The sequence below is a fragment of the Phalacrocorax aristotelis genome, chromosome 17 (genome assembly GCF_949628215.1).
Source record: "Phalacrocorax aristotelis chromosome 17, bGulAri2.1, whole genome shotgun sequence".
Taxonomy (NCBI): domain Eukaryota; kingdom Metazoa; phylum Chordata; class Aves; order Suliformes; family Phalacrocoracidae; genus Phalacrocorax; species Phalacrocorax aristotelis.
In genome coordinates this window covers 9,003,865-9,278,029 of record NC_134292.1, presented here as the reverse complement: position 1 = coordinate 9,278,029, position 274,165 = coordinate 9,003,865, and the positions used below count along the sequence as shown (strand labels likewise).

General features: G+C 53.3%; 1 protein-coding gene and 2 long non-coding RNA genes across 7 annotated transcripts; all 3 read right to left on the bottom strand.

Moving 5' to 3' along the window:
* Positions 1-73,004: 73,004 nt before the first annotated feature.
* Positions 73,005-197,643, bottom strand: RXRA (retinoid X receptor alpha). 4 transcript variants are annotated; one of them, XM_075112366.1, is made up of 10 exons: positions 197,301-197,643; positions 116,533-116,798; positions 111,432-111,582; positions 110,307-110,486; positions 97,298-97,467; positions 91,533-91,662; positions 86,571-86,703; positions 85,381-85,472; positions 83,582-83,687; positions 73,005-79,805 (listed from the first exon to the last, which is right to left on the bottom strand). In XM_075112366.1, the coding sequence occupies exons 1-10, from the start codon at positions 197,326-197,328 to the stop codon at positions 79,658-79,660; spliced, it is 1,404 nt and encodes a 467-aa protein (XP_074968467.1). In that variant the 5' UTR covers positions 197,329-197,643; the 3' UTR covers positions 73,005-79,657. The 4 variants fall into 4 exon arrangements, with proteins under 4 accessions (XP_074968467.1, XP_074968469.1, XP_074968466.1 ...); XM_075112368.1 differs by lacking the exon at positions 197,301-197,643 and adding an exon at positions 147,664-147,684; XM_075112365.1 differs by lacking the exons at positions 73,005-79,805; positions 197,301-197,643 and adding an exon at positions 79,823-82,673.
* Positions 197,644-209,482: 11,839 nt separating this feature from the next.
* On the bottom strand, positions 209,483-215,389 carry LOC142065557 (uncharacterized). Its single transcript, XR_012663448.1, has 3 exons — positions 215,136-215,389; positions 213,648-215,048; positions 209,483-211,037 (listed from the first exon to the last, which is right to left on the bottom strand). It is a non-coding gene; the product is annotated as an uncharacterized LOC142065557 (long non-coding RNA).
* A 13,229-nt stretch (positions 215,390-228,618) lies between these two features.
* LOC142065670 (uncharacterized) lies at positions 228,619-264,209 on the bottom strand. 2 transcript variants are annotated; one of them, XR_012663497.1, is made up of 3 exons: positions 263,697-264,209; positions 236,542-236,622; positions 235,668-236,347 (listed from the first exon to the last, which is right to left on the bottom strand). It is a non-coding gene; the product is annotated as an uncharacterized LOC142065670 (long non-coding RNA). The 2 variants fall into 2 exon arrangements; XR_012663496.1 differs by lacking the exons at positions 235,668-236,347; positions 263,697-264,209 and adding an exon at positions 228,619-228,849 and having other exon boundaries at positions 236,542-236,804.
* Between the last annotated feature and the right edge of the window lie 9,956 nt (positions 264,210-274,165).

The following is a 274,165-nucleotide window of genomic DNA, read 5'->3' as shown; positions in this document are numbered from 1 at the left end:
TCAGATGCCTCCCAAAATCAGCAAAACCGACCCCTTTTTCCTTAGAAATATCTTTGTGGGCAAGGGACAGAGGCATCCTTGGAGGCATCCAGAGCAGGGCCAAATTGCACCAGAGGAACGAATCTCTCCTTTCCCCTCCATATTCTGTTTCTAATTTACGCTAATTATGTACATGTTATTTTTAATTTATCCTGTGACGGGATTTATCCTGTGATGAGGAAAAGGGCTGGTCCCATGGTTACAGCAGGAAAAGAGGACTCAGGTTGTCTGAGCTTTGTTTGCATTTATGGGGGAGAAACCGAGCCCATCCCTTTAGGGGCACAGCAAGGTTCCTTCGGACCATCTGATTCTTGGGCACTGCCATTCCACTTACTGCAGAAACAGTGATAACTTATAAATAAAGGAGATATCTTCCTGGTAAAAGAGCCAAAAGCCCTTGCATAAGTGGTTCCTGGGCATGCCGAGCCGCTCAGGTCAGGCAAGAGCAGCGGGAGCAGGGAAGGTGAGCGGCAGCAGATGTTCTGCAGAGGAATGTGTCGGGACGATCCCCAGAGGGACATGCCTTTTTTCTGCAGTGCTGGGATGATTCTGATTCACCCGGACAGCATCTCCTTCACTGCAGAGAAAGCTTAGCTGCATCCACTGACTCCGGTCCGATTCAAGCTGAAGGCAAACGGGCGCAGGGCTGCCTCAGAGGCCACGGTCTGGATGAAGAGACACAATTCTGCCAAGATGCTTTCAGGGAGTACCTTGGCTCCTGGGGCTTAATTCTCCAAAGGCAGTGACTAGTCTGGAGAATCCTGCTCACCCCGTAGTACCCCAGGAATTACAAGGAGCTTTGGTCTCCCAATGCGAATGAATTTATTTCTTTTTGTGTTTGCTGCACTGCATCTCCTACTCCCTGGTTGCCAGATATCTCTCGTTACAGGCCCCAGTCAGTGCTACAGGTACCACAGCTGTGCCTCTTGCTGAAACGCACAGTGCAGAGGACCCCGTTGCAAGAGGAGGGCAGTTAGAAGACCTGGGATGGCTGGCCCTGAAAGCTATGCTGAGGTCCCACAGCTCCCTTTACCTCCCTCAACCAGCTCATGCACCTTTCAAAGCACCCAGACAGCATTCCTCTGCCTCGTGAGTGAATGAAATAGGTTTTTCCAGAGGCTGTCTGCAGCCCAGATGCATTCAAGGGACAACTGGGCTCCTCTTTCCAGGAGTTCCTTTGATCTCTCTCCGAAAACGGACGTAGCATTATTATTTCTTTTTTTTTTTTTTTTCAGTATGCATTGCCATCTATGGGAGATGCAAAAGATGTAGGATATTTGGTTATCATAACACAATGGTTTCAATTAGCTGAACCCCCCTGCCCTCTTTTAAATCAACTGGCCTGCCTATCAAAGATGTCGTGATGGCATCTGGGGCACATGTTGTGACTCTGAAGCCGAAGAGGTCCTTGTGAGCCTCCTCTTCCCTTTCTGTGCCGAGATCGTTCATGGAAAACATGCTGTTTTAATATATCCCAAATTAAAATGTCATTCAATCAAAGACCTGATCGTTGTGGATGCCAGGGTTTTTTGTAAGCAGAGGCCAGAGGAGGGTCACAGAAAATAGCATTGTTTTGTTTTGCTTTTTTATTCCTTTTTCCTTTCTTTTTCCCTCACTACTTGTTCCACATCATAAAGATGCTGGAAGATGGTACAGGACGGCTCCAGCAATGGACAAACCACGCGACTGGAGCTGGCCATGCAAAACGGCCGTGCCTACGCTCCCAAGCACAGCACTGGGCCGTGCATGGGCGCGGGGGCGGCGCTGGGATGCCAGGATGCTGGGACACCTGGGCACGCTCCACACCGGGACCTCGGACCACCACCCAGGTGCCCATCCCCAGCACCCAGCCAGCAGTTGGCTGCTTCATGCCTCTCTCCAATTGATAGATTTTCTCGCAGAACCCACGTTCTTTTGCCTGTATTTGATTTGGCATTCAGGAATTTCCCTTCCCTGCCCAGGCCCACTGCTCCCCTCTGAGCAAACGCTCGTATCAGCTATCCACAAGGCAGTTTCCTCTCTGAACGCGTCTTGCTGGAAGTGGAGGCCAAGCTGCCATGCACCAGCCTCTAAATGTTTTCCTCCTCTCCCTTCCCTTCTCTTTTATTCTCCTCCACTGCAGCAACAGAGCTCAGGAGCTGAAACAAACCCCTGATCCCAGCTCCAGGGATTCTTTTGCTGCTGAGAAAAGCAACAGTGGACGCAGACGTGCCTGGATTGCAGCATTGCAAGTTCCTGGAGATGCGCTTTCAGTGTCCTGCAACCCCTTGGGGAGGAAATGTGTGGCAATGTGCTGCAGGAAAGGCTGCTGGAGGGGAGAGGAGGTTCCCCAACTTGTGTTTCCTTTGTAGCACCTACATGATGCAACCACCATTCCACAAGCACATTTTTAGACTGTGAGTCAAGCTGCATGGAGGTTTTGCAATCATCCCAGAAGCATGTTTGATTTATAGTTACTTTCCACCAGAACACATGGAAGGACACTCCAGCTCTGTTAATAATATCTGGGAACAGAGGCATTATGCGGTGAGGGATTCTCACAACATAAATTAAACTGGGAGTCCGGTTCTTGTGCCTAGTGCTTTCTGGAAATTGGATTAAATGGTGCACACTGTTTTTTCCTTGTTACTTCAATCAAAGAGCTCTCAGAGTCCAATTAACATTTAGAATAAAATTGGAGATATCGCGATCCAGCCCCTAGATTTAACTCCAGACTGCTCCAAATGCAAACTGCATTTATTGGTATGTCTCTCCAAATGCAGACACTTGACTTTTGCCCTAATTACACACGTTCAGCCTGCATTTCTGGGGAAAATTATGAAGATCTATTAAAAGCGACATTTCGTGCTTGCAACAGGAGAGTAAAACACAACAGAACCTGCTTATTTCTGTGTGGATGTAAAGATGTTAATGAAATTTTAGAATAAAATAACAACATGACCCTAACTTACTGTCTGTTCCTTCTGAGTCTAATTAAACAGATCCTAATGGCAATGAGCAGGGCTTGTGTAGTTCTCTCCTTGTTGGAACTACCTAGAAAATTCCTGCACTCCCCTCTGGTGCCTAGTGACAGCTTGTTGAGGGGAGAAATAGCTACCATGCCCTCCTGAGATAATTACAGGTGTTGCAGGGCAAGGAAATATGGGACATGCCTTCTCCCATCCTTGCAGCACAGCTGCTGGGGAGCTGGTCTGGACACAAGCAAAGGTCCAGGCAGAGTCAGGCCATGATCTATACTTTGAGAATTAATTGTTGCACGTTCTCTTCCAAGGAGCCAAAATCCCTTCTATTCATGCCCTCATTTATCCCCTCCTTTAGGATGGCATTGGTAAACCCTGAGCCTCAGGGGTGCAGCAGAGCTAGTTGAATACTGCAGGAAAATTAATTCTGGAGATTTTGTGTTAATTATAAATTCTTAATTAGGGTCAGTGAAGTCACCCTCTCCCTTTATGCTCACTTTACACTAGCTCAGGGGAGAACCTTTGTGATCGCTGTAGATGAAAGTTGTCAGGACTGCAGATGTGATCAAAGGCCATTGCATGAGCGGGAAGGCAAAGGTGCAGCATCAGCACGAGCTGCTCGCTCTGGGTAACTTCAGAGCAGCAATGGCCATTTGTGTGTGCACGGAGGTCACTCTGCATTGTAACTTCCAATTTACTCTTACATTTTCCTTTGCTTTGGGAGTTTTTGTCCTGGAGACTGAGAACCTCAACGCACAAAGAAGAAGAAAAAGTGGAGACTTGCTGCATAAAGGCTCTTTCCAGATATGATGGGCTGGATCAGAGCCAGACACTGGTAGGAAAATAAAGTCCAAATTATTAAGGACAAGCTCTGAAAACTTGACCAAAAATATAAGTTAAAGGCTGTGAGAAAGATTTCTTTGCCATGAGGAAAACTGCTGAACTGGACTGGCGGGAGAGCAAGAAATGCAACAGCAGCAAAGTCACAACCATGATGTTTGCTCGCAGGGAGAAGGGGACGCATCGCCGCATCCTGGGTGAGAGCACAAGAGTGAATGGGTGACTCAGGCAGCCCTTAGCTCCAGGGTCTTTGCTCTGCATGACTTGTCTCTTTTTGGACCAAGCTGGGTATATCCAAGAGGAGAAAATGAGGCGGATGGACCCTGTGAGACCTCCCCGAGGGGGGTTAGACCTGGATCAGGCACGTACTGGGGCTCTCAGCCATGCTTCCAGTATGTGCTCTGGGATGGTTCCCATTCCCACTGGATATCCTACCTTGCACCGAGGAACCACCCTTCTGGCAGAATTTTTCCCCGAAAAAAGGTATTTTCTTGAAAAGATTTGCATTTCACAGATGCAAACTATTTTGTAAAACCAATAACTTTCAATCAGTTTTACTGCTGAATCCCTAAATTCAGCACAGTCTTCAGGATGCTCTGGGTATCCCTGAGCTGCTGGGGACAGCTGATTCCTGCCCATCACAATCAAGGAAGGCTTTTTCTTACTGGCTCTCACTGGAAAATATAAACAAGGAGTTTTTCTTCTGTGGGAAATAAGCAACTGTGGTAGTTTCAGGCTCAATTAAGGGTGCATTTGAATATCAGGCTGTAAGAACCAATGCTGGTTTGGCTTTTTGGCAATTTAGAAATTGTGGGAAAACAATCAAACTTTGTTTTGAATACCTCCTCCTCCCCAACTGGAATACATCTGCCTGGGTTTGAGCAAAGCATCCAGGTTTGAGTCCAAGCTGTAAAATATTTGTTCTTTTTAGGTAAAAATCCCAACCTAACAGATCTGATATTTCCAACATGTCATATATATTTCTCCCTGCTGGTTCTATAGAAATGTAGGTCTACAGCTTGTTTCTAACAACTTTCTATTTCAAATTAACTTTGAATGTTTGTCTTTTCCTAAATGATGAAATAGGTAGGTTCCATACACGTTTTCAAAGCACGCCAGTATCATTGAACCTGCATTTTCCATTTGAAAAAGCTCTGAGAGGAAACGTCACCTATTTCTGGTAACAATTCAAACAAATAGAAAGCTAGAAAAAAACAATCTAATGGGGGTGTGTGTGTGCTGCGTATAATTATCTCCACATACAGGATGTACTGGGAATGTTTTCATAGCTGGAGAAATAGGAGGCTGCTTCTAGGAAATCATCTCCTCAAGGCACAGACTATATGAAACGCCACAGACTGCGAGGTTTTCTGACGTGGAACACACTGACTTGAAAGTTGAGTAAGAATGAAAGCTTGTGCTTTAATGGACCAGCAAGATCTTAAGCAACATCCAAGGTCTCCACAGTAAGAGAGGGAAACACCATATCCTTCAGCTCACAGCAAAAGGGGTAGAGGAGCAGCAAGACATGATGTGTTTATAGAAACATCCCCAAGCCTGGATCCTTTCCAACGCATTACTCGGTGCGAAGGAATGTATTAAATAGCTTTTTGAAAATGTATGTTGAAACACACAGCTCCATATGTCCTGTGTCATCGCCTTTGTGATGTACCGCATGGCCGGGATCCCAGGTCCGAAAGGCAGAGCTGGACTGGCAACACACCCCTCGCTTGGTCCTGCTCAGAGCTGAGCGCCCGCAGCCTCCTGCCTGCCCCTCCCGGCAGGGGACACGCACATTTTGTCCCAAAAGGTCTGTCTCTCGCGAAGTTCAAATGCAAACCCAACTGTAATGCTCGCTAAGGCCCAGGTCTGCAGCGCTGCACGGGTGGGAATTGCTTTCTGCCTGGGCTCCTGGGCAGGAAAACCTGCGGCTAGTCAACTTAGTCCTAATACTGCTGCAATAGGGAATAATTAAGGCTGTTTCTATAAAATAGAAGAAATGCGAGCTGAAAACCTGAGGCTGGGCAGCAGCAAACCCCGAAGGCACCGACGCATGCAGTAGAGGGGACCAGAGGTTTGGCACCTGCGGTCACAGCCCCGGGAGCCCCAGGCACCGGCACCCCGGGAGCAGCACCCCAAGCGCTGGCACTCAGGGTGATGGTGCAACTTGCTTTTCCCCTCCTGAATGCACAACGCCACGGGTCTGCTGATGGGTGCATTGCTCAGGGATTGAAACACGTTAAATAACAAGCCCTTTGCCTTCGTGGCCTCTTTGTTTCATTGCTTCCAGGTACCGGCCGGGTCAGCTCAGGCAAAGCAAGTGGAGCTGGTTAACAACTGGCATCATCTGAGCAGACAGATGATGGTGGGGATGTGTCTGTCTGTCTGTCTGTCTGTCTCAGGGATGGGACCTGCTCACCCTGCCGTGGTCCAGGAAACCTCACCACGAGGTTATTCTGCTTTCTTCCATCAAAGCTTTGCTTTATGCTTTGTGCCGAGATCCCTTGAAGCAGTGGGGACGCTGTGGGTCTCTCCCAAATTCATCCATGGGAGAAAAGCCAGTGGGATGGGTCTGCTCTGGGGAGAGGGGTTCCCCGCCAGACAGCCAGGCTTTCATCCCAAATCCTGGGGCAAACTCGGTCCCAGGGCGACTGCTCTCGCTTCCTGTTATTTAACAACAGCCTCATGTTGAGATTGCACCGATAAAGTCAAGGCGATGCTTTTCCAGGCAGCGAGATAAAAATCCCTTCTGAACTTGCAACTTCTTAAGTTATCTGGGGCTGCTGCAGAGCTAGAAGCAACTTCAAATAGATGGAATTACAGTGTGCCTTTACAAGTTATTTTGCTGTTTCTTCGCTACAGAAATACATCCCTTTGTTCTGTCAGATAAAAACGTGCAAGAAAAGCCAGTCCTTAATACAAACTGTACGCCTGATTATTTCTTAAAGTAAACAAATAATGAGATGTGAAAAAAAGAAATTGAGTTTTCCAAGGATACATATGAACATCACGCACTTCAGCTTGCAGTTATGGGTCACGTCCCATCAGGGCACGGTCTTCGGGTAGGGGATGTAGTTGGGGTGTCCAAGCCAGTGGGAGAGGAGTTGGATTGCTGATTCCCCAGAACTGGATCCGGGGTCTGATTTCCCAACTTGAGCTTTGTTTCTGCGAGGATGAGTTAATCCAGACCCTGTGCCCAGACCACAGTGCTGGGAATCCATCGGGGTGTCTGCAGGAGCTTTTTGGCTGAAGTGGCCAAAGGTCAGAGGTTGTGACATTAAAGCTGCTAGGAATTTTCCACCAGGAACAACTTCTAGTGCTTTTTTTCATTTGTCATCCAAACTAAAAATCCTGGCAGAAAATTTCACCCTGCATCTTTGCTCCCTTCCTCCTTTGTCATCCTTTCTTTGCCTCGTCACCGGAACAGATGGTTCTTTCTGTTAGCAAAGAAAGGAAAAATTATGGCCAGAAGAGGATGAAGGAAACTGGTTTTATTCCCAATGACATGTAGCAGTAATTAAAAAGAAGTGACAATCTCCAAGGAACCTATGGCATTACATGCCTGACTTCCCAAGGAATCTGGGTGCCAAATTCCCTCCAGATTCCTGAGAAAAGCAAGCCCAGGTGCCCATGTAAGAACAAGTAGCCCTGAGCCTTGCCAGCTCTCCTGCCTTTCACGTCAGCAGCGGATCTGCTCAAGGGTTAATGGTGTCTAACTTCTCTCAGCCGGATTGCGACTCAATTTTACATTTCATCTCTATCCACAGAACTCCTATTGATGTCAATATCCTGTTAGGAGGGTTTTTTTCCCCTTTTGATGTTTGATTTTCTCCTGCTGGCTGCGTGCATGTACACAGAGGCTGATCAGAGTATATGACATTTATTTTAACAGGGGAGACGAGGGAATGGGATGTTTTGTCTCGCTCAACATCCCCTGTTTTGTGAGACGAGGTAACCGTCACAAGATCTCCTGCATTTCACATATGGAACACACAGTTACTTGGCTGACGGTAACATTGCTGTTAACTGCAGAGGACGAAGCCTGCCTAGGCTGTCGAGGGAGCCGAAGCCCTGAAATCCTTGCTCAGGCTGAGGAGGGAGTCAACGAACTGGTGCTGGGATACAGGACACGTTCCCATACAGTGGCAAGTACTAGTGACCTGACCCACTGCTACCAGCTGCCGCTGCGGCAGATCTTCATGGCAGGGAGATTGCCGCTGCAGACTGCCACGTTTCTTGGCAGTCTCCATTTGGCAGGACTTCAGAAGCTGAAATCTGCCTCCCCCAGCACCAGGATGGTCACTCCACGTTCAGGCTGAGACTCACAGCTGCTTCCAGTCCAAACTTTGTTTTGATGCCCCTTGGATAAGGATGAGAAGTTGGACTTGCTATGTGCTCTTTTTGTAGACCATTCCTGATAAAGTAATGCCTTTTTCCCATGGCATAGACACAGCAACATGCCATAATAATCTTCCACAAAATTAGTATTGATGTTGGCATCACTGAATGGCATGAGCTGTATCCAGGCAGAAAAAAATGGGCCATGAAAAACTTAATTTTGTCATATTTCTTGATACAAATATTGCCAGCTTCAACACTTGGAATTCAACATTTGGGTCCAGATTTCCTTTGGCAGTGACTTCTTCAACTTAGGACGGGCTGACACAACTAGGGAATGAAGGCTCGTATTGAAGTCTGAGACAATTTGGACTCTGCTCAGAATCCACAAGTTCAACCCATTTCTTTGCAAATCATTTCCTCTGACGAGGCATGCCTGCTCGGACTTCTTTCCCCTGGCTGTGGGGGAAGAAGGGTCAGTGTCTGGGAGGACAGATGTGAGGCAGTGCACGTTATGGGAGCGCCATGCACTCATGCTAACACGCGACTAGTCAAGACCTTGTGCGACCAATGGATATTTGTTTTAGCCCCGTTGGAGGAGGCTAAGACAACCTTCCTAGTGGTAGCTAAGCTAATAATAATTTAACAATGTGCAACTGCTCTGTTTATGGTAAAAATGCTGACCACATAGAGTACGACGGTTTTCCGTGCACTGTACCTCACTAGGAAAAAATGCAAAACCCACGAAGAGCAACTGAAGTTTGCAATTTTCCCAGTCCCCAAATTGTTCTCCCTGGTAGCTGGAATGTTTCTGATGTGGCATTTCCTACCATCCCGTGCACAGGCAGGAGCTGCAGGAACACGGCTCGGGAGCAGGGATGGTGGCTTGAAGGGCTTTCCCCATCCGCTGCTCAACAGAGGCAGGTGGGAGGTTGTCCTTGGGACAGAACTGGGGGGTTATAACCACAGCCCTTCCAGGCGCAGATCAGAAGGGAGATGTACTGTGTTCTTCATTCAGACCTAGCTTGGTTTTGTGTCATCATTTAATTTAAAATCTCTTCCTTGCTAAAATCACATGGTACAGTCAATAAGTCAGCATGCCTACAACGCTCTGGGATTCCCCAGTGCGAGGCGGCGCGTATAAATCATAATCAGATCACTGTGAGACCAGGTACTTTTCTGTCTTGATCAGCAAAGAACACACTATCTTTCTGCATACAGCTGACATGAAGGAAAATATAATAATAATAATAATAATAATAATAATAATAGCAGCAATGGAGTATATTATAAATTGCTATGCAAATCTGCCAGCCATCAGGAAAGCATTTTGCCAGCCTCTTTCCATATTATGGGGTTTAATTAATGTGATATATGGACAAACATGTATTTTATTTCCAGAATGGGAGTCGTAATTTCCTGAGGCTTGGAAACCCAGATGTTTTTTAGTTTAGAATATATAAGGATTTGTTTTTAGAGAGTATTTCGGTAAAGGTTGGAGGCGGGGTTCTTTTTATTTAGTTCAAAGTTTAATTTGTGTGCTTTCAGATGAAGTTCAGAGCTTCTGATCAGATGCTTGCTGGGAGGAAGGATAGTGAAGGGCTGAAATATGCAGACAGCCACAGGACAATAGCTGTGGGAAGCTTTGTCTGCATTTGAAACAAACTCTTATCCAAGGAACTGGGATGGTCCTGGCCTGCAAGAAGCCTAGGATGCTGACGGGGGATGGGAGCAGGGATCATGGCCCTCGAAAGCGAGACCCAGACCCAAAAATAAACCTCGCCTTGTGGTGCAGGCTCCCCAGCCACCATCGCGGTGTGGCAGTGGGAGGGTTCCCGTACTGGTTTTGAATTATACCCCTAAGATGACACGGTTAGAGACTTCCTGGGATTAGTCACCCACAGGCATAATAAGGACCCATTTCATCTTTTTCCCTGGGTTTCTCTGCCTTGTAAGAGCTGGAAGAGTGACTCACGTCTTAAGTACATTAAACCCATCTTAATGGGCCTATGGATGGAGAAATCGTTAAGGAGTTGACAACATCTCTAGCTCAAAAATCAGCACACACTGAGTCATTAAATGTTCCTGCGATCTGGATGCAAACCACTTTGCTGTATCTCTAACACTTTTTCCCACCCACTTTTTGCAAGCTTGTGTTTCTCATTAACTTTTACTAGTGCCACCACCTCCACAGAGCTGTCATAAAGCACTATTACAGATGTGCAATGCCATCCTCTTCTTGATGCAGGTTACACATTCATAAGATGAAGCATTTCTTGAAAAGAAAGAGCCATTAAGCCCAACAGAACAGAAGATTTTAAAAGGCACAGAAGTTCTCATTTTCCTTATCCTGTTATTGTTTTAATGCTACTGGTCATGGGAGCAATTGCAAATTGGCTCCTCTGCCAGGACCAAAAAGTTCCTCTGATTTTCAACTTTGAGTCCTTTCAGGAATTAATTTAAACTTAATTATGTCTCAGTGTCTCCCTTCCTTTTTTTTCTTTTGTTGAGTTGACCAGACCAGAGAGCCCTCAAAAGTGGTCATTTGGAAACCTGCTTTCTGCGGTGCTGAGCAAGCTTTCCTGCCCCACCAGCTCCAAGCCTTGCAGAATCAGGTTACTCTGCAGGAGAAATAGATTTTGGCAGAAGTAATTTTGTACCCAAACACTCCAGACCCTGTTTTCTCTAGATCTCTGCAAAATACACCTAAACGTCACTTTTTGTTCTTAGTGAAGTCTGAAGAGTTTCAGTTCCTCTTTCCCAGCAAAATTAGCCCTGGCTATTGACTGTGTCTGTGTTCAGGAGGCCAATAATTGTGGAGTTCTTCAATCAGGTTCCATCTGACGGTGAGTTTCTACTGCCTCGGGTCTCTGTAACCAAACACGGCTGAGCAGTGCAAATGCTAAAACCACTCAAACTGATTGTCAGTGGATGGAAACGGCAGACTCCACTTTTGGTCTGCTCAACAAATTTAAATAATAGGGCTATTAGGTAACATGATTTAAAAATCAAGCTGAGTGCCAGCGACAATTGCAGTGGAGTATATGTGGTCCCGATGCCTCCACTACCCAGGGTGGGTTTTGTGCTGCCACAGCTACCTGGGGCACGGCTGACTGGGATCCTGACGCTTTTCTACAGGCAGAGTAAATTGCTCTTAGCTTGAGCCTGTTTGCACCGTTAGAAAACGTCCTGCCGACAGCAGCTCCTGGCCCGGCAGCAAACTTGCTGTAACCTTAGGATACTGCCAACAGGGCTTGAATTGGAACAAGCTGATCTTCAAATGGAAAGACTCGGTTGCCACACCGAGTCCCCTGGGGCAGTCATTCTTGCATGACAGCATTTCCCTTCAGAGGGTTTGGTGGATGCTGGGTAAAGAAAGTCTGCAGGCGATCAGTAGCCCTGGATTCAGGATTAAGAGTTTTAAGCTACACAAGCAGTCTAAAAGCTAGAAAGGTCTCCTCCACAGGCATAGCAACACCAAGCCTTCCAAAGTCATGAGACTGCTCAAAATACCCCATTTAATAGCCTTGTTCCACTTCCCTCCCCAACCATTAGAGGTATCATTTACTCCGGGACCATTAAGGATGAGAATTTCCTGATTTTACAGAAAAGGAAGCAGCCATTCTTCCATAGCCGTTGGGGTCACCAGGAAAACACCAAATGTCCCAAGACTGCTGACAAAATTGAGCGCTGGCCCTGAGAACTGTCCTACCGCCATTCGAAACACAAGATGAGATTTTGGAAATTATGTAAATCCCTCCATACCTAGGTCCTCTAAATTAGGACCTAAAAATACAGAAGGCTGTCTAGACGTATTTTAATCAAGAGCTTATTCTTCCTCCGCCTGCTATTTAGCACATAAGCCCATGGCTGAAATCATCTTCCAAACACCGAGACTTTACAAAATTGCAGGGAGGAGACACCGCTGTATCATTATCCTCCTCAGAAGAGCCTGGTTAAAAATACACCACATATCCATGCAGGCTCCGGTGCCGAGACGGGCAGCAGCTTTCAGATGCAGTCACCAGCTCAAAGGGATCTTAATTAGGGATAAGCAGTCAGCTGGGCTACTGTGTTTTTCAATCTCTGTTTTCTATTCCCTGAACGACTTGTGCATCATTGAGAGATTCCTGCTTGAGATTTAGGTTCTGATCTGGTCCGGGACAGCAACGTAGCCCCTTGGAAATTATCTCGTTAACATCCATTGGATGTGGTGGGACAGATGAACTGAAAGAGGCGATGTCCTCGCCCGTAGCATTTCGGAGTGGATATAAGCAGCAGCCATAAAGCATCTGCCGCATGGGAAACAGCCGTGCTTGCAGAAGTGCTTCGGGTGGCTGTTGTGTGAGTGCCCATGCCCTGAAACTCTTTCCTGCTCCCTCGAAGTGTCGAAGTGAAACAGGATGGTAAACAGCTCTATTTCTGCTTTTCTTTCAAGCCAATGTCATCTTGCCTCTGCTTATATTCAGTTCGGGAGCCTCAGACCATGAGCTAATTTGGCTTCTCGGAGCAGAGGCAGAAGCCAAATAGAAAGGGCAAGAAAAAATAAAGGGGGAAAAAATAGAGCAAACAAGCTCCCCATTTTCCAAGGCAAAGGGTCGTGATGGCACCAGCTGGCTCTTTCCATCCAGTCCCTTAGCAACGTATTCCTGCATTTTCTGTGATCGCTCCCTGCTCTGAATTTTGCATGCGGCTGATGAAGGACTGGAGCGATCGCTTGTGGCTCACCACCGCCAAGACTGTTTTCATGTGGTCTCCGTCCCCTCTGAAGGATACAATGCTCGGGAATGAGAATATTACAGCCTTTTTGAGCCACAGCCTCTCCTTCCTCCAGAGGAACATTGCATTTTGGTGAGGTAGAAGCACCTGGTAAGATGCTCCCCTGGTAGCTCTTTTAATATGTGCTTAAAGGAGTCATAAAAGTCCCTCCCCAGCCCTCCTTTCAGCAGCTCTTCCACCGAGCATTGCCCACCTCATGCCCATGAGCTTCTGCCAAGTGCTCTGGCCCTTGGAGAAGCACACAGTAAGGGAGAAGCTCCTGGAAAAATGACTGCCGGAAATAGTAGAGCCCAGTAAGACACGGGGGGTTTTGTGCATGTGTTTTGTGTGATTTTTATTTGACAAATGACAAATAAACCTAAAGCATTTCAATGGACATAGTCAAAAATATTTTCACCTTTTAGTATCATTCCCAGTTCCAGCTTTTCATTCCAAATGGGGATGGGGGATTCTCCCAGGACAGGAAAACTGATTCTTTCTGTTCCTTTTCCCAAAACCTGCTCAGCACCTTCACATCAAGCCAATTTTCCAATAGAAAAATAACACCTGCAAAAGCCATCCTGAAGGATGGCTGAGAGGCGTATATATATTTTGATGAATTGATAAGGGAATTATCTGGCCTCAGCACAGGCAATTAGAACCTGATAACTCCCCAGACTTTGAGCATACATGATGTTTAATTCTCTCCAAATTGTGCCCTGGGACAACTCTGTTAAAAACCAGGGCTGAGAAAAAATATTCAGTGATGACACCGGTACCAGCCATGCCAAGAGATGCTCCCGGTGAATCCCCAGACCTGCGCTGACCCCGCCAGCTTCACTTCTCTCTCTGCTGGCTCTGGCAGATGGGCAAAATGTAAAATCAATGCAGGACAGGGAGAAGAAAAAAAGGAGACACTCCAAAACACTGACCCCTTCTGAAAACAAAGGCCATCAGAGGTATTTTTTCGTACACTGTCACCTGGGCCAGTTTCCCATGGGGGCGCAGCAGAAATTTAACTAATTTCTATCACCAAAACAGCTGGTTGAGAGCACCTTTTCTCCTGCTTGCAACAAACAGCTCTGATCCTCCCATCTCCCCGCATGAATTCAGACTCAGCCTCTTGCCCAGAAGGGTTTCATTAACAAACAGCCAAGATCTTTGCAAATTCTCATTAGTTCTACAAAATCAAGGTCTTCAGTTCCCAGCACTGGGAAAACATCAGGCTTTTGCGGGCTTAACATGGCTCTTTATTGTAAGATCATTGGAGAGCTAATGGTCATTCATGAACTCCCAGTGTTGCAACATAATCCCTTTTTTTTCCAGGATGATTTAAGAAAAAGAGGAGAAGAAAAAAAGAAAGAAGAAAGTCTTTTAGCAAAGACATTTCAACAATTCCTTTAACGGGTATATAAACAGGAACAAAATCAAACAGCAATTAGCCGTAATTATACTTTAGCCCAAAAAATCCCACACATGTGAAATGATTACCATAGCAATTACTGAGGACTTCTGTGCACATTTGGCTGGTGTAATTATACACAGTGTGCCCTTCAGGAGAGAGCAAATTCCTTCCCTTCGTGGTTGCTGGGTTTTCCTCCTCCCTGAAGACCTGCCATCTTCAGCGATGGCTTTCGCAGTATCTAGAGCTAAGCAACTGGAGTGGTGACAGTAACAGGGCTGAAATGCCCCTGCTGGAGTGAGAAGACGAGGAAAAAAAATAGAAAAAAAGGGAATTTGCAGCCCTTGTGTGCACTTGTGGGAGGGGTGATAACGGAGGGCTCGAGGCAGCCGGCTGCTGGGAGCCTCGTGCCACGTTCGCGTTTGCACGCTGGGCTGCAGTGGCCCGGGGCTGGGGGATGCGGAGGATGTCACATATTGCCTGGGAATGCCACATCATGCCGCAGGACAAGGACCACGTGAGGCCTCCAAGCTGCTGTGCTGAAATTCAGGGGTTTCCACCAGGCAGGTGAGGCCAGGGCTGACTAGTCCTTCTTGCAAAGGCAATAGCACCAGCGAGAGCGGCAACTGCGTAAACAACAAGTCCACTTGTCCCCATGGAACTGTATTCTTGAGTCAGGTCAGAGCCTGTGCTAGGGCTCATTCTTCCTCCAAAGGCAGCAGAACAGCCGGCAGGCTTATTTCTATTCCAACCAGCACCACTGTTTAATCTTGACTTATGGAGGAAACATATGGAATGTATTGAAAAAATATTGCTGGATTCTTTGCAGCTCCTCTCTCCCTCTCCTTGGAGCAGGGACCAGAAATATTAAACATCTGCAATTCTTTAGCACAGGCTGACTTACTGGGGCGAGCTCTCACCCCGTGGACCACTACTTAGTCCACCCTGCGGGTACCACGGAGGGACGTGGCATGTATTTTGCAGAGATCAGCCCACTCCCCAGGAAAACATGATGTACTTTCTCGAGACATGGGGTTTGCAGATGGAGGCAGAACTGCAGTCATGTCCAAACCTTCCCAAGGCATTTGGCTGTCAGGTCTGGCCGAGGGAAGGCCACAGGTCCCGCCAGCCCAGGCGATCCATCACAGGCAGATTAGTGTCACAGTCTCCTGTGATATCAAGTTTTTGAGAGCCTGTCTTTAATAAGTGCAGTTTTCTTTAAAAACAAGCAAAACCAACAGCGCCTTCCCAGCCTGCACATGTTCTGTGACCGGCTGCTGCTGTGCAGTGACAATAACCACCCGTGTTACCGCAGGCTGTCCCGACAAGCCCTCTGCCCGGTGGTGCCGGCCCTGTGCTGGGGCACTCCGCATCGCTAAGTCATTAAATGGGATTTCAGTAATGTGGAAGGTTTTGCTCACTAAGCACGGGCCCAAAAGTTACCCGGAGCTATTGGCTTTGCAAGCCTGCTCTCAGAGGTGCAGGGAATTGGTTGGGTGCCCCGTGCAGAGCTCAGCCCGCAGGCGATTTACACCTCCCGTGGCTGCCGGCATCAGCAGGCCTGGAAAAAACGTGCTCCGACTTGCCCCTCAGATCAGCAGGGCTGCTCGGAAGCGACCAGGAGCCAAAACCCAGAGAGCACAGATCCACCCTTTCATCCGTCCTTGCGTTTCAGAGGAAAAGGAGAGCAGAGACAGGCGAGAGCGTGTCAGGGTCATGCGAGGGCATCGTGGTTTCCAAACACAGCAAGAGCTGTAGCAGCTTCGCTGCCCTGCGACAACCCCGCCAGAAAAGCCACTGGGTTTCATCGCTGCCTTGGCCCTCAACAGCATTTGGGGCTGTCCCAGCTGGAACAAATATTGTTGGCCCAGAGACCCTGGGCTTCAAGACTGTCCTTCAAGGCATTCGTGTATCAGGGCTTAGCAGCGAAGACTTTGCTCCCCATGAAGCACCCAGGGTCACACAGCCAGTGCACTGGACCCTCTGCCAGAGGTTTCGGTGAGCTGCAGCGGTTGCAGAAGAGAGCAATGGAGATAATGTCCACGCTCCTCAGCAGCTATGATGGGAAAGAAGTCTGACTGCCCATACCAACAGCTCTGCGGCCTCTGGGACAGCACACCTCCTGCACTGGTCTCTCCCAGCGAGGCACCAAGGTGCAAAGCTCAGCAGTATCCCCTTTTTAACCCAGAAGATTTATGACTTCAGCACAAAGTCTCCCATTTCTTGAACTCACCCAACAGATCTTATGTCAACTTTACATTCTTTCTAAAGTGCCTGCAGTGTTTATTCAGTCCAGCCACTGGTTTATTCTAGTTAAATATCTGTTTCAATTTAAGGCAAGTTCATTGCAGGTTCCTATTTCCCCACTGCGGAGCTTTAGGATAAAAAACCCACTTGACAGCTGAGTAAATGACACCGATAAAGAGCTTTAGTTAGCCTGTGAAACAGCTGAGAGATATGGAGCAGAAAACTCTGAGCGAAAGATGTTTGTACGTTATATACTCGTTGGTACTGCTCTGGTGTGGACTCGGTGCCTCTGCTTTCCTATGGCTTGAACCAAGTGCCAGTCTGAGTATGCTGAAAAAAAAATAACATTTCTTAATTGTAGCTGGGATTGCTGCTGGGAAAAGTGGCTCGTTTACTTCTGAGGGCTCAGCATGAGCTGCAAGACCTCTGGGATATTTCAAATGGAAAACATATCTGCGCTGCCTCCCAAAAGGGGGAAGAATAAACCACCAAGGCTGAAACCATGGGCTCTTTCATGGGACCCAGAAGGTTCCTTTGTATACGATTGATTCTCCTGCACAGACATTTCTAGATATTTTTCTGGCTTTTAAGTTAAGGAAGAAAAAAGACACCAAATTCAGTGTTCTGGGAGGATTTTAAATTAGCACAGCCCTTCAGCTGTGTGCTTTGTGGTGCTGCCTGAGATTCCTCCTGAGAGGTGAAACCCTGTGGTCCCTGTGCAGTAAAAGGATGGTGAAATAACCATGGACCCTCCTAAGGACTTTGGGAAAGGTTTGGTTTCCTCCTTGTGAGCTCATATGAGGCCATTTATAACAGAGCTTTGTGGGTGTGGATGTGTGTTCACTTGGGGTCTGAGCCAATTGAACTCAGTGGGAGTCCTTTGAAAGTCCTCTCCTGTGCCCTGAGCAGGCCCTGGACTCGGCTTGTACTGAGAATATTCATGGGGAAGGATTTACTTGAAGGAATGTATTGTGGAAGGAGCAGATTTTCAGAGTGTGTTGATAGAAAGTGATTACGGACCTCATAAATAAGAGCATTTGCACTGGCAGGGGTGAATTAAGTGAAGAGTGCATTAGGAGCGTGGGTCATCCAAAGCCAAAACCCGAGGAAGAGAGTCTTTTAACTCTGAGAAATTGCTCAGATGCTATCAATCCTCCCAGATATTTTAACTTACAGTTGCATAGCCCGGGCGAGTTGCTTGCAACATGAAGTGATGTGGCAGGAGGGAACAGAGGCTGCGTAGCCTGCGGGGTGCCAGGATTTTTTGCATGTAGGGGAAAATATTAAAGCTCTGCAGGTGCTGCAAGAGTGGGAGCAGTCAAGGAAGTCCCCACTTCAGCGTGCTGCTGCTCAGGAGGTGGGGAAGGACCGTGACAGCCAGAGCACCCCAAGGATGGGGCCCTTCTCCTGCGCTGGGTTGCTTCAGCTGCTCACACTGTGTGATTGCTCTCCTGGCCTTCCCTTCGCATCAGCTGTGCCAAACATTGAGTGGAACCATCTGATAAAAGCTGGAAGTGTATCAAAGATGTGATTTGAGCACAGTAATTTAGTCCTCATCTGCAGTCCAGAATCACCATCTGCTTAACATGTCCTGCCCTGGTTCTTCACCACTCGGTGAGGACCGTGTACAGCATCTCCCAGCTTTGTCTTTCGCTCCTGTTATAAAACAAACCCAGAAACCTGATTCTCTTCTCACCCTGCTGTAAGTCTCTGGGCTTTTATTGACGCTAGGAGAGGAGAAATTAATGCACAAGGAGTTACACAGCTCGTGGAAATATCAGAAAATGGTCAGGGTCCTGGAGGGATTGGTTTATGGGGAAGAATTAGAGCCTGGATATATAGCTTGGCTTGGAGAGGTAAGTTAGAGAAGTGGACATGATAGCAGCCTGGAAGTGTTTCAAGGGTGTGAGCACAGAGGACTGAGATGAAATATGTGGGATGGTACAAGGAGGTATGACTAGGAGCAAAGGAATGATATAGAAGAGGGAAGGACTGTGCATTACGAGGTAAGCAAGATCAGCCCGTGGCCCAATTTCACATTGTTGCCATGAAAAATTGGACAACATGGATTTTTAATTTAACTAGTTGCTTCATTTATTTTGTTGAAGTGCCATTAAACAGGACCATTTTTTTGCCAGCTGGATTTGGGACTTCCAGAACAACCACAGAGAGCACTTTTGTGTCAGGGCAAGTTTTTATGCGTTATCCCCCTGTACAGCATTGTGCATTGTGCGTTTTGGGGAGCTTAAGGGCCCTCTCTCACTATAAGTAAATACAGATATTAAACCAGGGGATAAGAAAAACTTACTGGTTTTTCTGCAATAAGTTAGTATGAAGGCAGGATCCATACTCTAAAAGAATTTAGTCTTCAACATGTGTGACTGTGGGATCTCATCTATTTTTCATCTTTGACTGCACAAATCTCTACCAGCGCCTAAAACGAACTATCTGAGAATTGCTATATTTTATCTTAGCCGAAAGTTATTTGTTAAAAAACCCTCTGCATATTCTTACATCATGCACTGGGAAGCTAGTACTAATTAGGGACAGATGAATCAATTCAGATAAAATTAAATCCTGTTTCAACTTTTGCCCCAGTTTCCAAGTGACTCCTTTCCTGCTGTTTGCAGAAGCCTGCCTGGAGTGCTTGCCTTGTTCTTCTCATGGCTTAGGTTGTGTTTTGGTGGCTCTGGTTTTCAGGCTCAGGCCTTGGCTTCTTCAGAAATGCAGGCACTGGGATGCTTTCTGTCACTGGGATGCTTTCTGTCCTGCTTAAATGAAAGCAAAAAGAAGAGCTGCGCATACATCTTAGCAAGGAAACCTCAGACTGAATAAGCCTCAAGGGGATGTGAACATAAACCAAAGTTTTACTTTGCTGCAAAATTGGAATTTGCATTAATCAAAAAACTCTTAAGAGATTTCCAACCCAGTTTTACAGACTCGAGGAGCTTTGCAGGCAGAGGATTCCCACCGGCTGGGTCTCCGCTGTGTCGCAGTCTCTGCCGGCATCTCTCTTCTGCCTCAGCAGAGCAGTCAGAGCGTCTAAGGGCAAAAGACAGCGCTGTGCTCATCGAACAGGGTCTCCCGCTGGTACCCGCCAAAGCATCTCGCTTGGTGGCTTCTTCATCAAATCTAATCACCTGTGGTTGAAGGAGCGTGTGCCTATAGAACAACATCCAAGGGAAAACTTGGCATGCCAACCTAAGGACGTTTACTGCCGATACTCAGGCACGTAAGTGGAAAATCAGGTTTGCAGTGTTCGGATAGACACCAGCATTTTTTCCCTTAGCCAGGCTGAACCCCCAGGCTTTCTGAAATTCATTCATCACTGTGCTTCCAATCTCCTTGGGAACAGCTCTGCAGCAAGAGGAGGATAATTCTGTATTCCACAAACTTTCCTCACCTGCTGCTGAGTCCAAGGAAAGCTTCTCCAGTCACTTCCCTGACCAGGATTTGCTCTTCCATAAATCCCTTGATAAAATATTAACAGCAATCTTTCCTTTTGGACAGAGGGTCGAGCAGCCCTCATTAACAACAAGCATAGGTGACAGTCCTGTGATAAATCAGTGCCTGAGCCAGGCTTTGAGTTTTACAAGCCGGTTTCCAACACATTCATTTTCTAACAGGGAAAACTTGATATTCTTCCCAGAAAAACATATGCAAATCTCATTTCTCTGTTTCTTGCTAAAACTTTTATTTTTGCTGTGTAATCCTCCTCAGAGTGTTAGCAGCTTGGATGTTTTCTGGGACAGAAAGGTAAAGAGAAACGCTCAGAAGAATAGCATATATCTGTATACGTCCTGATGTACACGTTAGCGAACTCTTGGCTAGTGTGTTGTTCACAACCAGGATGAGTCACAAACTCATGTGGCTGACATATTTCCTCCCCAGGCATCATCCCTGCCTCTGGTTAGGGGACAGCCCCTAGGGATGGGACTCTCATGGTTCTGGGAGGCTTTCTGTTGTTTTTGCCATTGGCTGAAATTTACAGCTGAGGAAGACATTAAATCTTCAACTTCCACCACTCTCCCCTCCGTGCTGAGCAGAAAGGCCCTTCCCGCCCTCAGAAAGCAACCCCACACACACACACTCTGCACCACAGGGTCCTGCCTTTTGGCAGCGCTTTGCTCCCCCAGGCACAGCCACGAGTGCGACCCCCATCCCAAAGCATAGCCCCAGCTGCGTTTCGGCTTCGGGCATCAGAGAACATTTTCCTAGGGCTTGGGGATTGCCCAGCTGTTCCAGACCACAGCATCACTACTGGAATCTCTCTCACCAGCCTTCATGAGCCCCTCAACTTATTTCTGCTATAGATCCCAAGAAGCCCACCCTGTGACACCCCATTTTCCATCTCGGTTGCATCACCATGGGCGAGAAGCCAGGCAGGGTGGCGGGGGAGCGATGCTAAAGCAGTCATTCGATGCAGATGAAGCCCCAGGCTTTCCCACAGACTGACACGTCATTGCCCGTGGCTGTCTGAGACAAGACTGACAGCCTTCAAACTTATTTTGGAAGCCGCCTCGCAAACATGTGAAGAACAAACCGCAGGAGGCTGCTGGGTTCATCCTCGCAGCGTTTGCAACCGAGCCGCCAGAAGCCAAAGGGAAAGCGGTTCTGCTGTGGGTGTGCAGGGAAGGGGCCAGAGATGTTTTAGGCAGCTTTCTACTTCTCATCTTGTTTGCAACGTGTGCTGTTTAGGTTCTGGCTTTAGCGCTGGAGCTCTTCTTCCCCTCCAAAGGGGCTCTGTTTTTCGTAGGGAAAGCAAGAAGGCTTCAGCTACCATGAGCTCACGCCAAGCCTCCAAACAAATCTGTTTGAAGGTTCCTGGTCTGGTAGTGATTAGTCCAAGATGGGGGGGAAGGGGAGGGCGGGGAGAGAGAGAGAAAGGGGAAAAACCTTTCTTGCAGGAATATTGCACTGCAATTATTCAGGGTTTTATTTTATGGACTCACTGGGCTCCCGCGGCGGGTTCATCTCCAATTTGTCTGTGGTAAACAGCATGCGTTTCAACAAGGCAAGAAGAAATTGCAGCTTGTTTCACGTTGTCGCCAATGTTTTCATTCTTGTGCATGGCCTTGAAGACCAGCAGCGAACACCCATTCCCCAAGCACGGTGCCGCAGCCAAGAGGGAACAGTCTGGAGGATGCCATCTCCATCATCTCAGGGCAACCCAGGATTAAACATGTTCCAGCCCAGCAATTGGGCTGGAAGGGCTCTGGCTATGAATTAAATTGATTAGAGTGTTTTCAAAACAGCCTCTACAAAATATCTTGGCTTCTTTATTGGTGAGTCAAGTGGAAGAGCACAAGGAGCACATGGGAACGTGGCCACTACAACCGCATTTAATTCATTCTGCTGATGCTTTTTTGCACAAAGAGCCTCCCATGAAAAGGAGAGCAGTGAGCTGGGATTCACAGGCTCAATGCCTGCCATGGCAATTAACAGCCTTTTACACAGCTGTAGGGAAGAAATCCGGCCTCTGGGTTTCTAGTTTGGTCGTCTCCAGGAGAGGCACGGCCATATCTTGTTACCTATGCCTTACCCTCTCACCGGCTCCAGACAGGTGGGAATTCACTCTCAACCACTGTTCAAGCCTTTGGAGGGGACGGTTTGGTGCCGGGGCAGCATGCTGCAGCTCCAGGGCTGTTGCAGCCTCCTGTTTCAGATGCTACCGACATGAAGCTCAAAATTTCCATCCATCCCTCCAAGCTCCGCTCCCTCTTTAGGGGTCTGATGCTCCATCTCTGCTCTAAGCTTGGCTTCAAACCACTATTTTAAAGAACAGTTGAGAATAGCTCCAGCTAGTCTTTCACTCTGGGTAGCTTTGCTGGTTTGGAAGGGTGTTGCTGCCATGTACCTTGTCCCCAGATCGCAGTATCCTGCGGTGATGCCGAGGACAGGCAGCAGACCATTTCCCTGTGATGCACAGTGGACGTAGGGCTGACCCTTCTGCCCTCACACCCAGACTGGCACCTCGGAGCGCTCAGGGGTAGAGCCTGGAAGGCAAATCTTGTCAGGTTCCCTGCAGAGAAAGCCAGTGCCCCTCTGAGGGAGGCTTTGGAGCCATGCCCACCACCTGTGGGCCCTCCAAGGAGTATTTGCATGGAAAGGGAGCATTTCTTCTCCTCCATCACTGCTTACAGTGGTGGATGGTCCATAGGGCGGGACAGAGAGATGGGGAATACAGAGGGTTAAAAGCAGCCCTCCAGTGAAAGTGATTGCAAAATCCCCTTTGCCTCCGGGTGAAGGAATTTTCCCACCACCATCACCAGTCTTTTCTTCCCAGAAGGGTGCAGGACATGCCGGGAACTTACAGTCAGAGCTGGGCAAAGAGTGCAGATGTTTTATTGTGAATAAGTGCTGGTATTTCTGTAGCAAATTCGGTCCTCCTGTGGCTGTACCTTGCAGCTTTGTTTTTGTGAATACTCCAGGGAGCTAATTTAAAAAGCAGGTGTGTTCAAAAAAAAAAGAAAAGACGTTCTGGCTTTTTGCTGGTCCTGTTAGCTGGGAAGGTAGGACCAGGAAACCTTTGAGAAAGGCATAGACCCATCAAGCCAGGGCAAAGCTATCACGCATTGCAGCAGAGCCAGGATTTTACCTCTGGACTTGCTCCTAGCTCTCCCCCAGCAGACTCTGGAGAAGCCAGTTGTCCTATTTTTGGTTAAGGCTGCAGGCTCCCCTGCAAACACGGGCTCTATAATTCAGACAGAACACACTGGAAGCTGACCTGCAGGTGCAAGGAAAAATGTTAATAAACCTATTGTGTCTCTCCAGGAGAGAAATAAACAAAACCTAAAGCAGCCGCAGTTTGGAAAGTTGCCTGTGAAAAATCTTGCAGAGCAGAAGTGGTTGCAGAAGGGTTCTGAGTGATGGGAATGATGAATAAATTACAGTTGTCTTTCCTGAGACAACTCAGAAATCAATGCATAAACTAAGAGGAGTTTGGAGGAACTTTTTAATTGTTTTTACAATCACCTGTGCACTGACAACAGCTTCTGCTGTGCGGTGTCCGTGCTGTGCTGTTCTCCATGCCAGGGTTACTGGGAAAAAACTGATGTTAATATGCCACTGAAGGGGAATGAGGGTGTAAGAGGAAGGCTCTGGGCAGCCGATGCATTTATTCAGGATGAATAAGCCCCTTGTGGTAAGCAGAGCTCCCTAATCTCCCTCTCTCATGGTGTAACTACTCCAATGCTATCAGATCTTCGCTATACCCGGCAATTTTTCCTACCAATTACCCGCTGGTTACAGTCCATCTCCCTCTGAAATAACAGGCGGGTCATTAATGTCAAATTCCAATAGGATGATAAGGGAATTTATTGCTGAGATGATTACTGAAGCCGGGGTGATGAATGGCCTCAGAAGGATTTTAGGGTATTATTTCCTAGCCTTCACCAGCCAGTTATCTCCTTCACTCGGCGCTTTGTGTCTGTAGCTTGTAGGCTGGCTCCTCTATGGCTTTTCAGTTTGCTTTTAGGGGATTATTTCTGTACGAGGATGTGTATGTTCCTCCAGGCACTATTTTTGTTACATCTCTTCTTCTTCAGGAAACAAGACAATGGCAATTAGATCCATGATAGGGATGATGCTTTTCATTGGGTTTGTTGTACTTGGCACCCTCTCAGCAGATGGATCTATGGTGAAGAAGGTAAAGTACATTTAAGGTACTTTAATCATTGCTGAAGTGCTGTGTAGTGTGTTAAAATGAGCTGCTTTGCTTTTGAGGCTGGTGAGGAGATGCAGTTTGAAGATCGTTTCCCCACTGCTGTTAAGCGCCAAGATTTAGGTTGTTTGGCTTCCTTTCCTAGAAATGAGCTTTGCGACTTTATCTGAAGCTGTTTAACAGCAGAGATGGATCAAAGAGAAAGATTCTCAGCTGCAGCCCAATAAATTTAGGTCACAGGCTGGTGGTAAAGCAGGTTATCATCTGAAAGGCTGGCTGGTGCAGTCCCTGGTACAGTTCAGGCTTTTTAACAATCCCAGCCATCAGGAGTAGAAAAATGTACATCCCCTCTCCTTCACCCAGCCCAATTTAGACCAGTGGCCAGCAGCAAGAAGCAAAGCAGAACCAGGGAAATCCTTAAATTGCTATTTCTGGTGAAGAGGAGGAAGAATCAGAGCTCTTTTAACAGCCCTAAGCTTGAAAACCTACCAGAAAACCCCACCAGGTCTTCACATACAGTTTTTCTCTCCAAGCCAAATTCTTCAGTGTCCTTTACCCATTAAGCGTCTCCTGTTGGATCACTCTGCAGGAGCAATACGATGTACAAAGCAGTCACTACCATCTCAGAGCAGCCCTAGCACAGCCAGCCACTAACAGTGGTGTGTGCATGCCACGGAGCAACGGGGTAAAAATATAGCTGAGGACACAGGCTTACAGCTTGTTTTTGCAAAAACATGATCTTTTTAAAATTTGGAACTGTATCCTTGCAACAGCCTACAAGGAAGGGTAAGGGGGCACTTCCCAGGGATTATAACCAGCTGGAAAATTCAACCATGGCTGTTTTTCTCATTCCCAGCAATACAATCAGGGTTAACATGCCTTTTTGTTATTATAACCTGTGTAGATTTTTCTTTTTGGGCAGAGAAAGATAATTTCCCAGTGGAAAGTGCTGGCCCTTTCCCTAGCTCTGACTTTGGTCAAGCATGGGGCAGATCTTGACTGATGCTCTGCATACCAGCACAGCCAGGCCATGCAGCTATGCCAAAGCACAAGCTGGGGTTTATAGAACTGCTCAAAAGTTATCTGATCTTATGGTGGGAAGGAACAGGAATTAGGTCTGGCTTTTATTTTTAGCTGTATTTTTGATGGTTTTTTCTTTTGCCTCTGCAGGTGGGTAGGTAGGAGGTAGGGCAAGCCACATTCAATGAAAAGCCTCCCCCCCAATCTGTCTGAAGTCAAAATAATTCAGAAAAAAAAAAAGTCCATCTGGAAAATCTTCATTTCTATATGAGTAGAAACCATGCTGTTCCAAAGAGTAAGGCAAAAGCAAGTCTTTATGTCTGAGGAAGCAATTGCACCTTTGGAAATCTCCCTGGGTGTTACAAGGAGCAAATGTAAAGCAACGAAATGGCATCTCAGCATCTTTCCTGTCAGAAACTCACCCCAGATCCTGGGACTGCTGGAAGGAGCGTCCACCGTCCAGCTCCGGTGGTTTCTACCTCGCACCTAGCTACTGGGTGATTTTGGATGAGTCAGTTCATCTCTTTGTGCTCATGTTTTCCCCCTATAAAGTAAAAAGATCTTGATCTCCTCTACATAGCTCTGCTCTACATAAAAGGCAGCAGGAGGAGTACTGCTCTGCCAGGTTCAGCTGGCTTTTGCTGAAACATGGGATACTGATGTTTAGAGATCATTAGTCTGATCCAGGCGGGCCTCATCTATAATATCTCGCAGAGAAAAAAGTCCAAGGTGTTTAGAAGCAAGAGCCCTTACTAAATTTATATGGAGGTACAGTTTATACTATAGTTAAATTGACCAGAGGGCAAACGTTTGATCTGTGTTCAGCCTTTCCCCACTTTATTCTGAAGATAGTCACTTTTGAGGATCTGAAGTCTGGATCTAATATATAGCACAGTATTAATAGATGTTGGAAAGGGCTGCTACAAGCTATTACTGAGGCAAAGTAAAAGAAATCAGATGTTTATATACAATTATGCTATTGTGCAGATCAGTGGCCGGGAGAAAGCAGAGACAGTAAAAAGGAAAAGTGCCTTTTTGCATTTGGAGATGACGTTGAGATAGATGGATAAGGAGGAGAAGGCATGAGGGGCTCAGGTTTCCTTGACATCCCTCTTGCACAGCAGCACAGGGGAGAAATGAGTCCCAGATCCGCCGAGTCCTGCTCCATGAGGACAGGGGGTGTTTCCCTGCTCACGGTGCCCCACCAAGCACCGAGCCATGGGTGGATGTGCAGCCTTGGAGCGTGAAACCAAGCCTTTACCCTGCCTGCGGTGACAGCAGTGCCTTGCCGACGGCACGGGCAGCAGACCCTGCCCAGCTCAGGCCAACACCCAGAGGGGCTGCTCTGCTCTGCATCAACTGCAGCAGCAGTAAAACAATTTTCAGAGAGGTTGCTCTACTTTAATCATCCGGCTCTATAACCCACCCAGCAGACAGCAGGATTTCCAGCAAATCAAAGAAGGTGGTTCATGTCCACCTTGACCCTGAGGTCAGCAATACCTCTCTGGCCAAATTTCATCTGAAGCACGCACACACGTACATCGGAATAGCGGTTTTGTTGCAGCCTCCATCCGAACCCTCTAACAGCAGGTTCCCCAGGCATCTGTGGTGCAGAGCCAGCCTGCACCGGCGATACGGCCCCTGCCCTGCGCTGGGGCAATGCCTCGTGGCACTCGAGCCCGGTGAGAGAGCCGCCCGTGCCCCCTGGGACGGCGGGACTGGCGTGTCACCCGGAAGGTGAGGAGACATCGCGAGCCGCAGCTGCCCTGCGGTGCTGTCCCAGCCGGAGCTCACGCCTCGCTTCAGGCACGGGCTGCGAAAAAAGCTCCACCAGCATCCCTAGGAAAGTTCCCATCGCCTGTGCCCCAGCCGTCCACGCGGCCTGTGGGAGGATAAAGGCAGAGAGAGGAGGGGAGAGAGATAAACAATTTCCTACACGGTCGTGGCTCGAGCCCATCTTACGAGAAACACATGGTCCCTGACACAATATTTAGCTCTACTGTAACATGGTCCATTTGGAGGCTGGTGGCTGTGTGGAGAGCTGTAGTAAAACATTCTTTGCTGGTAACACACACATAGACAGAAAAACCCACCCTTAATAATAATAATTGTGGTTAACTCCATAAAGGCTGGAGAATAGGATGGCAGTGAGCTTCTTCTGGGGCTGGGATCTGCTCTGGCATCTCGGCAGGCTGAGTAAACCCTCGGCTCCACTGGTTTTGAAACATTTGTCCTGACGGGTGCTGACCCCTTGGCTTTGCCCCATTAGACCAAGAGAAGAGGAGCCAGGGTCTTTGGGGGCTGGATATTTTCCTTCAGTGTGCTGTTTCTTTGCTCAGAAAACAGTCCCGGGGAGGATTGCTATGTCAAGCCAAAGAAAAAAAGCTTTCTTTTTTTTATTTTATTCAACTTTTCTGCTCATTAGCTTAGGAACTTACAGTTGGAGTTGTCACTAGGCTCCTCCTGCCAACATATTGCAGGGCTTTGCAGGAGTTACATCATTTGGCCTCGGAGGACCAGCTAAGTGGAAACACATTTGCGTTCACTCATGTTGCTCGGACTCCTTTTCGCTCGCTCCCTGGTTTCATGGACGCAGAGCATGAGGTCAGGCGGCTCTCGGCGCCCGCGCAGCGTGGGGCCCTGTGCCGGGGCATGCACTCCCTGCGACATCGCATCCCGTGGGCACTGGGTTCCCCCGAACCATCCAAAATCCTCCTCCAGTGTGTCCAGACCACCTCTGCCCTGGTGCTGGGCAAAAGTGCGAAAGCCGGGGTATTTAGCTCATCCTGGCTAACCCCAGCAGGGATTAATCCCTTCTGCCTCCTTATGTTGTCCCCCAGACTTCTCCTTCCCCTCCCAGCTCACTCTGAGCCAGTATGATGCCGTGGTCATCACTCTCTGCCCTCTGCCCTTCCCAGTGCTTTACTTTCTGCTCTGGAGTGCAGGTCTGCTTTGCCCAGGCAAAAGTTCTCTTTTTTCTGCCATTTCTCCAGCAATCAGTTGGTGTGCTCCTCTCCAGTTAGCATCAGTGAGGAAACAGCTGTATCTGGAGTGGTCCATCACTCTCGTCCTCGTTATCAAGAACAGGAGGAAGAAGAGAGGGGCTAGATGGTCATAAAGGACTGTTTGTTTCTTTAAATACCCAACATTAAAGTGTTCTGCAAAATAACTGAAGGAGACGGAAGTTCAGAAAGATCTTTTGCATCTCCCCCTCCAGTTTCACAACTGGAAAGTTCAAACAGAGGGTGTTCATTTACAGTTAAAGCTGGCACATCTTTTGTCTTACAGCCGGGGGGCAGAAAGCGATGTGCTTCCCAGCACTCGGTACCTGCCGCTGGCAGTAGGTGCGTTAACACCATGTCATTCATTGGGAAGAGTCTTTCTAGAATAGGTGGCTAAAATTAGCAGTGGCCCGGTTCCATGTGGTAGGAAACACATGTCCCTTGGCTGTACTAATGGTGCCTGGAATCTGGGGAGAAAAGCTTGTGGTGGGGAAAGCCAGTCTGCTGAAGTCAAAGAACCGTGAGTTGTTACAGCAGAGCGCATCGCATTTCTGAGCTTGCAAGTCCTGTTCAGGTCCTGGAACAGCCCCGTTACCGAGCCCATGAGTGATGTCCAGCTGGACCCATTTGTTGCCCAGCTGTGCGTCCTCTGCCTGGTCAGAGGATGACCGTTTTCATCTCGGAGGAGGCCACTTACCTGCACATGGTGGCTCTGCTTCAGTGGCTGTCTCCACAGCTCAGGAAAAATGGGCACGACTGGCCCTGGCTGCAGAGGCAGCCTGCCAGAACCACTGGCTGCCTCTCCCCAAACCAGACATCCTGATTTCCAGCATTTCCCTCCCAAAAGCCACACAGGACCAGGAAAAGGGAAATGCTTTCTGCAAGAGGTGTTGCAGCCACAGAGCACTTTCGTCTCAAGGCTGCAATGTCACACTCCAAATGGCTTTTGCAACCTGCTGAAGGTAAGTAGCACGTCAGCAATGTCCCAGACTGCAGTGAGCCGCTGTGTGCATGGGGCTGGTCCTCCTGCCCTCAGTGTGCGACTCTTTCCATCCCTGCCACGCCATCGGCTGCACAATGCTGCCTGAGAAACAGGGAGAGATGGCAAAGCTAGCATGAGCGACAGGGGAACTGCAGGAAGGGAAGTAACACTGATGGCTTTCTCCAGCGCAGCCTGGCTGTTGGCATCTGCAGCGTTTACACCACATGAGAGCTCCTCTGCTAAAGCCATTTCTCGACTCAACACGGTATTTGCATCTCTGGCGTGTCGTACAGATTTTCCCCCCTGTTAGTGCCGGGACACCCCAGTGCTTACGCAGGGCAGGTTTCTGCGGGAGCCCCAGGGCTGTCCATCACTCCTAGACAGCTAAAATGGGTGAGTTAACACCTTCACCTTGAGTGCCATAACGTGGACACCTGAGACAAATCCTCACCCAGGCTGTGAGCTTGCTCCTTTACGTTATGTCAGGTCATTAAAAACCGAACTTAAGTGGCCCATTAATGCCTGTTCATTTCAAATAAAAATCAAACTTTACAAAAGATTTGAAAACACTACCAACACCAGCCCAGTCCTGGTATAACCAAGGCCAAATAAGCTCCTGCAGAAGAAAATTTATTAATGAGGTAGCCCAAAACATTTCTGACAATGATGGGACTGTGCTGCATTAATATTACCTACAATGGCTTCATTTGCTCCTCTATTAGTCTATTAACAAAATTACAAGGGTGGCTGGCACACAGCCATGCCTACAGTAACTCTCTGTCTTGCATATTCCTTGCATTCTTCTAATCACCCTCAAACTCAAGGAAAAGGGGGATCATAAAGCAAAAGACGAGGGTCTCTGCTGACAGGCTGGAGTGGATTTTTAATCAGTTGCAGACAGGTGCTGGTGACCCTGTTGCAGGGAGCCCGGCTGGCAGCGACTCCCGGTCTGCCCGTGCCCCAGCCTGCCCAGGGAAGGGGACCTGCAGCAAGCCAGAGCTGATGTGAAGCTTCCCCGCTGGTTTGCGTGTCAGTACAACCCCAGCTGCTCCTCCTCCGGGTGCCACAAGGAGCTGCTAATAAATCAATCATTATTTAGGATAATAAAGCCAAGAAGCTGTCGTTTCAGAGGCCACCCCAGCGGACCTCCTTGACACCCAGGTGGTTAGCTTGCCACACGAAGATCGTTGAAAGGACATGCGTCTGAGCAGACCTTACCATCACAAGCAACCTCTCTCCCTGCATCTGCTTCACGCTGCGACACCGACACCAGACTTTCCTCTGGGCTGGGGAGTCGCTGATGCCTTTTAAGTAAATTTATGGTCGTGGTTCATTTTTTCTGTATGTTGATGTTTAGTCATGAGAAAGACATTTCTTCAGAGAATGCCCTGAGCTTCTCTTTCTCCTGTGTGGGTTTGTCTCGGAGGATGTGGTGCTGGGATGGCTGCAATGACTCATGTCTACGTGAGCCCCACAGGAGACAGAGGAGCCTTGGGAGAGGAGCCTGGTGCAGCAGGTCTGAAATGTAGTCTTCCTCACAGAGAATGCAGCCACTCAGCCCTCATCCTCCTCCCTGCATCCTCTCTGCCTTTGAACAAAGTGTGAGGAGAAAAGTTTTGATTAAAAATTTCAGGGGCTTATTTGCTCAGCCTGATACGAGCATATCCTAAAATCAGGATGTTAATTACTCCCATGTGTCTGATCAAACAGCCAGAGCTGCTCACCCAGCCAGAGGTAACCTTCTGCAGCAGAGCAGGGTCTGCCAAAGGTAAACGATGTCCCTCTTTCCCTGCACAGTAGATGCTGTCAAAGTGTTTCTCCAACCTGAATGAGACCTGTTGGTGTCACCACGAGGCCAGTGAGGTTGGTGTGATGGCTGGCGTCTGAGCCTGGGTTTGCCTTGGCCTCTCTGTGTGGTTTCCTTCACGTTTCTGTGTTTCTGGCTCCAGTTATCTTCCAAGAGCAAGAACAACTGGGGTGGTGGCACTGGCATTTGCACTGCCAGCAGTGTAAGGACTGGCCAAAACCATGACCTGGAAAGCTGGGGTTTCTTACAAACAGGACAGAGCTCTGGGTTCCCTTGTAGCTCTTTCGTGGACCACATCACTTCCGTGGGCGAGCTGACGATGCTCTGGAGGGTGGGAGCAAGTAGGAGGAAAAAGCTGAGAATTCAGCAAACTGAAGCCTTGCTTTGGTTCTGTTGCGGGAGCTCTGCCATCCCTGCCTTTCTCAACAGGGCTCTCTGGAGACTTGAAATATCCATATCTTGTCCAACACCATGAGAAAAATTACATTTAGATATCTTTTGCTGCAACAGTCTCTCCATCCCTGCAGAAGCTGGAAGCCCTTTGGACAATGGGCATGGTACAGAGTGTGCCTGCGCTCTCTCCCCATGGAATATTTCATGCTATTGACTGAATGTCCCTGCTGCTTTCTGCCCCTGGGGCCACATCCCGGGGCTGGGGCTGACCACCCCGTCTGGGAGTGACCACAGCCTCGGCTGACGCTGCGGGAGGGCATGGCTGACCATGTGCCCCTCACCTCCTGGGTATCCATCCCGTTACCAAGAGCCTCTCGGCATCCTCCGGCTGAGTCAGCCCCATTCTCCAAGCACCGATTTCCTCCAAGGGACGAGGGGCAGCTCTGTCCCCTGCGAGATGCGAGGAGCGCCTGGTGAGCAGAAACATGACATTCCCAGACACATTTGTTTAGTTGTCTAGCTGTGGCGGCTTATCAGCATTGAGTCAGCTGTGTGGGTGAGCCCTTCTCCCTCTTCTTGTGCCCCAGCACCTCCCCAGGGCCACTGACCCAGCGAGGAGGGGTAAGATCAGCCAGCTGTAGCTCAGGCTGTGCCTTATCAGCCTGGCATTTGGAGAGGGGCTCCCAAAAGCCAGCGATCCTTCCACAAGACAGAAAGTCCCTATCCTAACAGCTCCCATTTGAATGCCTGACTCCACCAGCGATGGGAGGATGGGACCTGCAAAAGGCTATGCTCCAGCGGTAGGGGGCCTGGGGAGGCGTGTGTGCATTCGTGTGTGTGCGCGCGCGCGCGTGTGTGTGTGTGTGATCCCAGCTCACCGACTGGGAATTACAGCCAGTTGCCCCTACCCATGCTGCTCCTTTGGCCTCAACAAACCCACGTCTGGTCAGGGTTTGAGTCAGCACAAACTGATGCAAAGAGGGAATGGGGATCCCTGCGCCCTGTTGCAGGCTCTGGAAGAGCCTGGAAGGGAGCAGCAGCAGAAAGAGCAGGTTCCTGTTAACACCCCAGGGATGTATCCTGCAACATGCTGAGCCTGGTCTCTTCCCCTTGAAAGCCTGGAGACAAGCAGAGAAAAACGAAGCATCTTCCTCATCGCTGCTGTTATTAATGGCAACACCGCTATCGCCCCCAAGACCCCGAGAAGCAGTGCCTGAGGACCCCCAGGAGCCCCCCCCCAGCAACCCCCGGCCCTGGCTCGCTGGGTGCTGGGTGCCCGGGTGCTGCTCCGGTGCTCCGGGAGCTGGGGAAAACGCAAGCGTTAGCACCATCTAGTGATGCCGGCTGCGGTCCTGTCGGTGGAGGGCTGCCCGGGCAGACCCGGGACCAACCGGCCCCAAAAAACCCCACGGCAGCCAGGCTGGGCGGTGGCGTGCTGGGTTGGGTGCCATGCGTAGCATTCCTGGCCCTGGGAGGGGGTAAGGGGAGCGTCAGAGACAGGGAAATCAGGTAATCCCACGCCAGGGCTAAATCCTTGGGGGTGCAAACCCTCCAGACCCCGCTCACTAAGCACTCTGCAGCATTCTGTCCGTCCGTTGCAGACAATGTCGGCTCTTCCCCATCAGCCTCTGGCAGAGCCCTGCCCGGGAGCTCATCGCAGGGCTTCCACCATCCCTTGTGCAGTGCAGGGCTGGTCAGCTCTGCGGGATGCTGCTCCAGCTTCGGGGTGTGCAAGACCCTGCCCGGAAAGTGCAGAGGATGCAGGTGTCAGCAGGATCCCTCCTGGGCTCGTGAGACACAATGGCACTTGCTAGGAAGGGTCTTGGGGTAGCAGGTACTTTACTTAAAGATCTATTTCCCAGAATCATGTGGATTTATAAGAGTTTCAGCTTTCATTTAATGGTACTTATTTGGAACACTCAGGAAAGTATGAGCTAAGAGAATGGCAGGGCTTCAGAAACTTGGAAAGCCAAGTGAAAGATGTATCGCAGATACTGAATTTCAGAGATGGGTGGTAAAAGGGCAATTCCACTTAGTGAAAATTTTCAGGGTATCAAGGGAAAACATGGCCTGTTCCATACTGAAAGCAAAATGTTCAAAAGTCAGGGGGTTTGTCCCGAAAATCTACCCTGCCCAGGACGGGCAGCTCTGAGACTGGGGCATCTCCAGGCCAGTTTTGTAGAACTGTTTCAAGCGATGAATTGCCTGCCCTGCTCTCTCATGAGATGGGGGTTGTTGGTTTGGTTTGTTTTAAAGTCCCAGCTTTCAAGATAAGCCTCCTGGGTTTTGGTATGAGACTGGAATCAGAAACGATGCATTTTGCTAACAAAGCCTGGCTTGACAGCCTCTGAACTCCTAGCGCAAAATATTCATTATATTCTATCTCTTTGTCCATATTCCAGCTGAAAACATCCCAAGCACCTTGTCCCAGAACAGCTGATACCTAAAGCACAACAGGGGACAGGCAGGCAATTTGCGGAGCATAGCAATAGCACGGATCACTGCAGTTATAATAACAGCAAGCATTTGGGAAGGGATTTTCAATCTCGCTCATCAGGGTTTAGGTTGATCTGTTGTTATTAAAGACCGGAATGAGACTTAATATGGGCAGGCACACCCGCTGCTGTGAGAGTCCTCCACCTGCCTCCACAGCAGCAGTGTCTGGCTGCTTTAAGGGCTTTAGGTCTCGTTCAACCTGTGATTTCCCATGTCCTCCCTGAGCAAGGTTTGGCCGTGTCACTTAGGCCTGCCTGCTGAGCACCAGCCCACTTTCAGGTTGCATGAAATGCTCTGCATCTCACCTTTGCTGGTGCCTCTGCAAGAGGTGAGGGCTTTGTCCCTATGAACGAGAGGGCAGCTGCCAAACCCCACTGATTTCCACTCCCTGGGGCGTTTCATGCCCGTGGCAGTCTGGTGCTCAGTGGGGATTAGCTCTGTTCGCAGACGAGCCCACGAAGGCAAAAGGCAATGCGGGGAAGAGGGCTCCCCCAGAGCACAGGGCTGCTGCCCACGCCTCCGAAGCCTGAGCTGTGCTTCCTGCCAGCTCGACTCCGACTCTCCCTTTTTTTTAAGGAATACACAGCATGTTCCCAGGCTGGGCTGAAAACCAGTTTCCCCTGTGTCCAGGGGCCCGCTGGCCCTTTCCTAGGTGAGCTAAGCAAGCACAAATGTCCTCCCTAAACAACAACAGAGAGGAGACAGCTGGATTCGAATGCACGGTTCTTGTGCAGGCTCCCTTTCAAATGAGTCATAAAAGTTCCTTGGCAGCTGCCTCTGTATATCTAATTGGGATCAGGTTAGGGGCAATGTGGATAGCTGAGGATGGAAAATATGTGTCGAATTTACTCCTCTGTCCCACTGCTGATCCGAAGGCTTGGGAACGCTTCTGCTGGAGACCTCTGCTACACACCGGCTCCTTTAGCTCGGGTCTGAGTCGTTCAGGGGCTTGTTCTTCCCATTCCCTGCTGGAGTCTGTCCCTCCATCCTCTCCCATACGTCCCTCTGTCTTTCCCCCTCGAACCCGAGGCAGAAGCATTGCCTCGCCACATTGGTGGGGCAAAGAGGCAGCCAGCGTGCTGAGGGAAAGGGGGACAGCAGGCAGCAGCCTCGGATGCCCCAGGCACTCAGCATGACTCACATTGTCCAGGCCACAAAAGAGGCATTAGGACTGAGGCTTTTCCATCTCTTTTTTGTCTGAGAGCATCAGCAATTGGCAAACAGTCCCGTCCCCTCAGCAGGCAGGCTGGGAGCAGCAGCACCCTCCTGCCCTGCTCAGTACTTAGCAGAGAGTCCTTTGGTTGTGCAAAGCATGGTAATTCTCAGACCTTGTCTCTGGTGCAAACCCATCAGAGTGGCTGCATGTCAGATCTGGCTGAGGTTAAGTGATGCGTCCTGTCTCTCGCTGCTCAGCGGTATTATTGCAATAGAAATTAGATGGGCACATCTCCAGTGCAGCCCAACTTGGGTCAGTGGAAAGCAAACCCAGTGAAAAATCCTCTCGGTCTGCTCTAGGCATTGCTTCAGCTTGAAAAAAGCGGCAGGGCCTGGAGGAAGCACTGTGTTTCATAGTGCATGAGGTGCAGCTTGGACATGGTGCCCAGCACCTCGCTTTAGGCACCAGTACAGCTGGATGAGAGCATCCCCCTGTCCTCGGTCCAGAGGTCTCAGTGCTCGCCCCACACTCCTCCTCCCCACAGACCCATAGCAAAGGGAGGAAGGACTGGCAAAAACCTCTTGCAAAGAGATTCCCAGGAAATGGAGACACTAAGAAGGCTATGAAATCCTGGTGGAAATGGAGCTTTTGGCAGAGACCAGAGCCATGCTTTTAGTAGATCTGTATTTGGTTGAGAGAAATAAAAGCCCCTCTAAGGAGCCTCTGCTTTCAAGGCAGAAAACAGCACCCTGGTTTGAACTAAGCCTGGAAATAAGGAGGGAAATCCTACCAGAAACATCCTAAGAGACTGCAAATTCCCTTTTGCACCCCCTACCCTTCCCCTTGTCACGGCATCTCAGCCGTCAGTCCTGCCACCAGCCATCAAACACGGCTGTTCATCTGCTCGCCTCCCACTCACCCAGCCCTCCTTTCAAACATAAACCATGATAAAAGAAACCCTGGAAAATCCCTCTGTGGCATCCACTGCCACTGGGCACGTCCCTCCCGGCTGTGCTGGCCACCCCACCATCACCATCAGTCAGGCACTCTCCAGGCCTGTGGCCAAAAAAGCCGATTGCTCTTCTTTCCTCAGCCATTTCTCTGCCTCAAGTGGACATTTAAAAAGGAAAAAGTGAGAAATGAGCAGAGAGTAGCGGTACTGCACCTACAGCCTCACAGGGCCAGATGTGTGATGCCTCCCTGCCAAAGTCCCTGCTCACTTCTTCCCCCGATGTCCCCTTCTTGGTGGGCAATTCAGGGGCTCCTCAAGGTGCGAGCCTGTCACACTTCCTACTTTTTCCCTACGAGTGTATTGAACAGCCCAGGAGAAGCATGGGCTCTGCTTAAACAGCCCCCCAGTGGCAATCCTGAGCTGTCACTTGGCATCTTAGATCTCACCTGGTCAACCAAGGAGGAATGGTGCTGGGGCTGCTCTTTGCCAAACGGGGACTCACCTGGCAATTTCCCTGCTATTTATGGGGCAGTTCCTCCCAGATTTGGGAGCTGGTACTCAGCTCACAGCAGCAGGATCACAGCCCAGCCTCATCACAGCTGCTTGTGATCCATACAGGACCCATTTCTACACTGGCCAGCGGGTGGCCAGGACCACAGAAGGATGTCTAGGAGGGAAGGATTTGCTTGGGCAGAGGGTAAGGGGCAGGAAAGGCTCATCCCAGCAGGGAGGACCCATGCAGATGCTCACTCCAGGGGATGTTTGCAGAGCAAAGAGCTGGTTGCTGGATCCTCCTGGCTCCCAGCCCAGCAGCGTGCCCCTGCAATGGGGAGAAGCCGATGCGACGTCTGTAGTTTGGCTAAGATGAATTTGCTCTTCCACTGTTATTTTTGTAAACATCCTCCTGACGGTGTGTGGCATGATCACAAAAGGAACTTTGCCCTCTTTTAGCTTACACTTTTCCTAAGAAAATAAGTTAGGGTCTTTGCCAAAAAGCCAAAAGTGAAAAAAAATATAATTTAAAGTTAAAATCTTTTTTGTGTTCAGAAGCTTTATAGGGGAAAACTTCAAATCGAAAATACCTCTACAAAAATTCTAATGTAGCATTTTGATGGACTTTGATGGATTTTGATTTTCAGCAACTTGATGTTGCTGAAATTTCTCATGGATTAAAAAAATAATTAAATTGAAGAACCACCTCAGCAGCGATGCTGGTCCTGGAGCGTGTGGCACTCTCAGCCACCAGATAGTCGGGGGGCTTGACCAGATGCTCAGCATTTATTTGCAGAGAGAGGCTATCCACTTACAAGAAGAAGGACTGAAACAAATGCAAGGAGGAGTTATGGTCCTCCTGTTTCAGCCTCTAGTGGATGGGATCTTCTCGCAGGCAGTGGGAGGTCACTGCTGGGGTAGGGTATTGGGTAATGTGGACCCTTGGTTTGATCTCTGATCTGCTTAGCAATTGTACTAGTCCCAGGTTCCTAAAATTTCACAGTGGAAATAGCTTTAGATTAATATCCAAATGGGGAGCGATTGGCTCCATATTCTGGTAATCTGTGGGATAAGGAGCATGGAGCACGGTCTCATCCCACCAGGTTAGCGGAGCCAACGTCGGGCTCTCCACTGTTCTTTGGGAGCTATTTAGAGATCATGGAAGTCAATAAATCTTTGAAGTTATTTTGAGCTGGAACCCAATGATGTTTAATCGGAAGCAGATGCTGATGGAGGTCTTTTCTGCAAGGCTGGTGTGGGGGCAGGCACATGGGCTCTAAAATATAGAGAATTTTTATTATTGTTATTATATGTTAATGTCTATGCTTTAAAAATATTTGAGATGTACTCAAATGCATCACTGGGTGCCTTGAACCAACGGCAGGCAACACCTACACATTTCAGAGCAGTTCAAAACCAAATGAGAAATGGGCTTTGGTGAAAACCCCCAAATCATTTAATTTACTTGGGCAACTGCAGAGTCTGCTGGATTGGGTGGACTTTGCGGATGGATTGCTGGGTGACCGGCGGTGGGCTCCTCCGTCCCTGGTGCCCTCAGGCTGTTTTGCCTTGGGAGAAAAACGCCATGCTTTTTGGACTGCCTCCAAATCTGCAAAGCTGACTTAAATAGTTCTAAAACTGCTGCTTTCCAGTGGGGAAGAGCCTGCCAAGGCCAGGAGCTGGGATGCTGCCTTACAGATGAGGTCCGCTGCCTGCATCCCAGCCCATCCAGCAAGGCATCCCCCACCGCAGCCCGGCCGCAGCCCTGCCCAAGGCTCAGATGATGCCTCGGGCTTCCCTCGCAGGTGTGAGCCGAACACCACCTTGTGCCTACAGCCCTGAGAATCACACTGAAATTAAGAGGGAGGACACGCAACCTTCTTTCCTACCCCGTAAAGCCAAAAGGTGAGACAATTGGGCTGCCACCCTGCAGCCAAACACTTTGCCGTAAGGAGCCACAAGAGGGCATTAGCTTTATATTTTTCCCTACCCAGAGAAATCCAAGATAATTTCTGGTTAATGTTCCATTTTCCTATGCCCAAGTAGAACTGTGGGAACATTAGCCTGTGAATCCTGAAGCCCTAAGAGGGCGGGCTGGCTAATGATGGCCAGCCTGACTTTCTTTTCATTCTTGCAATTGGCTTTTTAGTTGCCTCCGTGGAATGTGGAGGGCCACAAAAATGCTCTGAGGGCTGGAGCCCCTCTGCTGTAAGGCCGGGCTGGGAGAGCTGGGGTTGTCCAGCCTGGAGACGAGAAGGCTGCAGGGAGACCTTATTGCGGCCTTCCAGTGCTTGAAGGGGTCTTGTAATAAAGATGGGGACAGACTTTTTGGCAGGGCCTGTTGTGACAGGTCAAGGGGGAATGGTTTTAAACTGAAAGAGGGTAGGTTTAGACTGGATATAGGGAAGACATTTTTTACAGTGAGGGTGGTGGAACCCTGGCCCAGGTTGCCCAGAAAGGTGGGAGATGCCCCATCCCTGGGAACACTCAAGGTCAGGCTGGACGGGGCTCTGAGCAACATGACCTAGTTGGGGATGTCCCTGCTCACTGCAGGGGGTTGGATGGGCTGTAAAGGTCCCTCCCAACCCAAACCAGTCTGTGACTCTGTGATTCTAATATGAGGAAGGCAGACAGTGTTCCCTTTATGTGAGAAAAGAATGTTTTGAAAAATCTAAAAAAAAAACCCCAACAAACAAACCTAAGCCACAACATTGCCAGTGCCCGAAGGAACTGAATAAGAATTAAAAGCAACATTTCTGAAAAATGTTGCAAAACACCGTACTGATTACACCTCATGTGTCAACAATTTTTTAGGTAACAAAAGCATGTTCAGCATGCCTGCTGGCATCCAGCGCTTCCTTCTGAGTTTGATTTTGAAGGAGATATTTCCTACCCCGACGGCATCTGTGCTCGTGTGTGTGTGGTGTCACTCCAAGGCGTCCCACTGTCCTTAGCTGAGTTCACTGCCTCAATTATAATTACACTTGCTGGATTAGGGCCGTATCCCTGCAAGAATGCAGGGATATGTTTTTCAACAGTAAAGTGCCATTAGGCCTAGCCCCCTTAATGAAATTATCATGCAAACCAAATGAATGTCATCAGGCTGAAGCAGAAAATGAATCGGCAGCAGAGCGCTCCTTCGTCTTCAAAGTAGTTGAAGATTGTCAGCAGTATCAATATTGAAACAGAAATAGGTAAGGAAATCAATATAGACCAATGCGTACAAAAGTGAGCCTTCTAGACTTGTGTTTAGAAGAGGAAGGTGCTATTAAAAATGTTATAGCTGCTATGTCCATCCAGAAGGGAAGGATGAGATTTGGTCTGCAAGGACCTGTGCAGCAGAACGTAAAAATGTTTTTAGTCCAGAGGGGGAACCTTTCTGGGACACGAGGCCAGGTAAATGCAGATGGGATCAGCTGAGACTTTGCTTTCTGGGCACGGGGCAGCCCGCAGCGGCTCAGGCAGCACCGTGCCCTTGGCGAGAGGCAGCATCAGGGCTGGAGCACGAGTGCAATGGGAAATCCTCGGTGGAGATGACAGCAATGCACCAGCACAGCAATGTCCCGGCACTGGCTCCCTGCTCTCTGCGCCTGCCCGGGGCTGTGCAGCCGTGCACATCCCTGCAGCAGGGATGTCTCCCCCACCCAAAATGGAACACATCCCACCGACACCGGTGTATGGAAGCGGGCTGATTTTTCACATCCTGGGGGCTGCTGCAAAAAGTATGTCCCAGGAAAGTGCAGTACCCTGAGAAGGGCAAAGGCACATCTATATTGGTGTTTGGCTTGTGCTGGTCTCCTTATGCCATATGAATTGTTGGTAGGCACAGCCCTGATCCTGGTGTCCCCATTGTGAGCTGCCCTCCTTGCAGGGCGAGGAAGCTCTGGAGCTGAGCCTTGTGGCCCGCTGTCATTTCTGGTCTGCCCATATAAGAGACGACACAATGGAGCTGCTCAAAAAACATTCCCAAAATATTTTTCTGGAGTTCAAACAAGGCACCATTACTTGAAACCATGGCCTGGGGGAAAATGCACCCACTGTGTGTAGGAGGCAGCATTCTGGAGGTAAGAACAGCCAGCAGATACATAGGAATGAGTGATGAAGGAACACATTAGTGGGGAAGGAGTGAAAGAAAAGGAATAATGACGGAGTGGCACATCCTCAGCCAGTTCCCATGGGGACGAAGCTGTTTGCCACTGGTCTGATTCTGAAGAAGTGTCTGCCCCAGACATCTTCCCCACACTCGGATCCAGAATGGACTTTCTAATTTCCTGTGCTCTCTCCCTTCTCTCTGCTTGCCTTTCCAGGGGGCTCCTGGAGTCCTACAATTCCCTGCCTTCCTTCTTTTCCTCTCACCATGTGACAAATTTGATAAAAACATCGCTGGCCTCTGCCAGCTCATGAGACAGGAGGAGAGGAAGGCAAACAAAAATGACCGGCCTTTTCTCTCCTGCCTTTCCAGACTTCACAGAGCCTGCATGAGGTCTTGTCTAGGATGCTGCCGTGCGTGTTTCTGGGGCGGTGAGGGCTGTGCCAGGGAGCAGCAGACACCCATCCCTCCCAACGGCAGCACTTGGCTCAAGCACAGTGCTCGTGAGATGGCTGGTGGTTTCCTTCCCTTTGCTTCTCTCCTCAAGCCTCAGCAGCAAACATGCAGCATCCCGGGATGGTGCAGATGTCCTGCATCCACCCACATCTCCCCCGAGGTGAAACAAGCCATCGCACAAAAAAATGGAGGAGACGGCATAAGCCCATCCAGCTCCATGGGCTGCTATGGCCCTGCAAGGCCAGAGCTCTGCCAGGGAGCAGCAGCAGAGATCCTCACCTCCTGAGCAAGGGAAAAAACAAAAAGGCACAACCAGAGGGCTCTCATTCTCTCCACTGACCCCGTAAAATGAGGGGATGAAAATATTGGCAAATCTGACCTTAAACTAATTAAAGATTGACGAATGAGGCAGCATGGACACAGCTCCCTGACAGCCATGAGTGATTTTTCCTGCATTTCCACTCTGCAATTTAATATTCATGAAAGGCCAAAAAAAGCCCCGTGACCTCCTATTTGAAGCCTAACTAGGAAATAAAAACAACAGAAGAGGTTTAGAGGGTTGAGCCAGCCACAGTTTTGTCATGTATTTCTGGAGATGCAATGAGCCCCAGCTACTGCTGCATCCATCCTGCCGTGCATCCGCCTGGGACCAACGTCTGTGCCGGCAGCTGAACTTTGAGGTCTCCCTACAGGGACTTCTGTGGAGGGGGCGTACAGGGAAAAGGGATCTCTGCACTGGGCATCCCCCTGCCACATCTTCCCCTGCTGTCACCAATAGCCAAGTTGAATCGTGAGCGGCTGATGATCATCAGAGCCATCCTAGAACTGCTCAAAGTTCATCAAAAGTGAGCAAATCTCCTAATCCCCAGACCTAGAGAGACAGAAAGGTGGAATCTGCAGCCCTTTGGCAATGAGGAATTCAGCTGCCAGCGCCGCACCTATGTGCACATGCCTGAGTGTGTCTGCAGGTGTCTGGGAGATGAACTGCTCTGAATCCTCTCTATGAAGAGCCCTGAAGTCGTGGGGGAGGGCTGGAAACTCTGTCTTTCTTCCTTGGGGGATTTGATGTACTTCCAAACCATTTGGAGGCTGCCAGGTTCTCCAGCTCAAGGGGAAATAACAACAACGCACATTAATCAAATGAATTTCAGGTTCCTGCTGCCAGCACGTGGCTGCGGCACATTCACTTCCCAAGCTGACATCTGCCATCATGCAAAGATGTGTGGATGCCAGCCCTCACGTAGCAGCAAAAAATACCTCCCGCAACTAACCCACCCCAGGCGAAGCCGGGATGGAACCGATTGCATGTACCGAGGGTGAAAGATAAACCTCATCTCTGCAGGAAGCAGCTCCCAGCAGGGAAAGATAAACCTCTGGCCCACCCAGCCACCTCTCCTGGTCCAGAGTCCTTTCCCATGACCACCCGCCATCCCTTGGTGACCCACTGAGACAATACTGAGCTAAAAGATATTAAACATCCCAAGAGCCTTTCAGCTGTATCAGTGGGGGCAGTGGCATCCCCAGTGTCTTCGATATTCTTCAGAGCTGCCTTCTCCTCTTTAATATGATATATTTTGAAGGCCAGATAATAAGGCCATTAATTCTTTGGCTCATGCTGTGAACTATTTAATGGAACATGACAAGAAAACAGTGTTTCTTTCCTGGGAGTAATTATGGTTTGACTTTAAGTCTTTACCTACGGCAATAGCCGTAAGGAGAATAGTCCCATTAAAGGAAGGTGGGGACTCTAAATCCTTAGAAATGAGGACGGTTTTTTAACCTGAAAGACATCATAAATGACCATAGCTGGGCCACTTAATTTATACTTAATTTCAGAACATTTAATGGTGCTTCTTTTCATCGCCGAACCAGGCACTCAGAGACACTAATAGCTGGTGTTTTCCCACATTGCACCTCTTCCCGCGCCTGGAGCCAGCCCGGCTGCAGGGCTGAACGAGCAGGAGGCAGCAAACTATTCCTCCTCACAGGGATGTTTCGGAGAGCTGCCCTGTTTCTCTTTCCAAGAATCAGTCTTTTCCAACAGCAAACACAACATGTTTCAGGATGAAATATTTTGCCCAGGTCAGAGTAACTGCCCCTTTCCTCGGTCGTGGCAGAGGGATGCGTCCCACGCTGAAGGCGGTGTGGAAGCATAGGATTATATTCAAGGAGGGGCTTAATTAAAGCCAACTACATGTGAAAGCACCATCCAGACAGGATGCACTGAGCAGTCAAGGCCTGATTCAGAGACTGCTGCAATCCCTAGAGAGGCTCACGCTGCTGTTCAGCAGCATGTGGACCTGGCTCCTGACGCGGTCCGGCCGCGGCCAGCAGCTCTGACTGATATCAGCTGGGCTCTGGGGACATCAACAGCCGAGGGGTTCTGGGGGTTGGTCCACGTGGCAGTCTGCGATGGCTGCCGGCAGGGCAAGGCCAGCCAGCAACACCCCATGAAAGGGATTTGGAAAAAAAGCTTTAATAGAAAGAGATGGATGGAGGAAGGAAAAAAGGATGGAGGAGGTGTGAGAGCAGCAGGCAGACACAGAGCCTTGACCTCGCGGCTGCATCAGACAAATAATTTGCCTCTACTTTCCCTCCTCACCATCGCAGGCCCTGCTGCTGCCTGATGGAAAATCCTCATCAAACATAATTTGCTTATATGGGTTTGCTGTATAGGGTTATGAGAGCTTCTCCCTCCGATTTATTACTGTAGGGTTGCTCCCGATTGCTAGGCTACGCAGTGTTGCTGTTGGCGCTGAGGGATGTTGGCTGCGTCGGAGCCCACATGTGCAGTGGTAGGTGACTCATGAGATCTGGACTGAGTGTTTCAGGCTGCCTTTAAAATTTCTCAAGAAGAACATTCCCTTCTGTTGAGGCACAGGCCCGGCCACCGCAGCTCCCTGACAGCCCGCATCAGCATCCCGGGCAGGAGCAAGTCCCAGACAGCCCTGCTCAGGACCTGAGCACCCACATGACTTCAGATCTGTGGGTGAAAAGCCCTGGAAAGACTGTCCTGCTCCTGTGCACCCACGCCGGGGGATGCTGGGGGATGCAGTGGCAGTGGGGCAGGACCCCACAACCCCAGGGCAGCCCCACTCCTCAGCTGAACCGTTGTCCCTGGCTGCAAGGTCTCATCACAGCCCCCTTTCCAAGGAATGCTTAAAAAGTAGCTGCAGCGCTGGCTGACTCCCCTTTTCAGAGCAAGCCCCCCTGGGGTTCTCATTAATTAATATCGCTCTACAGACAGAGCACACTCCCCTGTGAATCAGCTGCTCTTTGCGTGCACAGCCGTTTTTGTTGATTGTTTAGCACCCAAAATGGCATGTTCCGAATGCCTGCTTTAAATTAACAAGTGCCAAGAGTGGTGGAGGCTCTGTGGGTGAAAAAGCCCCCCTGGGAGCCACGTCTCCCCATGTCCCAGGGCGCCCCGGTAAGCCGGCTTTCCCTGGAGCCAGGGCCAGCCCGGGGCTGGGCTGCAGCTCTGGGAAGTGTGTAGGAGTTCAGGAGTTCAGCCACGACTGATGTGAAACATCTCTAATCTGCAAAATTGGCCTGGAGAAAGCTGTGTCCCAGCCATTGGCTTCTCTTTAAAGTCAAAATCCCAAGAGTGGATAACAGACTCGGAGCCGACCAGCCCTGCTCCGGACAGGGCTTTACACTGAACTCAGCTCGCAGCCGGGAACAAGCATCCCCCAGCTCCCATCTCCTTTGTTTTAACAATGTTTTTCTCCAGAAATCAAAGAGCTGCGGGGAACCACAGCTCACCAGCAGCTTTGCATATTTACTAGAAAACACACACCTAAATCCCAAACCTCTGCACCTCTCTTCCCTGCCTTGCTCCCCGATTTTCTGTGGTGCCCCAGCCTGGAGCTCCCAGCAGCCCTCGGAGACACCGAGCGGCTACAAACTACATTACAGGCACAAAAAATCCTGGTAACTGGGATTGTTGTGCTAGAGGATAGCCTTACCTCTTGTTCCTGTCCTTAGAAAGTCCTGGCATGTCTCTAATCAGCCCCGCATGTGCCTGCTGGATGCCTGGATAGTAATAAATCTGGGATTCCAGCTTGCACAGATTTAATAAAAGAAGAAAGGAAAAACTGTTCCTCAAAAGTCACCCTTTAATAACAACTGTTTCTGGGACAGAAACCCCATTTTGCCCCAGTTTGTGTGGCACCTTGCAGAGGGTGCCACGCTCCGCACCCGGGCGCTGCAGAGCAACGTCTCATGAGGACAGCTGGATGGCGGCTGGCAGGGATTCTGTTTTGGGGTGCGTTGCCCTCTGCTCTGGGGATGTGGGGTCCTGCTCCAATACCACACGTGTGGTTCTTTCCAGCTTATGTTGAGCAGCTCAGAAGTGGCTGGGGTTGAAATGGGGTTGCAATGGAGTTGCAGAGGCAACACCTGCATGAAGGGGCACAGGAGTTACAGAGCAAGACTGAAATAATCTGTCTTTCTAGTTTTCAGCCTAGCTTTCCGCAAATACAGTGTTCAGGCCATCGCCTTGCCTGCATAGCTGTCAATCCTCCCCTCGAACCTCCTTGCCAACTTCTGCCAGATTTGGTGGAGGCCCAGAAGCCTGAGGGGAAGAGTTTTGAAGAATTTTCATTAAAACGTGCAGCTGGATAAAGCCAGGAGGATCCTGCACCCACCCTGTCTCGGAGAGCCAGCCAGGAGGACCAGCACAACCCTACGAGCTGTCAGGGATCCCACAGCGCCCTGTTCCAGGGCTGGGCTGGCAGCCAGGTGCTCAGACATGGCCTCAACCTGCCATCTAGTGTTTTCATCCCTGCTCCGGCTGCCACAGCCTGCAGCAGGCAGGGAAGTGCAGCCCACGGCTCGGTTCGGCTGCGAGGCAGCAGGAGGCACGGCAACACCTCCAACGGGACCCCCAAGAGCAGCAGGGCAGGACGGTGCTGCCAGGCTCCCATCACCAAAGACAGAGGCAACCACCTGGGCTAGACCCTATAAAACCATCGGCGTTAGCGCCTGCGGGCAGTGGTCCCCTCCTAGTTGCTACCAGGGATGCCCTGTGCTTTTCCCAGGTGTCCAGGCAGCTGCCGGGGATGCTTTCTGCCTCCACCTCCTCCCAGTCGCTCTCTAGCCAGAACTGGGTGCTCCATACGTGTCTTGCACAGTTGCAGCTGCTGGAGCTCAGCCCGGGAACGTCTCACGCCCGCCCGTGTCCGGATGGAGAACCTGCCAGCTCCGGCAGCGCCCCGATTCGCTCAGCATCCCGCAGCACTTTAGGACTGGGTTTGCAAACTGGGCTGGCGGCAAGCCTGGAGGTTAAGCCTGGCTCTGTCCTGGCATTTGCAAAATGCAGGTGAGATGCTGTCCCCCGCTCCTGGCAGCCGCCTCCGGGGAGGACCAAGTCCCCAGCTGACCTCCCCCCAGCGTCTGGAGCTACTCGAGGCCACACGGCACTGCAGCTCTGACAGTGGGACACACATGGACACACTCCTTGTGCTGGACTTCAGCTCTGGTTTGCCAGCAGCAGAGCTAGCAGACAGCGGGGTCAGCAGGGAGATTAGGGGCGTTTCAAGGCTACAGAGAGTTTTTACTGTTCTTTTCCCCGTCCCTCTTTCCAAGACTACTTTTTTCCCACAGCACAGCTCATCTTTATCAGCAACGAGAGCTTGACCCTCACTGCTGGTTACCCCGCCGGCGCCTCACAGGTCTCCATTGCCGTTTGCTGTCTGTTCCCAAAAGCCAGCAGCAAAACGAGAACCCCGATGCGATGCATATGTGATGGGGACACCTCAGAGAGCCATTCCCTGCCACAGACAAGGCTGTCACCTGCCCCAGGTGGCTCCAGTTCCACCAAGCACGTATGGAGACCTCACGCTAATGCAAAGTGCTGATGGGATGAGCCAGGAAATGGCAAAATCAGAGCTGATCCATGAAGCTTGGTGGGTCTGGGCATCAGAGGTTGGAAAACCAGAGCTTGCTGCTGCTCCCGGTTAAGGGTTGACCTGATGTTTCTACCACACACACAGCAGGAAAGCTCCTAGGAAAGCCCCCAACCCACTGATGCCAGGGGAAAAATCCCAGCTCCTAAGTCACTCTGGCTTAGGAGCTTGTCACCATGTGTACCAGATACTTGCCCCTTTTCCTTATACTTTGTTCCCAGGAATCTCAGACAGGAATTGCCTATGGTTACAGAATTGTCCAGATAGGATTTTCACACAGCACTGCTGGGCAAGTGCCATACTTCAAGGAAACAGAGCATCCAGCTCAGCCTCTGGCTTAAAACTGTTTATAAAAATCAACGGTTCTGAAAATGGAAAGATTAAATTAGTCCAAACAAAAAGGCCCATTCTAACCACTGCAGACTGTGCTGGAATGATGTCACGTAAATAGGGAAGGGGTGGCTACAGTTATTGTCAGGAGTCAGATGGAGCTGCCAAAGAAAATAATCAGACTATTTCTTCCTTTAAGGATTTCAGGGTTTGACCCCAAAGCAGATGCAGATGGACACCCTCCGCGTCCTCACACCGGGCTTCCTGCCGGCACCGCCTCTGAGCCCAGGAGAAAGGTGTCCCAGAGGCATCGGGGCGAGTGGTGCCACAGCATCGCCAGCCCACGGGATGGGGTGGGCAGCGCTGGGATGGCAGCACCCCCAGCCCTTCTGCAGATGTGTTTCCTGGACTCAGGGACAAGCTGTGGCCACCTTCACCCCCGTCCCCAGAGACAGAGTAACGCTCTGGGCTTAAACAGCCTGGGTTAAGGGAGTTAAAAAACAAAGCAGCTTTAGGAAAACAGCCTTTCCCGCTCTCTGTCTCAGCTTCCATTTGTTAACTTCCTTTCAAAATGTATAGTAGTTTGACATCAGGTGGTAAATTATCCCTGGACCCTTTAGAATAACAGATTACTCGTGCTTATAAGCCACAGTGGTTTATTTGTTTTGTAAACCAGGGCCTCTCCTGCTGCTCCAGCACACACTCCCTCTGCAAGCTGAAATCCAAGCCCTTTGCACCGAACAGAAGCGCTATTCATTCCCCTGCCCCATCAGCTCAAACCGCTTCGAGAATCACCCCCTGGTCCCCCCCGCGGCCACCGCTCACGCAGACACCGAGGTTGGTGTTGGGCAGCCCCGGGGCATATGGAGAGGACAGCTCGGGAGACTCACAGGTGGGGCTGTGAGGTCTTTTTGGGTGCAATGCTTTGCCCTTGTCCTTCATCCTAGAATGAAGATTTGTCCGTAGGATGCCCGCGGGCTCCCCGCTGCTGCGTGGGACTGGAGCCGTGCAGCCCTCCGTGGGCTCCGGTGCTGCACCCTGCGCTCGGAGCCAGTGGCCGGCTGGTTGGGGCTGGAAATGACACAGCAGCCGCTGGTATTTCCCCAAATGCTCTACAAAGCAAACAGGTACCAGGACACATCTCTCTGGCCAATAACCATGATACACAGAGGACAGCTCAGCTGCAAAAGAAAAAGCATGAGCGTGGGCATGGCCATGGTCATGGCCATGGGCATGTACTGTCGGTGTGTCCCTTGGGGTGACAAGGACAAGACCTGGGGAAAGGGGAGGATGAGCACCTACAACCCCCAGGCAGAGGGATTGGAGCCTGGCCAGTCATACTCATGCTCCAGTGCTTTTAAGATGGAGAAGGGGTGTTTCATGCCAAGTCCACAAGGGTTTAATGCCCCATTTCAAGCACAACAGCTATCACTGCCTTGCTCCTCCGCGGAAAAGGCAGCTGGACAAAGCGCCCTTGTCACGGCGCTCTCCCCTGAGAAACAGATGGCAGGTCGTAAAGGAGGAATAGCAGCTTGGCAGGGGATAAAAATCAAAACCAAATGGAAAGCAGCCTCTCGAGAGGTGTTCCCCACCTCAAATGTCGATAGGAAAACACACAGGCAGGCTCTGAGGTGGGCTGTGGGACGTGACACAGATCGAGGCAGGAGAACACCCCTGTCCTAGAGGCAATGCCTGGGGCAGCAGCCTGGCGAGCTCAGTTCAGCGAGCGCTGCTGTTGTCTCCCCTCCCCGCCTTCGCCTGCACTCAGGACCTGGCTTAACCAGCCCGAAGATCACCAATAATATATAAAAATCATGAGCTTATTTGCCTATTATGTCCCATTCACTCTTCAACTTTCCATTGCCCTCATAAAAATTTCCTCCAGGGACCAGCAGGCTTGATGTAATAACTTTGCCTGGCTCTTCCCACCTATTGCATCAATGCCTCCAGGCTGCGCAGCATCACCACGTGCTGTAGCCTTTCTGTGCGATTAACTGATAGCCCGGCTGGGTTCAAGACGCAAGGCTGAGCCACACGCTATCCCAAACGCGTTCCAGATGATAGCAGAGCGGTGTGCAGCAGGGTCCAGCTTTGCACGGCCGCTGTGGCAACACCTCGTAATAACTCCTCACTGGTGAGAAAAGTTTCAATTTGGGAGACATTTCTATTTGGGGACCAGATGCTTTCTGATCATGGGCCTTGCTGGAGAAGTCTCTACCAATTTTTTTTGTTAATCCTGCTCATCGGGAAGGGGAAATGGCACTCCCAAAAGGGTTAGACAGTCTTGATTATATTGCATGGCTTACAGGTATCACAAGAAGCCCTGATCTTGGGCAAGGCTGCGAATTCAGGAGGTGTCAAGCTGAACAGAAAATACCAGCAAAAGCAGTGCCTGTGCCCACAGGGCTCTCCGGGGTTTCCTGATGCTCTGCCAGCCCAGGGCAGGGATTTCTTTCCCCACCTGCCAGCCGGTGGAAATGAACTCAGAGCTGACAATGTGCCAGGACCGGGGCTGCAGCTAAGCAGAATTCAGCTTGGCAATGTCAGCTGAGCCAGCAGCTGAGCCAGAGTCTGAATTAGCATGGTCTGGGAGACCCCCAAAAACCCAACCCCCAGACCCAAAGGAGACCTCCTTCTCCCTTGGACTCCTATGCCCCAGTAGGGCTGCACAAGGCACCTGTTCACTCATAGCCTCCTTATTCATGTGTTGAACAATGCCCACATTTCCCCGCTTCTTTGCATGCACATATTTGAGGGCGATAACTGTGTTTTATGCCCTCTCCTGAGCTCCCATTCACCCTAAAACAGTCCTGCTAACAAGAATGGATCAAGCCTCGCACTCACCCATCTACCTGCTGTCTCCCCAGTGTTACTGGGCGGGAGGGGGTGCAAAAGGGTGTGCAGCCCCTGGCAGAGCTGCCGTCCTGCCTGCTCCTCCCTGCCGGGAGCTGCGGCTGTGCTGGCCCTGCACAGCAGCTCTCTATCCCTCTCAGCTGGAAGGAGGAATCTGTACTTCAGCAGGGAAAGCAGGTTTCAAAGCCATGAGGCTGGCATCTTAGCAGCAAGGTGTCTGGCAATAAATGAGTTGATCTGGTTGGAACAGCAATGAATGAAGACATGGGTGAAAGAGCATTAACATTAGTGCCACATAAAAGTCAGCCCTGGTAACCCTGATTTCTCAAGAAGTCTCTGAGAAGCTTCTGCTACCTGGTCAGATAATCACTTTATTAATAAAAATAATAGATCAATGTCTACCTTCCTTCTAGCTTTCCAGTGCACTCAGTGCTGCAGCCCTCGGAGGTTCACTCTCCCAGCCCCCAGCACTCTACCCCTAACAGCCATCAGTCGCTCCCGGCTCAGCCTGCCACGACAGGGCTTTACAGCTTCCCGTGCCGGAGTGCAATGCATCAGCACGGCTTCCAGGGAAGGGGCTCACTGGGAAGCGGCAAGAGACAAGGCACAGCCTGTGAGGAGCCTCTTCTCCTGGAGGAGGGGGGACACTTTGCATTGAACTTCCCCAAATGCATTTCGATCTCTTGACAAGGCAGGTCAGCAGGACTGGGGAGCAGAACGTGGGGCTCTATCTTTGCCCCACTGCAAGTTTCCTGGAGGTACAAACAAGTCCCCTGAGTCTCCTGTGCCTTTGGTCCCCTGCAGCAAATGATGCTCTTTAGGAAGCATATGAACTACCGTTCCTGTGGTTCCCTCACCCACAGTTTGCAAAGAGCAGGTCCCATTTCCAGACTGTTTGACTGGCGCTAACTATGCCCCTGAATTAGCCCTGCCTTGGCTGCCTTATCTTCTTCCAGCAAGTGCTCCTTTAGCCCTAGCCGTGCATGGCGAAAGCCCGAACAGCGTCTGCAAGGCTGAGGCAAGGGCTCCTTCCCAAAGAAACCCTCTTCCCTGCAAACCCAAGCCATCCCAGAAACGGCATTTCCTCCCAGCTTTGCAGCTCCGGTTACAGCTCGGGATCCGCAGTCATGACGCACCATCGTGGTCTCCAGGGCCACGAGCCACAGCTGAATTTGCAATCTGAGCAGGAGAGAATGGGGAAGAAAGGAGGAGTTTGTACACCATGCAGCTGAGTGAAACCTGTACCGTTTAGCAAAACTACATAAAAATGCAATGGTTGCGCTGAATGCAAAGCCATGCAAAAAGCTCGTTCCATTTCTCCAGTTCATCAGCCAAGCAGCCAAGACATTTCTAACACTTGCGCCTCCTCAGAGGTTTTAGTCTATGCAGCATTATCATGTAGTCAAAACCAAAACTCTTTTTTTTGCAAAAAAAAAAACAACCTGGCTTGAATTAAATGGCTCATCTCACTCTGTCAAACTCAACTGCAAAAAACCATGTGAGTTCAGCAAAAAATCTGCTATCAGCACTAAGCAAATACAAATAATCCACAGAGCAGATGGGAGCAGCTGTCTAGGAAAATTTGGACTAATTGTTGCTTTGCTGGACAATTCACAGCCTCGGCTGTGCAGCCTGAAGAGCCACTAAAGCACGGGTGCTGCGTGAGCTCCGAGAAACACAGTGATCGGCTCTCGTTTGCTTTTCGGAAAGGAAGAGAGGCAGGAGTAAAGATCTGAACCCTAAAATTGGCAACGCCACAGTACAAGGAGGCAGAGTAAGTCTCTAGAGACCCAGGCTCGCAGAACAGCGTGTACACCAGCCCGATAGTACCATCACCACCCTACTCAGATGCCACACGTTGGTAAGATTTGACCTGATTTATTCCAATGAGACTCAGAACCACATATTTGCTGGCAGATATCGGACAACTTCAAGCATTTCCTCTCCTCCATTACTCCAGACAGAGAATGCAGACAGCCTCTTTTCATTTAGCTTAGAGGAGTGTTCAGTGCAGGGCTTGGTGGTTTGGGTCATCTTTAAACAAGATTAAAGGGTAATTACAAAGTTTTTCTCTGGTTCAGAGAGAATATCAACTGCATCGGGCTGTAAGTGACGCAGCACGGATGTGGCTGAGCTCGGGCTACCCCTGAACACTTCAGCTGCTGGGGCCAGCAACCCCCTGCACTTGCACAAAGCTGCCCTTTCAAAACAAGTCTTCAGTTTTCAACACCCAGAATTCTCTGCCCTATTTGCTACATTATCCTCCATCACATTTATTGTCGCTGTGGGGGCAGGAGCTTCGGCACAGACGTGATGGGAAACCCATGGGAAAGAGGCAAGGAAATTGCCCCGGCTTCTTTCATTCTCCAGGGCTGAGCCAAGAGCTGAAAGCTGGCAAACCTGGGGAGCTTCAACCTCTCCGCCAGCATTTTCATGCTTAAGTGGAGTCATTGACTCTGTTGGGGTTCGCTGGAGCTCAGGAGAGGGAGATCTTATGGCAAACAGCACAAAGAAGACTGAACATAATTAAGGCCGTAACGACAAATGTTGGACTTGGGTTTAATCTGCCAAAAAATCTCCTTCATAACATCCCTGCAGAGGTATAAAATGCTGAGCAAACCTGGAAAAAAGAAGATAGTGCTTTTCATTTCCTAGACAGATTTATGCTCTACAAACAGTATCACGTGCTGTCGCTGACAATTTCATGCTTGAGTTACTTATGCTGCCTCCCCGACATAACGATACCTACAGATGGGAAGGAGATTTGGTATGCCTCAAAAAGGACCGAGGGAATATTTCTGTTTGACAGCTTGTTTTCTTTGGTCAATGCACGGAAGGATTTTAGTTCATTATTTCATGTCTAGGCTCAGTTCCCAGCCACCAAAGGGACAGCCGAAGTCGTGGGGTTGGAGAGAAGCTGAAGTACTTTTCCTGATTTTGCCTAAGCAAGTGAGCAAGATGTGCCTGGGGACACGGAAATTAATTAATTGCTGTAATCTGAGTCCCAAAGTCCTTGAATGAATGTTGTAATTGGGTTAAAAAAGGGGAAATCAGTGCTTTAAAGCAGTTCTCAAGCCAAATGCCCTAAGCTACAAAGCGCCTGTGGGTGTTCTGCTGGGTCTGCAGCCCCAAGGGGCTGTCCGGGGGGGGATGCTGGTGGGAGTGGATGGAGGAGGAGGAGGAGAAGGAGGAGGAAGCTGATGGGGACCAGCAGCTCCAGCTCCCAGCCCTGCCAGGGCTCCTCCACGTACTCAGGGAGTTTAGCCAGGCATGTTGTGCGGTGCCCTCGCCTTCACCCTACCTGCCTAATATCCATTCACGATTAGGATTAGTCTTGGCTTAAAACGGTGAACCTAGAGCTGTAACATGAGCTGAAATAGCACAGGGTAACAGCCTGTGTAAAGAACAGCAGCAAAGAAATAATAAAGGAAAGCAAAGCAAAGGCGGGAGTTGGGAGAGGGTTTGGGGGGGTCAGGTATCTCCCATTTAATACCCAACTGATGTAAACTGGTGTGACTCACGTCCCTAATACCTGTCAGGGCTGTATGTATGTGTCTGTATGACACAAGGACATTTGGACTGGAGGATCCCTTCCAAAGAGGGGCTGGAGGAGGCTGAATGCGAGGCCCCGTGAGCTGTAAACACTTGAATTCTCATTTGCACTCCTGCCTTCCCCTAAGGATTTGCAAAAAGCCAGCAAACCCTTTCAGGTTGCTGAGAGCTTCGTACGCAGGGTGTTTACAGTGTATCATCGAAAGGCCCAACCTGCGTCTCCACAAGCATGTCAGGAGATGCTATTTACTGCCACCACTGAAAAATCTTGTGAAGGGCTCAAGACGTCATCCCACAGACAGTGTTAACAGCTTGAAAAGGTCAGGCTAGTAAAAACATATATACCCAGGACGGCTGAGGTGTAAATTGGCTGCACGGATTGCGTGTATAAATGGGGCGTTCACTGAGTGCAACCACCTTGAAACCTCAAAGCAATGACAAGAGCAACATTGTGCTGCACGGAGAGGTCACATCCCGGGACCTGCGGACCCGATTTCTTCTCCTTCTGCTGAGGGCTCTGCAGAATGAGTCTCAGCAGGTTTAAACTTGACCGGTCCCAGCTGCTGTGCTCATCCAGCTCCTCTGCAGATGCTCCTGGAGCAGGAGAGACCGAGAATCTGCACAGGGCTTGGTTCACCATCCCCAGGACACCCCTCACATCCCTCCCTCTGAGAGACTTTTGTGTGTGCCTTTCCTTAAATCCAACTACAACTGTTAACGCTTCCATATTTGCAGTCCTGGTGTATTTGCTTTCCAGGAACATTTGTGTTTCGTTGTTTCCAGTGTGCATGGAAATTAGCTTTTGGCTTTGATAGCCCATAAAAGCAGCAAAAATCCCATTCCCTTAGAACAAGCCTCACCAAAGCTGCTGGAGCGAGCGGAAGATTTGCATAGGCTTGAGTGAGCTTTTAATGCAGGCCTGGCTGTCATCTGCAATCATGGGACACTTCAGGGCTTAGGGAAAGCAGCTCCAGCCAGGCTGGCTGGGCTTGGGCTGCCTTGCTTTGCTGTGAGCTACATGTGCCACGACACAGAGCAGCTGGTGGCAGGGAAGGGCTGGGCTCCGTAGAAGTTCACGCTCCATTTCAAGTGATTGCACTGGAGAACGATGCAAGCGCTCTGCAAAAAGCTTGCAGAACTCACTAGCTCAATGAATAAATGTGCAACAAACGCTCGGCCCCAGAGTCAGGACAGAGAGAAAGGAAAACCAGGGCTTTGGTATCCCTGGACAAGTCACTTCTTCCTCTGCCTCCTCTTGTTGCCTTTCTTGAGGAAATGGCAAGAACTTTGAGGTCAGAGGCTCTGGAAAGTCAGCGTCCATCCTAAAGGGACTTTGACCTTAGTGTAATAGCAGAAAACTAAGCAAAAAATATTCATTGCTGCAATCACCATTCTAATTGAGATTTAGCTAGGTGTGAGACGAAGGTGCAGTGTGGAGGTTTCTGCAGGACCCTGGCAGAAGCTTAACTCCAGCAGGTTTGCCTCAGCCTTTCAAGCTGCACCTTGATAGGAGGAGAACTCAAAGCAAGAATTCAGCCCATGCCTGAGCTGATGTCTGTGTGCCCACAGGCCCATGCTTAGCACAGGATTGCCAGGGACCTGGACAGGGAGCATTCAGCCTCTCTGGGCTTTGTTCAGGTTCAAATGAGAGGAAACACTGCATATTTTAAATGCCTGCAGATTAAAGGCTGCTGTTTGATTGCCCGCAGAAAAGCTGTGTTGCTGGGATGTCTTTCCCAGCAGCTGAGCACAGGGAGATGTCGGCGACAGGGCGGGCGCTGACGGCTCCCCTCGCACGCCCTTCCTCGCAGCCGAGACCCTGCCTCCCCACGCTCAGCTGGCTGCCTGTGGGCTGCAGGTGGGCCCTGAGCTGAGAGCCAAGTCCGAGGTTTGCAGCTGGCTCCGGCCTCCATAAGGGGCTGAAGCAAAGTCCCATGTCTCCGAACACAGCTTGTGCTGAGAACGCGGGGAGGCGTTTTGGTGTCCGGTCATTTGCCAAGCAAGAGAGACATCCAGGGGTGGAAAACAGCCTTTACTCCAGTGACCCAGCCCTCCGGCTATTCCAGCTACCCAGAGATTGCCCACAGCCTCCTTCCCTGCCAGCCCCCAGCATGCACCCAGGTACTGGGGTTTCTCTGGGGATGCCATGAGTATGCTGGCTCCCTCCCCTTATGCAGAGGTTGAGGACTAAATAAGCTTTCCTCCTCCCTTCACCTCCAAGCAGTGGTCCCCTGCTTTGTGACTGTGAGATAAAATCCCCACTGCTGCAAGAAAGCCGGGAAGGTTTGCCAGCATCACCCCATGGGAGGTCCCCACCTGCACCCCCCACCATCTTGCACACCCACGCAGTCCATTCCTGCAGATCCAGGGAAGCTTTAATCTGCAAACAGATCTTTCCCTGGTAAACAGGGAGCTGTACAAAGTCTCCCACAGGACAAATCCCTGAGGACGATGCTTCGGGAATCTGGGGAAGCAGTGTCTTTAAGCTCTGGGGAAATCAGGCCAAAGCTGATCCTTGCACAGAGCGACAGAGTTGGGTTCGCTTTGCTTTGATCTCCCCCACGTTTGGCTACTCCAGGTTTTACTAGGAAATGACTCTCAGAAACCTAAGCGCTCAGCATGCATCAGCTCGGGAAACTCTTAATCAAGCCGGGAGCTTTCCCAGGCGCGGAGCCACCCCCAGGAGCTGGGAGGAAGCTCTCACATCCCAGCGTGGGCACTGGCCGCAGGCAACCGAGGCCGGAGGCTGAATCACAGTGACACCAAAGGCCCCACAAGCACAGATGCCAGAAAACAGAGGTCGAGTCCCATCTTGGGGTGCTCCCCATCACCACGTCCTTTCCCTGCAGCCAGAGGCACCCTGCACCCTGCCCAGCCCCGGCACGCAGTGAGACACGGCTGCGAGAGCTGCGGGAGCTGGGTGTAGGACAGAGCGGGGCAGGAGCAAGGGCTCTGGTCTCATGGGAGGCTGGAGGGACTGGGGAGCACTGGGTACTGCTTCACCTGCTGCAGATGAGCAGGGGACAGGCTTGAACACTCCCGCAGAGCCCCTGGCACAGCTTTGCCCCAGGACGAGTCAGGCTCCCCCAGACAATGGCAGGACCGGGCTGCCTGGAGGCTGCACCCTGTGCTGGGGCAGAGGAGATTCCCACTCACAGGGTGCAAGTCACTCTGTGCCGCTTGCCCACATGGCCAGAGAGCAAACCTCAGCCCAGTTGCCCACATGGCCATCGCCATGGGCTCCTCAGGGTCTCTCCTGCCCAAGGAGGGTGAAAGGAACCCAGCCTTGAGCCTCACTGCTCCCAGCACCCAGGATGTGCCCTGCAGCCTCAGGCACACCTCAAGCACCAAGAAGCTCAGAAAATCTGTCCCCTTTCCCAGGATTGCTGACAGTTTCCCTGACTGACCTTGGAAAAGTCAGTTAATTCTTCCACTTTCATTCTCTGTCCAAAAATCCTAAGACAATAACGCTTCCTTCTTCCTGTCCATTTAGACCATAAATTCTTTATGGGATCACTCTTGCAATGTGCGATCAAGATGTGTGTGCCTGTGGCTGTGCCATAAGGGCTGGGTGATGTCTGCCATGAGCCCTCCTGGCCACAGTGAAAACCCACTCGTGGCCCCCCACGCTCCCTGGGGGTGCCCAGGCCCTGCAGGAAGGAGCAAATTCTGCAGCATGCGGTTCCTCGGGGAGCTGCCATTCCCCCGTGTGCTCAGGGCTACATGAAAGCACTGGCCTCTGGGTTGGATGGCCAGGAATTTTGGCGTTGGAGCTAGGGAGGAGGGCTGCCAATCCATGGCTGGGCTGTGCTCCCTGGGTTTTATGAACTCCCTGGATTTGTCACCAATTCCGTCTGCATGGCCAAAGCTCTGCCAGGATCTCTCTGTTGTTTTAAACTGCAGAGCAAAAGAAGGTTACATGCTGATGGAGAGATGCCAGGAAAGCCCCAGGAGGGCTAATCCACAGCAAAACCTTCCTGCACATGAGCTGATGGGCTGTTTCTGACTCCAGCCCAGAGTGCCAGGCTGGCAAGGAGCCCCCAGGCACCGCCGCGTGGGGGTCGCCAGGCAGGACAGGCAGGCACCAGTCAGGTTTCAGACAAGGCAGATCTGTGGGGAGGTTTTGCTCAAGGTGCGTGTATTTTTCCATCCCATCAGCCATGGGAAGGAGGAGGGAAGGCAGAGCAGGCAGGGCGTTTCACCACCATGCACCCCACAGCCTTCAGCATGGGAGATCTGTGGCAAAGACAGGCTGCAGAGCGTCCCCCATCACTCCTGCCCTGCTTAGGGCTCCTCCAAAAACCCCAGCCATGCAGCCCAGCAGCCCAGCCCAGACCTGGCTGGGACACAGGGATGCTGGGGACCATCTCTGGGACACCACAGCCACCCACTGCCCTGTTCTGTGCTCAGGAGGCCACCCTCTGTCCCACTCATGCAACCAGGACTTTGCTCACTTCAGTGTTTCCATCCAGGCAGGGCAGGGCTTCCCCTGCATTTGATTTTAGGGCTTTTTTTACTTCTCCTGAAAAACTGACGAAACCCATGTTTTTGCATTGGATGTTTTCCACCAAACAATCCTGGGTTTGTACTGAAATAATCAGGGTCTGTGTCTTCAGCAACGGTGAGCTGAGAAATTCCAGCTGAGCACCAAAATTTTCTGAGTTTCAGCAGCCAAATGATTAGGAAATAATCTTTTTTTTTTTCAACTAAAACTTCTGGAGAATCTCCTCTGCCCTCATGTCTGATGAGCAAACACACAAACACACCCCTCCTTTAAAAAGAGACTTTTACATAAAAGCTCCAGCAGCGCCTGTTTCCTCCTTGGTGTTAAATGCAGAGATGCCCAGCCGAGCCATGTCCCTTCCCTGCCACCGTCCCCCGCCCCTCGGGGAGAAGGGGCCCCAGCACCATCCTGGAGGCTGATGGGCACCTTGCACCGGGGTGACCGCCCTGGTCCTGCCCTGCAGGCGATGCCCAGCGTTGGCTCTCCCCAAAGCCACTGCTCCAGGAAACCCCGAATCACTCAAGCTTTCGTTAATGAAAGCAACTCACTGACATGGCCTCACGTCAGCTCCTTAATCAGACACGCTGCGTTCCGGAGCTGTTCATTAAAACAAAGAAGAAAGACACAAGAAACCCAAATTGCTTCTTTATTCGCAGCCAAGGAGCGACTCACACATTTTTCTACACTCGTCGGTTCCCCCCAGCATCAGCAGAGGTGGCTCTGGGCAACTTCTTTTGGCACAGGATTTCCCCTCCCTGTTTTCACACCTGATTTCTTCCCGTGGGAACTGGGGACGAGGGAAATTTTTCCATTATACCCAAGCCTATTTTATGACAGTTTAACCCCTGTCAGCTGAAAGTCCAGCTCTCCTACAGCCTCCTGCTTTTTCCAATGGAAAGTCCATTAAATCTGGCAGCAACATCTTTGTCCTTTCAAGTGGCTTTGTCCCAGTGCTGGGCTCCAGGCTCCGCACAGAGGCACCGCATCCAAACCTCCCAAAACTGACCCAGGAGCCAGTGCCAAATAGGCAAAGATAGCTGGAAGTTTCCTGAAAACAGGAGTCTTTGTGGTTGCTAAACTGGGACCAACAGCTCCTGCTTACCCCATTTACCAGCTGGGCTTCCAAAAAGTGAAAGGTCCCTTTTCAGTGCAAGCAAGAAGAGCCCAGCCCGGGATGTGTCTCCGCAGGGAGCAATCGAGCCCCTGTCCTTGGGGATTTCGGGGCTCATGGCAGAAGCAGCCTGCTGCAGGACAGGGGAGGTTCATCTGTACAGATACAGGAGGCATTTCCCCTCTCCAAGGGATCAGCAAGGCACAACCAAGGCTAGGAAAGCAATAAAGAAAAAGCCCATCTGGACGGCGCCCTTCTTCTGATTTATAATGTTAAATAAAATGCCAGAAACTGATCTCCTTTTTCTTTTTTTTTAAGCAGCCAGTAGGCCCTTCATATTTTCCCACTTACATCATCCAACATGGTTTGAATCTACAGTGACTGGTAAAGCCTCAAAGGCATAATTGCAGTTGTCTTAGGAAAGTGAAATCATATGGTGTTCCCAAAATCCCCTCCCCCTTGCTTTTTTTCCTTTTCTTTTTTTTTTTCTTTTAATGTTTCTCACTCAGCTTCCAGATGTTTCCTGAGGAAAAAAGAAAAAGAGCAAGAAGCAAAGCAAGGCGGAGAGGAGGGTGTTGTAGTGGAAAAGGCCACGTGGCAGCAAGAGCTCCCCGGCCAAAGAAAGGGAGCGGTGAAAGCCGCAGCCTTCGTTCAGAGCAGCCCGGCAGCTTCCCAGCTGCAGGGCACAGTGACCTTGCTGCCTGTGGGCCTGACACTGGACCACCCCATCCCACCCCATCCCACCCCATCCCATCCCAATCCCGCTGGGAGCTGGCCCAGCCCCTCCATCACCCCATGGTCCAGGCTGGGAATCCTGTAAAGGTCCTGAGCTGAGCATCAACATATGCCCTGGACACAGTCAACCTCCACATTTGGGGAAATCCCAGAGGCATGTAGGACTTCTGGCAGCCCTACAACTCCGACCAGGCTCCTCACCTGCCTGTCGCCCCATATCAAAGTGGTGACTCGCACCAGAGCCTTCGCCAGCCCCTTCCTGAGCTCTGAGCACTTTCAGGACTTTGATAAACCACTGTTTCTATGGGTTAGCAATGCCTTTGTGGTGGTAATTCCACCCACCCATAGGCCCTTGGGCTTAGGGGGTGAATTTGCACTTAGAGACCCTCACTTGAGGCACTTGCACCAGTTTTTAAAGACCCCCAAGAGCTGCAGGCACCTAAGCCCCACAGAGCCTCACCTGTGATCGAGGGTAAAAATTTATGACAGTGCTAGAGTGCCTGGTAGAGACAGAGCCCTGCATGCTGACACTGGAGGAGCACCTCTGCCCCTGCAAACAGCCTCACTACAAGCAGAAAAGCTCACCCTGCAGTTTAGGCAAGTACAGCCTAGGCATGGTTTCAATTAGGGCTGTAATTTACTGAGCTGGCTTGGAGGAGGGTAACGCAAACTCCAGAGGAGATGCCTGAAACCCTGCCTTCTCTCCGCCGAGTTCCCTTTCCTTGGGGAAAGGGAAGAAGGAGTCACACCCTGCTGAAAATGTCTCTTTCTTCCTGCACAACCCCTGCTGTGCTGGGACCAGAAAAGTTGTGGTCCCGGCAGATGAGGGATAAGCCCCATCAGTGGGGCAGGCTGCGCTAGCCCCACCTCCTGCCTCTCCCTGCCTTGCGATGGGAGCAGAAGCCACGCTGCCCACAGGGGGAGGTGACGAGGGGTGAGGCCGGAGCCAAGGTGGCGAGGGCAGGGAGCACTCTCTGCAGTAGCCAGACCAGCCTTGCCTCCCTCCCCCGCCAGCAGAGAAATCCCGTCTGCAGCGCTTTCCTGCAGTTTTGTAGCGGCTGTAAGAAAGCAAGGGTGGCCCCGTGCTGCAGGAGTGACCTTCCCTTTGAGCTGACAGAGCAAAGTATGCAGCAGCAGTCTCAGCATCGTTCCCCTGCAGCACACAAGGTGCTGCAGCCCCGGGAGACCACCACGATGAAACCACTTGACCAGTGGGGCTGGAAGAGTTGTTAAAGCATGAGACAGGTACAGTTTACCAGAAATTAATTAAGCACTTCCTAGGGAGTACAGATCCCTCCGAACTAGTAGCATGAGGGGGTGGGAAGGGATGCAGCCAGCCAAGAACTGTTGAGAGTCTGGGTCAAACACATCTCTGACTCAACTTAAAGACCTCAAAATTAAGTTACATCGAGCCTTCATAGCATCAAACTCCTAATCGTGAGGGGGTGGTTTCCAGCCTCCTATTGGGAGTGCAAATACATCTCATCCAAACCAGATGTTCTGCCATTGCTGGAGAGGAGGGAGGGACCATAGCTGCAGCCCCCTGGGTCTATTCCTGAGCTGTTTTAGAAAAAAACAGTGAGTGCAGTGCATCCCATCTCCCTGCTTAGAACAGGTAGCAGGCTGAAAGGTTGTTTAGCTGTGCAAGATTGTTGTTTTGTGCCTCCCCAAGGCAGGCACGAAAAGTGTTAAACGTAATCTGCATGGGAATGTATCTCATTTGTACAGAGCCAAGGACTGGGAGGACTTGTGCTTCATCCCACAGGCAGTGGTTGAAGGGCCTTCTCTACCCTCAGCACACAGTTTATCATTCCCAGTGGAATAGAAATGTAGCTCCACCCAGGGCAAGAATGAGACCTGGCTGGAGGAGCTGGTGTAAGACAAGGAAATTTGGCCTCTTAAAAATTATCTTGTGTTTCTAGATAGTCTGTACTTTTGTTTCTCAGCCTAGGTCAACCAGAAGTTACAATCACAGGCCACTGCCCAGCTCCACACCAAGGCCTCCCTGTCTGCATCACTGGCCACATTCAGTAGAGCCACTGTGTTCTTCCCTGGAGAATTCAGCACGACTGACCCTCGAAATGGGCATCTCGGGCCACACACCATGCGACACCCACCAGCACGGGAGCTCGGAAGTTCAAACACTGAAAAAGGGGCAGCGAGAGAAGGAAAGAAAGAGAGAACACGTCTGGTGTTCAGGTCTGGGAGCGGCACAGTCACAGAGGCAGCATTAGCAAAGCGTTCAGCCTTGCACAACCCTCCCTGTGTTACAGCGTGACTATGTTTTGGCAGCAGTTTTACCCCGACTCCCCCCTCGCGCCCAGGGCGCCCTGTCACGCAGACAGGCGTGGGAGCCTCCCCGCCGCGGCTGATGCCCCGGTACAGAGACCGGGGAGAGCAGGGAAGGGGGAAAAGGAGGGAGTTTTGGGGAGCCCCGAGCGGTGGGAGCGCGGAGGGATGAAGGGGGCGCAGGACCGGCCGCCAGCGCGTTGCCATGGCGACGCGCCGGCTCAGCCAATGGGAGGGCGCGGCGGCTGTGGCTGCGCGGTGTTATGGCGCCACCTGGTGGTCGCGGCGGGGCGTTGCACCGGCACCGCCAGCGCCCACCCGCGGGAGGGACACGGCCCCGGCCCGGGCCCCGACCCCAGAGCCCGACACCAGCCCCAACCCCGGCCCCAGAGCCGAAACCCCGCGGGCTCACCCATGGGCGCAGGCTGAGGCTTTCCCCAGTAATCCCAAGCCCCAACGGTTTCCAAGTTCAAGTTTAATTTACACCATACGATGCCAAAGCACAGCACAAGAGTCAGGGGAGTTCTTTTGTCTTCTCTGCTCTTGATAAACCCAGTGGGAACCTGAGATCCCAGGTTTAAAACCTTTGCTTCGTTGCATAAACTTACCTTCATGTTAGCAAGCAACTGGCTTCCTCAGGTCCTCCCCAAAACTGCTTTGCAATGGGTGCTGGCTTGAACTTGTTCACACTAGGAAAAACAGCTGTTCAATGACAGCTTCCCAACACTTCCCAAGAAGCCTGTCCATAGCACTGGCTTCTTATTCTGGTTCCTAACACCAGTTTCCATACTCTTATCCTCTTCAGATCATGCAAATCATGTAAAAACAATAGGCCCAGGGAGGCTCCCTTCCCTTGACACGAAGCTGATGCGCTTCAGGTTGAATTTTTCCCATGGGAAAAAGAAAAATGCTGTTTATACAGCACTGCCGGGAGTGGAAATAGGCACCCCCACCCCCACTCACCCTGGCATTACTGGTGCTACATCCAAAGCCCCATGGGAGAGGTGCTCAACCATACAACACCAGGTACCAGAACATTTGGGCTCTCAGCAGAGTAGAGAGCATTAATGTGGTTCAGAGCTGCTGCAGGCAAAAAAACACAGCTCAAATTGTGAAATCTTACAGGTGGGAGCTAACTGGATGTATATCTGTGGGGAGGGGAATGGCAAAATTGGCGTTTTGAGCTCTCAGCCAGAAGCCTGCTATGCACAGTCTGCAACCAGTGCAGGCTGACTGTATATTTTGATAAAAGGAAGTAGAATATCCTGAATCCTGCAGCTAAATAAAGAGGCAAGACGCAGAACCACTGATTAGGAGGCTGAGCACACGTTGTGCTCCTGCACAGAGACCATTTAAATCAGGAAAAATGGGGATGTATATTTCTGGAAAGAAGACAAGGCCAGAAAGGATTCCCGGACTAAGGAAGTGCTTTTGGAAAGAAGTAGGGGGGCTGGAAAGAGAGGAATTTCCTCATCGTTGGAGGAAATATCCCAGGACTGGTAAAATCCTGGCGATCAGGGAGAGGCGTGGAGGCAAACAGGGATGCTGAGGAGCTTGGCCGCCGGGGGAGCGCAGCGCTGGGGGGAGCAAGAGAGACAGTGAGTCGGGAAAGGCTCGGGTCTGGCTGGTGGATAAACCCCAGCACCCAGACCCACCCCAGCCTGCCCTTTAGTCTACCTTGCCAGTGACAAGGGTGCGTGGCTGTGCCATCCCCCTGGTTTTCTCCTCTGTGCTCAGGATCAGAGCAACCCAGTGCTCCATAGAACTTCTGCTGGTTTCTATTCAGGTGGGGAGGCGAAGAGCTCCTCTTCTTACTCTGTTTTCTCCTCAGACCCTTTGGCCTGGCTCTCTGCCCAGCTCCTCTGCCGAGCCCTCAACCTTCAGGTCACTGCCCAAGCTGCCTGCCTGTCCCCGGGGTCTCTCTGCCAAGCGCTGTGATGGAGAGCTGCTCCAGTGGGGCAGACACAGCAAGTACCACCACCAAAGTCCATTGAGCAGGGTCTGCCCCTGAGCCCCACACATGTCCCTGTGCTGTGCCAGAGGGCATGTATTTATGGGCCAGCTCTCTGAACCAGGGCTTATTATGGAGAGGCTCAGGCTGAGGCTGCAAAATTAGTCTTCAGCCTTTTGTTTAGCTCCTTAGGACCAGGATTTTGACTTTTAAAACACTTTTATAAAATTCTATAAATAAATCACATTCTGTGCTCTTGAGTCAACGTTAGCCTAAAAACCACCCTCCTTAGAGCTCATGTCAGGCAAATAAGACAGGCTTGATAACTGGAAAGAGTGATTTATAAAGGCACCATATGGGAGCTTGTCTAAGAATTATAATTGATTAGAGAGCGGCAGAAATATTGCCATGGTACAGAGCATGAATACCTCGAAGGTTTAGCTCCTTCAAGGGGCCTGGCACTACAGCGGCTCTGGCGTTCATTCCAGCCTGAACCCTGTAAAACCATCCTCCATCCATACCCCAGAGGCAGGCAATGCTCTGAGGGGCTCCTCACCCCCGTCACACAGGAGCGGTGGTGGTGAATCTGGAAGCATGCTGATAACCCAGGGACATGATTCATCCCAGGATAGCAGGGGTAGGCACGTATGTGCAGCCGTCCACCTGCCAAGCCCTTTTTTTTTATCTTAGTGCTTCAGGAAGAACTTCTGGCCTGGGATGTGTCTCGACGCTGCAGGCAGGTGTCAGGCAGCGGTTATTCTCACGGCAATACCTCCAGGTGCCAACAGAGAGTACCAGGCAAGCAGGGAGGGGATGAAGTTACCGTGGCCTCCCTCTTAATGAGGGATTTGGGGCTCAGGGAAAGCGAGCAAGACCCCAAAGCACATTGAGCACTTAGTACGTGTCGGATTCATTCCCAGCTGCGTTGCAGCTCACACGGTTTGCCCAGGGCTGTCCTGAGCCTCAGCGTGAAGTTGGGGGTCTCTCAGTGCTGTCTACGCACAAAAAGTGCTCCTTACAGACCTGCAGCCCGAACTGTCTCGGTAGGCGAGAAGAGAGAAATAAAAGACTCTATTTAGAGTGCGTGACAAAAATTCATATTTCTAGCAGTAGGTAGCATCCAGAGCACATTAGACAAGAGTTGTTGAGTTAATTAGAAATGTATATTTGATACCCAGTCTGAACAGAGCCCTGCGTGCTGCTAAGGTTTAATAATTGATTTGTAATTTATTTGCCCATTAATTCTTCCTCTTTCAGAGCGAAGCCAAGAGCTCGTGCACACTTGTCCATCATCCTGGCCAGCAGCGCCGCAGCCCCTTCTCCCACAGAGCTGTCGGAGGTGACAGACTGGAGCCTCGTGCAGGCTGTAATTAGTTACTTACTTCAGAAGCTTTTTATAGGAGACTGCGTGCCTCTTGAGAAAGATTAACAAAGGGTTTATTTCCTGGAGGCTCCGGCCGCGTGTCAGCAAAACCCAGGCTCCAGAAATTATTGATTCGCTTTCCATAAGGTTTGCATTTTCAAGGTAAGTGATTTGGCTGTTACAGGCATCACGTCCCAGGGCTCCATTCATCACGGCACAGAAACAGGGCTGACCGAACCACTGGGAGCAGGTTCAGGTTTAAACAGAGGCTGCAGCACTTTCTCTCACTGTCACCATGTATTACAACAGGAAAAAGGGTTTCCAGGGTGCCCGTTCCCAGCTAATCAGAGGGAAAATGTAAGTGCGATCCCCAGGTGACTGCAAACAGCCCATTCCCTTCTGCTGTCACAGGATCAGGGGTTTTACAAGGCTCAATCCTATATGCTCATTCCTTTTATTCGCCATATGTTTTCTGACCCGTCGGGACTGTATCGAGTCGTAGTTTTCAAGTCTTCTACCGCAAAGCGGATTAGAAACCCCCATTGCTTCCCGGAGGAAACCAGATGACAGGGAGATCCCAGGGTCCTGGAAACCAGCGACAGCCCGCATGGACCAGCGCACACGGAGACATCCAGGAGCACTAGGACAAACAAGGAAAGTACCAGCAGCATGGAAAAGGGCCCAAACAACAACAGCTGGCAAGCGAGAAAGTATTTTGAATACCCAAGATGGACATTTCACAGAGGGAATGATCACATTTTTAGTAAAGGAGCACACAGCTTACACTCTTCCTGGGAAGGAGAGCTCTCTGTTTCCGCCCAGTGCTGCAGGGCAGAAGCAACCACTTCCCCTCCCATCTCAGCAGTCCTTGTCCTCTTTCCACTGGCCTGAAAAAACTCTGGCTGTGAGGAAGTGCTCTGAAGATACAGGCAATAAAGAGAGAGAAAGAGGCGAAGGTGGGTAGGAACGGCTCCTCCCCACATGGGCACGGCATGGCACGGCAAATCCCCCCAGGAAGGTCTAGAGGCCTAGAGACAATTTTGGCAGGAGCAAGGCCATAGAACAAGCCAATCTCCACGTGTGAAATCTCACACAGAGCTGCTGCTATAAATAAGGTTGATGGATTGATTGCCGTAAATCATAACCCTGCTGACATCCCAGAGCTCTCGCAAGCAGCAGGGATGCTCGTGTGGCTGGTTGTCCTCCTTTGGCAGAGGCAGGAGAGAGATTAGTCATTCATTGTGTTTCCTGAAACCACCTCCTCCCTTCCCCACAAGACAATGTCTTGAAAAGAAGGAAGGGTTTGAAGCTCCTTGTGAAAAAGGCTAAAACAGGTCTTAATCATTGAGTTCCCCAGATTCGTAGGATCACGCCCTTGTACTCCCGGGGAAAGTGCTGCCAACAGCAAGGTTACTGCTTATTTTTAGCAGAAGAAAATGAGAATCCAAATTGTCTTCCTTTGAGGTTAAAAACCTCATTCCTGCTATGTTTACTGGAATGGCACAGAGACTGTAAGGTAGCCCCGTCCTTTGGACCAGATCGAAGGGGATGTGTCTGCTCCCACCGGAGCTGGGTTCCCCCTCGCCCGCAGGCTGACCCGGTCCAGCGAACGCTACAGAACCGCGGCAGGTGAGAGCTGGGGAGCGGGATTAGCTGTGTGCTCCGCGGGCACACAGCGATGGCATCTGCCTGGAGGATGATCCTCCTCAACGGCCCAGAAACCCCACCCAGGGCTCTCCATGGAGGCACAGCCTGGTTTAGTGGTTACAACCCCGGGGCTGCACAAAACCACCTGGTTCCTTTGATCTGTCAGTACTTTCCCTGGCTTCAACAGTGTTGTTCCTGACTTACATCCCTGTGAAGCTATGATGGTCTGACCCTGGACAAGGTCCCTCAGCAAAGCACCAGTGGTCGAAACTCAGCAGCCCCAGCACCACCCCCAGCAGCCCAGGGATTGCTCCCCTCCTGTGAGCCCTTTAAAACCTTTTCTACAAACATACTTTTCTTAAAGTTCAAAACGTTCTGGGCATAAATCCTTCTCCTCCCTTCCATGCTGCTGGAAGTTTGCTCCCGGCTGTATATTTTTAGATTTTAAAAATGTCACCCTCAACTGCTCTGAGCGCACGTAAGTACTGTAAGAAACAAACCATATAGACTTCCTGTCAATAACACCAGCCTCAGATGGACTCCCTGCAGCCCTGGCAGAGTAAATTATAGCCTTTTCCCCCCAAATGATGGCTGGCTGCTTATTATTGGCTTTCATCTTTATTGCCTCTTAAGGTAAAATCGTTGGAGTGACAACAGCAAACAGCTAGCCACAAATTGTCTCTCCTGCCAGCCTTCCTCCCGCTTGTCAGCAGGCTGAGATACTCCGAGAGCCCCCAGCACACAGCAAGGATGCTGAAAGGGGCTGCGTGCACCCTGCCAAGCCATCCGGGGGGCCTTCCTAAATCCCACCCAGCCCCAGACACCCCCTGCTCTCTTCCCTCCCTCTGCAGGGACTGAGTGACCCAGGAGGGCCATATACCAAGGGAAGCACTGGGCAGTTGGCCCCATTTCATCCCCTCACTTACACCACTGCAAGTTTTCCTTGTTTGAGAGCATCCCATATTAGACACCAGTGAATCCACAGCTGACTGGATCATGCAGGTGTCTCTACACATGGGGGATGCTTCGTGTGGCTCATCCCTTGCTCAGTACCACAAATCATCCCCTGACACCCATCCCGCTCCCTCTGCTGCCACCAGAACAGTCTGATTTGTGCTTGGGAGCACAGCGCTGTGCAGGGTCAGAGCTAAAAACTGGCTGAACTGGGCCGTACTGGCTTTGTAATGCCAAGCCTGAAACTTGTGGTGAGCGCTTTTGATGTGCTTGAAGGAATCTCCTGTCAAGGAGCCTCTTCCAAGGGGCAAGGCAGAGAGCTTGGGGCGGAAGAGGTGGGAATTTCCAGCAGAGAATGATGGTGGAGAGATTGTGGTCCCCTAAAAAGAAAGAAGGTTTATCAGCACGTGAAGACCAGATCCTTCCAGGCAGGGGTTAATCTGTGGGGTCTTTGGGGACCCACCTCCACCCTCCAGATAGCAGGAAATCATGCACAGCAAGTCCTTTGCCATAAGGAGGGAAACATTTTTGGAGCAGGAACAGACAGGCCTGAGCAAGCTTTTCTCATCCAACCGGAGTCTGACAGGAGGATCCGGTTTCAGAAGATTAGGTAATGTCTTCGCATCGCCCAGGAACCCACGTCCTGATGTATCTGCTCAGGCAGCGAGCTGGGAGGGGAGGTGGATGTTGATGGCCACAGACACACAGGAGCAGCGCTCCCAAACTGGCCGTGCTCAGCCCCCTCGCTCTCCGGCAGTGTGTGGGCAGGGATGGGGCAGGGACCAGGCAGGGATGATGAGCCCTGGCTAGTGACTGCTGGGGGCAAGAGACCCAGGGCGACAGCGCCATGCCTCTCTCTGCTCATCCTTTGGCACATCATGGTCAGAGTCCATTGATTGCCAGTCCGGCAGGGAGGAAGGGCTTTTCCCTCGCGCTGGGCTGGTGGGAGGTTGCAGAGGCAAAGGTTTCCTCTGCAACTGGCCTAATCCCCCTCCCAGGCTCTACCAGGGTGTTGGAGACCACCTTCCCTGCCACCAGGACGAAACTTTCCAGCTCCTCCAGCCTCCCCTGTAGGCAATGTCCTTAGGGCCCCACCGCCCTCTGATGATGGTGGCAGTGCCATACCCCTCCTCCTTTCCCACCACAGCCAGGACAAGTGGAAAGCAACACCCTGCACGGGGAGAAAGGGACAGGGAGCCCCAGGAAGGGGCTCCAGCCTGCGAAGTTCACAAGCAGCAAAGCAGGAGGGTGGTGGGAGGATGCAGTGGGGAGACAGGGCTGGGCGGGAGCACCCTCCCTGCTCTGCTCCTCGCCGCCGCCGGCTGACCTTGAGCCAGGCAATTCGCCCTCCCTCCTCTTGTTTCCCTCCCCGGCTCGCTGCAGCTCTGCGGTGAGCTCGTACAAGGTAGCCCCTACCACGGCAAAGAATGTGGCTGTACTTATTACTAGGTAGGGTGCTTTTATGTTATAAATTAAAAGGTCCAGACAAAATGAACACCAAGAGCTGTGTCCTCAGGAATCACAATGACTCAAACCCAAGCTTTTTATAAGAAAATAAATTAAATGACTTGGCTGTTTTACTCGTCAGGCTGTTCTACCTTCAACAGTATCCTAGCAAACACTTGTGTCTTCATTGAATTTTCTTCAGCCTGATGCCCACCATAAAAGAAATACAGCAGAAAGCCCGTCTGATAAGTTTAGCGAATTTCCATTTGACCCTCCCCCTGGGTTTTGGGTTGAGTGTTGAGTGAATGAGCTTTAAAAGCATCTTTTCATCTAGTCTTCCACAGCAGAAAATCACCGAGCCAAGAATCATACTTCACTTTGTCAGTAGAAAAACAAGATGTGGGCTTAGTGGAATTGAGTTGCGTTGGAGCATGGTATGGAAAATCTTGCATATAAAGCCAAACAAGGTTTCACTGCCAGTGTTGTAAGGGAGAGAGATGCAAAATTTTTGTGGCTAGTATTTCTCGCCTGTGCCTTGGGATCTCAGGCTCTTTGGAAATGAAAGATACTCATTTTAGGCAATGCTTTACTTTAAGCATTTTGTTAACCCTTGGTCATACTGCAAGGAAAAAGCAGGCGCTTGTATTCTTTGAAAGAAAAATGAGTTAAAATACTTAAGATAGAGTGGTTTAGGTGGTGGGCTCTTGATCTGCGCAACTGGCTGCAGGAAGAAATTTCAGAGTCAGGGCAAGGAAAAGAGAAGGAAATGGAGATGACCGTCAGTGAAGCAGGTTTCAGGGGGGGAAAGCTGTTCTGCAGACAGGCTCAGAAAGGCCCGAGGTCCATGCATGGCACCACGGAGCATGAGGAGGAGGCAGTGTTTAGCTTTGCAAACTTCGCAGCCTTCCAGAACGCTGTCAAAAGCAAGTGACAAAGCAAAACACCAGGATTTTTCCATGGGTTGCGCTGCTCCAGCCTTGGGACTGCCCCGAGCTGGGGGAGCAGGACCCGGGCAGGGGGAGCAGGACCGGGGCAGGGAGAGCAGCATCCCGGGCAGTGGGAGCAGGACCCAGGCAGGGGCAGCAGGACCCGGGCAGGGGCAGCAGGACCCTGGCAGGGGGAGCAGCATCCCGGGCAGGGGCAGCAGGACCCGGGCAGGGGCAGCAGGACCCTGGCAGGGGGAGCAGCATCCCGGGCAGGGGCAGCAGGACCCGGGCAGGGGCAGCAGGACCTGGGCAGGGGCAGCAGGACCCGGGCAGGGGCAGCAGGACCCATCTGGGGGAGCAGGACCCGGGCAGGGGCAGCAGGACCCGGGCAGGGGGAGCAGCATCCCGGGCAGGGGCAGCGGGACCCAGGCAGGGGGAGCAGGACCCAGCTGGGGGAGCAGGACCCGGCAGGGGGAGCAGGACCCAGGCAGGGGCAGCAGGACCCAGCTGGGGGAGCAGGACCCGGGCAGGGGGAGCAGGACCCAGGCAGGGGGAGCAGGACCCAGGCAGGGGCAGCAGGACCCAGGCAGGGGGAGCAGGACCCGGGCAGGGGGAGCAGCATCCCGGGCAGGGGCAGCAGGACCCTGGCAGGGGGAGCAGCATCCCGGGCAGGGGGAGCAGGACCCAGGCAGGGGGAGCAGCATCCCGGGCAGGGGGAGCAGCATCCCGGGCAGGGGCAGCAGGACCTGGGCAGGGGCAGCAGGACCCAGCTGGGGGAGCAGCATCCCGGGCAGGGGGAGCAGGACCCAGGCAGGGGGAGCAGCATCCCGGGCAGGGGGAGCAGGACCCAGGCAGGGGGAGCAGCATCCCGGGCAGGGGGAGCAGGACCCAGGCAGGGGGAGCAGGACCCGGGCAGGGGCAGCAGCATCCCGGGCAGGGGGAGCAGGACCCGGGCAGGGGCAGCAGCATCCCGGGCAGGGGGAGCAGGACCCAGGCAGGGGCAGCAGGACCCGGGCAGGGGCAGCAGCATCCCGGGCAGCCGCTCCGCTCGTCCCGCACGGGCAGGGCTCGCTGCGGTCGGGAGGTGGCAGCAGCACTTTGCTCTTTGCTCGGACGGGCCACACCGGACCCCAGGGGCTGCCCGAGGCACGGCTCCCCGCCGGGGTGGGGGGATTAGCCCCGCTCCTGGGAGCTGCTGGCCCGCAGCCTTCCCTAAATTCAGCCTCTGTGCTTCAGCCTCCTGCAGAGTCATCCGCACTTGCTCCCAGCAGCCGAACCGCCTCGGGGGTCTCCACCCCAAAGTCCCACCAGGAAAACACCTGGAGTGCAGCTCCCACCCCTCCCTGGGGAGCCGGGGGTGGGGAGGGGAGCGCTGGGGCGGGGGGGGGGTGGTCAGCCGGGTCCTCAGGTGCATCCCCACTGCTTGGAGCCCCACATTTGTTTTGTACCAGGGATTGACCCTGAAACCCAGGTCCTCCAAGCTGGCTGTGCACCCATCTCTGGGTGCTCCCGTCGGGTCCCATTCTCACCCACGCATGGGCGAGGCGGCGGAGGCACCCTGAGGCGCACCTGGAGGTGGGTGTCTTTACGGCTTGGTGATGCCATGGGGAGACGTGTAGAAAACACTTGGAAAACATGATGCAGAAGGCCAAGGTGGCCTTTGCAGCCCCAGCACGGGGGGGGGGGGGGGTGGTGTGTGTGTTAGGCTGCCCCATGGGGGCATGGTGGGACCCCGACCCTGGCCCTGGGGCCAGCTGGGGTGAAAAGGCTACTTGGAGGAGGTCAGGAGGAGAAAACTAACCTGCTTTTCTTTAGCAATTATGAAGTGACAAATTACCAGTGAAAGAGCTCATCTGTCTGTATTTATTTGTAGAGCCTCTCCTCGCTGCAAAACTGAGGCATGGAGAGGACTGGGATCACAGCCCTTCTCTTAAGGATTTCAAAACAGTCTGCTGACACCTCACTCCATCTCTGTCAGCACTGGGGACGTGCAGAAATTAAGTGGCCAGCCTGGTGCCACCAAGCAAGAGGTATTTGCAAGAGCGAGTGTCCCAGGCATGCTCTGCACCCCCCAACACAGCATCTTCCCCTCTGCATGCCTTCATGCACCCAGAGGATCAGGATGGTGTTTTGCAGAGGAAGCTGAGGTCCCCTCCCAATCCCACACCTCCGAGAGCTCAGAGTTTAGCGAAATCTAGTATTAGGAGCTTCCTGATAAACCACAGAGCTCCAGACTCCTTTGTGTGTGCCATCTCTGAGCTCCGTGACTCCACGCTGCTCTCAGGGCAAGGGCAAACACTGCGCACACCCAGCCCCGAGACACAACAAAAGCCCCAAGCCATCGCATGTGAGAAATGTTTAATTGCATTACAACCATCTCCTGTTATCAAGGTATCGGGAGGGGAGTCAAAACAGTCACTTTGATCCCTGCAGAAGCTGGAGAAACAGCAGAGTTGGCCAAGGTGCAAACCTCCTCCCCCCCACCCCAGCAGCAGAGGACGGGGAGCAGGGCCCATCGCCACAGCTGGGTTTGGGGGCCTGGGAAAGCCCCCCGCCTTGCCAGGGGAGCAGCAGCAAACACAGCAGCAATCACCCACAAGGAAAAATAAAAATAGAAATCAGTGGCCAGCTTGGCTTTGCTTTTCTTTCTTTAAACGTCTTTAAATAAAGAAGCCAACCCGATTTTCAAAGCAAAGTGTGGTTTTTCGAGCCAGTGGGCAGCAGGAACCCGGTCAGCCCATGAGCGGGGGCGAGCATCCCGGCGAGCGCTGCCCCTCGGATCCCGACTCACTCCACCCCAGGAGATGTGGAGGGGAAAAAAATCCTTAGGAAGGGAGATAAATATTTACTCTCTAAACACAAACTGCTCCCTGGAGGTTAACAAGACATATAACCACCCTCTGCAACAGGAGCCATTGGATGTGTCAGTGTGGCCGGCCGGGTGCTCCCCGGTCCCTGGGGTCTCCCAAAGCGCGGCGGGGAGGGGTGGGAGCGGGAGCAGCCCCGCACTGGGGAGCAGCAGGTTGCTGCCGAGGCAGATAATCCCCCGCGCCCCTTCCCCTGCCCTCCGCAAGCCACCTCCCAGGGCTCACCAAATGAAAAAATATTGCGGCCAAGTTAGAAACACACGGATCGTCACTAACCAAATTGAAACTCTTATTTTCCTTCTCTATTTGACCGGCTCTGCAGCCGTCGGGGGAGGATTTATCTCCGCTGTAAACCCAAGAGCAAGTTCAATCTTGTTTGTACCTGGCAACAAATCCAGGTTAAGCTAAGGCCAGTGCTAACGGCTCCTGCTGCGCACACGCTGCACCGGGGCGGCAATGCTGGTGGGACTCAGGAGGGATGGCGGCTGGAGACCAGCCCGCTGTCCCCACGCGTCGCCGGAGCTCGTCAGCACGCCCTTGCCACCAGCCTGGGGGTGCTGCCCAGCCGCCACGGCCCCACGCCTCCAGCAGAGCTGGGAGGGCTTTGGCGGGTGCCGTGATGGCACGGGAGCGTCCCTGCATGTCCCACCGGCGTCTGGCCACGCTGGGTGTCCCACGGCCACACCGGCCACTTGTCCCGTGTCTGCTCTCAGGGGAGGAGGAGGGGACGCGCTGGGGGAGCGATGGTGTCCCCAGGAGGCTGCAGCTGGAGATGTCAAAGGGACCTGAAATTCATTCAAGGGAAATTCCTGAGGAAAAAAAACCATCTCCTTCGCCGAGTCCTGGGGCTCCCCCGCGGTTCTGCCCGTGCGCCTTAGAGCCAGGCTGGATTTACGCCGACTCAGCCCCGCGGCGAGCAGGAGGGACGGTCCCTGGGGATGAGCCCCCTCCGGCGTGACGGGGACCCCCCAGCCGGGGCAGCAACCCCGGGGGGAACCTGAAGGAATAACTCAGGAGACATCGGTGGAGAACAAAAGACGACTTGGACTGGGTTATATTTTAAAATGCTCATATATTTTCTTTTTTTTTTCTCCTTTTCTCTTTTTCTTTTTTTTTTCTTTTTTTTTTTTCCCACAATTCTAATACAATTGTTCATCAAAATACTGGCGTTTCCAGCAGCAATTCTTTTTTTTTTCTTTTTTTTTTCCTTTTTTTTTAAGTGAATAATAATATACGGTAGTGATTTCACAGTAAAACAGACCTGCGGGAACGCCGGATATACGTGACAAAAGACACCCCCAGACCAGCCCGCCCCCTCCCCCCTCCCCCCCCCCCACCCCCCCGAAAAAGATTTTGGAAGTGGGGGAAAAATAAAAAGTTCATTCAAAAAAATTATTTCAAAAGAGATTTCATATAAAGCCTTTAAAACACGGTCAAAAGTTTCTCCCTCTTCTGCAGACCCCTGTCCCTGTGGTTGAACATTTACAGAGAGAAAGAGAGAAAGAGAGAAAAATAGAGAGAGTTTATAACAATCTCTGTAGAAGAAACAAAACAATCCAGAAAGAAAATAGCCAAGAATACGTAAGGGATAAAATTACATTTGTACAAAAATAGATTTTTAACTTTATTGATGCTTTAGATATTTTTCCTTATCTTTTCTCTTTTTTTTGTCATTCTAAATTTTAATGTATTTTATTTTTTTAGCTATGCATCCCATAGCCAAGGCATCCATCACTAAGTATTGGGAATTGCTAAAGCTATTTTTACTCAAAACCACCTGCTGCTCAAAAGAAAAACAAAACAAACAAACAAACAAAAAAACAAAACAAAAAGGCATCTTAAAATAGATGCATTTCCTTTGTCTAGAGGAAAAGATCCACATTTGGCATCTGCCAATTCGGAAAGGGCTTCAGATACAATGTACTCGCTTACATGAAGCAAAAAAAAAAAAAAGGCAGGAAAAAAAATAGGAAAAAAGAATTGACTTAAAACAAAAAAAACCACAAAAAAGTCTGTAATTGCTACGGTTATAATATATGTATATGTGAGTGAGGATATTTATACAGTGTATATATCTACAGTACATACATGTATACACACGCACATATGTATCAACCTAAACCAGATCATGCACGCTCATCACTGATGGGGACAGCATCAGCTCTTGAGCCACGTCCCGCCACCTCCAGCCCCTTCTAGGACCAGGAGCTGAGCCCCGCCAGCCACGCAGGGGGTCTCCTCCCGGGGAGCTGCGGGGCAGGGTGGGCGGCCAGGACGGGGGGAGCCGCCGGGTCCAAAGTGCAGAGAAGCTGCCGGTGACCTTGCGGGGGTGGGGGTGGGCAGTGTGGGCTTCCTACACCCATGGGTGCTGGGGAGATGAAGGTCCTCTGCCTCTAACTCCACTCCTCGGGTCGCACCCGGCAGCGGTGCTCGGCCCCTTCGATGCCGAGGGATGCTCCAGCATCCTCACGGGGCGGTCCGTGCGCGTGCTGGATTCGCCGCGGTTCGGGTTAGGGCTTGGCTGAAACACGCACACGCAAGGAGGCAGCCAGGAACATCCAGGGTGGCAGGTGGGTGGCTGAAAAGCTGATGTTTGTGCTATCTTTAGAAAATTAAAGATTGTCCCACCAACAAAAAGGAATTTAAAAAAAAAAAATTAAAAAATAGATCACCCTAATCAAACCAGACTTTTGCAAGAGTACTAAGATCTGGTTAAATGAAAGGCCTACCTCTCTAGTGAGTAATGTGCCTTTTTTTTTCTTTTACCCATGTATCACCTCTTCAAACAAGCATGTAGTATATTTATAATTATTATGATGAGGACAGAAAAAAAAAAAAAAAAAAGCCGAAAGTGAAGAAGAATACAAATGAAAGACTCAAACTCATGCAAAAGCACATTGCTTTAAGGCTGCTGTGGCAGATGTTACCGGACGCACAAAAGCTTTTTCTTCAGATGGGGAGGGCTGGGCTGGTGATGCTGGAGGGGGAGGCGCCGGGGCGGGCTGGGCCCTGGGCTCTGGGGGGTCGATCACGCATGTTCAGGATCCACTGGCAACCCAAAATGCCCGGTTGTGGCTGTTGTGGGAAATCACAGGAGCTCTACTGAAAGCAAGAGTCACGCCGAGTTACAGCACTGGGGGGGCTCCCGCAACACCTGCCAAAAACAGAAAGTCCACGACACTGCTCAGCCTTTCCCCAGACCCCTCCTCAGCCAGGGACGTGAATCGAGGCCGTGCACTGCTCCAGCAGGGAAACTGAGGCACGGAGACATGGGTCCTGACTGAGAGCCCCTGGCCCGCGGAGCCTTCCCCTTTGCACCACGCTATTTGCTGTGGAAACCCCCTTGCTCGTGGCATTTTGTTTTTATCGGGTCAAATCCTAACCGGGACGGGATGGGATGGCACAGCACAGCACGGCGTAGCATGGGATGGGGTGGGAGCTCCACATCCAGCACTGCAGCCTTGCAAGCCACCACAGCTCAGCTCTCAGCACCGCACAGCCCCGTCCAAGACATCAATCAGGAAAAAAGTGGTTCCACCCAACGGAGAAGGACAGCGGGTTTATTCTAGTGCAATATCCACTGACTCTCTCACAAAGCACCCTCATCCTCTCCAGCAAGAGAGCTCCAGGCTCCTTTCCACCGGCGAGAGCCGGGCTGGGGGCTGCCGAGGGCTGGTTTGGCTCCAGGCTGAGCTCCGCGCCTGCTGGCTGGGAGCTAACACCTCCTGCAAGCCCCCCGCGGGGCTGCGTCAGCCTTACGCTGGCAAGGAACAGCCTGCTCGTGTTTACTGGCACCCTTTACGTATTTAATTTCTCCTGCCTAGTTTTCTTGGCAAATTCTTGCAGGGTGAAGCTGTTTAATAATATTTTCGGCGGCGTGCAGGCTGCTGGAGAAACACAGCCAAAACGCTTTCCCTGCCTCTGTGGATTTGCCACTTCAGGCCAGCCTAAGGGAAAGTTATGACCTGAAATCCTGAGTATTTATTTAGCAATGAGATGGCCTGGTTAACTGCAGGGGATGGAGCCGGCGACTCGAGTTGCCAGGCAGGATGATGATAGGCAAGTGACAACTACATCCCCTCAAAAACAGAGGTGGGAGCTGGTGGGCGCTGCTCCACCCCCCTCCAGGCACAAAGGAGATGTTTCAAGAGCCAGCTACAATCCACAGGGAGAAAGAAATACCTTGGGGACTTAATGCTTTGTCATTTTAAAGCACAGAAGACATGAAAGCGGTGGGGAAGCCCTTGGCCAGAGGCCAACCGCAGGCACCTCGTGCTTGGCTCCGAGCACCCGCTCCACGGGGTGTTTGAGATCCATCCTGCCAAGGGGGGGAAAAACCCTCCCCAGTATCCCTCACCACTTGCTCTTTTGTTTTCTCTAACTCATTTTTTCGGTGGGGCTCTGGAGATACCCGATGAAGGTGAACTGGGGACGCGAAGGGGAAACACTCCCTGGCTGGGGAATCCTGTCCCGTGGGATGTGCGAACGTTCCTGGGACCATGTCCCTGATTCCCAAAAACCTGGCCATCTCCCTGCTGCCACGCAAAGATTCAAGGAAAGGACCGTGTAAAAGCTAAAGTGCTTTTGGTGCTCTCGGCATCCCGGCCAGGCCGGGGATGGGCACGCTGCCCATGTGGGCAGGGGCTGCTGCCACGTCCCCCACCCAGCCGAGACCTGTCAGCCCCCGCGTCCCTGCCCAACGGGGGAGATTCGGGGAGGGGGAGCCCTGTTCTTGCTTCACCACTAATTAACAGCCACAATTACCAGCCTGGCCAAGCACTCCCACTAATTGTTGCCTTGCAGTGTTTTGCATCGCAGCTGCTGAATCAACAGGAGCAGCCTCCTGGGCAAACCGAAACCCCCATGCAAGGGAAGGGCTCAGGCGCTGCTGGCCCAGGGGAAACACGTGCTGGTACCCGGGGCTGCTGTGGACCCGCAATGTGGGCACGGAGGGGCCAAGCCCACCCCATCAGCTGGAAATGCCTCTCCAACCTCACTGAACCAGGTGAGGACCAAAAAAAAGCCAAGGAGCCACTGCTGACACGCCAGCTCCCGCTGCTCCAATGAAACAGCCCTTGAAATAAAGCATGGGTCTGGCAGGACAGGCTGGGCCGAGCCTCGCGAGTGGGGCCGTGCAAGGATGCCGGGTGCAGTGCTGAGGGCAGGGGTGGCGGCAAGACTGCGTGAGCTGGGGAAAGGCGATGCTGAGTCCCTGGCAGCCTTAAAGCAAGTGCTCCAGCCGGCTCGTGTCCATGTGGGCAGCTCCACACCGAGCGCAGAGGCACCTTTGGGAAGAGCAGCGATGCCCCGCTGCCCTCTGGGACGGCAAAATGGGATTTTTCAGGTGCTGCCGCCCATGGGACCCCCTGCGCAGACGGTGAGAGGGTGGCCTGGCTCCCTGTGCCACCAGTCGCCTCCTTATTTGAGGGGGGGGATTCAGCTCAATCCCAACTCCTCTGCTTTTAACTGAAAGGAGAAGGCTCTGTGCAGTCACGGGTGACTCATTCGCGGGGCACGGGCTGGGCTGCCTGTCCAGCCTGCCTCTCCCTCCGCGAAGTAACTACCGAGACTACTAATAATAGTTAGGAACCAAAAATAGAATTCTTTTTTTTTTTTCTTCTCTTTTTCAAAAACTCCATCCTCTGAAAATAGCCAGCTGCACTCCGGCGAGTTCAACCACTCCCCTCAGCTTGTCCAAACCCCACTGCCCCAAGGGCTGGGACCGTCCCCGTCCCCGCTCCTGTCCCGGGGGAAGCACCGCCGGCCGCGGCATGCACGCAGGGTGATGGCAAGCCCGGCCGGCAGCTCACCCCAAAACTCATGGCACAGCGGGGGCCGGGTCGGGGGTGCGAGCCGGGGCGGTGGGTGACAAGCTTTCTCCGCTCCCACTTCTCTACATCTAGCACAGGGAACCAGCGAGCAGGTCTTGAGATGCAGCAGTGACGGCAAACAGACAAGGGTGAAGGCGACGAGGAGGCGAAGATGGCAGGGGGTCGCCCCGGATCAGACGGTGCCTCCAGCGCTGGGGAGAGGAGGGAGGGACGGGCTGGGGCGGCGGCAGAGGAAAGCAGAGGAAGGGGCCCCGCGAGACCCCAGCCGGGCGAGGGACTGACCCAGCAGCAGTTCTCTAAGTCATTTGATGGGGTGCTTCCAGCATTTCCATCAAGAAGGTGTCGATCGGTGTGTCGCCTATTAGCTTGAAGAAGAAGAGGTGCTCCAGGCATTTCAGGCCAATGGACCGGAGGGCTGGGAGACGGAGCAAGAGCTTTGCGAACCTGGGGACAGGAGACACGACATGGTCAGACATCCCACCGGCAGCCCCACTCCTGCCCTGACCCCCAAAGCTCCTGTGGCCGCTCCTGCTCGGAAGGGCCGGCAGTCAGACACAACCTCTTTTGCTACCAAAGTCATGGGGCTACACCTAGAGCTGTGCAGAGAAATCCTTGTGTCCCCAGCCTTGAAGATCAGGCAGCCACGGTGGATATTCACTACACACGTGTGCTGACAGCTGAGCTGGAAGAGCAAAATAAGAAATGAAAGGCCATTCCTGGACTCGGGTGCACCACTGGCTTCAGGCACCTATGTCACACGTGTGCGTTACTGTTCAGTGAGCACCCCGAGATGCTCGTGGGGTCCCCACAACCCAGCCACAGGGAGGAGGCACCACGGGGCCAGCCTTGTCGCAGGCAGTGGTGCAAGCAGCTTCAGCAGCTTGATCTTTGGTCAGGGAACTGGGCAAGCAGCTGGGGATGGGACGGAAGAGACGCTGAGTGGCATTAGCCAGCACTTCGCTCAGCGATGCCCCTCTCCTGCACCACCCCTCAGCTGCTGCTCGCTGCTGAGCCCCGGGGGATGCTGGCGCGGCAGAAACCCAGCTGACAGCAGGGCTGGAGGCACTGCTGGGGTGAAGACGATGGAAGGAGACAAGGACTTTGATGCAAAAGCTGGAAGCAGCGCTGCAAAGCAGCCGGGACACAGGGTGCTCCCCTTCTCCCTGCCCGGCGCAGCGCTCTGCCGAGCCCCAGCCGAACAAAGGCCCTTTCTCCCCAGGCCTGCCTGGCGGAGATGCTTGTCAGGTCGCACCCGCGATGCTGGCGATGCTGGCAAGAGCCCACAGGCAGGAGGGGTGCGCAGCAGGGCGGGGGAGAGCCAGGGGGGCTGGGGAGAGCCGACAGCACTGCGGGAGCCATCCAGGGCAAACGAGACGAGCCCAAGGGCCGGTTGGCCATGCCAGGGAAAGGCGGCTGTGCGTTCGGCTCCGAGAGCGGCAGGAGGCTGCGGAGCTGGGAAAAACCCAGCAGCTCCTGCAAGGGTGCTTCGGAGCACCCACAGTGCCACCCAGGGGTGCCCCCAGCCTGCCTGCCTGCGTCCTGGGGCTGCAGGCAGCAACCCCAGGCGCTGCGGCTGCGGGATGTCGCCTCCCCGCTCTGAGAACAGGGAAAAGGCCCTTTAATGGCCGGGAGTGCATTTATTTGTTTTTACTGCTCCATTATCAGGGCTTGAAGGCTTGAACATAAGCAAAGGCCGGAACCAGCCCAGGGAGAAGGAGACTTTCTAGAAAACACACACATAGAGGCACATGCATAAACATACAGATACTATACATGCATGCACACCTCTCGCTCCTTTTTATTTTTTTTTTTTTTTTTTGCTGAGCTGGCGAGAACGGTGGGAGCAGAGCCAGGAAAAACAAATCAGTCCTACCATCCCATTCAGGAAGTTTCACTTTAAACCAAACCAGATGATGGCTCCAGCCCTCGGATACGTTTAACTGTGAGATAACCAGCCCACAGCACACCATGCCAGGGCTGCGGCTGGGAGGGGAGAAAATAGTCCCGATTCCCCACGGCTGCTCGGTGTCACGTAGGCACCGTGCCCTCCCTGCGGAGGAGCAGGGGCTGGTGTGGGTGGAGCATGGCTGGGTTTTTCCTAGGAATGCCTCTCTCCATCTCGCTGCTGCGGAGGAGTTCCCTTTTGGTGTTTACATGGTGCTCGCGAGCTCTCAAAGACCGGGGACTAGGCTGAAGTCACGCACCGAAGGGCATCTGAAGTCATGGGGAAGCCAAGTGCTCGCCGCAGTGCGGAGCAGGGGAGGGCGCCTGCCATGGGCTCAACCAGGCGTTTGCTCAACCACAGGAAGAACTTGTTTCCAGCCCCAGATGGTGATCACATTGTGCCATGAAACCAGGAGGATGGAGAGAGCTCCCGAGAGGTTCCTTTAGCTCTTGTGCAACTCTGGACTCCCAGCCCACAAGTTAACCCTCCCGAGCCACCTGGGCTTATTCCATCATTGCCCTGCACCATGCAAGAGATGGAGTAAGGTCAGCAATGCCCAGTCACAGCTCTCAGGACAACCCTAAGTGTGCAGAAACCTTTAAGGTCACCAAAGAAGGGTGTGAGGATCACACAAGGAGGTCCCCAGGCCAAGGTCATTCAAAGCCAGTGAGAGATCACACTCCAGAGCCCCTGGTGCAGCTACCAGATCTAAGACGCTCCCTTAGACATCACTGACCATTGAGGTAGATCCCTGGGGAACTGATGTTGACTGGTGGCTCGGTGACTTTGCTCAGTCACGCACAGCGGCTTCGCGGTGTTTTGGTCGATGGGGAGGGGGGCTGCCCCCACGCCGGCCCCCTGCCCAGCCCCACCCCAGCCTGCGGCAGCGAGCAGCGGCGTGCGAGGGCAGCACGACTCAGCTGCGGACACTGGACGCCTGTGCAAAGCAATGAGTTCATCCCAGTGGGGGAATAATCCCGGAGAGCAGCTGGCCACGGCTCCCAGCGCAGCTCTCCTTGTGCCAGGTACAGCTGGCTGCTTGTTCCCAGCCCCAGGGGGAGCAGAGCTCTTCTGAAACACCAGAACGGCCAAAGCCCAGGGTCTGGATTTGCTTAGGAACTGCAATTTAATAATGCGTTTTGGAAGAGGAGTCGGCTTGAGAGTTGGCCTGGGGTTCGTGCAAGCCACCCGGGGGAGAAGAGGTAACCACCCCTGCTCTGTGCACTGTGCTCATCCCTCACTTCCCCTCCTTGCTGCAAAGTCAAACACACCCATCGGCACCTTCAGCTTCGCTCTCCCTGCCGCAAGCCAGCCATGAACATCCAAGAAGCCCCTGTACAATGCGTCTTTTTCCATCTGCCAGCACACTGGTACCCAAAGGGGGGAAAAATAAGACCAATATTAGTTCTGAGGCCACGATCTGCCCGCTGCATTCATTGCTGTAAGAGCATCCTTTATTTTTTTAAGCATTCAGACATGCAAACCGGGAATGCAGGTGGGATGCAAATCCCAGTTGCTCGGGCTGTTTTTCCCAATATTCACGCCTCAGCAGTGATACGCACCAGCAGCAGTTTCCAGTGCTTTGCTTGGTTTCTCAAATGACCGTCAGTAACTTAACTGGCAGTTGCCAGCTTCAGGCTGTAACTGGGAAAATGCGCCCACTCAGCTCTGGAGCCGTCCAGGAAAGCATTCCTAATTCCCCCTCCCATTCCCAGCTGGATTGGGGGAGGCAGGGAGGGGAGAAAAGAGCATCAATTGAGGCTTTCACTTCCCAGCAATGATGCTCATCTGCCACCGAAAATTAACTCCATGTGCATCTTATTTTCGCTGTGGTTTGCTCTCCGTGGTTGCCAAAAGGGAAACGATACCCCTTCCCCCATGCGCTCATCCCACCGCGGCGGCCGCAGGAGCTGGGCCTCCTCAGGTCTCGGCACCGCCGGTACTGCCCGACCTTGTCCTGGTTGCATTTACTGGCATGGGAGTAAAGACCTCTCTGCACTTCACAGGGGGATTTTCTAAGGATGTTCACAGCTGAAGCAGGTAGAAATGAGTGGGTTTCTCTGCAGAGAACTGCTCGCTCCCAGAAGACAAGGGAACAGAGAGTCCTAAATGGAAGGGACCCGGCACCCGTACGCTGCAGGCGCGGTGACCCCGAGGATGGCACTCGCAGCCTGTCCCGGGCTGCAGCACCCTTTGCACCAGCTGCAGCACCCATTGCGTGGGGCTTTGCAGGGGTGAGGGCCTGCAGGAGGACGGGGCGCAGCCAGCAACTCACCTCCCGGGCTGGTCGGGGTATTTGTGTTTGCAGTATGCCTCTAGCGACGCGTACACCTTCTCCCGTAACGCTTCCACTTCAGCCGGGTTGGAGAGACCTTTTGAGTCTGAAAGACAACGGAAGAGCCATCAGCCAAAAACCTCCAGGCTTTCCAGGCAGGCAAGGACCCCCCTGTGCACCCCTCCAGCCCCCTCCACTCCTGCTGGCACCACCAGACCAGGGCACAGCGTGGACATGGGGTCTGAACCCCAGGAATTCGGGGCAGCACCTAACAGCTCCTGGGGAGCGTTCAAGCCGTGACAGGTTTGCCCTGTAACTACAGCTCTCTTTTACTCCACCTCATACCCCAACCAACCCCAACCATTTGGGCTTATTCCAGTGGTCACTGACCCTCATGAAAAGGGTTTAAGTCCGCCCTCAAGTCCCAGATTTGTGGGATTTCTCCGTCCAGCACAAAACACTCTGGCAGGGCTAAACGAAAAGTCCCTGCTCTGGCAGGTCCCCCACAACATGGCAAGGATCTGTTTTTAGTAGGGTGAAAGGGACAGTCAAGCAATCGATATCCCCAAGCACATGCACCACGGGAACCTCTCCAGATTCCCCTTCTTTTACCATATACGGCTAATCCCAAATTACAAACAATAAATTACTGGGGATTGCAAGGGGAGGGGGGATGTCAAGCAGGAAAACAAACCCAAGAAAAGCAATAAACCCTGCTGAAACACCCTGGCTTGGGTTCGGTGGGAAAGACCAGAGAAAGAGCCATCCTTGGGCACAAACCACGCTCCTGCAAGGGGAGGGAGGGGAAGGGGTGGCCGCAGATGTGGTCTGTCCTCGGCTGCCGTCTAATTCTGCTCCTGACTGACCCGCTCTAAAATATAGAGAACCCCCCAACAGAGCTGTCCAGGTATCTGCAGGCTGGCAGTCTATCCCCTGCTGCAGCAAGGCTTTGCTCTCCGGAACACCAGAGACAACCCCCGGCACCGAATCTTCTTCCCTGGGAGAGCTGGGGCCAAGCAGGGGAAAGACAGCAGTGTAAAGTCTCCTGGAGTCTGTAAAACTAAGCAAGCTGTGGACAAAAAATAAAGTTCTTGTGTGTTTTATGAGCATGTTTCATGCCTTTCACCCTCTGCAGAGGGCTCTTCCAGAAACACAGTTAATAAAAGCCCTTGGATGTTGAGATCAGGAAATGGAGGACAACAAGGTCCATGCTCTAACTTTGCTCTAACGCATACTTTTGTCTTAAAGACTATATAGATTAATTTTTGCTCCTCTTCAGGGACAAGCGCCTCAAGCACCAAGAGCTGTCTTTTTACAGAGTTGGGTGAAACACTGAAAATAGGAAGACTCTGTACATTGATCAAACCAAAGCTGCTCAAGCTCAGCGGAGAACTCAGCCCATCAGTATGCGTCAACTCCAAAAGCAGCATTTGCCATCTCCTCAGATGATCATGGCCAAGTCCTGGCCAAGGCTGGGCCCTGCGCGAAGAATATTTTGGACCATGAAACCGTGCTGCCCTCCGCAAAAGGGAAAAAAACCCTGGGAAAGGGAGCCCTGGAGAGCAACACTGGGCATGGATCCAGATCCATCCCTGACCTGCAAATGACATGCTTATAAGGTGGCAGACGCACGTGCAGCACTTAATTTGGCTTTCATCCTTGCCTCACTTCCTTCTTGCCCTGTCCTCGGGAGTTGGGTGCCCTTGGTTATTTGCAATGGAGCTTTATATGCAAGAAAAGGAGCCAAAAGGACACAGCATTAGCCAAGAGAGGACTGAAGAGAAGGTAACGGCATGTACCGGGGTTGAAGAGGACAATGGCTCGCAGGCAGCCTAGCTCTGTCTTGTCCATCTGCATGTCTCGCATTTTTGACACGAGTTCTGTCAGTACTCTGCAAAGGACACAGAAATCACAGGCGTCAGCATTAAAAAGAAATGGAAAAACACCCAGGTGTTAGACCCAGAGTGAGGTCCTCCGGTGCATGGTTAATGAAGTCACAGGATAGTGCTCGCTTATACCAGCTGAGGATATTCCCTCATTTTCCTCCTGTATCAAAAATAGCTCATTAGGAACATCAATAGTTCCTGTGAGATACAAGAAGGATGGTAAAAATTGGCTTCATACATTCACTGAGAGGCTTTGGCACCTGAGAAAGCTGCCTAAAAATAAAAAATAATATTAAAAAAAAAACCCAACAGGTATCTAAAAGCAATTTCCTCTGTCGGTAATTTTTATTACTCCCTTTGCTCTTACTGCAGGTGTCGGTCTTGAAATATTTTCCACTGATTGCCCAGTTTTTCCTGTTATGTGTTGCAGTGAAGTCATGATCTTGCACTTATGACCTCACAGGAAACAAATGATGTCACCCAGGTCCAAAGAACAATTTCCTTGTGAAGAAAGGTGATTTTGTTTCAACTAAGCTGTAGCAAGATGAGTCTTGGGCAGAGAAACAAGCCACAATTTAAGCGGTGTCTGGAGCCACACTGTGGGTCAAACACCCTGGAAGTCTGGCTTTAAAACACTTTCCCAAAGCACGAGATTAAAGAGCCCTCAGGATACGCATGTGGAACCTGCTGGGTAATATTGGTGCTTTTTCATTGTGAAAATAAAATCACGTCTTGCTCCAATTAAAGATGAAAAGAAATAAAGGAGCGGCCTTCTCGTAACATTAGAAGGCATCTGGACCCCATGAAAGAGGCTTTGATTTGCACTGGGCAGCCCTCTCCCTGACTATTTCAGGCTGCTGGTTTCTGCAGGTTTAAGAGGAGGGATTTAATGTCATTGCCTGCAGCAAGGACCACAACATTTCCATGCACGCCATGGGATGGACACACCTCAGCCCGGGCTCCTCTGACCACGAGCCCATGTGCCAACGCATCTCCATCCGACGCCTCAAGCAGGTTGCAATGCCGGGACAGAGACGGGGATGCCTAGGCAAGGTGGCGTGAGACGCGTTCCCCACCATCCCTCCCTCCCTCCCTCTGCCCACCTGTCGAAGATGGCCCCGACGCCAGCACTGTGCGCGCTGTTCCGGTGCACGTGGAGCCCGGTGGCTAAGAGGATCCCGTCTTTCACGGCTATGGAGCGGTGGGAGAAGGAGGCGATTAGGAGCTCATTCCACCCTGGGGAGGAGAAAACAACCAAGGCCGCAGGTTAGAGCCATGGGGTCCTCAGCGGGTTTGGAAATCAGCATCACCTCCACAGCGCTAAAAAGAGAGGAGGGAACTGCTCAAGAACCGCCTTTGCTAGGGTAACGAGCCTGGACATAGGAAGGGAGGGGGGAGCCAACCCTTTCTTGGATGTCAGGGAAGGAAAATAACATTAAGGAACAAATGCACTAAAAATATAACGCTAATAAGGGAAGCAGTTTCCTCTATAAACTTTGCAGGCACCAGAGCAAACAGCTCTCTGCCCTGCTCCTCTCGCTGTGAACCTACGTGTGGGTGTGGAGCCCTGCACTCCGCCTCTGACCTTATACTCCAGGCCTCTGAGCAGTTAAAGACCTATTAACGCTTTATATCAGCTAATCGGGCTCATTTTCAGGCCATAATGGGGCACAAAAGTTAATTCACCATTATTCAGCGGTGTAAATCAGGACCATGAAAACTCCTTGCAGGTTTGTTGCTTCTGCCGTATAAATACTGGAAGGGATTGCCTCTCCTCTCGCCTGCCGCTCTACAGGGATGTCCCACGTCCGACACTGCTCCACTAACAGCTTTCCACACATGCTTGGAAATCAACGTTTGTCTTTTTCAACCGGACACACTACTTGAGCAAGACAGGAAAACACATCCTCTGAGCCCGGACACCACGAGAGCAGTCTGGGCTAGTTACAAATGGGGAAGGGAAGGGAGATGCAACCTCCCTCCCCGCCTTCCAGCTCCTCTTTCTAATTTAACACGTCTTCAAATTCTTAAATCTGCTATCAGCAGACTTCAAGAATGCCCAAAACAAACCCATAGCAAGAACAAGCGCTGTGAAGTTTTGAAGGGTGAGATTTTTGGTGACTTTGAACCAGGCTAGGCATCTTTGGTAAGACAAGATGGGTCTTCTGCAACCCTGGGGAGCCTTATGCTCAGCACACGGCTGATCTACCCATCCTGAAAATGTTCTGGTGTCCAGAACACAGGGCTGCTTGGCAGGGTCCAGAAATGTCAGGATATTTGATTTATTTATTTTTTCCCAGGCTGGGAAAGCAATGCAAAAACATCCTTTACCTTCTCTCCTGCCACAAAAACATGTCTTTTCTCACTGACTGGAATAAATACAAGGTCCATATGTGCCGTATTTACCTACTGTTGCAGAGGTGGTTGTGCCATTAGAAATGTTGACAAGGAATAAAGTTCACTCTTTCCTAAGTGGCCACAGGACGTTTCCACCCCAGTCACAGGAACATTTTTTTGGCTATTTACTGGGCGAGGCCTGGCACTTGCAGAGGGATTGCAACACTTGTGAAACCCACGGAGGATGGAGGAGAAGATGTGGGACTGCACCGGGAGTCTGCAGGAACCATGCTCCGTGGCTGAAGAGGACGTCCCAGAGCCAGACCCACAGAAAGGTGCCGTGGGTGCCTCCCACCAGCCGTCACACGCAGCCCCACAGCAACTCCACACGCAGCCCCTCCATGCAGCTCCAACCAACAGAAACCAGAGCTGGTTCACGGTGTCCCTCCGCGACACCAGCTTTCACAGCTCTGCCCTGACTCTTGGCCATGACCCAACACCCTTCTGCCGCGGCTCCGCACAGCTCCAGCGGTGCCGAATCCAGCCTCTGGCTTGCCGGGAGTACGTGCAAGTGGTGAGGCTGTGGGGTGCTGCCAACATCTGTGCTGGGCTTATTCCAGCTAACGAGCGCCAGATTAATCAGCATCCTTCAGCTGAATTATTCCCGTTTAGAGCTGGGTGTTTCAGCTGAAATGGGGAACCTATTTCTACCCGGTGCTTTCACCGGAGCATCCACAAAGAGCTGACAAGAAGAGGCAAGCAGGAAAAATTAGGTATAACCACAGGCAGCAAATCTGAGTTAGAGATCAAACAGGTCTACCCAAAGAGTTTTGCATTTCAACCCAAGCTCTGGAGAAGCAGAGCAGATTTCTTTGACCCTTGCGACTCCTTCTTCATCGAACAAGGTGGCTCCCCGGATGCTCTGGCTCCTCTGGGGTAGGGAAGGCACCTGGCAGCGCAGTGACCATCGTATTAATCCATCTCACTACCAAGCTTCCCCACCAGCACTATAAAATGAACTGCAGCTGCAGAGATGTAGTGCTCAGCATCCTCCGCCAGGCTGGCCTTGATGCAGAGGAAACATCAGGTTATTCCCGTCTCAGCCATAGCAAGGTTGGAAACAAGAAAACCCAGGGAAAGCAGGCTTTAGAAGTTGGATTTCCTTCTCCTCCAAAAAGCTCAGGGAGGGAAGATTTTTAAATGATTCAGGATTAGAGGAAAGCTGGTGCTGGCCCATCCAGCACCGCTCATCCAAAGATGCTTGCTCCACTTAATTTTGCCTCCAAGGATGCATGATCGAACCTGACTGATGCTCTTAGCTAAATTTTAATACTTCAATATTTCATGGGCAGCTGTTCTCAGCAGACCGCTCTCCCCACTCAATAATAGATAGAGCCACTGGTTAAAAGACTTGGGGGAGGTTATCTGAGGCCCCGACAGAGGTGCTTGGAGCAGGGAGCCCATCAGGGCCGCTCCAGGTGCTCAGCCTGGCTCATGGCCACGGGGTTAGAGCCACCATGAAATCTGGGATGCGATGGGGTCTGCAGCCCCCTCTCCTTCCTGTGGAGCGGCCCCTCCAGGATGCAAGCTCGGAGTTGGTCATAACAACCACCAGCACAAAGGAGAGAACATCAGGTCAGAAAAACCTCCAGTTCAGCTTTCATTAGTCATCTTCTAAAGAGAAAAGGAAAACCTTGAACTGTTGTTGTGGCTGTTTCCGTTTCACAAAAGAAAAAACCAGCTTTTTGTCTGAATCCAGTTCTTCCCTGAGATATTTGCAGAAAGCTCTCAAAGATTTCTGTTGAGATGCTTCCCTTGCTCATCCACTCTCACAAGAGGCTCTAGAGACCCTCTTCAGAAATACACTTTTTGTATTTCCAGAGAGGGCCCTGAGCCAGCTCTGGCAATACTCACACCCACGGAAGAGTCAGAGGAGCACCCTCACCAAAGGGCTACCAGGAGGCATCCAGGGAGGGCATGGGGCTTGGCCAAGTCTGCCGCAAGAATAAACCCCCCGAATTCTCCATTCCCAGAATACTGCTGTAACCACTAGATGAAATGTGACTATGGAAATCTCCTTTCAGTAATATAAGAAGAGTGGAAAACCTACACCAGTAAACGGTGAGACTTAATCGCCCAGAAACCATCGAGGTCAAAGATTTCAGAGAGGTTGCAGGAGGGACTGGCTATTTGTATGCAGGGCCAAGGTACACAGTTAGATTGGTTGATAGTCAATAAAAAAATGCTGAATGTATTAAGATTCATGCATTTGGGCTACAGTCAGCTTTGTTAAACAGAATAACAGCTGGTTTGTGTGGTGGGAAGGAGAAAAAACCAATTCCATCATATTCCTGCTCTGGAGCCTTTACACCTTCTCCTGAAGCAACCTGGAGAGACCTTGGACCAGAGGAGTTCTGGCAGTTCCTACCTTTTGTGTTTATGTGAATCCTTTGTACTTGGTTCTTTAAGCACTTTTCTGCCCAATTGCATGGGCATTTATTTTGAGGCACACACTTTCTACAGTAAGAAGCCAGGAATGCTGCCATCAAGGTGGATCAGCAGTGTCTTGTCTACAGAGGCCATTAACTTGAGGCCAGAGAAGTGCAGAGAGAGGAACACTCACCCTGTGGGGTTTTCCCCTCTTGAATTCCCTACAAAAGTGCATCTTGGGGAAACAGAAGGAACTATTAAAACTACCAGGCACTTCAGAGTCCCCAGCTTACTTGGGTTTGGCTGCCAGACTGGTTCAGTGCGGGTAGCTCACCAGCTCTCCTGCCCTGAGGCTGCCCCTCTGCTCTGCACCACACTCCTCAATCATTCCCTTCTGAATTCCCTTGACTACTTCGAGTGGCCAAGGTGGGTGCCTCTCATTGCCAAGCAGAGAGCTGGGTGCCACCGCCAGCCGTCAAGGTCTCCTCATTTCCTCTCCCAGTCTCACCCTTCACATGGAGTTTGTCATTTGCTAGAAGTCACTTCATCTGTCCCACTGACAACCCGCCTTCCTCTTTGTTTAAGGGAGCAAAACTCTCCGCTGTGTCAAGCCAAAGCCTTTTTAATCACTTATCTGATGACTGGAGCTATGCAAAGAGCTTCATGCCTAAAATGCACCCACATAGAGCTCTGCTCTTGATTTCTTGCCCTCCCCGGTCTTTGTGCGTAACTGTCAGCAGTAGAGGCTTGAATTTACTCGACAGGAGAAGACCCTTTTTACAGCTAACTGCTTTTTACCTCCCAAAGCCTCCGTCCTTGCAGACCCCCTGCCGCACGAGGAAATTTAAAATAAGCCCAGAGAATTTTATTTTCATCTTGGTGGGTGGGATAAGGGGGTTGATATATTTTTCTCCCCTTTCTGGTTTTAATTATGATCAAACATTTTAGTTTGATGACATTTCATGGAGTCCCAAGCCCGCTTGGTCTTTCAAGTCTCAGCTCGGGAGGAAGGCAACGCGTAGCTTGGTTTAAATCACCCAGCGCACATCTCTGAGCGCCTCGCTCATTGGAGATGAAGCGGGCCATTTTTCAGCTGATTGGCAGCTGGTGCAACATTTTGGATCACGTTCAGCAACACATCCCTTGGGGCTTTTTAAATCCCATTTAGCAAGTGAATTATCAGAGGCTATTACTCAGAATCAGTTAAAGGCTTTCAAGTTGCCGGGACCTGTCACTGTTGAGATGTAGCACTCCTCCAGCCCCGCGCCCGAGCCCGCGCGGAGACGGTTCCCACTCACCTGCTCTGAGCAAGATGACCTGGTCATCCAGGGGCAGCTCGGAGAAGTGGGGGATCCTCTTGGCCCACTCCACCAGGGTGAAGAGCTGTTTGTCTGCTGCCTGGCATATGTTCGTCACCGGGTCATTGGGCTGCCAAGAAAAGGAGATTGAAAAGCTGGGAGAAGGCAGAGCAAGGAGAAGAGGAGAGGCTGAAGGAGCAGCTGAAGGGTCTTGCTGCCTCCCTGCTGCAGGGAAGGACCCCGAAGTTGGGATCCCCCCAGAAGTGGACGTTATCAGTCACAGGGAAAGGAGGTGACTTGGCTCCTCCACCGTGTGGTTTTAAGTAGTTTTCAGCAAGCTCCAAAACAGCAACCAGGAGCGTTGAGACCCAGTATCCATCACACTGGCTGATGAACCAAAGTAGGTCCAGCCCAGGGATGGGCAGGCTTCTGCACCCATGGAGCACGCACGTTCCCTGCTCCACAAACCAGCACCAGAGGGGGCATTACAGAAGAAAAAGAAAAACCCTTTCCTTTGAAATATTATCCAGTAACAAGAACCATCTGCTCTCGAGGAGGACAGTCAGCCTAAACACACCAAATCCCTGTTTAAAGGAACTGCTAACAGCTCAAGTGGGCTTGTGATTAGGAACTGGAAGAGACTGTCTAACCCCAGCATAGACAGACCTCGCTAGTACAAGTGTGTATACAGGGTTTAACTCTCTGGGCAGGGATGTATGAGCCCCTCCACCTATCCCACTGTAATCCCTGCTTATGTCTAGCAGCTTTGATTGTACAATTATTTTTCTTCCATGTCCTTAAAAAAAAGCAGTTTCCAAATTGGAGGAGGAGTGTTTACTTCACCCCCGGATCAAAGGGGGAAAGGGGTGTGAGATCAGAGCGGCGGAGGCAGAGCAGATATGAATGCCAGCATAACCTCTCCCTCAGGCAAGAGTCTCTATTTCTGCAAGACAATGCCATTTCTCACCACGAGCTGGCTGCTCTATGGCAAACCCCTCTCCCAGGCTGGGCAGATGAGGACCATGCTGCTGAACCTCACCTCTGCCCCCCGGAGCCATGCCCTGGAGCCCTGCTCGGTCCCCTCTGCTGTCCCCTGGCAGCAAACACAAACTCTGCACCTCAGCAGCCAACATCTCCCATTCTCCAGGCTTAAAATAACCAGCATCTGGCAAGCTCAGGGGCACCCGCCTTCAAAGTATTTTCACCTGTTGCATGCAGAGATGGATGGGAACGGGCTTGTGTTCAGTAGTGCAGCAGGGAGCATCGTTACAGGGGTTTTCCCCTCACTGCTCTGCCCATCTCCAGCAGCTCCCTGAGGGGTGCAAGGGCAGGGGAGCCTCGCTCCGAGGGAGCGGGGGCTTTTCCTGGGGGAAAGAGACACGAGCAGGGACGGGGCTCTTCCCCAGAAGAGAGAGAAAAGATGGGATTTCCTCTGGACAGCAGGAAAACCCTAAACTGGGTGCGAGGAAGAGCTTTACAGGGTTGTTTCACTGGAAACACGGGGAACGTCAGCATTCAGAGGCATTTGCAGGAAGCATGAGAAGGGATGCCCTTAGTATAGGAACATCACCAACTTCAAGTCATCTGAGTTTGGTCAGCAAGCTGGAGCAGCCAGGTGGAGAACCCAGGCGTCCCGGCTCCTGCGGGGCGGGATGGGGATGGAGCCCGGGACGCCCCAGAGCAGGACACGATTACGGGAGACCCCGTGCTCCAGCAGAACCTGTCCCATGAAGTGACAAGTGCCTGTACAGCCCCATGAAAGGGGTATTTTAGGAAAGCTATATGTTTTTGCCAAAGATTTTATCAGGGGTTGCTTCTGGGCGGGTTGTCACCATCTCTAGGACTCACCCTGATGCAGCAAGCTGGGCTCCGGGTCTCCCAGCCTGGACTGTATCACCGCTGCTCTGCAGGCAGCACAAGCTTTACCCAGCCTTCGGTGCTTCGTAGAAAGCCTCAGCGAGGGGCCCAGCCTTTAATTACACCTCAGATGGCAGTTCCTGGAACCACCACGCTGCTTCCTGGCAGAACTTAATCACTGTAGCTTGAGAGGCAGCTAAAAGTATCACCCCTGCAGGCCGAAAGGGCCCTGGCTGTCTCCAGGAGGGGATCTGCAAAGCGGTGCTAGAAACCCTCCCTGTGCATGGTAAGCAAATCCCCTCCTGCAGTAAATAGCAAGGGCATGGTGCCGGAGTGTGACAGAATGAAAGGACACGCAGGCACCTGATCCTTCTGGAAAACCGGAGCTTGGAGACATCTTCCAGAAAACGGTGACTTGAAACCAGCTGCTCAAAGGCCAATTAAGAGCTAACGGGGATAACACCTCTCAGTTACAGGCTTTGCCTTTCAGTGGCCAGGAGCCCATACGAGGTGGTGCTTAGACTGCAGGAGCCCAGCTTCACAGCTGCTGGGGACACGGGGCATAGTCAGTCCCAGCTCCCAAGGGACAGGGATCACACAGGGTCTGGGGGCTTCCTGGGACACACGGTGGGGAGGAACCCTGCTCATTTACAGCTTGTGGGAACCTCCCAAAGGGTTTCTCCCCTTTGCCAAGGTCAGAAGCCAGACAACCGTTGCAATTAGCAGCTATTTGCAGCAGCTGAAGAGCTGTTATCAGGGGCTCACCGGTGCAATTACTTCAAGTGAGTGTTTTAGTGATGGTCATTGAAACACTAGTCCTGGCACTTTCCTACCACCCAAGGCAGGGAAGCAGATTTGCAGCAGCACATCCCTCTGTCTTAGCTGCTTTCTGCCTGGCTCAGCATCCTTCCCCATCCTGTCCATGCCACCCGCAAGGATCACACCCCGCTGTACTCCCTTTTCCTCATCGTGGGCTTCCAATCATGAACATATCCCATCCTCTCTGGGGTCAATCAAGGTCTCAGGACAGAGCCATGGGTCCCCTCCCTGGTCACGTATTCAGAGCAGCACACTTCACCAGCAACAACGTGTTTGCATACCAGGGCGACTGGAACAGCTCACAGGCTGCCGCCCCCCTGCCCTCCCCTTTTACCAGCTCCGAGGACTGTACGAAGCCCAACAGTTGGGTCCCACGCTGCCCTAGGTGGAAGATATCGGTGCCAGTGCCAGCCTGGCAAAGCAGAGGGACCTCCCTCAACCAGAGCTGGGATCCCTGCTCTCAGAGCAGCCAGGACGCCGTGGCACAAGGTGACAGTCACAGACATGACAGCATCTGGGAGAAGAGGGTGTTAACTCCTATAGCACCCTGCCACCTCCATCCCAGCCTGGCACAGCCCGGTAGAATCGTCCTTGCAAGCGCTGGAGCTCTCCAGCTCACCGGCAGCATTCAGTGCAGATGGACTAAGGTGCAGGGGTGCAAAAATAAAAGGACCCAACATACCAGACTAATAGGAAACAGCTTGTGTTTTACCCCGTGTCTATTAGGGACTGCATTTGTCTGTCTTTCCATCACATGGGCTCTCTGGGGAGGGCTGGGAGGAGGGCAGCTCCTCCGCCTTCCCTTGCCTCATCCAGTGGCTTCGTCACTGCGAGCTGCTGATCTCATACATCTCATACATCTGCTAAACCTGCTACAAATGTCACCTCATCGACAGAAGCCGCTTGATAATAATAGGGCATTTCAACCAGCCTCCTGCTTCTATTTAGATGCAACACACATCCTTGTTCACAGTAAAGCGTGTTGAATTATGCAGGAACCAGCTTTCAATTTGCTACAAGAGGCTGAGGAGACACAGTGCCAGACGAAGCCATTTATTTCAGCTCGCTCTCTGGGGTTTGTTTTCAAGTCAGCACAACACTGGCTACAACTCCCCTGAAGTATCTTTAATCCAGATAGCCGTCAGAGCCCCTCCGAGCCCCTCGCTAACCGCAGCTGAGCTGCCTCCTCCAAAGAAGCCCCCTGCAAGCTTTATGGCTGCTCTGGTCAGAGGGCATCGGTGCCTGCAGGGTGCAACTGGGCTCTCAAATGCGGGGGAGCACCATGGCCCTGTATCTGCTTCTGGGCTGTTTCACTGAGGAATCGACTCTGTCCTTAGCAGGAGGAGTTATGCACTGAAAAACCTCACCCAGCAAGCCATCCATAGAGCGTCCTTGTAGGTGAAGGCCAAAAAGAGCATCCCGTAGAGGCAGCCAAGACTTAAGACTCGTACAAGGAGCAGCCTGACTCTGAGATCTCTTGTCAAGCCCTGCCATGTAAGGTGTTCCCTGCTCAATCCTCCAGCCTCATATGAAGAAGATATAAAGTACTATTGTAGCAGAAAATAAATACCACAGACTCCTCCTACTTCCCAGAAATACCTGCATTTCATCACCTCTCAGACACCTAGGACAGAGCAATGGGCAATGCGGAGGGCTATCTCAGCGTACGTTCCTGCTCTCCCGGGTTAGCCAGCCCACATGCTCGCAGAGACCCAGCCGTACCTCTGTGTGCCCCTGGAAGACTGCTAGGCAGCCAAGAGGCAGCCTGCTCCAGCCTCTCCCCTCGCCAGCAGCAAGCCTGGCAATAGCCAGCAGGGTATTGGGGTAATTCATACCCTCCGCAGCCCTGATGGCACCTTGCAGCCGCAGTACCCCCTCCTGCTAACAGAGCATGCCGTGGGATGGTGCGTGCGTGCCGGAAGGCATTGCCCTAAGGCAAATGAGAAATTAAGCATCTGCAGCTGACCCTGGCCCCAAAACCACAGGCACAATGGTGCATGGCAATATATTTTTTTCCTCTCCCCCTCCATCTCTTTGCTTTGAGACTTCCCAGTCCCTCAGTATCCCAGGGCTCTCCCAGTATACCCAGGGGTGGGAGTAATTAGCCCTGCTCCTGACCCTACTGCTATATTAGTTGCCTCAATTGCAGTCCTGCCTTTTAGAGGCATTCCTCTATTCCCATTACTTTCACAGGAAGAGGGGCTACTGAGGAATGGGAACTGCATCCTAAAGGCTGTCTAGACTGGGCAGCAAGTACCTTCTCTGCAACAGGGCTCTTTATGAGGGCTTTGCACAGAGTCTATGCTAGAAACAGAATTTCAAAGGATAGGTTGGCTCTCACATTTGGAGGCAGCTGCTTTGCAGGGAGGCTTTCTCTAAGCAAGGCTATAACATGCTGATAAGGGAATCTCTTAGGAAGGGGACCAAGACAGCTTCCCTCATCACAGTTTCTCACTCTTTTCCTCTTTCCCTGTCAGCCATCTCTTGTTTACACAAGGTCCGGTGAGAGCCTGGTTGCTTCGAGCAGGTCCAGTTATAATGCAAGCTTTGGAAAGCAACTTGAAAGCAACCTTCTCCAGGATTTTTTCTTCCTAGAGCCAAGCAGCTGTACAATTCTGCATCTGAAAAGTCACACCCCAATTTTACAACCCTTATCTCTTTGCACTTCAGCCACACAGCTCTGTTTATTGGCTTGATTGGACTCTGAGCTCTTCACAGCATGGAGTATGTTCCTGCCTTTTAGCACCAAGGACTGTTAACTAAAATAAAATCTTCTCTGTGACCCCTTCCAATTATGCCTTACAGTATCTGTTCTTTCACTCTGGCAGTGAGACAGACCAGTACCAGTGCTGGTGGCTGCGCAGGGGTGGAGGGGTTTGCTTTCCTCATGCTCTCCTCTAAGCTCAAACACGGCATCTACAGCAGAGCTAAGAAGTCGCATTTCTGAGCTCTACTTCTTTCTTTTCCCATAAGATACCTCCTCTCTGACCTAGGCCCACTGCTGTATTTGTAGGTCAATCCTGAGGCCCCAGAAACCATCCCTCCTGCCCCGTGTTCCCGGGATGGGGCCAAGGGGAGAGGTGTCTTACCGAGCTCGGCGTCAAGCCCATATTTGCTTCAATGTACGTCTCTGTCTTTGGCTCCACTGCGAGTTCAGCTTCCAAGATCTTTTCCACGGGCATGTCCTCGTTAGCGCTACTTGTTGACTCCACCTCATTCTCATTACGGTCCTTCCCCCGCTGTCTCTCCTCCTGGACGGCTGGAAGAGGATGGAGAAGGGACAGTGTCAGTCTAGGGCTCCTGGCCATGGTGTCACCGGCTGAGCTGGGACCCCGACCCCAAAGCTCCACGGAGCTACAGGCGTTACTTAGCCATGAAAACCTAAAGCATCCTCAGACCTCTATGACCACAGAGACGTCTGATGTCTTGTTCTCCCACCTGACCCTTCCACCAGTGTGGTCTGTGGGTCTCGGGCTTGGATAGTCCAAGGTGGGTGAGGTCTGGGGAAGCCACTGAGCAGCCCTGGCCTGGGAGAGCTGCTCCGTGTGTGCTCCTCTGGGAGCACGGTGAGGGAGGCTCCTGCTCAGACCTGGCCTCTGCTGGGAAACTCCCCTTTCCACAGAGGGAGAAGCCCGGAAACAAAAAAGTTAAAGACAAACGATGAAAAGCAAAGGAAGCAACATGGCGAGTCACCGCGGGAGAGGGAAATGGATGGGTGAAGCAATAGCGTAAGGGAATCCTAAAGAAAAGAGAATCAGTGAGTTTAAAGCATAAGTCCGGAGTTCAACCATCTTCTGAGCCTGTTAGTGCTGATTTTCCATCAAGGTCATGCCACGCATCTAGTTCCCCAGTCCAGCCGTGATGGCTGCCGCCGGGCTCCGCGGCAGCACAGTGCTGCCGTGGGACAGGAGCTGGGATCTGCCGGCAGGCGCTCTATGCAAACCACCATCCTGTCTTTGTCTCTGGGCAATTTCTAGACAGGAGAGACCTGTCCCAAATCCTGTGTGGTAGGAATAATCTAGCCAGAAGCATGTCACATGCTGATGACTTAATGTCTGAGCAGTACTTAGATGAAAAACACTTATTAGATGCTAATAACATTATTATTAGTGATCCTCCTTTGAAACCAGGACACATGCTTTCCCTAAACCTGGAAAGCAGCATTATGCAGTTACATCAGGAACTATCTCTTTCTCAATCATCCTGTTAATATCCTAAATCACCCACTTTTCCACACACCGTTGTTTCCCACATCACGTTTTAGCCCAGTCCAGTTCAGAACAGCCCAAGCAACAGGAGTTTCCATCACTAGTCATGAGAAAAATTCCCATAACTTATTCAGCTTTTTGCCGAGGACTGAATGAGGCATTCAGTAATGTAAAAAGGCCTGCTATTTATTGACAATTATCCTAACACTTTACTCCTCTGCTGAATTTGAAGCTGGTTATGTGATGTTAAGAGACAGCAGCAGGGGCACGGGTATTGTTCTAGGGAAATCAGAGCTGCCTGTAACACAATAAGGCTTCTTAGGCGATCAGTGGGACCAGCTCTACGCCAAGTGCAAAAATAAAATCTAGAATATAAAACTTATTTCTTAAAAAACAGGAAATTAAGACACATGCTAAAAGAGTCCTATATGGACGTTGATTCCCATTAACCCAGCTCCACCCCAGCACGCGAAGGCCTGGGGCTGATTTCCACTGCTCGCCCTCCCCTCCTGCAGCAGCCGCCAGTGCAGTGTTGCTGTTTGCTGCATGTCAACAGTGTTCAGGCTCCTTCCATGTGAAAGCTGTTATGCAAAAAGCAAGAGATTATTTTTTGCAAACTGCTCTCAAGTTTATGGGCTGCAGAGGCTCCCAAGGCCCACGCAATGTTTTCTGCTTGGTCTGCCAGAGCCAGGTAAGCTGCTGCTGTCAGAGCTCAGATTTGTGTCATGGCTTTTGTCCACCCGGCTCTTGCCTAGCACAGATTCTTCTCTTCACCTTTTCAGGACAACATAAAATCCTGCTTAAATTTCTCCCCCCACCTCTACTCCTGCTTTCTCAATCATCAAAAGGCTAGAAATTTTTGCTTATTGCCAACCCTTCTTGAACAGCACAGATGCATCATAACTCCTTTGGGCATGTTAGAAGAGATAAAACACCTACTAAATAACAGAAAAGCCTAAGAGAAAGGCAAACCGTCAACAAATGAGATTTTATAAAATTACTTAAATGCCAAAGACCTGATGCACAGGCGCAGCAGGTCTCAAGATAAAGGTGCAAAGTGTGGTTCCTTGCTCTGAGATCAACCCCTTCCACCCTGGGGCTACTCCAGCGGGAAGGGGTGCTACTCCAAAAAACACAACCTCTTGCTCAGCCGCCAGTGACTTAGCTGGAGACTGGGATTTGTGGGAAAGCATTGCAGAGGTCTGGGGAGACGGTGGCTACTTAAAGCCTTAAATCTGCAAATCTCAACCTCATCAAAACCAAGTCGCATTCTTGGGGGTGAAGAATCAGACACACTTGAAGGGTTATAGGAGAGTGAATCTTACAGGTCATCAGTGACAGCATTTCCTGGTGATTAGGCTGAATCTAGCTGATATAACAATAGATGGAAGAGACAGATGGAAAGAGATTATACATATAAGCAGTCATTTCTGTTGATCTGTGCTTTGAGCTGCCACACCAGAAATTTGGTGCTGCCACACGCTGCAGAGCTGGTCAGCGGAAAACTGACTCATCCCAGCCTGCTCAGCCCCACGCAAAACCCCTGACCCTCGCCCTGCCCAGCTGGCTGCCGCAGCAATGACACACCAGGCAGAGCAGATGGCGTATTCTCACCAAGTATGTCAGGTCCAAGGATCAACCAAGCCCTGGCCAGGGGAAGCATTACCTCCTTTGCTACCCCCGTGTTTCCAAGACCAGGCAGCCCTCTCCAAAGCCAGTCCAAGCTGGCATCACATCGCGAGCCCCCCCTGCAGCTTGGATGACCTCCATCCATCCCCTGTCCCTGGCTCTCTGGGCTGCAGGAAAGCAGTGACTGTTTCCCAGCGCTGAGCTGGGAATGCCATTATCCTCCCTTCCCCCTAAGAAGCTGCTCCATGTCTTCACCGAGGTGTGCATCTGCAGGATGAGGTGACTGTACTACGTGATGTTCAGTTGCTGCCTGCTCGCAGGACCCGCACGACCAGGTGTTTATGAACCTGACCTGTTCCTCACTTGGAAGCGACGCAGGACACCTGCTCAGCCCGGGCTGTTGGATGTAGCTTTCGGGGCTGCCTGTGAGGCAGCAACTCCTCTAGAGGTTGACTCAGTTGTAGATGCTATTTTCTGTACCTACAGGCAGCTCGAGGGATGAAGTGGGAACAGTTTAAATCTTCACGCGAGCAACAGGTTTGTTCCTGCAACAGCTCCGTGCCTGGCCTTGGGGTACGGTTGCCAATACACACATGAACTCCCCTCCGACGGTCACCTTACTGTCACGTTGTTCTCCCAGGTGTGAGACTTCCAAAGTCCCTCTTCAAGATCCAGAGGTTGAATTCATTCCAGACCTAGTGTCTCCGCTTTCCTAGTTTCAGACTCACCCTGAAGCACCATACAGCTCCAGGGGCGGCAAGCCCAGCGCGTTGTCCTGAGAGGCACAGGGGTTTGCAGTTGGCATTCAAGGCTCTTGTACTCCGTGGGTTCCAAGACCTGGACTTCCCTGCAGATGCAGCCATCCTCGCAGCCTGTCCTTCAGAAGCTCAGCAGAGCTGAGAGGACATCCAAGGTGCAATGAGCAGGCAAAAGTGTCTAAGAGCTTCTTAGCAGAGCCCTCCATGTCTCTGATCTCCACTGGCATAAGCCCAGTGGTAGATGTCTGCAATTTACTGCAGTCAGTATTTCCCCAGACCTGCCGAGGACCTGACAAGCTGGTGCACCTTCTTAGTAGAGATGCTGAGGGACACATCGCCACTTCAGAAAAGAATGGCGGCTGTGCTTCTTGAGATGTAGGAAGAAATAGCAGGTGGGGTAGGGGGAAGGAAAGAAGGAGCAAGTGTTCAAGCAAATTAGCTTTTTTTATTATTATTTTTTTAAAATCATGCAATATGGGGTGTTTGTGCGAAGGAAAATCTTCAGTAGTAAGGAGACCCCTCACCATAAAGACCTAGGACCTTCTTTCTGGAGTCCACTCCCACTGGGGATTAGTCAAATAAACCATGGTGGAGATGACAAAAACACATTTTTAGAATTGATTTTGTCTGGGAACTGGGTTTCTTTGTGGCTTTGTTATTATTTATCTTTTAAAAAAGAAAAATACAAATGTGGTAGCTGCATGGCAGCTTGTCTGGTTATATTGAAATGGGAATACCTTGTTCTTCTCGGCTTCCCAGAAGTCTTGTGGGCCGGGATGGATGGTGCTCCATCCCTGTAACACAGTAAATTTAGAAACAATGATCATTATATTTGGTTCTCGTTGCTTCTGCTGGGTTTTTCTCTTTGTTTGATATAAGTTGCAAACTCACAGGCTAAAACCAAAAAACCAGAGAGGTTCTGTGACCGGCTCCTCCACCCAAATTCTCCCTTGTGGCACAATCAATGTTTATTTAAGAAAAAATAAATATTCTCAACTCTAGAGAGGCCACAAGATGCTTCTCCCTCCTGTCTCACGCTTGATGCTTCTCAGGATTAGCAAGGATGGGACACAGCGTGGCACTTCAGGGGAGCTGGTTCTGCTGCTAGCTCCCTTCTCTAGCTCATCATCGATGTCCCCCTCTGCATCGTGCTCAGCTGGGTGGGTAAGGAGACTTCCAGCTTCTGTTCAAGCGGACCTTGGGAAGAGGATTTAACCAGAGAGTGCCTGTGATAACAAGGCACTCGACTGCATGACCTACAAGGACCTTTCCAAACCTCAGTTGGGCTCTCTTGCTCTTAATGCAATAAGATGGTGGTAAGGAGGCGAAGGGCTGGAGGACACATCCCCGCTGCTGCGGGCTGAGCTGCCGCTCGCCAGGAGGAAGGAAGGGCTGGCAAGGGATCAGCAAGAACAGCGTGGCCCTGCTGTCTCCCATCACACCCAATTACTGCCTCGGCAGATGGGCTCGTCTGGACAAACTATGGGGCTTGTCTCAGATGGAAGCCATCGAGAGGAGCCCATGTCCTTGTCCTTCCACCTCACCGCTCTGGCTGCCGGTGTTACATGAAATCCACTATTAGGACCGTGCTGTCCCCAGTGATGCTGATGTTTCTGGTCACGAGGGTGGCACAGCATTTGCTCAATAGTGTGGGTCTATTCATCTTAAATGCAGGAGGCGAGCCAGGCATATTGCTTGCTCCAACCCAGAAAACGCTCTCCTGCGAAGCAAAGCAACCCCAAGCTGTCATTGCACCAGCCCTGCCTGCCACGCCGTGTTTTCAGAGATGAGCTTTCCCATGCTCTCTGCGTTGATGGTCGTGCCAATGCTTTTATTTTTGTTCAAGGAGACTCGTAGGGTTGAGAAGTTTTCTAGTCTGGTTTTCTTAACATAAGGGAAGCATTTAAACCTTGCAATCCACTTGAGGAGAAAAAAAGATTTTGTAGTCAAAGAGCTCTGAGAGGCAGCCCCACCTCCTCCAGCTATGTCTCAGCCGAGCCAAGGACAGAAGCTTGTGTTTTCCATGGCACCTGATGAAGAGGCTCTCGTGTTATTCTGCTTGATTTGGCCTGTACTTGCCTAAGGCCAGTTGCTGTCATTTTTCATCTCGAGCTTCTCCAACCCATCTGCACTTCCCCAGGCCATGGGACAGCAAGACACGGAGCCCCATGTGTCAAGACCACTTCTTGGTGACCTCTCTCTAAGAACCAAAATGCCTTGTCCCGTGGATTGCAGATGAGCCTCAGCTGCCTGGGTCCAAGGGCTGATGTGCAAAAATGCCAGCAGCCATCCTCTGCCAGTGTGCACATCAACGCTGGACGCCTCGCCTTTGCTCGTGGTGCAGCATCTGATGGAGAAACAAGCAGGTTTGAGTCCACTACAAAGCGAGCAACCAACCTAGCTCAGGTGCCCAAATCAACCAGTGCGGTGGCTCCGGTTGAGTAATGGACTTTCCAGCTGCTGGAGAAGAACAATCTGCTCGCTGAGGCTCCAGGGAGGGCTTGGAGGACACTGCTGAGAAACCACCGCGGTATCCCCAACTCCTGCCACTTCATCACAAGCCACATGATGAACGTCACCGAGTCCCTGTTCTCTGAGCTGTACGAACACCCCGGAATCGCAATGCTCCGGCAAAAGTTCTTTCCTTTTTAAGCCTTGGGCTCGCAGAGAGAAACGTGATGCTGTGATGTGCGGACTAATTAGATTTAAGAAAAGGAAAGATGTCAAGTGCATGCTCTGTTTTTAAAGCCTGGTCAGAGATGCAACGCGGGTGCTCGCCGCCGGGTCCCCCACGCCGTGGCACGGGCACCGCCACGGGCACTGCCACGCTCAGCCGGCACCGCGCTTTTGTTCCGGAGGAATGTTAACGAGGGGAGGAAGAGGCACAAAGGGGACAGGATTTTCCGTCGAGGCAGAGGCGTTTCTGAGAGCCCCCATGGGTAGGAGCATCGCCAGCCTGTTTGTTTGCTGGGAGAGACGTGGAGGCTACGGCGGCTCCTAATTACCGCTCACCCAGCGTTAATACAGATAAGCACTTGTTTCTGAGATGAAAATCCATCCTTCCAGGAACAATAGTGTGGATGACTGGCTGGGGTTTGTTTCCTTTTACGGGGGAGGACGAGGAAGGATAATTCGCTCCCACCAAAAATGGACTGAATGGGGTTTTCTCTGGGGGACAGACCCAGTGTCTGGAGTCCCAGGGCACGGGGAGCCCGGCACCGCAGGGACAGGCGCCGATGCTCAGCCCAGTTCTCGGGCAGTGCGAAAGCCGTGGGCGAACAGAAGATGTGCTTTTTGGCCTTGGCTCTCCTGTTCTTCTTAGCATGCTCTGATCCTCTTCTGCCTTCACCCCTTTTGCTCCTTGCCATTGCCCAGCAGAGGCAGGGATCCGCAAAGCAAACAGGGATGATGATGCTTTCCAGGCCGCCCCAACCTGGATGTGTCACCAGGGCACACCACCCTCCTCCTGGAGAGCCCAGAGGCTCTGGTGGCCTCCAAGACCCAAACCCGTTCAGTCTTCTCTGAGCCTACAACTGGGTGGCTGCTTTATTTACGAAGTGCTGGAAGGAGGGTTATTGGGGATTTCCGTTTCACTAGCGGTGGAATTTATTAGGCTCTGCTGCCTTTTTACGAAGCTAAAACTTTGCTGTGTATCATCAGCATCTTGAAGCGCTTATGCCTGAGGTACCTGTTTATATAGAGAACACCACGATAGCTGAGGAAACTAATTCAGACAGTGCTGCTTCTGCTTTGCTTTCATTTGCCTCCTTTTTTTTCAAAGTCGCAGCTTTCTACTACTGCAAACAACCTCAAAAGCTGAGATACGAGAAAGAAATGGTGGGGTTTTATCCATCATTTTCATCTGAATACTGCATTTTGTTAAGATAGGCAAAATACTACCGTGATGTTTAAAAAATGTAACTTCAGTGAACTGGAGTGTTAAAAAGTGGATTGAAACCTTTGCACGCCAATCCACATGGGGAACAGCTCTGGAAAACAACAGCAAAAATTACTAGCTCACTTTACTCTCAGAAGCCGGAGACTGCGAAGTATAAGCAAACAGCAACATTGCTAAAGCAATGAGAGAAAATCATAAACCAAACCCTTTTTCTCAAGCTAAGAGTATCCTTAAAAACAAAAAACAAACCCACCATCATCTAACCAGCTGGTTTAAAGAGCAGCACTTTAAAAGGATATATGACACAAGCTCATTAAGCTGAAAGACATTTTCCATTCCAAAATTACTACTAAAAATAACTGTGCTCTTGAACTCCGACCCTTCACTGGGGTACGGACACTTGCCTGCTTTTACATTCACTTGGACAGCCAGTTTGGAGACCTGAATTCCTGCTCTTTCTCTCCAGACTCCTCTTGGTCCTGAGAGATGCTCCGGGAGCCGGGATGGCGCTGGGGGGTGCAGGGGGGCTGCACAGCCATGGCAGGGGGGATCAGGCATGACCACTGCTGTGTCAGTGCAGGAGCTGAGCTCCAAGTCACTCCAGGTTAAAACACAAGGGAACTTTGGTCCCTCTGGACTAAGTGGCTTAGCTGAGCAGCTCCCTGGAGACACGTGGAGGTCTCCGAGCTGCAGACTAGAGTCGGTCCCTGCAACGCTGCAAGTCACCTTGCCCCCAGGTTAAATCCCTCACCTCAACGGCGGTGCAAGGGAGAGGGGAAAAACCAACCCACAAAGACAGGGGAAGAGGAAGAACAATCTCAGGCTGTGAAGTTTAATGAAGTCTTGGAGTCAGAGATCAGGCATGTGACCGGACAGGAGATGCCCTGGATCCTCAGAGCACGACTCTGGATCGCGTCACTGCAGCGGACGGAGGCAAGCTGCAGCTGCACCGTACCCAAGCCACCGCTGTTAGGGTATCTGTGCCTGGATTTAGGAACAATCTTGGGGGTCACTTACGCAGCCTGAGCCGCAGTCGCTGGGGGAGGACAGCCTTCTGGTCTCCAGATGGGCTACGAGTTTCCCGGTGGAGATGCATCAACATCCATTTCACCTGGTTGGCACCAAACGCCACCATCAGTGCTCCGCGGCACGCTCGGGCTGCAGGCTGCAGCTCGGCAAGTGGTAGCCCTGTCAATAAACTGAGCATCCCAGCAGGTCCAGCGGAGACAGTCTGGCTCACGCAAGGAGCCGCTCATGTCCGGAGGCAGCGCTGGGGGAAGGAGAGGCGGGAGACGGAGCGGGGCCAGGCTGCGCTGGTTCCCAACGTCTGCTCCCTGTGAGCCGTCCAAGGGCGGCCGGCGGGAGCATGAGAAAGGGCTCCTCGCTGGTATTTCCTGCTTGCTGTGCGATCCGGCGGCGTTGCCAGCAATGGTGGGGCCGGGGCCTCGTCACAGGAGATACTGATAAACTGCAATGCGAGACCTTGGAGCTTGTAGTCTCTGATGACCCCCTTCACCTCTGAAGTTAACCCCAGCTAATGACTTCCCATACAAGACGCCTTTATCCCAAGACCCTCAGTGTTTACTCCCACCTCTTCACAAGACCTCTGCCTCTCTAACTCAAAGGCAGCTTCCACCTTTTCCCTTTAAAATATAAGGCTGCTGATACACAGACACCTTAGACCCTAATGAGTAACAGATCAAGCAGAGAGAATTATCCTTCTCGATGCAAACAGCCACCCCCACAATAATAATCCCCGCGTTAGTCAAGATCCCTGATGGTAATCTTAATTTTGTTGACTATCCGGTATTTAGTGGGAGACAGAATACAAAAACCAAAGCCTCACACAGCTGGCAGTAATTCATAGGGAAAAAACGCTCCCAGTTGTGTATTTATTATAGCTGCAATACCTCAGAGTCCATATGGCTCATTCACCATGGACATGGCATCAGGATCTTTAAGTGTTTTTAACAGGGAGCAGCAAGAAGAGATGCACACACTAGAAGGAATCCTCCGCTTCTGCAGGCTTTCACCCATTTAAGCCAAGATCCCCAAGACCTGATGCCAAAGCGAAGTCTCGTAGCCCTGAAGCAATCCCGTGTCCTTCCAGCAGTACACCGTGGCCACCCCCTGCCCCCCTCCCAGGGGGCACACTGCCCCGTCTGCCCAGGACCCCTCCCCCCGGGTCTGCTCTTGGCACGTTCACCTGGAGATTCCCCAGGTGTCGGGACCAAACACTTCCAGAGCTCCATCAGCTGCCCAAGAGCTCCTGGTGCCTTTACTCCTTGAAGCCAACTCCTTTCACCCTTCTGGCACAGGTTTTTGGGTATGAACGTGGCCCTCACCCCTCTTCTTCCCAGCACCACTCTGCAGGTCACAGCACTGCTCACCACCACGCGGGATGCCTTATTCTCTCACCAGAGCTATAGTACTTAGTTCAGACGGTTTTACTGTATTTCTACAACATACAAATACCTTTGGGGTACAGGAGAGATACTTCCCCAGCAGGAATCTGCTATGCCTTTATGTAGCTATAAATTAGGTCTCCAGAGCAAGGTATTTTTAGGGAAATGAGGCCCATTACCATCGCTTTCTTACTTAAAAGATGCAACAGTTTACACTAGAGGATAAAAAGCCAGCTATGTTGTAAGTGAGTATTTAGGCAAAAGGAATGAGCAGTGCAGGGTTTAGCCCAAAACTGTTCCCCAAAACAGAGGTGGTGTGGAGGCAGTGGGACTGGTGTAAGGACAAGGACACGGCTCCTGCCTGGCAAGGTGGATGGGCAGCAGCAGTGAGCGGGGAGGGATGCAATGAGAAGGAGACGTTTCGTTGACAAATCAGGTGGATATCACACGTGAAACCTGAGAGCTGCCCAAAGCCAAAGCTTAGCAAGATCCAACTTCTCACTTTCAGGTCTAGGATAACACTAGGACATCTCCAAATCTGCCAGGAGACACTGTGAATTTTTAGGTTTATAACACAAGAGTGCTTTATTTGGGGACTGTGGGAGCTGCTCCAGCTTTCCCTACATGGGGATTATACCCCAAACATCTACTGACTGTCGATACACCAACGTCCTGCTCTTCTCTGAAGCTCTCCTCATGCAATGCCAGCACCAGAAGACCAGCCAGCACTGCCTGAGTGCACTTCTAGAGTCACAGAGATCCCATCTGTCACACTTTTAAATAATTGGCTGATCATTATGAATTCATTTGGTATTCATTGTGATAATGTTAATCAAGATGAATTAATAGAGTCCTCATACTGTATGCGCTCCCTGGGGAATTCCACCACCATTTAGAAATTAATTAATGGACTTATAATTTTAGTGGTGCTGCCCATGCAATCACCGTTAACGGCAGGCATGAAGCAGGTACCCGATCACAGGATGTCAGTGCAGGGTACACAGTTAAAGCATTGCTGCCGATGTTCCCTTCTCTACAGATGTAGGCTGAGATGTTCTAGGGGTCTGAAAGGAAAGCGGGTCTCCAGCTGCTGGTGCAAGGCTCCGGAGGCAATGCCAGGGTGAAGGGATGCTCCACATCTATCTAAACCTACACTTCTCCCCTGCGAAGGAAGTGCTGCTGTTGGGTTCAGCAGGAGCCTTCCTGGCTTCTTTTTGGTCACCTCAGTCTCCCAGGGCTGGATATTAGACTTTACTACCTCCATTTCCTCCTGCCACACAACTCCCATGGGATCCAGCACACTCCATGGCTCTGACCACCCGCAAAGCAGCCAGGGCAATGCCAGCCCCCCGCACATGACGCACCGTGCCTGCACTGTACGGCCCATCTTTAGAGGCATTTTCCGAATGTCTCAATCTCTCTGTTTAAGACTAGAGGTTTTCTCTTTCCTACCAAGCTGGAAATGATGCAAACAGGACAGGAAAGACAGGAGCGAGGCAAGGTCAGAGGATGAGCAGTTGGGAGACCTTGCAACCGCTCCGTGGTGATGGCTCCAAGGAGAAGCTTTGTCACAGAGACACCCTTTAACAAACATGTATTGTTTTGGGTGAGTGTGGGGAAGGGGCCATGAGCACCCCTAGCTCTGCCCGGAGGTGTTCCTTGGAGCTTTCAGCTGTACATTGTGTTTCTGTCAAAAGCAATGCGTTATCATCTCTTCCACTCCCTCCAACCACATGCTCTCTCCAACTAGGTTTCTGCCGACAGCCACATCTGGCAGAGCCGCTGCCTTCTGTGCATCCCATCATTGCTTGGGCCAGAAAGCTTCGCTTCCGAGCACTGAAGCATTAAGCTCTGCAGGGCTGGGGAAGTCCCCTGGGTGCCCTCGCCTCCCAGCCCACTGCAACCCCCTCACACCTCGAGCAGAGGCGGCTTTGACATTTGAAGACTCTGCGCGTTGTGGCTCCTTAGCTAACCCCGTAAATCGAGCGTGGCGGGGTCTGCTCAACACTCGGCCCAGCTCCAGCGCTGCCCTATTTAATCAATGCTCCAGACAAGACTAAGTGCTCTTCAAGGAGACCCGGGCTGGAGCACTGCTCGCCGCTGCAACCAGAGCGACTCGGCAGAGGGGTGGGTTTATTGGCCGGTCAGGGAGGCAAGTGTGGCTCTGAAGATGTAAGGGGAGAAGGCAGCAGAGAACTGAGCGGCACCACGAGGTCATTTCCACATCATGGCTGGCAAAAGCCTGCTCTGCCAGCAGTTTAAAAGAGAGGCAGTCAGCATTTAAAAAGAGCTTATTAAAAAGGCACTATCAGAGAGTTTTAGATCCTAAATTCAAATTCCAGTAAGGGAAGGGCTATCTTTTTGAGACTGAATTTCTTTTTTCCTCCCAGTGAGAAAAAAATCCATTATTGCTACTACTAGGGAATGCTACTGAGAGCAGCCAGTGCTCGGCACCAATGCCCGAGCAGTGGACTCTGATGAGAAGGATGTTAATTCACTGAGTTTCCCTGCCCTTCCCGAGCGAGGTATGCACTACAAACAGCACGCAGCTGGGACACGCGCAGGAGCCTCTCACCTCCCTGGCAGCACAGTGATTAGTAACCAGCGAATTAAATGTGATCTTTATCCTGCCAATGTCCTCATATCAGCTCCAGTTCTCCAGGATGTGACATCCCAGGTTGCACAAAGAAACAAGGGCCGGGCCAGGTGGCAGCATTTGCCACCCAAAATGCACCCAGCAGCAACAGCTTTCGCACCTCTGTTTGACGGGGCTGTGCAGGGAAAGGGAAGAGCTCAGCGTATTTGCTGTCGCTGTCCCAACACCTGGCAGCCGGTGCAAAACGGGGAGTGCAAGTTCCAGGGCAGCAAATGACCTCGTGAGCACTGTCTGCTTTCATTGCCCCCCTGCTCCCTGGCGCTGCGCTCGGTGCCTCTGGGTGCTGGCTCATTCACTGATGTGCAACCATCCATCATGTGAGCACCATTCTGGGACTCAGCGCTGTTTCGGAGCCCATAGGAGGCCCTGGCTGTGGTGCAAATGCAAAATATAAATGAGACGCCTGGTTTTGGCACCCTGGCAAGGCTCGTGCTGGCTTTGCTGCACAAGGTGCTGCCACACTGCCAACAAGCAGGAGCCTCCTAACGAAGGGAAGGTACCCGTGGCACCCGTGGGTGCTCAGGCCAGGCTCTCTCTGCCTTACCTTCTCGCTTCATCCCCATCGCAAGACACTTCTGATAGCGGCAGTACTGGCAGCGGTTGCGCTGGCGCTTGTCGATCAAGCAATCCTTGTTGTCACGGCAGGTGTAGGTGAGGTCTTTCCGCACCGTGCGCTTGAAGAAGCCTTTGCAGCCCTCGCAGCTGTAAACCCCGTAATGTTTACCTGGGGGGGGGGATGCAACTTGGGTTAAAAGGGCTCAAGAGTGTCCTGGGTGCCCCCAGCTTCCCCCTCCGCTCTCCCACCCCACAAAGACCATCAGCTCTTCCCAGGTCCTCTCCCAGGCACATCTGGGGGAAGCAGAGGTTTCTCGGAGCTGTGAGCAGGAACTAAAGAGCAGTCGCTTCGCCTTGCCTTGACTTCCATAAAATCAGGATGCCCTCGGGGGGCTACAACAAGCCTCATAGCCAGGAAAAGCCCTCACCATTTCTTAGCCATACATCAGGGGAGAGACAGCGCAGCAGTGGTACAGGGGGTGCCCCCTGTACCCCCTTCTACCCATCCAGACTCCCCACGCTGGACACATGACGCAGCCTGCTCTGCACCACGCGCCCACCCTCCTTTTCCAGCCCTGGAGCCCGACAGGCGCAGGAGGGGTCCCTAAGGACCTCATAAACCAAATCCAGTGCGACCAGAGCACTTATGGAGCAAAAAGCTTTTAAACAGCATGAGAATAAAGGGAATTAGCACATCTTTATCTCCCACGAGTGGAGACACTCCTTGTGAAGCACATCTTTTTATCTGGTGTGACATGACAAGACCACTACGGATCAAAGGATGGGTAGAGAGACGGACGCTCACTATTGCCTTGTCCTCAGACGGGCTGTGTTGCTCAGGGCTGAGGATGTACCACCACTGCAAAGCAGAGACCTGGGGTCTCCTGGCTTGGGTCAGAGCCTGCCCCAGACCACACAGGCTTGGGGAGGCTGGTCAATAAGGGACTTTTCGTCCCCTCCTCTGAAGGCACAGGTGGCTCCTCTCCCAGTGGAGAGTCCCTGCATGTGCTCGCTGTGCTGTTGGGACCTGGAGAACCACGCAAACCCTCGCCACCCTCTCCCAGGGCATCCACACGCCGCTGTGAGCCCCTCCCAGGGCAGGCACCAGCCTTACCTGAAGATCTGTCCCCGCAGATGGCACATATGTGCTTGGTGAAGGAGGCCATCGTTCCTGAGGGATGTGCTGGCACTTTGAGGACTCCATTGAGCCCCAGGGGTGGCTTAATATCCTCTGAGCTGCTGACAGGGTTCATGGGTGAGTTGAGCTGTCAAGAGAGAAGCACAGTGCTCAGTGGGGGAACGGGGCACATGGATGTGGGGCCGAGCCAGCTCCGCAGCAGGGCTTGCCTGTGCACTCAGACGTGGGGCAGGAGGGCCAAGCAGGGGACAAGCTTCCAACGGGGACACGCACCGCTTAAAACGCCCACCCACAAAGCTGAACCAAGAGGAGGATTTGGGCACATGTGTCCAGTGACCAAAGGCACAAGCGCTCATCTGCTGCCCTGGCATAAAAGCCGCTGTGGCTCTGAGCTGGCAGCAGGATGCCACCGGGTCTCACTGCCGGCACCGGGGCAGAAGAAGCAGCACCCGGCCGGTCCCCCTGTGCACCACCAGGAGCCACGCAGGGCTGGCACCACCCACCCACGAAGGACGCTCCTGCATGGTTTAAAGGGAAGGCAAGTTCCTCCTGCACTGCCAGACCTCTGCCCATGGCGCAGCCCCCACGGCCAGGCGCTCACAAGCCACCCCAGCTTCACGCCGCCTTGGGATGAAGAGCAGGCAAGATGATTTGCAGCGATGGTTCGTGGGAGAGCTGCTGGCTGGGAGCGAGTGCTTGCAGGGATGATGAACGCCAGGACACTCAGGCTTTAGCTCTGCAATTTATAGACATCCTTTTAGCATTATCTCTCCAAAGGAAAGCTTCACAGCAAATAAATAGATCCCAGATGCAATGGGGCCTGGCTTTCCAGAGCTGGCTTGGGTGGGACACTTTTCTGCAACTTCCAGCCTTACAGCAGCCTGTCCGCACACTTCTTCCCTCCCTGGTGAGCTCAGTCCCCAACACTCGGTGCAGAAAGCAGAGAACTGGGTGGAAGCTGTGGCCTGGCATGGCCCTGTGGCACTGGTATTGAGTGAAGGATTCCTCAGTTGACTCCCACACTGCCCTGTGAATAAGGCAGGGCTGTTATTCCCCCATGTACAGAGAGGAACTAAGGCATGGAGACGTAGGGCCGATCCCTCTTGGTAAGGAAGACAAGCGCACAGCAACCCTGCCCAGCCCAGGGCAGGTTCAGGGAGGTCCAGGGGTGGACAGGGGAGCCAGGCTTGGCCAGCTTGGATGCAGCGCCGGCCAGGGCCACTGCGGCTGTCCTCCTGGGGACCAGTCTGCCAGCGACCGTCGCAGAGCCTCCGTCCCTGCCAACTTCTAAATCCAGGTTGGATGCACAGGATTTGTGCTCTGGTTTGTTGTGTTTCTCTGCCCTAATAGAGATACTCGGCAATTGCACTTGTCACAAATGAATTCAGGGGAAGTCCCAGGGCTTGTGATCTGTCAATTAGAGCAGCGCAGCCGTTTCTCTCGCTTTCAAGTCTCCAGGCTGGTGGGGAGTATTTGGCAGGCAGATGACTAATAACCGCAGAACAGAGCAAGGTAAACCCACCCTGGAGAAATGTGATGGATCTGCCTCCCTCTCCTGCCCTGCCTGTGCCAGCTGATGATTCAAAGGCAGCCGGGGCCCAGGGCCACCGAGGGATATGCTCCTGGGCTTTAGCTGCTCTTTGGTTACACTGTGAAAGGGCAGAGAGGGGAGGGACGAGCGGGTCCCCAGGCAGGGGCACCTCTCTTCGGGATCTGTGGGTCCCCAGGCACAGAGCCGCTCTCTGTGCTACCCTGCGAGCAGGGGCTGCCAGTACCGTTGCAGCACACCCCTCCATCGCTTCGGGGTCACCAGCTCCAGCAGTTCCTCCCAGTGCACCTTCTGGGGAACGGAGCCGTTTCCCAGGTGCAGCTGGTAGCTATGGCCCATGTCACACTGTGTCACCGGCCCCTGCCACATGGCAGCGAGGGCAGAAGCCAGCGGCTGCCTGCTGAGGATAAGCCTTTCACCACCTCTTCCCCCAGCCCCAGCAGCCCATGGACTCTGCCCAAGCAGCCTTCCGAGACCATCTCAGGGGTGACGATGGGCAGAGCAAGATGTGGCAAGCGCTATGCACTGCCCCTGCACCAGCCCAGGAGGAACGCGGGGTCCCACCACCCTCCGCAGCCCCGTGCCGCAGCAGGATGCCCCAGTCAGAGCTGAGTCAGCCGCGGGCTGGGGTGGGGGAAGTCACTGGTTCCCCTCACAGCGCCAGCCTGAAACCTCAGCAGAAGTACCATGTGCACCCTGGGGTTCCCACACCGCCCTGGCGCCTGGCCTGTGCCTTCCCCTCCCCGCTGGCGGCTGCTGAGCAGAACCGGCAGCATGTGCAGGCAGGGAGGAGGCAGAAGGGGAGGCAGCGGCCCCCCCGCCTTGGCACATCACTTCTGCTCCGGGCCAGGACAACTCTGGCTCAGCAAGTGAGTGAGGATGAGGGAGGAACCAGTGCTCTGCTTCCCCAGTGATGCCGGGACTCCTTGGTTCCTCTCCCTTCCCTGTTCAGTTCATTGCACTGGGGACCAAATCCTGTCCCTCTGGCAAGCAGAGCTTTAGTCCTCCTCCCATCCACCAGTCCCCAAGGCACCCTTACATACAGCATTGTGCAAAAGCAGAGAGTGGCTCTGGAAAAGCCTAATCCAGCGTCTGATCTCTCCCCACTCGCCCCCCAGGCGCCCCGAGCTGCTGCCAGCGATGCCTGGGGCAGCTGTGCTGGCACAGCCCTGCGTGGAAAGTCCCCCCCCTCGCAGTTCTTCCTGAAAATCCTGCTTTTTTTCCTGTTTACCCAGAATTTTTAGGTAAGATGGTTTAAATATGTGTTAAATCCCAGTAAGCAGCAGAGCTGCTAGGTCTAGCCTCACAGTCCAGCTGGGACCTCGCTCACCACTGCAAACCACCTCTGCATTCAGCTGGCTCCTGCCAGCATCCCCTCCCTGCAGGGGTCTGGGGGCTCCCTGGGTGCTGGGACCCTGCAGCAGGACACCCTACCTCGTGCCCTGATTTTGGGGCTGCGTTCAGAAGCTGTGTGAGGTCCCAGAAAGTATACAGTGCTGGAGGGAGGGTGCTTTGAGCATCCTCCAGCGCTGGCACCAAGAGCTGCTGGCTCCTTGCCTTCACCGGACCAAACGGGAGAGGGAAAGCACCCCGGCTTTCGGGAGCCTGGTGGCTCCTTCCCACCCCGGTGCTGGCAGGAGCTGCGGTGGAGGGGTCCCACCCTGCAGGACCCACCACACCTCGCGCTCCCCATGCCCTTCTGCTCTGCTGGCCTTCCAGAGGCGACGAGGCATGGCCTGATGGAAAGTGGCATCTGCCATCTGATTCAAACCACCTTCCATCAGTGCCATCCCCACCCGGCGACGGGGGCCGCACGCCTCATTACCCCCGGAGCTTTGCCGACTGGTGCAGTGGTGCAGGGGGCTGCGCTCCCCTCCGAGCATCGGCCCGCTGCCTGCCTGCACCCTCCTCCTCCTCCCGTGCTCCTCCGCAGGCCCAGGTAGGCGCCTCTGCCCGCTGCAGGGACAGGGTGGCGACAGGGACCTAATGCGCCCAGACAGGGAGCAGATGGCAGGAGCCATTAGGCTGAAGACCTCCTAACTGTCACCTCTAGGAAAACCACTTAAGACAAGTCCCTGAACAAAGGACGGGTGCTTGCACCGTGCCGAGAGAGGGCTGGAGCTGCCGTGCTACTAGCTTGCTCCCCGGCACCATCTGACCATGCTCTCAATTCCCCTTTCTGCCCTGTGGCTGCGTTTTATTTTGGTTCCCCTGGCTCGCCAGACCCTAAAGCAAACCGCGCCTTATCATTGACACTGGGGGTGCACCGCCCCTTCTCGGTTTCCTCCCCGGCTTGCGGCTCACCCCTGCATTGCTTCACATCCCCCCTTCCCACTCCTTCCCCACCATTTTGGCACTCTTGCTGCTAATTTTGCTCTGGCCGCCTATTCCCAGGCACCGATTCAGTTCCCCTTCCCTGGGCCACGGGATGGGAGGCAGCATGTCCACCCCACTCATCCCCCGCACTGGGCTGCGGGATGCATGTCCCCGCACATCTACAGGGCTCATGGGCTGGATCCTGCTTGGGAGAAGCCCGTCAAAAGGCAAATAAAGCTGCCACCTCTCCAGCTGACACAGGGATGCTGGGTCCTGGGGAAGCTGCCGGGGGTCCCCAGGGACGGGACTCAGCACAGCACAGCCCTCCCCAGCCCCAGATAGAAAGACCTGTTATCTCTAGAAATAAATCAAGCCAATATTTAAAAATAAAGGTGCCGGCAGGTGCTTGACTCCCAGAGACAGCCTGGAATAAATAAACCCACAGCAAGTGGCAGGTGGTGGCCAATTCCTTAATCTGCCCTTTTACTAAACATACACGGTGTGAGCAGCCAGCAACAGGTGGCAGGGGCTGGCCAGCGCACCCCGATCTTGCTATTTTTAAAAAGAGCTTATCTCTCCATAGTTGGAGGTTTTTTACATAATCTTCAGCCAGCAATCGGCAGTCCTTCCCCTGCGAGGAGAAAGGGGCAGCAGGCAGGGGACCCCTCGGTGCGTGCCATGGGGGCTGCGGGCTGGCCTCGGAGGGGACGTGCCAGTTGCCGGGGAGGGGACAGGACTGCTTGGGGAAGAAGCACGGGGTGCAGAGAGTCCTAGGGTGACTCTGGCTCCTACCAGAGCTACACCAGCCCCCAGGTGACCCAGGGGTAGTCACCGCTCCTCTTTCACCCCCAGCATAGGGATGGACAGGGCAGGACCGGAGAGAACAAGCAATGGGAGATGATGGATGGCCATACTCCAGCTGTGCTGGTCTCCCGTAGCCCACCCAGGGCAGCCCCAAAGCCTCTGGCCAGAGGAGCAGGATGCCTCTGACTTCGTTTCCCCCTTGGGCTTCTCCTTTTTGCCACCCTTTGGCACCTGCCTGTGCTGCCTGCAATGGATTTTATCTCCCTATGCTTGCCTGGCCAGCGCAGCCTTCTGCGAGCTGGGATTTGCAGTGGGGATACCAGAGCCGGGTCTGGATCAGGAACCCATGGAGGTGGCTTTCCCCTCGCTAAACAGGCAGCAGCAACGTCCCCATCACCTCCCCCTTACCTGCGGGCTGCTGGTGCCGAATCCCAGGCTGGGGGTGGAGGGGACAGACATCGAGTGCGGGCCCATGGGGGAGCTGATGACGGAGAACGGAGGTCCCATGCCGTTGATGGGCGAGCTCAGGGTGCTGATGGGCGAGTGGAGCTGGCCCGGGGAGCCCAGTGAGGAGCCGATGCCTGGCCCGATGGACGGGTGGAGGGATGGGGTGGCCATGGGGCCCCGGCTCGTGGGAGAGTTCAGGGATGTGGAATTCACTTGGTTGGAGAAATCTGTAAGAGAGGAAAGAAAGACACAGGGCTGAGTCTCCTGCCTAGGACAGGCTCTGACACATCGCGACAGCAAGCCCTGAGCAGCAGCCCCCTGCTCCTCACCCTGCCAAGGGGCTGCTTTTCAATCTGCCCCCAAAATTCCCAATGCATTCATCTTTCAAACCCACCTTCTGGTGGAGCATCTACACAGGCGTTACGACAGGCATGGAGAGCGTTTCCACCTCGAGAGCCAGTCGTCACCGCCCTCCTCCACCTCGCTCACCCGCTGTACCCCAGCTCTAAACACTGCTGCGGAGGCAGCATCACTGCAGCGGCTGATGCACAGGTAGAAACCCCACCATGGGAGGGGACAGATGCCCTCCATGCTACAGGATAATTCAGACTTATCACAGCATCGCAGGGCCAGACCATGCGTGGGGAGCATGAAGGGGCCGCGTGCCCTGCAGCAACCCCACGTTGCAGCAGTGGGGAGGGCGGTTTGGTGGCGAGAGCGTGTTTGTGCGTTGCATGGGTGGTTTGTGTGTCCATCCAGGGCACGCGTGTGCGATGGGGAAGTCGGTGCGTGTCAGCAAGGAGGAACATGCCTGCCTGCAGCGCGGGCAGCGGGGACCAGCTTTCTGCAGGCAGCAGCGGACGGGCTGTGTCTGCCTGCGCCCCCGTGGCTCCACCGTCCCGGGGGGAGCAGGAGGGGGTAGGGCGGGAAGGGGGGGGGTTTAAAAATAGACTCCAATTCTCCTGAGAGGAGACATGAAGCCATTCCTGGCACATTTCCTCCTCATCCTGTCACGCTGCCTGCAAAACAATCCCAAGCGAGGAAGGGGCTGGCTCGTGGCCCCCGGGCGGGCTGCAGCGAGGAGCTGCAGGAAGGCGGCGGGGGCAGACGGGCAGGGGCCCTGCCACCACTTGCCCTGACACCACCGGGACCCTCCAGCTCACACCAGCAAACACGTGCCCAGAGAGGGGGAGGCACCGGCACAGCCACTTAGCCAGGGGCTGTTCACAGGGGAACCTGGGAGCCACTATTTTTGGCTACAGGTCCCAAAGTTAATGAAATTCTGGGAAATACTGTCTTCAGTCACCTGTGTGGGGTCAGCTGTCTCCTGGGATTTTGGAGCAATTAACATCCACACATTACACAGTAGGAAACACACTTGCTGAACCCACAGCAAGCCTAGCCCTTGCAATCTTCTTGCAATCACCTATCCTGGCAGGGAAACCCCGGCACAGAGAAGTGAAGGCCCGGTAAGGCAGCCGTGCTCCTCTTGCAAAAAGCTGTGCAGCCAGCATCCCATCGCTGCACCTGGAACCCCATCACTGCGCCCAGCATCCCATCGCTGCACCCAAAGTCCCATCGCTGCACCTGGAACCCCATCACTGCGCCCAGCATCCCATCGCTGCACCCAAAGTCCCATCGCTGCACCCAAAGTCCCATCGCTGCACCTGGAACCCCATCACAGCGCCCAGCATCCCATCGCTGCACCCAAAGTCCCATCGCTGCACCCAAAGTCCCATCGCTGCACCTGGAACCCCATCACTGCGCCCAGCATCCCATCGCTGCACCCAAAGTCCCATCGCTGCACCCAAAGTCCCATCGCTGCACCTGGAACCCCATCACAGCGCCCAGCATCCCATCGCTGCACCCAAAGTCCCATCGCTGCACCCAAAGTCCCATCGTTGCACCCTAAGTCTTATCGTTGCCCCCAGCATCCCATTGTTGCCCCCAAAGTCCCATCACAGCACCCAAAGTCCCATCACAGCACCCAGCATCACGCTGTTGCACCCCAAATGGTCACATCTCCTGTGCTGGCACCCGCCTTCCAGCCTTGATGCGTTCAGCCCCATCCCTGCCCTGCGAGGGTGCTGCTGGGGCACAGAGACCCCAAAAGGTTTTCCCATGCAGAGGCACCGGCAGCCGTGCTGTCCTGGCACCCAGAGCCCCCCACGGCGCACGTCCCCCCCCGTGCAGCCCAGCTGTCCCCAGCACGCCTCCGACACGCCTTCCCTGCTACAGGCATAACAGGATTACACACGCCTCGGGAGAGGCTCACTCCCTGCATGGATAATTCCTTAAACTCCCACACAAGAGCCAGAAGTGGGATGCCCGGGGCGGGGGGCAGAGGAGGGGAGGGGGTTTGGATGCAAAAATGGGGATTAGGCTCCAGGGCTGGGATATTGCCAGCTTTGCACGGGTGTTCTGTCCCGTCTGAGACAAGCGGAGGGGACACGTGCTCAGAGCCTGTGCCCCAGCCAGGTGCCACCGTCGATGCCAAAACGAGCCTGTGTGCCAGCACTGCCAGCCCTGGCAGGCGTCTCTGTGGCCACGGCGGAGGCGAGCATCCCTGTCCCTGCGGAGTTGGCCTCGCATCGGTTCTCGCAGGATGTTGATATAAAGCTACCGCCGGCCACCACGTCACCCGTGGCTGAGTGACCTGCGGGCAGCACAACAGCAACCCTGGGAAATTCCTTGAGGCTTCGGGGTCTGCTCCTGGGGTTTAGCGGAGCGGGACCATGCTTCCCAGCTCTCTGCTTTCTGGTGTTTTTAAACAGCTGGGAGAAGTGGGGCCGGGCGCTGCGATGTGCTCCGGGGGTCTGGAGTGTGAGCTGTGCCCCCGCTGCCATCCGGGGTCCAGCGGGGAAAGGCAGGAGCTCATTCTGCAGCAGCTGGGGTCCCAGCCAGCCCTCCTCTGAAGGACCCTCAGAAACACCCAGTAGCCGAGGTGATGGATGGACACCATCCAAGGATGTGCGGGATCCCCTGGCCGGGGGAAACAGGCACTTGACCTGCTGGCAACGGGACGGCAGCGAAGCACAGCCCTTCCTTTTAAAAGATCCTGAATATTTAAGGCAGGAGGGGTCATAGGCAGGTTACTGGCGACCAGCCCATGCCTACTCAAGCACATCAGAAAGCAAACCATGTGTGGGGATGGTACCTCCTGCAAAATACCCATCCCCTGGGTACCACGGGAGCTCCCAGTCCCCGGGTGTCCCAGCGTCCCGCGCCTCCGAGCCGGCTCCCCTCACCCATCCTGTTTACACACTTTGCTTTCCCAGCAGACGCGATCCCCAGCACCCAGCAAGGAACTGGGCGTGTGTGGTAGGGCTGGTCTGGAGAAAATAATTCAGGCGGCAACAACAACAAAAAGGAAAGGAGGCGAGAGGAGGGGTAACCTTGCATTGAACAGGCCGGTCGGGGAGAAGTGTGTGCAGGCACGGACACATGTTTGGGTGTTTTCACCCAAAACCCTTGGCCAAATGCTCTGAAATCGGAACCAGACCTGAACTCCTTCAGAGCATCGTGCCTCAAAGCTGGGTTCAAACACCTTGGACACCGGGAAGTTTCCACTCCTTGTGCAAATCCTTCCTCCTCCGCAGCCCAAAACCCCGCTCTAAGAGCAGCAGCGATGGAAACGCTTACCTCCAACCGACCGGCAAACATCGAAAAGGGTTTGGGTTTTTTTTTTTTCCTTAGCAAAATCCAGTCCACCTCAGAGAACTCGGCGCAGATGCTGCCGGCCCCTGGCACGAGGGGGAACGCTCCCCGGGGGAAGATGCATTTGGGGAAAATAATGGCTTGAGGTGGAGAAATGGGGATCCAGAGCTGGACATAAGAAGTCCGCCCTCCTCATCCATCACAAACATCCTATAGGACCCTGAACGCTAAAGGAGTGCTAGAATTAAAAATCTTAAAAGGACAAAAGCCTAGATTGAGGAAATATCCTTAACAGAAACAAATAAACCCCCAAACTGATGGACACCACTTGGACTGCAGCAAACAGATGAGGTATTTTCCCAAATGCATTTTCAGTTCAAGCAGTGTGAGACTATTCATTTTTCTTGTGTAATTTTGCCATTTAAAGCCATTGTGTGTGACTATCTCTTGACCAAAATAAACTCTGTGCCTGTTTCTAAATAAAAAAAAAAAAAGTTCTCAAAAGCATTTCCCCTCTTGCCGCACCCATAAATTGCATCTATTTTCTCTGTGTGTCCTTTGTTTAAACACAACGACCTCTATATATCTTATAAGATGCCCCATGGCAGTTGGGAGATCGGAAACAAGAGCTCTTCAGCAGCTAAAGAATTTGCAATGAAGCTCTTTTTCTTTCTCTAAACTACAAACCCGCGAGCCACAAAATTTGGACGGGAATTTTTCCCAAAGAACAAGACATTTAGGGCAGGGCCACATGATCCATCTCAAGCGATCGAGTTATGCAGCTGTAGGGAGCCATGTGCGTGCTCTCAGCTCTCCTCCGCGGCAGTGGAACATGCTTCAGCTGAAACCATCGCACGGAGACTAGAGCCAACGGGTTTTGATGTGGCCTCAAGATAAGAAGCCCGAGTCCTGTTTTTCTGGCATGTTGCTCATCGCTGCCCTTTCCCTCAGCAGATACCCGTCTTTGCAAAATCTTCTTTGGATATCATTAGTGCTGCCTCACAGGTGGGGAAACTGAGGCACGGGGAGAGCAACGCCCCTGACGAGGCAGCGGCCCCGCTAGCAGACACAGATGGCACAGGCAGGGCACGGGCTTGTGTGACCTTCACCAAAGTCACACGGGAAACTGGAGCCAAAGCTGGGAATAGATCCTGGGTATTGCAAGACCCAGGCTAGCACCTCGACCACTGAATCAACCTTCCCTGTGTTTTCTCCCCACTCCTGGCTCCGTGACAGACAGCACTTTTTAAAAATTATTAATTTCCAATATGGGAAGAAAACACCTTTATAAAACATTTGTCCCCATTCTCACCCAGCTGCACCAGACACTCAGAGCAGCGCAGACAAGTACCCAATGTCCCTGGGCAGCTTCGCTGCTGTTTTCCACCCCCTTGGCATTCTGGGGCCAACAGCAGAAACCTCCAGTTTGGACCAGCGAACGCCCATGCCTGGATGCGGCCCGGCTGGGCAGGTTAAACCCCCCGGGAGCTGCAGTTGCTGAAAGCATCCGACCAACCTTCCTGTTGCATTTTATCATCCAGCGCTCAGGACTCTTCAAGTGTTGCTGCTTGGCCAGGGTACGTCTGCAGCAGCCCGACAGCTAACAACAGCTTTTGCTGATACAGCGATATCAAGAAGGGCTGTGATTTTAACATTTCTAGACCACAAAATGTCCCAGAGCAGAAACAATTACAACAGCAAGAGGTGCTTTTTCCCAGGATAGCTCGTTTGTACCAGAATAAACTGTACCAGCATAAGCTTTCGCCAGTATAATCTTCACTTATGCTTAAGAGGCTTTGCCAGTAAAACTACAGTGACCTAGCTCTGCTGGAAAACCTTTTCTCACATACCCAGGGAGTTTACTCGGCAGCTCGGCAGTCTGCTTCTGAGAGAGGGGAAGTCAAAAAAAAAACCGTATCTCAAGGCACAAACAGACTCCCGGAGCCATGCTTTTCCGCGGCCGAGGAGGGCTGCAGGCTCAGGACACAACCCCACAGCCCATGTGAGCGGGATCAGAGGGGTCTGCAGGCACCCCTCGCTCCAGGGAGCCGTCACGGTGCAAGCACCCCACACGTGCCCAGCCCTGACCCCAGCCGAGATTTGGAAAGCCGCCCGCACCCCTCCGCTTCCGCTTTTCTCTTTTTTTTTTTTTATCTTCTCAGCACCTCTTCCTCCTTAATCAGAAAGTAGATCAATTCTGGGTATTAAACAGCAGGAAATTCTAGATTTGGGTTGCCACTCCCTTCCTTAAGTCAGCCCTCCAGGTTAGGGCTTCGCAGTACTGTGGGGCCACGTTTGGAGGGGATCAGGACCAGCAGCTGAGATCAGGCTTGTCCTCCTCCTCCTCTGCTCTCGAGTGTCACTTTGGTGCTGCCCAGCTTCAAAACTCTGAGACCCAAATGCACGTGAATCTGCACATAAATGCAGGGCAGCGAGTGCTGAGACACTGTTCCTTCTTCTGCTGCCTCTGTGGGTGGTGAGTTCCCCTAAATAAACTTGCTAGTGAAAATCACTGTCCATTTGCTCTCATTCCTCAAAAGTAGTACAGAAATGGCCTCGTGCACTTTCCATCCAAGGAACCTCAAATGATGGAGGTTTCCACCTCCCCTCCTTTCACCTTCCCCAGTGCAGCCAGCACAGCAAACCAAGGCACCAGTGGCAAACGGCCTGCACCCACCTCCAAAGCGGGATGCTGAGAGCAACGGGCAGGCGGCGAATCTGGGCAGGAACATGAGGGTCTGACTGTAGTTTTCACGTGAAAATTGCCATGGGAATACAGTGACCACAAGAGGTCAGGTCCTCACTTTTGTCCCTGATCAAAAACTAGAGTAAACACAGACTCTGTTTACAGCGGATTAATTTAAATAGCCCCTGGCCTACAGTCTTGAGTAAGCTTGCTCTGAGTTTACACCAGCACAGCTGAGAACTGACGTGAGGATGGAGCAAGAACTGCCTCTTCCCTTTCCAATGCTCGCTGCTGCCGTGGACCGGGCAGCGCCCGAACTTGGGTAAACTCAGGGAGACAACCTGTGTGGCGCAGCGTGGCTGTTACCCCAGAAAACCACCCATGGGCCCAAGAAACAAGCATCATCTTGCGGCCCAAGCACACTAAATTGCATTTACAGCACTTTGCCCCTCGAGGAGAGGCAACTGACCCCCTTAAACCACCCAGGCACCAGGCATATGGCAGCAGCATGCCTGGGAACGGATACCCCAAGACATCAGAAGATGCAGCTGTATGTTATCCATACATCCCTTCTGACTATTGCTGCCACAGCTATAGGCAAAAGGGTGTCGCAGTGCTGGACCACAGTGCAGTCAAGCGCGTTGGTCCCGAGTAGCTGTGGTTTCACCAAAAAACAAATTGAATTGGTTTTTTCTTATATTTCTGGACTTGAGTACAAAGACGAACCTGAGAACAACCCTCTCAGACATCCCCAAAGTCTGCAGAAGGAACAGCACAGAGAAATGTGTCTTTTTGCAGGCATTTAAAAATCACCACGTGCAGTTTCTCTTCGGGAACCTGCTCTGAGGTTTGGGAGAATTTCTTCAGCCGCACTCTGCACTTTCCCCCGAGAAGTGCCAGGCGACGCCGTGGCGGTTTGAGCCGCTCGGGGACGATGAGAAGCTCGGTTTTGGCTGCTCTCTGCTCCCAGTGGGTTCCTCCTCCCGCCAGGTTTCACTTTGACCAAACTAAAACCTCAAAGCCACACGGCTTCCCACCCCCAGCTCCCCCCTCCTGCCTGAGCCAGCCAAAACCTGACGGCAAGAGACCTCGGCATGGCCACTGCCAAACCTGGAGGGGAGTAAAGGTGTGTTTTGGGGCTTCAAGCCCAGCGTGGGGGTCTCCTTCCACGGGGTTTCCTTGGCTGGAGGAAATTCGGCAGCACCCCTGCATGTGCTGCTGCCCGGCCCCTTGCAGGTGATCGACAGGCATTAGCTGCTGCCTCCTGCCAGGATTTCACCTTACGGGGTTGACGAGCCATGGCGTGAGATTACAGTGCCCACAAGAAGCTTTTCCATGGCCCTCTGCACGCCAACCTCTCCTTCCCCCAGCCCCAGCCCCCACCACCACTGCTCAGGTAAACTTCTGCTCTCCTCCCAGAAGATGAAGGGGATGAAGAAGTGCAAAAGCATCCCACCATCAGGCCACGGGACAGGGCAGAGGCAGGTTCTCCAGAGTGGTACCCACCCCAAACCTCGCAGCAGTGCTCCTCGGAGCAGGCAGCATCCCTACCCCATGGGGCAGAGCTGGGACACCTCTGTCCCTGCCGCCCCAACACCGCTTCTCCCTCTCTATCCTATTTTATTTTCTCCTCCGGATGCAACTTTGCAGATGACATTAGACCCCCAGCACCAAGGCGAAGGACGAGCTGTGGGCTCGGACTGGCAAGTGCCGGGTGGTGTTTGGGGGTCTCTCCCCAGCCTTTGCCACTTCTGAGGGAACTTGCATGGGTGACCACGGGCTCACCAACGTTACCATTTTTCAGCCACCCAGCTTAAAGCACCCTAGGGTCCCTCTGGGAGACGCTCACCCCTAACTCACCCCATCACCTGCTGGAGCCTGGATGCCCAGAGGTCTGGTGCCCCCCCACTGCAGGACCCACAGCAAAAAAATGGGATGCTTCTGCCTGATGCATCAGAGCTAGCATGGACGGCGGGGAGCAGCCCCACCATGGACATGTGTGCGCAGGAGAGGCACAGACCCCACACTGGGGCTGACAAAGCATGCTCAGCTCTGGGATGGGGGTTCATTTTGCCTTTTTTTTTTGCCTTAAAAACCCCATCCCACCCTCTCAGGAGCTCTGTAAAAGCACAGCCCGTGCCCAGAGCCACTGGCAGAGCCGGAAGCCTGCGGGGGCTATTCCATCTCCGAGGGGGAAGGACTCAAAGAGGAATTTTCCAGAAGCTGCTCTCCCTGCGAGCCGCTGTGTCACCGGAGGAAACGCTTGCGAACGGCGCTTCCTCCGGCACTGCCTGGCTTCCTGCCCCGTGCAGACCCCCATCACCAACCATCACCCCGACCCGTGGTGGACCCCCACCCATGTTTCTTTGGTTTGCATCCCCCAAGCACACGGGGCAGCCTCCGAGCCCCCCTTGGCAGGGTCCGGGGCGGCGGGTGGAGGAGGCAAAAGCAGGAAGCATGAGCAAGCGGCAGAACGTGACATACGGAAAGTGTGAGGAGCCCCTTGGACAGAAGGGAAAGGCAAGGCCAGGGGGAGGGGAGCGGGCAGCGCAGCTCGGCTCTGCCCCAGCCTGGCAGTATGGGTGGAGGGGGAGAGTGCACCCAGGCAAACAAGGATTCTGCTGATAAAGCAAATGTGACTCAATCACACGCTTGTGCAAAGATGTCACAACAGTCCTGAGAAATTACAGGCTCCTATTTCATCCCTCAAGGGCCAGCGCTGTCCTTGCTCTTACAATGCGCTCTGTTCTGCTGTCAGCGGCTCAGCGAGTGCCCCTAATTTACTGGCTGGGAACCCGCTGCAGGAACAGGCAATAATAGGTGCAGTGTAGTGCTGCTGCCAGGGCTCCTGGGCTGGCAGCGGGGCCAGGGAGACGTCTGCTGAAGGACTCAACGCGGCGGCTCTTTTGAGCTCCTGCCATTGCAGTCAGAAGCAGCCCGAAGCGGGGGCTCGCTGTCCCCTCCAAGCCCTGCGCTTTCGGGGTGCGGGCGCTGCCTGGCACATGCCAGAGGGACGGGGACAGCTGCTCCCAGCCCAGCTCTCTGCCCCAAACAGGGTCGTGTTAGAAGCCGCCCGGGCAAACCCCGCTTTGGTTGTATCTTTCCATCTTCTGGGATGTCCCCATGTACCCCCAAAAAGGGAGGTATGGGGGACCCAGACCTCACTGCCAAAGCACAAAGGCTGAGCCCCCATCACTGCAATCGTCCCCTCCCACTAACCTTCCCCAAACGCAACCAGGAGCAAACCAGGCCGTGCCAAGAGGAGACTTGTACCTGCTGGCACCCCTCCAGCCTCCAAAGAGCATCCAAAGAGCTGAAACAGCAGCAAAAGATGCCAACGGAAGGGAAGATGCTCCCTCTGATCTGCAAAGATGGAGGGCTGCACGCAGGGGTCCCTTCAGCCTTCCCCGATGGACATCACCGGCGCGGGCACGTGGCGGTGGTGGCACCCAGGTGCTTCCCCATGTCCGTCCGTCTCCCCGGGAACGGGGAGCTCTGCTCGGAGCTCCTCGTCCTCCCGGCAAACGCTGACCTTCGCAGCCTCCCTGACTCCATCCTGTTCTCCAAAAGGAGCACAGTGACAGCAAAAGCGCAGTGGTCCCGCAGGTTGCTGAAGCTCATTATGGCCTTTTAATTACGTTCAATTGCAGTTTTATGGGCTTACGGGCAAATTGGAAGTGATCTAATTGCCCTTGAGGGGGTGCTACGCTCTGAGCTATGAAAAACCAAGCAGGATCCAGTGAGATGCAAGGGGAGCTCAAAAGCATTAGGCTCGCTCTAGTAGAAAGAGGAGAAGTTTCGTCTCACGTCGAAGCTCCCCCAGGACCTCGCGGTAATGAGCCACATACGTGGCACGTGCCGGGCCTGCCGGCAAACCTGGATCACGCACTGCCCCACCGCCCCAGCCCATCCCACCCGCTGCCCCCCAGCACCCGCGTCCTGTCCCCATGCTGGGGTGGAGGAGAGGAGGTGGGTCTCAGACCTGGAGCTAAGCAGACTCCTCTTGGGGAAAGCTGCTACCTTGAGCCCTAGAACACTCCTCTCCAAAGCAGGCAGGGAAAGAAACAGCCAAAAGCGTGCAATGAAGGGGGGCTGAGAGCTCTGGTACACGGGAGCTCCTGGCTCTGAAATGGGGCTGCCGACCCACGCTGTCCGAGGGGAAGCTCCGCTCCTCACAAGGCATGCCCGTGCACAGGTTACAGCCCGCCGTGGGGCTCACAGCCCCGGGGATTCGGGAATACACGTCCCCGCAGCGTTAACCCTTCAGATGTGCAGCTGCCCTGCCCACAGCTGGGGACGGGACCCAGCACCTCTCCGTGTTCTCCCTCCAAGAGATCTGGGATGAGCCAAATCCGAAACACGAGGAGCAGGAGCAGCCCGGTGGCTCTCCCTGCCACCAGCTTTGAGATCTGTGAGCTAAAACACATGTTCCCCCCTCGCCGACAGGTCCTAGAGGCGCAGGGACCCAGGACGCCAGGGGAAGTGCTCCATCTACCCTGGTTTTGCTAATTGCGGGGGTTGACCGAAGGCGCTGGCAGGGGTGACAGCACCTCCACACTTCCCAGTTGCTCTTCTGCCCCTGTCTGTGGCCAGCACTGAGAGCCACCACCAGCCCACGTTGCTTTAAAAGGTCCTACACTACATGTGCAGGATCCGTCCGACGGGACAAGCTCCGTCCTCGGCGTCTGAGACGGCAACAGGAGGTGAAAAGGGGAGGATACGTCCCTGTATTGCAGACCCCCTTCTGCTTCCAGGAACAACGGCCTACAAACCACCGGCCAGACGGATTATATTAAGGTGCTGGGCGTGCGCATTAATCCCGATTTGAGATAATTACAGTCATTCACTTGGCATAATGGGCTTTAACTGATCCAACGTGGCTGGCGCTGGTGCTCGCCGCCAGCGCGCAGTTGGCATCCCAACGCCCCGAAGCTGCGCTGCCACCGACCACACTATGACCAGCAAAAGGCAACGCCGCTAAGTGGTTTTCCAGAAAACCAGCTTTCCCGAAAACCAGTTATGGTAGTTCTCCTTAGGGGATGCTGGATGACAGCAGGTGACGGCAAGGCCACATGAGTCTTCCCATCTCTCAGTAAGACCCAGCAAGCCTGGCTTGGCCACAAGGTGTCATCTGGTCAGGAGACATCTCATGAGCATCCAAGAGGGATGAGCCATCCCTCCAGAGGGCCTTGCTGCGCACGGGCAGCCCACGGGAACACCACTTGCCAAGTCTCCTTAGAAAAATCCCCACCTCCCAGCCCGTGCTTGGCAGTATGTTGGTCAACAGACCCCTACTGCCTACAGATCCACCAGCATTTTTGTGTTTTAATGCTCACAGCACACACAGAGCTGGAAACCCAGAGAGGCAAAGGATCCTGGGGTCCTAAAACAGCCGTCCCTTTCCATCTCAGCTCTTCCTCCACATCTCCACCAATGACTGCAGCACACTCTGGAGCAAGCCAGTTGCCTCCAGAACAAACTACCCACTTTGTGCACCCCAGCTGGAGGTCCAGGAGAAGGAGCCTGAGAACTGAGTGCCTACCCAGGAAGGTGCCTTGTGAGATAGGGAAGGCAGCTGCCAGGGCCAAGTCACCTTCAGTAAAAGCAAGTTCCTGCTGGAAACTAGACAGCACGCACTGTTTCTAAAGAGAAAGAAGCTGCCTCTGGTCTTACATGACCCCCCCGGGCTCAGCAACACATACTGGGCAGGAGGGAAGGTTTAAACCCCCTCAACACCAGCCACATGGCTGGAGGCACGGGCACGCAGGGTCAGTGGGTTGCTCCCCCATCCTGAGGCAGAGAAGATGCTTGGGAAAGCCTTTTCCCCACCCCCGAGGGCAGGCTGCAAGCTGCCTTTGGGTTTGAGTTTCTGGTTGGAGTCCAAAGCTAATTAGGCTGTGCCAAGTCCAATCAGATAGCCTCAGCTAATTGAGCTCGGCGCAGCTGGGTCAATGTCCAGCGGGTCTCCGCGTTCCAGGCATTTTGTCAGCCTGCAGATAACTGCCAGGGCCTGGGAAGGGGAAGGACCCTTAAGAAAATGTTCGCTTCATGTACAGCCAGAGCCTTTCCCTGCTGGAGCTGCATACAGCCCCAGGTTAACCCCTCGGACACCACCAGCATCATCCTCGTGCCTGAGGAACCGCAACGGATGAAGATGCCCCAGTGGCAACACTGGGGCAGAGCCAGAAGTGAGCCTGTGGAGGACGAAACAGGCGGACTGTCCACCATGCTCTGGTGTGCATCTCTCACAGTGTCACCCTGAGAGCAGGCGCTTGGTGAGCCACACCGCATGCCCTGCATCACCCGGGTGCAGACCCACCCAACCATACGGCAGGAGCAAAACAGCTGAATTCCCAGCCACACGGCTACTGAAAATCTAGCAAGACTAACGTGGTGTGCTCCATGCTCTCAGCACAGCTACCAACACCTCCTGCAAAGCTGCCTTAGATGTGCCTGCACCAGCCTGCAGCCTCCAGTCTACAAAAGCAGGGTTTGCCCAAGCTAACACCACGGCTCTGTGAGCAAACGGCCACCGGCACAGGGTCAGGAGCGGTTCCCAGACATGCCTGGGCGTCACGACCTGGCTGTAGTCGGATGAGGAGCATGGAGGGGGACTGCAGGGCAGCCAAGCACTGGTCTCAGGGAGAGCAACGAGGAAGACGTAGCAAGTGCCAGGGTGAGAAACGAGCTGGACGGGAGCGCTTTGCCCCCACGAGCAGGTTGGGGTGGTGGAAAAGCCCCGCACAGACCCATGAGCAGATGCACAGCTGAACCCAGCAGCCGAGGCTGCTCCCGAGGCCGCAGGTACATTTACTCCCAGCTGCCGAGTATCCACGGTGCCTTCCTGGAGCAGAAGCAATGGCACCCAAGGGCAGAGAGCCGGGCAGAAGGGCGGCGAGGAGGAGAGGGGCTTTGAGGAAGGCTCCAACGAGCCTTTCCTCGGGTGATTATCAGCCCCACCGCAGAGCTCTGCCAGCTCCCAACTTCAAAGGCAGACTACAGCAAGCGAAATGACAACGTCCAGCTTCCTAAGAACCATATACTTCCTTTTTTCCTCTAACCCTGCCTTTGCTTTCAGGTCAGAGCATCATCCACCTGGGCAGGAAGATGGCAGCCTCGGTCTCTGCGACGGCAGCAGGAACGCCGAGTGCAATCCCCGCGTCCGCCCCCTCCACCTCCGACTGCCTGGGAAAGGCTGTTCCTCTTCAGCTGACAAATAGATGAGACGTTTCATTAATAAACCTCAGCTTCTCCTAACACTTCTGATTATGATCTCTCTGTTTGGATCCATGCTCATATTACACGTTCGTCTCAATTATATATTCCCTTCTCTTTAAATCCCCACTTATCTCCTTTACCACGTAAATCACATAGAGTGGGCTCTGGTTTTTTTTTCCCTTCCTGCCTGCCTAACTTTCCCTGCTTCAACAGCAGTTAGAAAATAAACAGCAATTTAAATTGCAGCGTGTCCGGGTAGCCTCTGAGCTCATCTCCCGGCAAACCCATCCAAGGGGGCCGACGCCAGTCCCACCGAGCCCCCTGCCAGCGCTCACCTCCTGCCCCACCGTGTTTGCAGAACACTTTTATTTACTTCTTGCTCACTGTGAGCCAAATCCTTACTCAGGCTTCACTGGGGACATCTCCCCTGTGAGGTCCTTGGTCCAGCCCGAGCGGAGCATCGCTGCGCTGCGTTGTGAAACCCCAGCTGGAGCGGCAGCGCAGGGAGAGCCCAGGCTGGCTCCCCTCCCCACTGCCCCACATCCCTCTGGCAATTAAGGCAATTGCTTGCATGGAAACCTAATTATATTAGGGAAGTATTTAGTAATTTTTAACTGTTCTGCTGGTGGCCCAGCTCCCTCCCCTTCCTGCATACCAGCAGCACTAGGCAGAAGTTGCAGCACTGGATTCCCCTCCTCTTCCACCACTGCTTATAAGAGCAAGAGCGAGGAAGAGGAGCAAGATGGTGTGACGGGCAGGCGGTGGGCTGGGACACGGGTGGTGGCCCGGGTGGCCCTGGGTGAGCCAGGGAGCCTCCGACTGCCCTCTGGCCCCGCAGCGGTTTGCCTGCGAGGTTTGCATGGGGTGGCTGTGCCTCACAAGCACGGACACCCAGCCCTGGCACGTGGTGGCCACTGTGCCACCATGAGAAAGATGCCCCACAGCTTGACAACTCGCTGCACTGGGTGGGTGGTCAGCCCCTGGCATGATGTCGACCTCGACTGCAAATTCAGCACCCCAGTCATGAGGAGGTTTTGGCATACCCTGGATCCCCCCATGTATCTCCATCCTGGTCACTGCTGGTGCTTAAAACCCCAGGTGGGCGAGAGCACAGCAGAGGCACCACTACACAGAGACCAGGAGCTCCCACCAGGCACCCACCCTGCACCCAAGGCACCCTGGAAAAAATAACATCCCCAGGAGCATCTTGGTCCTGTTTGTAGAGGGCCCACAGGCAGCAGAGCAGGAGCCAACCATGGAGAGTGTTGCACCATGGAGAGCTTTGTACTGCAGAGAGCTTTGCATGACGGAAAACTTTGCACCACAGAGAGCTTTGAACCATGGAGGGCTTTGTACCATGAATTGTGTTGCACCATGGTGAGCTTTGCACCACAGAGAGTGTTGCAGGAGCCCCTCGTGCCAGCTCCCCTCCTCAGGCACAGCCAGCCCCTGCTTACCCGGGGGCCGGCAGGCACACGAGGCTCCCCCAACCCGGCCCTGACCCCCCAGTTCCCACGCCTGGGGCTGGCCTGGCCGCCGGCTGCGCCTTTAAGAGGCGAGGAGGGGAGCGTGATGGCTGGCGTTTTCCGAAGGACCATTAATTTGCCAGCATCACATGCTTCGCAGCTGCAGCCTGGCAGTGATTTATACGCCTCTGAAGTTCATCAGAGGGAAAAGTACTTTCCAGGCGCAGTGTATCCCCCTTCCCCTCTCTCTTCCTCACTGGCGCGAGCTGCCCGTGTCCAGAGCCCAACCGAAAAACCAAGGCCCCATCCATCACCCCAGTGTGTCACCCCGTGCCCTCGCCACCCAGCCCGGGCACTCCCCCTCTCCTCGGCATCTGCACGCAAAAGAAAACTTCCTCTGGCTTCTTTGCCTCCACGACCCACCAACGAGAAAGCCATTAATTAATAAGGGGCAGCGCTGATCCGGCTCCTCTGCTGGCCTGGGGGCTGGTGAGCCCCCTCCTCCCCATCCCTGGGCCCTGTAGCCAAAATAAATGGCAGGCAGAAGGCGGGCGTCCCCTCCTCCTGCCGCCACCCCCCTGCACGCCGTCCTCCAGGGAGGTTCAAAAGTTCAAGATTTTCACATTTCCCTAACGTTATTTCAGGAAATTGCTGGAGAAAGGAAAGACAGCACTGCCGAAAAAGCAATCCGCGTCTGGATATAATAATACACACAATCCAGAGGCAGGACTCGGTGTACGACAGGCGTGGTTCGAAAGGAGCCCCATCCCCACCCCCCATGGTACCCGCCTTTTGTATTTTGCCTCGGGAGCTTCCTTGCACACCGCTGAGTTATTCCTAAAGCAATGCCAAGGGCAAAGCCCAGGCTCACCCACCGCCGCTCCAAAGCAAAGCAGCCCCAGCGGTGGCAGACGCCGGGAGATGCTGCCACAAGGACCATGGGTCGGCCCCGGGAGCCGCAATGCTCAGAGCACCAGCACTTACCGAATCGTAGCGGCTGGTTTGGTGGTGATGCTGCCAAGTGGGGTTCGAAGCATCACCGAGACCATCACCCGGTGCAGAGCCCGGGTGTCAGACATGCTGGCCCAGCAACGCGGGTGCCTGGGTCCTGGGTCCTGGGTCCCCAAGGAGTTACAGCTTGGCCCCAGATGTGCGCAGGCTCCATGCAAACACTGTCAGCAGCTCTGACGTGATTTGGGTTCCTTTCTTCCTTCCTCTTGAAAGCCTTCGAATTTCGCCTTTGCACAAACCTCAGAAGTTGCTCAAAAGCAACTAAGTCGCACCCGGGGTTTCATCAAAACCAGGTTAAACTAAAGCCTTTGCTGAAGATTCATGGGAAAGGTTCATAAAACTACTGAAACTCTTGGCAAACCTGAATTTGGAGTCATAGTGAAATATGAAACTCGGCTACTTTCATGTGGTTTGGGGTTTTTGTTGCAAAACATTTGGTGAAGCAGCTTTGGGCAGGAGCACGACAATCTAGTACACAACAGCATGTCTATAGGAGTGAGGAATTCAGATACACCCCGGCAGCATTCAGCTGGCAAATTATTAACTCTTATTTGAAGCCATCTCATTAGCACGGGGTGGGGGCTGGATCCGTGCCACCGCCTGCTCGGGGACGTGGGGCAGAGCTCTGGGCGCTGGCAAGGACCCAAGGCAGGAAGATCGCCTTGCATCGTCGCACCGGCGCGGCTCCGGCGGCGATGGAGCTGCGGTCGGGGCAAGAGCCCTGCTCTGCACAGAGGCAGCCCGGCTCTGCCGGCACCCGCCGCACGGACGTGCCGTGGCACGCCGAGACGTGCCCCAGGGAGACTGCTGGCAGCTACCTGTGGGAGCAGGGGGATTGCACCCATCGCGCTCCCAAGCTCCATCTCATTCCAACAGGGCACTGCACGCCTTTCACTGCAAAGTGCAACCTTGGCTGATGGCGAAGAGGGGCTGGGAAACCTTCATGTCCAAGTACTGCTTCATGCCTTCCAGGCACGCAGTCAGGGGGTTGGGGTTGGTTTGTTTCAGGTTTTTTTAAGTTTGCTGAGTTCTTGGGGTGTTTGGAATTGGAGCTTCTGCTCTGAGTCCACTTTTGTGCCCACTTTGGATGGCTTCACCATCCTGCAGCATTGTACAGAGATGGCCTGAAGTGTGGTAAGACCTTACCTACACCGTAGGGTCAACAAAGAGGGGTGGGGAGGAAAAGGAAGCTTGCCCACACCAGTGCCATTACTTCCAGTTGGAAAGTAGTGCTGAAGTGATGAAGACAATGCCTTGAAAATGAGCAGCATAAGCATCCCAGATTATTGATTTCCTCAAAGGAATGCGATTCTCCCTGATGAGCTCTTCCCAGGTATCCATCAACCCCTGCCTCCATTAACCCCTTGCACTTGCTCCCCAAATGCAAGCTCTCCTCAGGGTCTGGAGGGTTATTTGCCGTGACAGAAAGCAGCTGACACATCTACGGAGGTTTCTGAAGACCAGGATGGCACCTGAAGCCTGCATACGTGCAAAGATGGCACGCTGGCCAAGCAAACGCTAACGGCAGTGAAAAACTGCCTGCATCCCTGGTCCCACTGAGGCGCAGCGTGAACAGGTCCTCCTGCACTCCCGCGACCCGCTGGCATCACCCAGACCACCGCAGGCGGGAGAGACCTGCGACGGATCGGTATCTGCGTTTTCACACCCTCCCCTCAGGCTCTGCACGGCATCCGTGGCTGGAAGGGCTCCGGGACGGTGCGGGGCCAGGGCCAGGCTGCTGACGGTGCTCCAGGCATTGCCCCTGAGAGAAACCACATTCGAAAGGAGAGAGTGGGATGCCCAGCCCAGGCGCCCGGAGGTCGACCGGAATCCAGGACATTTGGACAGCCGATTAAGGAAGTTTATATTAATTATAGAAATGTGCTAATACCCTGGGAAAGCCACCAACCCTGAAATGTTGTGCAAACACGGCACCGCTCTTCCTAAGCCACCACCCCCTTCTGCACGTCGGCACCCAGCTCCCCCAGCATGCTCAGCCCCACTCCACCGCAGCCTCCACTGTTCTACCCCTGCATCATACCTCTGCCAGGTCTCAGCTCCCTCGCTCCCACCTCCTCCGGTTCACGTCCCTGGGCCATTTTTTCACCCTCCCTATACATTTTAAAGCTGCCCATTTTAAAGCGCTGCTGAAAATCCCCAAGACATCCCAGGTAGGTTTGTGGCTGCACAGAGAACTGGAGGTACTGGGGCCAAGAGGCAGCACTGGGATGATGGGTCACTTTCTGAACGTGACCCAGGCTAGGAAGGGATTAAACTCATTCATATCTAAACAATAAATAATAATAATAATGTCATTTTTGCAGTGCAGTTCTTTCAATATGGGCTGATTAATGTATTTGTAACGAGCAACGGTAAAGATTTTCAAGCCGTCTAATTAGAAGGCCGTTTCCTTTCCAGACGTGCCAAAGTCCCTTTGGAAAAGGAAACGTGGCCTCCAAAGCTACCTCGGTGCTGTGGAAATGCTGCCCTGTGTCCTGAAGATTAATCAGATGCTCAGCTTCCCCAGGGCACCAGTGGCAGTCCCTGACCCCTGATGTCCCAGAGCCACCTCCTTGGTGCCTCGCGCTGAGCAAGTAGCCAGCGGCAGCCAGCATCGTGCAAGCTCTGCTCCAAAAGGCACCAAAAATCCCAGGAAGGCGCCGGCATGCGGAGCCATCGGTGGCAGCGACGGTGCCAGGGGAGAGTTAAACATGGTGGGGAGGAGAAAGGGACGGTGCCACCTTGCACGCACCCGTGCAACGGATGCGCGCGTGGGGCGGCTCATCCTATACATCACGGCGCCCACCACCCGTGCTGATGTACTTTTCCGTTTGTGTCTGGCATTCCCAGAAAACACTAACTTCATTATTGATTTGTGCTCATTTGTCATTTTTATAACCTGGCCAGCACTTCTACTGAAGGCCGTGACTAATTCCACTTCCCCAGGCTGGAAGGGGCGAGAGCCTTTAACTCTTTCAGGGCGGGCTCTGCGGCCTCGCTCCCCGCTCACAGGGCACCGACACAAACCCGCCGGTGTTCGGCGGGGGAGCAGGCAGGACCGAGCTGAGGAGCAAAGTGTGGGTCACTCGGGGCTGCGCTGGGTTTTGCAGCACCCTCCTGTTCCCTTCTCAGCCCGAAATGGCTGGAGCAGAGAGGCAGATGGTCCGGCGGCTGAGATGGAGCTGAGTGATGCTCACTGCAGGCTGTAGAGAGCTCGGGGAAAAAACGGACTTTCCAGCCATTATACTTTTACCAAAACAAACTGCCTCCCACCCCGGTTTGGAGGTGACCTGCACCCCCACACAGCCTGCCCAGGGTGCAGGTCTCAGAGGAGGGCAGGTTCCCCTGCCAGCGCCGGTGAGCATCCAGCCTCCAACATACACCCACGGGGTCAGCAAACTGAGCCGGGCCGTGTGTCCCTCCACCACCCCGGGGACCCCCCTGGCCGAACTGTCCCTCCCGGCCAGCAGATCCCTGGCCAGCATGCTCTGCTCTTCTTCAGGGCCAGCAAAGCCCTAGAGAAACCAATGCCAAAGAGAAGCAGCACCCGATAGCTGCACCTCCCAGCAAGCTCCTGGTCCCCAACGCCACAGCAGGCAGCGAAGGCCACCCAAGCCACACCAGCAGACGCTGCCTGCGCAGCCGCAGCCATGCCCATGGAGAGGTTATCCTCAACAGGGCACGAGGAGCACCTCCTGCTCATGTACCATGGGGCCCCCTCCAAGCCTTGAGCTGCTCGTGCATCCTCAAGCACCTTCTCATCAAAAGAAAACGCAGCAGCAGGACTTAGTCCTGGCCTTGGCACGCTCCGCTCCTTGGAGTCCAGCGAACAGAAGCAGCAATGTGTAAGGGACTCTCACAAATATCTACATACAAATTAAACTCCAAATGTTTTAGGCAGGTTGGAATAAAGCCTGTCCATGGCAATGGGAAGATTGTGCCATGATGTGGAGAGACACATGCCCTCCCCAGCTGAGCAACCAGCAACCAGTTACCAGGAGAAGACCCCCAAGTGCTGGGGAGGTGGATGGGACCAGGTCGCCTTCCCTCCTTTCAGGCACTTCCCAGAAAAAAGTCAGGATTGAACTCCCCGAGGAGAAGGTCCATTGAGTTAAATGCAGCACATGCTGTTTCCAAGGGGTGGGATATGGGGAGTACCAAACACGACATCTGCAATTATGGAAAGCCAGATAAAGAAAATCAAATCTCATGCTTCAGGGCATGGGTTGATGAGTACAAGGGTCAGGAAGGAATTTCTCTCCCCTTACACAGCAGTGCACAATTGGGTCAGTGCATTACCGGGTGGCCAAGACCTTGATTGTTTTCCCCTTTCCTTTCTGAAGCCCTGTGATGTTACCATTGTCAGAAGAGCTGTACCTGCGGGAGCAATGGCTTAACGCGGTGTGTCGGAGCCAACGCTTCTCCTATCACCCACCGTCCTAAAGCTCAGCATCCCCAGTCCCAGTCGAAAGATCGCACGAGGACCTCGCTCAAAGCCGGTCCTTTTGCCTTGCTGCTCTGACACCGGTCTGCACTGCTGCCTGCCCCCTCTCAGCCTTAATTAATTTTACTATAATCACCTAAATTATAATTAGAGCTCCTCTGAGTAAGGACCTTTTCTTCCCCTGTGTTTGTAAAGCGCTGTGTACACCTCTGGCACTATTTAAAAAATAAGCAGTAGCAATAAAGCTTGCAATGTTGGCTTAGAAAATAACTGTGCTGGAAAAGGGGCCGAACAGGGAGAAGCGAGCAAAAAGCACCAATGGTTTTGTTAACAGAGGTCGGGAAGCGTTTGCGGTAACAGTGGTTGCTCTCACTTTACGCCACGTCCAGCATCCTTTCTCTTCCTTAAGCAACTTCTCTCTGCTAAAACTTGCTTAGCTGGGAGGATCTAACCGCAGGGAAGAGGCTTGAGTTTCAAATTAAAACAAAGCGAGCAAACAAATGCAAAGATGGCCCGTAACATGTGTCTATCTGCATTCGACCCTTGCTAAGCCAGGCATTGCCAAACCACACACTTCATAATCCCGACAAACAGTTATTGGCCTTTCCCTGCTGCCAAGAAGCTATTTAGCAGTGATTCTACGTCACCAAGGGTGACATTTTTTAATGGGCTCTATATCAGTCTTATTCTGTGCCCGCTGCCGCCAGCAGCTTTCCACCGACCCCATGAGACCACACTTTGCAAATCTTACCAAATAGGGTTGATTGGGATTTTTTATCAAACAAGACCTATAACTAGTGCAACCCGAAGTATTAGATTAATTAACACTGACCACTCACTGGCGGCACAAATGTACCCAACTCTATCCACTGTGACCATCCACCCAGCACTGAACTGAGGGGACCTATAGCTCCATAGGTGCCATAGTCAGACAGCCAGGCTGGAGCATGGCACCTCTGCCCTCCTGCATCCAGGAACCCACCGGCGAGCCCAGCACGCAGATCAAGAGCCTGAGCCCACATTTGAGACCACATCTGGGGTGCTGCGGCCAGTTCTGGGCTCCCCAGTTCAAGAAGGGCAGGGAACTGGTCGACCAAGTCCAGCAGAGAGCTACGGAGATGCTCAGGGGATTGGAGCATCTCCCTGATGAGGAAAGGCTGAGGGACCTGGGTTTGTTCAGCCTGGAGAAGAGAAGACCAAGGGGGATCTCAACAATGCTTATAAATATCTGAAGGGCGGGTGTCAGGAGGATGGGCCGGACTCTTTTCAGCGGTGCCCAATGCCAGGCCAAGGGGCCACGGGCACAAGCTAGAACACGGGAAGTTCCACCTGAACATGAGGGGAAACCCCTTCCCTGTGCGGGTGCCAGAGCAGGGGCACAGGCTGCCCAGAGAGGCTGTGGGGTCCCTTCCCTGGGGACATTCACCCCCCGCCTGGACGCGGCCCTGTGCCCCTGCTCTGGGGGTGCCTGCTCCAGCAGGGGGTGGGACGGGGTGAGCTCCAGAGGTCCCTTCCAACCCCCACCGGTCTGTCTGTGACTCTGTGAGCCCCCTGGCCAGCATCACCCACCTGACCCTGCCACCTCACCATCAAGCTATATTTGGAGCTTAGTGCAAGACGATTTGTCCTAGAAAGGTGTAAATCAGCCAGAGGGTCGGTGCTGAACTCTGAAACCCACCGCTATCCAGCAAACCTCGCAGCTGTGCACCGCGCTGGCACATCTGTGGGGCAGTGAGTCACGTCTGCACGGCCTCCGGGATCCAGCCCTGCGCTGCCAGGGGAAAGGTGGAATTAAAGGTATGAAAAAGTATTGAATGGGAAATGGCGTGCCCAGACTTGGTCCCTACAATCCAGAAGCTGAGCCAAGAAATGAAAGCAAGCGCAGAAGGTTGGGATGGGGCAACGGGAGTTTCAGCATTGCAAACACGTTGCAGACAAGTGGGAGACTAATCTTCAGGGGAATGTTTGAAGGAGCCTGTGGTGGCTTGCTCAGGAAAAGAAAAAATAAAAGAAAAAGAGAAACAGTAATGAAAGAAAAGAAGAAAAAAGCAGCTCTGGAAGCGGCTGGGTGCTGTGGTCAGGCGCTGCGAGGGCTGTGTGTGGCAGCATCTCTCAGCAGCACGAAGAGCGCTGCCTCCCCACGGTGCGCTGGCGGGGCTGGACACGGGGGCCAAGACTTGGAAAACAAACCCAAAGGAAGCGGTGGATGAGGCCAGGAGCCCAGCGGCAGCTGTCGGGCGCGGGGAAGTGCACGCCGCTGGAGATCAGCGCAGGAGGACAGCATGGGGCTGAGGATGGTCCTGCCGGGGGGGCTGGCATGCAGCGATGGGGAGAGGAGGGGGCTGCACTTTGAGCTGGTTCCTGTCCTTAGCATCACTTTGCGCCCTCATGTCTGGTATCTCAGTTGCCTGCATGCCTCGATTTCTCCTGCAGGTGATGAAGCCACAAAGCCTCGCCTGCCCGTGTCCACCTCCCCATTCCTCAGCTCGGCAAAGCCACAGGCATGCCCGAACCCACCGAAACGCAGCGCTCACACCAAGCCAGGCAGCTGCGGCCACCACGCAGAGGAGCCTCGCTGAGATGCTCTCCTCCAGCAAACACCCTCCTGCACAGCTGATGCCGCCGTGCCCCGGAGCTCACGCAAGAGCAGAGAGGAGGACACAGCCCCTTCCCCTCCGGCCCCATCCAGGACACTCCCGGGCTGGCGGAGCAGCTCGGAGCAAGCTGGGAACAACATCAACGGTGCTGGGAACAAAGCAGCGGTTGTGTCATGGTCACTGGGAGAGCAGTTTCTTTTTTAAGTAGAAGGGCTTAAGGGGTTGTTTTTATCTTTTTGGTTTTTTTTTTTGTGGGTTTGCTTTTTCCCTTGTTAACCAAAAATGTCAACAAAACCAAGACTGTTCCCAGAAAAAGGACTTAAACAGATGAATTAATGTCATGTTTGGGGGGAAGGGGGAAATAACAATGGAAATTCTCAAAAGGTCTCATGTTGACAGTTTTTTTAAAAAAAAAAAAGTTTTGTATTGAAACAAATTCTTGTTTCTGCTCCTTTGCAGTGACATGAAACTCTGCAAAGGCTGAAATCAAAGCGAACTGTTCCAAGTGGTCCTTTCTGGATCTCTGGTATGTGTGGGAGCATGATGCTCCTGACTCGGAGATGTTTTCAAAGCCCCAGGGACTCCCAGGAGAAAGCCATTCCTCCACCCAGCCCTAGTCCTCTTTATCCTTTGTTTTCCCCTTTTTGCATTAAAAAGAAGCCAGGTAAGAGCAAGGATAGCACCAACCCAGCCGGGCGTCAGCTCGCACAGGGTGCCGGGCTGCAACCCCGCAGCCCCTGCAGGCAGGACACAGGCAAGGACCCCCGTTCCCAAAGCAAACCTCTATCCAACCTCACCACACCAACACGACCAAGTGCCAGGTGCTGCCCCTGGGGAGGAACAACCCCCCACACCAGCACAGGCTGGGGGGGACCTGCTGGAGAGCGGCTCTGCTGAGAGGCCCTGGGGGTGCTGGGGGGCAGCGAGGTGACCCTGAGCCAGCACCGGGCCCTTGGGGCCAAGGCGGCCAGCGGTGTCCTGGGGTACATGGAAAGGAGCATGGCCAGCAGGGCGAGGGAGGTTCTCCTCCCCCTCTGCTCTGCCCCAGTGAGGCCACATCTGGGGTGCTGCAGCCAGTTCTGGGCCCCCCAGTTCAAGAAGGGCAGGGAACTCCTTGAGCAAGGCCAGCGCAGAGCTGCCAAGGTGATCAGGGGCTGGAGCATCTCCCTTAGGAGGAAAGGCTGAGAGACTTGGGTTTGTTCAGCCTGGAGAAGAGAAGGCTGAGGGGGGATTTCATAAATACCTATAAATATCTGAAGGGTGGGTGTCAGGAGGATGGGGCTGGGCTCTTTCCAGCGGTGCCCAACACCAGGCCAAGGGGCCACGGGCACAAGCTGGAACACGGGAAGTTCCACCTGAACATGAGGACAAACCCCTTCCCTGTGCGGGTGCCAGAGCAGGGGCACAGGCTGCCCAGAGAGGCTGTGGGGTCCCTTCCCTGGAGACATTCACACCCCGCCTGGACACAGTCCTGTGCCCCCTGCTCTGGGGGTGCCCACTCACACAGGGCATTGGACGAGGGGGTCTCCAGAGGTCCCTTCCAGCCCCCACCAACCTGTGACTCTGTGAAGAGCTTGGGGGAACTTAATTCAACCCATGAAATACTTTCCCCAAACACCCTTGGGCCTGGGCTCCTCAGGGCTATGGATTTGCCCTCGTAAAGAGGGGTTGGTTCACCATCCAAACCCTGGAGGTAGGGAGGAGGTGACACATCCCCATGTCCTAGTACAGCCACCTCAGGGGCAGGACCTGGCTCTAGGAGTCCAGGTCCAAGTGAGTAGCTTCACCCAAACATGCTCTGACATGGCACAGTCTTGGGGACAGCAGAAGGTGACACTGGATTACTGAGCTCCAGAAGATTAAAAAGATCCCAAAAAAGAGAAGGAAGAACCACAGGCTGAGATGTGAGTCAGGGCTGCACCACTGCAAAGAGGTGTCCAGGGTCAGCCTGGGCAGGCTGGGCTCTGTAGCTCCGACCAGCATCGCAGAAATGGTGTTTCCCTTTGTTCCCCACCACCTCTCCTCCATTCCCAGGTTCCCGCAAGAGCCCTTAAATCTTCCATTTGCCACAAGCGTTGAGTCAATCTGCTTCAAATTACCGTAACAATGCTGGGCCCCAAGTGGACATGTAAAGTGTCTCAAATTTATTGTAATTTTAAGCCATCCCTAAAACTGCACAGACATTGCTGGAATACTTCCTCCTCCTTTAAGACCCTCCAATGACTCTGCAAGCCAGCAAGAGGGACGTGAGGACAGGCGGGAGAAGGAGATGACTGGAGCCAGCTGCCTTTGCACGGGGCTTTGCTTGCTGTGCTGGCCAGGCTGGGGCATGGGAAGGGAGCAGAAGGGCTCCCCGAGGTGATGCTGAGACAGGGGCAATGTCCCCTGGGACACACAGCGATGGATGGGGCCGAGCGGCTGCTGAACCCACGCTCCATCTCCTGCTTTGGAGGGGGAAACAGAGCGGGGCAGAAGTGCTTTTGCTGGGGGCAGGACCACCATGCATGGCTGAAAGCCTGCAAACGCCAGCCCCTTGCTGCCCAGCAGCTCCTTGGATGGAGGTGGTTTGTCCCAGTGCAGCACTTGGGAGAGCTCGGGATGCACGAGGGTGTGGCTGTGCCAGCAGGGCTGCATCGCTGCTTGCCTGCACCCGCTGCCCCTGCACCTCCCTGCATCCCTGCTGCCTGCACCCGCTGCCCCTGCACCTCCCTGCAGCCCTGCTGCCTGCACCCGCTGCCCCCTGCACCTCCCTGCAGCCCTGCTGCCTGCACCCACTGCCCCCTGTACCTCCCTGCAGCCCTGCTGCCTGCACCCGCTGCCCCCTGCACCTCCCTGCAGCCCTGCTGCCTGCACCCGCTGCCCCTGCACCTCCCTGCAGCCCTGCTGCCTGCACCCGCTGCCCCCTGCACCTCCCTGCAGCCCTGCCGCCTGCACCCGCTGCCCCCTGCACCTCCCTGCAGCCCTGCTTGCCTGCACCCGCTGCCCCTGCACCTCCCTGCAGCCCTGCTGCCTGCACCCACTGCCCCCTGCACCTCCCTGCATCCCTGCTTGCCTGCACCCGCTGCCCCTGCACCTCCCTGCAGCCCTGCTTGCCTGCACCCGCTGCCCCCTGCACCTCCCTGCAGCCCTGCTGCCTGCACCCGCTGCCCCCCACATCCCTGCCTGCACCCGCTGCCCCCTGCACCTCCCTGCATCCCTGCTTGCCTGCACCCACTGCCCCCTGCACCTCCCTGCAGCCCTGCTGCCTGCACCCGCTGCCCCCCACATCCCTGCCTGCACCCGCTGCCCCCTGCACCTCCCTGCATCCCTGCTTGCCTGCACCCACTGCCCCCTGCACCTCCCTGCAGCCCTGCTGCCTGCACCCGCTGCCCCCCACATCCCTGCCTGCACCCGCTGCCCCCTGCACCTCCCTGCAGCCCTGCTGCCTGCACCCGCTGCCCCTGCACCTCCCTGCAGCCCTGCTGCCTGCACCCGCTGCCCCCTGCACCTCCCTGCAGCCCTGCTGCCTGCACCCGCTGCCCCTGCACCTCCCTGCAGCCCTGCTGCCTGCACCCGCTGCCCCCTGCACCTCCCTGCAGCCCTGCTGCCTGCACCCGCTGCCCCTGCACCTCCCTGCAGCCCTGCTGCCTGCACCCGCTGCCCCTGCACCTCCCTGCAGCCCTGCTGCCTGCACCCGCTGCCCCCTGCACCTCCCTGCAGCCCTGCTGCCTGCACCCACTGCCCCCTGCACCTCCCTGCATCCCTGCTTGCCTGCACCCGCTGCCCCTGCACCTCCCTGCAGCCCTGCTTGCCTGCACCCGCTGCCCCCTGCACCTCCCTGCAGCCCTGCTGCCTGCACCCGCTGCCCCCTGCACCTCCCTGCAGCCCTGCTGCCTGCACCCGCTGCCCCCTGTACCTCCCTGCAGCCCTGCTGCCTGCACCCGCTGCCCCCTGCACCTCCCTGCATCCCTGCTGCCTGCACCCGCTGCCCCCTGCACCTCCCTGCAGCCCTGCTGCCTGCACCCGCTGCCCCCCACATCCCTGCCTGCACCCGCTGCCCCTGCACCTCCCTGCAGCCCTGCTGCCTGCACCCGCTGCCCCTGCACCTCCCTGCAGCCCTGCTGCCTGCACCCGCTGCCCCCTGCACCTCCCTGCAGCCCTGCTGCCTGCACCCGCTGCCCCCCACATCCCTGCCTGCACCCGCTGCCCCTGCACCTCCCTGCAGCCCTGCTGCCTGCACCCACTGCCCCCCACATCCCTGCCTGCACCCGTGCCGCCAGCAGCAGCACTGCCGGGCAGGTGCTGAGCCTCTGCCTGGAGTCAGTGTAATGTTGTCACACAAACTGCACCTGTGAAACTGTTACAAGAATTAATTGATCATATAAGTACAGTAATTGGAACTTGCAAAGCATAGATAATTACCTTTTATTAGTTCCTGTAGATAATCCATTATGCACTGATTAGGCCTAAGTAAGGATCTTATAGTCCCAGTTTGATTAATGGCAAATTATGGATATTAAACCAAACGGGAATAGATAATTCAGTACTTTCTTTCTTGCCTTAGGAGTACATCGCCCTTTGAGTTACGGTCAGAAGTTTCTGAGGTGCCTGATTTGTCCCAGGAGAAAGCCAGGCACATCCCAAGTTCCCACCTGATCCGACCGTGGTCCCTCCCCCATGGCAGGTACCAGCTCCCAACACTTCCCAGCGGCTCAAGAGCCACCAGCTTCAACCTCAGCCACACGCTTGCCCACTAACAGCTGCATGTCACGCGAGGCCTTACCAGCTCCCAAACCTGTTAATGGCTCAGAACAACTTGTCATCATCCCGTTCAACCCAAGGCAGCACAACCTCTCCCAAGCACCTCACCCCCCAACTCAGATGCTCTCATTTCCACAGGTGCTCAGACCATATATTTATTTTCCACTATTCTCTGCCCGAGACAGTGTATTGATAGGTATTTTGTGCCTGCAATCCCTCGACTGCTGGTCCTGCCCGGCCCTCTGCCTGGCTTGGAAGGACCATCCCTGAATTGGAGTCACCGTGTCCCCTACAAGAGGGCTCCTCAGGGGGATGTGCCCGTAGCATCGCGGTTCTGCTCCACTTACCATCGCTCTCACACCCTGTTTGCAGAGCAAGGAGCACCACAGCAGGATGGGGGCAACCAGACAAAATCTGCCTGCAGGCTATAGGAGGCTTTATTTAAGAGGAATTAAAAAAAAATAAAATGCTGTGATTATCTCGGGCCACTCTCCAGCTGCCACCCAGAGACAGAGGGGGGGGGGGCATTTTTCAAGTGAATAAACAAACCTGAGCGGATATGAGAAGCTGAGGCACAGGGACAAGATTCCTCCTTTCTTCCTGGCCAGATAACCCCACTATCGGCACCGTGGAGGGGAGGAGGAAGGAGAGGAGGAAGGGAGGAGAACAGCAAAAGTGGACAAGGCGGGAAAAAATACCCAGCGGAGAAGCTGGCTGGAGGGAGCACAGGAGCGAGGAGGCTGCGTTCAGCGCCAGCCTATTCATCCCGCACGCTCCTGACTGCCAGGGCTGGGAATGAATGAGATTTACTGCCCATTAAAATAAAGCCCTTTCTGTAGTTTATAAACAATGTTGCCGCTCGGTGGGAGGTTGGACATTTTAGTTCATTAAGCAGCAAATAATCTCTGTCACTTTTTATTTTTAAGTTTATTTACATGTAGGGTTTTTTTGTTGTTTTTTTTTTTACTCCTTCCTCCTCCTCCTCCTGCCGCCCCCGCAGCTGCAGGCACTGAGCTTCTGAGCTGGAGCACCGGCCGCTGCTGAGCCGGCAGCAAAGGAGTGTATGTGCACAGAGCCAAAATGCTGCTCCGGACCCTGAGCTTGCTCCTTCTGTGGCCATTGGCCAAGCCACTAAAATAATCCTGTTTATATATCAAATATATTCCTTAGAGTAAAAATAAACTTATTTCTGCCTAAAAACCAGGTGTGGGTGAATGGGGTGTCGGAGCAGCACTGCTGAGGCACAGAGGGAAGCTCAGCAGCTGTCCTGGGAACCAAGGGCAGAATTGAGCCCTGCCAGAAACATCAGCAGTGACCACCAGACCCCACTGTGGCCTGGGACAGAGGCCCCAGTGCCGGGCAGCCCAGTGCGGCGCATGGAGATGCCCAGCGGGAATGCAGACTGGACCAGTTGCCCGAGGCTTCTGGGTTAGGGAGCCCATAGAAGACCTCTCCTTGGCATTACAGTAACACTCTGCATGTCTGCCTAGAAACGCCACCCCTGCCTGGGAGCCTTTGCTTGTGCAGGGAGATGCAGGGCAGCGCTTTCTCGCAGGGGTGGAGGTGGCACACAAGGAATTGCAGGAGGGTGCACGGGGTGACGCCAGTTCCAGCGAAATCCTCGCGACACCTCCAGCTGCGCGTGGCTGCGAGCGCTGGCCCCCTTCCAGCAGCCGGCGGAGGCAGCGGGAGAAGCTGCCGGCCAGCACTCCCCAGCCCCTGGCTCCGCACCAACATGTTGCCAGCAAACTCCTCCAGCAGCGGAGGGAAACCTGCACGTCAAGCAGGACGCTGCCGGCTGCTGACACTGACTGTTCTTCAAGGCTATGGATGCTCGAGCCCTCTCTACCCTAAAAACACCCCGGTGCAGGGTGGGTGCCTCAGCGGAGGGGCTGTGGTCCCCTCTCCACCTCCAGCATCACGCAAGGCAGGGAGGGAATGAGGGCATCTGCGAGGGCTGACACCCAATTTAGTCTCCAGCAGCCTGTAAAGGTGCTGTGACGGTCTTTTGCAAGAGGATGTGAACTCGCTTCTCAGCTGAACTACAGCCTGGGTCACGGACACCCTCCTGAACTGTACTTCCACTGCAGCGCTAAGTGGCTCCGCATCCTTCCCCGCTTCCTCCAGGCGACACCACCGCGCTCGGCTAAACCCCGCCGTGACTCAGCCCCGGCACCGCTGCGGCTCCCTGGTGGCCAGAAGAAATCCCCCCTCGTGTTATCTAGAACCTAAAGCACTTGAGCAGACGGCGAATGTGCAAGCCATTATATCATTCACTCACTATCAAAAGCTCACACAGTGGCACTTAATTACAGCCCCGGAAGCGCAGGCTTCCTTAATAAATCAAAGAAATAAAGTCAGGGATGATGCACTGAACAGAGGGGGTGGGGTGGGGGGAATAAAGAGCTTACAGTTTCCCACTGTGTGTCCCCTTTAGATAACAGATGCTCTCTTCTTAACCTCTCGCTTCATCAGATCAGCTCCAGCTGTGTTTGGATCAAGTGCACAGCCTGGCCCACGTCCAGCCCGCCTGCTTCCCCGCTCCGGTGCCAGCTCCATCCCTCCGGCTCGAGGGCTGGCTGTGCTGGGGTGGCAGGGAGGAGGGGAGCCACCGCCAGGCCAGGCCTCTTTCATTATGCACATTTTACCCTATTCCTGCTCCCAGCAACCCAAACTCCTTCATTAGAGCATCTCTGGGACTCTCAGAGAGCACTGAATGCCTGTCCCATCAGCACCCTGACACCGTCCCTGGCCAGGCTCCTGGGGAGGGCACAAGCAGCCTGGGAGCGGGTCATGTCGCAGAAGCGATGCACAGGTCACGTTTTCCCTTGCAACCCCCACGAGCAGCCCACGCCGGCGTAACAGCCAAGAGACGACACTGTTAGTAAACAGCTTCCAAAGGCTGCGCTGATAGCTCCGCATCATCTCGGCCATAAATCACGGGAGAAGCCCCCCGGGACGCCCTCCGCTCCCTGCCTCGGCGCGCACCACCCACCTCCCTGTTTATTTGTAAGTGTCACCTCCTCCCTCCCACTGGCGCGCAGCCCGCTGCGGGAGCGCGGTGATGAATGGGGCTGCAACAGCATTAAAAGGAGATCCCTCACGGCAGAGCCCTGCCAGCCTGTGCCGGCGCCGGGTGCGAGCAGTCCCCCGTGCCGGGCTCCCCCTCGCCCGCAGCCGCTGCACCCGCACCCACCGCCCCCAGCCTCCGGCACGTCCCCCCGCGGGAAGGCAAGCGGTGCCGGAGGGCTGGCAGAGCCCACGTCCTCTTACCCGCCTGCAAACGTGCCTCGCAGCCCAAGGTCCTTAGCAGAGATAAAGCCTTTGAGAAATCCCACTGCTCCTAATCCTCCAATAGCACAAAAATAATGAAGCATTATCTCATCAGGCCTTAACCCAGTAATTACCCGGGGGATGGCTTAATAAGGAAGGGACACCCACCTGCCAAATACAGCCTAAGCCTGCCTCCTGCCCAGTTACACAACACAAGGCTGGGCACGGCGGCACGTGCATCCTTCAGCCCTCTCGGACCAGCCCAGGCAGGGAAAGGGGAGCAGGAGCAGCCCTGTCCCCAAACCAGAGGGTTTGAAGGAGCCCAGATGCCCATGACACCCAACTCCTTCCCCAGAGCAGGGGCCACCACTGCCCCAAACGTCCATCCCAGGCCCAGCTGGGATGAGACAAGCCCTACCACACAGAGAAGGCGTCTACCCCCAAACTCCTTTAAATTACCCCAAAATCTCAGCCGCTGCAGTGGCTCACTGAGGGAAGGGCCTGCTCACAGGCACTCCGCACCGCCCTCCCCTCGCCAGCTCTGCTGACGCCATGCCTCCTCCTCCTCCCCATACCCCACATCCTTCCTGCCAGCCCTCCCCGGGCACACCGTGACGCTCCAAACGTGACAGGGGATGGCACCGGGGAAGGCTCAGAGGTGCGTTTAAACCCCACCCTGGCAGCCTGACCTCCAGGAGCCGGAGGACGTTTCTAGCTCATCCTGCAAGATGGACATCTCACCGCGATGGCCCAAATCACGAGCAGCTTGAGAAAATCTTAGCCAGGGACCACGTGTCCTGCCCCGTTAATGAAGCTGGAGCGTGAAAAGTGAGCTGGTCGGAGGAAAGCGCTTGGGTTACAGCTCGGAGCAGCCGCCGCGGGGACAGAGCGGGCTCTGACAGCTCCTGGCTGCTCCCTGGGCAGCGATATCTCCAGATCTTTTACAAATAAATATCATTGCTCATTATCTCGGCATTAATGCTGGGCGAGATGGGTACTGAGCTTTCTCTCGCTAATCTAAAACGGATGCCAGCGTTTCTATTATTAATCTCCCAGGTCGCGGGCTCCCTCCCCCTCCGCCGGCTCTGCCACCGCCACCCCCTGTCCCCACGGGAGGAGATGGGCCAGTGGAGCAGCTCGACAGCCCCTCTGTGCTTGCTCACGCATGACCCAGCAGCTTCGCTCCCCGGCTGAGCTACGCTGCTCCTGGGGGGGTAACACCTCCTCTGATGCCGGAACCAGCATTTCCTGAGATTTGATTTCTCTAAACCCATTTCCACCTGCAGTTGCAGCGAAGATGAGCAAGTGGCAGTGGGGGCAGCGGCGGTGCCTCCCTCCACGGCAGCACGGGGCACGAGGGCCTGCAGAGCCAGGAGCATCTGGGAGGGCTTGCATCAAGCTTTTGGCTCAAAAAGGCCAGTGCCTGCTGAGTAGCTATCTGCTAAGCAAGGGCTCTAGCCCCAGGGAAAGTCTTACACTGGGAAAATCATCTCATAGTATCACCCCTCCACCTGGGCTTTCTAGCAGGATTTGAAGTCCAGAGAGAGAGACAACCGAGACATGATGGAGAGCCAAGCCACAGACCTCCGCAGGGCATGGAGCAGGCAAGCACGGCCAGGCAAGCTGCCCTGAAGCAGCTCCTGTCCCCGGCATGGCCCTGCCTTCCTTGTCCTCTGCAAAAACCTCCCCACACATGCAAAACCAAGACCAAATACACTCGGTGTTTGTGTCCACCCCAAGCTAGCGCTGCTCAGGAGCTCAGCATCCCGATGGCCTCAGCATCCCGATGTGCCACGCTGACCAGCTGCTGGAAGGAACCGAGAGGGTTTGAGTCCCACACCCTGCCGTATCCCGGGCTCCTGCTCCAGCACGGCGCGGGGCCAAGCTGCTGCAGGACGTGGCCCGGCAGGGCAGAGCCAAGCATTACCCCGCTGCCCCACGCACATCAGCATCTCCAGCAGCTGCTTCCTCCCAAGCCAGAAGATACCGAGTCACTGCCACAGAGCTGCCCGGCTCATTCTCTCCTCCTCCTCCTGCACCAGAGGTACTGCAGGCACTTTTGCAATACAGGACCCAGCAGCGGCAGCAGCTTCAGGACAGGATGGATGTCGGGGCCGCCAGTCTCCAGCCCACCCCCAGGTAAACGCAGCGCTTCCCACAGCCCGGCAGCAATCCACACTGTGGATTTAATCACAGTGGTGGGTATCACGGTTAGACGTTGGCTTGCTCAGAGGAAGGAGAAAGTAGTGGAAGAGCTGAGCACGGGGGCTGACTGAGGGTGAGCCGAGCCTGCCACGGAGCAGGGATGGTTTAGCAGACCCCGATGATATCGGCTCATCCCCACTGCCTACAGCACGCAGCAGCCCCAGTGCCCAGACGAGCCCCACTGGATGTCGGTCTTACACACGGAAAGTCCCAAAAAGTCCCCAAAGTGCCAACACAGAAAGTTTCCCTTCCCAAATCACACACAGAGGGACCAGGTGAGAAGCCATAGCAGCTTTTCCCATTTCCCCAGGAGGAGCAGGCCAGCTTTGTGAGGGGTGGATGGGGCTCGTGCTAAGGGCACCTGCCCTGTTCCCACTCCAAGCACCACGAAATCATCCACCAGAGCCCCAAGACATGGCAAAGTGACAGCACCCTTTACCCTCCGGTCCCAGGCCAGCTCCCCTTCCCTCCCTTTCCTTCTCCTTTTTAAGAGAACAATTAAACTTTAGCCTTTTTATCATCCACACCAGACCCCAACCGTGGGGTTGCTGCATCCTCCCCGGCCCCTCACCCCTCCCGTCACATCTTACCCGTGAGAGGGGGGCGACCCCCAGCCCCCAGCCAGATTACGGCAGTCCCTGCAAGACAAGGGTGCCTTGTGCCGGGCACTTGCTCACCAAGGGGGGACGTTTGCCTGCGTCCCCTGACGTCACGCAGCCCACGTGAGGAAATGAACATGGATTTCGACATCCTTTGGTTCATCAGCTGCTCATTTCAACATCCCCACGGTAAACCCTCAAAAAAAGCACACCCTCTCACTCCCTCACAATCTTCCTTCTGCTAACTTGGCTTTACCCAGGAAAGCATTTGTCACCTCCAAATAAATATTTATTAACCAAATTGCAGGTGTCTGGGGCTTCCCACCTCCTCTGCTTTCAGCGGCACTAACACCAGAGCTCTGCTGAGCGCCCAGATGTCAGCTGGTAACAGCTCCGGGAGCGCTCCTGCCGCCTCCTTTGAGACTGGCATTCAAATAACTTCTCAAATCTTCCCACTAACCTCAGCGGGAACAGCCTGGTTTAGAGACATCGCAGAACAAGCAGATGCTGAGGGTGAAAGATGAAACAGCAGTGGTGGGAGGGAGCCTTCCTCAGGCTTTTTCTCGCTGTAAAGTCTTGGACAGATAAAGGGGAATGCAAAGTCCAAAGCCGAGGGCCAGTCCCGAAGGACAGACCACCCGCAGCCCAGCTACCGCAGGTGTGGAATAAAGACCTGGATGGCAGCATCACCTCCTTTGTGCTTTGCACCAAATCCAAAGAATCCTGTGGTCCTCTGCATCCCCTGGGCAAAGCTTCTTGGAGGGACAGACCCCCAGTACCGAAGCACCCTTCACCAGCTCAGGGGCTTAAAGAAATGTCTGCAACCCAGCAGCACGCTGGACTTCTCGGCTTTGGAAATGCAACCCCAGGTCCCAGACTCCGGAGCCGCACAGGAGGTGAGGGGGACACCCAGGGAACACAGCCCTGTGTGCAAAGCCAGGGGGGTCCGTCTCTAAGAGAAGCTCATCCAGGAGAGCCAGGCCAGGGCAGACCATTGCTGCGCTCACGTGCTCCTCGTGGAGGAAGACATGGAAGAAGATGGGGCAGCAAGAGGCACAAGGGGAGGTTCAGCCAACATCTTCCTAAAGCCTCAGGACCTGCAAGAGCACCTGTGGTTTAAGTATGGGGGTGAGCTCTGCACCCCAACTTGTCCCCAAACTTGTAAGAATTGGGGAAGGGGAGACAGAAGTAGCTGTAAATGGCGCTGGTTCCCCCAGCAGTGACCTGCGAGGGGCCAGCCTGCAGCCCTGGCAAGGGGGGACCCGACGGCTTCATGCCATGTTGCTGCAGGAGAGCAGCGCCTCGCCGGAGCGGACGCACAGGTTGGCATGGCTGGCCGGTATTTCCTGCCGACGAGGCCAGGCCAGCAGAGGCCAGGGTGATGCAGAGCCAGCCAGGCATGTGCAGGCTCTGCGCAATGGGAAAGCAGCCTAGAGAGGGGCTGCAGGGTGATGCTGGTGCTGGATGAGGCCCCAGAGACCAGGAAAGAGCTGCATGGAGGGGGGGCTGCACCCCTGCAACGAGCCACTGCAGCTCTTTGCTCCCCGGAGCATCAAGTTCACCCAACACCAAAGCAAGAAAAAATGAAACTGCAAAGAGCCAAAGGAAGAGGTGAGGGAAGGCGGGGTGCGGATGGCTCCAGCCCAAGGAAAATGCCCTGCAATTCATGTAGAAGCTGCAGGATTTAATTATCAGCTTGCTTTATGGGGCAGGGATGTGCTGGGAGCCTGTCCCTCTCTCCCAGTTCTCCCTTTCACCAGGCTGGATGTTGCCTCCCAGCGCCGCCGGCTGGGGCTGGGGCTGCAAAGGGAGCCAGAGGTTGCAACACCCTGAGGATTCCCCCATCTGGACTCTGCCTCACCGGGACAGGAGAAATAAAGTTAATTTTAGGACAGTTTATTGTCATTGTTTCTCTGGGCAGAGCCCAAGGTCCCTGGTTAAACCAATGGGGCTGTATTTGCCCATTGACTTGCCAAGTAGCTACCAGGACCTCATTCAGTAGGAGGCCTGGGACTCCAGGGTCCCCTTGCTGCTTCTGACCCAGGTTTCCTGCCCAATTTCTTGGGGGCTGTGCACCCCCCATCGCTAGGAGCACAGCGTCAGCCAGCCCCGTGTCTCCGTGGGCAGGCGGCAGCTCGACCCGCTTTGCGGAGAGGACGGGGAAGAGGCTGTTTGCCTGCCAAGCAATGTGCCGCCCGATTCTGCAACTAAACAAAAGTAGGAGCCACCTGCTGGGATAGTTCATCCCAGAGTAATGGTGGGGTAGATTTTAAAAATACTCTTGAAAAGAGTTTCATCATCCTGCATGCTCCGTGGTGGCGTGGGACCAAGTGATGGGTTTCCCATCTTGCCCTCCCTGGCAACACAGAAATGAGGGGAAAAAAGAGGGCAAAAGAGATGAGAATCCAAATCAGACTAGCTGCAGCACAGGGCAGTTCGACTGTGGGAGCAGCAACCTTCCCACCCCGCATCCCTGGGCATCCCTGAGCCCCAGCAAAGGGACAACGGGAGCCACAAGAGAAGGGAAAGCAGGAAAAAATGATTTAGTGCCCTGCTGTGACTGAAGAGATAGACACTCACACCAAGGTCAGCATGCAGAGAGGGCGCGGGGATCCCTGTCCCCTCTGGGGACAGCCTCCCCTGAGGCATAAAGCAAAGGGATTTAGGCACCACGAATGCCCTTGGGGATGCCACTGAGCTCCTCTCCAGCACAGCCTCCCACCCAGGGCGATTATAAATCCAAGACTGGGAAACACTCAGACGTTGCCGCAGACACGAAGAACGTTTTAACAGCCTGGCCTCCCCCCCTTCATCCCTCGTCACCGCTGTCACCGCGTCCCCTTCCTCCCTCCCACCTCTTTCAAATTAGCAGCCATCGACCTCCTCCCCCTGCGGAGCTGACATTAATCCGGCAATGTTTGTTTAACAGCTCCCACTGATCTGTAGCCTGATCCCCCAAGTCAATACAGCCTTTCGCCAGGGTCTGGAGCGCAGGATCCAGCTCCAGAGTGGCCTGTCAAGCTAAAACGGCTGCACGGGCTGATAGGATCAGATGCTGTCAGTGCTGCTCTGGGACCCATTAGCTTTAATTAGCTGATGATGCTGTAGAGGCCACATAAAACAATGAAGGGGATTGATCCCTCGTGTAACACTATTGACAGTGGAGCTGCATCTGGGATCAGTTTGGTGCCGGATGCGTCTATAGGGTCTATAAAATCAAGGCCTGTTTCCTTTTTCTTCTCTTTTTTTTTTTTTTCTTTAATTTTAAAATCCCGTATCGGTAGTCCTGCCAGTTTAAAAGCAAGAGCAAAAATAAAGAAAAAAGCCAAAAGTCAGCTGCAGGGAACCCTCTCCGATTCCCACTGATGGTAAGTTAGGGCACATTTAACCACTTGCGCCATCCCTCCCTGGCTAAAGACCCTTGTGTGTATTGCACACACTGCTCATTAAGGCACGTGAGCTTGCTTCCAGGTCACTGTCATTACCCCAATCTTAAAAACAAGACACCAGCCTTCTCCACGTGCTTTGCTTGGAAGCGCACATCAACCCCCAAACCACCTGCTTTCTGCAAAGCTCTTTCCCGCTGCGCAGTGTCACCCATCACACCTGCAGCAAGAGACCAGGGTACCACAAGTAATGTGCTGCGCCAAAGGAGAGGCGGAAGGAACCCCAAAATACTGGGATGCTGTGAGAAGCCCTTTCATCTCCCCTGCTGCAATTGTCTGGCTGAGCATCTCCATGTGCCCCCGCACGTGCGGCAGGGATTTCCCGAGGGACTGCGATGCTGACAGCCCAACGCCTTTATGCCCCAGGTACCCCCTTACATATGAAGAGATCCCCGTGAGATAAACCCGCAGTCATCACAAGCAAGCACAGCCACAGCTCTCGGTGCAGGGGGCACCTCTCCGAACACCTCCCAGCAGCACCAGGGACTCACACAGGTTTCAGCCCCCGGAGCTCTCCTCTTTAAAACCCAGCACGTAGCAGATGGAGCACCACATCCCTACCACATTTGCCAGTCCAGAAACAGGGCCGGGAGCTGAAAACTCCCCTGAGCCGGCAGGGAGTCCCTGCAAAGCGCGCAAAAAGGAGGATTTACATCACGTCTCTTCCCACTGCCTCCCAGCAGGCAGCAGAGCTGAGGACCACAGCTGAGCATCCCTGCCTGCAGCAGCTCCTGCCTGCAGAGATCAACCCTTGGGGGTCCCTGGAGCCATCTCTCCCCAAAATCCTCACGGCAGCTACAAAAGCTCCCTTAAAACTCCCGGAAAAGGGGAGGCAGATGAAACTCAGCCCTGCAGCGCTCTGGAGAAGGCAGCCCGAAGCCCGCGCGCAGCAGCAGGCAGGGTGGCGAGCAGGCGGGAACAAGCGTGCTGGGGCGGGGGGGAGCACATGCCAGCCGCCCGGCTCTGACGGCTGACACCCCTGGCGTAACACTTTCCAGATGTGGCCGGAGGAAGACAGAAGCAGAGCTGTTCCCTGCTGAGGAAGCTGGAAACGGTCGGAGATAATGTGGAATTCCTGAACGGGAGCCAGCACCGGCCGGGGCACAGGAACAGCCAGGGAGAGGCAGTGCGCCGGGGCCGATACAAAACTCCTCTCTCTTTTGTGTGTGTGTGTTTTATTTCGGGAACCCTGCATGTAAAAGCCCTTAATTTATACGCTGTGTGGGTTGACGGCTGTACCCAACAAATGGAACATTTTCTCCATACCCTTGTGTGTGTGATAAACAGCCGCTGCGGAGAGGCAGGGAACAGAGCCTTTTTCTTCACCGTGATAAATACGCTCCCAGCAGCTCTGCGTTTCTTGGCTTGGAGATTATTATTCTTCCCTCCTTGTTGAAGGGGGAGGCCTTGGCCCCCTCGCCAGGTACTCTTGAGCAGCACCAGGCAGGCGAGCGGGGCGGTGGGCAGGGCGGTTGCTGCCGCTGGTCCCTGCTTGCGCTGCCTGCCTCGCCTTGCAACCTCTTCCTCCCCAAGCAGCGCTGAAGCTGACTAATAACAGAGGAGGCGAGGCCAAAATGAGCAGGGAGAGGTCCCTGCCACACACCGGGCATAGATGGGCACCCATCGGCCCCCATCTCACTGCAGCTCCCTGGCCAGGGTGCTTTGCAGGAGGCACCCCAGTGCCAGGGTGCTACAGGGACCACCCTGTGTAGGGTACTATAGGAGGCACCCCCTTGCGCGCCTCTCTCTCAGCCCTTGGGCTGCTCAGCGAGGAGCTGCAGGTGCTATTGCAACACAGCTTTTGGAAAGGGTGCCCCTTCAAGGGAGGGAGGGAGCAATGGGGTGGTCACCACAGAAATCCCCATACACCGTCACCCAGAGGGGGAACCCGGAGAGGGTGGGCGGGGAGCAGAGGGCGATGGGGTACGCAGCTTCAGCAAACCCCCCAACCTCTGGATGGACATCCCATATCTGCTGGGCAACCCAGAGCAATGCACCCAGCCCCTTGAGCGAGCCCACCCCACCCGACTGCTCCGGCTGCCCCGGCCCCGCCAGCAGCACCGTGGCCATCCCAAACCTCACCGCACGGCAGGGCCTGGAGCTCACCAGCAGCAGCCCACCGGGCCACACCAGCAAGCGGCTTTATGGTCCTCCACCACCCCGTCACCCAGCGAGCTGGGGTGCACACCACCCAGCAACTCCCCTGGCACCATAAAATCTATCGTTTTATGTCTATTATGCAACAGATATAAATATCTATATTATACCTATGCACGCACATTGCATAACACGACATACGTTCCTCTTCAGTAGAATAAAATACGGGGCTATTTGGGGCGCCCTGTGCAAGGAGGGTAACACTCCCCAGCATGCTGAGCCGCCCCCACCGCAGCAACACTGCGAAGCCACCGGGCAGGAGCACGAAGCACCCGCACAGCTGCGGCTGCCGGCAGGGATCTGCGGCACAGAGCCGCCTCCTCCGCTGCCGGTGTATTTGCACAGCCGGTCTTGATGGGCGTCCAGTTAAGCTGGCGATAATGGACTTGCAGCGGGATAAAACGGATGTTTGCAGCGAGCGAAAAAAAAGACCCAAAGCCAAAGATGAGGCCGAAGTCAGGAAATCTGCCTCCAAGTCAGCCATGCCCCAGGACATCAGCGCTCGCATGCAAAAAAAACCCAGAATCACAGTTGGTTTTGTAAAACGAAGCCCTGGCCTGGCCGCAGTGAAGAAGTGTCGGGGCTCCTGGTGCACCCCGAGCTGGCTGCCATGTTCACCAGCGCAGCCACCGCCGGGGCACTCCAGGACGCGCCAGGACCCCGGTAGCCAAAATCTGCCTCTTTGTGCTGCCGTGACACCTGGGGACCCGCCGAGGTTGCCGCAGCCAGCACACAGATGCCCAAGCCAAGGTTTCAGCCGGCAGAACGAAACTCAGCCCATTTTCCTCCTGCACCCCAGGAGGGTGCCAGCACTGGGGCACAGGCACGGTGGCACCCGGCCATGCCAAGCTGTCCCCTCAGGGCCACCCACACCCATTTTGTGCCCAAACTCTGTCTGGTTCCTGGGTGAAATGAACTTCAGAGAGCTGAAGGCCAGGATGAGAAAACTGGCCTTTCATCTAAAATCAGGGGTTTTTTTTCCCATTTCTGTCCAAGGCAGGTATATTGGAAAAACAGCATTTCCTGTGGTATTTCAACACTTGCTTTTCTCAGGTGGGGTCATCTGAGAACGGCTTCCAGGGCTGTCAACAGGCTTTGGAGCAGGTCCAAGCGAGGAACAACCACAGGGAAGTGGGAGGGTTTCTCGGAGCATCACGCAGGGGTTCGGCACGCGGGGCAGAAGCAGGGCTGGTGCAGCGTTGGGCGACGCGGGGCAGGGGCAGAGACCGCAGCCGCGAAGCTCTGACGAGTTCAACCCTGCAAATGCCTCCGTGTTGGCAGCCTGAAGAAACTGGGGTATCCCAAGCGGGCTGACAGCTATTTCCATTTGTAATCCAGCTGATGGGGAGTTCAGGCATCCATCGGTCCGGCGGCTTGGTATTACATGCTTCCAAAAAGAGGGGGCGTCACTTCAGGCAGACTGCAGGAAGGCACGAGCGTGTGGAACTGGGGAGACCTCGGTGTTGCTGTTTTGCCACCTGTTTCCTTATGGCATTGCTAATATTCCCCAGGCATCTGCAGGAATGGGATGGCTCAAGGGACCACGAAGAGGCTGGGGCATGCTTCAGCTCAAGGGATGCTTCAGGGTCCTTGCAGACGAGCAGCTGGCAGTGCTCCTGTCCAAAACCCCTCTGGTGATGCCTGAGTGATGGCTGAGGGGTCTCCTGCCTGCTCTGAGCGGACGGGAATTTCTGCAGAGCTCCCCGCAGGTTATGTCTGTCCCCCATCGTGGCAGAAAGCCATGACAGAATAGGCTAAAGACAGCAAATACCGCCCCCGCCCCGTTGTCTCCCAGAATGTGCCCTTGGTGACGATACAGGGGCTGCAGCTTTCACTGCAGTCAGTAACACCAAAACATCTCCCGGGAGCCCTTTGGAGAGCTGGAGCCGAGCCGGTGGGGTGACCCCGGGAAGCAGCCTGGGCAGAGTGAGCAGCTCCTCCCGGCCACCCTGCCCTTCCCACCCCACACACCCAGGGACCTTCACGTTGACACCTACAACCCGCCCCATGCACAGACCCGGAGCCCTGCTCCCCGTCACCGCGAGGCGCAGCAGCACCCTCCCCCGGGGCGAGCAGCACCCACCGCCACGACCTCCCGAGCTGCTCTGAGGATGCCCAATGCGAGCAACGTACTTTCCACACCAGTGACACCTGCATTTCCTTAAGGGACAGGCCACTGGGAACGGCTGCACCTCAGCGGGCGGCGCCAGCATCCGTCACTCCCCGCAGCAGCAGTTGCTCTCCCCTTTTCCCCCCCTCCCACCCTCCCCTTCTTCCCCGCCGGTGATTTTCTCCCTGTGGGGAAATGGGTGGGTGGGCAGGGGTGGCGGGGCGAGGAGGAGGCTAATGAGCAGCACCACTGGCAGAGGTTACCATTAATGATTTTCCCAACAGATGACACCACTCCCCTTTTAACCTCTGTTAGCGAGCCGAAGTCCTTGAATTATACAGGCGAGTGCACCCACCCCACCTCCCTCTGGCTCTGCCCATAAAACCCCTGACGCTGGCCAAGGCCCCTGCGCCCCAGCAGCGTCCCGCGGGACCGCCAGCCCGGCCTCGCACCCCAGCCGCTGTCACCGCTGGCATCCCGAGATGTTGAAAGGCAGTAAAGCTGATGCTGATGGGCATGAAGGTCAGCGGAGAGGGAAGGTCGGCTCCAGCGGCAGAGCCGGCCGCCCCGCAGGCAGCAGCGACCGCTGCGCACACGCCCCGCCAGCCCTGCCTGCGCCGGGGCATCCCCTCCCAAAGTCTGTCCTGGGGGTCAGCTCGTGCTCTCTCCGCGCGCAAATAAACCTTGTAAACGCATCGTTGGGGGAACACAAGAGAAAAGCAAACCCATGTCGGTATTTACCCTGGACAGCACTGCTGGTACCTCCAGCTCCCACGTCTCCTCTTCCCTGCTGTCATTTCCACCGCAAAAGCCAAAGAAGTTGGTCGGCTCCTGCTCTCCCACCTCCCTCCAGGGAATGTGGGGGGCTCTGGCAAGCTCCCAGCGCAATGGGAGGAACAGGGATGCTGTTTGCCACGGTGGGGTGTGATTCAGGACGGTTCAGTGCACGGGGACGCACCCAGCACTGGCACCGACCCTTCCAGCCAGCCACAGCTGCCCCATTCCTGTTTCACTGCTGGGGGAAACTGAGGCACAGAGAGACCCTACCAGGGTTGAACAACTGCCAAAGACTGACCCACGTTACACTCTGCCCTTTCCCCCCCACTGCAAAACCCACCCCCGGGCGGTTGCAGCCGTCCCCTGTAGCGGCGTGAGCCGGCGCTGCAGCAAGGAGAGCCGTGCCCCGCGGCGCTGCCCCTGACCAGCTGCACACAGGCCAGCACCGTGCCCGCGTCTCTCCTCTGCTTCCCCACTGGTTTCTGTCTGCACTCCGCAAAGAGAGGGTCAACGCTCACGCGTGCCTCGCGGTCCGCGGCCCTGCCCACCTGGCTGCCTGCGTGCACGGACGCGTGCAAAAAAGCTGCCCATAATCTTTACATCTGCTGTTCCTGGCTCGTCCTCACGTGAACGACCCTGTCATCTACCGAGCACAAGAGGAGTAATGCAAATTCACTGCCTCGGTCCACCACCGCTCTGCATCGGCATCCCACGCGGCAGGAGGTCAGGGTGCACAAGCGTTCCCGGGGGACGCAGCTCCTTCCCAGCCCAGCTCCACAACGTGAGGCTCGCGTGGCAGCCGCAGGGTTTGCAGAGAAGGGGAGCTGCAGGGTTTCCGTGGCCCAGCAGGACCTGCTGGACGGGGGAAGAGGAAAACTACACGTCCAGGGGTGGGACACAAGGAGGGACGGGAAGGAGCCCGCACCCCGGGCAGGCTGAGCACCATAAGCCCCAGTCTTGATGCTCTGCCTCCCTGCACCCCCGTCTTTAGGCAGGGGGTTCACCCTCTCCCCTCTGACCTGGAAGTGAACACAGACCCTGAGGAGAAGCGCAAACCCACCGCGTGTCCCATCCCTCCTCTGACACCTCCTCCCAGCCAGCGTGTGAGCGACGGGGGCTCCAGCCGAGCCGCTGTCGCTTGTGATTTGTGGCGTTAATATTTCAGGGGAAGGGAGGGAAGGGGTGACAACAGCCAGGGAGAGCCAGCTCTTGGAAGTCAACTAGCAGGGTTATAGCTGAAGGCAAAGCAATAACACTGATGGATCTGAGGACCTGGGGTGGCAGAGGCTGGAGGAGGAGGAAAGGAGAGAAGCAAGCAGATGAACAAGGGTGACAAACAGCACAAATACACTCTGCCTTTACATGAGGTTGCCATGAGCTTGTCACAGCCGTTCAATTAATTAGCCCTATCCTGCACCAGGGAGGCAGCATCCCGCCATCCCAGAAGGAGACCGGGGCTGGCAGGAGAGCCGGGCAGAAATGGGACAAGGCGATGGGCCCTGCTGCTCCCCGAGGGGCCATGTAGCCGCCGTGCTGGGCTGGATCCCCAGCGCTGGGAGCGTTTCCCTGCCAGCTGCTCCTCTGCCGGAGGGTGCCAGCAGCAGCCAGAGCTGCACCCATCCATCCCACAGACCCACAGGTGTCTTTCCCTGAGCTGCTTCTTGCTGCCGGGTGAAGCCTCGGCTCAGCCAGCCCCACGGGCCCCAGCCCCAATAATGACATGACAGCCCTGATAATGCCCTGACAGCACCAGCCCCCTCCAACCTGACAGTGGACAGACCCGACAGCCGGGGCCCTTTTTAAGACCCGCAACACTTGAGAGGCTTAACGACAAGAATATCTCGATTATCCACACCCAGAGCCCTCGAGCAGCCCCTGCTGCTCTCAAGCAGCTTAAAGGATGGGAATTATCGTCGGGGGCACCCAAGACCCCTCCCTGGCATCACTGCCATCGCCGCCTCCAGCTCCCGCACCCCGCTGGTGCCTCTCCTTCCAAAGGATGACAAATCTCCATATAAACCCCCCTAATCACCACCCCGGTCTCCTCCCCGGCGCTTTTCACACCTTCCATCAGCAGCAAGGCATGTGCGACTGGCAACGGGCCACAGCCAGGCCCGCCGTGGCGCAGAGACAGTAACATTTTGCTGGGAAAAGGGCAATTTAATTATCCTGTCTTCTGTTTCATGACAACACAGGAACGTGCTGCTCAGACACCAAAAGCACCAGGCAGGCAAACGGCGTCTTGTATGGCATGGGCAACCCTGCCTGGCGCTGCCCGGAGGTGGGTCCTCGCTTCCTGGCTTTCCATCGGTGGCAAAGAAGGGCTGGGAAAGGCGAGCACACGGAAACGACAGGGTTAAAGCGAAGCCCCAAACCTCCAGGTTTTTCAATAGCCCAGAGAAGCAGGAAAAATGTTTTAGTTGTCCAGCTGCAATGCTTCTTCCGAGCTCAAAGCAAGCACTGACTCTCATCTGGGGGCTGTTTCGTCGGCATGGGTCTATTTTTACAAGGAAAATGGTATTTTGATGGGGAAGGTTGATCAGAAAAGAAAGAAGTATTAAAAATACTGCAGTTCTCTTTTGGGAGATCAAATAATTCACTGAATCCAGCCAGACTTCACAAACCATGTCTGACCTTCCAGAGCACCATTTACCAGAAAATTTACTATTAAAATATATTAAATGATATAAAATATATTAAAATCCACCCCTTAACTCAGCTCTACCCACAGACAAGGGGTGAAGGCAGGGGTGTGGTGTCTGTCCTGCTGGGTGGGCTGCCGTTGGGACCGTGCAGCGAGGCAGCGCTGGCTCTGCTCCGTTCCCCTGGAGCCACAGGGGACGGGGACAGAGGATGCCGCCGGGAGCACCCCCCGTACCATGGGGCGGGCAGGAGGGTGCCGGGGGCGCTGGTCCTGCCCAGCTGAAGCCCTGCAGTGGCCAGTCAGGCTCAATGCACAGGCAGCACGCGTGCCACGGCGTTTGTTGTGACAGCAGCTCCATTAGCACCAAGGAGCCAAGCCGCCTTCCCAAGGACACGGATAGACGCCCTAATTAGTAGGTTAATTATACTTGCTGGCCGGGAGAGAGCAGGTGCAAGAGGACGGAGGGGGAGCAGGAGTGTCGGTGCAGGACAGCGGCAGCCCGAGCTGCACCGAGGGACAGCCTGACCGCCCGGCTCAGAGGCAGGGTAGGAGGATGGAGAGCAGCGGGAGAGCCTGGCCACGCGAGGCACGGCTCCTCCAGCTGAGCAAGGTCCTTCCAAGATCCCCAAGTGCCGCTGCCGCTTGCAGGGCGAGAGCTGCAGTGACAGTAAACAAGCGTGAGAAGGAAGAAAGGGACTTTCCAGATAGGAAAGTTGTCTTCCCGTCACGGGAGGGAAGGAGAAAACAGATTTGTGTGGGGCACACAAATGGGGCAGGGGTTGTGCTGGCTCAGCTGGGGAGCGCTGCCTTGGTCCCTACAGCAACGCCGCAGCCACCCGAAATCCCTGGCACTAGGAAGTTCCCGTGCCCTGGTACAAGCCCAGGGATGAGCTGGCGTGTCCTGCGACACAGGAAAGGACCTGGCGGCCTGGCTTACAAACAGGTGACAAAGCAGCAAGCTTCCTGCCCAAGCAGGAGGGTTGGTGGTGGTGGTGGCACCTTGGGGACACCAATCCTGCTTCCCAGCTGATGGGCTGTGCGCTGCAGAGCCCTTGCGATGCAGGAGAGCCCTGGGAGCTTTCCTCCAGGGTCCCCTTAAGAAGCAATGCGTGCTCTCACGGGTCCCCCTGATTTAATTTTCACTCCCTTCCCCACATCCAGGAGCAGCGTGCTCAGAGGCTCCCAGCCCTGCAGCCGCACGAGACCCCCACTGCAGGTCAGGAGCAAAAAGACTGCGGAGCCGCTTCAGAAGTACCCGATGCAACAGCGGAGGCCCTACGGCGAATGCCTGATACCAGGCTGGGTGACAAAAGGCATTTCTCTCCTCGGAGAAATCTGTTCCCCCATGCCTGCTGGGGAGCAGCCAGGGCTCTGCTTTCTACAGCGCCGGCCAGCTTTGCATCAGCTCAGCTCCCGGAGGAGCGCCACGGCTATCCCCCCTCTCCTCCTGCTTCATCTTTTATGCAAGCAATGAGTCACGAAGCGCTTGCAGGGCTTCGCCTTCCACGAAGCACGCACGCAGCAGCCGCGGTGCCCGGCATCGCCACCCGGCGAAGGACAGGTTAAGCCGGCCTCGCGCTGCCCCGTCTCCAGGCAGGTGCTCAGCCACACAGCGACGGGCGCCGCCGGCCAGGTCAGACCCCGGTGCCCAGAGTACTGGGCTGGCTTGTGCACAGGCTTACGTTAACCGGCTCTGATGGCTGCTTCGAAACGGCCGCCGCAGGGAAAGCCCCGGCTGGGCACACCTGCCCCTCACTGCGGCGGTGGCAGCGGGGGGCCGCAGGGGTACCAGCCCTGCGAGGCCACGGTTCGGGCGACCGCCGCCTGACCCCCTGCGCTGGCTTGGGGTCAGACTGACCCAACACCTGAGCAGGGCTGACGGTGGCCAGAGGGGCTGGCGATGCAGCCGGCCACACGTTCCGCCTGCTCCCTGCGCTGCACTGAACCTGGGTCAGCAACCGCCCGAGACCTCCCTGGTCCCCCGAAAGCCCCAGCTTCATCACGGCCACCCCTACTCACAGGCTGAAGTAGAGCCCCCCCAGACTGCACCACTCCCCAGCTCCACCTCCCCTCCCTTGGCAATTTGCACATGGGCTTTAATCATTCCACGGTCCACAGCACTGGCTCCATCGGCTCCTCTGCTGGTGGGGGTGGATGCGCACCCCCCCCACGGCTGTTGCACCCCACGGGACCTCATGCCGGGAGGTGCAAGGTGGAGTGTGGGAACCAAATGTCCTGCCATTTAGGGTGATGTAGGGTGATGCTCCTACAAAGACAAGCCAACCCCTGGTTCAAGGCACACGCGGCCCCAGGGGCAGCCGGTTTCCCCACGGTGCCCAGCTTGCACGAGCTCAGCTGTGCCTGCCAGGGGAGCCGGAGCAGCAGGGGACCCTGCAAAAGGGGGGACCCCACCGCGCAGCTCTGCACAGCTCACAGATGCGTCCCTGCACCGGAGCCCATCAGTGCCACTGCTCACCCTGACCGGGCACAGAGATCAGAGCGTGTTTGCACACAGGTAAGAGAGGAGGAACACACACATCTAACTCATCTCTCCGTCTGTCTGCGAAAACAACCACGGCCACTCACATCCCTAAGAGGTGTCTGAACCGGAGATGAGCAACAAGAGTCCAGACTTCAAGGATGTTGACATTAGATGCCATTTGGGATGCTTCTCTTAATCAGCTCCATTGTCAACACTCAAAAAAGTGCCTCTGACACCCTGGGGAAGCTTATTCCTGATGCTGTCTCAGGAGCAAAAATGCAGATGAATCAGCTCCAAAATTATCGACAGTGGGATGCAAGTCTCCAAGTAGATCTCTGGCTATTCCTGGGCAAAAGCTCAAAGCCGCCTTTGCTTCTCTCTCCTCCTCTTGAAATCATCAGAGAACATACTCCTTTCCTTGGTTTTTTTTAGCTTTTTTTTTCCGCTAGGAATACGTATATTTCTCCCTCCTGGCCCTGCAAGAAGGGAAGGGAGCAGGCGCTCTCGGGAGGGCTGCCCCGCTCCCCGGGGCCGGCAGCCGGTGTGCCGGCGGTGCCGGGGCACACGTACGCCAGGCAGGGCGAACACGACCCCATCGGCCTTTCCCATCTGCACCGACTCGCGCCAGGGCTTGGACGACGGCGTGCTGCTGCCGCTGCTATTTTCTGTTTTCCTAGACATTAACACTTCCTCCCTTCACCCACAAGACGGTTTCCAGGCTTCGATTCTCTTCCCTATGGCAACAAAAACCCAGCCAGGAAACCACAACCCACTCGCCCAACTCTCTTGCAGGCAAGGGAGGTGAGGGGAGCCCCAGCCCCTCCAGGTTGGTCGCTTCAGTTTGACACAAAACTATTTGAAAGCAAAACTTTTAGCACTACCATAAAGCAAACTTTGCCACACGTGTTGCTCATCTGGGTCCAAGGCTGCGTGGTTCCCAGGAGCATCACTGGACCCCTGGCGAGCAGGGAGAGACCAGGAGAAGGAATGGATTTGGAGCAACCCCCACTGCACCTGCAGCCCAGCCAGGGCTGAATCTGCTCTGCTGCCAGGCTGGAACATGGGAGAGATGCTGCTCTCCAGCCTGCAGCCACCCCGCTCCAACAGCAGGTACGCCAGGGATGCTGCATGGTGCACGCGCTTCTAAAACACCAAATTTGCTCGTCAGGGGAAGGACAGAGCAAAGAGTGGCTGCCAAGGAGGAAAGGGGGAGGAAGGATAAGAGAGCAAACAGATCATATCAACTCATATCAAAACAGGCCAGGGAAATGATTGCACTTAAGCTTTCCACGCCTGGCTAATTTTTTTATTATTCAAAGAAATTCCCGGTTTTGTTTTGCCTCCTCGAAGGAAGAACCAGAGGGGAGAGAGCTCCTCCAGCAATCACAGATAATAACCACTGCAGAAAAAAGGCTTCCTGCTCAAACAATGGGAGACAATTAGCACGAGCCCTGGTGCAGGAGCATCTTTTAATCTGCCCTGCCTTATCAAAACAAAAAAATAAATGCTTCACGGGAAAGCAGGCTGCGATTAGGTGTTTATTTCAGGTCGGAAAGCCGCGCACCCTGGTACTGCATTGTGCACTTTGCTGCTGCGGCAGAACAGCAGCGTTGCGGGATCTCCGGGTCAAACTGGGCCAGGGGATGCTCCAAGGATGCCAGGTGAGTCCGAGCAGTGAGGACACGCTGCACCAGGCACGATGCAACCCTCGAGGTGGCCGCTGGGCTCACAACCACGTTCACATCCCTTGTTTCAGCTGCGTTACTGCTGGGGACTGCCCGGCGGGGAGAGATGAGGAGTAAACTGTTACCGAGCTCAGGCTTTAGCGTGTGTCTTTGCCTTTTCACGGCGCGCCCATGCAAGTCACACAAAGCCACCCATAAGCCTCAGAAGGACCTTTCCCCTCTAGGACAGCTCCCTGATGCCAGTGGAGGGCTGAAGCCCTTCGACTCCCACCACACGGTGTCTGAGATGCTTCTCCTGCCGCTCAGGCTGGTCCGGAGCCCACCCGAGGAAGAGCAGCCTTCCTCCCACGCGGCCTCTCGCTCCTTTAACTCCGCTGTCGGGAGGCACCGGGAGAAAACACCCGCGCTGAAAATCCAACTGTGCGTCATTCAGCTCTCATTTTGATTGTTAAAAATTCATTAATGAGAGCAGATTGGTATTATATCGCTGCCTTAATTAAAGAGGGCTACGGAACAGCATTTTAAATAGCAATGTCATTTTCTAATTGACACAGCTACATTATAAAGAAAAATACTTAAACAGAACTTGAAACCGAGCCGGTTTCTTCTAATGGCGGGGCTCATTTTGGCTTAAATTTTTAATCTGCTCGTGAAATATTTAAGGACAAGGAAAGAGATAATGTTTCTCTGGGTGTACGGTTCCCCTCCTCCGGCCAAGTCCCCCGCAAGGTTGCTGCAGGAGGAAGGCTTCACAACCCAGGGAAGCTGCTTCTCCGTTCTCCTCCAGCCAGGACCCCATGGCCACAACCTTTCCCGGGACCCGGGAGCTGCACCGAGCCCTGAAAGACCCCAAGCCCTTTTCAAGCCAGTGCTCTGCCTGCATCCTTTTGGCTAAACCCGCTAGGTTTGAGTGGTAAAATGTGATTTTTTTTGGTGCCTTTCTCAGGCCAGACATTCCTTCCCTACCCAGGGCAGAGGGATGACCGGGCTGAGCACACCCGTGCCTGCAGCGGGTGCCAGCACTGCCTGGCTGGGTCCCTCTAGGCTTGATATGGAGACACAGGGATGCAGCATGGGGATGCAGCACGGCTTAGGCACCAGCCAAAAGCATCCCGTGTCAGGCCACGTTCAGACACTGGATCTCCCCCCCTCTCACACGCAGACGCTCAACTCCTCTCTCTCGCTATTTAAGGTGTTTCATACACAAACCTCCTACAGCCTACAGCTAATTCCACGCATTTAAGAGCACAGATTCCTCCTGTTTTCCATTTAGGAAAAAATCTGGTCACCACTTCAAGTACTGGGACAGCAAATTGGGGAAGAAAACGGCTCCGTATGCATGGATGCAAATTCCTCTGCAAGGCAGCATGTCCCCCCAGCACGTCCCCCTCTTGCTGGCCCCGCAGAGCCGCTCGCCCCCGGCACGCAGCAGCCTGGAAAGCCAGTTCCCGCACATGCCAGCAAGAGGTTTTTCCACCAGCATTAGTGGAAATTAGTGGCATTAGTCCACGCCTGCGTTTCACCAGCCAGACAGAGTGAACTCATTGAAAAGTCGTCTGTACGCCAAGTTCATTGAAACCAGTAGCACCATGCTTTGGCCACTGCGCTCAGTACAAGCACGAGGGCAGGGTGAGCCAGAGGACAGGTTGCTCAGAGGCTTAAACTCTGGATCTGCCTCTCGCTAGTTTTTCAGATGACCTTTCAGATCTTTGAGACAGCCCACCACCCCGCCTCAGTTCCCCTTCTTGCCAAACATTGCTGCTTGTCCCCTTTTTGCAGGTGCTTTTACGGCATCCCTGGCCATGGGTCAAGGTGAAGCGGACGGCCGGGGGTGATGCTACACCCAGCTGCGGGTATCTGCTGTGTCCCTCATACTCTGCCTTTTCACAACAACACCTTCCAAAAGCAAAATATCATCAGCCCGCAGGGTGGCTTGGCATTGCTGTGTCAATTTTTTAAAGGGGAAAAGATTTGGAAAACCAACAGAAGAGGGGAAACGTCAGCTCCTCTGCTCCTCCTTCTCCCTCACTCTCCAAGGGAGGGATGCTCCCCTCGTTACCACGTGGATACCCATGGGAAAGCGAAGGGCAGGAGCTGGCACCAAGCAGGACGTGCCCAGGGAGGTGACAGCATGCCCAAGGGATGCACACCCCACTGCTGGAGGGTTCGGTCCAACCCCTTCCCCACCCAAGCATCCCTCTGCCACCCTCTGCCCCGTGTCCCCAGCTCCCATCACTTCCCCTCCTGTCGCGAGAGGGTGAGACTGTCCAGCTGGCTCACGGAGGATCTGGACAGGCTGTTTAATCAGGGAGAGCGATTCAGCTGTAATTTCTTCTGATAAAGTATTACAGATGCTACATTTCTAGCCATCTGGCAGCAGGCTGCGTTTCCTGCCTCTGCTTCTTGTGCTCTCAGAAGAGGGGATCAAAAATTGAAGGCAGGAGGGCGGGGAGGGCTGTGCTGGGACAGGGAGGGGCGCAGGGCAGAAACCCCCATCTCATCCCTTCTGATGCCACGTTGCCCATCCCGCAGGCTGGCAGCCCCCAGGCACCACTCGGCAAAGGATGGGACCAGTGAAGAACACGTGAATGTCCCCAAGAAAAGCAGAGCAAGTGGGGCTGGAGCTGTTGAAAGCCAGGCTGTCCCCTGGCAGGGCAGGGACAGAGGCCCCAGACCATCCTCCTCGGCTAGAAACCCATCCCAGCAGGTAAAGCCCCTTGTCCCCAGCTGCCCCATGCATCAGCCCCAGCACAGACACCTATCTGCATCCCCAGACCCTCAATCCTATTCACAGTACAGGGGAAAGCATCTGCACCCATGCTAATCAGACCAGGGAGACCCCAAACCCAAGCACAGCAGACTCCATCCAGCCTCACAGCCTAATGAGTAATTTACCCCGCGACGAGCAACCCAGCGGTGCTGGGCGGGGGGAGGCTCTGCAAACAAAAGGCAGCTCGCTCAGAGTTACCAGACCCTGAGCAGAACCATCGCAGGGTTCAGTGCATTAAAAATAACTGAAGGGAAGGGCTCGCACTTCATTACTTTCGACAGAATTGGGTCTTGGTCACGCCAAGTATCTGCTGGGGAGCAATCACGGCACCGCACGCCGCAGCCCTCCCTCGCAGCACTCAGGTGTGAAGCTAAAGCTAAACAGGGTCAGGGATGAAAGGGGGCTGCAGGGGGCTTTATGTTCCCCTTCTCCCTGACCTGCTGTTACAAAACGTACAGATCCCTTACGACCAGCACCCTTTGCATCCCTGCTCCTGCTCTCAGGACTGCACCTCTCCATCCGCCTTTCAGGGCGATGGGGATGTAGGTACCCCTGGGAGAGCTGGGCAGCACAGCACGAGGCAGCAGCGATGCTTTCACCTCGTCAGCAGCACCGGGCTGCAAAAACACGGGAGATGCCTTGGCAGAGGGTACCACCGATGCCAGCCGCGATGCGCAGGATAACCAGCCCTGGTTGAAGTTTCTTTGTGAACCACAGAGAGTTAAAGGCCGGCTGAGGCCCTGAAGCATGAGGCTTATGCATATGTAGCTAATGTAATACAATTATACATTAATATATAACTAACAGTCATGGTAATACAACATTACAGTAGGTAGATTATCCCATCTCCTGTAATTTATTATTGTTATTTGTAATCCATTAGTGTCCAGAGCTGAACCCGGGTCAGAGTGCAGCATCCTGGCACGCTTTCACTCACCACGGCAGGAGTGGGCGATGGAAGACCCTCCTGCTGTGGGGCCAAATCCTGCCCCAAGCTCCTGCGGCAGCACATCCTGGGCAGAGACCTGCCTCCCAGCCGGCACCAGGACCCGCTCTCAGGGCTTGGGGTCCCCGCGGGAGACATCCACCGACACGGGATAAAGTCAGCAAGGCATTGCCTGACCAACACCCCACCACGTGCCCTGCCCCAAAACGCTGGGGCCACACAGGCCGAGGGACTCAGCGGGCATCTGGCAGGGCTTTCTGGCAGCCCTGGGGCCGGGCCAGCACCTCGCCATCACCACGGAGCCGTTCCAGTTGCCTTTGAGGAGAAGGAACAAAGCCCAACTGGTTTTGCGCAGCCACCAATTAATCTTGATCGACACCACCCTCCATAGTGAGTCATCCACCCGAAGTCAATTTACATTTTTATTAAATCACACAGGAAAATTAGAAGCGTTATTACTTCCCTCCGATTCAATACGTGTTCTGTGTTCCCCCACCATTCACCGTGTGGGAAAACATCCCGGCATCTCCGGTTTAACCGTTTCTTCCCAGCATTTCCCACCCCAAAGCATCCCTTTTGCCTAGCCTGCAAATAAATCAGGACGGCCTTTGCAGGAGGGGAGCAGGAGAGAAACCAGATACCTCAAGAGAAAGCGAGACAGCCAGTAATGCCGCTACCTGGGGAAGGAGGACCACAAAGGCCAATGGCAGCAGCCCCCAGCACGGTGCATCCCTGGACACACCAATGCGTGCCACGGGCAGCCCCACTGATCCCAACCCTCAAGGGACCCTCCCCAGCTCCAACCTGCTGCTCATCTCTGCAGGGACAGATCCTCCCTCTCGTACAACGGCCACAGCCCTTGCACAAAGCTGGATCTGCCCAGGGAAGTTCACTGGGAAGGGAAGGCAGATCCATGTGCACCGCAGCAGCTGGGCGATCAATACACATTTATATCCATCCCTAAACCCATCCCATTCTGCCGTGTCTGCCGCGCGCAAGATTATATCATCCTCGCTGCAGCAATGCAAGCATCTAAATACAACATCAATTTATTTATGGTCTCCACATGATACAAGTAGATCTGTGAGAGAGCAGGAAATGTATCTTTGGAGAAAGATAAAAATGTGCGTGTGCACAAGCGAGACCAGAGGGCTTCCCCGGGAGGAGCTGCGTGTGTGCACGAATCTGGGTTTGCAGTGCACGCCTCTTCGCTTATGTGGCCGTTTAGTGGGGTAAAACAATAGGAAGGTTCTCCTGTCACTGCTAGAATTAATATTTGCTCGAAGGGAAAGCCAAAAAGCTCCCACTGGGATCGTGTCTCCATTCTGCTGGGGACCAGGATGGAGAGTCCTTGCTCTGAAGAGCACTTAATCTGACTGGGTCAGAAAATTATTTCTCAAGGATGAATGCCCCTGTGATGAAAGTACTTCCAAAGGATGAACACTGACTGTTTGCAAAGTCCGATCAATTTGGACCGTATTTCCTGTGGATGGAACAAGAGGAAGGAGGGGGATTTCCATTCTGCAATTAAAAATCCAAACGTGCTACATTTTTGTCCTAAATCAGGACAAAAGCACGGTTTGAAACCTCTGCGCTTCCTGCCAACGGGGAAGACTCCAAGTTTCAACCACGCTCTTTGCAATTCAATTAGCTGTGTCCTAGACAAGGACCGAAAACCGAGCGCCTCGCCCGGGGCCGCGCAGGAGGGCGGGTGGCAGCCCCAGCAGGCGAGCGGAGCCCGTCCCTCCCCGCCACCTCCACCGCGTCCAAGCTCCGATCCCTGCCGCTGCCTGCAAACCCATCGCCGCAGCTCTCCAAACTCTACTGCTAGGAGACCTGCATCATGGGGTGTTCTGGGTACGTGCGCAGCTGGTCAGCACAGGCAGGGTGCCCGCAAGCTGCCTGCCCCTCGGCACGGCCCGGTGAGCAAAGCGGGCACCGAGCCGGGTATGGCCAGAGTCTCATTCCCGCCTGCCCGCAAAGCCCCGCCGCCCACCCGCGAGCCCTGCACTGAGCCCTCCTGCCAGGTGCTCAGCGTACCACGAGCAGAAAGCTCCCAGGTGCACCAGCTTGCGGCACGGGGATGGATGCTCATGCCACAGGGGTGCTGGCAGCACAGGGATGCTCACGGCAGAGGGAGCCTTTTGGAAACATGCTGATGATGAGCCCCAGCTTTGCAAACACCCAGCATGGCCCTTTCCACCTCTCCGGCCTTTCCCCTCAGTCACCTCCGCACAGATCTGCTGGCTCAGCGCGGCAGCATCGACCCCTACATCTGAAAGAGAAGCCCCGAGCAGGACGGGAAAGGGGATCCCCTCACAAGTGAGGTGCAGAGCCCCACTCGCCCCCCACGTCCCTGTAAGGCAGAGTCCTCCTTGTGGGGCAGCCACGATGCAACTTTGGATTTCCCAGGCTGCCTGAAAAGGGCCTTTTGCAAATTCCTGCAATGCCTGCAGCGCTTCTGAAGGCCTGTTTTTCCACTCCAGCAGCCCCCCCCTCCTTGTTTTCCTTCTCCGGCTGCTGACCCAGATTTCATAATGAATGAATCCATGCAGCGCTCTTCAGACTTTAATTATTTTTTCACTTTTTCTCATCATACATTATGTATCAATAAAAAAAAAAAAAATACCCACACCACAGCACAATTAATTTAAGCTTGAATGGTTAACTCCTGCCTATCACTAATAGCAGAAGTGTCTGGAAATTGCAGCTCTTATTTTAGACCTTGCATTAATGTCAGGGATTAAAACAAACAGTTTTTGAGAGGCTGCAGTAGCTTGGCTAAGACAGCAGATGACAACTAATGTATTTCTTCATAAAAGCTTCTTTTTTAGGCTATTTACAGCGAGAACCTGCCATGCAACTGCCCCTCTTCCCCTGCTCTCGCCCACAAGCGAGCTCTCCACATGGTTTGGGCAGGATGGCACCGGGATCCAGCACGGTCCTGGGCAGAGCTGCCTGCAGTGGGCAGGCTCAGCCCCACGGCCGCTGCAGCCCCAGCCCCACGGCCGCCGCAGCCCCCCATGACTCACTGGGTGCCGTCCCCATGGGCCGCGCTCCCCGAGCCGGCGGTGGCTGGGCTCCCGCGGAGCAAGCCCACGCGTGCAGCGCCTGCCGCTGAGACCCGAAGGCACTTTGCAAACATTCATGAATGAACGTTCCCGGCGGCCCGGGGGAAGGTTATTATTAGCCAGCCCGGAGGTCTGAGCAGCAGAGAGATGTTCTCCTCTCCGCTCTGTCAGCTCAGCTCTGGTGCTTTCAACTGGGTGGCACCGAGCTAGAGGAGCCGGTGCAGCGCCGGGTGCCCTGGCACATCCTGAGCATCCCCCGCATCCTCCCCATGCTGCAAGAAGGACCACGGCTGCAGGGATGCTCCCACCCTGCAGGGACGGACCGGAGCTGATTAACGCCCCGGCATCGTGACAGCTGATTTTTGGCACAAGTACCATGATCTCCTCTCAGTGAAGAGGTCCCAGCGGATGAAGCGCTTAACCACAAACCTAATTACTGTCCTCCTCCCCGCTCCTCAAGCCTGCCGCTAGCGGAAGGCCGGATTTCCCTGCACCTCCTCTCCGCTCGCGGCTGTTTCTGCCAGGCCGGGAGCGCAGCCGGCGCGATGCTGCCTCAAGTGCGGCGATGGAGCAGCTGCAGAGGGGACCACAAGCCCACGCTGGCTGGAAATTACAGTAATGGCTGGTTCATTGCATCAGCATAAAAGCAAGGGGGTGTCACGGAACAGGCCCTGCTGGGAGAGACGCGGAGGAATGCACACCGGCTCTTTTTCAAACCATACCTCCATCCCTCCTGCTGCTTCCCAGCCACTGCCTCCTGCTCTGGGAGCAGGCACCTTTGGGCTGGACCATCCATCCTGCAAAGGGCTCAGCACCCTCTGCAGAGCACGGTGCCTCACCAAGCCCACCCCAACCCAAAGGGCAGCCACGGCACAAGCAGGACCAGAGGAAGCTCCCATGGGATCCTACCCAGAGCATGGGTGACACTGGGTGGGGGAGCACCTTCCCGGTGGAGCTGGGGCAATGCAGGAGCAGGAACAAACTCCCCCTTTCCCCATGACCGCAGGGACATCGGTAAAAACTTCCCAGCTCGCAACCAGTGGGCTGCCATCTCTTTTCCCAAAGGATAAGATTTTAATCCCTCCAGCCCCCAGGCCAGGGAAATCCCTGAGCCAACCTCCCCACAGTGCACTCACAGGGGATACCACGGGCTTGGGGGCTCTACAGCTGTACCCATGCCTCTCCCTTCCAGGCAGGCCCAGAAACACAGCCCTGACTGAAGACAAATTCTGGACCAATTATGACCTTTCCAGCTTAAATCCCAGCCCTGCCGCAGGTAAAGGCAATACTGTCCTGATTTAAGGATGGTCAGGATCTGACCATCTATCTGCCAAGCTCTTCGTGCAGCCCTGCCTACGCAAGTCCCTTAAAACAAAACAAAACACAAGCAAACACAAAAGGCCCTAATTTGATCATTTTCCTCTGAACTAAAAGCACCTTTGACCTAAATTCCCACCGCAGGCTGGAATTCCCCCTCTGCAGGCAAAGGATTATGGGTGAAAATAGCCATGCGTGCTCGGAGAGACAAGGGCTCCTGCTCCTGGGGTCTCTGCCTCCCACCCTGGGCGGAGCAGGAGGAGCACAAAAACCCCCAGAAAGCCCTACCCAGGCCCAAGAGTACTTCGGCGTCTTCAATTTATGTAAAGTGGAGCTAATTTCATATTATCATACGATATTAAAGCAGCCTACCTCTCTCTTACCATCCCATGTGCAAAACCTGTGAGCAGAGCTATGGGAAGCATATGGAAAAACATCTCCAAGCACAAACATCCACCTACTGCGTGAGCTGTTGAAAGTTAGAGAGCTATCCAAAAGGGGGATCACGAAAGAGGTTTTAACCAAAAGAAAACAGCTCTGTGTATATTTTTTTTTCTCCTCCAAAAACACCCAGAGCCTGAAGCTCTGCCTAAGCACATGCCTCACATTTTTGCTACTTCTGATGGTTTAAAAGGCAGCTTGCAATGTTCCCTGGTTTTGTTATTAAGGTAACAGCCAGAATTATTCCTGCCCTGTCCTTAGGAGCAGTTTTCCTCCACCAGGCTCCAGCAGGTGAGGAGAGGCTCTGGCAGAGGCTGGAGGAGTTGGTGGGAGCTCGGGGGGACAGAGCCGACCGCACGCTGCTCCTGCGCCATGGCTCGGCATAACCTCGCACGCCGGCTCGGCTGCAGCATCCTCCGAGTTTGTCAACCCCTTTGCAAGAGGTTTCCTGGGGAGAAGGGAGAAAGGAGATTACAAAGTGCTGACAAGCTCACAGGATGTTTTTGAGATGCCCTGCAAGCCGTCAGCCTCCGCTGAGCTTCCTCCCAGGGCTCACGGAGAGCAGGGACCCCACGGCACGCTCCCCCCTCGGCAGCAAGCGGCCAGCCTGCCTGGGATGAAACCGTCAGGTCACGCTGGGCTGAGTCACCTGAATCTACCAGTTCTCATCAATCCTTCTGGCAAGAGGAACAAATAATCCTCAGGGGAAGCTGTTTTTGGAGGCTGCTGAATTGTTCTTGGCACTGGTCGGAAAGCTTCAATTCGCTAGAAAATCCCAAGCATTTTAATATAGCCGGAATATTTGCTTGCAGGATGACTAGCCCTGCCACAAAATGGGATCCAGCCTCCGCAGAGCCGGCCCATCACAAGGACACCTCTTCTCTGCCTTATTAATGCCAGGCGAGAAGGATGCTGAGACAGAGCCCGGGTCACCTCCTGCACACGGTGTCACGGCCGTGGGGGTCTGCAGACACGAGGCCCACCCAGTCTGGCCAGGAACTGTCCCCCAGCCGCGGCTGGAGCAGCCCCGAGCCATCGGGGTGGGTTGTTGCAACCAGCCGCTTGCTCGGCACAGCGAGTGTCCCCCACACGCACCCAGCACCGCAACCTCCCTCCCCCGGCCGTTATTGCAGGGGGTTAATCCTCGCCTGGTCCTCACGCTGCTCTCCACCATGCCCTTTCCCGGCGGTGGCTGCTGCCAGCCGGGAGCAGCTCTGGCCACCTCCCGTGTTGACTTTGGCTGGCGGCAGCCCCGTCTCTTCCTTGGGGCCACCTCGCAGGTGGTCAGCCGACGCCGGCAGCCTGTTTTCCCTTGGCCCAGGGAAAAACGCCTAATTTTTTTTTTCTTTCCTTTCTTCTATTTTAAGATCAGAGGCCTAAAATTAGCTCTGCTCACACAATGGGCCTCTGAGATTTAATCCCTTCCCTCCCCAAACAGCCAACAAAATAAGCTGCCATTTGCAGCACTTCCACAAACTTCTCAGGCCACCAAAATAAGTAAATAAACAAACAGTAAGCATGTGAGGGCCAAACCATTCTGTCCAGAGGGATTTAAAAATAGCTGTACCTGCACAAACCCTGCTGCCCACCTACTCACACCCAGCGAGGAGCCCGAGCCCACGGAGGGCCCCTCTCCCTCCGCAAAACCTCCGCCGCGCTGTGCGTACCGTGGATGCTGCTGCTTCAGGGGACCACAGCGAAAAGCCAACAGACACAAGATTGCCTGCGTGGGCGGTGGTTACCGAGAGCATCACAGCTACAGCTGCCTTCCCCTAAAACACACGTGGGGATGAAGCCCGCAGAGATGCTCAGGCTCCAAAGTCCACGGCATGCAGTTCGCTTCCTTTGCCTACGTTGGGATCTGACCCTGCCATGCCCAAAATCCCACATAACTGTTCACCACATCAACAGGAGCAGAATTAGCCTTTGCTTTAGTTGCAGCCCTGACGGTAATGCACCTCTTTGTGGGTGCATGGCTCCTCCACACCTCAGTGCCTCAATCTATGAGGTGGGGTAATCGTACGGACCTTGCTCATAGCAAAACAATTAAGTTAATATTTGTAAAGTGCCCTGGAGTTAATTAATTGCCATTAACGCATTAGCTAGATTTTGACCTCCTAAGCCCAGCTCTAAGCCATGCCCCGCTAGGCAGGGGCGGATGTGCTCAGCTGGCTCCGTGCGTGCAGAGCCCTTGCACAGCTCACTGCACTGGTGCCCGACGGCGCTGCCTGCGCTCCGCAGGGCGTTTCTGCACGGCCGCACAAGGCCGGCAAGCCATGCCACCGGCACCCTGCCCAGCCCTCCCTCGCCGTGCTCCCAGGGGAGGCTTCGGGGCTGCTCCCCGCGGGGGTCCGGCCACACCGCTGAGCGCTGCCCGGCTGCGCGTGCAGGAGCTGCACGGGCCCACCGGGGGCCAGGGAAATGGAAGCAAATACCCATCTGGCACTGGATTACCTGCCATATGCTTCCCATACCAACGTGTCTGCCTGCAGCTCGGCGCGAGGGGAGGAGCACACCTTCCCCCTGCGCCCCATGATGCCCCGCACCCGGCGCGCATCCCTCCCCACAGCATCCCCAGCCAGGCTGACGCCCGCACGAAAGCAGCAGGGTGAAAACCTGCCAACACGGTAAGCGCAGACATCCACGCCCTCTCCTTGTGTGCATACACGCACAGCCATCTCCCCCTCCCCACCAAGCGATGTCCCTCCCTGGGGGGGCAGCCAGCACCACCTGAGACCATGCCAACACTGCCAGGTCACCGCCGCACCCGACTGCTGCGGCCGCAGCCCTGCAGCCAGTGCCGCAGCCCTCGGCCAGATCTCGCCCCTCCATCCTCAGGGCAACGTTTGCTCAAAGCACTGGGTGGGAGCCGGGAGCCAGAGCTGCTCCCCCCAACAGAACCCACAACCCCTACCAGATGCTGCAGCCCTTCCAGGTCTCAGACACAGGAGTGATGCTGCTGGGCCACAGTGCAGCCCCTTGGGAAGGATCCTGCAGGCAACAACCAGCAAGTGATCCTGCTCTCTGCTGCAAAAATCCCCTGCCATGCCCTGCCAGCCCTCTGCAGGAAACCCCAGCATTTTATTTCACCCCAAACAGATCCCTGCTGTTCCAGCAGCATTCCCATGAGCAGCAGCATCTCTTCCCTTCGCAAAAGCACCCCAGCCACCGCCCCGCGCAGCTGCCCTTCTCAACCAGCTTTCCAGAAACAAACCCGCACATCTCACGGAGCAAAACCCGCACTAGCACGGCGGGCAGAGCTCAGCCCCGGCCACCCCACGCCGGCTCCCCGGGCAGCCCGCTGCGGGCCGGCAGCAGCCCGGCACGCGAGCCCACGGCCTCCGGAGCAGCCAACAACAACAAACTTGTGTGTGAGCGACAAAGGGAAAAACTCGGTGAGGAAACAATATTCAGCTCGACTCTTCCCGAGAGCATATTGTAAATAGTGCTGCGTATGGGTTTGTTTTTATTTGTTTTAATTATGAAAACATAGCCCAGATTGTCCTGCTGGCTTGGGCAAGCTCCGTCCCCAAGCGGGGGAAGCAAACTAGCAGCCCCGCAGAGCCGTGCTGCGTCCGGCAACCCTACAATAAACAAAGGACCAGCCACACCTCGCTGGCCTCATCCCTGCCCTGCAGAGCTGTGAGCTCAGTGCAATCCTCAACAGCCACGTTATCGCTCTGCCAGGCTGAGCCAGGCTTAGGTGCAGGAGCAGCTCGGGCTCCCCGGGCAGCCAGCCCAGGTGGCACGCCGAGACCAGCAGTGCCGGTGCCCTGCGACAGCTCCACAGCTGGGAGGGAAACAAGCACCTGGAGACAGAAATACCGCACACTTCAATGGCTGTTTCCAAGGCAATCGTGTATCTGGGTCCGTCAGTCCTGCGTGTTGGGGTCTACAAGCGTTTCTGAGATATTGATCACCTTTTCTTTTTCCCCACCCCATCTTAACACCAGATTTTCTCACCAATGTCTCCATCACTGCTGCTTTTGTCCTCGGACATACCAGTGCCGTTGCTCCATGCTCCTGCTGTGTGTTGGGCAATGGGGCCAAGCAGGAGGCAACCTCTGAAATGAATTTTTTTTTTTTTTTTTTTTGCATTAGAGCAAATCTTTCCTTCTCTCGCTTCCTCCTCCCCGGCCGGGATGGAGGATCCGGCCCTCACCTCCCAGCACATCCACCTCAGCGCATGCTGGGCCAGGACAAAGCCGAGCAGCCCGACGCCGAGACAAGCTTCAGACACAACCAAGTTAAAAATACATATTTTTTCAGACAAAAGTTCAGTCCCCAAATGGTAAGAGAATCCAGGAAAAATGTGGCAGGCCCGGCTGGTGGCCGGCTTCCAGCACGAGCACCTCCCTTCGGAGGAATCCAGCGAGGAGTCTCAACTAATCCACCCAGGACACACCAGCATTTCTTCCTTGTATTATTGGGTTGGGTTCTTTTTTTTCCTTTCTTTCTTTTTTCCGTCTGCTCAGCAGATTTGACATTGGCTGGGAAGGCGCTCGCAGCCGCGGGGACCGAGCCGGGGGATGGCCGGAGGGACCCCACCGCTCGCTGCGTGCGCCTGGCACCAGCCCAGGGTTCGCAGGTAGGAGCAGCTGGGAAAGAAGAGACCAGTGCAAGAGCCTGGAGCCACCGCGCACGCGCGCAGCGCTCGGGCAAAACAAACACACGACATTATCCCCGTGCCTCAGTTTCCCTTCCCCTCAGAGGTGGAGGGGGGGCAGGGGGAAACACAAGCATTTTAGGGGAACAAGGCCCTCGAGGTGACACACAGACAGTGCTGCAGGCAACCCAGCACGACGGGTCCCCACGTGCCTCCTCCAACCCCAGTGAGGGCCTGGGTCTCGCCGTGAAGGCATCCCACCACCACGGCACTGCCTCCACGTCCTGCCCTTGCCCGTGCTCGCTTGCAATCCCCAAAGCAGGCACCCCAAGCCCCCCTCTCGCCTCGGTCTCTACTGCTGCCTCTCCCCAGCTCTGTGCCCAGGGACCCCTCGCCTCCCCGACAAGCCCCACGTGCTTCCCAGGAGTGTTTTTGCCCAGGACAGATCCACAGTCCCCACTGAGGGCTGTTCCCGCAGCTCCTTCACGCTGGCTGAAGCGGCAGGATGGGGACAGGATGGGGACAGGACACCCATGGCCTTGCTGCCTGCATCAGCTCTTTACTGCTGGCAGGGATGGGAGCAGCGGCGTCCCCCCAGCCCTCACAGGCTCAGCACCAGCCCCTCCACAGCCCCTCACCGGGGATGAGCTGCCGCTTTCGGGTTAGCCGGCAGGCGCTGCTTTCCCTCCCAGTGAGATGCCCACTGAGGAATTTGCACTTCATTCCTTGACACGCACTTTAATTATAGGTATCAAGTCAGCTTCTCTCTTTCACAAGAGCCATGAGCTAATTTCTGGCTCCCCTTTCTCTGCGAGGGGTTCACGAATCACTCGCTCCTTCCGTATACAAGCGGAGGGAGGTGGGCTCTGCCAAAGTCCTCCCCAAGGGCCAGGGCATAAACTCCTGGCACCAAAGCTGTTGGCTGAAACATCCCAGGATGCTCTTCAAAAATCTCAGCCCCAGTTTCCCGCTGTTACCCAGCCAAGCGGAGGGGCAGGAGGTGACACCGTGACATGACAGGCACCATCTAATGCCTCAAAGGCTCCCAGCACACAAAAGGATGCTCTGGGCTTGTCCGCCCACCAGTGCAGCACGTTCCTCCGACGGCAAAATGCTGACAGTCTCTCCAAAATCCTTACCCAGAAGCCGAGCGAGCACATCCCGAGGCGAGGCTGCTGGGGAAGCCTGGCACTCACCCCCGGGATGCAGACCACACCACCTGCAGTTAGCAAGTGCACCCTGGTACCAGCTTTGTTTTCCTCCCCAGCCACCAAAGCAGCAGCGGGGCCATGGCAAGAGCTCCATCATCCCTCCACCCCATCACCTGTTCCTTCCTGAAGGTGCAGGGTGGTGGTTTAGGGTTTTTTTGGTGGCGGTGGCTTTTTTTAAACATTATCTCATTAATCCCAGTGTAATGAGGACTTTCCTGCCTGTGGATTATCATTATTCAGTTCAAGGAGACACAGATAATTGTTCGCAAGCAGATTAATCTCTACAGCCTATGAAAGGATCCCCGTGATGGGAGGCGGTGGGTCCCAGGGAGCACGGTGGTTGCCCCTTGCCTCGCTCAGGTGTGCGGGGAGCTCCCACCCCACATCCACATCTCCATCCCCAGCAGAGCCACTCTCCCAGCCGGACAGGTCGTTCCACTGCGACACTGCCATTTGCCTTTACCCCTCTACCCAACCATGCCCAGCATGTTTTTCTGCTAAACCCCCCCAGAGCAGCCTGTCCCGAGGCCACACAGCTCAGACATAGGCTGGGAACCCTGTGGGGGCTCGGGGAAGGCACCCCCTGCTCACAGCAGCCACGCTGTGCTGCTGTTTGCTTTATTTTTTAATCAAGTCACGAGACAGGGCGGGTGCTGCTCAAAATAAATCATCAACTGCAACAGCAATAAAGACAACTGGGCAGCCTCAGCTGAGCACGGGACCAGCAGCCGAGCTGCCGCCGCCCCATCGCCAACGAGGTGACGGAGCAGCTCTTGTGCCATGCCTGGACACCGCAGGTTGTCACCGAGGAAATGGTGACATGGTTGTATCAGGAGAGGAAAGACAGCTGTGGACACAGCCAGCCAGGCCAGCCACACGTCCCCATACCACTGGGAAAAAGCAGTCAAGGGCTGTGGGAAACCCTCAGGTACTCACCCTGGGGACAAGCATCCCTCCATGCTCAGGGCTGCATCTCCCCTTTCCAGCCTTCTCTAGCCCTAGGGTCAAGGGTAAAAGGGGAAAGAAAATCTGTGCATGTCTCTCCCCAGCCCGCTGCCAGCGAGGCTCTTCTGCAACGATTGAGCAACACGGGGATGGCGACACAGCCAGCAGCATCTCCCCAGCCCCCGCAAGCCCCAAACTGCTGCCCGCACCCTGCATCACAGCACAGCCAGCCCCCCAGTCCTGCAGGCTGGCTCCCAGGAGCTCCTCCAAGCCCACCCACCCTGAGCCTGTGCAATAAAAAAAAGCATCTCTGCTCTTGCACAGAGGATCTGGCCCTTCCTCTGCATCAGCCAGCGCCGGGCAGGATCCGGCCGGGCAGGAGTGCCAGGTCACTGCATCCACTCCGGAGTCTCTCCGGCCCCCGCACGGCTCACAGTAGAGGCATGTTCTCTCTTTCTTCTCCGGGAGGATTAGACACACTTCTTTTCTCTCATTGCTTTTCAAAAGAGAGGCTTTTTATCACTGCTGATCCCTGGGGGAAATCTTTTTCTCTCTCTCATGCTTTTATAGCTTGGACAGGGGAAAAGGAAGTTTTCCTTCATCTCAATCTCTCTGCTGACAGGCACCGCGAGCGCGATGGATGGGGCGACTCCCCAGGTCCCCACCTGCACCCGAGCATCACCCCGACGCCGCCGGGGCTCCCCACCACCCCCCCGGCGCCGCGGGCTGCATCGCCAGCAACGCGCCCGGCGCCGAGCCCCAGAGAACGCCCAGGCAAAACCCTGTCTCAGTTATTTCGAAAGCCAAGTCGCCATTGCGAAATCCCAGCTTGTAAAAACCCTGGCCAGAACAAAAACAGCAAACCCAGCTCAAGGCAGCTACAGGTGCTCTGCCCTTGCCTACCTGCTCCCCATTTTCTGGAGGCTGCGATTACATTTTCCAGTGTTTCTTAAATGGATTTTCCCCCCCTACCCCACCTTCCTGACTGCTGCGGAGCATATCAAGCAAAAGAGAGGAAACCAAAGCTTGGAGCTGGCAAGGCTTTAGACACGCACAGCTATTTTAATGGACCACTCGCATGCAGAAAGCTAAGAACACGCCGGAGTGTGCTCGGGATCGCAGCACGATCAGCTCTACAGTGAAACAAGCAAAGCCAGTGATCCCTGAAGTGCTGTCAAAAGCCCTAATTACCCAAAAGTGAAATCATGTTGTTTTTTCGCCCTCTGAGCTCTCTCCATTACCGAAATCAGGGCTGAGGTTTGTCACAGTGGCAGACTGGGTGGTTTTTTTTAATTGTCAACCATGCTGCAACATTTTCTCTTTATTTTTAGGCGTCCCTTTAAAACTATAGAGGAAATCATCCAAAAGAAGTTTGTTCAAACGGCCTGTCAGTTTGAGGAAGTGAAATTAAACCAGAAAAAAAAAACCCTGAATCCTAATAAATCACGCATCCACACACACAAAATTCGAGAAATCTGGGCATGCCTCCAAAGCCAAGTAAATGGATGATAAACAAAACAAACCTAGCTCTGCCCGGTAATAAAGGCTTCTACAGTGGGAATTTCTCACCCAGGAATCACTTCCACCCAGGGCACAGCTCGTGACGCACCGGGAGCTTCCCCGCTCCCCCCCAAAGCTGTGCCTCCAGGGACCGCCAGCGATGCCGTCCCGCGCTGAGCTCGTCTCAATGGGCACAAACCCTGCGTTGCCCCTGCCTGCACGACTTTCCCCCCTGCAAAGCCCCGGCCCTTTGGAGGAGCGCGCCCTGCCCCCGCCCGCGCTGCAGAGAGGGTGACTGTTCGGTTTTGCTGGAATCACAGGAAAGTCCCGCTCTTCCCCCACACGGGCACCGCTCGAACCCCGGGCCGGCCGCTCAGGGCCTGCAGACCCACCCAGAGCAAACAAGACTCATGACTTGTAGGAAAAAAAAATAAAAATTAAAAATACATGCAAAACAAAAGCAAAGGAAAGGGCGAGAGGAATAAGGATGAAGATGCTGGAATAAATCCCCCTACAGACACCCAGGTGCCTGAAGCAGGAGGCAAAACCAGCATACAGGGCAACAAAAAAAGCAGCAGCCACGTCTCCTTTCAACCTTCGGATGCAGCCTCCCATTGATATGGATGCTGCTGAGCAATGCCCACCCCCTCCCCGGCAAACAGGGTTCATCTTTTCAGGCCCCGCAGTGGGAGGGACAGCAAAGGGAGGAGGGCATGGACCCACGCTGAGATGCGTCCCGAGGAAGACAGTCCCGTGACCCCGGTGCAGCCTCTACGTGCCCAGAGCTGGATTTTGGGGGGCCCATACAACATGGTACAGCTGGGCCAAGAGTCGAGGGCTTGACAGCAAAGCCGGTGGAGGGGCACACACATGCAGCGATGACCCCAGCACCAGCCAGCACGACCCCATGGTCTCCCCAGAATGGCCGCAAGCCCCCACCGCAGGGACCCGACCCCAGGCGGGTACAGCCCACCCTCTCCCCAGTTCATTCTCTCTTTGCTTTCCAGCGCAGATTGCCACGAAACAGTTAAAGGTTTCTAAGCTGGGCTCGCCTGAGGACTCCAGTTAAAAGTCCACCGGGCATTTTCCCCATCGTGGACTTCAGCCCCGGAGCGCGGCTGCGATAACGCACACGGAGGTGCCAGCTTGCCGCGGGACCCGCCGCCGCTGCTCCACCGCTGCCGCAGCAGGACGGAGTGCCACCGAGGTGGGCAGCCCCGGCAAAGCACACGGGGCTCCACATAGGACAGAAAACTACAAAATCAGGCCCTGGAGCAGCACCTCGGTTTTCAGTAGCGTGAGGTTATATGGAGCCTTCGCAGAGTGGGGAGCAGCGGTGTGCTCCCGTGTCTCTACCTGGGAGCTGACCCACCCCCTGTGATAATGGTTTGGCTGCCCCCGAGAAGCCCATTTCACCCACCTCCAGCCCTCACCGGGCACCTGGGCACAAATTCCCCCCAGGGGTTTTGCGCAGGGACAGAGCCCAGAGATTTCTCTCCCTGTTGGTGCCGAGGGAGACACATGAGCAGAACCACAGTGCCCTCCCTGCGGGGAACAGCCACCCAGCTCTCCTCCCCAAGGGTGTCTGCAAATCCTCTTTCACCAGGACTACACGTACCATTTTTTAAAAGCTGGGTGATGTAACCAACCAGTATTTATAATGCTGAAAACATCCCAAAGCTCCCTTTCTTCCAGCTCCCAAGCACACTGTGTACTCTTAATAAAATAATTGCAATGATGAATAGCTCCTTTAACATTCCTCTTCTGCAGCTACTGACAGGGCCAAGAGCTGGGATGGAAAGTCCTTCTCCTAATGCTCCTTCAAGGTACATTCAGGATTTTACCTCTTTACAGCAAAAGATACAGTGAAAATTTGGACAAGGTGTCAGTCCTGCACCAAGCCATCTCACCATGCAGAGACGGGAACAACAAGCTCCCTCTCCCCCAGCCCAGCCACATCATCGCCTTAATAATAAAGTCAGCAAATCACCGCGGGTCAATCTCGGTCCTTAGTTAAGCTGATGCTATCTTGAACCGATTCGATGAAATCAATGCCGAGCTGCTGATCCCGACGATGCTCATGGGGTCCGTGCCAGCCGAACCGCCTTGGCAAAGGCTTCTGTGCCAGAGGGTCGCCTGCAGCCCCCAGCCCCGGCACAGGGACGGGCAGCACTGGGAGGCTCATTTCTTTGCTTTTGAAACAATGCTGCAGATTTAATCATTCGCTTGCAAGTCCTCATGTGCCCATGATTTCCACACCGACAATTACAGGGGCAGGCCAACACATTGGAGGGTTTTTTTTCTATAGAGTCACTTCTACCTTATTAACTTGCAAAGGTGCATTGGGTTAGGGAGCACACTAGCTTCGCATTCCCTTCCCATGCAAAGCAAGCTTATACTCCCAGCCAGGGCCAGGCACTCTGGGTGCTTTCCCCAGCATGGAGTCTCTGCTCCCAAAGGTTTGCAATCGAACCGTCGGGTCCAGCCAAGGAAAAGCATTACCCAGTGATCCAGCTGGGAACCGGTGGCAGAGAGGGACCCGGGATCAGCCCTCACCCTGCGGCTCAGGGGACTCCCCAGTGCCCAGCCCTGTGCAGGGGAGAACTGGCAGGACAGGCTGCTCCCACCCCGCGGGCACCTCCCGGCACGCACTGTGGGCCCCATGCTCACCCCTTCCCACCCAGCGTGGGCGGTGAGGACCCCAACCCGCACCCCGACCCAGCACAGCCACTTTCCTGCCCCAACACATGCTCTCCTCCCTCCAAAGGGCTGGTTTGGGGTCCCCACTTTTCGGGCAGGACTGGGAGCATCCCCCCGCTCTCCAGGATGAGCCAGGATAAGCATTACCCTCCACACCACTGCTGCCCAGGCCATACCTTGGGGCTTGCCTGCTTGTACATCCCTGAAAAGAGCTTTTGGGCTCCCCTCATGCCGGCTGCCGCTGCCGGGATGCTGCCGAGCTACACCAGGCAGCAGCCCCAGGGTGGGCTGCATCTCAGGGCAGCCAGGGCAATGTCCAGGGGCAAATATCACTGCTCCAAAAAAGAGAACTGGGAGAATAGCCAGATCAGCCCCACATCTCCTGCGTTGCCATGGGGTTTTGGGAAGGCGCAGGGAGAGGTGGAGCCTCCCCACTTGCGTAGGTGGGGGCTTTAGATGGGAACCACGCTGTTATCTGCCACCCAGGGCTTGCTGCAAGAAATCCCTGCCCTGCAACATTTCCTGCACACACCTAGAGGCCGTGAAACCTCGCTGGAGAAGCCAGACGTGGTTTTCCGTGCCCGCCCAGCCTCAGCTCCCATGGCATAACACCCAGCCGGCCAGAGCGCCTGGGTGCCTGCAGGGAGCGGCGCCGAACGCCCCTCGGCGATAGCAGCGCAGGTGGAAAAACAACAAAGATGAGAAAACCCAGCGCCCAAGCTAAACAAAGCCCGCCGGTGACCGACAGCCTGTGATTTCCACAGCCTAAACCTGCCCCACAGGTGAGGCATGAAGAGGGAGCGACTTGCCATAAAGGAACTGCTGGCTTTTCCACCCTCCAAGAGGAGGGTGAAACCTCGAGGCAGAGCCGCACCGAAGCTCCAAGGCAAAGCCCTGGAGCTGCAGGGAACAGCAGCACCGCTACCAAAACACAACTTGAAACACAGGCAAAAACCCTAACGAACTAAATCTGTGTCTCCCACCCCTATAAGCAACAGAGAAACCTCCTGGCAGGGTGTAATTCGGGGTGCTGCCTTATCACCTATCTCAGCAGCAAGTCCCTGCACAGCACCAGCCCACAGCCGGGCAGCAGAGCCCCCCCACAGCCCATCTGGGATTCCTGCTCCCAGCAAGCCCCTGCCCTGAACCACTGTTTAGATAAAGTCTCTGAGATTTGCAAACAATAGGTATCAGCTGGCCTGGGGCCAGGCTATCTCCAACAGGGATCAGGCTAAGACTTCCTAAGTGCTTAAATGGGGGCCTGCAGGTAATTGTCCCAGGAGTCTTAACTCTTCCCAGAGCCACCTCTGATGTCCGGTCCCTTAAGCGGAGCACAGGGCGGCCGGCCAGCAGGGCTCGCCTGCAGAAAACGGGCCCAGCAAGGATGGCGGCGGAGAGGACGGCGATTTAGGGCTGCTCCGCAGCAGCACAGCTTCCAGCATCCATGCATGGTCACCCATGCGGTGACCATCACACCCCGAGCTCTGCCCCTGCTCCCCACCATGGGGCTGAACGGCCGCGGTGCTCCCCCGGAGCTGCCTGGACCAAATACCACTGCACAGGCTTGGAAAGAGCACGCTGTTAGGGCAAAGTATTAACTGGCACGGATTGCTCACAGCGCGCCCATACAGCAGCCCACAATTTGCTTAGGGGTGCAGAAAGTTTTGGCTTTAGCAGGTTTACCCTGACAGGAAGGGAGCCTGGGTGGCCTGTGTAGGTACAGGAAACCCCTTTCTATCACGCACATCGCTCCGCTTCCTCTGGATTTCTTTAACCTTTCACTCTCGGCCTGATTTATGCCTTCACACTGATTTTTGCATGCGTGCACTTCCCTGCTCTCCACTCCAGTGCTGCGGCTCCACACGAGCAAAAATGCTGGCAGGGCCTCGGCATCCATCTGCCCAGAGCCAGAGCAATCTCTGCAGGGAAGCCTGCTCCTCTGCCTCTCTCCAGAGGAGCTGGGTTTCTGCAGGCAGCAAGGAAGGGAACACATACACGTCCCGCGCTGCTGGGCTCGGTGCCGCGCCGTTTGGGAGCCGCGCCGCCAACACACGGCTCCCAGCCACCCATGGGATCCACGCTGGACTGCGCGCGATGGGGAGGCGGTGGGCAAAGCACTGGAGCGGCTAATCTGGGACCCCAGGGACACATCGCAGCAAAGGAAAATCAGAGATGGAGGGTTTTGCTGCAAAGGCTCTGGGCAGTGAGCCCCAGGCTCTGGTGCAGCAAGCCGAGGAGGGCAAAGATGGACTTAATTTTCCTCACAGAGAGGGAAGGGATCCATGACCAGCTCAGTCCTGAGTCCTCCGAACCAGGGAGCAGCGGACTGGGAAGGCTGGGGAGCCCACGGGCTGCTGCCCACTCCCCATCCCCACGATGAGCCGGCCCGGGCGGGATGCAGCAGGCAGCACGCAGTTGAGAAAGGGCATCCCCAGCACCGTGAGCATGTGGAGCGGTACCTGGTGATGCCTTCGGGGGCACGAGGGCACAAGAATGGTGGGGACACAGATTAACGTCACCTAACGGGCCTCTCGGGTGGGAAGAGCAGCTTGTTCCCAGCCTCACGGGGATCCCGGCACAAGAGGAGCAAAATGTCAGACTGTGTCGGGAAACATACAGGCTTCCCGGGAGCGGACGGGGGGATCGTGCCTCTGCTGAGGCCGAAGGCTCCTGGGCAGTGTCGGAGCAGGGACAGCAGCCCAGAGCCCAGGGGAAGCACTGAGGTGGGTTTTTGGGAGGAATTGCAGTTAAGGTCAATTCTCCAGGTGCCAAATTTGGGGCATATTTAACCTGTGGGAGAGTGGGAGCGGGTGGCCCTGGTGCCACCAGCCATCGCCTGGCAGGAGGGATGCAGGGACACAGCCAGTGCACTGACCCGAGCTTTTCATCTGTGCTCCCACGTCCTAAAGCCCCACGCACGGTCCCATCCTTACAGCTGCCACCATCCAGGGAGGAAAAAAAGAGAAAACCCCAAAGTGAGAGCGCGCCAGGAGAGCGTCTCTTCGTCCAGTTTTGATGGGATGTGGCAGGTCACCCCCAAGAGCCACCCGCTCGCAGCGCTGCCCCAGCCCGGCACGGCCGCCGCGGCCGAAGGGAAATGAAGTTGCAAAGGTTATCGTTTCGGTGTTTGGCTGAGCGTAAAAACCCTGCCCTGAAAACAAAAAACAAAAAAAAAAAAGGGGGGGGGGGAAGGGGAACGGTGAGAGTGGCAAGGGAGGAGAGGGGCAGCGACGCACGGCGCAACGGCCCAGAAACACGGGAGAGGGGGTGTGGGGGCTCGCACCACACTAACAGATCTCCATTTCAGAAGAGTTTCCTGGGAAAATAAATGCAAAGTCTGTTATAAAAGTTTATCTGCGTGTGCGAGAAAGAGCAAGCGCGCCTGACTACGGTATAGAGATGTCATTATTTTCATGCATCTGCCTTACCCAATTTTATTTAGTTGCTTTCTGCACCATTTCATGCTCATTCTGCTGCTGAGCTAGACAATTGCTTTATAACTCTAGGGTGCAATTTCACTGTCTGTGAGCCACACGCACACGCATGCACACAGGGTCTGTGCTGGGATGGAGCAGGGAGCTGCACCTCCCTCCCTCCCCACCCTGATGTTTGGGAGCTTGCACTGAAGTGGGTTTTCTTAATAAATTAAAAAAAAGAGAGAAAATTAAATTAAAATGCTAAGCCACTATCTCTAATGTATTATAATTCAAGGAGTGCATGGGGGGAGCAGACCCAGAAAGCAACGGCTCCCCATTAAGAATGAGGAGGAAGAACTGGAGGGCAATTTGCTCTCTCACGCTAAGTGAAGGTGGAGAGACGGAGCCCGGCAGGCTGGAGGGCAGAAGCGCTGTGAATCACGCTGGATTTTTATGATCAATTGAAAGTCACACTTGAACAACTGCAGGTCAAAAGGGAGGGCTGGCCATGCAGGTGCAGAGCTCCGAGACAGAGGTTTTCAACCCGGTTGCCTGGTCCCTCACAAGGTTCGGGTGCCCTCGCAGGGACCCCTGTTTTTACCCCACATCCCTGGCCCCCCGCCAAGCCCCCCCCCCAGGCTGCAGCAGCCCCACGGGTGTGGGTTGGGGCATCTGTAGGGTGCAAGGGGGTCTCCAGAAGCAGCCCCAACACCGATGCAAATCAACACTGGGCTGCACGTCTCCCCACCACGGCATGGGCGAGCATCGCCGGCACGACCTGCCGCTGATACGCCGTTATCTGCTGCCACCGGGCCCTGCTCGGTGGTGTTAGAGGCCACAGCTCCTCCACGCAGGGCAGAGCCCACAGCCTCCCAGGCCCGATAAAGTCACTCATCTTGTAAAAATGGGGCAGAAAAAAAAGGAGGTGGGGGCAGAAGGGGAGTCCAGCATGGTGTGGCAAGATGACCGGTGGGGAAAGAGGGGTCTCTCTTTTTTCTCCCTTTTGCAAGAGCCCCCACCCGCACATGGGTCCTCAGGCAGAGGCTGCTGCTCCCCTCAGTGCGGGGCAGGGAAGCCGCAGTGCTGGCGAGTCACTCTCACCCATCCCTCGCCCCCGCCGGGGCAGCCAAAAGAGCTTCCCCAGCATCACGCGATGCCCCCGGGTCTGCTCCTGCCTCTCTGTGACCCCGCTCCTCCCTACGGCCCTTCACGCCTCTGCCATCGCTCACCATCTCACCTACTCAGAGCCTCCTGCATCGCATCCCGTGCCAACCCGGCACGGCCTAACCCCGGCTCCCCTCTTCGTCACCTCCCCATCTCCGGACGGGTTTTGGCTGGAAGCACACCCCCTCTCCCGCGTTTCTCCTTCCGCTCTTGCTTCACCGCCGCCGTTGCCTCATTTCGACTCCGTAATGGGCACGTAGGAGACGCGCTGCCCACAACAACATTGTCTCGCAGCAGCCCACAGAGTTCACAGCGAAAGAAAAAAAAAAAAAAAAAAGACACCCCCCCAAAAAAAAAACCAAACCCCAAAACTTCCCAGCACTTACTCGTCAGCCAAAAGTGGGAAAAACAATAATCAAATGTTTCTGCTTTCTTCCACAGCCAGCTGAAACTAAACGGGGTATCCCTCCCTAATCCGCTCCTGGCAGCCGCAGCACAAAGGATTTGCTCCATGAGCTGAGGGGGCTGTAAACCTCGCGGGGCTCCAGGGCTGCCCTCAGCTCCCTCTCCCCTTATTTGTTCTCTTTTTTTTTTTTTAAAAAAGCCTGTAAAAGCTGAAGAAAGCCAAAACTCCACAAAAGAGGAGACCATGAAAGGTAACAACCAGATGGGAATCCCATTACCATTTTATTGGTCGCAAATACCGTTATTGCACCTTTTATCTCTTCGCTCTGCGGTGATCTCGCATCCGATGCAATCTGGGGAAAGGGTTATGGCTCACACAAGACCCAAACGCAAAGACACCACCAACCTCCACTCAGGGCCCAACAAAGCCAAGAGATTAAACCACCCCCTAGAAAAAAAAAAAATCCCCCAGGGTTTGAAAGAAGGAGCAACGCTCACGGTGAGAAGCATCTTCCACTAGAGCAGACAGGGGATGCGAGCCCTGCTCCTGATGCTTACTAAAACAAATAATTAGGATGTTTCTTCCTTGCCCTCTGCTTTGGGAGCACCTGGCTTACACACAAACCCCATCTGCAAGCTCTCCTTTGCTCCCAGGCCAAAAAGCAGCTTGGGGGGTTTATTTTGGCTACCAGGAGCTGGGACCCCCAAAAGCCCACAGGAGCCCTGCGGAGCTCAGATCCCAGACAGATCTGCTCTGCGGAGCTGGAAGCCGCCGTCCCAGCCGAGGTTTCACAACCACCCCACACCCTCGCTCCAGGCCCCGTTCCCAGCTTCGCCAGCGCTCAGACGCACCCGTGTGCCTCGATTTCCCACCCTGTATCTGTCTCATCTGGGCAGACTGTGAGTTTTCAAAGGCGAGATCCGTCCCCTCCTGATGCACAGGGGCAGGAGCTGGCACAAACAGGGCTGTGATCGGAATTACAGCCCCAAGGTGCAACCTTGAAACTTTTATTGTAGATCTCAATAAAAGAAAAAAAAAAACCAAGCCAACAACCATTTTATGCTTGCGAGTGGTCTGTTTGAACAGGATTATTTTTTAACTCCATGTTAAACAAAATTTCAAAGGAGGGAAGCTGCATTTTGCCTTAATTTGAACCCTTTCTTCCCTTTCTTGCAAAGGAATTGTTCCCTGTTTATCTCAGAAAACACCCTCCATTTTGAAATGCTCTGTCTTCTCTAAATAAAAACTCAGGTTGTTTCCCTGACTTTGCTTTGCTTTTTCTAAGCAAAACGTTGTCAGAAAAGGCAAGTTCTCACCGCCAGTTTCCATCTCAACAATAGAGCATTTTCCCAGGCTAAATTGCTTCTGTCTGAAAATCTTCTAGCAGTTAGAGCTGGCTGGCATGTGTGGGGATCCTTCTGTAGGGGTTTTTTTAAGTCCTTATTTGCAATATTATTTCGTCTGCTTTGCGCTGCCTTGATGTATGAGCCGCCTTTGGAGAGACACAACCGCTCCTCCCTCCTCCTCTGTCCTCCCTCCAGGCACACGCTTTCCTTTGAGGAGGAGGAGAGGGGAGAAATAAAATAAAAGACAAGCAAAGAGGAAAATGTCAGAAAGCTGCTTTTTGTGTGCGTGTCAAACGTTCAAAGTTATTCCAGAGTCTAGTCTTTAAATGTAATAAAATACAGCAACTCCTGACAAAATCAATTAAAATAAAACCACCCAGGCTGCCTCCCCTGTTGCTTTGGAGCTATTCTGACTTTGAGAGCCCACCTGGGCCTTTTAGGAAGCAATTATGGAACTGCGGGGTCGGATCCTGCACCGGCGGCGTGCTCGCTCTGCCGAGCATCCCTTCGCACCACGGCTCGGAGGAGAGACCCAGCGCCTTTGCCCGCGAAGGGAGGCGATGGTGGGGAGACGCGCTGAGGATGGGAGCCAGAGAACAGGATTGGAGCCCACTTGGGTTACTGAGCTCCCAGGGAAGGTCCCTGCAATACCCGGCATGCCGCCAGCAGTGATTTGGGGTGTCCCCGGCTTTGGTTACCACCAGCAGCCCAGCTCGGCGGAGAGGAGCCCGGCCGGCAGGCAGGGACCCCCTTGGCATCCCTGCTCCATCACCACCACCTTCGGTTACGCCCCTTGCCAAGGGCCACCGCCTCTTGCTGTCTCACTGCCTCCCACAGCAGGGCTGTGGGATATTTATAGCAAGAATGATGCGGTGATTTCAGGCAGCTGAGAGCCTCGGGGGAATACCCTGCTCACACAGTCGTCGGCCCCCAAAAGGCACCGGGATGCTCACAGGAGCGAGCACCCTGTGCAAGAGGCAGGACCAAAGAACATGCCAAAGCCCGAGCCCCTGCCTCGCGGCACCCACAGTTCCGCTGTTTGTTTCTCCTTAACTGTCCCGAGAGAGAAAAAAACAAATTTAAAAAATAAGAAAAAAATTCTGCCAGGTGCCAAGACTCTGGCATATGGGCATCCACCCCTGCTCCGAGAAAACAATACTCCAACAAAAAGGTTTTTAACCCATTTCGTAAGAAATATTTATTTCCACCTCCAAGACGTGGGTGGGACGAAGCCAGGGTGTATTTTCCAGTGAAATGTTTTGATTCCCCCCTTGATTTTTTTTTTTTTTTCAACAGGAGCAAAATGCCAATAATAATATTTGCAATGAATAACTAAAATTCTGTGGCTTTCTCCCCCGCTCTCTTTTAAATAAATAAAATGCCCTAAACACGAGAAACACAAACACTCTCTCCAACACAGCAGGACGACGTGGAGTAAACTCAGGGATCCTCAGAGGATTTATTTAACTGTCACAGCCCAGATTCCGAAATAGGAAAGAATTCCTTCCCAGCTTGTTTTGCATATGTCAATCGGGAGAGGTCGAGCCCTACACTATGCTTCAGCAAGAGAGACCTGGACATGGTCTCTCACTTTATCTCTTGCTCCTGGGCCCCTCTCCGGTGCTGCACCAGCAGCCCCACGGAGCCGGCCAGCATCTTCCAGATGTGGGGCGGAGGATTTCTCCTCCCTCACAAGGATGCTCAGACAAGCTGTGATACTTTCTGCATCTTTCATAATTCCTCCTCCCTACAGATTTTCCCACCAGCTGTAAATTTTTGAAGCTAAAAGAAGCAGAACTGAGGATGGCGCTGAGGTCTCAACCCAGGCGTGGGCACCCACCAACCTGCCTTGGGTGTTGCACAGCATCCAGGCTCGTCCTGGCCACGCGCCCGATGGCAAGGCCAGGGTACGCGGGATGAAGATGCATCACACTCCCACGCTCTCATCCACCCGAAGCAGCCCCCACGCTCCGCGTTGCTCCTCCCGGCCAGGCACAGGGGGTTGTTTTGCTGTTTTCCTCGGAGGCGTTCCCGCTCCGGCCACGGCAGGGCCGTGCACGGCCGGTTCTCACCCCACATCCTGAGCAGCTGCAGCCGTCCCTGGCACGGCTGTGCGGGTGGGAAGATGGACTCGCAGAGGTTGCAACCCAGCGAAGTGACCTCCGGGAGGGAAGCACCAGCCTCGGACACCCATTAACTGTTTCTTCCCTCCCCACAAGGCTGAGCCTCGAGGGAAGGCTCCCCAGCTCACCCTTTGCTCCCCAGAAGCTACCGCTTTCTTAGGGGAGTAGGCAAAGAAGAAAATGAAGCAACGAAAGGATTACAATGGCCAGAGCCTTGGGAACAAGCCGCTACCCGAAGAACAAAGTTCCTCGGTTTGCACGTCAGGCCCCAGCCTGGTCCCATGCAAAGCCTGATCTCAGTGAGTGCACCCCACCAGGCTGGAGACACAGATCCCCCCCGCCTCGCAAGCGCTTGCGTGACAGCTTTTTCTTGATTTTCCTCCTCCTGGAGACTCGGCCCAGCACAGCCCACCCCAAAGGAACAAAACCAAGACATCCCCAATCATTCGAAACCTAGTAAAGGGCGGCCTGTAGCCCCAGACAGCTTCTAAGGGCGCATCTGCCAGACCCGGAGGTGTTCATGAGCCTCAGCCAGGGCTGTGGCGGTCCCCGCGCCACGCAGGAAGGCTGCACGGGGCGGGGGCAGGCAGCCCCGCTGCCCACAGACCCTGCGATCAGGCTGCGGGTTGTCCGGGGAGCAGGACAGCAGACAAGAGCTGCAGGGCGACAGCATCCAGCCCGGGAGATGCCCAGGGACGCGCTGTCCTCGCGGGGAGCCTCTGCCTGGCATCTGCCAGCGGCTCCGGAGAGGAGCAGGAAAATGAGATACTACTATTAAAAGTGCCCAGCGCTGGCCACGCTTCCACCCATGACATCAGCGGGGTTATCTGAGTCTAACCATGGGCAGGACTTGGCCAGGAACATCCACTGGGTTACCCTTTTTAGGCCAAACTGAGTTGAGATTTTGATGGGGCCACGCAGTAACGGAGCCCAATTTTGGCTCCCAGTTGCTCCGGTTCTCCAGCTCAGGCCCACACTGGTACACAGGGAAACAAACTCCCCAAAGCTTGGCTGTTTTTTCTCCCCTTGGCTTGCGAATGCCAGCTCCCAACCATGACGTGAGATGGGGTTGGTGAAACACCCTGGCCCTCTGCAAAGTCAGGACCCAGCAGGTTTTGGACCATCTCACCTCCAGAAAGCACCGAGGCCCCGTGGCCCCCCAGCTCCGCTCTGGTTTCACTGGGAAGGTCTCTGCTCGCACTCCTCGAGGCTCCCCTTGCTCCTACAAACTGCTCCCGCGCTTTCAGGCTCAACCTGCCTCCTGTGCTCGGAGCAGGACCAAGATCTCCCCCTCCAAAACCTGCAGAACCCACCGCTCTTACACCCAAAGCTGATTTTTCCAGTAATCGGTGACCAAAGGCCAGTGGATAATCTTTAGGAGTCGCTTCTGCAGTGGACAGAAACCCAGACCACGCACCCAAAACAGCTCCCGCAGGCAGCTGAATTTTCTTCTAAGCCAGATAGCAAAGTTACAACCCCCACCCAGCGCCGCTGTCCTGGGGTGGCTGCCTCGTTTTCCCTCTGGATGCTCCCAGTGCGCAGACCAGGACCAGCACGTTGCAAAGACCCACCCTCTCCCCACCATACGCACACGTACATTTATAAACAAGCAGATAAACGAGTTGGTTTTCATTTACACCAGCGGGAAAACCCTTACCCGAGCGGCAGCAAGGTGACACAAGCTCCCCCCCGCCTCCCCTGTCAAAGCCAACATGACTAATAACACAACGTATTGTTTAGGATCTACAGCGTAACAGGAGAGCTCAGATCTGAAAGAAAATGCAAGTGTGTATATATATATATATATATATATATAGGGGCCGGATCCTGCTCGCATCAAGGGGGGTTTGGACCATCTTCCTGAAGAGCATCAAAGGAAATGTAAATACTTCGAGCAGCCACCTCTAAGACGAAACCGCTTTTGTGTGGCGAGAGAGGCACTTTCTGCTTCGGCGGGTGCGTTTGCGACGATCCCCGACACCTGCGTTTCGTCCACCCAAAAGGTGCGGGGTTGACTTTGAAAGCAGGACTCGCTCCCGGGGCAAAGCCGCGGGCGAGATGCTTTTACCCCAACCAGCAACTAACTCTGGGCAAGTCAACCCAGCAGCGTTTCCCACCTCGCAGGCGAATCAATGAGGGGCACTAAAACCGGGATTTTGGGGGACAGGAGATGCCAGCTGAAGACCTGCCAGCCCGTGGGGCCAGGCTCTCCCTGCCAAAGGCCCCAGACCACAGCCCTCCTGGAAACCCTCCCGGGGGGCAGGGCAAGCCGGGGAGCTTGTGATGGTGTTTATGTTTATTCGCTCTTAGAAAGGAACAACTAAAATTGCAATTCTTAAAAACAAAACCAAAAAAATTATAAAAAAAAACAAAGAAAGCAACAAAACACACCACCACAGCCTAGCAGAGCCTGAGCGCAGATTTAAAGCCCAGGCAAGCCTGAGTGGATGTTCTCGCTGGCCACGGGCTTGCTCGGCCGGAGGCCGGGAGCCCCCACGCCGCGGTGCGGAGCGGTGGCAGAGACGGCAGGATTCGTCCCTCTTCCCCCTCGCCCGGACTTGGTGCCGGGCTACTTCACTGAAACTTTTCTTCCCCCCCACCCTGAATACTGAGCTCTGCAATATCACTTCTCCTGGAACCGAGACGCGAGGAGGCATTCGCTCCTACAAGCCAGGACTTGACTCAGTCACCGAGACGATGGCAAACTCCAGCTGGAAATAGGTTTTAAAATGTAACTAAGAAGTGGGGGAGGAAAACAAAAAACCACAAAAAGGAAAAAATAAAAAAAAAAAACAGGCTGGAGGGTCCCAAGGGTGCCGGCTTCTGGGGGCCGCCAGTGAGGGACAATGCGAGCGGAGGGGCCGGTGTGGGCGCAGCACGGGGGTCCCCATGGGTGCTCAGCCTCCCCCTGCCCGGCTGCGTGCCCCAGGTGCCGGCAGGGAGAGGGAAAAGGGAGAAAAGAAAATAAATATATTTAAAAAAATAAAAAGGAGAAACTGAGAGAGAAAAGCGAGAGGGGGAAGCGAAGGCTGCGAGCTGCCAAGCCCTCCTGCAGAACCGGCCCCGGGCGGGGAGGGGGCTCTCCCGGCCGGGCCCGGGTGTTCGCTGCCCCGTTTGAAAATACCGCTTGCGCCCCGGTGCTGCGCCCCCCCCCTCCCCCGAACTCGGCTCAGCTGGGCTCGGCTTGGTTAGGCTGAGCTCCCGGCCCGGGGCCCGCCGCCCCCTGCCTGCGCCTCGCAAAAAAAAAAAAAAAAAAATTAAAAAAAAAAACCCAACAACCTAAAAATAAGAAGTAGACTAAGGAGGAGGGAGCGGGGCCGCGGGGCAGCCGGCCCCGCACTTTCGCCGGCGCTGACACCGACCCCCCCTCCGGGGGCTCCCGGGCTCCCCCCCCCCGGGGAACGGGGCGCAGCGCATCCCCCGCCACCGCCCCCCGGAGCGGGCAGCGAGGGAGGGGGCACGCCGGGCGCTAATTCGCTTGTATTTACCCACCAAGCAGCGACCCCCCCCCCCCCCGACCCCCCCGGCCCCGCCGTAAGGACGGGGAATCTTTTTCGGAACAAAACTCACCCAGCGGCAGGAAGTGTTTGGTGTCCATGGCTGGTGCTTAACTCATGCCAAGGGGCTTGCGTGGAGATCGGCGGCGAAAAACACACACACGCAGGGCGCGCAGGGGGGCGGAGAGGGAAATCAAAGCGCGGGGGAGGGAGGGGGAGGAGGGGGAGGGGGGGGGAAGAAAAAGCCCGAAGGGGCGGAGGAGGAGGGGGCGGGGAAGGCGGCGGCCCCGCACCGGCGGCCCCGCAGACGAGGCCGCGGAGTTGTTGCAAACTCCCCCAACAACGTAACTCCGCCGCTCGGCTCCGCCGGGCGCGATCGGCTCCGCGCCGGGGCCCGCGCAAGGGGGGAGCGAGCGCCGCGACCGCCCCGCAACGCCCGGCCCGCAGCGCCGCCCCGCGCCCGGCCCCCGCCCCGCCCGCCGCCGCCGCCGCGGCCGGGGCTCGCGGGGGGAGCCGGAAGGGGGACCCGAGAGAGAAAAATCTAAAAAAAAAAAAAAAAAAAGAATCTAGAGAAGAATCTAAACCAACAAATCTCTTCAAAATCTTTTTTTAAAATATCTTTAAAAAGTTTAAAAAATCTTAAGAAAACTTTAAAATCTAAAAAAATCCAAAAAATCTAAAAAACTTAAACAAAAATCTAAAAAATCTAAACAAAAATATTTTTTACAATCTCAACAAAAAATCTTTAAAATCTAAACCAAAAATTATTTTTAAAATCTAAACCAAAAAATCTTTTAAAAACTTTTTTAAATCTTAAAAAAAAACTTAAAGAAAATATTTTTAAATCTTTTTTAAAATCTTTTAAAAATTAAAAATCTTAAAAATTTTTTAAAAACTTGAAAAATCCAAGAAAAATCTAAGACTATCTAAACCAAAAAAATTTAAAATAATCTAAAAAATCAAAAAATCTAAAAAATAAAAAATCTTTTAAAAATCTAAAAAAGTCTAAAAGACAAAAAAAGGGGCACGGAGCACTGCAGTGGCTCTTCGGGCGATGCCGGGCGATCTCAGCTGACAGCCAGACCCCGCCCGTGTCAGACGGCAGCCGCCGTTCAAAGCGCAATTTATTTCGTTTCCCATAAATGAGGCTCGACAAACGACCCTCTGTGCCCATGCGGTTCCATCTGCAAACTCTCCCCTCCTCCGCGCTGCGGGCACCACCCCGCCGCCACCGCCGGCTGCTGCCCGGAGCGGCCGGGGCGCTGGCCCCCACCCTCCCCGCGTGCCTCCAGGTTTAATAAATGATACCCAGCCTCGTAACGACGTGTATTAGTGACGTGATGGACCAAAGCGACTCTGCTCCGCATGAAGTGCGTGAAACATCATATGGACCCTCTCTCCTGCCGGCCCTGACGCGCGCCGCAGCCAGGCTCAGCCCACGCCCGCGGGGAGCGACGGGCGCGCAGGAAGCCTGCCATGGCACCAGGGGCAAGCGCCGGGGGTTTCTGCTGGCACAGGTAACCCCCAACGCAGAGCCCAGCCCTCCTGCAGCACGTGGGGCTGGGGGAGCTGGGAGGCAGCGGGGGGAGCCTGGGCACCCGTTGCCATCCTGGTTCCGAGCACGCACACGCGGGCGCGCTGCCGCTGCCACCCATCACCTCGCCGTGTGGCGGATCCAGCCATGGAGCGCTCCCGAGCCCTCTTCTCCACCGTGATTTAGTCTTTAATTGGCAAAACGTCTCATGTCATAAATATTTGCAACCTAGCACCTCCTGTAAAAACGAAGCCTCTTATCCTTCACTGCCGTATCCCTGTCTATCACCAGCGTGTGCCTATCGGTCCGTCTCGTACCTATGGCTGTAGTACCAAAAGCCACACAGGAGAGGCCCTGGAAAGGCCGTAACACCTCATTTCTCTTACACCTCTTGCCTGCTCTGCCAGGGGACGGACCCCGCCACTCCTCCTGGGCAGACCCACACGCGGGCGGTTAGGTGAGGGGTACGCAGCTGGCGACCCCGCGGGATGCCGGCGCGGACCAGCTCGGGACCCCCGCCGCCAGGCATGCATGGCAATTCACTGCCTTTAATTATAACAAGAAGAAAACAACCAAGAGGACCCATCTTGCGTCAGGTAAGCGGCTGCAAACTGACACTCACGCGGAGACGGAGAAGTTAGAGCAAAATAAAACATCTTGGATCCTTTTTATCCTCTGCTCCTGTAATTTCAGCATGTCCAAACAGATTTTGGTGTGTGTTTATAACTGGTAACTTCATTTGCTCCCGGGCTGGGACCTTAAATGCCAAGTTTCATCTCCAAGTCAGTTTTTATGGCTGAGTTACATTAACTCCTGGGAGAAAAGGGGGAAAAGGAAATACGTAAGGGTCTAAAAGAAAGTCGGGGGTTGTTCGAAAAAGCAGGTCCAAAGCCTCTATGAGTGGGTCAGCAGAGCAAAAATCATAGGTCTCGTGGATACCTGCGTGCAAACCCCGACAGCAAAAAGGTAGAAATCAGTTTCCTGATGCACAAACTAAAGCTCCTCATCGTGCCCGATAAGGGAGAACACATCAGGGGGCGATGGGGCTCTCGCCTGCCTGTGCCACACAAACGCCATTTGAGCCATCGGTGCCGTAAGAGCCGGCGAGGAGCGTGGGCCTTCACGGCTTTGCGCAGGTCCGTGGTGATCGGCCGGCCCGGCAGCCGGTGCCCATGGCTCGTCCCGCTGCTGAGCACAGGTGGGGATCTGCCCCCAGACCTCAGCATCCCGAAGCACGCTTAGGTTGATGGCTGCAGCAGATAGCAGCGTTATTAGATCCATGGCTGAAAATCCACCTTTGTAGAGTCTAACACATGAAATTACCATAACCAGGACATTTCACGCTCCTCTCCCATCAAGCTGTTTAGAGCAAATTAAATTTCTCCCTAACCAGCCTGTAACAGTTCATGTTAGATGTGGATCTAAATGTTAATTGCAGTGACAATAACAGGTCTGATCCTGCAGTCCTTATTTGGGTAAAACCTCCCACAGCAGCCAAAGGAATTTTGCCCCAGAGAAGACAGCTGGATGCAGTCCCACATTTCCAGTCTCTTGAAGATGCCAGAAGGTAGCAAGGATATTTCTGTGATGTTAGAAACCTTCGTTCCCTTCCCCCCCACACCCCACCCGCCTGCCTCCCCTCAATTCTTTAATGCACTATTAATTTAATAAGCTCTACCAGGCTGTCTAATGCTGTGCTCAACTTCAGCTTTGCACTTCCTAGCTAAGGACTTAAATCATCATGGGGGGTGATGGGGAGATGTTAAGATAATTTTTGCAGGTCATTGGCTTGTACATCTGCTCGGTGCAGGGACGCTTGAAGGTCCTGCGCTGTCTGGGAGAGCTGTCTCGTGAAAGTCGGAGCAGCTCGTGTTCTCTCTGCCCTTGGGTAATGCAAATACCCTTTAGCCTGGGATCTTGAGGAAGGCAGGCTGATGGGACGGGATGATTTGGGGTCTGCCTGTCCTCATTTGAACAGCTTTTAATCCCAACGCTCGATTCTGGCCGGATTTGACAAAGAGAGAGAGCTGCTGTGTTCACTCACAGGTCAGAGTCAGGTAAGCAAAGGCTTCTCCCTCCATGCCCACGCTCCCACTCTGTCGCCTCCACATGTGCTCAAGACATCTGGGGCAAAGGGGTCTGGATGCATGTGGGTATCGGCAGGAGGTAGGCACTGAGTTGCTTCAGGGGGCTGAGAGCTGAGATTGCTCTCAGAACTGGGCACCTGGGCCCAGTGAAGGCATTTATAAATCATAGCTTTTGTTTTCTCTAAGTGATTCCAGCTTATCTTGTCCATAACCCAGAATTATCTTATGGGACAAAAGCAAAACCTGCTGTGCTTCCCTTACTGTTTCATGCCCTCCTGCACAGTTTGTTTTTTTTTTTAAATATGTGTCCCTTCCCTGCCTGCATTTTATTACAGATTAAAGAAAGAATAAATACAAAGTCTGAGTGAGAAAGAACAGGAGAAGCTCACGGGCCATGTCTGGGCTCCATCTCCCCCAGCACAGCTAGGGGCAAGGCTGCGACGGGTGGCCAGAGCTACCCAGATGTAGGGGCAAGGGTGTTTGCAGCCACTGGCCAGGGGCTCGTGGCCACAGAGTCCCTCCCCAAGAAGGCCACGCGTGACTCGGGCAATCGGTCGCGTATGTCAGCTGAAATCCAAATGCAAAGAGACCTTCCACTCATGCACACTTTGTGGGACTTTCCCGGGCTTGTCCTCAACTCCAGCAACCTGCTCCCCTCAAAGTCACTGCAGGTTCTGGGACCTCGAACCCTTGGGATGCTGTAGGACCAGCATCAGTATCGCCTGCCTCCCCCAGGAGACTTAGAGGCTGGTGAAACATCCACGCGCTGTGGAACTTTCTGCCTGGCGTATCTGGACTGTAGGTCTTCAGGACAGGACCTACCTCTTGTTCTCAGGGGCGAGAGGAGCTGTCATGTTGCTTTCCTTCCCGGTACCAGCCAGGCTCCCTTGCAGCTGAGAGACATGGCAGGGCTTTGGGGGACAGGTCAGAGGCCACGGCACCACACCGGGACCCCGGAGTCAGTCCCCAAGCACACAAGTGAGCAGAGTCTTGCCAGGACCCCTCAGCATCCATCAGACACATCCAAACCATCCTTGCAAACCTGAATGGCTGCAGAGGGTGGGTCCCCGCTCCTCGAGGAGGCACCACACACACAAAGTAGCCAAAACTCTAAAGGACAAGACATTTCTTCAAGTGCTGAAGATTCAAATCGCTTTGTTTTTTTTCCCAGCAGCATTTAACAGGCTGATGATGTTTGTTTATGAAGTGAAATGCACATGATTTATTTGATCTGCTGGAGCTGGAGAGCCTCATTCCCACGCCAAGGACAGGCAGAGACGCTGCATTCTCCCCTCTTTTGGAGACTGCTCAGACAAAATAATGTATTGCACAGTCAGAAGTACTGCGCTGCACTTTCAGCTGCTTCAGAACTGGACATTAAATGCTTGGAGACCTCCTGACTTCCAAGCCATGAAGTTGCATTTGTTCTCGTCTGTCTCCACATATGGAGCAAGCCTTAATGAAGTGTTCAAGCAGTTAAAAAGAGGTTTGGGGAAGAGGTCTCAGGGCACCTGGGCTCTTGTCTGGATCTAGCTTGAATAATCCTAGGGGAGGCTTCTTCCTCTCTTGTGCTTTGCTGGTGCATTCGGTTTAGCGTGTCTCACCTGGTTTGCAGGGACAGCGTTTTAATTAGCTGCTTTGCAAAGAGTCCGTAAATGGAAAGTCTAGTTCTGACTTTTATAACACCTGGAGATCTCTTTATTTCATCTCCTCACCCAGACCAGGGCTTGACTGCCAAGGAAGCCAGCAAAGAAAGCATTAACAGATGGAAGATGAAATGCAGTACATGAACTATGAGATTTACAGCTCTTTGGGGAAAGCACACGGAGCATCAGGCCATCCAGCAAGTGGGACACGAGCCAAAGCCTCACCTGCCGTGAACCAGCAGCACAGTGACCAGTCAGTGCCTGGGCACCGGCTGAAGCTCACCCTGCACGGCTGTGAGGGGCTCGCGCCTCGACTGCTGCCGATCAGCCTCATGGCAGAGACGCCACCTAATTTACACCAGGGCTCGAGGACGTGTCCCAGTCACTTAACAGAGCCTTCCCTGCCAGCCTTCCCCTAGTCTCTGCATACAAAACACTTCGCAAATGAAGTGTGAAGATAATATGCTTTATCATAGGCATTTATTACTGATGATTGTTGTATAATCTCCCTCCATTCACATACATATACATAAGGTGTATATAAATATGCAGTATCCGGCAGTACCCAGAGCTTTTTTGACGATGTCAATGTAGCCCCCATAAAGATAGAGGGAAATGATTCATAATGTTTCCATGACAGACATGATATGAACTGTAATAGCCTGTTGGGATCGAGAATATCCATAGGTCTCTGTCAGCCACAAATGTGATTTAAATATTATATATGTGGCAACTGTAGCATTAGTAATATGATAGCTGTTATTGATAGTGGTCATAAAATGCAGTAGTTTTGCACTGAAGAATGTGAAAAATAATCTAGTGGTTTTCCTAATGGTCTTCCCAGCAATGCACTGAAAGGAAGTGTACTTTCAATGCCGCCTTTTTTCAATGCCTCCTCCTCTCCTCCCCCCACCCCAAATTACCATCAAGCTCTATCAGATTACTGCCGGGGCCATATTTTACTCTGCTGATGTCAGGTTGTGGCATCTCATCCTCCCGGGTCTGTCTGGGAGGCTGGGGAGGGCAAGGGGTCCCTGCAGAGCCCCAGGGCTCTCCAGGAGCCTGCTCGGGGGGTCGCGTGTGCTGGGAGGGCCACGCTGTCGGTGCTTTCTCTGACTGTACAGAGCAGGAGGGCAAGGAGCAGCAGGAGAGGGGCTCAGAGAAGCTGGTGCCATGCCGGGTGTGAAGGCGAGATGTTTATCCAGCAGGCTGGGCAACGGCGAAGGGTCCTTAGCCAGCGTAAGTCAGCACAGCCCTATAAAAACAATACAGCTATGCTGAGTTAGGCTTGCTGGGCTTCCCAAGCGCAGCTCTGGTACCCAGAAGCAGGAGTTGTGGCACCTGAATTCTCTTCCCTCCGCTGGCCTTCTATGCCCAAAGCCTGTCCCAAGCCGGGGTCTGCTGGAGGACTGCAGCATCACTCCCTTCCCTGCGTCAGTTCACAGCACGGGGACGACGGCTTGAGATAAATGCATCTTTGACTCTCCGCGTGCACCAGCAAAGGTCTACCCGGGCTAGAGCACAGAAGAGCTGGGAGCGCTGTAGGTGACATTACTGACCCTGAGTTATTTGCCATTTGGCATCACACACCTCCACAAAAAGCTGTTGGCTTTGCACTGCAGCAAAAGGCTCCTTAGGGTGCAGCACAGAGGCTGGTGGGAGCTGAGGGGCACCCATCCACAAAACCAGACCCACATCTGAGCAAAGACAATGTCCTTCCATCCCTACCAAAAAAGGAAAGGTCCCCTTCCCTCCCAGCTGCCAGCCTGCCTTCATCTCCCCCTGTCTCTGTCCCAACTTTCTCCAAAGCAAATGAGAGGGGGAAACCATTCCAATCCATGATAGATCAGCAGCTGTCACAGTCGTTAATCACAACAGTCCCTGTTTTTCCATTAGCAGAACCAGGTGAGGATGAGACTTGCCTGGGTAGAGAGCCCAGCTTGGCAGGATCCCTCGGACACAGCAGCCCTGGTCTCACCCAGCAGGGTCTGCAGGGGGATTCAGGAGCACAGGTCATGCCCAGCACTGATGCCTAGTGTCAATCCAGCATCACTACCCTGCAGCCCAGGGAGCTGCTTTTAATGGCAGCTGTCTAACGGGGATCAGGTGTTGCATGAAGAGCTCCGGAGTTAACTCGGGATGCTGTGCCTGCTTGTGTCAAGGGGAAGGGAGTAGCCTCAGAGGCAGGTATCAAGATGCTAGCTACATCCCTTCACATCACAGAGAATAAATCAAGGAAATGATATGTGCTCCAAACAAGCCAGACCGCAGGGCAAAGCATTGATCAGCTCCCTCATGTGTAGCCTTAAAAAATAAATTAGAGTTCTGTTGGTGGGCCTTCGCAGAGGAACCTGCTTGTGCTCTCACCCCCGGCTCTGATGAGGGCCCTCCTTGCTCTGCGCGCTAACGAGTGGGAAAGGCCACGCTGCAGGCTGCCCTGTCCCACTGCTGCCTTAAGGGATTTCATTCCCCAGGATTACATTTTAATATTTTAAAGCAAATGGGACACACACATTTCGATTTAATCCAAAGCACCAGACTCTTGGTGGACAGTACTGGGCCCCAGGAGGAGAGAAGCGTTTTCTGCACAAATGGGCGCAAGAGGAGCAAAGAGGGGGTGCAGACTCATTTTCCCCCGAAAAATAGAGGGAAATGGGGGCTGCAACCTGCCCTCTCCATCAAGACTGGAGCAGTAGCCACCTGTCCTGGCCTCCCCTCCTGGCTGATCTCCTCCCCTGCATTTGTAACTTTGACAATACAGAAGATTTTATACAAGAAAGCAAAAGTATATTTGAACATAAAGCTCTAGGTATAATTTAACGACGATTTTCTACATTGTTTGCAATGCAAGGGACCTGATCTTCCTCTTCCTCACCCCAGTGTGAGCCAGGCATTGCTCCAGGGAAAACCATGGGCCTATTTCTGCTGTCATTTACACGAACATAAATCAGGAATTTACTCAGTTGAAATAAGTGGAACTGCACCAGTGTAAAACCAGTGTGAGATCAGAGTTACAGTGCTATAAAAGCAGTGTGAGATTAGAATCAGCCTCAGTATATTATGGAGATGGTTTGAGGAAAGCCTAGGGAAATTAGTAATATTGAAATTGGAAACAAAAAGAGAAAAAAAAGGGCATGTGATTTCCTGATGATTTGGAAAATCAAATCCTCAAGGCCAGCACTCATGTTCCTTCCTCCCGCTGAGATCCCTGTACTGGTGAGCACTTCTGCCAGAATGGTGTTTCTGTATTATTTCTCTTCTGGGTGAAGCAGCTGTGAGGTGTTCTGTATGAAGCTGCCATACAAAAATAAATTGAATCGAATTAGGGAAACAACTAAAGTAATTTCTTCTCTGTCCTCACATTAATCCATTTAGGTTGATTCTTTGGGTGCTCCAAAGGGGATTTGCATCACTATCCTGTCAACATCCACAGTCCCTTCCTCTCCTCTCAGACGAGCCTCGGCACCTCCTAATTCCATGTCTTTTTATTATTCTCCCCCCTCTGCCTGCCCCTGCATGGAGACTTCAAGGAGATTTTTACGGGGCAATTGGCTTTCCTGGCAGGTTGGATTAAGCTGTGATTTGCTCCCAATTGCAACGAGCAACGAAGTTCTAATGAGATTTTTTTGGGGCTGTGAATTAAGGGAAGGAAAAACAAATACTGTCTTTTAAATGAAATAATGATGCGTAAGGCCTGAAATATAATGAGAAGCATATCAGTGGCAATTTGAGTTGTTAATGGAGCCTGTGCATTGATATGCGGTGGCAAGCATGCTCAGAGGCAGTCAAAGCAATTCTAGCGTCGCGGACCCAGCGGAGGCTGGGACAACATCCCCATCCAGCGCAGATTTCTACTGCCCTAAAATTATACGTTGTGTTTCCAAGAGGATGAATTCCAGAATGTCCCAGGGCCCGAGCTGTAAGTAGGTCAGGCTAGATGTTCATCGCCACGGTCTCATATGGCCTTGCAGTCTCCGTGCCCTGCGGTGAGGATGCAGAGCAAGCAGTAAATAGCACACCGCCGGGGGACAAAGGCTCCGTCCCCCTGCCAGGCGACCTGATGTGGAAATGGCTGCAGAGACACAGTGCAGAGACACCCAGGGTGTCCTGGTGTCCTGCCCGCGGTGTCCCAGATACTGATGTACTCCCCGTCCTGGTGAGGGACGCTTTGGGAGCTGCTCTGGTCCGTCCCTGCTTCCACTTCTGCCGAGTGTATCAAGGTACGCGCATGTATTCCCACAAACAAGCAGGGGAGCTGCCTTTGCGAAGTCTCTCCTGCATTATCCCAGGAAAATCACCACCACTGCCACAAGGCATAAGTAATTCACCCCTTGATGATGGTGGTGAGCCCTGCACGTCTCAGCTTGGGACAGCACTGCAGCACCAGCCACACTTCACATCAGCCTAAGGGAGAGGCTGGGGGCACTGCTGGTTTTGTTAACGCTTCTGTCTTGGTTAAAAAACAGAATTTGTCATGAAAAGGTGGGAAACTGCAGAGTCACGCTCAACCTGGGATAGATCACGAGGCAGGAGGTCCTGTCCTGCCTGCCTCAGCACAAGGGATTGAACTTGGCTCTCTCCCACTGCCCCGAGCCCTGACCACTGCACTGTGCAATTCCCCTTCTCCATCTCCTCCTCCTTCGCCTCCTTGAGAGCCCAGGAGGGCTCCTCTGCTAAAGCTTCGATTTCAGCTCACTGGAATTTCCCTGCAGAAAAGAAAATCCACCAGAAAATTCCCACTTGGCTCTGTTACACATGCAAACAGTGCAGACACGGGGGAGCTGCGGTTGCACAGCTCACGGGATGGCCGGCGATGCTTCGAGCCGGTCCAGCGGCACGAGCCCCACTGCCACAGCTCGCTCTCATCCTGCCTGAACAGCCCTGGCCCTGTAACACTCCCAAAGTTGCTTCATTTTGCTTTGGAAGAGCGATGCCCGGCCCCTTCGCAGCACTCGTGCCTTCCTCTCTCAGCGCTGGGGTTTCCAGGATGCGGCCGGGGATTCGGATCACCAGCTGCTGACACTGCATGTTTCGACAAGAGAGACATATTGCACGGATTTCCAGTGTAAATCGTGAGACAATCCAACATAAACATTTTGAAAGAGACGGCAGAAGGGGGGATGAAGACAAGCATTGGGGGGGGCCAGATCCTGCTGCCATTTAGGCGATGGGAAATTGAACGTCACTTCCCAGCCTGAAGTGACCTTGGCCGAGTCCCCCAGATTTACTCAGCTTTCGCAGCAGCGTCTCCGAGAGCAGGATCAGACCCCTGAGGTCTTGCTTAGTGAGCAAGGTTGGAGTTTCAAGAGAGTCTTTTCCTGAAATGTCTTCAAATCTCTTGGTTTCCTCCCCCAGCCCCCTTTGCTGTCCCCAGTTCTCAGGGGACCCGCAGGGGTTTGTACCCCGCCGTCACAGCTCTGCTCCGCAAACACACGGATCCAACCTCAGGCTCAGCCTCAGAGTGTTTGGCACTGCAGCGTCGCAGCCACGGGCCGATGAGCGAGGCAGGTAACATCTTCCCTTGGCTCTTGGGGAACACCTGGTTTTGAAGCACTTTCCGATCCCACTGTTGTGTGCGCCTCAGAAACACAGTTTCTGGTCCTCTGTGCTCTAGGAAATATTACCATCTTAAAGAAATTACAGAAGTAGAAACCCAGAGGTAACACCGTACACACAGGTCCTGCCTGCCTGGTGGAACAGGACTCCTCTACTTAGAGGACCCAATTCAGCCACCACCGAGGGAGACCTGCTCTGGGCAGGAGTGATTGGCCTGTCCTTGCTTCTGCTGCTGAAGTTTTGCAGTTGTGACAGAGAACACGGTAAGGCAATAACTAGGGCAGTTTTATTTCCCTTCACCGCTTTTTCTCAAGGATCAATAGTTCCGGGAGTTTTTGCCAGACGAACCCTCTTAAGTGTATCTTGGCTTTAAACAGATCACTCAAGGTTGGGGACTGGCTCGTGCTCAGTGTCTCAGCAGGTAGTGAATTTGAAGCTGGTTTAGATGTGGCTTTGTATAGCTCCCAAGAGGTTTTGATTTAAAAAATTAGCTTTGGCATTCATAGTATGTGACCATTCCCTAATGCAGCCTAAACACCTTCGCTGCCTGGAAAGCAAGACCCAGTGGGGTGCCAGCCCCAGGGGTGCCACATGCACCCCACTCCAGGCAGGGCTCCGTCCTCCAACGCCAGAGGTGTGCTCGCTGGCCGTCACGGCTGCTGCCCGCATCGCGCTCCCAAATTACCCACGGATCTTCACCTATCGCTCAGTTTTATTCAGCATTTTGTTGGTGCTCAAGTTTCTCCATCAAGCTGCAGCTTCAGCAAAGAGATGGCAAAAATCATCAAAGCCCGCGGAGAAAAAAGATAGGAAAAAAGGTGGGGAAACCTGCGTGCGTGATGGGCTTCCCCGGCCCCTGCCGCTGCCCCGGCCCCTGCCGCTGCCCCGCTGCCCGCAGCCCTGCCAGACCTCCCGCCGGGGGCAATTGGCAGAGCTCAGTAACACCTAATTACACCAGCTGGGTACCCGGCGCGTTAACGCCGCCGCTCCACAAAGTGAACCTGTGCTCATTTAGACCTGTTTAGTTTTCAGTCCTGACAAGGCTTTTTAATAACCCGCAGACGAGCGCGCGGTGGTGCGTTTTACGTGGCCGAGCCAGGGTAATCAGCGATGCTGGGTTGGCTGCAGAAGTGAAATTCAAAATAAATCATTATTACAAATAATAATAGTGTTTGTGAGCTGCACTACACAAGAGCTCGGCATTGGGATTGTTGCTTCGTTACAGAGTTCTCTCCTGCTAAATCTTTTCTGATACTAAAGCTGGCTCGATAGGGTCCTGATCCCTTGTTGAAACATCAATATTACTAATAAATAGAAATAACACGTGAGGTAAAGGGCCAGACCAGCGTGACCCGCTTTATGAATTAATGTAGTGAAAACTGGCTATTTTCCTACAGCCTTTATATACTACAGGCACACATACGAGCTTCATATGCATTTATTGGACATCGGTGCACTGAAATAAAGCTGGAGCGGTGCTCTAACCTAATTACTGACTTGCTACAGCGTGCCAGGGGAAAAGGAAGGAAGGCCCATTGCACACACCCGTGTGGCTTTCAGAAACGCTCACTATGTCTCTCACCGGGTGGATGAAATCATCTCCTCCAGCCAGGCTTTTTCTCGGCGTGGATCCCCTCCTGGTCCCGGAGAGCCAAGAGCGGAGCAGGCAGCTGCAAGGTGTTTCGGCGGGAGCTGCAGCTCCCCGTTTGCAGGGATTTTAGCTGGAGTTTGCAGCCCACTGTGTTACGGCAGGGACGTGTTTGGTCAGGAGCCAGGGCACGGGGGGATGACTGTCAGCAGGAGATGGGCAATCTGACCCCGCTCGTCCTGAGTGTGAGCATATTCTCCATGCATACAAGTGCATGTGCTCCTGGCTATATATATCTCTGTATCTATATCTATATATACACATACATGCATATGTGGGGAGAGAGAGGATGTGCATTTCTCCGTTCATCTGTAATTCTGTCCTGTGATTTTTGCATCCTGGGTGATTATTATCAGGAGGTGTGAAGCAGACGTGACTGTGCTTTGCTATGCGATATGATACTATCGTCACAGTAATGTTATAGCCAGGCACGGCAGGCCTGATCCAGCTCCCGGGAACGCCGACCTGCCAGACTCGTTGCCAGCAACGCCACGCCGGCTTTACACCACCGTAACAGCAAGCTGGGTCCGGCCCTTCCTCCCAGACAGAGACACCACGTTGTGTCCATAATTTATAAGCTATTCAAAATTTATCGCTGAGAACAAACTCTGACTACAGAAGGGTTTTAAATCCTTGTTAAGTATTAAAGTGGAAATAACTCTGCTAACGCGGCACTGGCGGGCAGTGGGGATGGGGCAGCATCCTCCCTCCTGCCCCCGCCAGCTGAGCCTGCCCCTGTGCTCCCCGGCAGCGGACTCGATAGGGCTCAGATTATTGTTTTATCCCCTTTTTTTCACTTTTTCCCGCTCTGTTTCCTTTTCTGTTCCCCCTCCATTGCCATTTCTCCAGCTGCAGGAGCCCCTGGGTCAGGGGCAGGTCGGGGGCTGGCCGTGCCCCCCCCCGCTGCCCCTGGCCCCCTCCTTGGGGGGGACCCTTGGCTTTGCCGCAGGGGGCCCAGCCCGCGCCAGCGATGGGCTGACAGAGCCATACAACCGCTTGTCACCTCGCCGGTGACGAATCGGCCTCGGCTGACAAGAACGGATTGAGGCACTTCCCAGGCTGATGTGAGGGGTGAGAGTGGGGCCGGATCGGGCCCCTGGGGGGGATGCAGGAGAGGGGCCGGCGGCGGCACTGGGGACGATGGCGAGGTGGGACTCAGGTGGCCGAGCCGGGGCAGCCCCATGCCGGGGCTGGCGTTGGGGGTCTGGGCTGGGGCAAATTTAATAAGTCTTACGGCAGCCTCCTCCCAGAGCTTGGCTTAATGGGATGCCAGAGACGACAGGGTGGCCTCGATCTGTTCATTCCCTGGGCCTGGGGAACCATCCATCTTGCTCTAACCCTATTTTAAAAAAATATAAAAGGAAAGAAAAGGAGGGGGTGGGGGAGAAAGAAAAATGATAAATCTGTTCAGGGCTTTTGTTTGCCTGCGATTCCTGTAAAGGACAAAAAAATGAAATAAAAGCCAGGCCCATTTTTTCCCCGCTTGGTGTTGCCATGGGATAGAAAGCCCCCCGTTCTCAAGAGTGCAGTGCCTTTGGGGAGGGGAAAAAAAAACCCCAAACCTCATTAACGTTATGAGTTGCATCTGTTCCCTGGGTCTGGGTCACTTCCAGCCCGCCAGCTCTCCCGCCACCCACCGCCCCAACCCCCGCACATTCCCATTGCTAATTTATTTGGATATCCATACCCTCAGAAATCAAAGGGGAGATCCGCGCTCCCTGCTTGGGCCCTGAGACAATGGCCACCATACCGAGAGCATCCCAGCTGTGAGAGCATCCCAGCTGTGAGAGCATCCCAGCTCAGACAGCATCCCGGCTCTGAGAACATCCCAGCTCAGAGAGCATCCCGGCTCAGAGAGCATCCCGGCTCTGAGAACATCCCGGCTCTGAGAGCATCCCGGCTCAGAGAGCATCCCAGCTCAGAGAGCATCCCGGCTCAGAGAGCATCCCGGCTCAGAGAGCATCCCAGCTCTGAGAGCATCCCAGCTCTGAGAGCATCCCGGCTCTGAGAGCATCCTGGCTCAGAGAGCATCCCGGCTCAGAGAGCATCCCGGCTCTGAGAGCATCCCGGCTCTGAGAGCATCCCGGCTCTGAGAACATCCCGGCTCTGAGAGCATCCCGGCTCTGAGAACATCCCGGCTCAGAGAGCATCCCGGCTCTGAGAACATCCCGGCTCTGAGAGCATCCCGGCTCTGAGAGCATCCCAGCTCAGACAGCATCCCGGCTCAGAGAGCATCCCGGCTCTGAGAGCATCCCGGCTCAGAGAGCATCCCGGCTCTGAGAGCATCCCAGCTCAGACAGCATCCCGGCTCTGAGAACATCCCGGCTCTGAGAACATCCCAGCTCAGAGAGCATCCCAGCTCAGAGAGCATCCCGGCTCTGAGAACATCCCGGCTCTGAGAGCATCCCGGCTCTGAGAGCATCCCGGCTCAGAGAGCATCCCGGCTCTGAGAGCATCCCGGCTCAGAGAGCATCCCGGCTCTGAGAACATCCCGGCTCTGAGAGCATCCCAGCTCAGAGAGCATCCCGGCTCTGAGAGCATCCCGGCTCTGAGAACATCCCGGCTCTGAGAGCATCCCAGCTCAGACAGCATCCCGGCTCAGAGAGCATCCCGGCTCTGAGAGCATCCCGGCTCAGAGAGCATCCCGGCTCTGAGAGCATCCCAGCTCAGAGAGCATCCCGGCTCTGAGAACATCCCGGCTCAGAGAGCATCCCAGCTCAGAGAGCATCCCAGCTCAGAGAGCATCCTGGCTCTGAGAACATCCCGGCTCTGAGAGCATCCCGGCTCAGAGAGCATCCCGGCTCTGAGAGCATCCTGGCTCAGAGAGCATCCCGGCTCTGAGAGCATCCCAGCTCAGAGAGCATCCCGGCTCTGAGAGCATCCCAGCTCAGAGAGCATCCCGGCTCTGAGAGCATCCCGGCTCTGAGAGCATCCCAGCTCAGAGAGCATCCCGGCTCTGAGAGCATCCCAGCTCTGAGAGCATCCCGGCTCTGAGAGCATCCCAGCTCAGACAGCATCCTGGCTCTGAGAACATCCCGGCTCTGAGAGCATCCCGGCTCTGAGAGCATCCCAGCTCTGAGAGCATCCCAGCTCAGACAGCATCCCGGCTCTGAGAACATCCCGGCTCAGACAGCATCCCGGCTCAGAGAGCATCCCAGCTCAGAGAGCATCCCAGCTCAGACAGCATCCTGGCTCTGAGAACATCCCGGCTCAGAGAGCATCTCGGCTCAGAGAGCATCTCGGCTCTGAGAGCATCCCAGCTCAGAGAGCATCCCGGCTCTGAGAGCATCCCGGCTCTGAGAACATCCCGGCTCAGAGAGCACCCCAGCTCTTGGCTGGGCACAAGGCAGAGGGCAGCGGCCAGAGCTGGGTCTTGGAGTGGGATGCCTGCTCGTCCCTCTGGAAAACAGAAACAATAACCCTCGGTCACCACTGCAAGAGGCAGGAGAGGGAATTCCTGCTTGGACAACACCATGGGCAGGAGGGTTTCGGGCAGCATTGCAGGATATCGATCCTCTGCACTTTCTTCTGCTGGGACCTCTGACCTGCCAGGCCCAAGCCCTTAAGAAACTAAATGAACAAACCTCCCTTTTCTGCTCCTGCTTGGCTCCCTGGCTCTTTCTGTGCTTAGGGAATGCATGTGATCAGGACTCAGTGCTATTTACCACATCCAGGAGGGTGGGGAGGAGTAAAAAAAGATCTTTGATTTAGCACTGTCACAGAAACATGTTTGTAGAGTAGAGCAGAGGCTCTCCAGGACTTTGCAGAATGAGGGAATTTGCATGATATTTCCAATTTCATCTGATAAGGAATGTGCGTGCAGTTGCTTTTATCGGAGCTGCAAGGTAAAATACAGCAGGCAGCGCAGGGCTGGGAGCCATAAAGCAAAGAGCTTTACAGTGAGAGACAACACAACCAAACCAGTGCAGGGAGAGGGGGATTTTCTTACCCGGCCACAGCTCCTATCTACCCAGCTCTCATTTCCAGGCTATTTATAAATGAAGTGTCAGGAGAAGGCTGGTCGTTGTGTGCACCAAGCCCCCCAGCACTGCACGCATGGCTTCCCACACCACGCTGCTAAAATGCACCCGGTTCTCCGGAGGTCTGGCTCCGTAGAGGGGAGGGAGCGGCAGCCCTGGTCATCCAGGTCCATGTCTACAGCCGGGGTAAGTCCAAAGTGAGTTTTGGTGGGTGCAGGTGTTGTGGCGAGGCAGGAAGGAGGAAAAGGAGTGATTTCAGCTGCCATAAAATGGAGGTTTGGTATCTGCTGTGATGGCAGCATACATGAGCTGGGCTCTAAAATACATCTGTCGTGGATCAGGAGGCTCTGAGCTGGTGCAAGTCCTGAATGGGATGAACGGTGGGGCTGTGCCATGCTGTGTCAAACCATGCCAGGGCGTGCCGTGCCAAGCTGTACCATGCCATGCCTTGCCAATCCGTGCCGTGCCAAGCTGTACCATGCCACATCTTGCCAAGCCGTGTCATGCCACCCGGCTGGGGACACGCTCACGAGTCCCGGGCCAGCGGCACAGCTCGGCACAGGCTCACAACCAGGAGGAGGCATCCGTGCGGTGCTCACAGTGCTGGGCAAAGCCTGGCATCATCGGAAGGAAACGTGGCAGTTGTGCCTGCAAACTGAGGAGAGAAGCATGCACAAAAGCCTGCTCTGCACGTTGGGTATCACTGGGTAACACCACAGCTTGCAGGTATAGGTTTGCTGGATTACGTGTAAAAGGCTTCACAGTCTTTATTATAAACACTATAAATAGGTTTGTGGTTCTTCTTTGAGTTTGAGAACAAAAGGCTGTTTCATTATCATTAAACTTGCGTTTGAGTTGCTCTATGACCGGGTGTCTGGCTTTTTATTGCAAGCCAGGGCTTTCAAAAGCTCCTTAAATGTTAATGTCACCTTTAAAATAACAGTGGCGAGGCCTTTGATCAGCAGAGCCGGTCACTTCTTGCAGCTGAAGTAAGAACCAGTGACTGACTGATCTTGGGATTTTAATATTTCACCCTTCCCCCTGCTGACCCCCGGCACCAGGAGAGAAGCCAGGCTTTGATCAGACCTGACTTTTTTGCCATCTCAAGGACCTGCTGCTTAAAGGAGATGTTCAGTGCTGGTCTTTCACAGCTTGATGTGATGGAGGAGAGCAGGGCAAGACCATCACAGCTGGCTGGTCCTGCAAGACTCACCCGACTGTCCCTGCCAGGCTTCAGGAATGGGGACAGGAGAGGGGTCCCTCTCCACCCCTGCTGCTGTGGACCTGCAGAATTCCCTGGGAGATGTGGTTTGAGGCCACCAGAAGCGCCCGCTTGTCTTTGCTGCAGATGCATCCCTGCAATTTAGAGGCTGTGGGGGAATAGGATCATCTCAAAGTCTTTCCCTTCACATGGCACAAGCATGCCTTCACCAAAAACCCACTGCAAGACCACACACCCATCACTCATTGTTCCTCATCCATCTGTTGCCCCTGTCCCCATCCCCTCCGCGCTCAGACGCCAGCCACCCCACGCACATGCCCACGCACACAGCCGCTGCGTTTGCTGCTGCTGAGCTTGCCGGGCTGGGGACGGGGTCACCCACATCACTCCACGGGCAGGCGGGAGCGTAACGCCGGAGGAAAGCACATTTCAGGTTCAATTAATGCCATCCGCGGCAAAGGCGGCTGTGCCGGTGCTGGTCTGGGTACAAGGATATGTTTGCAGAGATAAGTGTGAGTGTAACCTGATGACACAAGTTGCCTGCTTCCAAATGTCAGGCAAAGTTCATGCAAACCATGTGAAATGAGTTAAAATTTAACAGAAATCTGCAAAGTGTTGCATCGTAATAGAATCCATGATGTGGATGGGAAACATGTTCAGACACATCCCAAATTTGCCTAAACCATAGTATTCTGCTTGAAAAAAGGTCGATTTAAAGGAGGCTGCTGCTGCTAAATATGCGTGCACCCCCTCCTTTCCCTTCTGCAGGGAGAAAGCTCGGTCTGAAAACTTCTGAGTCATTCTGCATCGGTTTTGATGTGTCAAAAATGGTTTAAAAAATCACAGCTGAAGCCAGCAGCAAGGATAGCTCAGCTCAGGCACACGCAGATGAATGCAAAGTGCTGCAGAGCTGAACCGCATCGAGCTCCGAGTGGAGAACAAGAGTCGTTTAAGCTGTACCCACGCATTAAGAAGGAAAAAGGCTTTTGGGCTTCTTGATGCTGTGATGTGGCTTCGCGTTGTTTTTCTCTTTGCTGTCTGCTAATTCTCCTTTTGTGCTGGCATGGTGGGGTGCAAACTCGTTCAAGCTTTAGAAATGGAAAGTTGTTTTGTTGTTCTTGTGCTCCATTTCTATAGCTCCAGCAGCGAGTTCAGCCCTGAAGCTCTCCCTGCGCCGTCTTTGGGGCCAAGCAGGCAGCAGCGGCCAGACGTGAGCAGTGCACCTCATCACACCTTCGCGTGGGGTGGGATAACCTCTACACACCCGTGATTGCAAAGCAGCCATCCCGGCACCCTTTTTTTCCCCTTTCCATATTCCCCATGCCAATTCCTGTTCGGGTCCTGCATCCTGAGCACCAGCTGCCAAAACAGCTGTGGCACGGCAAAGTGGAGGAGGCAGGAGAAATGAGCTCGGTGCTCTGGCTCGCTTGGAGGTTTTTGTCCCTGTCTTTTCCATTTAGGGAGTTTATTACACTAAGTGATTGACCGAATGGATTAAAAAGAATGAAGCGGATGCCCATCTTAGTTTGGACTGACTGCAGACAGCCCCCTGCCCGGGCCGGCTCCATGCACGACATCCCCACGGGTCAATCTGAGGCTTGGCTCTGGTTTATCCCCTGCTCCTCACCAGCAGATTAAACCTCAGTGGTTTCCTTGTGATACTAATGATCGGTGCTTCTGGCTGTCCCCCTGGGGCAGCTGCACAGCCAGGCTCTCTGCTGGATGCAGCAGGCTTGGAGGCAAGCTGCAAGGGATGACTGAGACCCTTGTGTGCTTTTACTCTGCAAGGGCTTTTCATAAGGGAGCTAAAAACAAATTTAGCACTTAATGCTCTGAAGAGTAAACACTTAAATGCCCTATCATCTGCCCAAGTGCTTTGTTTATTATTCAGAGAAGCCAAACTGAAGCAGTTTTCCATGGAGATGTAGTACCTCCTTCAGATTAGCCCGCTTAATTAGATCCTGGTCACACAGCGCTTTGCTCTGGAAGAGGTGCTGATGAGGGGACATCGAACAATTGCTTCCAGGGGCCAAGCCTCGGCTCTAGCTGTCGCCAGGCACCCCGGTGCACAGGGCAGTATTTTGGGAGGTGAAGCTGGGCATCTCGAGCTCTGGTTCAAGGCTGCTGATCAGCAGGGGGACAGGGACAAACCCAGCACGGGCACTGGGAGCAGAGAGGAGCCACCATCCACTCCCAGCCGCTCCAGGCTCTGTCCCAGCTACCAGCCCACTCACACCAGCTCCCAATGCCAGCAGGTACAAACCTGACCTCCAGTAAGGGCCAAGAGCTTTATGCAAGATATTTGTCCCTGGGCTTTAAAGAAAGTTGGGAGGGAAGACGCTGGTTTAGGTACTAAGTACTGGCAAATGCCACTCTTGAATGGTGGCTGCTCTGAGCAGCACTCCCCGAAGCATAAAAGCTCCAGTTTCCCATTTATAAGCTATTAAAGCTGTTACATCCCATAATGGACATCCTCAGGTGAAGAAGACAAACAACAGAAAATGCTGAAACACAATGGCAATGCTAGACACAATAACAGACACGGCACAAGAAGGATATGACACAGGGAGACAAACAGGAGCAAAATTTATGTCACTGGAGATTACAAGGGCATCATATATCAGCGATGGAGACGGGCTCTGAGCGCCAGCGCGAGGGCTGGCCTAACCTTTCAGAGGAAAATCTCAGAGCAACAATAACAGCCAAGAAAAAAGAAAAAGCAGAGCTGCGTCCCTCCGGCAGCCACCTGTGCTTGGGGAGAAACGGGGAGTTTGGTAGCAAAGAGGGGGAGACGCCAGAAGTCATGCGGTGGCCATGTGCCTGGTGCCTAATGCAATAACAAAAGGCGTTGTTCACTGGCTATTGATGATATAAGGCTAGGAAGTTTTTGTGTGAAGAGCTAGCAGACACCTGTGCCATGATGAGAAGGCTATGCAGGTTTGCACCTCCTGGTCAAAATGGCATCGCTTTGGGCATCAATCCTGCTGTTGGAGCTGATCGGGCTGCTCTTTGCCCCTCCTCGGCCCCTGCCCATCACTCTCTGCCACCCCAGCACCCCCGAAGCGACTCTTGTAGTCCATGGCTGAAGGTTTTGGGGAGGGGAAACTAAACTGCCACAGCATGGAGGAGAATCCCGTCCTACCTGATGCAAAAGATCACGAGCAACCGAGAACGGGTCCCCCGTGCGGAAGCCCCGTTGTGAATGGCTTTAATAACATCATGTGCCCCAGCTGAACTAGTCTGCAGAGGAAGGTTTTACTGACAGCTTATGGGATTTGGCCGTTCCTATATCAACTTTCTCGTGTTTAACCAAAAACCTGTAAGTAGTCCTGAAAACTCAGGAACAGTAGAAGGGTGTTGCCCTGCAGTTGGATTTTGTGTAACGTGAGTGCTTTGGACTTCGTTTAACGCTAAGATGAATTATGGGCTGCTTGCCTTCCAGAACAGAATCTTATTTTATTGTTTTAAATAACTGTTTGCAAACATATAATATCTGCTGTGCTGCAGTGCACTCCCCACTCAGCACCTTGCAACTGCTCTTGCAAGAATCGAAAATCATTAACAGAGGCTGGATACGGCCATTGCCATATCCTATATTGTCAAAGGTGGAAATGATAAGCAATTTTTGCCCGTGGTCACAAAATAAGCCTATGTCCATGCTGGGACCTGAACATGGGAATATCTACTTAGTTTCTGACCATTTCTGGTGTTGGAAGTGCCGCTGCCAGCCCGCCCCGCGTGCTGGGGTGTGAAGCAGAGATGCAGGGCTGCCTCTTGCTACGCTGCACCTGCCAGGCAGGATGAGTCCAAGCAGCAGCCCAGGATGGAAAAGGATTTAAGCATCAACCTAAAGAGGGGTGGCTGCTACAGAAACAGAGGGGTCCTGCAGGACTTGGCTGCTCAGCTGTAAGTCACTGGCAAGTCCCGGCTTTCATTATTCTACTCCAAGCAGCAGTCATACTTCAGAGTAAAAACTGTCCTACTTCCAAATAACTATATGCAATACATGCTTCAGATTCCTGTTGTCGTGTACACATGTTTCCAGTCAGATTATCCTCCCTGGTTTGGATGGTTCCTCTCCATTCTTGGGTTACATGAGCCGAAATCGGTGTTGATCTGTCTAGCCCCAGCGCAGTAAATTGCCCTGCTGCCTCAGCTGGCAGTAACGCAGGGGCAAGATTACTTCATTGCTGGATGAACTCATCACAGGAGCATTTCAGCCGCCTGTTAAGCGCTCCCCTTCATGGAGTGTATCTGTCACAGGCTCTGCGGGGATCGGACACCCTCAACCTCCACATCACAAATAAAAAATGCCTTTTCTTCTCCAGCCGCACAAAGCGGCGGCTCTGCCTTCTAGCCTAGAGGCCAGCGGCAGCGGCAAAACCCCCTTCCCTTCCTTCCCCCTCGTACGCAGAGATATTGCATTCATTCATCTCGGGGGCCGCAGCGTGCTTGCAGGCTGACAATACATTATGGTGATGTAGGTCTTCATTTCGCGCTGTCAGGGACTATAACAACTGTATCTATTACCCAGGAGGCCAAATGGGGCAGCTTTTCCCCAGCGCCTCTACCTGCGCCCTGGCTAACCCGACCAGGGGGTCCCCTGCCCTGTCCCCTGTCCCCTGCCCGCCAGGCACCAGGAGGAGGGGGCAGCAGCCGGTGCTCTGGGTGCTGGGATGGAGGGATGGGGGAGCCGGGAGATCGATGGCCCCGAGCGTTGCAAACACAATGAGGTAATTCCACCCAGCAGAGCCTCATCAATCCCCCGGCTCCGGTGCGGCGTCCCCACGGCTCGGCCGCAGCTACGGTTCTCCTGGGCGATAGCCCAGGTGTGTGGCTGTCATGGAGATAAAAGAGGCTTAATTAAGACCCAATAAGCTAAGTGATTTGTTATCTCGGTGCAATATATTACTCCAGCCTATCGATCCCAGAAATGCACATGTGTCCGAGAGCCACCAACAAGGCTCGATCCCTCCCTGGTGAATACCCGCTGCTGCATTCCCCCCGGCATGCCAGCCCCAAGCACCTGCCGCTGGGTGCAGCCAGGGGACAGGGACCAGCTCCTAATGTCTCCCAACTGCTGGGTGTACGCACAAAAATATCAGGATTTGCTTCTCCCAGGGGAGGAACTTGCTGAAATCCAGTGATGCTCAGTTTTGCCTAAAGCCTGGAGCCAGCCCGGGAGGCAGAGCGCAGAGGCTCAGTGTGCTGGGACATCCCTCCCAGTACATGGTGGCCTCGCTCTGCAGCCAGGGCTGCCCAGACCCTTCCTGCGGCCACGCACGGCTGCAGGGTCTGCTGGAGCATGCCGAGCTATCATTTGCAGGACCATGGTGCCTGCAAGCTGCAGTTCCAAAACAGGACCGTCCCCCTTCTGCAGTGTTACACCGGCAGGTGCTCAGGAAGGGCCCCAACGGGAGAGGCAGGACAGAGGTTGGAGCAGGAGAGGGTCTGGAAGGTGACAGTGAGGAAAAAGCCAGTTTCCATAAATCAGTACAAGCGGACGGGAAGCCCCAAGGCTGTGGCACGTCCCTGTCCCAAGCAGGGCTGATGTCCACCGAGCAGGCGGCCGGGTCCTGCACACCCGAGCGCACGCATGCCCACCACCTTCGCGCTCCAGCCCGGCCAGCACCGTGCTTCCCCCGAGCTGCCAAAACGCTCCCTTCCAAGCTGAAATCAAACCGTTTATTTTTCCAGTTTGAAGGCGGGGGTGAAGGGGAGAGGGAGGGGAACCCGATTCATTTAGCATTCGAAATGTTAAACCGCTCAAGAAGTTCTTTGATCTTTTGAGGTTTTGCTGCAAAGGGAACACCCTTTCCCCATTGGTTTACTGAGTCACGCTTATTACTTCAATGCAGAAATATCCTTTATGTCAAGTGTTTAAATATCCAGCTCTAAGCTTCAGAAGCCTTTTCCTTTTCTCTTTCTTTCTGGGTTGGATTTTTTTTTGAGGAGAGTGTTTCTTGCTCTCCCGGAGCTGCCTGTACTCTTCCTCACAATGTTTTCCCAGCAGGAAAGCTGGGTTCTGTGCACAGGTGCCTCTGGAGGGGCTGCTCCCCGTGGAGCACCCTGCCCAGGGCCACCCACCTCTGCATCCTCCCCAGATATCTTGTAGCCCATCAGCCTGGGAAACGAGACAGAAAGCAGGAGGACGAGGGTAGAAGAGCTGGCCTGGCATTGCAGCTGTGTTTCACTTGGAGGGCCCCAGGATGCGCCTATTCCAAGGATGTGCACCTCTGCTGGGATGCGCAACCTGCCCCAAAAGCAAGGACTAAGGAGTGGTCGTGCAAAAGGGCATACCCTGCCGAGCCCCAGCACTCCCACTTCTGCCCGCACCGCTGGCATCTTTTGGCCGTGGCTCAGGTTCAAAGTGGCCGCAGATGCAGAGGAAAGCCCTCGGGCAGAGCCACGGCTGGCACACGATGCCACTGGCACCCACGCACCCGCCACCTAGACCTCCCGCAGAAGGGTCTGGAGCCAGGCTGCAGCAGCTCCTTCCCAGCTGCCCCACAACTTGGCCTAGAGCTACGTCTGCAAATGTGCTTGTTTAAACAGTATTGATGGCAGGCAAGTCCGAGCTTGAGGAGCGGTGCTGGGGCTGCAGGCAGCCTGTGTCCCAGGAGCCCAGGCACTTGCTTTCATGGGGAAAGAGTCGGTGTTCCCCCTACACCCCAGCTCAGTCGTGGGGAGTGGGTTCCAGCACCCGCCTGCCTTGTTTCAGCTTCCAAGGAGGATGTCAGGCCCCAACAGGGGGTATGTCAGGTCATTGTGGTGTCACAGGTCGTGCCAGCTAATGCAAAGCATGTTTAAAACCATGCCACAGCTTAATGGCCCTGGCTTTCCTTCGTCTCCAAGGAAAGCCCCAGTATTCAGCAAACCATGAACGTCGCTCAGCCCTGAACGCTCTTAGCCAGGCAAAGTGGAGGCACTCCCAACGGCATCCCCAAAACAGGGACAGCTTTCCCTCTCTGGGCAGCCTTGGCCAAAGCTGTTAGGACACCCACCTGCTTCCCAGCTCTCGCTGTGAGCCAAGGCTGGATGGTTCCTCTTATTAACCTGGGAGCTCAGAGCTACCTCAGCCACCAGCTCTGAGGACCGCCAGCAGAGCCCCAACCACCTCTCTGTCCGGAATTACATCAGGAATGACAACCTGGTGAGCCAGAGCAACAAGAAGAGACCCCGGCTGGCAGAGGGATAAGGGCTCGTGCTGTGTGGCAGCCCTCTCGGGGACGTGCGTCTCCTCCGTGCCCATGCGGCCCCCTCCTCTGCAGCACGTACCAGCTCAGCAGGCGTGAACTAACAACATCGATCCCCTGTGCTACGTGGGCTCTCGGCTGCTTTTGCTGGCAGTGGCATTTGCAAGTGGTCTTGCCCCGGTACCTGCTGCTCTGTGTGGACCCCAATCCATCCCTGGCCACACTGCAAGACCCCAACCCTGCCACTCGCCACCTCCCAAAGGGCCAAGCGGGGAGGGCTGTGCTGGGCTCTGGACTCCCCCAACACAGTAGGGTGGGTGGCTGAGCAGGGCTGTGCCCGGCCGGGGCTGCCAGGGCTCCCGGGGCTCCCGGCTAACACCTATCCCTGCGCTCCCGCTTACTCACATCCTGGCGTGCAAGCGGGTGCGTGCTTTCCTTTTTCTTCCCTTTTTCCCCCCATGAAGGAGGTCCGATTACATAACCAGCAGCCAGCTCTCGGCAAAGCAAACAAACTTGACATTCACATAACCTGCCGCGCTCTCTCCGGCAGGGATTATTAAGTCATTAGAGTCTGTTAGCAAATTTTCCCAAATATGTTTTGCTTCTTCCCAGGGGCACCTTGATGGTTAATGATCCCAAACTACCAGCTGGGCTTAAATTCACCCACTCCGGTCCAGCAACCCGCTCCAGTAATCTGCAGGGTGTGAGAGCACTGCGGAGGGGGGTCAGGAGTGAAAATCCTTAAGCAAATCCCCCCGTAAGGATGCTCATCTCGAGTGGCAGAGATCCACTAGAGCAAGGGGAAGGTTGCTGGATGCTGCCAAGGGAGGGGAAGAGAGCGAGGGAGGCGATGCCCCATCCTCCCTCCGTAACACACACCCGCTTTTCTCCTTCGCTGAGCTGGCAGCCCAGGGCGATATTTCTAACAGGCAAGTGTATTGCCTAACTGGAGACAGAATAAAAAATAATCATAAAAAAACCAGTTGGGCAGGCCAGTTAAGTAGAGAGGAGATAGGTTTCACCCACCTGCAGCTGACTTGCCCTCTCATTCTCAGGCTGAACAGCGAGTACATCAACAGCCCGACGATCTGCAGGTTGGTAACAGAACAGCAGGCTGGCTGTGCCCTTCCCTGGCCCCAAAGCCCCTGCGCATCAGCAGCACCGATTCAAAAATACACCGGCGGCTTTTTATCGGGGTCCCCCTCACAGGTTTATGTTTGTCGTAGAAGCAAAGTCTGAAGGAAGGGCTACGGGCAAGCAGGCATCCCCCCCACAGAATCCTCATATTTTAGCCCCATGGCTTTTAAAAATAATCTTGTACATTTAAAAGGACTTGGGATCCACTGAGTAAGTAGAAAACCTTCATAATTTTTATGCATATCAGTAAAACCGGCAATAGTAATAAACCAGTGGCCACCAAAGAGCACCTCCAGGGAGCTCTGCACAAAAAGAAACGCTCTGTCCATGCACATGAGCAGTACGACGCTGCGGTCCCCATGACCCTGCAGCCTCGAAAGCTTTTTTAATAGAGCAGGGGGGGCTATGATTTCTACCCCAAACCATCTTTCCTTTTGCTGCCTGGAGGACCACGTGTGCAGGGCATTATCTGGGAGGGAGTCACCCGGGTACATCCGACCTGAGGTACGGACTGTACAGTAATTCAATCCGCGCATTCCTGGAGATGGGGGTGAAACACGGCTGCTCGCCCTGCTGCCGGCCGGACAGGGGCTGGACCACCAGGCAGGAGCTCGTGGGTGCTGCCAGCCATGCAAGCCCTGCCTGCTGCTGCACAGAGTCCAGGGCTCCACCCAGACCTCCCGACCGCAGCTGCTGGCAGTATTTTTAAAACAATCTTTGCCATAACACCAATGTCCCCAAGGCTACGTGACACGTGAGAGAGATGCTCACAGTTGTTGGCATTCAGGCAGCAGAGGAGGATGAGGGAAATGGGCAGCGTTGGGATAGGGCTGCTGGAAGGCAGTGGCAGCGCTAATCTTAGCCACGGAAAAGTCCCTGATAGCCCGGGCAAGTGCAAGAACCTCGGCGGTGTCGACAGACGCAGGACCTGCCTTTCCTTAAAAACATCTCCCTTGATGTGATGCCCTGCAGGTTTGGCACCCAGGCGGGGGCCTGTGGCCGCGGGGGCGGATGGGAATGTCTTTGCTCTGGGAGCTGCGCTGGCTGCCCGGGATGGGCTGCGAGATAGGGAAAGCGAGCCCGCTACGGGCGCTAGTCTTCCCACCCCAGCCCGCGGCTACTCGGATCCGCAGCCGGGGGCGGAACGGGCCCCTTGCTGTTCCTGCCATCCCGGGTGTCGCGTCAGGGAGCTGGGTTTGCAGGTGGGACCCAAGCCTGCCTGGGCTGGGTCCGTCCCACAGCTCCCAAGGCACGCGATGGAGCCCTGCAGCAGAGCCCCTGGCAGGCACCAGCGGTCCCTGGTGTGACCGTCCCCTCTGCCTGTCCCACCACGGCCGGGAAAGAGGGGAGAGGCAGGGGAACCAGTGAGTTGCAAGTTCTCTGTACCCCCTCACCAAAATTGCTCGTTGAAGATTTGTCACATCAACCTGTTTACTTCTGAAATAAATCTCCCTTTAAGGCAGGTAAATCTCTGGCAGAATCTGTAAGATACCCTAATGTGGCATTAAGCTGAAGTTAAGGTTATATTCCTCCAGGGATGCCAGATGGGATTTGCTTTCCTTGAAGACAGGACATGTATTTCAACTTTAATGGGTTGATGGAGCCCCTTTTATCTTGTAAATATGAATGAGGAAGGGGGAGCTGTTAAATAAATGGAGGGGTTTTACCTGAACTTTTTTCCCTGTCATTGGCTTGGACTGTGCTAAAGACCTTTGTTTTCTCAGCGGAAAACTCGTTCAATCAATCAGAAAGGGAACTAAATGCCTTTTGAGAACATAACCTTTATTTTCCAGATAAATGGTTCACTCAGAGCAATTTGCATGTGGGAAGCTAGTAGATAGCAGAGTAAAAAAATATATTTAAAACCCAATAGCAATGTAGGTCATGATACAAACATCTACTGCTGAGATGGCTTCTCCGGGGTTGAAAGTTAGGGAGCTCAAGGCAATTTAAAATGATGGGGAGGTTTTGTGCAACAGCTCTGCTTAGGGCTGAGCGGGTAGATGGATGAGTGAACTAATCCATACCAGTCCAGATAAAAGGGGTTGGGCAATGTGAAGACACAGTCAACCAGATTATAAACTCTGCAAATGCTTCCCACCATCCAAAGCCCGTGGCTGCAGCCTTCCTCCCAACGGCTGGGTTTGCAAATCCATCCCTTCGGCCTTTTTCTCTCCCGATCTCTTTTCAGCGTTGATACCACGAGCAGTGTCATGGTCCCCAGCAGCCACCACGCGCGCTCCCCTGGCACTCGGCCACCACTGCCCAAGGAAGGGACCCTGCATAGGTGCAATTCCCATGGCAAAGCTGACCAAGGGGGCTGCTGCAGCCACATCAGCGGGTCAGGGACAAACCATCACTCCGTCACTCACTTTCCTTCATCAGTGAGTTTTCCTAAACCTCTCCAAATCCGTGCACCCCAAAACTTCTCAGCGCAGCACCTCATCCCCATGTATAAGCATTTGCCTGCTGAGAACGGACCCACTCATCCAAGTCATCTAATACAGATCAGAATTAACACCCCAGGCTTCCAGGGGTATGCAGACCATGGCTGGGAACCACAACCATCCCCTCTGAAGTGAGAAAGGACCCTGCAAAGCATCACCCCCGCCCCGCACCCCAGCTTCTCCCCCCGCTATCATGTGGAGGAGGCAGAGTTGCAGCCCTGGGAAAGGCTCTGGAAGCCGCTGGGAGCAGCTGCAGCAGAGACTGGTGCCAACTCCAGCTGCTTGTTAATTACGGTAACATGTTGTCTCATGTACGCACCTCCGCGAAGACGCTGTATTAGCTTGATAAGTATTTAACACTTGGCACGGGGGGAAAGTTTCCACTTAGCATCCAGCAGGGCTGAGCGGCGGGGGGGGAAAGGTGGCACAGGCAGGGCATTCGGAGAGGGCACAGGCAGGGCAGGAGGCGGCACGGTCCCAGGGACGGCTGGGGATTCAGCCTTGCACGGCCTCCGTTAGCACTTCTAGGGATGGGATCGCGGGGGAGCCAGGGATTTCGGAGGCTCTGCCATCCCACTGGGGGCTTATAGCCCAGGGCTGCCCCCAGCACAAAGCCCAGGCACTGCTCTGGGTTTAATCTACCCCAGTAACAGGGATTGTACACGCTTGTGCCTTTCTTCAGCAGGCTTTTCTTGCTCGCTCTGCATGACCGGCCCGCTGTGCAGCACCATTGTGCTGGCGCGGAGGAACCATGTAAACATGCTTTCAGGTCCACTGTGCTGCTCACAAGATATCTTCATCCCCAGAGGTGCCTTCCTGCATGGGGGCTGTGGGAGACGGGGCCAGACACATCCCTGGGGACAGCAGGGTCTCCCGAGAGCTGAGGGAAACAGAAAGAGCTGGGACCCAGCTGGCCCGGGCAGCTCTGCAGAAAAATGGCTGTTGTTGCAAAAGGCACCTTCTGCAAGCAAATTACCCTCCAGCATGGCCAGTTCTGTACGGGGATGAGGGTGACCCCCTGGCGTCAGGGGCTCACCCCAGCCGCAAACAGGCAGACTGGGATGAGGAAGCTGGTTCCAGCCCATTGAGCGCTCCCCAAGACTAACACAGGGCCGTGGACAACTCAGCAGCACCGCCTCCCCTTTTCACTACCAGGTTACATTAGCATTTTCCATATGTTTGAATGCAGATAAATCTTTTGTCTGAATCAAAATCAGTAATTATGAGTCAGTGTTAGCACAGAGCAGGTGAGTCAGGCGCAAAAGCATTTTTGCCTCGTACCCTCAAGGTCTAAGATACATCGCTCACCTGAACCTCCTGCGTGTGGTCTTAGTTCAGGGTTTTCACAAACATCATTAGCAATCCACCAGTGAGCTCGGCAGCAACCCACAGCCAAAGCTGCCACCTCCTCTTCAATTCCCCAGGGTGGGAAAGCAACCGCAGCACCTGGGTAAACGCATAGGTGGCCTCCGCTCGCTCCACACTGGGGATGCAGGGGTTGGGGATGCAGAGGGGGGGGTTCTCCCTCGCTCACAGCACTCAGCTCACGCTCAGCAGGTTGGCTGAGCACAAAGCTGTCCCCTAGGATGGCCGAGTAGCCGCTTCGTGCCGAGCCCGTCACCTGAAACCAAGGTGGCTGCAGGAGAAGGGGTGGCCGCTCTGCGGTGCCAAGGGCTGGGCATCTCTTCTCCCCTCAGCTGGACCTGGAAGCCCCCAGCACAAGGACCTGGATTCAGGCATCTCTTCCAGCTGGCCAGGCTCCGTGCCCCACCATAAGCCCCTGCACCTCAGACCTATGGGAGGGCTCTGCGTGGTCTGAGGCTGCTGAGCAGGGTCCAGCTCACCCAGGGGCTGGCCAGACATCAGACACTAGTGGTTCAGGCCTCCCCAAATCTCTGTGCAGCCAGGCAGCCCGACCCCACCTTTGGGCTTCTCGCCCCAGAGCTCCCCCGCAGCGGAGCCCTGGGCTTGCATTCACTTGCCTTTCAGCTCTGGTGGGACGCAGGTTATTAGAGGGGATGGTTTATTGACGGGTGGGGCTGGATATAGTTGGAGGTTTGTCTAGCCTTTGATCACCCGACTCATCTCCTTACCCCATCTCCTTATACCTCCATGGAATTTAACTCCGTCCTTTCCTCCAACGCGGCATCTCATCCTCCTGTAAGCCAGGCTTGCACTAGGGAAGGTGTTTAAACCCTCAGATGAGATGTGGGCTGTAGGTTAATTTATTCACCCAGCTGCAAGGAATGAGCTACCACCCAGCAGCAACCCTGGTGAGCTGGTCCCAAGATGGACCCCACTGCTCTGTCAAGTTTAAAAATACACGGTCAGACCAGTATAAGAGTATCAGAGGCAGGAGGGCTCCTTGTGCATCCCCTGCCTAAGTCCTGCATCTCTGCAAGGGTCACACTGCCACCGCCGCCCCAATGAGACACTCACCACTGCTCTTCTGCTCCCGGCTGCCTATGGCCATGGAAAATGCCAGAGTACAACTTCTTTAGGGACTTTCTCCTAGTGAGGCGGGAAGTGGCCTGTGACTCCAGAAGGTATTAGCAGGGAGACCACGGTCTGAGACACCCACACACCCAGGGCCATTGTCTAAACTTCATTTGGAGACGCCGCAGGTAACGACACCCTGACAAGTGCCACAAGCCCAGACTGCATGGGCATGGGAGGACATTGCCACGTGCATTGTGTCATATCTGGGGTCAAAATCCCATTGGCATGACCTAGGAAGGAGCTCACGGCCTCCAGCTCTGCATCAAGGAGATTAGCCCAGTGAGTGTGTGTTTGCTTTCTTTGCCTTAAAGCACGCAAAAGCCCAACAAAACAGACTTTGTTTACTGCTCATCCTGTAAACCGCTTAGGCGGTTGGAGATGAGCTGAAAGCTTAGGCAAGCTGCAGAGTTACAGCCAGATGTGGTTTCGAATGGCTGAGTTAGGCACCTCTGAAACCTGAGGTTTATTAATGAAGGTGCCCGCTGAACCATAACGGGCTGGTGTAATTACCTCCGCCGCAGCATCCCCTGCTCCTGGAGGAGGGCGGCCGGGTTCTGCTGCCGTGGCCCCGCTGCGAGCGCCCAGCCAAGCGGACACGGCATCTTGTGGAGGTGAGTAAATAGGTTAAGGTCATTCCCCACGATGACAGGTCTACGGCTCCATTGGATGGCTGGGGAGAGATAACAAACCAACAGGGGTCACCACCGATAAGAGATGAAAAGGCTCCAGAGGCGAGGAATAATTACATGTGAAGGGCAATGTTTTTCTCCCAATGACAAGCTCTTCGTCAGAGCCCTCCAGCAGTGAGAATGCTGCACCGAGGGACCGGCCACAGCCGGGCAGCACCGAGCTGTGTGTTTGTGGGGTGAGCGCTGGGCAGGAGGCTCCTTCCCTGCAGCCCAGATAGTACCTTCCCAGTTCAGACCAGCGCGAGGAGCAGAGCGAAGGGTGGGCCCTCCTCCCAGAGCACCCCCATTGTGTCTCCGTAGGTCGATCCCATCGCCCACCCCACCAGCCACCCCTGTATGAGCTCCGGCATGCTCGGGAAGCGATGCTGGGCTGGGCTGTGCTCGGGCATGAGCAGCTGAAGCTGCACGCAACCAAGAGCCCACAGCAGAGGAAGTGGAAAAGCCACCGTGGCTGAGGACCAGAGAGGAGTCTACACCAGGTTGATGGCAACCAGGAAGACCAAGGAAGACAAAGCACGGCACCCAGGAGGGGTCATGAAGCGGGGGGACTGGGTGTCCTTCCCCAGTGGAAGCAGGCACACATCCTCCTCCTCCTTCCCCGAAGCACAGCCCTCACAGATGGAAGTCAACGCCTTGCCAAGGAAACACTCGCTGGGAGCTTTTCACACCTGGTTTGTCTCTTGAAGTTTCACACCAATGAATAACTGTGACCTCAGGAGGGGAGTGTATCAGCTATATTTCCCAAATATCAGCAAATTGTGTGAGAGAAAGAGATATGCTAAGGGGGCAGACTGCTCGAACCATTACCATCCTTCTTAGTACCACTTAGCTGAACCGTTAAAAAGATCCAGGGCTCCCAAAGACAATTAAGCTCAAGGGAAGCCATAAATCTCAATAAACATCAGGCCAAGTTTTCTTCACTGCTTGAAACAACAGATATAATTTCATTGGTTACTGAGCTCATGCTCCCAAAGGGATTTCAGATAAAAAGCCACTTATTCAAAACACCAAACCCAGGCTTCTCCTGTCTCTCAGGCTACCGAGGGGTCAGATTTCCCAGCATGGGAACATGTGCCCCGCGGTCTGCAGAGGTGGAGCTTGACTGGAGAAAACCTTTGCAGATTTATGATGTCTGCAGCACGGCGCTGCGACCTGCCGCCAAGGTCAGGCGGCCGGCACCTGCGTGCGAAGGTGGCCCTTCCCGATGGGAGGCAGCCATCCCGCAGGAGGGGACCCGGCTGCTGGAGACAGCCCTCCAGCCTCTTGTGGTGGGCAAGTAGGGGGGCTTGGCAGGACGTGGACCTCTGCTCTGGGTCTGCGTACTCATTCCCAGGGGCCAAGGTCCTGCGCAGCCAAGGCTGGAGGGAGCATGTCCTCTGTCTCAGAGCTGGGTGCCACCCTTGCCTCATTCTCTCCAACATATTCAAGGAGCCTAAATAGGCAACACAGAGTACATCAGCTCTCCTTGCTGCCCCAGGAGCAACCTGGCAGCTTGCCCTTGGGCCGTTTACCCAGCCCATGACCAGCCTAACCTGTCCTCGTGTTTTCCGCTGCGGATATCAGAGCATTTCCCAGTGCAAACCCCATGCCAAGGAAGCACACACCAGCCTTGCAGGTTTTTTTTTTCCTGGCAGGTTTTGCATTTGCAGGGTTAGGGCTCTGGTTTTGACAGCTCTCTGCGAGGTCGCTCCATTCGCCAAGTGCTGCTTCCTTGTGCTTTGATTTAAGTTCTTGCATGCTTCTTGTATTGATTTCTCTCAGACGTATTTTATGGGGAATAAGCACTCAAACCAGAAGGCCAAGACCTCCTGCCTTGTGCACAGCATAGTAATGGATGAGCTCCTTCTCACGCTCACTCCCTCGCTCTCCCTCCCCTTCTCCCCATTTCTCTCACCTTTTATTTAATCCACTTTCAAATGCATCGGGGTGAAGGATGGCAAATGCACAAACACATGAGGTTTTTCTGCTCTGGATACTTAACTTGGTAAGCCAAGCAGGGGATGGCTTCGGGAGGGCTGCGTTTAGACACGAGTAGAAAGGCTTCTCCCAGCTATTGTCAGGAGCTTCGGCTGCAAAAATATTTCCCAGCTTGCAGAGACGATAGCAAGCACCCGCTGGCTCCGGGCACCCCGTGCCCCAGGAGCCCTGCTCGGCCGTGGGAGGAAGGCAACAGCCTGGAGCCGCACACACAGGGCTTTTTTCCTCGCTTAGCCTCCGAAGCCCCAAGGATTCATCCATCACCTGCCTCTGGGGTCTCCTTGACCACTGGGCAGCACTTTGAGAGCCTCAGAAAGCATTAAGAAATGCATTCAGTTTTTAGTGATGTTAAACATGCCTTGTCATTATTTAGAGCCTAAAAGCTGAAGATAGAGGAACCAACTCAAACCTAAACTTTTTTCCCGAGCTATACCCATCTTTACAATGCAGAAATACTCCGGTAAGATGGTAGGGATTTTGACCCATTCTTGTTTTGCTGTCTGTGCAGTTTATCTGGAGCCAAACACATGCAAATATCCCAGGGAAGGCTCTTCTGCCAGCTGCAAATCCTCTGACCTCAGAAGAAGTGGAGATGCGCGGGGTCTCGGGGGACTGCCTGATCTATCGAGGTTTCCGGTCCAGTGGTTTGTCAGCATCCAAGTCGCGCACTCTGGGTTTGCTGCATCCAGCACAGCTAGAGGTGACCTTGGTCTTGCATTGCTGATGTCCTAGTTAAACCCCAGAGTTAGAAGAGACCTAAGTTAAGTCACCGTCAGAAACAGAAGCATGTTTCAGGGAACAAAACCTCAACAGACTCAAGGGCTGTTCCTTCCTGTGTTAGTAAACAGGCTATCTGTGAACCCTATTCTAGCATCAGGTTTCCCAAAATCCTGAATCCAGACTGCTGAAATAAAGACACTGTCATAAAAACGAAGAATCCAAAAACCCCACGCAATGTATTTTCATCTGACAACGTAAGCCTAGCTAAGGAGTCAGAGTTTGGAAGGCAGCCCTCTCTCTGTGCACAGGAGGAATAAACACGTTATTATTGTTTTTCTCAGCGAGCTGCAAAGTCTGTTTTTAAGTGAAACCTGAGCTTCCCATCTCATCACGTGCTTCCAGGAGCTAGAGCTTTCAGAAGACCAAATACTTTGAAACTCTGGATAAGACCATTAGAGTTGCTTAATTTCCTTTATGTCCATCTGTTTCAGTTCAGCTTAGTTGCTTCTGTCCCAGACAAGACATTTGGCTCTTCTAAATAAATCTTATAGCCCATTTGGATTAAAGACTTTCTGATGCAGCCTCTGAATGTAATCCCTCTGATTTGCATCTCAAAGAAATTGAGTTAAAACCAAGTAAGAACCATACACAGAGTGCTTGGGATTGCTCGGGTATGTGAACCACTCACGAGGTCCCATATGGATAATGGTGCTTTTGTTTTTAATTTATCATGAACTCCTGCATTCCTACGGCTGTGGTTGCACCAGGCACACTCTGGGGCTTTCTAAGCAGACAGGGTGAAAATATAATTGGCTGAGGTTTGCTGTTGTCCAAGGCTTGAGTCTTGCACCCGAGAAACTGAGAATGCTGCAGAGAAAGTGTGAGACACTTAGAAAATCTGGAGCAACAGATGCCACGGTGGTGATAGCGGAGGATGAATGACAAATAACATCCGAGCTCAATCAGATTCAGTGCTATTCTGCTCATTAGCTCTTAATAGGTATTTTTCACATCACGGGAGATCTGAGAGTCTTTGCTCAGACGACAGTACAGCATGCTTGCGAGCGACGACTGGAGCACATTGATCATCCTAAGAGGCAGCACTTGCCGGGGTCTTCGTGGTGCTTTCCTAAGGCTGCTCAGTGCCTGTCACTGGAAACGTTATCTCTTTTTTTTGCAGGAGAGCCTGGGTCACGGGACGCCGGGGTGCTATTCCTGGCAGTGACGCAGCCGCCTTCCTTCCCAGGCGAATGCTTTTACCCTTTCCGTGTCCCAGGGTACCTGTCTATGAAACATGCCTTGCAAAACAGTCGAAACATGCTCCGAGATCCCCCAGATAAGAGGCTCTGTTCAAGGGTTACTGCTGTCATCATTTTGGCAGCAGCCCAGGTGCTCCCTAACTGCAGGACGTGCTGTGGCTGCCCACCGATTCTCCTTACAAGCACTTTTACAAAGGTGGAGGCACTTGTGTTGATAAAGCGCAGGAATAGCCACTTCCCGTTTTCTCACCTTCAGAGATGTAAAATCCAGAAAAAAGAAAACTTAGATAACCATTAGAAGAAGTTAAGAGAAGCCGTGCTCCACCACCAGTGCTGCCCGTTGCATAGCTGCGCTCCAGCGAAGCCCATCGCAGCCTCCTTTGGTAACAGAGTCATAAGAGGAATGGGCACAGGCACATTGGCAAACCTCCAAACATCCTCCCAAAGGCCCTAGTGCTATTACCTCCTCGGTGTGATGGGAAATTGAGTCACAGCGCAGGTAGGTGGTTTGGATATCGGCCCTGAGCTTAGAGGGTTACATCAGAGGATTAGATCCACGGTGCACAGAGCGGTGCAGGCAGGAATCCCGGCTGCTATGGCAAAGCAGACACCCACACTCTTAGTAATGATAATAATTAATTACAGGGAAGGAAGAAGGGACAGAGCAGAACTGCCCCAGCCTGAACCCTTACCCAGAAAAACCTCATTTTCTCTGGGTGAGAAGAGCCTCTGTTGTTTACCGTTGAAGAGCAAGGGGAAGAGACAAGCTGGACCCAGCACAAACCATCACTCCCTTCCCCTCTGCCATTGCCTCAGCTCCAGATGAAGCAGCTCCAGAGCCATTACAGAGCCATTAAAAGCCAAATTCATTTCCACGACTGAAACCAACTACCCGTAATGCAGTATCTTTTGCAGCTGTGGTTCAGTGTGGCACCTGAGAGCTGTGAGGTTAATGACACAGGGCTGTCAGCAGCCTTAATTATATTCCCATTTTTCCAGTCTCTGATTAGCTTTAGAGCTCATCTGGTGTCAGAAATTTGGTGCCTAAGCTTTGACAAAAGTGTTTCATTATTGCTTAATAAAAGGGAAAAAAGAGAGAGCACGTCTTTAAGCTCTGGCTTGTAAAACCTTCCTTTTTTTTTAGTTGTTATTTTTTTTAATTTAACCTCTCAAAAGCTCCCCTACCTCAGCCACTTTGGGCTGGCCCCATTCCCAGTGCCCATCCAGGAGGCCCCCCATGGCCAGGAGCCCCCACGTAGCAGGGCTGGCTGGGCTCACCCTCCTGGCACCTCCAAACCTGACTCCAGTTCCCCCATAAACATGCTCTGTTCAGCTGGGAGCCTGCTGCTCCCTGTCAGCTGACGGCCAATTAATAAGAATCATTTATTACTGTTATATCACCTCTAAAGTGGGCCAGGTGTTTGCAGGAAAAAAATAAAAGAGATTTAAAAATAATAATAATAAAAGCCCAAGCTTTGAATCAAAAGCTCCAAACGACATAAAATCTAAAGCAGAGCTTAGGTTCTTCTTGAGATTCAATTTCCTCCAGCCCTCAGTGAAGTTCGTTAGCTTGAATATTAATAAAAATGGTGAGAAGGAGCCTGGTATCTTTTAGCTCCTTCTCTAAAAGCACAACGAACCTCACGCTCCGTCACAAACCTCCCCGTGACCAATGAACCACCAGAGCTCCCCGCCCTTGCTCAAGCCCTCAAAGGCAGGTCAGTACCCAATTCCCGCTTACGTCCCCCAAAATCTTTGTGGCTCTAAACTTTGTCTTTTTCCCTTTGGCAGGAAATTCCTGGAGTGAAATTGGGGTAGTTAATCACAAAATACTATACTTGTGCTTGGGACTCCAATAGCTGGCACTGCCTAGATGGCTGAATTACATTTTTAAAACCAACGGGTGGCTCTTCAGCATCACGAGTTGGATGCTCTCTTCCACCTGACCCTGCAGCCAAACCCCAAAATCCCTCCTCTACTTATGTGCTTCAGTAGCAGCATTTTCCCTGTTTCTGTGAAGTCGGGACGGGACCTGCCCGGAGGAGCAGTTATGAGTGGTCGGGTTTGTGGCACAGGTTTGTTGCTAGTCACTCTCTGGGCTTGGCCATTTTCACGGCGGTTGCTTGAGGTGAAGGATGCTCTCAGTGACTTTATCCTTGACCTGTGATCAGTCGGAAACCATGGAAGTTTCCAGCAACTTCAACCACTTAATATTTAACTTCTGTCATAGCTTCTGGAGACTGATATGATATAATTTTGGCTTTGCAAAGACAACTTGGCTCTAAGGAGCTGACTGCAAATCATTAGCAGGACTGTTCTCACCCTGGTTCTTTGCTTTTTAATTGCCAAACAGAGCGGCATGAAACATTTATAGCAAAAAGCTGCAACCACATGAAATTTGCTTCATTTGAGGTTTTGTTCCAGCAGAGCAGTGGGTGATGGAAACCAGGTTGATATTAACAGAGCCACTTCTAGTGTCTCCGGTGGTGACAGGGCTGGAGTTTGGCTCAGAAGTCTTCCAGGGTCCAGAGATAGACAAGGAGCAGCAATTGCTTCTGATTAATGGCCTCAGTTCAGTAGAAAGCATCCAAGCAGGGGGGATGGGATATTTTCAGCACAGTCCCCACTGCCCTACCTAGAGCTCTGTATATATCTGTCATGGTTGGCCCCTGTCCTCATAGGCTGAGTGCACCAAAACTGGCTCCATTAACAGGGGACCGTGAGGAAGGTTTGTGACTTCTGTGGCCAGCAATACCTGAAACCATTGGAAATTATCCACCTCCTTCCACTTCCCTCCCACCTGAAGGAAATGTCATTTGCTTTGAGGAAAACAACCAGCTGGAGCAGAAATGATCTTCCTCAGCCTTGCAAGGGCAGCTGATGTGGTGTCTCATGATGTCCCACTCCGAGCTGGCTGAACCCACGGTGGATCCCTCTGAATGGGGAAGGACTTTGATCCCACGGCTCCCAGCCACCTCCCAGCAAGGCGCCGGTAACATCAGCCCTGCCGTGCCAAAACCAGCCCATCCCCATCTCATTTCCAGGGCAGGGTTACAAAGGGCAAATGCCAAGGTTGGCAGCAATGCTGCCACGCTGCTCGTTGCATCAAACCCACCGGGCTAATAACAGTATTAATTACAGCACACGGCCCCTTCTTCTCACTGTAAATCTCTATTAGCAATAAACTGGAAGGGCCGTAAAAGGGAGTTTACAATGAACCCACAAGGCAATACGTGTCTGAATCCTTGGCTTTGTTGCAGCTGGCAATAAAGCCGTCTTTTATTATAGCATATACCCTGCCCTCGAGATAACGTACAAGGCCCAGGACTCCTCAAAGAAATGATGCAAAGCCATTTGTTGCACTTTGATTTGCTGCAAAGCCATGTGGAGGTGGGAAAGCGGAGGGATCCGGCTAACAGGCACTAGTTGTTCCCTTGATCCCAGCCTGACACTGAATCACCGCGGTGTGCAGCACTGCGGAGTAATAGCCTCTGTAATTTTACATCGTAAATGTTACTCTGCCCTGCAGGGGGGAAAAACTCGAGTAAACATTAAAAAAAAAAAAAAGTTTGAGGTCGATTAAGAAACACAAGAAAATCTCTCATATGAGAAGGCAGTTCTCGGTTAGCAAAATGTTGTGGTAGTGTGATGGGTGGGGGTTAATATTTAAGCTTCCGATTTTGTTTATAGCGGTCAGGAGCAGATAATACTGAGTACCTTAGAAATAGGCACAGATCCATTCAGGAGCATGAGGTCCAGGCCTGGAAGAGATTTTTCTGCTTCAAAGTCCCAGGGAGGCTAGTTCAAAAAGAGAGGAAAAAAAAAGATTAAAAAAAACCCCAAAAGACAAACAAGAAAAGATTGGTATTTGCAATTTGTGGGGCATGGGAGAATCAGCCAGCCCAGCACACTGGTCCCAGTAAAGCTGTCCTGCTCTCTGCTTGCCTCCCCAGCACGCAGCAAAGTTTGTTTTGCTGGAAGGCAAACATCACTGCTGCTTAGCATCACAGGTCGGCGCAGCGTTGACCCTCCACCCTGCCCCTGCCCCTAGGATGGGATGCGTTCCAGCCCTAAAAAAGGGACCTGAAGTCGTTGGGCTTGCAAGACCCTTTGAGAGACAACAACACGCTCGTCAATTCAAGCTCAGTCGAAGGCTGCTGTAGACACCGGTATGAAATCATCGGTTTTATTTAGTTCAGTGGTTAGGTATGATTGTTCTGAACTGCGATTCAACCCTGTTCTCTTATATATCTCGCAGTGTTAAAAGTAACAAGTCTATCACCTCTGGAGCCATTTCTCTGTTGTTCGTACCCTTGCTGGAGCTGAGGTGTTTAGCTGGAGGGCTTCATCTCTTTTAGACAGCCACCTGTCAATTATCTGTCTCCTCCATAAATAAAATAAACGGCTGGTAGGGTTTTTTTTATATCTATAAAAAGAAGCTCTCCCTCTGTGTTTGCAGTAAAGCTGGTGGCACCATGTTAGGAGGAGGTAAAGAGATTTTTCCAGGGAGCTTCGTACTTGGCTCCAACAATGTGGTTTGGACTTTCTTTCAAGTTGAAATTCAGCTACGCGGCGTCCCCTCACAGTGCTGCCTTTATGCTGGCTGCAGCCACTATGAGGCATATTTCCATTCTTGCTCTAAATACAGTTTAGGGGCTGTTGCTGGTCCAGCATCTGCTCCCCATACGATGGTGAAAACCCATCGGGGTTGCCAGATGAATGGGATGAGTTGTCCCCTCCGAGCGACGTGCTGTCCCCATTGTGATATTTTTTTGAGTGCCGGTATCACTGTGTGTTCTGGACACCAGCTCTTCTCCTTTCTCCCAGCACTGCTCAGCCCCAAACCCTGGACCCAACACCTCCAAGCTCCCACGAGGAGCTCCAAAACCAGACCCACCCCAGGCTCCTCTCTCTATACAGCTGTGCCAGGCGCAGGGAAGTGGGACACACACCCACGGGCAGCATCACTGTCCCCTCCCGAACACAGGCCACGAGCACCACTGGTACATGGGCCACAGCTGGTGGGAGCAGAGACCTAGACTCTGGCACAGCCTAAAACCAAGGCAGGTGCCACCTGATTCCCCTGAGTGACATAAATAGATATCTGGAATGTGAGCTTCAGATTAAAAAAAATACACCAGCCACCACCAAGGATGTGACCAGTGGACCTGTTTCTCCCTTCACTCTCTGTATTTTCTCCATTAGAAAGGATGCAGGCTTGCTGTGGAAAATAACCCCTACCTCCAGCGAGGGGATAAATCACCAGCGCAGGGTAATGAGGATGGGGAGAGGGGAGGGTCATGAGGATGGGGAGAGAGGGGGGTGAAGCACAAGGCAGAAGAGACGTTTAAGCCCCCCTTTAAAAGGAGACAGAGGAGGTAATTAGAAAAATGCAGTTGCTCATTCAGTATGAAAGGGTTTGTATCCATAGTAAACAGCAGCGCTGCTGGCAGCGCCTGTCCGGTGCGATGATGCTGCCCACCGTGCGTTAACCCGCCGGCTCCCGGCTGCAGCCAGCCCCAGCGCCTTCGGGGAACAGGCTCGTCCCAGCCTCGGACACCCTGCACTGCAGCCTTCTCTCCCCCAGTTAGAGATCTTCTCAGTTGGCTTTACATGCCAGACACACTCTCAAAGCCAAGGGGAGAAAAATAATGTTCTGGAAGCGCTGAAGCACTGGGCCTGGCTTTTTTAAGATGAATATTCCGCAGAGAAATTACTCATTGTTTTTTGTGGCTCTTTTACAGAGACAGAGAAAGAAAAGAAACTGATGTAATAGGAGATATTAGCCAAGCCATCTGACTAATGCACCTCACTCCTGATCTGTGACATCCAGCCCGCTCACGCTGATTCCTCCAGCCAGCTCCAGCCTGGGCTCTGCTCTCGCTGCCTGACCCGGGCAGCAAAGGGGTCTGTGAGAAACACACCGAGATCAGCCTCTGCAGCCACCTCCGAACGCACCCCAGCTCCCCCCAGGGAAACCGGGGCTCCGAGGAAGATGGGGAGCTCCACCAGCCTTGGAAGGGACCTTGGGTCTCTCCTGGGCCCTTTGCCCACCAGATGGTCCTTCCCATTGGGCTGCTCTTTCTCTCTACAGGTTCTGCTACCGAGAGTGCCCGGTAGCCAGCAGGGCCATAACAAACATTACTCATCCACATCCAGTACTTACCAGCTCCAGCCCCTATCAATCTTGCATGACGCATATGTTTACCACCAGTGGGAGGGTTTTTTTATATCTATATATTTTTTACTGCAGTGAGTGTCCCTGTTTCTGGGGACAGAGGAATTATTACCCACTGCTTTCATGGTATAATAAAGAGCATGTGTTGTACCCCGCATAAATTTAGCTTCTGATCTGATGAGCAAGGAAATTTTTTCCCTTCTCTGTCCCTAATTGTATAGATGAGTGCTTATATTCATCCATAAGGGGAGCAGGAAAGGGACTGTTGGGTGAAAAGAGAGAATAAGGCACACATGCACATGCACATGCACATGGACACATGCACCCATGCATACTGAGCTAGAAAAACACCAAAGCTTTCTAAATCTACCCAGCAATCCTGCGCTAATCTGCTCAGTTGCAGTCACAAATATAACTCAGGGACAATAAATAAACTAACAGGAGTTAAATAAGTTCAGCTTCTTAACCTTTGGACAGATCAATCCCCGTGTTATCTCATTTCTCCCTTGTCTCTCTCCATCCCCCACGTCTCATTCCCTTCTTCTCCCTCCTGCGCTGTTTGTTAGCGCCAGGCAGACTGACAGCAGGGCAAACACAGCGATACGAAGCAGGTAGCTGGAAGCACAAGAGGAAGACCCAGATCTGTAAAAAAAAAAAAAAAAAGATAAATCACTACACTAACTACTTCCTTTCTAAACCTGAGTTTGTGTGCACATGTGTAGCGCCGGGCTTCATTGCCTGCTGAGCATCCCAAATCTCACAAGACCCTGTCTCTTCAGGAGGACAGATGACCCCCAGGGTGCATGTGGTCAAAAGCCCCGGGTTAAAAAGCGCTGGCTGTGGCTCCTGCCTGTCTCTGCCTGTATTTCCCACTCTGCCAGTTTGGAATGAAATACTCCAGGTGGATGGGAGTTGAGATCTGGAAGATGCCTGGTCCGGTGTGTGCTAGAAGGGAGTTCATCATGTCTTCCTACCCTCACCATGACTCATTTGCTGCTATGAAACATACTCATCAGGAAAGTATGATGTGGCCAAGAGCATCTTAGCAAGCTGCTCCCCAGCAGACAGAAGGGGCCGGTCGCATGAATCCGCACTTCTCGGTGCATCCTCCTGGCGTACGCACCTATCCCAAGTGGGGGTAAGTCTTCCCTCCCAGCTGGATTATCAGTTCCTTTGAGAATGATGCATCTCCAACCTTGCTGCTGCTGCCATCTGAAGGCACAGACCATGGTCTTTTCAGGTCTTTTCCAGGGTGGTCAATGTATACAGACACCATCTTCCTTTCCTGAAGTCCAGGGAGGGCGGTTTTCTCTAAGCTGGGAAAAAGAAGCTGCTTTCCAGACCCCCTCCCTCAGAAGATGAGTTGGAGGAAATTACTAGTGATGCACAACTGAAAAAATTGAATTGTTCGAGCAAGTTCAAAGCTGAACCAGTCTGGAGACATCTGCACACCACATGCCAGCCTCAGTGAAACACTAATAAATCTTTCCAGGCTGGCATCGATGTAAGGAAGCTCAAGCACTGCTAAACCCAACCAGGGAAGCTCCCAGTGCTTCTGTTTCTGGGGTGGCTGAAGGGTGTCAGTGTCTCAGTGGAAAGGAGAGTTAAGGCATGAGTGAAGGAAGAAAAACAGCTTTGGGGACAGTGTTGAGCCATACAAGTTATCTTCATTTTGGAGATGGTTATTGCTCTAGTTACCAGAATGTGGTGTCCATTGAAAAGTGCGTTTTCTGATTGAAACCCAGATTTTTGAAATTGTTAGGACAAATATACCATAAACCTTTATACAGTTGGAAGGCAACTATGAATTAAAATGGCAGAGAAAAATGGAGGTGAAAGCCCAATTTTATTTCCAGAGAAAAGGCCATTTTTTCAATAAAAATAAAAGAACTTTCCCAGGTGAAAAATGTCAATCCCCTTTAACAGAGATCAATAATGCGATACAATCAGTCTGCTCATGCCGGCTGCCGTTGATCTATTGCTGTTTGCAAAAGGCTTTCATTCTGCCTGTCTTTACAATTTAGCTAATAGTAAAAAACTTCATAGTGTTAAAAAGAAAAGTGAGCAAACAACCCAGAATCAAAGGTCCAGGAGCTCTGCACCCGAGCGGCCTCAGGATCCTGCATGCTGGAGGAAGACATCCCAACCAGGGCGGTAAAAACCCGCCTCACCTGAGCTCAGCGGGAGATTTGCCATCAACTCCAACAGAGGCAGGACTTTACCTGCTGTATTTTTCTGAGTTTCTGTGTCAGCCTCAACTCTCTCCCACGGAATTTTGTGGTTGAGAAAATGCCATGCCTGGGGCAAGGTACTTCTAAGAAACTTCTAGGGTCTGCATTTAATAAGCAAAAATAACCCTTCAGGAAAATACAGACAATAAGATAGATGGAGCCCTCCACCTTCAAGACCTTCCCCAGGCTGGGATGGCAGGTATGCTGCTGGTGGGTTACCATGCCAGGAAATCCCAACGCACAGGGTGCCACACCTCATCCCCGGTGCCCAACAAACCCCAGTAAAGCCCAATCTGCCCACCCAGCTCCGGTAGTGCCACGGCCACCATGCCTTTGGCAGCACACCCTCGCAGCAGACATTACCTCCTCCTAGGAAAAAACAAGGTCAAGTGCAGTGTGAATGCTACGACCAGCCCCCCGCCTGCCAGGTGGCCGCTCTGCTGGTCTTTACATGCGAGAAGGGCTCTTGCCTTCAGGTGCAACAGGAAGATGCCAAGTGCCCCTATACGAGGAATGGCGTGGGAATAGACAGTCACTGCTTTCTCAAAAGTAACAACCCTCTAGGGACGACGAACAGGCTTTTAGCAACTGTGCTACCCACCACAACCCTGGTTTTTGATCCCCTCTGCTCTGCTGGGTGGTTCCTCATGTCCCAGCTCACCAGGCCTGATCTCTGGCTAGCTCCTGGAGGAGAATTTCCCCAGAAAGCATGAATAATACCAAAGAAATTCAAACAAATCAAAATCTATTCTCAACAACTGAAGTATCTGCCACTTTCTGGAGACGGGAAACAGAAGCGAGAAGCAGGGTTACAGCTGGCCCACGAGCAGAGAGGCAGAGATGTGAGAATCGAGCTCCGTGCCTCCAGGTGTGCTGCCTCTCCTCTAAGAGCGGAGTTTCACACAGACCTGAAACCAGATTGTCAGAGCAGGCAGTTTTCAGTACTTCAGCAATGGGGTGCTCCCATGGGGATACTCAGGGCCAGACTTTCCTAAAGTGCTCGGTGCACACCTAATACGCTCTGCTTTTTGGAAACTCTGACACACACAGCAGATAACTGTAGGCACTGTTGTCTCATATATATATGGCTGACTCAGATATATATATATATGACTGGCTTAACATACTTCCCTTTCTTCCTCCCCTCCCCTCCCCCGGAGTTTTGCATGTCTGAAGCTGTTTCAGATAAAAGATACCAAAAATGAAAATGCATTTGGGATGTCTGGGAACTAAAAAGTCAGACTGCGAGAAAACCAGACAGGGTTAGAGACCAAAAATCCCTGTCTTCTGCCAGAAATCTAAACCCGCTGCCGACTTCAGGTTCTGAGGCTCCATGTGCTCAGAGGCAGCGGCAGCAGTTGCCGGGGCTATTTCGAAAGTGTATTCCATCAGCGGTAATGGGTCTTTCCTCATAAGCTGTGTTTTCATAGTAAATCTTCAGTCTTACATTGCATTACAGAGTTCAGCTGCCACTAATCCTTAAAAACAATTCATTTCCAACTGCAAAGTGCAATAAAGAAAGGATAATCACTATTAATATTAGTTATTGTTATTGATTTCAGCTTTAAAGAATTGATTTTCAGTCCTGGCTGCATTTATGAGTCTCTTTGCTGAAGATGCATATACAGGGCCCACCACTATTTTTAGATCCTTGTCCCAGCTCCCGCTGCAGACCCAGGAGGAAGAGGATGGGGGAGGCAGAGGAGGGACCTCGTGGGGAAGACCTTGCCAGGTGAGGGAGGACACCTCCCCGCAGCTGCGCCCCTCTCCCTCGCCAGGGATGCTCGCCTGGAGCTGGAGCTGGAGCAGCTTTGGGCAGCTGCCTGCAAACCTGCCTGGCTTGGGTGCCCTCACCCCAGAGCAGCCCAGGGGGTTCAGCCCCAAACTGTCCCGTCCCTGCACCTCGCCATCCATCTGCGGCAGCACCCTGGGACGTCCAGAGCAAGGGTTGTCGCTGGTGTCCCGGTGACCACCGTTAGCACCCGTGCCGTCACTCTCTGGCATCAAGCAGGGTTGCGTGCCGGTCTGGGGAGCAAAGGCAAAGCGCCTCGCAGGCTCATGCACTTCCATCCTTGTCTTCAAACCCCACCGCTCCTTTGCAGGTACGATGGTGTCTCAGCACTTTGGCTGAGCCCAGCCTAATTCTGCACTGGACAAAGCAACAGCTAAGCGGGAGTGACCTGCCTGCAACAGAGGCACAGGTTATCCTTCTCCTCAAACGCACACAGCGTCCTGCACACACGCACATGCACGCACGGAGGAAAACATGGAGATTAAAAGGGAAAGTGTTATTGCTTTCTGCCAGTGAGTCCCTACAAAACCAGTGAGTCTTCCCAGTCCTTCGAGAGCTGTAAATTCAGCTTTAACCTCTGCTAATGAAGCCTGCTCTGCCTGGAGTTCCCCTGCCTGACATCTCCCCGCTCCACCCATAGTTTACTTGCTAAATGTAACACTAAAATATAAATAAAATGGTCTTAGTGCGGGTGACCCGCTCATGTCCCGGGGGCTCATCCCTCTGAGGATGCACGGCATCCCCCCACGGAGGAAATCTGGGCAAATGCCCCAAAACAGCCGCGCGGGGAGGCGGTGGGGTAGGGCTGGGCAGCGCGTCCGCGGAGGGCTGCTCTGGGAGGGGGGCCTTGGGGAAGGGATGCGGACAGGCAGGTGGGAAATGTTTTGCCACTTGTGGTCAAAGCAGACGACCGGGGGAGTGATGTTGAGGGGAAAAGAGAGAAAGGTTTCACTTCTCTGTTTTTAAGGCAAAAAGGGAGTTGGGTTTTTTGAATCAACGTCTTGCTTCAAAAGTCACTGAAGTTTTGTTTCAAGGGCATCAATGTTAAGAACCTCAAAAGCAGAAGGAAGGGGGTTGGTTTTTTAAGCCAGTAAAATATTTCAGTGGGCTTGAAACGAAAAGGTTTCCAACTTATTGCTTGGGAAGAGATTTTGGAATTTTTTTTCGATTCCAGTCAACCTGCAGCAAATGTTTCTTCTGCCCAGTTGTTTGGAAATGGCAGCATATTAAAAAAAAATACCATATATAGCTCTGTTTTTTCTGAGCTTTAAAAAGTATCCCTCTAGATATTTTGAATGTAATCTGGTGAGGATGTGGGAATGAAACTGGGATAAAAAAACCTTAGCCAAGACTGCAAAATAATTAAATGAGCGTTTAACCAAGATCATTATTTTCCACAATTTTTATTTATATGCTAGATTGGATACAATGGTCTTGAATATTGTCCCACGCTATTACTGTGCTATAAATTATTTGAGCAAAGCACAGCAAGGCATCATAACGTAATATATTTTTATAGTGCCATAAAGTAATTACGCACCAGACAACAAAATCCTACAGAAGTGACATATTTTATGCTTAAATTATAATTAAATTAAAAGTGTCTCTTCCATTTGATGTTTATAGAGCGCACACAACTGCTGTCAGTCGGCCTGCAAACAAAGAAGATCTCTCATTGAGAGCAGGGCTGGGCCAGGGAGATGCAGCTAGGAAATATTCCTTGAGGTTTGGTACTTTCAAAATGTTTCGGACAATCTTTGGTACCTTTCAGTAGCCAAGCTCAAAGTAACATAACTATTTCTTGCGTTGGTTTCTCCTGCTGTCTGGTTGAGCTTGTAGATACGGTCCCACCTAGAAAATGCAATGCAATATAATGGTGTCCCAAGAGTTGGGGTGGGGTTTCTCCCTTTGGTTCACCTCTCCTGGACATGAGGAACGGGTGAATTACCCAAATGAACGTTTGTACCCCTGCAGCCTCAGCTACAAGGAAACACAACCACCTCCCTCAAAAGTGACCTCAATCCATCTTCTTCCAATACCATTTGTCTACTAATCTTGCAATGTTCCAGGGACTAATTCAGTCCAGAAAAGAGAATAACATCCTAAAATTTGCACTTGGAGCCAAGGGTACCTGTTCTTTGGTAAGAAGAACATGAAACAATGGAGTTTTTGCCTCGAAGCCAGAGGGGTTGCAGCCCTTAGGAATGGTCTGCACCTCTCCAGATGGAGCATAGTGATTTTTCTTATTGGGTGGTGTATGGTTTGGGTTAAAACTGACCAAGAAGCTTAGGGCAGTGATGCAGAGGGGGGTCGTTAATCCAGGGAAGCTGCAGAAGGAGTGAGACGAGCAACAAGGCAGCGGTGGTCCCATGGTGATCCTCATGCCAGGACGCCCTTCTGGGTGCAGCCCAGAGAGTGGGCAAGAAGCAGCTCTGCGGTGAGGACATGTGGGAGCAAATCTCAACCTCAGGAGGGCTCAGCATGTGCAAAGCAGTCATTTCTGGCATCGGGATAATGGCTCGAGTCTGCAAGGAAATGGCTTCTGTGGTTTCAGCCCAGCTTTTCCTGGAAAGTGCCCAGCTCCCACCTCGCGACTCGGCTCTTCCTGCATGACTCATGCATGCACACGGACTCTCAAAGGTGGGTGTTCACCACCCTTTAAAGGAGGTGACATCTTCTTAGAGGTGTGACGGGGAGCATAACTCGGGCAACACAGTGAGGGGCAACGGTTAGGAGAGGGTGGAGGACTGGGCCTCTGGGTCTGCCATGCCTGGCTTTGCTTCCCACATGTCATGGGACCTTAGAAGTTACTTTGCTGCTACGTGCCTCAGTTTCCCCATCTGGGTTGGAGCTATGCATGAAGGGAAGGAGTACAGGATCAGGCCTGAGACAGTAACACTGTGCGAATACTGCCACACTCAGGAATGGTGTGAAGATACATGAAGTCCCCTTCCAAAGGCATCAAAACCTATGCTATAAATGAGGGCAGATAAAACAGAGTTGTGTGAAGGTTGCATTTGCCTACCTCTATTTCTATCCCACACGCTATCTATCTGTCTATGTGTCTGCCTGTCTCTCTATCCATCTTTGCATCTCCTGCTTGTGAAATGGCTGCACTCTTCCACAGCTGACAACCCTTTAGAACAAATCCATACTATGATAGTTGGTGCTTTGCTAGAGAAAGGTCACTTAAGCTATTTGTATGACAGAGCCAAAGCCAACTCAATATCCTTCCTGTCTTGACATCCTTTTTCAGGCTGAAGTCCTTTCTGGAAGCACACAGAGGAAAAACACAGAACAATCACTAGGAATATCTGCCTTTACTTCCACCTCCTGTGCCATATCCTTCAACGTCCCACCTACCAGGGTTTATACTCGACGAAAGAAGAAATGCCTCTTAAATCATCTCTACACATCGCCGCCCTTTGGGTTTGTTATTGCAAACAGCAATACCTCCTGGTGTGCAGGTGCACTCCTTAAGAAGTTGGCCAACCTGGGTAGCTCAGAGCAGAGCTGCGGTGGTTTGAACATCTTGCCTGGCTGCTGCAGTTTCCTTTCTCTTGGGTCTCTGTTGTGACATGCCTGGATGAGGTGACACACACCTGCACAAACTGGCAGTCCCTCTGCTCCATCAGCCTCCTTGTGCTTCCTCCTGCATCCAGCTCTTCTCGGGAACTTACGGTGAGAGCAAGAGCAGCGATGCTGCAGACTGCTGGAAGAGGCAGGAGGGAGGAGAGGGCAGGGGTTAAATTCAGGCCTCGGAGAGCTGAAATATTCCAAACATAAGGCGGATGTGGCACTTCCCAGACTGCATGTAAATCAGAGACACATGCTCCCTCCGGTATGGCAGCACATGTGCACTGTTTATTTGGAGGACCCACATTGTCTTCTTTTTTCTGTTTCAACCCATCAGGAGCTAAAAGAGTTTGCTCCAGCTCTACACTGCATTACAACATGGGGTCTCTCTACCCCAAGGACTGACGGCATGAAAACTACCTTCAATTTTTGACCAAAAGGACTCAACGGTGCCCTTTTGGAATGAGCTCCAGATCCCCCACCAGCCCTGGAGCTTTCTCTTCCTCTGAACCCTGCCAGGAGCAACTCGACATCAGGAAACTATTTGAGGGACTGTTCCACATTAGCCATAATCCAATTATCAGCCTCGGCCTGATGATGTCTTCCTCTGTCCCTTCCCGGGCCACGATGATGCCGTCTGTGGCACTGGGCAAGCTGGAGGTGGCCAGCTGTTCCCCGGCCCAGGAACAGCCCGGTTAGCGGGCAGCACGTGAAGGGACACGCGCCGAGGTCCGTGCCGCCAGCTGTTTGCACGAGCCCAAGTTTGCATTGTCTCGCTGGCAGCAGTGTCCTCGGGGTGAAGTCCAGTGCTATGCTGTCAGCGGGCAAAGGGCATGGGCACTGTGGAGCGCTTTAAGCAGCCAGAGAATCAAATGGGGACAGACGTCCAGGGAGGACAGACTTACACAGCCAAGGCGGTGAAAGGGCTTTCATGCACTGGACGTGGGTAGCTCCCTAAAAAGTGGTTTGCAGGGCTGGGTGCAAGGCTGGTCTAGCTTCTCTCTTGGGTGTCTCCTCTGGGTCTTTTTCAAGCAGATAGTCTTTGATGGCTTGAGCCAGCCCTGGCTTCATGCCGGGACCTGTGGCTGCGGTCAATGAGGTGCTGAGCCACCGCTAACAAACACAGCCTGCTGAGCATCTGCCCCCACACAGCCCCCAGCAGCTCAGCGTGACTTGCAGGGCACCTCACCCACAACATGGCTCTTACCCTCATCCTTCACATTGTCCTGGGTCCTTTCTTGCCTGATTGCAATTTAGCTCTTGCTGAAATTCGCCCCCCTGCTCAGCACCCAGCCCAGCGATGGGACAGGCTCTCTGGCAGGGACCACGACACGGATGGTGTCATGTAAGTGGGATGTGGGGTCTTGGGGAAGGACCTCCCTGCCATTCTTCCTTGCATCTTTACTCTTGAGTTTTGCATCGTTGAGGCAAGAAAATATCACTGCAGGCAGTGCATTTCTGCAGGGTTATTAGTCAGCTCAGCTGGTTATAGTCATTTAGCCTCCAAACCTCCAGCATTGCAGCAGCAGTCGAGGCATGCAATAATCTGTCAGGAGCACAACATCTGCCTTATCAACCTGGAAGCATATATTTTTGACTAGCATCTACTGTATGACCAGAGCAGAGAGTGAGGATTGGCCCTTTCTGGGTTGAAATGGCCGTGTGTGACCCAGGAGAGGCTGGGCCATGTTGCTATCCCCGCTCAGAGAGGCATCAGCCACATATGACTTGTCCAGTGATGCATAAGGACCTATGCTTAAGCTTTCTCATTTTCCTTCCTTCACAGTGCCCTCAGCCTAGCCGACTTGGTGGTTGGGATGAAAAAGGTGGCTGAAATGCTGGGGGTGAAACCTGCCATCTCCTGGCACATGAATCCTGCGTCCCCCGTGCCTGATTCACCCTGACCCATCTCTGCCCCAGGGCAGCCCTATGACACTGGAGGCTGCTGGGTTGCTGGACCATCTGGCAAGGTTTGGTACCCAGCCACGCACAAGCATCTTCCTCCAGTGGAAGCAGAAAGGCATAAAGACAGAAAATAGACCAGGATCCAGCACCTGATTCCCACCAGGCCCAGAGGGGCAGAGGGACTGGGGTAACTGGCCAACTCAACAGGTGATGGATGCTGGGAGGCTCACACTGGACAAGTACAGGTAGCAAAAGCCATCCTAGAGAGGATGCAAAAAGGCTATTTGCAGCCATACATCAGCTTGCTTTTCCCTGCTGGATTCAGACTGAGGATTTGCTCCCTGTTGAACCCAAGACTGATAGAAAAGGACCCACCCAGAGCAACCCCCACTGCATTTTTTGGCTCTGTGAAGCCCATGCCCATCCCACAGCCCAAGCACACAGACAAACCCAGGGAGTTCGGAGCCGCCGGGGCTTGCCCAGCTGGAGGGGGTGTTTCTGAACCCACTCACAGCATCGTGCTGCGGGAAAAACAGCTGAGGAGGGCTGGGATGGAGAGGGCTGGGGGAGGCAAGAAAACCAAAACAGAAACAGAGCTTGGAGGGAGGGAGGGGGTCCTTGTTTTTCATCCCCAGGTGAGGCAAGGCAGAGAGGAGGAATGCTTTCCTCTGAATCCACTGGGCCCCAAGCCATGAATGCAGCCACAGCCTGAGCCCCCAGCGGGGGCTGCCTTCGCCCCTGAGAGCACAGGCTCGCACCATCCCAGCCAGCTCAGTGGCTGTGGCACATTGCATTGATTCCTGCTCAGCAGGCGGCTTGAAATGCAGCAGCTTTGGAGGGAGGGAAGGAGGGAGTGGGAGTCCCCACTCTGCAGCCTCCACCACCCCGGGGAGCTCTGCAGACTTGCCTGCCTGGCCCAGCAGCAGCAGCAAAAGCGGGTGACCATGTACCACGAAACCTGGCAGCAGCACACCCGATGCTTTCCTCCCACTCCAGACAAATCAGCCTTTATCTCCCAGCTAAGTGGGCAAGAGGTGCCTCTTCCGACGATGACTGTGCTCACTGCCGAGGGCCGGGAGCGCGAGGCATGCCACGGGCAGGACACACAATGGCTCTTTGTAATGGGTTTCGAGGAAGCTGCAAGGCTGGGGAGCAGAACAGGTTTGGCTTAGAGGCTGAGCAAAGACCAAAATCCTCCCAGGAGCGATTATCAGGGGATCTGAGTTCAAGAAAATGCCCAGCTCCCTCTGGGCCCTGTAATTTGGATGTGAGGACAGCCTCATCTACAAAGACGCAGGTAAAAGAGTGAGAACCATTCAGTGAGTGCTCCTGGGGATGTTGCCAGTCGCAGATTTGTTGATCCAAAGTCCTGCCAGCACAGCCATTCGTCTTCCTACGGCAACACAAAAACATGTTGCCGGGAAGGACTAACTTCTGCTAAATTTGGAGCTGGAAAAGATCACTCTCCTTTAGATGGCTTGGAAGCATATTGATTTGACTGTCATGGTCCTAGGCTGTCGTGCTTGTCAAAGCAAGATGTTTTATAAGACTGAAGCAAAGGAAACATTGAATTTTTTCCTTCAGGAGAAGAATTCCCAGGCCTGTGATTTTCATCCCAGCCTGGGAGCGAGGGAGCCTGACCTGTCTCAACCTTTCCTGTGGGACAGGGATGTTTTCTTCTCTTTTCCAAGCCCTTGTCCTTACTTCTGAAATTCTGAATTTAGTTTTTCCAGAGGGGTCAGGTTTATTCATAACCAAGGATGCCAGAAGACCTTTTTACTAGCATTGGAATTATAATTGATATGTCCATAGAATGAGGACCTCAGAGGAATTAGAGACTGAAGACGATCATCAAATGCCTCAGGACCCTTGTGGAAATGAGGAGGTCTGGCACACATATTTGAAGAGCCGTGGATAAGCTGTGAAAGCCCTTGTTAGTGCTATGCTGCATCACGCTTACGACCATAATACCAAACCAGAGCTCCCACAGGAGCATCAAAACAAATGATGGTGAATGGAGAAACATCTCCCACCTGCTGCTGCCAAAGGCTTTTCCTCCTCTGAGTGCATCCATACAGACTCAGAGGCTGAGTCCAGTCGCTGCAGCTCGGCAGCTTTAGCTAACACACATCTTGAGTCACAGGATGGCTTTCTATTTCTATTTTCTAGCTCTTTGCAGGCCACTTTGTATTGGTACAAGATTTTGTCACGCACACTCTTCAACAGATGTCTGTGTTGAGGCACTTGACGGCGGTGCTGCCTACTTCTCCTGCTGTGCGGGAGGTTTCCACGTCCACCTGCGTGCATGAGTGACGGAGCAGGAGGACATGCACAGCCACGTCCAAGGCTTGCTCAGGTTGGTGCCAGGCTGCCAGAACGGGCTCCAAAGCATGACATCTCTTGATGGAAATCCAAAGCAAACTATTTCCAGAACATGCCTGCCTGTTTCAGCATCAGTTCCCAAATTTTGATTGTTCAACCACCCACATCAATACCTGTGAAACAAGTATCCCGGTCCCCTTCCCATCTGCCTGTAATGTGTCTGGTACTGGGAGGACCACAGGTATAAACAAGGGAATTGGGGTATCTGGTTGCTCTTTGTAACCTACTCACAGCCCAGAAATGTGATAGGACTTCGCTCATGGCATCAGATCCACCACTGAACCCCCACTTGGACCCCAAAAGGTTTTGTGGCCTTGTCAGTCCCATGCTCAAATATACTACCCAATGTGCAATGGTTGACCTGAATGGTCTTGAAGGGCTTAAAGATATTTCGACACAAGCAACGTCCCAGCAATGCCAAGAACTAGCTTCACTCTGAAATCTGCAAAACCTACTTCTGTGTGACTCCTGCCAAGACAGCAGTAATCCCATCTGTAAAGCTAGGGCCAAGCCAGCCCAAGCCAGGGAAGCTACAGCTCTGTTTTGTTTCAGAGCAGTAAGAAGATTTTGCACAAAAGAAGCCGTTTTGAAAACAAATACATTCGGAAAAAAGAATTTGCCATTGTGGGAACCCACTGCTCAGGGCAGGTGACATCTGCCCACGTGGCTGCCCAAAAGGGGCAAGGAGACAAAATGGGGAAAGATTTAAGGTTACTTCTTTAGAAATTGAGGAACTGTAGGTGATCCTCAGTAAAAGCAAGCCAGGCTTCTGTGTGTGCCGCTTCCATTCTCAGCAGAAAAAGAAGATGCAGCACATTAGGGTTTATTTTAAACCTTACCTCCTGGCTCATCTGCTCCTCATTCAATAGAGTCACACTCCCGATTTACCCCATTTCAGGGGTAGCCTTGCTCTTGGAAATGGATTTAGAGAAGCTTTTCCAGATACCCAGGTGGATGGGGTCCTCCGGCAGGGATAAAGCCCTCTCTTTCCAGAGGCAAAGTGCAAACATGAGGCTAGGGCGGGGAAGTGGGTCTGGGATTTTGTTGTAAAATATATGCATGACTTGTACATGGATATTCCCTGCTCCCTGCCTGGCTCCTGCCTGGAAATGAGCTGGATCCATGCACACAGAAACTGCTTAGTCCTCCTCTGGCAGCTTTCCCAATGCAAAGAAAAGGATAAAAAAGGAGAAAAATATTATTTTTAAAACAGTCTGAAAGGAAAGAACTGTGCTGAGATCAGGTTAAATACATATTTCAGGCTCAGTCCTCCTCCCTCCCCAGAATCAGCAGAAGGGGTCCCATTTTGGAACTCAGTACAGAAGGACAATTTCCCTGATGTGCAAACGCATTCATTTCAGACACCTCCTTTTGCTGGTCCTTCTCTCCACATCTCCAAATCTGCCTGCACGGAAACTGCCATTGTACTGATGTTGCCTGGATCAGAAGTCTACTCAGCCAGCACAAGTCTGCTGCCCGTCCCACCGCGTATAGCCCGTCCCCTCCAGAAGCGAGGTGAGGTGCCCTCCGGAGGCAGAGCCCTGGGCGAGGACATGGGGATGGCCTTTTCCACAACCCTGCTGGACCATTGCAGGTGACCCTTTGCAACTCATTTTCCCCACCTACAAGAAGTCAGCATTGATGCTTAGGTCTTTGCAAAGTGCTTTGAGTGCTACAAACTCACAAGTGCCGGTGCAAAGGCAGATACTATTAAAAGCAGGGCTACTTTTGGCCCAAGAACTGCAGCTGAATGTTTGGATTTTGATTCAGCCACTCATGCAAACATCAGTTAAACTTTAAGCCATGTACAGAAGTCCTGTTGGCTTCTGTGAGACCAAAGGACACATCTGAAGTGGTGTGGGGTTAAACCAGGCTTTATAGTAGTCTAATTGAGTTAAACATTCAACTCCCGATGAAACAGGATGTGGGCACCTGCCCGAATCCCTAAACCTTTTCCGAAAACAGGATGTGAAGGTAACATTTCTTCACCTGGATAAATGACTTGAAGAGTTTTATCCCCAGCTTGGCCCCATGTCTTTCCCAAAACGTCATGTTTTCCATTAAAGAGAACCATTCAGGAAACGAATGACTCTGAGCCTTCACAAATGTTGACGCCCTGTAAATAAGGACGGGTGCCCGACGGTGCCAGTAGTTTTGTGTTAGCGGCTCATCCCTGACAATAGTGGAGTGGCTCCTGATCCCACGGTGACATCAGAAGTGCCTCGTGATTTTGCAGGGCATTTGAGAACTTGAACTCCATTCTGCTTAAGCAATCCTCGTCTTGAAAATGAGGTTATGAAGAATCCACTGAAAATCCCTTTGCGTTCCCTTAGCACTGAGGAAATGAGTGAGATCAACTGCAAACCCTTGCAGCGAGCATGCCCTGCCAGAAATATTTGTGCTTGGACCAGCAAAGCCAACCTTCCCAGGCTGGCTTGGGAGACCAGACGCTTTGCTGTTTGACTCCAAGGGAAAATGTTGCCAGCTGCCAGCATTTAAACCAGCAATGTTACTTCTGAGCATAAAATCAGCCAGGCAAGACATTATGATGGGGAGACAGAAGGGGAGAAAGGAGGGCATGGGCTTGGTACAGACACCATCATGCCGAGAAACCCAGCTGTGGCACAGAGCTGGAACATGCCCGGGGTGAAGCCAGATGATATCAAGCAACTGGGACTGTTCGATTCATGTTGCTGCCATCCTTCAGCAGACCGATCCATGGTGTGACCGTACGCCCCACGCGCTGCTCTGGATATCTGGATACTGCACTGGGAAGGTGACTCAATCTCACCTAGGCAGTGAGGATGAACTCAGGTTGAATTACCTTGAAGAATGATTATTTTTTTCCTGGGGTCCATCAGTGTGATTGCTCCCACATCACACGCTCGTCCTCTCTCTGCCTTTTCCCCACCCCTCTCAGCACTTCCAGAAGCAGCAAGATGAAAGCAGATGTTGGCAGCTTGCAAGACTTTTCTTTCTGAGCCAGGCAAAAGTTACTTTGATTTTCCATGCTGTTCTAGCAACTTTTCGGACTGAGTGCATGAGTGGATATGGCTAATGGTGAATTTACCAAAGGAGTTGGGAGCTATAGAGTTTTACATATATATGGATATCAAATGCCTGATTCAAATGGATATTCCATGGCTGTTCTTTATAAAAATAAGAATTTATACATGAAAAAATGTTAACATCAGTATGTTTTCTACAAAGAGAAAGTTTCACAGAGGTTGGGTTTCGTGGGCGTACGTTGCCAACATTTCAAAATCTGCCCACAAATGTTTTGTGTCTTAAACACATCAAAATCTTCCCAGCAAGAAGTGACAGAGTGTATCTCTCTGCAGTCAGAAATGTGATTGCATCATATGTAGACATATCCAGGCTAGCTTTAAGCTAATTAGCTCCAATCCCAATAGCAGCATTACTTGAACAAAGCTGTAAAAGACCCAGGGCACATATCCTGGTAGTTTCACGATGGGGAGGTGAGTGCCACAGAGGCTGGGGTTCCCTGGAAGGCCATGCTGATGCCACCTTGAACATTTCCATGTACTTTCAGGGAAAATTCTTCCAGTTCCCCAACCATTAAAATAATGGTTGGGAAAATATTCCAAATTTCAAAACTGAAAAAAGTCATTTAAAAATAAAGTCCAGAATGTCTCCTAAATGAAAAAATAAGAGCTTTAAATTTTATTTTATTTTATCTTAGGGAATGTCTCAGTTTTATTTTTTTTATATACTCAGTCAGTTTGCAAATGACACCAAATTGGGCAAAAGTGTCGATCTGCTGGAGGGCAGGAAGGCTCTGCAGAGGGACCTGGACAGGCTGGACTGATGGGCTGGGGTCAATTGCATGAGGTGTAACAAGGCCCAGTGCCGGGTCCTGCCCTTGGGTCACACCGACCCCAGGCAACGCTCCGGGCCTGGGGCAGAGGGGCTGGGAAGTGCCCGGCGGAGAAGGCCCTGGGGGTGCTGGCTGACAGCCGGCTGGGCATGAGCCAGCAGTGCCCAGGTGGCCAAGGAGGCCACCAGCCCCTGGGCTTGTGTCAGCACTGGTGTGGCCAGCAGGAGCCGGGCAGGGATGGGGCCCCTGTGCTCGGCCCTGGGGAGGCCCCACCTCGAATGCTGGGCTCAGGTTTGGGCCCCTCGGGACAAGAAGGCCCTTGAGGGGCTGGAGTGTGTCCAGAGAAGGGCAATGGAGCCTCAAGCTGTGTCAGGGGAGGTTTGTATTGGAGATTAGGAAAAAGTTACTGAGGGAGTGGTCAGGCTGCACAGAGAGGTGGGGGAGTCACCGTCCCTGGGGGGGTTCAAAAAACATGTAGACGTGGCACTTCAGGGCATGGTTTAGGAGGTCTGGGGGTGTTGGGTTGATAGTTGGACTTGACCTTAAAGGTCTTTTCCAACCTTAATGAGTCTATGAATCTATGATTATTTGATAACATGAAAGAAGTTGTAGTGCATAATAGAGGCATCATTGCTAACAAACGTGTCATAACATAACATGGCGTGTCAATCCGTGATGGAATAAGTAGAAGTTTAATACTCAGGGCACCGCTGCCAGGCACTGGCTAAAGCCTTCTACCCCAGCTTCCTTGCAAAAACATAGGTTAATGGCAAGACAAGAGCCTGCAGACTGGGTCCTGTGGCACTGCAGGCTGCAGCTGGAGGCTTATGGTGCCAATGGCTGATGAAGGCGCTCTGAAGATGCTGCCACGTGCAGGGAGTTGTGCTGGACCTGGCTATGAAATCCAGAGTGGCAGCAGCCTCCAAACGCTTTGTTACACAGTTAATATGAATGAAAAACTCCCGCTGTCTCCAGCCAATTGTAATTCAATTGTAAAAAATTTGCTCCAGGTGGCAATTTGGCATCTGCTTTCATTTCGCCCCTCCACAGAAGGATTGCAGGCAACGCTAACGAGTGGCTAATTTTGCACACAGCAGGCCAGATCCTCAGCTCGTACAAACCAGAGGAAGCACTATTAAATGTGAAGCAACTCCATCAGCTTACACCAGCCAAGGAACTGAGCCCTGGGCGTCCGTCCTTCCAACCAACCGCTCTCGGTTGCAACAGCGGCTTAAAGCTGTGAGTTTTGGGCTGCAGCCTGGGACAGGTCGCGGGGTTGCTGTTTGCATCGGCAGCCCCTTTAAATGTCCGCTCGCGTGCCGAGTTATCACTCTGGCATTCCAGAGCGCTGAGCCCTGGCCTCAAGCAGCCGGAGGAATTCGCTCCCCAAGCACTAATTCCCTTTTTTCCCCAGAAGAAGCCCGTGGGATGGCTCCTGTTGTGCAACGAGGATGGACTGGTCTCCTGCCAGTCTCCAGATCTGGACTCTGGGCTTGGTCCCCCCAGCGCACCCAGCTCCGCAGTGTGAGCTGGGTGATGGGACCATCAGGCTCCAGCTGTGGTGGGACTGGGACAAACCCAGAGTGAAGAAGTGCTGCAGGACTGGGTGCTGGTGGAGGGCAGCAGCCTCCTCCACCCCTTCTACCCCATGGGTGCCCAGGTTTGCACCAGCTCATCCAGAGGCAGAACTGGGACCTGGTCTAGCGGAGATATGCCATGCCTTGGGTGCTCGCTCCTATTATTCCCACTGACATTGAGGGCAAAAGGGAAGGTTTCTCCACACAGAGGGTAGCTCAGCTGCAGGACTCCTCACTGCAGGGCGAAGCTGCAGCAGAGCTTCAGCATGGACTGAACTCACAAGGGATAATAAGAAATTGTACACATAAAGAGCAATAGTTTATAAAATAAAGATGTGGGGAAGAGATAGAAAAGCTTCAGGATGAAAACCAGGCTAATTGCTTGGGTTAGGAGGAGGCTCAACCACATCTGCTTACTGCAGGGGTTTTTGTGCTGCTTCTGCTGCTGCAGTTGCTGTTGGTGGAGAAAGACTTTGGGATTAACCAGGCTGTGGGGCTGGTGAATCATCCCGGGTGAGCTCCGAAGGAGCCAGCGAGCTTTTGCAGAGTCTTTTTGTTGACAAGAACATTGTGCTGACAAAACAGCCTGTTTTCCCCAGTCTAACCTCCTCCTTATCAGCCATTCGTTACAGGAGTGTTGGCTGACACGGGATCGTGGCAGACGCAGATTATTAAGTTGTTGACAGAAAGCTCATCCACTTTGAACAGTTATCATCACAGGGAGCATCCACCACGCAGGCTGCTCCTGGCAGACACTCTCATCAGCCAGATGCCATGTGTCGGGGAGCCTCCTTGAGACGCACACCCCCATCTTCCCTCTTAATGTATTTAAATGAGTTTTCCAGCAGTGTCACGGCTGATTAGCCCTGCAGAGCTATTTATGAGGGGACAGAGCAACAAATAGGCCTGAAAGCGCTTCTTACCTGTCCCTTCAGACTAGAACATCTCTGCAAGGGAATAGGTATGGAGGTAAGAAAGGGGTTAATTTGGGTGAATGCTGCTGTGACTGTTGTCCTACTGAACAGGGGAGGAAGGAGGAGCGCTGGACCATGCCTTCAGGGATGGGGCAAAACCACCAGGCCAGACCTATGCCTTGCCAAGACCTCCATTGCTTTACTGATTTTGGTATAAGGCTACTGATTGCACCAAGTGACTGAAAGCCACACCAAAGGCTGGGATTAGAAAGTCAAAGACTGCTTGTTGCTTTTTTCCTGAGCTCACTAAATTTGTCCGCTCCTGGAAACGGCGCTCAATCAGGTTTAGTGGATGGGCTCAGGTGTCTGGGCGACCTCTCAGAGCAGGGTAGGAAGGATAGAAAAGAGCAGGGCGGGAGGAGGAAGACTTTGGTGAAATGCCCTCATTCCTGGTCCTCTGCCTGCTGGGCACGGCGCTCCCTGCCCGCTGCTTTGCCATGTGGGCAGCTCATCTGCTAATCACAAGGAAGCAGCAAGGGCACCCAAGCCCATGATACAGCGCTGGAAAATTCAAGGTTTCACTTTGATGTCTGCCTGAAAGATGAAAAGTCTTAATCAAAGCCAAGAGCATGTAAATCAGCAGACTCTAAAATAGTTGGGCACTCTAACCTTCTTGGGTAAGTGCAAATAGGAGGATTATTGTGACATGGGGAGTCAAATGTGTATAAGCTTTAATCTAACTGGAATAGGACAGAGGCCGTGAGAGCACGGTGATGCAGGCTTGAGCCACACACCGTGCAAGACTTGCCAGAAAGTACTATGGTCTCTTCCCTGCCCGGGGACGGGGCTGCTCTCCGCTCTTCCCCCCAGCCCGCGGCTGGACAAGGGCTGCCAGGTTTGGCCAGCACTTTGCTTGCAAGCCCCAAGAGTAGTGGTTCTGCAGAGGAGATTCGTCTACCATGGGAGTCCAAGTCCTTTGCTTCATTCCCCTGTGTTAAAGGGTTTCAAAAGGCCTCTGCCCACAAGGCTGAAGAAGCCTTTTAAAAGATTTTAAACTGGTTATTGCTGGTGAGATGGGGACAGGACCGGACATTGGCTTCATAAGAGAATCTTCTTCCCAGTGCTCTTAGGACAATGTGCCAGGGAACAAGGGACAACCACAACGTCCAGGTGGGCCAGACTAGTGCAAAGGGCTGCAGAAATCAGGAGCGCTGGCGACAGAGGGCTTGCTGCAGGCCAAGCTGCTGCTGGGCTCCAGCGACGCGCTCGCTCCTTGCGCTCAGTGCTTGAAGGAAAAATCTTCAAAGGAAGATTTCAAAAGGAAAAATTTGCTGGCCTGGCAGAGGGGGGGCCACCCTCTCAGGTGATGATGTGGGGATGCTGGAGCAGAACCCAAACATGCCCTTTTCTCGTGGCAGCATTTGTGTCTCTTTGGCTCCCAGCACTTCGCAGCCACGCTCCACGTACACCGACATGCGCACATGAGCGAGCGCTTCCAGCACAGGGAGGTTTCTGCCACTGAAAGGTGCTTTTTCCCTTTGATTGGAAAAGCTAGTTAGTAACTAGAGAGGAAGGAGCATCACATCAAGTAGATTTGCAGGTTCTTTTCTAGCCCATCGGGTTTGCAGCGAGCAAGCAGGCAGCTTCTCCTGCAAGTGGCAGGGGGGAGCCAGGGGGGTGGACGAAGAAGAGTCTTTAAGAATGAAGAGGACATGAGACAAAATGCTCTTGCTCAATGTTGTAAACAACCCTAAAGTGTTTTGAAAGACTCTGTCAATATAAATTACCAAGAAACAAGACGCTCGAATTGCAAAAGAGGAACCCAGCTGGAGAAAGGCTGCTCGCAGAGTGCCTCGCTGCCGTCCACCTCAGACACTCAACGGCGCTGGCACCACGCTGCTCTGCCCGCACACATTCTTCTCTATTCTTCCCCCTCTCACATGGAGGAGATGCATCAAGTGCTCTATGCGAGTTGAGTACATTAAAGCATCCTCCGGTCCCAGCTCCTGCGGCCTTGCGAGCAGCGGGAATTTACCAGCAGAGCTCTTTGCGCAGCGTTTTCCTGCTGCAAGCGTTCTGGGATAATTCCCTGTGCAAGCCCTCCCCGTGTACAGCTACATGAGCACACTGCCGCAGGCTGCACCCAGGCTGTGGGTTTGCCAGGTTTGCTCAGCGGTGTCTGTGTCCCGCTGCTTCCTGCAGGCAGCTCATCCCTGTCCCCACTTGGGGATCATGGAGGTCTTTGCATTCACCATGGAGTAAAAATGCACTTAGGCCATGGCCAGGGTGCAGCTGCTGTGCCATAAATTCACACCCCAGGTCACCTCGTGTTAACTTTCTCATGTGGCCGTACCTTCTCCTGGGACGGCGGCCAGAGCCCTGCGAGAAACAGCCACGGCAGTGCCTGCCTGACTCAGCTCGGGTAGCAGACACTCCAGGCAGTAATGCTGGCTAAAAAAGCCCAAACCAGAGAAATGCTGTGCTTTTAACCATGGCCTGGAGTGATCTGAGCTTGCAGGAAAGGTGGTGCTCACTCCCCGGGTGCATTGGGATGTGGTGATGGGGAGAAGAGCGGTCACACACATACAAGCCATGCTTTGGTACAGGTTGGGGCCAAAAGTCCCTTTTTTGGGGGTGTGTTAACCCTCTCCCAAAGAGATCGATTAAAAAACCCCTTGCAGGGGGTGTCAGTGTGGCAAGCTCCCAGCCCAGCCCTAGCACCAACCTTCTTCCCATTAGGGCTTTGGTGGTAAATCTCAGGAGGATTTCAATTATACCAGTGGGAGTTACATTTTCAAAACCTCTCTGGATCTGAGCTTAAATTACCAAAACAAAGGCTCCAAAGCACCCTGCAGTCCCTCAGATTGTCTATTTGCACCTTTGACATTTTAATCTGGTACATAATGAGTAAGACAGATTAAAGAGATGAAAACCAAGAACTTCTGTACCCAGAGACTTTCCACCAATTCCCGATACCACCCCATGAATGGCATGAATTAAGGCTCTGCACTTTCTTCTTGCTATTTAAAGCACAGATGTCTAAGTAGAGCTCCAGGAGGAGAGCTCTGCCTGGTGCAGGGCCTGGCATGCTCATGGTGATGGTTTAAAGCCATATGGGATTTCCACCAGGCCCTACCGTACTCAGGCCCCACCGTACTCAGGCCCCGAGTTCAGAGCAGGGGGAGTCCTGCCGTGTCCCTCGCCTGGAGGGGCAGCTTTACCAGCTACATAAATAAACTGGAGCATCTTCCTCCACCACTAAAATACAGACACTGCCAGGATGGCAGTAAAACAAGCAGAAAGACAGTCTTTTTCTTAGGTATTAGCCTAGTATGAAATCAGAGCAGAGGTATACTCAAAGAAAGTCTCGACAGGTACTAATGAGAGTTTCAGGTGGGCTTTTAAAATTTACCTAGAAAGCTGAGAAAATGATGAATTCTAACAATCCTCCCTATGACTAACTGGTCTCAGCGCTACCCCCCGGAGCGGCACCAGTAGGAAGTGTTTTTCGGAAGGATTTCATCATTATCTCTGCTTCAGCTTACATGATGGGAGGCTCAGTGCACAGTGCCCAGAGCTCACCAGTCCTTCAGCAGCGATGAGCCGTTGGCGCTGGTGCCCACCGAGCCCTGCCCTCGCACGGAGGTGCCCATGGGGCTGGGGGGAGCAGGCAGGGCTGCCCTTGGACCAGGGCTCCTGCAGCTTACCGGAGCCGCAGGGCTTTGGGGCAGACCCTGAGCCTCTCCAAGGAGAAATCAAAACCTGATGTGGGGCTGGGGGAGGCAAAGGGGAGATAGAGAGAAACCACCCATTTTTGCTTCCACCGAGACGGCAGCAGTGATCCCGTGCAGGGGCATCGCTCCGCAGCCAGCCCACGGGGAGCATTTTGGCTGCCGTCTCTCCCTGTCAGCCTGCAGAAACATGAGACGATGGACGGTTCGCAGGAGCAGAACTAACAAGCCAACAAATCAGGCCGCTGCCATCTCCTCCGCCCCTCTCTGTCTGGTTCAATAACAGCCGATGGGGGAGGATCCCAGAACTGCTGAATGGCTCGATAACCAGGAGCCAAAAACATTCAAAACCACACGTCTAAATTAATTCATCCCAAAGCATCCGCAGACAGCGAAGGGGGGTGGGGAGGGAGGAGGTGGAGGAAAAGAAACAGAAGAAGGAGAAATTACTTGGCCTCTTTTCAAGGCCTTTCTAAAAATGCTGAAAGAGTTTGGCAATACTGATAAAAACCCTGTACAGCAGTTGCCCTAATTTCTCTGAGCAACATCACTGGGATGCAGGCGACAGGATGGCTGTGGCATGTAAAATAAGGGCTGAAAAGGATGAGGAAAGGGTCAAAATGATGGTAGTAGGCTGGAGTCTGGCAGGATGGAGGGAGACACCCAGGGCGGCCGAGCTGCTGGAGCCCTGCTTGGATGACTCCCGGCTCCGTCCCTGGTCCTCTGCAGCTCACCCCAAGTCCCCTCCCAGGTTTTCATGCCGTAAGCCACTCTCCATGCACATGGCTCAGCCCAGCACACTCAGTCAACCTCCTCCAGAACGGCAGAGATGGATTTTAACATCATATAAAGGAAGCGTACAATGTAAGATTGTCTGCTGGAATGAAATTCAACAGTTTCAACGAGAGGAGAGTGAGCACAAAAGCAAAGCGTTAGTATTCAGACCAAGGGAGCCCAGCAGCCAGGCAGACTGCTTGCCTGTAATGCGTTGTGGAGAACACTTTTTTCTTCAACCAGTGTGAAATCCATACAGGAGAAAAGTTTGAGACCACTCCAACTCAGCCTTCGAACCCCCTTCTAGGGAGGCGAGGGCTAAGGAAGCACTCTAAGATTCCTGCCGGCATGGGCGGAGTGGCCAAGGTTTTTGGAAGTGCCACCAAAGCTGCATTTTGGGCTTTATTTCTATGAAAAAATGTCCATCACTCCAGAGCAGCACCAGTGGCATGCCGTGTGGTCATACCCAGCTCGTCATGGCCAAAGCGGGATGCTTTGGGGTGCCTTTGAAGTTGACTTAATCAATTAGAAGCTCTGGAAACAAGGTCCCTTAGGAATTTTAAGCTCAATAGCTGATATTTTAAGTTTCCAACATTAAACCTCATGTTAGCAATGGAGTTTAGATGAGTCTGTTCCTCGAGGTGCAATCTCAGACTGCTGGCTGGTTTTCCCAACTATTGTACGATGGTTTTCCTAGGACAGTGGTAGACCCAGGTACATGTTAGGGGTTGCTAGTTTGAAAGGCCAGCATTGATGTTAGCCACACAACATTTAAGGACTGCAGCCCATCAAACCACCAGAACAACCAAGGTCAAAACCATTTTTGAGTCATCCCATCGAGTCTTACAGGGATATATATAAATAATTGTACAGGCTAAAGCTAACGACCAAATGCAAACACTCCCACTGCTGCAGAACTTGGTGACATTCAGCCAAAAGGTCAGTTATCTCGCAATGGTATTTGCATTCTCCATCTACATACATTAGAGGGAAAGCAAAGGAACTGAAAGAGGCAGATGGATGGCCTAGAGATGATCACAGGTCTCTGATTTGAATAGGGCCTTGCATTTATTTTCATCCCTTTAATGATTAAGGCTGAGCAACAAAGCACCTCCCAGGGTGTTGGGTCTTTTAATTCCTCTGACCAAGAGCCCCTTAGGATGGGGACACACACCTGTGTGGGGCCAGGAGCCCCAGCAGAGCAAGCTGGGACATTGAGGCTGTGTAAGACCATGCCCTGCTCCATCTGGGGCTTGCTTTCTGGGAAGGTGCTGGGAGCTCTTGTAGGGACTGGTAGAGAATGGGATTGCTCAGTCAGGGCTAATTTTACTCAGTAGAGGGGATTTGGAAGAAGAAAACTGTGAACTCAGGCTCTATTAGGGTACGTAGCACTTTTAGGTTGCCTCTCAGTAGTAGTCGAGGGCAATTAAAGATTGCAGAGGGAAACTCAGAGCCTTTGGGCAGGGGACCACTGAATCCCCACCTGACTCCAGGCTGGCTGTCTCCAGCCGGGATGAGCAAGAAATAGGGCTTTTATGTCTTTCAGAGCTGATGTTTGTTGTCTGGGGAGAGAGTGGAGGGAAGAGGTGTTAGGAAATCTCTCTGACTCAGTCTTAAAACGTGCTCAGTCAAAATGCCCACTGCAATGTAACGTGCTACATCTGAGAGATTTCTTCCACTGAGCCCTGCCCCAGTAGCAGAAGGAGATATGGCTCCAAAAGTTTAAATGTCCAGCTAATTGTAGATGGACTGTCCTATTAGTCTCCAAGCTTGCATCAGTTAAACCTTGTTTCTCTGTGATACAGGACATAGGACACATCTGGACTGGTGAAGATAGGCTTAGTCAGAGTATCTCTGAAGCTGGGGGTTGCTGTACTAAGTGGCTGCTCTTAATGTATTTGTGCCGATGTCTGAGGCATCTCAGAGAGCAGAATGCATCTTTTTAATAAAAAAAAGAGAAAGGCTGCACTGTACCTGAACCTGGTGAACCATGTCCTCAAAGTCTTATGAAGGATCAAAGTCAGCTAACCCTCCTCCTTGCTCCCCAGAACAGGCTGGCACGCTGGCTTGTTGCACTCACTGTGCATGAATTTGAACTCCCAGTTAGGATTTTAACCACAGCAGATGACTGAGAAGAAAGCAAAGACCCTCCAAAGCAGCCAAACCTGGAACATGGGCTGTGCTATAATAAAGGAGGCCGGTGGTGGGGTCTGGCTTGCTCCTCTCACAGGTAACGGAGGCTTTGAAGCATCGCCTAACGTATTTTTATGAGAGTGTGTGCATGGGGAAGACTTCCCGCCCTGGTTTTGGGAGGTGTCCGCTCTAAGACCTCGGCTAGGGGAAACCATCAATAAAGACTCAAAATAGGAAATGCCTTCAAAAAAATTTAGGGGGAAAACTAGTCTTTGCCGATCTTATCAGAGGGGAAACGGGAATCGAGCTTTTGGGAGGAGACATTTCCCACCCCTGAGGGCTGCCAAGCCACCCCGTGCTGCAGCAGAGCCCTGGCAGCAGCAGTGTGCAGGATGCAGGAGAAGGCCTCTGCGACATTTCTTTCAAAAATAGAGCAGGGGTTACCCTTTCTTTCAAAACTCCTTCCGGGAAGGAGCCGCCCTCTCCTCAGCGCCTCGCCGTCCAGTGGCTCTGTGCACGTTAACCCCGGGCTCGGCCCCGCTGGAGGGTCCAGCTTGGCTCTTCCCTACACACCGGGGCTGTATTCACCAGGCACTTCTGGGCAGCAGGTCCCGCTTCTCCTACTGATGGTTTCCCATATGGCCCCAAAAAGTTCAAGGTAACACCAGGGGAAAGCGGGGATGCGACCATCTAGCTTAACACAGGGCGTTCCTCCGTGCTCCCGCCCCAGCAGGGCTGTAAGCCAGCTGAGCAGGAGACCATCCAGAGCTTATGGTGGAAGAGGAGCTGGAGCAAAAATTTCAGGAGAAATGCCAGGTCCCTGCAAGCTGTCAACATGAGACAACCCCATGCCGCTCGGCTCTCTCAAGGCAGATGTTTCCAGGTGTGGCCAGCCCCGACCATCAGACAGCTGGGCTGCCTTAGGGTCAAAACGATGACACTTTCAGAGGTTTGGTGCCCTGTGGGTTACACACCAGTTCAGCACGGAGATGAAGGGTGGCGATTTGGCAGACTACAAGCGGCAAAGTCCCACGAGTCCCCTTTAACAGGCTGAAGATCATTTTGTGGATCCAGGCCATCTCTGCTCCCGGATTTGCGCCTGTTTAAAAATCAATAAAATAAGACTAGGTTTCTGGAGGGTGTTGTGACACCCCGTGGATGTGGCTGGAGTGTTTTTAAGTTCCTCCTCTGGAAAGAGCTCTGCAAGCGCAAATTGAAATTGCTGTTAACCTTTTCCTGGGACGGGTACAAACCAGTTTCACTCTAACACCCAGGGGATTCAAGCTAAGATCAGGGATCTCTTCGGCATGGTAATAAAACATAGCCAAAGGACATGTTCACATGGATTTGTCACCCAAACGAAAAGGAAATGGGCAACCAACATCCCTACTGAATGGGTGAGGGGGTGGGAGAATGAGCCGAACTGCAGCCAGGCAAGGAGCTGAGCTTTCACCTCTTCTCTCTGGAGTCCAGCCCAGAGCTCTCCTCTCCTGAGCATCCATCCTTGGTGCTGCTGATGCTCCTCTCGCTGTGGGAGGGATTGCATCTACCGCCGCTGCATTACCTGCAGGGCATGCAGGCTAATTACCAGCCACACACTCCAGCAAATGGCTCTGCCATAGAAAAGTATTATTGACTGAATAAGAGTGCAGAAAAATGGCCCGATATCTGCTAAGGTAACCTCCTTTTTCTAAATGGTTAATCTCCAACATTAGAGCTAGTGTGTTAAAGGAGGTTTAGGACAATTTAATAGCTCATAAAACTTTATGGTCCCAGTTGAAATTGGAGTGATAACTCTGGAGTGTAAAGCTATACTTTGCTAAATGTCTCCCTTAGATTTTTTATTTTATTTTATTATTGGAAACTTAACATCTGCTACAGCAAAATAAAACAGAACAATTTCCACTGTTGAGAGACATGAGCATTCTGCTTCTCTTCATTCTGTTTATATGTTTATTGCTTAAAACTTTGGCGTCAATTTTGTACTTGATTATTAAGCTTTCAATCTCTTCAAGGCAAAGAGAGATAAAATAAGCAAAAATGGACCCATGATCAATTTAACCTGTGAGCAGAATAGAAACCAGGAGGATGCTAAATCGTAGACATCGATATTGTCTGGAGTCCTTTTAAATTTCAGTTAATGGTATGGTTCCTTGGCCAAATTTTGTCTGTAACAGTGCTTCATAAAGCAATGTGCAAATCATCATGGAAAGGGAAATGAGGAGGATCTGGAAGGCGTTTGCCCTCTGACAGTCCCTGTCTTAGTACAAGGTGCGGCAGTGCCTCGGTTTCCCCAGGTGTCAAATGAATCTTCTCCTCCCGAGCTGAAAGGCTCATCCCAAAGGTTCGGTGTCGCTGCACCGGGCAGTAAAGCTGGCCGTGGTAAATCCCTACATTTTTGGCAGAACATGTTCTTTGTGAGTCCCAGAACTGGAGGGATTCTCTATAATTCCCAAAGTATTTTTTTTCCTCCAACAAGTACTTATTTGCTATTCTTTCCCAAATCTTTTCAGCACAAATCTCAGTTCACACTTTCAGGCCACATATTTAAGGGGGAAAATATGTTTCTAGAAGAGCCGTTTGAGAAATGAACTGGTGACTTACGAAGCCGGACCAGCCGGAGCATGAGCAGCGATTCACACGGAAAATGAAATGAAAATGTTGGTGATCATCAGTGAAGGGTGCGCCAGCGGGGAGAGGGTCAGTGCAGCCCTGCACAGCTGATCTTTGGTCCCTGGGACATATTAAAGCAAGTCTGTGATTTATTCAAAGGTCCGTGTGAGAAGCCAGCTTAACTTGGTACGAGTCCTAAAACAAGGCTGCTGAGAGCCTGGAGGCCTGGTTTAAGCCTGGCTTTTGTTTGGCATCCCTTGCTCAGCACAGTGCCCAGTGCTTCATTGCCCAGCGTCACTGGTAATGACCGGCTGCTCCTGCAGCGCAGAGTGGCAAGCTTTCCCGCTGCTGCCAGTGCTTCCCCAAAGAGCCTTTTCTATAATTTTATGTATTTAATTGCGACTTGGCACATAAGGAAGCGCGGACCTGACAAAAGCAGGACGCCACGTACAGGCTCGAAAGGGTTCGCTCCTCCCTGGTGAGCCCCAGCTCTGGTATGTCCCCCCGTACGGGCTGGACGCTGCGGTCGGTCGGGCTGCGCGGCTGGGCTCGGCGTGGGAGGACACGAGCGGGTGACCCACTCGTCTTGAAGAGTAGGATCCTCCACTTTCCCCTGACGTGCTTTGCCAGACAGATGGTGGCATGCACAGATGTCCCCATTCCTTTTAATTCCTCCCCAATTTCTCCTCGCATGGAATCGCGCAGCTTCCCTCCCTGTCAGCTGCTTCGCGTGTGCAGGGCGGCTTTGCACGGGTGCTTTCCCAGAAAGTCCATGATTCAGCAAATACTAGGGCAGCGGCTGAAGAGTTAAAGAGCCTCTCGTTAAGCTGCCCCCAGGGATCCCTTCCCAAGCTTTCATCTTGGCCTTTGCTGAAAGATTTCCTCCTTCCATGAGATGCCATTTAGGCCATTAAGGGATCTTTTGCAGGGAATAATGCCTATCCCTTACATGTGGTCCCCTTAATTAGTAATTAGGATAATGCAATATTGAAAAAGCAAGGCACAAATTTAATTAGTTGTGTTTTATTAGAGTAACTAAGGAGAAGGCCCCCGGACTCCACTGGAGGAAAGAGATCAATACTGAACATCTATTTTCACTAGAAAACAATTGCAGCTGACGGCTGTCTGCGGAGCCTGGCGTGGTGTGATGGAGCGGCTGCCCACCACAGCGATCCCTGCCCACCGAAGGGGAAGGGGAAGCACAGGGCCTGGTAAATAAATGATCGATATCTCCAGAGAGTATCTGTGTATTCTCAGCTAACGTTACAGAGCAGCTAATAGGAGCTGACACATAGCTATAGGGAGATGGCTTCCATTGCTCAATTAACTGATTATCTTTTAAGCTGTTCTGACTCAAATGGGAAATAACAGCAGAGGAACTTGGCTTTTGCATCTATTTTCCTTTTTGGTGAGTCAATTGGTCTGTTTCGCAAGCAAACCCCTTCCCACCGCCACCCTTTCGTCCCCCAGCTCACCCGGTGTGCACGGGGCCACGCGGAGGCACCGACCCGGCGCGGCTGCAGGACGGCGCGGCCGCGTCACCCCGCACCCCTGCTGCGAGCAGCCACCCTGTTCCTTCCATGCTGGTCCCCCCGCTCCCACCGCAGAGGCTCGCCGCACTCGCTGCGGCTGCGGGGGGGCTCGCTGAGCCTCCGTGCTACGGAGATGAAATAACCTGTTTGTTTGCTCTGCAAACCCTTCTCATGGAGATATTGAGAGAGACGTTTCCTCCTCGGCAGGGCTGGTGTGCACACAAACTTGCCTTTATTTACATGCTTTCTTCTTGCTATGAAAACCTCCCATCTGGGCACACGTATGCCGCGCTATATCAGTGCCAATGAGTCAATAAGTGTCGTACCTTTGCATGACTTAATAAAGCCAACAGACAGTTTCCAGTCTGCCTTTTCCTACCTCTGCCTCAGTTCCATAATTGTTAGCTAGCCTTCCTGCATTTCATCAAGCACCAAGAGCAGGGCCCTGCCGTGCTAGGGACTGTACAACTACGCAGTAAGATAAAGGGACTGCGTGCAGGCACTCGTAGCTCAGATCAGAAGATAAAAGCTGGAGGAAAAGAACGACTCTTGTCTAGTTTAGTTGAGGGAGAAATAAAAGGGTTGCTGAGGGTTGCAGAGGGCAATGATGGGCACCGTTCCGAGGGTCCCAGGCACAGTGGCCACGAGGGCAGCATGATGCTGAGCTGGGCAAAAAATTAGACCCAGAACCACATGGGCTTTGATGGAGGTCAGGCTTCAAAAAAAAAAGAAAAAAGCAATGGCAGAGATAAAAGATGAACTCACACCTATCTCTCAGCTCAGCTGATCGAATCACCCCAGCCAATGCTGCCCCAGTCCTTGCCGGAGAGGGGAGGCAGCGACACAAAGGGAGACGGGCTGTGAACCCAACCTTCCTGTGGGCCCGTGGAAGCGGAGCCTTTCACGATATTTAATGCTTTCCAGCACGATTTCGTATGTAGAGATCAGTCAGGCTTTGATAAGATCATATCAGGAGGACAGGAGGAAATTGCAGTCTTGCCCAATGCTTGATCTTATGCTGCTGAACTTGCTGTATCTGGGACATTATAGTCCAGCCTTAATAGCATCATATTAAGCTGAGACAATGCAGCCCTGTGACCTTGCGATGCTTCATAGCCATATGTGCTATTTTAATGAAAAATTGGGACTTAAGTAAATGGCCGCCCGTCAGCAGAGGGCTGTTAACAAGATCTTGCTCCGAGCGAAGCCTGGGCCTGGGGGAGGGCAGGGGAAGGGAATTGGGATGTAATAGCCATAATCATCTCTCGGTGAATGACCTTCCGCCTCCCCTGATCATGGTCCATGATGCTCGGGAAGAGGCAACCCCAACAGGACCCCCACCCGCAGGGGCTGGACCCGGGGCTGCTGGGCTCTGCCTTTGGCGTGCACCAGCATTCGGTGATGGGCCTTGGTTTCCCCCCACCGGAGCCGAACAAGCTGCTGCTGCCACATCGTTTGCATGCGTTAAGGATAAAGCACAACCAGATTTCCAGCCGTTCCCCTTTGCTCCGCTCCAGCCTCCCCCGTGCCAACACCCACCGCTGGCGAGCAGGGACTCGGGGCGGACACCCCTTCCAGGCACACGCACTGGTTTCCTCCCCCAACAAATTGAAGCTGTAAATATTGATAGCCTTCTCTTCCAGGGCTTTTTAATGCCCTCTGATACTTAGAAACTATTAAGCGCACCCATCATTACTAACCTGCGAAGTAAATGCGTCCTAATGGGCAGGCGAGCTACGCTGGCCCCAACAAATCATTTCTAATGAATAGCACCTGGCACATCCATCACCCTTAAATGCCAAAGCAAATCCATCTGCATTAGCCGCTGAAAAGAGCCAGGCAGATCTCGCCCTCCCTTTCTTCCCAAGGTAGGGGAGGGCTTGGCTTGTAACACGTAAGTGTGACTGTTTCCAATCTTTCCCCATTCCTGCAGTCAGGATCTTCAAGGCGCATTTCTCAATAGCCGGGCTGCTCCCGCACACAATGGCGAGAGGTCTCTGGCAGCGGCATGAAAGGTTTTAAATAGAAACCAGCGTTTCTCCCTCGCGCGCACACAATGCTTCCCTGACCCTTTCCCGACCTCACCCTCAAATCTGGGGTTCACAGCCCCAGCCTTGAACCCGGCTCTGTTTTTTCATGTTTGGCCTCTCTATTTCCTGAGGTCAGGCAGCCCACCGCTCCATTAGCATGAAGCAACTCAGGGCTCATTTGCCAAAACTGACATCCTGGGAAAGTCCTGATGAATTTATGAATTAGAGGCTACAGATGCCAGTAAAAGAATTAAGGACTTATTTATTTATATATATAATTTTTTTTATTATTTGCAGGAAATCAGCTGTTTTCTTTTAAAGAGGAAAAAACACATATTTAAATGTCTGTTGTTTTTTTGGTTGTTGGCTTTTTTCGGTTTTGTTTTTTTTTTTTAAAGGAAGGGCCATAGGAAGAAAGTTCAGCGAGCAGGAGGGCGAGGGAGCCGGCACGGCGTCCCTGCGGAGTGAGGTGCTCTCACCTTGCAGAACGTAGCGATTGCAGCACCGAAGCTAAGAGGTAAAATTTATATCCCATAAATCACATGTCAAGTGCCTGCAAGGAGAGGTCATTAAACAGATGTATGAGGCAAGAGGCAAAGTCCATCCATTTCAGAAGACGCTCCCAGTGTCAGCAGCTCTCCAGAAGCCTCGCGAGGCAGGGATCCAACCAGCGCAGCAGAAGCTTTCCTGATAGTCTTATTTATTTCCTCCTCTATTTATTTGATTGCATTTTCTTTATCGGAATAAATTCCTGGGCTTTCCCTTGTCAGAGCTGCCCGATAGGGGGGTTGCGGGATGGGAGAGCGGAGGGTAGCACATCAAACAGCTCCGGAGGCACGGAGGGATGGAGTGATGGATGGAGGCTGCCCTGTGATTAATAATCAAACCAAGAGCTTTTACTGGGAGTCATGTGGAAAATGTGGCTTTGGAAACATTTGTCTTCATCCCACAAACAACAAGTGGTGTTTCTCTCCCTTTCTTTGTTTCTCACCCCCCTTTCTTCCCTCCCTCTCCCTCTTTTGGCTTTTCTTGCCCAGATTCACTGATTAAAATCTTTTCCATCCTTTACCTGCGCCAAGTGGCTCCTGTTCTGGTTTGATTTATGCTTTGCTTATCTCAGGCTTCAGTGGAAAAATAATGACCAGATAATAAAAAGCACTAAGTAGCTTTTCAAACGACATGGCATCCACTGCTCGGGACCGGGTTTTGCAAGAGCAGGGAGGGAAATGCTGCGATGGCCTTGGGCCAAAGTGGAGAGAGGATAACGGAGAGAAACTGCTTCCCCCGCGGCCACGGTCCAGAAGCATCTCACTGGGTGAAAGCCCGGGGCATCTCCCAGCGGGGGCCTCAGCCAGCCCCTCCGTGATGCAGGGTTAGAGGCCCTGCATTTCACTCAGCAAATTGACGTTGTGATTTTTCCCGGGGCTTTTGGCCGTATTGCAGCGGCTGTTGGTCCTCCCGGGCAGCCACACAGATATACACGGTCCAGGACACGAGTTCCTCTTGAACAGACTCACCAGGATGCTCTTTCCCACCTCCTTGTTCATCGCCTGGACAAACCCTGCCATTGAGAGAGGAGAGCCCCAACTCCGTCCTTCGGCTGACCTGGGGTGCCCAAACTCCGCTGCCTCCTGCAGCCTCTGGGTGTTGCTGCTCCCGATGGCCCTGCAAAGGCTCCAGATCCCTGGGGCTTCACCCACAGCAGTAGGGATCAGACTATAGGGTTGAGACCTCTAGGTTTCTCTGCCTTTTTCATTGTTGTCTGCAGGGACACACAGCTTCACTGTTCCAGCTTTCCCCACCGCCAGCACCAGTGTCATCTGGTTAAAGAATTGCCATTCATTTTAGGGTAGGAAGGACCCATTGTTTACCGTGCGATCAAGGAAAAGGGAACGGTTTTGTTGCCAATAAACTATTTTTAATTGTAATGTAGATCCAGTATGGCCAGCAAGGTAGCTGCTCTGTGGGAATAGCAGGTTGTTTGCAGAACAAGCTGGAAGGCAGGCGGCAGGGAGAAGCTCCGCAGGGACAAACGCTGCTCATCATCCCGCGGCAAAACCTCGAGACGCCCGCCCTGCGCGAGCGTGCACCCAGCGCGGGGCAACACACGGCAGGGCTCGCTCGCACCGCCAGGCAGCGGTAGCCAGCCCTGTCCCTTCCGGTACACATTTCCAACAGATCATCCCCAAAAATGTACTGCTCGGTTCAGTTTAAAGGAGGGGTGGGGGGAAGAGATACAAGCCAGCTCGGGACTCGCAGCATGAAATTATTGTAGAGGAGGGATAACAGAGGTCCCTTCTGGCTTTAAATAATCCTAAAAAATAGATGTGTCTGGCTTGCCTCCTGGCTCCTTCCATGGAGAGAGGGGTGCGTGTGTGAGTTTGTCGGGAAAGGGGAGGGATGCCTGTTTGTTTACCCCTCTCCTCTGGCTGGGAGCCAGCCGCTTACACCTATGGCAGCACCGGAGCCCTCTCCTCCGAGCGTACATTCCCCGCACTGTATGCTCTATAAATACGTGTGCATGACAGATTTGGCACCGCGTATTCCTGTAAGTGATGTAATCTTTGGGAAGTTACTTAGCAACCATGGAAAATGTTTTGGAGGCTCTAATTTTTCAGTATGGTAAAATCGTATATTTATGCAGTGCAGCTAATCAGCTTGCTGGCAAGTCAGCGACGATGATCTCATTTTCTTCATCATTATTTTATGTGAATTGGGCTTTTAGCACTAAAGAGACCACAAAGATTTAATTCAAAAATGTGATTGCTTTATGTTTCCAGGGTATCATTAACATGGCATCTACGCCAATAACCATGGTAACAAACCGGTAATTAGTGCATATATGGCACTTATTATTAATACAGAAACAGGACAAGTTCCAAATCAGCGCAGATTACAGTACATTATTACCATAGTAATTACCTGCAGTAACACACACAAATTGAACTAAATGGCCAATTGAACTAGAGTGAATGGCTTTTTATTCCCGTCCCTAAATAATGTGCATTCTTGGCTGAGTAGTTCAAGGTAAATAAAACTCTTTTAAATTTATTGCTAACTTTTTTTTTTCTCCTTTGGTGGGGAAGGGCTGGGAATGGCAGGAGTCAGGAACTTTTTTTGCCGTGCATACAGTATAATTATTGTACAGGCTAAGCCACTCCTGACTCCCCTAGAAAGACAAAGAGGGTAAAAGTTATTAGTTTCTATTTTATTAGTGGGTTTATTTCTGTAATTTCAGCCATGAAGTAATGTTCAACATATCTAAAACAGTCAATGCCAAATAATGTAGTGTCCAAATTCAGTCTTTTGGTTTCTGGGGGGTTTTTTGAGAGAAAGGAAAAGAATAACTGCATTTGGAGGAGGCTAGAAAACTAGACTTTTTAAAAATTATCATATTTATTAAAATAATGGGAAAACAGGGCTTAGCCTAACCCTTCCCCCACGGTTTGGGGCCTCATAATAAAAGTATTGAACCCGAGTCAAACCCAACAAGTCAAATGCTCTGGCTGGAGCCGGCGGTGCCTAGGCAAAGCCAACGGCTGAAAAAAGAGAAAAGCTCCAAAGTGCTTCTGATTCTCCCCCTTTTGCAATGTTGCATTGGTGCCCTGATGCCTGCCGCAGCTCGAGGAGAGCTGGACAGCCTCGCTTTCTGGGGTGTGAAGAGATGCTGACACCCCAGGGCTCGGAGGAGCGGCAGCGGGTGGGGGTGGTCCGGGAACGGTCCTACGAGCGGGGTGCTGCTGGGGAGGAGCCTTTGAAAGGTGAAAGCCATCTATCCATCCTAAATTTTTTTTTCTTTCTAAGTGGAAATAACATTTAAAGAGAGGCTTTCAAAAGAAATCTCTGCCTGGCCTCTAAGTCTGGGATTTTTGCAGCCCTGGGAGCAGGCGCCCCGGCTGTGCGGCAGGGGTGCACACGCGCGTGCAAGGCACGCTCCGCACGCTCACGGGCAGCCGGTCCTGCAGCAGCCGGTCCTGCAGGTGCACGGTTCAAGACCTCTTTTCTTCTTTCTTGTTTTTTTTTTTTACCCCAGCTTTGCCTCTTGAAACGATTCTCCCGGGTTCGTCAGATGATGATGATGATGTTACCATTCACTTCTTATTTGGGAGGGCTTTCTTCCAGCTGACTTTTTTCT

Excerpts from the sequence above, each read along its gene's own strand:
- RXRA (XM_075112366.1), bottom strand. The coding sequence starts at position 197,328 with ATGGACACCAAACACTTCCTGCCGCTGG. Across the intron at positions 91,663-97,297 it reads TGGGCTTGACGCCGAGCTCG|CCCAATGACCCGGTGACGAA; the intron begins GTAAGACACCTC and ends TTTTCTTGGCAG. Across the intron at positions 86,704-91,532 it reads GGTCATCTTGCTCAGAGCAG|GGTGGAATGAGCTCCTAATC; the intron begins GTGAGTGGGAAC and ends TCTCCTCCCCAG.